Source organism: Apteryx mantelli, chromosome 6, assembly GCF_036417845.1.
Source record: "Apteryx mantelli isolate bAptMan1 chromosome 6, bAptMan1.hap1, whole genome shotgun sequence".
NCBI classification, from domain to species: Eukaryota; Metazoa; Chordata; class Aves; order Apterygiformes; family Apterygidae; genus Apteryx; species Apteryx mantelli.
The window spans coordinates 49691709-49980066 of NC_089983.1; the positions used below are offsets into that span (position 1 = coordinate 49691709).

General features: G+C 44.3%; 2 protein-coding genes across 2 annotated transcripts; both read left to right on the top strand.

Moving 5' to 3' along the window:
* Positions 1 to 1789: 1789 nt before the first annotated feature.
* On the top strand, positions 1790 to 161167 carry GALNT13 (polypeptide N-acetylgalactosaminyltransferase 13). Its single transcript, XM_067299455.1, has 13 exons — positions 1790 to 1938; positions 14052 to 14152; positions 14830 to 15078; positions 64308 to 64476; positions 84909 to 85075; positions 86783 to 86990; positions 87504 to 87674; positions 97733 to 97850; positions 107993 to 108173; positions 134535 to 134674; positions 138502 to 138600; positions 148888 to 149022; positions 160252 to 161167. The coding sequence occupies exons 3-13, from the start codon at positions 14937 to 14939 to the stop codon at positions 160390 to 160392; spliced, it is 1671 nt and encodes a 556-aa protein (XP_067155556.1). The 5' UTR covers positions 1790 to 1938; positions 14052 to 14152; positions 14830 to 14936; the 3' UTR covers positions 160393 to 161167.
* A 38318-nt stretch (positions 161168 to 199485) lies between these two features.
* On the top strand, positions 199486 to 259623 carry KCNJ3 (potassium inwardly rectifying channel subfamily J member 3). Its single transcript, XM_067298603.1, has 3 exons — positions 199486 to 200163; positions 205780 to 205996; positions 256560 to 259623. The coding sequence occupies exons 1-3, from the start codon at positions 199486 to 199488 to the stop codon at positions 257156 to 257158; spliced, it is 1494 nt and encodes a 497-aa protein (XP_067154704.1). The 3' UTR covers positions 257159 to 259623.
* Positions 259624 to 288358: the final 28735 nt, after the last annotated feature.

Here is a 288358-nt window from a genome sequence, read left to right on the forward strand (position 1 = left end):
ATTTTGTAACAGTAACAAGAAATATAAAGTGTTAAGAGGTGTCTCATCCTTAGAGCAGCTAGTCTATGCAGTTTGTTTTCAGTGTCAAAAAGATGTTATTACACTGACTATAAAACCCTACAAGTCAAGACTCTGTTTTTCTTTTTGCTGCAGTGTTGCCCAGTCTGGTCATCTGCAGCCAGGGAGAGGGGAAAGGAGTGCGCTGACATCAACCACCTGTATCAAAATACAAAATTTCCTGGACCTTTTATCCACTATCCACTGAGGAAAAAAAGTTAATAGCTAGGAAATCCTTACATGGCTATTAAACAAGATGGGTAGTTTTTTGTTTTGCTTTTCTTTTCTAATGAGTGCGATTTTCTTACAAATGTAAAAAAAATTCAGCCAGTGCTGAAAACACGTTGACACTTTCAGTACAAGAGGTAGGTTGTCTAAGATTTGTGGGTGATAATTTGAAAAAAAAGTCCTAACTTTCGTTTATCTGCGTATGACCATTACTCTGCTACGAAGGACTCTTCAGATGGGGTGGCAGGAGCTTCCTTCATATTTTGCCTGACGCAATCACCTTTCTTTACTGAAGAATGGCGAAATTCATGGACAGCTCCTTCAGGGCAAATGCTCCTGCAATGATTAATCATTTTTTTTTAAATGGAGAAATACAACATTTGGAAATGTAACTGGAATTAACTGTAGGGTCTCCCTCTGAATTTGGTAACAGGGGACGGGATGGGAGGGCAAGAGCCGGTCCGCAACGGTACCATTTTGGAAGAATGGGAGTACGAGCGGTTCCCCCACGTTTTGGGAAGTCAGCGACGGTATTAACAAAGTGATAATAATAATAATAGAGGGATCGTGTCGGGTGCCGTGGCCTTTTCCCTCTGCGCTTTGCTCATGACTAACGGGCTTCGCACGGGCACGAGGCCGCGGGACGTCGCCAGGCCAAGCCCTGGCCAGGCACCGCAGCGGCCCCGAAGCGCTTCTTCCTTCCCGTCGACTCATAAATAATAATTCTGAAAACACGCTCTAGCCAGATTCCCAGCCTGCTAGTTACTACTGATAACAAACAGCGCTTTCTTTCCCCTGCCTGGCGGCTCACAAATTAGCCGCGAATCATTTTTCCCCCGGTGAGTTTACTCGCGCCCTTACGCCGCTGGCTGCCTCCCCCGCGCACCCCTCACGGCGCTGCGGCGGCACCGCGCTGCCCTAAAACGGCATTTATGGGGCTTGAATTTACACCGGCCTCCCCCCGCCAGGCTCTGACCCGAAGGACGGGTGCGCTAACGGCCTCGGGGTGGCTGGTGCCGGCGGGCACGGGGCGGCGGCGACCCTCGCCTCAGCGCCGCCTTCCCGCCACTGCGCCTTCCCGCCCCTCGCTTCACCTCAGCGCTCCCTTCCCGCCCCTCGCTTCACCTCAGCGCCCCCTTCCCGCCCCTCGCCGCGGCACGCGCTGCTTTTTGCCTCCTGCCCCTCCTTAACGCATCTTTTTTATTTGTTTCCCTCCTTTTTAAGGCAGCGCAGGCGCCTCCCCGCCCCGCCTCGCCCCCCCCCCCCCCGGCCGCCCGGAACAGCCGGTGCCCGCAGCCCCCGCCAGGCGCCGCGCTGAGGGACCCCTGCTCCGGCCGCGTCCCCCCGGGGCGCGGCGCCGCCGAGCCCAAGTATCGCGGGAGCCGGGCGCTGCCCGCGCCGCCGCAGCCATTGGGCGGCGCGCCGGAGGGGAGGCGGCGGCGGCGGCTGACGTGCGCCCACCGGCCCGAGCCGAGCCGCGCGGCAGCGCAGCGGAGAGGCGCGGAGAGCAGCGCAGCCTCGGCCGCGCCTTGGGGGCCGCCGCTTCGCCTCGCCCCGCCGGCCATGAGGAGGAGGAGGGCGGCGGCGCCGCGCTCTGCCCCGGGCGGGCGGCGGCGCTGCTGAGCGGCGTGCGGAGCTCGGGTCCCGGCGCAGGTGAGCGCGGGGGGGGGGGGGGAGGCGGCGCGGGGCGCTCAACTTCCGCGGTCGCAGCCGCTCCGCGCCCCGCCGCCGCCGAGCTGCCTAGCGGGGGAGGGCGGCGGCGGCGGCGGCGAGCGCGGCTCCCTGCGCCCGCGCGGGCGGCGGCTCCGCAGCGGGGCGCGGGGCGAGGCGAGGCGAGCCCAGCCCGGGCGGGCTGCGGGCGATGTGCTGCGCGTTTAGAGTCTCTTTTCCCTTTCCCCCACCTTCTCCTCCCGCTTCCAGAGGCGGCTTTGCGTGGCTGAGACCCTTTTAAGCAGGCGCGAGCCTGATCTCGAGCGCCGGGTCTGGATAACTTTGTACGATACCTTGGTAATTCAGCCCAAACCTTGCTATTCGGGCTTCTTTCTAAGGGGCTGTGATTGCCTCTGCTTTTGGAAACGGCAGGTTGAGAGCATGTCCCTGGAAACTAGAGATCGAGCGTATTTACAGAAGAGATGCGAGAAAAAATTCGATCTGTAGATTTTGGATGCGGGTTTCAAAGCCCTCTTGAAGTCCGTGGTTCTGTCTCTCTCTCTCGCTCTCTTTTTTTTTTTTTCTCCCCATTTTTCTCCACATCCTGCCACCATTCACAGCAGGGCAGAGTGCATGGAACTGGCTGTGAAAAGCACCGTTCTGGTTTTGCTAGCGTTTTGTATTAGTTTTGCATAAATGTAAATAATTCAGATCTCTTTTACACTTTTTTTTTTTGGCACAGCTTTTTGGAAGCTAAGCGTTTTCTTCATAAGATCGTAGGATCATAGTTATCTGTAGCTAAGTTAGGATGCTAACTGTTTTCTTGAGGCTCAGTTAAAACCTTCTTCTGAGTTAACAGAAAATAAACTGTTTTAATTCTTTTTATAAAATGTTTTTATCAGTCTGAAATGGTAAAAAAAAAAAATTGCTAGAACTGTCATTATTTCTCCTTTGTTGGGAAACGAGAATTGGCTCGATGTTTGTTTGGGTGCTTCTGGATGACTGGAAATAGTAAGAGAAATGATTAATGAGAGAATAAGACATGCTCTGAATTATGCAGAGAAGAGCAAGAGACAGGATTATTTTAACTGGTTGATGGCCACCACAGGAAAAGAGATGACGTGTTATTAGTCTGTTTTTAATTTTTTCCTTCTGCTGTGCCCTCAGTTAATAGCAGATCTGATTACCGGTGATCTTCGCGTTCTGCGTACATGAGTAAACCCATTCAGAGGTACTAAGGCTAATGAGAACATGTGAAAAACTACAGAGCGGATTTTCTGCTTTAACTTGCAAACCAGTGCTCTCTCTTTTGATTATTTTTTTTTTAGCAAGGCACATTGCTACAAACGTGTTAGGATTTTGTCGTTGTTGTTGTTCATGAAAAGTAGTCTCGGATGGCATTAAACTGAGCAGTGCGTAACAGGGCATAAATTTGGGTCCTTCGAGATTAGTTTCACGAGAGCTAGAAGCGATTTCCTCACTGAAACAATATTCCGAGAAACACAGCGTGCTGGATCTTGCCGTCTCTGCGTTCGTATGTGAGCGATCGGTGCGTGCGAGTCCCGGGAGATGGGTCTGGGCTGTCGTGAGATTTCCACGCTGCTGGAAGAGGGTGGAAAGGCAGACGTGGCACCCTCGCGTTTCGGTGTCCGCTGTTCTCGTCTCTTGACTGTGGATGAGCTGTGAGAAAATAGGAGCATGAAGAGCTTTGCCTTGCAGACGCGAGCGAAGACTGAAGGGAAGGACGTGGGCTGAGGTTCTGGCCTTCGTGTATGTTAACCCCCACCTCTGTGAATCCTTCCGAACGTTTAGGAAGGAGAGGCATATCTCCTCCCACCCTCCCTATCCCCCAAAACCCTATTACCAGGGGAAAATAATTTATTGCAGTCCTTATCGACCACAGCAGAAGTTTATGACTATTTCACATTCGGGAATTCTCATGCAGAATCAGGTTGCGTTATGTTCTCTGTAATATTAAGTGCAGTTGTTTTGGGTTGAGGCAAAATAAAGCAGAGATTTACCTAAACCCGCTGGCACATGACAGAAAAATTAAGGTCAAAGGGAAAAAAAGCAGGAACACTTGGAAATAAGAAGCTTGGAAACCTGTATAAGCCATCCTGCATGACATCAGCAGATGAATTCAGGAGAACAGGCTTCCTGAAAATATTAGGCAATTGAGTTCCATCTGCTTGTGCATCACTCTATGAACACAGGGAAAATATAGAATGTGGGTTGTTGTTTTTTTTTTTCTTTAATCCAGTATGATGAAACCTGTGCACTTGTAACAAAGCTGTCTTCCTCAAAAGCTTTGAGATTAATAAGGAAAAAGGAATAGACAGTGGATTTTCTACTAAATTTGTGATGACTCAGTTTTAAAGTTACAGTAAGTATTTTGCCAAGCATATTTAGGTGGTCAGAAATTTTCAAGACTGTTTTGTGGGTTCTAGTTTCCTGTATTATAAATTAGTTTTTTTGGCTTTGGTTTGTAGGAAAAAGAATCAACAGGTCATTCTCTTAAAGTGAAATACTATATATATATTTTTCTCTTTTCCATGTGTTGATGCAGCTGAAAACATCCAGTAGTAGCTGTGTCCCCCATGCTTATGGGAACAGGAGTGTCTTACTGTCACTTGCTTGTCTCATCTTCAGGTTCAAGCCAGCGACCGCTGACGAGAGCGCTCCTCTGCCTCTTCAGTGCTAGAACTGGGCAGTGCTGAGTGTAGGCTTGCGTAGTGGCCTTGACCTATAGGCAGATGTGTGTGTGCATCCCAGTGGGTCACTGCCCTTTTTGATAATGCAAAGTAAGAAGTCATGTAGCTTCCTATAAACCAGACTTGCTCGGACGACTCTCTCACAGAAGGCAGTAGTTTTTTTGCGTGTGATAGTATGGTTTCAGCAGTTTAAAGTTTTGGATTTGTAGTATATTTTTTTCACTCATAGATGCATCCTCTTTCATTTTATTAGTGGAATTAGTATAATGTGAATATTTAGTTGTTTTTCAGAGTGTGTATAATGAAGTAACTTTTGACCTCTCCATTAATGGTTGTCTTAATTAAACTTTCAGATAGGTATTTATAAATGAAAGGGTGGGTGAGGCGTGGGGTGAGGCGTTCCTGTGATGGCTACATGAAGAACAGTCAGCACCTCAAGAGGCTGTTTCTGGCCGTGAGATAATTGAATTCTCAAGTCATTTTTGCCTAAACAGGACTGTTTTGTGTCTCCAGAGTGGTGTACAGACCTTGTTACTGGATGGCAATCCATGCAGGTGACAGGAGAGGAACTGCTGCATCTTCTTCACCCTCCCGCGTGCCGGTTGTGCGTGGCAGCCCGCAGCGCGGTGCGGGGGCTGGCCCCGCCGCGTGGCATCAGGCCCGCGGTGCCACGTCTCCGTGGAGCGTACGGCATCTGCGCCGGCGAGGGCTGGAAGCTCGCTGGGGTCAAAGGATGGTGCAGGACTCTCTGGTACGAGGTTGCAGCCGTTTGGTCCGTGTTCTTCCTTGGGTACTTGGCCGTAGCTTTTCCCCAGGTCGTTACCTTGCTGCCTGACTCTTGCTCCAGCCTTTTATTCTTGTCCGAAGGGCTAGAAAACGTGGGAAAAGGAGCGCGAGGAGGACTTTGCATTTCTTCTCTGAGCTTCCTGTGCATTGGAACAGCAGGGATTGTCTTCTGATGTTTGATTATCGAGTTTATGCCCGTATCTTTTAGGATCATTATTTTAGCTTTTAGTGCTTTGTGCTAACGCTTTTGTAGAAATGGCCTGTTTTAGTGCAAGCTTATTATCTGAAGACATGAACTTTAAAGAAGGAAGTAAACCCAGATAAATTCTTTACAAATCTGACATCATTTGCAAGCTAAGTGGCTTATAGTGAGGTGCTCTGAACACAGAAAGCTTTTCTGTCTGGGTATTGGGGATCTAAGAGATATATTGCTATGCGGCTTTGATTCCAGGAGAAACTGGTGCTAGTCGTATCACTTTACTGTAGTCTGAACAAAGCAATGCAAATAGAGGGTAGACTTTTATTATGAAGAGGTTTGGTTAGAAGAATTAATAAGTCTTTTCCACTTTAATTTCTGAATCATGGAAATGCATTTTAACATGAAGAATAGGTCTATTTTTAAATGTCAAGCAGTCTATTTCAGGAAAGAGGAGGGGGAATAATTCTTAAGACACAAAACACTGTGGATACCTCTAGTTAGAGATAGCTTTTTTCTTTTTCCTCCCTAAATGTGAAAGAGCTTCCTGTATTGATTTCCAAGAGATTGGCAGTTCCACCACTGTCAGTTGTTGAGATAACTGTACATAAATTAGTTAACTGCCTGTGGTATAAAGTGATGATTCATGCTTCTCAGGGTGTATAGTATATATTAAGGCTTGGTTAAATGTAACTTAAATCATAGCTTTTTGTAGGCAAAATATATTTTGTATGCATATATCTTAATTTTAAAATATCTTTTAGGAAGATAATTTTTAAAGCAAGCTTGCCTTTTTTTTTTTTTTTTAACTGGTAATTGCTTTGGTAACAAATCTGATAAATTTAATTTGTGATATAATGTAGCACATTTTACACCAAAACTTGAGCAGCAGACTTTAGATCATATTACATGGTATCATGGTTCTAGTATGTGTGGATGCAGTTTTGTTCTTATATTTGTCACGTCATATTGGCTATTTGTCCTTCGGTGCAGCAATGTCTAGATTTGCCTCTGATTCTGCTGTAGAAATTGCCAAAAACGGTAATAGCGAATCTTTGTGTGACCATTGCTTAAATGTTGTTGTTGCCTGTTGCGACTCCGGCATCCTCAGCGAGCCCTGGGAAAGCTGCAAGAGACAGACTCACTCATTCTTTGATTTCTCAAAGCAGTTCCAGACAGGGAAGATAAATTGGACTTTGCTCTGTCTTCCTTAGGTGTGAAGAGACTTTTGTGATAGCTGTTTCTTCTGCTTCGGCATTTCCTGCAGCAGACTTATTTCCGATTACTCTTCAGTTGATGTACCCACCTTTTGCAGAAGTCGGATTTAGATCTGACGGAACAGATGTTTATTATAGATGAGTTTTGGAAGGATGAAATACTGGTTCATTGGAGGGCTCTATGGACCCTTTTAATACTGGATGCTTTTTTTTTTTTAATTGACTTAAGTATTCCACTGCCATCACAAGCTCAGTTTTCATTAATATCTACATCTCTTGAGTGTCAGATCTTGCATTATAATCAGGATTTGTCACAGCAGTAATATAATGTGTTTGAATTAAACAGTCTGTTCATAAAATGATCCAATGTGTCCCATATACAGCACTCTTGTGGTCAATATCATACCAATATCTGTGGCCATCCTAAGGTTTCTATTTCTCAGCCTTTAGCCTAAATTCTTGCAAATATGTATGAGATGAATATTTGAAATGTGAATTGAGATAGTTGCTTGTATAGAGATGTCAAACGGGATGTATTTCAGTGCTGACTGAGGTGGTAAGTTGCATGTGCTAAACGAATGGCCTACATGACAAATAACAGATTCACTAGAAAATGCAGCGTGCCTCAGTGAAATGATGAAAAGACAGGAAATTACCGCTGGAGTCGTAACAGTAATGTAACTCATTACATCCTCTCTCTATCCACGCGCCCATCTTTCTAATGCACCTGTGGTCTGAAGGTTGCACCTGATAGGTACCGAAAAAGGTCAGCCAAAACAGTCTTCTGCTTTTTTTTTCCCCTCTCCAAGTAGCATGTTTTTTTCTTCTCTACAGTGTTAATTTAGAGGAATGTAAAGGAAAGGAGTAGGAGGAGTTCAGCTTGTAGTTTGATGCTCTGCAGAGGTATTGGGGGGGGGTGGAAGCCTCTGCTGAAGTGTGTAGCTTTATACAGTGCTGTTTAATCATATCTATACTATAAAACATCCATGCAAATAACAGGTTATCAGAAATGTGCATTTTTGAGTCTGCTTTTCAGCCGTGAAACACTTGCAGCTATAACGTGTGCCATTTAATTGCAGTAAGAGCTCTGCCATGGTTTGAAAACACGGCTATAGGCGCTGTCGGCTGTGCAAGCAAGCTCGCCGTAGTGGCGTTACGGGTACCAACGGGACGTATCCGTTCCTCCACTGCTGTTAACGTTGTGCCAGCTAAAGCTTTCCTAATGAACAGCAAAACTTGTCTGAGTATGTGCTGACCAAGAGATACAAGCGAGCCTCCTTTTCCTTCTTTTGAGAGACAGGCTTCAGCGCACCGGTGGGGTTTCTGGGTGTCTTGTTGTTCCGCTAGGTATTGCTGGCAGCGTGGCAGATCCCTTCCCTGAACCCCTGGTACGGCGGAGCTGATGGACGCCTGCAAGAGTTTGCTCGTGATGATTCTGAAGGAGCCAAGAAGAACCTAGCAGCAGCAGCAGCAAATAAATGCTCTCCTCTTCCCCCAAAGCAAGCCCAAAGGCTGCATGTGTTTTGTAAAGGCAGGATAACGTAACGAGTTTCCCAGGCTTCCCCGATGCCCTAGCAAAGCGGTGGGGGAGCTTCCCGGCTGCCGTGCCAGGGAGCGGGGCTGGCACGGCTCAGCACGGCGCGGAGCGGTGTCCGCTGGGCTGCGAGGCAGCTGCTGCTGGCACGGAGGTGCAGCTGTGGAGGCATCTGGCCGAGGAGGGAGAGGGGAGTCCCTCCTCCTCCTCCTCCTCCTCCTGCGCTCCTCGTTAATCTCACTAAATATAGATGTACGTGTTCTTGTAATGCGTGGTAATGTAGGCTGTGTTTTTACCAGGCTCTAGCTCCTTCAGGCTTTTAATGCTAATACTAAAATCAGTGTTGACTTTAAAACAGCGCTGAACATAATTCTTCGGTTTCATTCCACAATGAATTGGTGGTTTTGTTTCGAAATGGTACTTCCATTATAATAATAATTTGCAGTTCCTATATCCTTTCTTACCTAAGTATCTAAAAGTCCTTTTAGTAGTCACTAGTGAGCTCCAGTTTTCCTAGGAGTTTTCCTAGGATGGCTGGCACAAGCCAGTTGCAGTCTCACTGGTTCAGAAGATTCGACTGAGCTCAGAATAGTTTTGCTATTAATTTGGAAGATGTAATTTCTGTTCCAGGACTCTTAACTGTGCTTCTCCTATTAAATCACTAAAAGCGCTGAGCGATAAACCGGGGAGTTCTTCTAATATTCTTTGAACGGAGCTTTTGTAAACAGTGGTTTATTTCTGTCTTGCCCTAGGATTAGGTGCTTAATTCATGTCCGGTCTTAATAGTGGCAATGCAGATTAAGGGACCATTGAAGGGCGCGTTGATACGGATTTACAGAAACTGGCTCTTTGAATATATGTGGAGATAAAATGCAGTTAAGTTGCTTCTGAATATAGATTTTGCGTGCAGTGCTTGAAGTGCTGCTGTCTTGCATTTCCTCTTACGCCCCTATGTTGCTGCAGTTAAAGTCCGGTAAGTCCACAACAGAGCCTGAAATTGCTGGAAGTCACATTATTAAAGCGTGAAAACACAAAGTAGTTGGAGGAAACCGTTGGACTGTGAAATAGGTGGATGCTCCATAAAGGAGCCTAGATAAGGTAATCAACAGGCATGTTACAGAAAGCCATGTTCGGTGCTTCAAAAAGGTGTTACTTTGGCTATTACTTCCTCTGGTAGCTTATAGTTAACACCTTAGACAAAATTGTAATATGCCACCTGCTTGCAGTTCTAATACTTCCACAAGATATGAAAAAAAAGTCACAAGACATGACAATTCTGCTCATCATTTGACAGACCACTCTTTCGCTGAGAAAAATAAAGGTGAAAGCTGCGTCTCTCAGGTGCCCTTGTTGAAGACCACTCTCAAAATCTTGGCCTCAGTCTGTGCTTCCTTTGTTTCTAAAAAAAAAAAAAAAATTGGGTTAATCTTTTTTTTTTAATCTCGCAGAGATATTATGAAACTAAATTAAAAGCTTTTGAGGCAACTGGATAGCGTAGCGATGAATGCCATAGCTTTGAGCTCATAAGGAAATTAAATGTTTCTCATTCTCTGCGTGGTTTGGCTGGCATGAAATAAAGAGGACGTGGGGCCATGTGGGGAGTTACGAGAGAGAAATATTGAATAATCGTGTCATTTTACCAAATCTGATCTGCCCTGTGGGTGGGTGTTGTGTGGTTTTTAAGAGAGCGCATGAGAAAGGCAAGTCAGGGTACATACATAAAACCTCTTTTTCTTTGGCCACAGCATTTTATTGTGGTGGTTTTGGGAAAGGCTGGCAACGTAGATGATTTGTAAATTTACATGCTCTTTTCTGTTGCAAACCCCTGTTTTCAGTTGTTCATAACACTGTCAAACTGCAGTTTTGGGGGGGTGGGGGGACAGAAATTTCCATTGCTTCATTGCTGCTGGATATTGTTTATAAGTTAACTTTCTTCTTAGAAATGGTAGCTCAAAAAAATCCCAGCGTGTTTCCCTTGCCCTTTCTCCTGAAGACTTTGTTTCCCTGGGTGTTCATCAGCAAAGAAAACGCATGCTGTTCTTCGGGAAGCGTCGTCGCTTCTGATGGCTTGCAAGCGAGAAGAGAATCAGCTTTTTGGGGGAGGAGGCTGGGTTTGGGGCTGCTGAGGGGGAGTGGATGGAGGAGAGGGAGCTGAGGGCACTGGGCATTTAAAACAGCGGAATAAGGAAACATTAAAAACTGAGAATAGGCACTGGGAAATGAGAGGAGAAAAAGGAGACGCTTGACAGGGAATTGCCATTCTTTAAATGGTGGTGCTCACGGGGGTGAGAGAACTGGGGATAAAGACGACTGGGAGATGGAATTAGGAGAAAAATGGGAAAGAAGGAGCAGGCGGACTGTGGAGCCCCAGCAGGAAGACTGGAAACTGTTGTGTGTTGGTGCAAGGACTAAGAGTGGTGAGGGTGGCTGAATGCAGAAATCTTAAGGAAAAAGGAAGGTGACTTAAGGTCGTAATACCCATACATTCTGGGAATTACCTTACTTTCCCCAATTCTGTTCTTTTTTGAGGATTTTTTTGAGTGCTTGGACTTTCAATGTTCAATGTTTGTTTTATGTACACTTGTTTTTTCCTTGTTTGATATGGATCAGCATTCAAAATGCTGTTTCTGACCCGAGTGGCTTCCGTCCCACGTGCAGAGTAAGTTTGTCAGTTGTGTCTGTACTTGGAAAGAAGGTGGAGAAAATGAGTTTCAGATCCAGAATTCTTCAGTTAAATTCATACTTCTGTTAACAGGAGTAGCAGCCAAAGGCACGTTATGGCTGGTTGTGGAGTTCCACTTTTGTGTCTTTGGATCTAGCCGCTGTCGTGTTTAGTTCTTGACTTAAAACTTTGCATCAAATATTTTTTAAGACATATTGGTTAAACTGTCTCTTAAAGAACTGTAATATAAAGCATTTTGGGGGACCAAAAGGCAGTCAGAATCCACAAATGTATTGACAGAAACATGGAGTTTTCTGCAGAAATGTCCTGAGATCAGTGTGCGATGTTCAGGAATTTGATGGTGGGTGGGTGGTAGTGTGGTGGTTTGTTTCTGTGTTTTTGTTTTGTTTTAAATCATGTCATATTGGAGATCAAGAAAGAGAACTTTGCTCCTATGTGCAAAGCTAGGGCTAGGCAAACACTTTCATTCCAGTACTTGCAGAAAAATGCTATCTTGATTAGTCAAAATGATTGTCAATTTTTTGTGCAAATAGGAACTTCAGGTAAAGGGAAGAATGAGAGAAGGGAGGAACTTCCATCTTGAAACAGAAATAGAAATAAAGAAAAATGTGGAATTCCCAATTGTAAACTTTCATTTTATTAAAAGTCATTTTGTTTGAAGCAATATATATATTTTTGTTTTTTTGAAATTCAACTTGGCTACTCTATTGAAAAAAGATGCATTAGCCTATCTTGGTGATTTATGTGTGTGCATTTGGAATTCAACCTGCATGGATTTTGGGTTTCTTTTTTTTTTTTTTTTTTTTTTTTTGTTCATATAGACCTGGTTCCTTAATTGAAATGTAAGCTAATTTGGGGATTGTGAGTGGTGAGATTAGTTAGAGGCCAGCAGCTCTCAGGTGTGCGTGGGAGCAGTTTAAACTCGGTAGCGCCTGAACTGTTAGCGATCATATCTGATTGTGATTTCAGCCCGGCTTAATATTTGCCGAACTGAAAGGCCCTGTGGATCGGAAACTCTCTTGTGAGCTGTTCGGTCCTGCCTGCAGTGAGAATGGGGACTTGCCGGAAGATCACGCAGAAAACACGCAGTCCCACTTCAACCATTTGATTTTAATTCTTCGTCCCCACGTAAGCAAGACCCTATATTCCCAGGCAGGTACCTCCGGGAGGCAAGTCGGATCATCTGAGTTAGATACCTGAGAGATTAAACACTGCAACTAACTGTGTCTCTTAAAAACTCCCTCCCACCCCCAAAATAGATGGTTCTTATATAATAAATTTGGAGCTTTTGTTTCAATAAAAAATTTAATCCTTAGCTGCTTCATATTTATCTACAGTAAATCTCAGTTTTCCCACAGATGTTTCTGTGTGCAGTTGGAACATAATTGGCTGGGGCTATACAGAATGCTAAAATAAAATATCTGCCAGTGTTTTTTCCACGGGCAATGAAATACATTATTTAATTTCTTCCTTAGAAGTGGTATTTACAGGGTGTGCAGAACAGAAGTCTTGGTTCTCTGCTACTAGTAATCCTCGCTTTCCTGGCAAAGCAACGTGGGACCATGTTAATGGTTAGAACTTGAGGTCACTGGCACTGCAGCGGGCTGCACTGCCTGCCTCCCACGGTAAAATGCAGTGTCTGCATAGGAAGGGGCTGTCTTGACTTTTTTTTTTTTTTTTTAAGAAAGGGGAGAAATATTTAATCTAAATGTTAATTACTGTTTTAAAAAAAAAGTTTGCCTCTGCTGTTAATTTTAAAATAGTCTGTTGCATCAACTTTATTCAGACAGCTAGCTAAAACATAGCAACATTCTGCAGTGGTTCTCGTACAGAGCATATGCTTAAAAGCGGCACAGCATTGGGTATAGAAGATTTTTCCAATCGCCCATCTATGACTGCTACACTTCTGAGGTTTGTTCGCTTATATTAAAACAAGAATTGATGAGGAAAAAAATTCTCCTCTATTATTAAGTGCTTGGGGAGGAAGCGCCTTTGTCTCAGCTGGTGCCGAACAAATAACTATTCTGCTCAACGCTACAAAAGCCAATTACAGCCACCATGGTGATAGAGACTGTGTGGGGAGAGTTAACACTTCAGCTGTTTTCTCCTCTTTTTCTAATAAAGATCTGTGTTAATTTGTTTTTTCTTTGTAATTTGCTTCCTATAATTAAACTGTTCCTCTTGCCTAGCATGAAAATGAATTGTGCTAACCTGAGACTAGTATTCCTGAGCCTTTCAGATTTTAAATCAACTGGCTGTAAATCACTTTTTTTGATAGCAAGAAGATGATCTATTGTTTGAGTTTATATGCTAAGACACATGGAAAACTTTATTGAATATAACATAGTGAAATAGCACTTCAAGAATAATTTGGAAAACTGTATTTAGGCAACTTCATCTCTTCCATCTTGTTAGTTCAACTTGGCTGTAATTAGAATGTAATATAAATTTATTATAAAACATTTTGGAGCGATTTAAAGTGAACATGGCCTTGTATGGAAACTCCCTCAACAGTGTTTTTCATCTAGTATGCTGTTGTTTTAAACACGGAGATAAACTTGATCAATTGTCCATGATTCTTCATGTTTACATTTGTGTTATGCGTGCTAATGACTGAATTTATATTTGTGAAGGTTTGCTCCTTGTGAAGATCGCTTTGAAACTGCCAGAAATCTGTTTAAGTAGAAAGTAATATGGCAATACAAAATAGTACGGCATGAATCCAAATATGTACAAAGAAAGCCAGGCCGTGAGCGAGTTAGCCGGGAAAGATTAGGTTTTACCAGTCTTGATACTGCTGGCTTGAGAAGCTGAGACCTTTTCAGAGCTAGGATAGAAAAGCAGTACGTAGAAAACTACGTTTAATTAACATCGGTAGGGTAAAATGCGGACAAAACATATGAGAGCTTTCTTTAATTAAAAGAAACTTTTTTGTGTCTTAAACAGAGTCATGTTGTAAGGACTTTTTTCTTTTTGTTTTGTTTTTTAGGCACTCGGGAAGTTATCCTGCAGTTCAGTGTTAAGACTGAGCTTTGGAAAAGAGATGGGAAGTAGAATGCCCTACCTTGACGTGGAATGCACTTTATAATGGTGAGTCTAGGGAGTTTAAATACAGCCATGTAACTTATGAATCCAAGTTGAGAGGATGAGGGTATATGAAGGCCCTCACACTTGGCTTTTGTTGACCAAATGTACTATTGCAGGCAAGAACTTAAATACGTAGATGGATGACTGCAGCGCTTCTTTGCAGGCATGCTTGGTGGTGGCAAGATAGCATTCAAAAATTCAACATGACATTTTTCTGTAAGATAAAATCAGTTTGCTTTTAGTGTTCAGAGAACGTATTTAAAATAGCATTGCAAATGTATTTTTTGAGGAAAAAGAATTCAGATTTTCTTTTTGTTGATATATTTGTCTAATATTCAATAAAACAATGCATATTGGTTTTACCTGCGGTGTTTTAGAACTGCTTTGTTGTCTTTTTATGGCATCTTATTACAAAAAGTTATCCTGCATGAAAATGTGTGTGTTTTTTAATGAAGATAGGTATGTAAACTATCCACGAAGTATGCAAATCAGAGTGGTTGGTATTCATAGAAACGTAGCAGAAACATCCTCGAAAGGTGGATTGGAAAACAGAAAGTACCTGCGTACATGGAAAGAAACAAATAATTAAAATGTCTCAACACTGCACTTTATATAAGTTTTCAGTTCAAACTGTGTGTACTTGTTAGCTAATCTGCACTTTTTTTTTCCCATAATTGCAGGGGGATGCTTATCTCTGCTTCCATGTTGGACTTTAACCGTGGGAGTTCAATACGTCTCAGCAATTGCTGTCTTTCCTTAGCACTTTAGCTAGAAACGAAGTAAAGCAATGAGGAGATTTGTTTACTGCAAGGTGGTTCTAGCCACTTCTCTCATGTGGGTGCTTGTGGACGTCTTTTTGCTTCTGTACTTCAGCGAATGTAATAAATGTGATGACAAGAAAGAGAGGTCTCTGCTGCCGGCTCTGAGGGGTAAGTGCCAAGTCTAAGCTGTCTTTGAAGGCCAAAGACTTGTTGGAAGTATTTGGCCTCATGCATGTTTTTCTATGCTTTCTGAATCATTTTTCTGATTCAAACAGACAAAATACCAGATTCTGAAATACTTCTTTTCTGTATTGTTGTAATTTCTGAATTAGTTTCAGTTATCCTAGTGTTTGACCTTTGCCATAATGAAGTCTGAGTTTTGCATGTGTACTGTCAGCAAAACTAATACAGGTCTCTGATGTGTGGAAGAGAAAACCAGAGCAACTATAATAAGAGCATGCTTTTTTTTTTTTTGGTTAATGATGTCGCTTGACCCACCATTGACGCTTTATGCTTCTTTACCTTTGTGAAAGAGACTTAATTGGAAGCTTACTTTTAAACTCTTAACTCTTGCTGAATCAAAACTTTCTTTTAAAAGATACTTTGGTTCCTTCTGCCGTATGAAAACGTTAGGATGACGTCTCCAATGCAGATGGAGCAGAGAGTGGCTGGTCTCACTCCAGATATTTTTAGCAATGCAATTTACTACAGGGAGCGTTCATGAAAACGGAGCCTTGACAGAAGCAACGAGTTTTCAGCTTGTAATTGTAAATTTCCAGAGCAGGCGTTCGCAGGACAGATGGTGTGCTTCTGCGCATCCAAAAGAAATGACATAAGTACTGATTAGGTCTTGTTATAAACTGGGTAATAACCTACGGAAACTAGAATTTTGATTCCTGAATACTGTTAAGACTATCAGCCTATGGAAAATTCCACTTGGAAGGAGGAGAAGAAATTTGTGAAATATTTATTTATTGATTTATTTTCTTGTTGTAAATTAATGTGCTATCCTGCAGGAGTTCAGGCTCAGCATATGGAGAAAGAAAGGTAGTTTGAATCTCTAATAGGACTGGAACAAGACTAATAAGTAGTGCAACTGCTTTTGTAATGTACTTACTGTTGGCAAAAGACAAAAAGTGTCTCTGAGTCTATTACTCTTATCATAAATGCATGTATATGTTGAAGCACTGATCCTCCGTGTTGTTCACAGATTAAGTCATTGCCATCCTTCTAAAAGAGCTGTGGGGATATGGTTCGGTTGAGTTGATAACTGTAATAATTTGAAATGAATATACTATGAAATGATTCATTTGTCATATGGCAGTCCTTATCAAAATGTATTAGGAAGATATCACTTTGACCTTCCGAACATGCAAATAGCTAAGCAATGTAAATTTTGTATTTGTTACTGTTCAGTTGTATTTCCAAAACATTAGGGTATTGTTTATTATCACTGTTTTTCTGTGTAATAGAAATATTGAATTTTAAAACAAATATTAGATAGGAATCTGGCATATCATGAATAAAATGACCCAATTTATCTCTTTTCAGCTGCAGAAAAGCGATCATAGATTATTTTTGAAGCATGCACTGGAATTTTTTCATAACCAATTACATTCTGTGAAACATTTTTAGCGGGCTGCACTTTTTGCTATTTAATAGGATAATTTGTAGAGGAAAGAATAAAATATTAGAATGGTAAATTTTATTTGAACATTAACATCTTCTGGAAGTCAGTCTAGATTTAAACAAAGATTAATACTCCTCCCCTACTCCACCCTTGGATTTATTTGAAAACGTCTAGAACTGACAAGTATGAATTTACCTTTTTGATGCTTTTCTTGTCTAGGCCATGAAAATAAGCAAAATATTATGTAATACAGGACTCTTATTTTGAATTGCTCTGCATTTGGCTACTTGAGTGGGTTTTTTTTAAACGTTTAATTCATTGAATTCCATGTTCTGTGTTAGAATTTCTGTGCAGAAAATTCATCTCTTCGCTAGGACTTTAGCATTTAAAAGCTGTTTGCCCTCAGTTTTGAGAATGAAGTTATATTGAATATATAATTTTATTTCTACTTGAAAGCCTGGTAAATGCTGTATTAAGGCTGTTACTATGCATATTTTACTCTTATCCCAGACAAATTATTGATTATAATATGTTTTGCAAAATTATTAAAGTGATATGCATTATGTGGGGACACCAACACAAGTTTATTGGAAATTCATTACATGTTTCTTTTTGTGAGATTACTGAAATTCTAGTAAGCCTGGTAAGAACACACCGAGAAATAGCAGAATTCATCTATTTTATCCTTATATTTTTGACCAATTTAAAAAGAAAAACAAAACAAAAAAAAGCCAATTCTGTGGAGTATAAAACCGTGTCCTTCACTGATACCTTTATTCCATTTAGTGACATACTGAGTTAAATTAGAATAATTTAAGTAATCTGTAATCATCTGGTTTCTAAACAGGTGTGATAGGATCTGTTAATGTAACATTTTCATTTAAAAGCTTTTGGTTTTAGGAGAACATTGGTTAGCAGATGAGGACAGTTAACTCACTGAACAAGGACTTGTGTAAATAATTGCAGCAAAACCATTTTTTCTCATTGGCAGTCGTAATTAAAGGTTCAGAAACTTTGCTTGAAGTTTGTGGGGTTTTGTGTTAGTATGTCTACATGCTTGAAGTAATAATATGGTCATTTCTGTATAAATGTGTTATATTCCAGTCCACTAAATTCATAGGAATTTTTTCTGACTTGTAAGTGGGTTTATTCAATACCCTAAATATTTGTAGCTAGAATAGATGGTGATATTTATTGCTGTGTCAGCATGCATATTTTGAAATAAAAAATTCCAGAATACTGTAATCTTCTGTTTTGTTATGGAGACCCAGCAAAATTTCTTCATTTAGTTCTGCTGAAATTGTGTGTGTTCTGGTGGAGTAATTAGAAACGTTTTCTTAAACTTCTGTGTGTCCCTGTGCTGCAGGCTACTAAAACCTCTTTACCCTAAGTGCCCCAAGCTATTATGATGGACGTAGCATATTACTGCTTTTTTTTGCTGTAAAGTACCTGCCTGGATACCATCGCCTTTAAATACTGTGTTTGTCAGTCTATGAATACCTCTGAGAATGCAGATTTGTAAATATAAAAAGCAACGTAAATACAGCATTTCCACAAGAATATTAAAAAGGTACAACAAGAATCAATATATTAATAGAAATTTAAATGGGACAGTAACCCAATATTTAAATCACTTAATCCATTACCTTGGTCATTAATTAGAGAGGAGGACTTCAGCTTGTGTACAGTTTTGTGTTTAGACGTAAAAGAGGTAAACTTTCCATGCCTTTTTAGTCATAATAATTATTGCGTTGTAACTGATTTACAAAGATAACCTTACGGTAGGTGTCGAAATGTGAGCAGTGGTGGGCTACAGAAAGGAACACAACTGTCTGAAATTCCCCTCCGATGTCTCGCTGTACATCATTTAGTACACAAGTGACAAGCGTAAAAGCTGAGTGTTACAAAAATGAGCTGTTGCTGTGTTGGGTTAGTAATATTGCTTAACAACTTGCAAGTGTGATCCTAATCAAACTGGAGCTGGCGTTCGGTCAAGTCGTCTTTACTCGCATCTATTTTTGTGCCACTAGTGGAAGAGTAACGCTTACTTCTTGAAGTTACTTTCTCCTTAGGAAGCAAGGAGCTCCCTGTGGCTGCCAGCACGGCAGAAATTGCCTACGTATCAGAATGAGCAAGAGCTGTAGCCCTCGCTGAGAGGTGTGGTGTGGGGTTGGTTTTGGTTAACGCTCCTGGGATTCACTTGCTGTTGTTTTTCCGAGGGTGATATAGGGGATATGTGCTTTTTAATGTTTTTCTTCTTACATGATTCATCCTCCGTAAAATGTTTAATGAATTACAGTACTCAGTTCCCTGTCCTCTCTATAGAGTGAGCAAAGCTCACGACTACTGTATCTCATCAGGACATGCCTCTTCACTCAGATTCCTTTGCGGAAGCTGCATTCTGGCCATGGTATTGCAGGTTTTCCTGAGCTGGAAAAGCAGAGTGGAGATACTCTGGAAGACTTGTGAAAGCCTTGAAATCGTCATTACTGTATTTATTTTATCTTCCTACTTCTCCAGATTCCTCTGCCCTATGGAAGGTAATTTAGGGTAGGTCTCACCATGCCTAAATCATCTCGGAGGAGTTGTAAGCGAGATAAAGGTATTATGTAGAACATCAGGTTAGGTAGAAGCTGGGTCTGGCTTCTTTCCAAACTGAAGCAGAAAGAGCCAACATATTGTGTACCAGATAAGAGGACTGGGCAATGCTTAGCAGCGCTTCTGCTAGGAGAGAGCAGCCTGGGCAGGGGGGTCCCAGAAGTGTGTCCCAACATGCACATGAGGGTCCTTCTCTCTTTTCCTTCCTGTCTGTGTGGCTCTTCCTACAAAGGCAGGAGCCACAGCTGACTTGCAGATCTAAAACATCCAGAGCCAAGCTGCACCAGTGAGGAGTTTGCCTGCCCAGGGCTTTGAAGGGAAGAAGAAGTTGGCAAGTCCAAAAACCCACCAAACAACAAACACATATGTTGTTTACCCTGTAGGGGGTGTGTGTGTGTGCGTGAGGACTTCAGAAACATGGCTTAGAGTAAACTGATGGGAGGTGTGGCACAGTCTTCACTTAGTTTCTGAAGTTTGTAAGTATTCAAGACGTTCTGTATTGCCTCTTGAAAACCTCTTATTGCAAAGTCTGTCATCGGGCCCCTGAGCCAAGCATGGATTCAGAATCACATGGGAGAAGATAGTGCTTGATTTGTCAGATGTTCTGGCTCAGCCTCGGACTCTTCTGTTCCATGCTGATACAGTATGTATTTCTTGTTTTGCTTCCAGCTAAGAGTTGTAGAACTCTGTCGCATTCGGTCCTAATATTAATGACGATTGTGCTTCAAATATATTTTAAGAACATCTCTGCTTCTTTGAGAAGTTGGTTCTCAGGGCCTGGGGGGGGCAGAGAAGAGAAGAAATGTATCTGGTCTTATTTAAGACTGTGGGAGTGAATAGGTGAAATAATAGAGATAAGTGGAGAGGTAGCTGGCCCGAGGAAGCGATTGCAAATGCAATCTTTCTTATGCTGTGAACTAATCCTATTCAATCTGTTATTCCTGGCAGATGACTCTCCTGAAACATGCAATACATGCAGCCGACAGGACAGAATGCTTTCAGGTCTGCTTGAAGAAGTAGTCTTATTTATATTTAAAACAAAAGTCCTTTTTCTACACAGTCTAAAAGTCAGTTCACTCGGCAAGATGAGCTTACAACCAAGGAAATGCTGTTTAAATCACGTTGGAACACCAAGTTAAGTCACAAGATTAAAAGAGATCTTATAAAGAAGGTATATGTAAGAACTGGAGCTATGGTCCTTTTATTTCAAAAGTGGCTTGAGCTTCCTCTTTACTGTTTCCTTTTTCTTCCAGCTATTGAACATAATGAAGGCTTGAAGAGCAGGCTATAAGGTTTATAAATAGTTTCTTACTGACTCTGAGTCTTGTTCTCAGATACCATTTAAATTTAATTGGCATCTTCTCTCAGAGCACACAAAATTCTAAACACGGAGCCTCTTTGGAACAAAGATTTAGTGCATAATTTTAGAAAGCTGAGTGAAGGGTTTAACATCTTGAAACAAATTCGCAAACGGTGTGTATTACTGAAGTTGTAGATGTTTGCGTTAAAGACATACATCATAATAAAGCCAGCTGCCACCGAGGACATCTTAATGTGTCCAACAAGATGGTGTGAACAGCGCAAGGCCAGCACTTCTTGGAAGAACAAATCAGTGTCTGTAGGTGCCCTGTGAGGGTCTCGTTACTGTAGCATAGCAGTTTGTTCCAGTAGACCATGCTTCTCATCGCTGTTCTGGCATCGTGCAGGCAGGAATGTGCATTACTGTCCAATAAATTCTCCCTGGTAGACCTTTCTCTTTTTGTTTAAAAACCTAATGACCATTTCTAAGCCAGCAGGCAATTTGGCAGCCTGGCATCTTCTCAGTTAAGCTTTGCTTTCATTTTCCACAAATTAGAGTAGTTCTGAACACCCAAAAGGCCTGTTTGAAGGCTACTGCAGACTCCACCTTATTACAGCAATGTCCATGAGACCAAATTGAAACCATCAGGTGCTGTAAAATGACCAAAAGTTCACCAGTGGTTGCAACCAGGGATCCTGTTGAAGTGCACGAGTGAGGTTCAAGTTGTGTGTAGAGAGCACAAGTGATACATGTCAGCAAAGCATTAGTAGCCGGAGGTTCAGCTTCTCTTGTTAAGTTACTATTGATAGGTGTAGGCAGGAGCGTCAATTCTGAGAAACACCAAGACCTCGTATCTTCTGAGATCTGTTTGGCTACTACATGGTTTCCTATGTGTAACCTCTCAGATATCGTTAAAGAATCAAATCAAACCCCTTCAAGTTTCCCTTCAACCCTACGTGAGTAAAAGGACTCTTCTCCCCCTGCTACGTCAGGAGGATCTTTTGTTTTCTGTGTCTAGCGCGGTCACTAAGAGAGGGGGAATGTTAATTCCCATCTAGGAATCTCGATCTCGGGAGGAACACATCCTGGAGTCAGAAGGCTTTGGGGGAGTTGTTTTTTCCTTGATTCATGGTCAAGGAATTTGAAACAGATGTTTTTCTGCAGTAATGTCCTTTTCTAACTTTAGTTTTAAATTCAGAATTCTTAGTTAAATTTGGTATTTTCAGTTTCAAAAGCTGTCTTTGTAGACAGTTTTCTGCCCAGACTGAGTAAAAAAAACGTGGTGAGCTTGGCGAAATAGAAGTACTGCTCTCTAAACAATAAAATGAGGAACATGTGCAGTGATTGAAATAGTAATTGTAAAGAAAAAGTGATTACTTAATAAATGAGTGCATGTGAATAATGAGATGAAATTGTGATTTTGAATGCTTGTCTTCGCAACACGAATAATGTTCTTAATGTAGCTTTAGAATGTGAATATATGCTTTGGCTTTTCATAAAGCAGTGACAAATCTTTAATATTATGACTTCTGTATCTAATATATTTATGCAGATACATTTTTGTTTCAGTATTAACTACATCTTAAGTACTAAAAGAAGGGGAATTGTCATAAAATTGTTAGAAATTATTAAAATGCTATTTTGAAAGTATAAGAGGAAGGTTCATTTATTCAAATCTTATAACGCGTTTCTGCTCTTAAAGAGTAAAGGACTGTATTGTGATCCTGCAAAGCAAGTGAAGCATTTATTTATTTATTTATTACAGCATTTGGATGCTGTAATAAAAGTTCGGGGTTATGACCAAGTTTAAAAAATAAGGCATTCACTTTGGTAGTTTCCATAGAAACACGTTTATCTGTCAGATTACTGTATGCATTGGACTGTCTGCAGTAACAATGGTAGCAGGTATTTTTAGTAGCATACCATAAAGATTTAACAGATAGATGGATGAATATGTACATTGCACTGAAATCTTGTCACAAACTTGCTGACAAATAAAATTTGAGGTGTTGATTTGGACATTGCGAGAACACACCAAGTTTATTTGTAGGTTTTCATCACACAGTTCAAGAAAATGCCTTTCTAAAGCTTGAGGGAAAACTGTAGCATAATAGACATCTTTTTCTGATTGCGCACTTTAAAAAAATAAATGGAAGCTGTACTACTGTATTCCTGAGAGATGTGGTACTTACTGATTTTTATAGACTCTTTCTAGAAAATGTTGTGTTATCCAACACACTCTGGAATCCCATCATAGGATGAATCGACAGATATTTCATATTATAAAGATTTAGTTCTATAATTTACTGGGTTTTATTATTAAATATTTTAAATATTATAAAGATAATCTATTTTTAGCTTGGTTGACAGTAGATATTAAAATATTGGAAAATATCAGGAATACTTTCCACCTGTGGTAGCTGACAGAAGAATGACATATTCGTGATCTAATTGCAAATATGTTCTCCCTTACTGACCCAAAGTTGGATAACTCTAGTGTATGTTGTAATAGGACTCTTTTTTTAAAGCTGTGTAGAAATTTACAGCTGTCAGTCCCCAGATTTGATTTTTTGAACTATGTAATTTTTCTGATACATTAAGAGTTTATATATATATTTTTTCAGTTGATGTTTTATAAGTTGGTGTGAAAAGATTGCACAGGGAGAAGTCTACCTTGTGTGCTAGAGTTAAGAATAAAATACAGTTAATTTTACTTTACATTATAAATTTTTAAGTGGAAGGCTAAACTCCGTTTTGGGGATTTTTGTTTTTATTTTGCTTAGGGAATATTCCACGCTGTTTCGAAGTGTAAAACATGCCACACTGACAATACTATCTCTGATATCTAGGTGCTTGCAAGTTGTCCCCATAAAGCCTCTTTAGACTTGCCCGTGTAGCAGAAGCCCTGGGTGTAAGAGTGGCTTAGCTCATCTAAATTTTACTGGTAGGTATCATTCAGCAGGTTGTACTGTTTGATATCCACTAGATTTATTTCACTGTTCTTTCTTAGTTTCGGTTAAGCCTTTCACGTTTAGGTTTCACTACTTCGTCTTAGCACCAGACCTGTTTGTCAGGGTGGAGCCCATGGATGTAAATGGGATTGCAGCGTAGGCGTAGACGTGTGCCGTGCTAACTAGGGCTGCACACACTTAACAATTGCACGTATCTTCCAGTAACAGCTTAAACTTTTATCTCTAATATTGTAAGATAAAAATAGATTCTGTGCAACTTGTTGACGATTTGTTTACTCTGATAGCTTGGTAAATGTTAGTGTTTTTAATGATGTAGGCATAATCAAAAATCTGAACTACAGAAACCTGTAAAAACCTAAAGGGAAGTGATCTTGCTGCTAGTTGAATATGTGAGAAAATAGATACTTAAGTGTGAAAGGCAGGAAAATGTATCATCATTACTTAAAACAGCTTCTCTGCACTTAACCATTTTTCTTCAAGAGGCAGCCGGTTTATGACGACTGTCTCGGGCCAATGTTTGGGATTACAAGGTGTGTACACGTGCATGTGTGTAGTAGAGCAGTATTTTGATTTTCCATTAGATACAATACTTTTCTCAGTAACAGGTATTCTGATAGCAAGATACATAAGTTGTCTGAATTACAAGGCAGAAGAAAAAAGCCATTCTTTTAATGGAGAAGCTTTTCCAAGTTGTTCATACTAGGATTAACAGAAACCCCCTTTTTGATAAGATCAACTTTCCTTTGGCAATTGCAGAATATGCGCTTTTCAGCTGCTTTGTAGGTTTTTGTTTTCTTTTTTTAATGTTCAACAGATGAATCATAAGATTGCTTGAAATTATTTTCAGACACTAGCTTTTCTTTTTGCAAAGCACATGTCACACTTAGACCTACCTACTTGCAAAGTTTATTGACAACCAATACCTTAGGAGAAAATAGTTTAATGAAAACTAAAAAGTATTCATAAAAACCATGTGTGCTTCTAGCATTGGAAGCTTTGATAATGGATATTGTCTAAAAATTATGACTCCTGTCGTATTATTGAAGCCTCACATGCAGAATGAGGCTTCATTGATTTCAGGAAAGCTCTGCAAATAGTGTCAGTGCACACAGGTCTCTTTGCAGGAATATTGAGCCTTAGAAGTGTGAAGCTCAAACTGCAGTCAGCCCTCTAAATCCAATTTTAAGTAATCCTTAAATTGTTCTGCAAATTATGCAATATATTTGAATCTGTGCTGTTTAAAACTTCAGTACGCAGAGTAGTTTTGGCTTGAGTGAGCCCTGGAAAAGTTTTAAGAAATAGAACAAAACACGAGAGAAATCGGAACTATTGCGAAAGAGCACAGAATGATAAGGTGATGCATCATGTTAGGTTGCCACATGTTGCAACTTTTATATTTTGCAAAGTAAGAGAAGTGTTTTTATGTTAGCTTTAAGCCACTACTTTTATGACTGAATTTTACAGAATTTTGGGGAAGATTCTGAAATAAATACTAATCAGATTTATCACTAAAAATAATTTTAATATGTGTTTCTTAGTACAGTATGGAATTTAATAATTAGAAATGTTGATGTTATCTACAGTAATGCCATGATTATTTGTATATCTGAGTGCCACACTTCGACTTTTTTTTTAGTAGGTATTGTGTTGCATTCATGTATGCTGTAATGGAAGTTTTTAGCTATAGACATTCTCAAGGGCCTTGATTGCCACATCTGACAAGCCAGAGTGAGCATTCATTTGCATAATAAAGACTGAAGAATTAGAGTGAAATTTATTCCAATGTCATCCTCCTTGTCCTTGGGATTCTAGTCTGTTTAAAAAAAATAAAAGCCTCTTACCATCCAGTTGACATGCTGAAAAATGTGTTAATATAAATGAGATTAAGAATAACATCTGGTATTTTGTGTCCTTTGTGATGTACCAACTGCTGGTAGCAGAAAGGTGTCATTTACCTTTAATATTTGGCTGAAGAAGGCATACAACTTAATGAGAACGGAACTAGCAGGCACTTCAGGATTAAGGTCTGTGGCATTGTAACAGTGCAATAACAGTAGTGAGAATTTCTGCATCAACATGGTATGATTTTTGACACCTCTAAATTGAGTTTTAGTCTAAATAATTGAAAGCTTGTCTCTAAATAATTAAAAGCTACTGACAGTAGCTCATCTGAGCATGTGTAAAATTTACTGTTAAGTCTTGCATATTGATCTTTTTCCTAACTGTGTTTCTTAAGTTATCTGGGACTTTTCTTTCGTTATATCATGCCTTAAATCTAGCCAATGTTTTTATTTTATAGTTTTTTTTAATGTGTAACTCCAAAGTAATCTTTTTGCATTGTATTATATAGATTTATTGTTAGGGCTCTATTAAAATTTGAAGTAAATTGGAAACGGTAACTCCTGAACTCTTTAATCATGTGCTCCTATAATCCTGAGCTTATCTGCCCAACATCTTGTCCCGTTCTTTTTCTCCCTCCCTCTTTTATAAGAAACGATTTTGTTTGTTTCCGCAGGCTATGTTGGCCTGATCTTACCTAGTTCAGCTCCCTGTCTCCAGATACGCTTAAAATACTGTGACTTCACGTCTGCACTGGGCCTGTTTGAAGCGTGGTGGCAGGATTGAATCCTCTTGTCGGGAAGTCCGGTATTAGCTGTGACCGAAATAGCCCTGTCGGGCCATGAGTCTTCATTAATTACGCACTCCGTAGATGATCTGCATACAAAACATACGTAGTAGTGCTCAAATTTTAACCGTTTGGGCGGTAAGTAAGGGAGTGAGAGCTGGAAGGACGCTTAACCCCTCCGGAGAAGCCTTTTTGTGTATTGCGGAGTCTCTCTATTCGTGCACGAGTCGGTGTCGTCTGTTCTGCGCGTCTCCGTTGCTGCTGTCCCTGATGCTCACCGCAGAGACCTGGGCGCAGTCCTGCCCCGGAGTCCTCCCCTTCATCGAGGGAGGGCAGGGAGGCTTACGGAGATCTGACCTAGCAAATAAACCTGCTAAGAGAAGTTAAAATGTACATTTGGTGGATCAGTCTTTTCTTAAATGCACAGGCTAAGAAATGTAATTCGCTTGGTCAGTAAAGCTTTGTTTCTAGGCTAGGAATAAGAAGTATAATGTTGATCTCTAATTCACAACTTTATTCGCTTTTTTAAATAAGGCTTTGTCAATCAATAATTTTTTTTTTTTTTGTATTGCATATAAAGTTAACACTATATTAATGGATTACAAGGTATTGTATACATTCTCTTATCTAAGAAGGTCAATGCTGTCGTATTTTAAATATCTCTTTCACATGAAGCAGGAATTCCTAGAGAGCTGTTCACGTGGTGGCTGAAATTGGTGGTTACACGTTCCTGGAAAAATTTGGCGTGGTTGTTCAGTAATTTCCTTCTGTGTGTTTTACAGAGCCTGCTCTTATGTGTTAGATGATTTTAAATCTAGCTGTCTGGAAACTAAATGCAAAATGCCTCTTCGTACATTTTGAGAAGCTGCTGTTTAAATTAGTATAAAATATGACATATGATATGATGTGTGATACCATTAAATAATTAAGATGAAATTTATTGCCCAGTGTTTGAAAGGTAGAACTTCTGCTAGGTTTTCATTTTAGTATGTGGTGGTTGTGGGTGTTTTGTTTTTTAGCTTAGTAGGATTTGGAGTATTCTCATTTTAGTGAATACAATTTGAGCGTTACAATTTGTGTTTTTTATAGTTTTATAGGCTTTTCTGTTCTATTAATTATTTTAATAGGGACACTGATAAAACACTTTGACAGATATCTTATACTTATGTACAGTTTAAACAGTATAAAAACCTCTATAGTGAATAATGCAAAGGCAACATCAGACTAATAGTGTTGCGGTTTTTTTAATGCATCATAACAAATAATAAGTTTTTTTTTTCTTTTTCTCCCCCCCCCCCCTTCCCAGTTTTTGGCAAAATAAATCAATTTTGTGCAGCGAATCCAGCTTGTCCAGGCTTTCCTAGAGCAAACTCTCAATGCAGGCCCTATCTCATGCAATACTTAGAAACGTGCTAGATGAAATGCGAGTTTGCCAGTATCACATAGGCATGTTCCTAAGCTTTGTGCAAGTTGAAATCTTCCGCTATTTAGGAGCATTAGGCCATTATCCTGCAGTCAGTTCTTTATGGATCAGTCCCGGTAAATCCAGCATCCTATTTGGGCCCAAGTGGATTTAATTGGGTTGCAAAGATTCTTGTGTGTGCAGGAGACCACGTTGGTTTGAACAGGCTTGTCATGGGGGAATGCGTACGAATTGCTTTGCTCCTGTTATTTACTATTTTATTCTATCATGCTTTTATTTAGTTGACTCAACTCTTTTAATTAAATGTGCTAAATCATGCCTTGTGGAAGATAAATAAGATACTTGATGACTAGTGTGTCAGCTAATGTAGAGAAGCGCTGTGGCCTTACTATCCTAGAAGGATAATTTAGAGCTAGAATTATGATGCTCGGTTTGGCTTTAGCGATGGTGCGGAAACTCTAGCAAGGATATCTGGCTTCCCTGGCAATTTATCTGAGAGTCCTTTGAGGCAAAAGAACTGAGCTCGCGCGGTGAGCGGGAGCTGCCAGCTGCTGCCGGCTAATATTCAGCGAGGAGCCAGGTGCCCACTGCGAGGCGTCTTCTGAAGCCCTTTCAAAGTGGTTCCCGTTCTGCTCTGGGTCTGGGTATGTTGAACTGCCTGGTAGGTGAGGGCGAGGGACTTACAAGTGCGAAGTATTTAGAATATTTACGAGGAACAAGGAGTGCTTCTCGAGAACATATTTAAAGAGTGTAATGAATTAAGTTAACCCAGTTTATTTACAGTGGATGGCATGTCTTTGTGCAGTGATTTAAATGTTGCAGCAGAGATTGCTTTCTCTATACAATAGCAATTTTTCAAGGCACATAATTTAAAAATCTATGGGATGCTTCATCACAGGTTTGCCCACAGGGTTGCTTTTTCAATTTGGTATTTATCTTATGCTTTAATTTTATTTAAACACTTTTCACCCATGTAGCCTTTTTTTAATCTAAGGCCTTCAACTTCTCTATAACTTAACTTTCCTGGAATACCGCTGAGGTGGTGCTGCATCATCAGAAATGGTGAAACTGTGCTTTGTCCAAGCTTACACCGCAGAGCCGAGCCGGGCTGGGCACGAGCACCAGAGTCAAGGCTTGTGAAGTAGGTCTTGCCTTCGCTGAAGCCAACAAAAATGGGGCAGTGACAAACAGCGTTTCCAAAAGCTGTGGATTTCCGTAATGTGAAACTGTATGTAATTATTCTAGTGAATTCAGTTATAAATATCATAAGCAATTCCACTGAGAGAATTCTTCACTCCAAATTGTGCTCAATTACAGGAACAATATTCCTCATGTAATGTTGGTATCTGAATGCTGAATAAAACTTTAATCATAAAAGACTTTCTTCATTAAATGATAACAAAGCCATTTGTAATGAAAGAATTTGCCAGTCTTTCATGGTTTGGAAACAATTTAACCATGTTAAATTCTCTTATTTTAGACTTTCTGCAGTGGGAATTCCCCTTATTTGCCACTCTATTGGAAATGGTAAGTTTAAATACAGTGTATTGGGGCCTTAGTGCTAACAGGTTCAAGAGTTGGTACTGCTTTTGCTAGTCTTAAAATTTAACCACATAAGATAATCTAATTTTAAAATTAATAAAATGGTAGTTCTCCTTATTTTGCTACTCGGTGGAAATCATAATTTTAAGTAGAGCGTGCCATGACTCTAGAACAGGAGGATTTAGCGGTTGGTACTAGTGTGTTGATAGCCTTGACCTGCTTTCTGTGACCGCTTGAGGAAGGCGGCTCGCATGCTTCGTGGGGAGTTGGTCCCTTGCTTCATCCCGGCGTTACAAAGCGGTGGGAGCCGGGGCGGTTCTCCCATGCGGGACACGGATTGCGGGCTGGGATCCGTCGGTGCCCCCCTTCACTGGGAGCCGGGGCTGAGGTCACCCTTTGGGCGCTTCAGCGTACGATGCAGGGGTGTCTTCTTAGAGGAGGAATGTAAAAAAATAGCTGCGTTGAGCAAAAATGGTGAAGGAAGAGGTTTCTGTTTGCTTTTTTTTTTGTTTTGTTTTTTTTGGTTTTTTTTTGGCTCCTGAAAAGCCCATTTCTGTTTTGAAGGTTAAAGATTTGTATTATTGATAAACGTTTCACTTAAGCATTTCATTTAGTTTCCTCAAGGATACTGTAATTAAGGGCATTCATTATTTATGTATATGTATAATGCTGAGTGTGAAGTACTTTATATTTGCTCTATTTCAAGTGTGCTTTAGTTCTTTTGTTATAAGAATAAGTAATTGGGTTGTTCTGTTATGGATGATGATCTGAGATAAATTTTCCTTCTACACACTACTGACATGGAAGGGAAAAGTGCTGGAGGCTTTTATTTACATCCAAAAAGAAAATAGAATAATAGGTTTGTTTTGGGTTGGGCTTTTTGGTTTGCTTTGGTTTGAGGGGGTTGGAGTGGGTGGGTGGTTTTTTTGTTGTTGTTTTTTTTGTTTTTTTTAAACTTTCTGTTGCCAGGAAGCTTGATTTTTACCTTGGAAGTATCACTTCCTTAGGTGTTACTGGCTACTTTAATGCAGTTTTGAAGATGCTGGTATTAGAGGCAAGCGTTAATACTACGTCTACGATGGGGGTTTCTTAAACTGCCTTTTAATTATTGGTTATGTCATCTGTAATTAAATGGTTATGCTTGAAATAATTTTATTTTGGGGATGTTTGTGATATTCTGCAAATATAAAAGTTGCTGTGACATTCTGAAGGTATACTTAAAAAAAAAAAAAAAGAAGAAGAAAGAAAAAAAAGAAAAAAATTGCCAGAGCTACAATACTAAACGCTGTTTAACTTGTGTAAAACTTAGAGCGTGATGAAAGAATAAGTCTCGGAGAAAAGAATGCTTCAGGACAATAAATCATACATCTCAAATTCAGCTAATCAACTAAATCAAACTGGCCTTGGTTTATCACTCATTAGTACATGGTAAAAGGAGTAAAATTAATAACGAAAATGTACTGGAAGTACTCATTCAGTAAGTGTCATGAATGTGTATTCTTTCAGTTATTATCCTTTCTACTAGCATGGAAAACGAATCTTACAAAACGTCAAATGTAACATGAAACTTTGGTTGCAGATTCGTTTAAAACCTAGCAGTTCGTTTCTGAAAGGGCATCTGCTGCAGATCTCTCCTCTGTCTTTCATGGGGGACGTCTGGAACCATAGGGGAAGGGTAACCTGTTTGCTTTTTAAATTTTCAGAGAAATTAAACAGGTTGATTCATTACAATAATCCATCAGAATGAGCGTGTGTGTGAACACGTAGTTTGAGTAAATTATGCATTTCTGTTTGAAAGAAATTAAGTACCCCGGTTCGTATTTACATTCACTACTAAACATTTTCTCAGGAAGCTGAGGTAATATCTTGTTTGATGATAATTTTATGTCCTCCTCTCGTTACTGATATGACCTAGTCTGTGCCTCATTTGGCATTATTGGCATATGTAATCCTGGGATGGTTTCTTTTGGATCATTTTGTACTTAAGCCCTGAAATATCTATTGAAACTCGTACACATGGATGGTGGGTTTCCCGTGTGTATCTCATTTTAAGATATCTCTTACCGCGAATTTTCCTGAGATAATAAACGCTTAGAACAGAACTAAACCGCAGAGTCTAGTTGTGATAGCGCAAGTTTAAAAAATAATCTCTGTTGTTTTTAAAGAAGGTAGCGCTTTCAAAGCAGAAGGAATAACCTGAAGAATATTGCAATGTAGTTTAAAGCGTCCTGCATCACCCTAAGCAAGAGAAACAGCTTTCGGTGGGGCAGACAGAAACGTAGCGCGCTTCTTGTTGCTCCCTGCGGCAGCGCATGTGTCTTGTCCGTGGGCGAAGGCTGCTGTTCCGGGCGCTTCTCCGCGGTGCGGGACGGGCTCCCGCTGCGGCTGTGCCCCTTCCCCTGGCTCGGGGGAGGCGGCGGCGTCGCCTTTCCTCTGCGTCGGGATGGCTCTTTGGGCCGGAAGCGGGGGGGAATGGGACCGAGCAGCTTGTGGGATCCTGACTGTTGCTCTGAGGACTGAGCGATGGGCCCACGTGGCCACTTAGGTCAAGTAAGCTTTCGCTTTTCCAATGCGAGCAAGAACAGAATTATTTTTTTTTTAATCAATCCTTGAATCAAACCCTCTGCATAAAAAAAGCTTCTTTTTAGCTAAATCTTTTTCAAAAAATGCTTACGCTGAAAATTTGCTGCTGACTCCAGCTAACTGAAGCTCCACGGAGGACCTGCCTTGCGCCCAGGCAGCAGGAGGAGGGAGCCGCGGTCTCACAGCTGGGTTCCTTCCTTGGGCCAGGATGAGCCGTGCCAGCTGTCTCCTGCAGCAACTTATTCCAGCAATTTATTATCCTGCTTTCAACAAGTTTCTTCTGTCATGTACACTGAGTCTTTTCTGCTGCGAAGAAGAAGCAAGATCGCTCTTTCTTTTGTTATTGATGATGGGCCTGGATAACCGATGCCCTTCTGCTATTTGCAGCATTCTCATGGCTGTTTGGAGACTGTAATGTCCTACCTTGGTCTTGTCTTCTGTAGGCTCAACAACAACATTCGTCTGGCCTTGCATGATTGTTGCAGACCTCTAGTAATTCTGGTTGCTCTCTGCTTGCTTCTTCCCACCTGGTCGGTGTTCAAAGCGTGGTGCTTGACGCTGAACACGGTACTCCATCAGCGTCCTGGGCAGGATGGGGGATTACCTCCAGCGCTCTGCAGGCTACGTCTGTGTTTATGCACGTTGCTTTTTCCACAGTGGCATCATGTTGACTTACGTTCAGCTTGTAATGCTATGCAACTCCTAAATCCTTTTGATACCAGAAGAAAAATGGTAGAGGAGGAGGGAAATAATGATAAAAGAACAGTCTGTAGGTCAACGACACATGAAAATGGTAATATATGAGAAAATAATGAACATCAAAGACCTTAGGACTGTCTTTCTGAAGACTTTTAGTTGCTTTCTGTAAGCAATGGAGAGATGAGCATTTCTCATAAATAGCCAGCGATTTTAGGAATAGGACCTAATAGTCTATTTTTTAAATAAAATCGAACCTTCTGCCCAAATGAAAGCATAATTGCCAATATGGATTACTACACCAAGGAGACCTACAGCAGCAGAAAATATCAGGTATTCTGTGAAGGTTTGGAGCTCCCAACTCTGTATTTTCGGGTTCTTCCAAAATTACCACACAGGGTACAGTTAAAACAACTTCTTGAAACAGTGGAAGTAGATAAATGCTACCATCTGGTTCATTTGTAAGCCTTAATTTTAGCTCACAAATATCTGTACACACACATTTTATTAAAAGTGCCTTGTACTTTGTGCTTTCCACACTTCCAAACTTAAGCATTGGTAAACATGCTGTATTGTGTGAAATCCTTGCCATTAAAGGAGAAATCATAAATTAGAAAAATACTGAACATGTAGCTATGGTACTGTGCTGTCCAGTCTGCCGTCAGAGAATTCAGTGTTCTGGTATGCATTTGGTGCTGAAATTTAAGATTTCTTTTGGTTGGCTCATAGGAAAAGTTTAAACTTGTAATCAAAGTTACACTTCTGGGTGGAATGGTGGAAGGAAACAGAAAGAAAATTGGTTAAACCGACATTAGCAGTACAGCTCTATCTGCAGAATGCTAATCAGTGTTTGTAAAGATAAAAAGCTTTTGTTTTCCAAACTTCCTAAAACTACCAGCGTTCAGCAAAGCTATAGGTATGGAAATGAGGAAAACTGACACAGTTATGTCCTTTGATATTATTCCCAGGTCCATTGGGTGGCAACGTGGTCACCTGACCTCCTAGATGCATTTCTAAGATTTGTCTGGCTGTGCTCCCTATTGCTTAATATCAATCCAAGCATATAGAAGTGTTTCTGAACACATTCATCATACTTCAAAGCCCTCTATCAAGGAGAAACAGAAAAAAATCTCCGAGGAGGAGACTCTGTATCTAATAACCACTCAGTTAATTATGCACTAGCATTGGACTTTGGGGCGAGGAAGGTCTGCAGAGATGCAAATTGTCAGAATCTGTTCGTGAGGTTACTGAAGCTGCTGGTAAGCAAGCTGCAAATGTCGCTTGCCCTTTCATAAGGGTATGTGCTTTTTGGAAGGCTCCACACTACGCTTTTAGCTTGGTCCGCGGAATGCTTCGTCTCTCCTTACGTAGGAATGAGATAAATGTACAAAGAAAATAAGTGACAAAATTAAATGCAAATATAGCGGACTAGAACTAGTTCTAAGATCTGGCAGCAGGACTAGTATCGCCCTTGGGAGCTCACGGTCAGGATTTCAAGTAGGTCAACCTTATCTCTTGGGTTTTGTCTTTGCTAGTTGAAACTTAGCTTTTACCTGTTGGCCGGAAAGTTGGGAGACAAATACAGTCCATCAGCACAGATGAGAATTTGTGTTGAAATGTAAACTTTTGCATTTGTTTATAAAATTTTGCTTTTGTGCAGATGTGTTTTTATTCCAGGCAAAAGCAGAAAGCCGAAATGAGTCCTCTGAGTGGGTGGCTTTCATAACTGTTGGATTGCAAAATGGCTTGTTGGTCTAGGGTGCTTCGAAGGTTGCCTTTTGTGAATTCTCGGTGCAGGTTGGTAGGGCACGGGGGGTTCTGTTTGTCTTTAAACCAAGCAAAGAAGAGGGGTAAAAATGTGTTTCTTCAGTCGCTTTGTGCCTTCTAAGAGGCCCGCTGATGAGACAGGCTGGGAGAGGTGCTGGTCATCTCATCTCTTAACGTAGGAAGGAAGGGGCACTCGGTTACCACGAAAACCCCTGCTCTGTTACTCTGCTGAAGATGCTGTGTTGTAAATATAAAACTTGTGTTTTGTCCTACAACCTAAGAGGTTGGTAATGAGATTTACCTAAGTGCTTCTGGGAATTCCCTAATGATAATCTCATAATTAATTCCGCATTATGGAGGGCTGCTGTCAGCCACTCACCTCATTTAATTGCTGCTGGGGCCATCTGTGCTACGAGCAGCGGGAGAAGAGGGAGCCTTCCTAGCCTGCTCCCATTGGCTAGGCGTGAAGAACCCCCCTTCCCGGGTTCACTGAGCAGAGGCGGAGGGGACGCAGGGATGGGGAAGCGCTCGTTTTGGGAGATGTCCTCTTCCAGTCTACTTACAGTCTAGTTACCTAGCGCACGGACCTTCTGTTGATTAATTACTGGCTTCTTGCATTTGCTCAATGCTTGTCTACGAGCAGATAATACATACATACATACATATATATATATCACCTGATGTTCACATCACAGTATAAAAACAAGCAAAGAATCACGTAGAACCATAAAGCCCCCATTTTAGTAAAGGGAGGAAAGAACTGTAATTTTTATCTAAAGCCTCAACTACACAGAAGTCGGATGAACAGGCCTTATATCCTTCTGTCCATCCTGTCCTCTTGCAAAATGCTTAAGGAGGTTGGGAGGCCTGGGCAAAAAGTAGGCACAGAATTGGGGCTTTCTTTCCTGCAGGCCCAAAAGAGAAGCTCTTGTTCCGGGAGCGGCAGGGGGAAGCGCGCGTTTAGGTGAGTGCAGAAGCAGAATTCCTCGGGGGGTTTGCTAGCGCCCTCGAATACACTGTGTATTTCACATGAGATAGTGGAGTGTCTCTTTGGCAACCAGCCAGGTTTTTAGACTCCCAGACACACTGACGTGATGAGCATTTGCTCGGAGTAAAACGATCTGAAAATTATATCGCGCAAGATTATCCTTGGGAAACTATGTTCTTTAGATATAACCTGCGAAGCACAATTATGTTACTGTTCTTTTTTTCTTGTTCTGGGAGCAGGAGCGAGCTGGCTTGCATGGAGCTAGCCGCGCTTACGGACCCGAGGAGAGGAGTGCTGGGCTTGCGTCTAAACCTTTCCTGTTCTCATAGGGCTACCGAGGAAGACGGAGGGACTTTCTCTTCTCGTTTGTCAAGCCGTTATCTAGCTGTGTATTAGCACTGAATTATTTACAGGTACGCCGTCTGCTGCGGAGCTAATACCGAAGTGTCACTCTCAGATTACTTTCCACAGTGGCATCGAATTCCTTATAAAATACGCTTCATGGAAAGGTGTGTTCTTGAGTTCACTGCTGTCCTTCAGAGGTGTAAATGTGGGTCTTCAGTATCAAATAAGGGGAAAGGGAGTGAAGAAAGGAGAAAGAAGTAAGAATCTGTCTGCCTGGTCAGCTCAGGAACACTGAATAAAGTGGGACATCTCAAGAGACAATCAGGTTATATTAAAAAAAAATATATATATTGGTTCAGAAGCTTCCCTCCAACCCTTCCCCTCCACCCCTCTGGCCTCTTGATTTTCCTTAAGGAAAGGCAATATCTATCTGCTGTGTGTACGGTTGCAATTGTGAAGGACTAAGTGACCCAGGGGATCCCTTTCAGCTCGGTGTTTTGAGATTTCCTGTGTTACGGGTAAAAAAAAAATAAAATAAAATAAGAGGAGTCCCACGGACTTGTTTTAATGTGCTTGCGCCGCTCGCTCCCTATTGCCGTGTTAGGCAGCCCAAATCGCGGAGGCGCCCGCCCCGCGTAACGCTGCAAGGATCGATCAGCTCCCTCCGCCTAGCGCGCGCGCGCATCAGCTTCCAGCGTCGCCTGTCGCCCTGCCAGGTACGTGCGCCTTGGTGCTGCTCCGCTTCGTGGTCTTGTTTTTCAGTCCTAGGCGCAACGTGCTCGGAATCCGCTTGGCTGCGTCTGAATGCTCCTGCTTTGCGCCGTACAGACGGAGCCGGGATTTATGATTGCCTTGTTTTTGCCAGCTGTTAAATGGCAATGATAATATTTTACAGATAGCAGCAGTTTGAGGCTTATTAGTGCCTGGAAATGTTGCTGGCTCTTGTGAGAAGAGAAATATTAACCTACTGATTTAAACAAATGGTGTCTAAATCATTTTTAATCTAGTTTTATGCCTTTTTGTTTTACTTTTCCTTATTTGCTATTCTGAACTCTTTGGAAACAAATCTCAATAGCCCCTTTGCACTGCAGGAAAAATCAAGGCATTGTGTGCTTGATTTTGCAGTCCACGTTCATGTGAAATTCCCCTGGAGATCACAGCTTTAGTCATTTTTTTTTTCCTTTATGTTGAAAATGTTTGTTTTTAAATGGGTTCCTTTAGGTGAACACAAGTAATGGCTTTTATTGTTGTGTCTTAGTTACCTGTTGCTTATTTTAGTTTGTGGAGTTGGTGTATGTAAATTTATATTGGAAGTCTGACAAACTTTAGACCCTATGCTATGTGTTAGCATATTGGTGATGCTGACACATCCATTAATTTAGATAATGCTTTAGAAAATTTACAATTTTATCTGTTGCAGCTCTACATAACTGCTGAAACACACAGAAGATGTCAACCCCCCACAACCCCCCTAAAGAAGAATAAACATATTTATGTATCCTCTAAATGCAGATTATCTGTTTTCCTGACTATTTCATGCTGAGCTGAAAATAGATTTTACTGAATTTTAGAAGTGCATGCTTAAAACATAATTAACTGAGTTTGTACAGAAATTTATTATTTGCTTTTTCCACACATATGGGGACACGCACAGTTTTCTTGACTGTGTAACCACTTTGCTTTCAGGTTTATTTTGTCTGAGATCTCATTTTCTGTGAGTACTGAGTTTCTATTTTTGCATTTTACAATTTTTTTTTTGTGGACAACACACTTCCTGTCCCTTTTATGTTTTTTCCTGTATTGATTTTTGTAACTGTGGTCTTTCAAACTGTCTTTGGTTATTTGTTATACAGGTTAATTAAAAAAGGTAAGCTAATATGCTGTGGAGTTGTTAATGTTAACTGGTGTTTATTGTCTTATTACTTCTCCTTATCGGATCATTATTTTACCTCTGCCTTGTGGGTGTGTTGTGACGTTTGTACATGTCGCTTCCTTGCAAGTTTTGATCCGGCATGTGCTGGCGCTTGTGCCCCTCCGCGGGACTAAAAGATGAAGAATCTGACAAAACAAGCAAAACTTTAACAACTGTTTTAGAATGCAGGCAATCTTGAATCGCTCAAAAAGGAGGAATCCCCCCTCCGGGTCATGTATGGCAGGTCAGGCCTTTAGACTGGGAATAGAGCACACGGGGGGGGAAAAAGAAGATCATTTTTTGCTCTTAGAGCCGTTTCCAACTTCCCAGCCACGTGTTGCGGTGGCTTTCCCACGCGGCCCGTTTGGTTGCGTCCCGACAGCGTGCCGATCCTGCGCGGCGGCGTCTCGGCGCCTCTGCGCTCCCAAGCGGCTGCCCTGTGGTTTGGGCTGCGGGCTCTCCGCGCGGACCCGGATCACCCGGACAGGCTGTCGCGGGGAGCGTGCGGGATGGGCGCCGTGATGCCGTCCCCGTGGGACCGGAGCTCTTCGTGGCCTGTTAAGTGAGAGAGACATCCATAAGGAACGCTGCTTTCGTTACTCCGGTTGATATATAGTTGAAGGAAAAAGGCAGGCTTTCCAAGCACACAGTCCTGGCCCAAAAAAGATCTGTATATCAGCTGATCTAGTAAAAGCTATTATCTCTTCCTGCAGTCCTGGTGATGATAAGCTTACTGGAGACAAAAGCGATTGTAAAAAAAAAAACAACAAACTCTTACTTTTTGTGTATCTCTTGGTAGCTGTTTCATCCTTGTTAAATAAGGTTACGTATGTGATGAGAAATTGCTTTTAACGTTTTAAGAGTGATTGGTAGACCTTTGGATTGCTAAGAGGCAATGAAAGGCCGCAACGCGCTGCTGCTGCTGCTGCATCGCGTGATCCTCGCTGGAAGAACGAGGCGGTGACGGATCGGCGTGTCTGGTCAGCGGCTGCTCGCTACGAGGATCGATAAGACCGTCCGGAGTGACGGTATCTTTCTTTTCTCCTTTAGTATCTAACAGGCAAACATATGCTGGAAGGTGGCGCACAAATTAAATTGCAGCTCAGCACTAAATCCTTTTAAGGACTCTGAATGCTTCAGAGAAGAATTATGACCAGACGCGGAGGTATTCATTTGGACTAGCTGCCTTGCTTTTCCTTCACAGTCAGAGGAGCCGGCTGCCCTCTGGAAGTGCCTTTCCCTCTCTGCGAATTGCAGGAAGGCTTTCCCAGCCGTTGGTGTGTAAACTTAAATTTAATTAATCCCACCCCAACTTTGTTTTCCTGCCAAATTAATGATGAGACCTAAATATCATTATTTGCTCTCCCAACAAGGAGTCTCGTGGGTTTTTTTTGTTTGTTTTTCCTTTTCCCCGGGCGACAGGCGGGTACCTTTGTGCCTGCTGGCAGTAACAGGGAGCTGTATTCGGAAAAGCCGAGCTCTGCGGCTGCCGTGTGGAGTTCCTTTCCTTCCTTCCCTGTTAGGGTAGGCACTGGGAAAGGAGGAGAAGGCAAATCTCCAGATTTTTAATTTAGGAGGTAGTTCAGCACTTCACTTCAGCCTCGGAAGAGGGTGGTCTGTATTACTTCATATTCCAAAAGGGTAATCTTGATATAGTTGAAGATTAAAAAATGACTGTACAAATATAAGGCATAATTTCATGCTTAACTTGTCTCAGTAGAGTACTGGAAGTTGTTTTGTCACTAATTAAAAATAAATAGTCTTTTTTATTAAAAAGGATGATGCTCATCTAATATGAAAATGAGGAAAGATTCTAGATCGTGAGAAAGGAGTACTTGTGTCTTGCAGAAAATTGTACTCTGTTAAACTGAAGCAAGATGCTGTAGAGCCCTGAGCAGACGTGTCTTCCAGGCTGCTCTCATTCAGACATTTTAGTGGCTAACGTTAAACTTTTGTTTATTTTGGAAATAGCCAAGGAAGAGAAAACAAAATTTCAGAGTTCAGGAGTAGTTTAGTGCGGTGGATAGCTCCGCTAAGGTAAAGGAGCGGAACTCAGCAGCCCTTGCTGGGAATATCGTGCATCGTGCTGTAGGATGATATCATGCGTCTAAATAGTGGTTTCAGCGTCAACTGTACTGATATTTTTTGCTTATTCTTGTAACTGTTTAACTTTTACCTATATTATTTATGTCATATTTTGATCAAAGTAACTGAGTCATTCCTCTGTTATGGTTCTCAAGCAGTATTTACAATGCCTTGACACACGGAAAAGATAAACATAGAGAAGCGATTTAGTCCTTTGGCACGCTTGCTTAAGTCATGTTTTGAAAAAAGGAGAAGGCATTTGGGACACTTCTAATGCCTGTTGCCCGTTATACTTGGAAGTTCAGATTTTTCCAGATAGCACTGTTTGAGGCAGGAGGGGTTGGGGTTTTTTTTTTTTTTTTTTTTGGTGCTGTTTTATTTATTTGTTTACTTTGGCCTTTCGTCTTCAGTTATCCTTGACACAAAAGCTGGTGGGATGGAAAACTTTCTTTATTGTCTGTTCATTATTCTTCTCTGGGAGAGATACCAGAGAGTCGACATCTCAGTCCCTGATGGGAGTTCAAAGTCCTAGCTCCTGGATTTTTTTTTTTGGCCTGTCCAGTCTGAGTTCTTCCCCCCTCCGTGCGGTTTAGAGTTTTTTTTTCTCCCCATCCTGGCAGTTCTGTCCAAAGGCGCCTTGCACCTCCACAAGATAGGACTCCGTCTGTTAGAAACTCGCTGGGAGAACATCGCTGCCGATGGTCTTTGCTTGCTCTGCGTGGAACTCATGCAACGAGCATGTCCGGTCTCAGCTGCAGGGGAGGGTGCGTTGCCAGCGCAGCCGTGGCAGATGGAGCTCAGTGTGGTGATATTTCTGGATTTCTGACTTCTCCTCAACTTCTGGCATCCGTAGCCTGGGAGCCCTCGTCGCCTTGCGAGGGCTTGTGTCCCGTGATTGCGTCCTTGCCTGCAGGAGCTCCAGGCAGGATTGCTGCGGTGCACGTGGTTGGTATTTGTCACCTGCCTTCACTTCTTTAATTACTGCATTGATCCCGAATTAATAGGAGCATTTAAAGCAGAACAGTTGGCACTTTGCTATGAAAAAGGCACTAAATGAAGGAGAAAACAGTTAAATAAGCCTGGTCTCTCATGGTAAGGTTTCCTTCTTTGCCGCTGCCTTTCCTCTTGGCCATATGGCTCTGCTGCAACCTCGGTCTGTAGCACTGGCAGTAGATAAACTGGTCATGAATGAACTTAAAGGAAAAATTGGGATGTTCCTGCCTATCAGTGCCGTGCTGATACTGCCTTCCCGCAGAGGAAGAGGAGGGAGGGCAAAATGAAAAGTAGCTTTACAATTAGCTTGTTTTAATGAGTGTGCTCATCCTACCCGTTACTTGGTGCAATGAGTTTCCCTGTTTTGTAGTGCTGATTTAGTGCAGATTCCCCAAGGACATTTAATATATGGCAGGAATTGGGAGAAAGTGAGTTTTCTCTGTAAAAAAAAAAAAAAAAAAAAAAAAAAAAAAAAAAAAAAACAACTCAACAAAATTTTGTGTAGGTTCAGATGGGGATAGCGACAAAAAAAATACTGCATAAATTAGTTTATATATAATCTTTCATTTCACAGTTCTGTTTTTCTGTTGGAGTATGTTGCAAACTGGAAGACATTAGTTATAATATTGTCCTAATAATATTGCCCTAATTTTAATCAGAGCTGGTTCTTTTATAGTTCTTCTGACATTCATTGCTCAAGCAAGCTTCTTTCTCAGTGTTTGCATTTAAATGAGAAATTTTGATGTGTTCGGAGGTATGTATTATGCAGTTGCGCTATTTTCTCTTCCAGGAACATCTCTAAGGGAAGATTACATTCCATAGAAAACTAAGTTTCAATATAAACCACAGAAAAATGTTGAGATATATATGTCCGTGTTAGAAGTGTATTGTTGATGACAAATTAGTTTTTATAGGATTTTTGTGGATTTTTTTAACGAGTTTTGATTTAAATAGAAAGAATGTGCCTATAAAGTACAGGTTTATTGTGTAGTTAGCTCTTTTTAAAGATAGTGTTGTATTGATTATCACTGGTATCCTGTATACGTGCCATCAGCCCAACTGAATTTGACTATACAAGCAGTGTCTCTTCTTTTTTTCTTATCTAATTTAACAATTAAAAATGCATGAAGTGCCTTAATTAAACCATCCAGTGTTTGCATGTAAGATGCAGTTTCTTGGAAGAATAATTAGTTTTGTGCATGAAAGAATTATTGGCTCTGCGCACAAATTCTGTTATATTATACGGGCGATCGCCACTCGGACCTCTGTAATGAAACAGAGCATCTGACTTGTTGTAGTCTAGGTGGAAGGACTTAATAAGAGAAATCATACTTCCCGAGCACTTCCTTGTTTATTAGAAAAGGAAAAAATTTGCATTTTAAATTCTAAAGCACATGGCATCTTAAAAAAAATTTTTGCAGAACGTTTTTGTAATGAACACTGCAGAATAGATAACTTTCAGAATTTAGGCTGAACAATGTGTCTTGGTTTTTTTTTTTTTTCCCAACATAACCTGTTTCTGATTTTTTTGCATTTCTTCTCGATAATAGCATTTTTCTTGTGTCACACAGCAGCTTTTAAGGTTTTTGGTTTTGGGTTTTTTTTTGATTTGTATTTTTTGTATATGCAGTGATCCTTAACAGCTCTGTTGATGTTACTGCTTATTTGAAACTACTCTCAAGTATCTCTGGCCCTTTAAGATCTTTAATCCTGAAAATGCACATGGTAATAAAACATAATCTGCTGTTTATCATCTCCAAGCTGGGTGGCTTCCGTTGTGTTGGAATGTTCTGTTTGCTCTACAAAAGATAATTTTGTGTCTTTCAGATATCTCTGTTGAGTAATTTGTTCTAGATTGCAATTATGATGTGATTTTAATTCTTGGCTCCCTGAAGTTGCACGTTCTGTGCTTTTAATATCTTTTTATACACTTAACATTATATATACAGATATACATCTGTTATGTGTGTATGTGTATGCATATCACCTTAGATATGTATATCTGATATCTTAATATGACACTTCAATTTCAGCTTTTTCTGTCACTTTATAGTTAGCATCATTTGCTTGGTGCTGACTGAAAATGAATAAGAAAAATAGTGTCGGTTATTGTCAGCCGGTTTTAATTGCTCTAGTGTCCTGCCGGGGTACATGAGCTTATTTCATTCCTGATACTGGGTGTTGCTCAGTGATCGCTCACAGCAAAGGGTGGAGGGAAAATCTGCTTCTCCCATTGCCTGTGCTCTTAGCAATCACGTGGACGTCTCTGGCTTTTCCTTGGACGCTCCAGCGAACTTGACCTAGGTAGCTCCCGTGTAAGCGGGACCTTCATAGTGAATTTCAGACTCTGAAATCATTTAAACAACGTGTTTGAGCTCATTGATTGAGGTAACTGTATTATGGATTTTACTTTGAACGAAGTGCTTAGGGGAATCGTGACTTGCACCGATAAATTGGACTGAGAGAGAGATTGATATATATGTATATATTTTTAAAGCCTGATTCTTCTCCAGACTGTGAGTTAAAATTTCCTCTACTGCAGGCATTATTTACATGCTTCTAAATATAGGTTGGTGTGCATACATACATATTTTAGATAACTGAAACAAAGCAAAGATTGTGTTTTCTTCCTAAATAATAACTCGAGCTCTTCCCTGGCAGCTAAAAATTGAGTTACATCCAGTTCCCATGAGTTGATACGAATACCCGTTTCACGGGTAGCAGGGAAGGAGCGCGGACGTGGAGCGAGAGGTGCTGCGAGTCGGTGGGCTGGGAGGTGGCAGGTCCAAGGGACCCGGCCCCGGCGAGGTCTCCCGCACCGTTGCGTGTGTGCAGACACGTGCACCGAGCCCTTAGCGCAGACCGGCTAGCCAAGCTGCCTGGAAAGCAGTTACGTGTGTTTGTCGGGGTTTTTAATTTAACTTACTTATTTTGGAGTTTGCTTTGGACTCCAAATACATATGGTCTTATAAGGTAGTTAATGTAAGGCAGCTGCCTTACATTGCTAAGTAAGTCAGTGTATTTGCTCTGAAAAGATTTAATTTAAGCTACAGTTTCTTTGGCCAAAAGCTTCACTTCCATAAGCATTAAAAGGCAGAAGCCTAACAATATTGATGCGTTTTTCCTGTAGCATTTAAACTAATATAAAAACATTTGATCAATATTTGTGAATTCAGTCATAAACTGTCAGATTAAGACACATTAACGATGGGTAAAATCCATTTTTAATTTACTCTGGAATGTGTTTTTCCAAATCACTGTCATAATGTAGCTGGTGCTTGACATCTTAAAACTCGATTGGAAACAGAGTTTCTCTTCCTCTCTGGTTTATAGCACAGGTCCCCAAAGACTTGATTCGATCAAGCCAGGTAGGGTACTTAGATTTATCATCCTTCAGGTGGGTCCTCCTGCCGAAGCCGGGGAGCGAATGAGAAGCGGCGCGGGGTCCGACCTGCCTTGCCTCGTGCTCCGTTTTGATGTAGCTTTCCCAGCACGGTGCTGCGGCGTAGACGGTCCTCCCGCGGCCTCGGAGAGAGCTTGGCTTTGCCGCCCAGACCCGGAGACGCTGCGCACGGTTCCTTCTCGCGCGTTGTAGAAAATGACGGTCTTTGCGCAGGGATCGCATCCCGGCCTTCCCGCCGGACCACCGAGCGCTTTGCACGCTGGGGAGCATCTGTCCTCGTTTTGCTGGGGAAGCTAAAGTAGTCAAAACCCCTGCGTCCTCTTTAATACGGTCCTCATCTTGCCACCCAACGTTAGTAGCAAATCTTATCCTGTAGCTTCTACGCATTCAGGATTGTCTGAGACATGGCAAATCAGCCAGCATCTGTGGAGTCTGTGCAAACAGATTTCTTTGTCATAAAAACAGCACAACGCCTTTAGTGATTTACTGCGACAAAATATCTTGAATAGATCTATTTAATGGAAAAATTCTGCGCTTAGTGAAATAAAACCTAGTAGAGGCTACAACAGTAAATCTGTTTATTGCCTTGTTTCCTTGCACCGGAAAGGGACAGATTGCAAATTAGATCCTGCATCTCGTATTCTCAGGCGGTGTAGTATGCATGCTTTGTGGTGGTTTCTGATCATAGGCTGAAGTCAAGTGTAAACCTAATACAGAAGGCAGTATTTTAAGAGCAAACAGAAAGGCCCCATTTTTCAGCGTGACCGAAATGTGAGCTGTATCTCTGTGCTTGTGAGCTCCTCTGTTCATCTCAGCTGAGGCTACCTAGCTTAATACTGCATTACTAACTGATCCGTTGTGCTCGTCTTACCTTGAAGATCCTGTTTAACTGGGATACTCTCTGTTTGGACCTGTCACCATTTGCACCATGTGCAGTATCCGCACCTTGCACAGCAAAAGAACCAGATGTCGTTTTGAGGTAGAGCAGAAGAAAGCCTGAAATCTTTTGCTGGTTTGGAGGTAAGCCAGGAGCTGCTGCTGAGCTGTCTTTGGGAGAAGCCATGAACAAATCGGGAAGGGGTAACAGCAGAGCAAGCTTAATATTTGATTGCTGAGCAGAACAAGTAGTACCTTTTATGAACAGTCAGGAGTTGAACATTTCAGTTCCAGTTGCAGCTTAAGCATTTCTGACATTTACTGCGTTACATAGCCCTCTGCAATTAATGGGGTATTCTGTGGCGATTAGCGTTTGTGCTGAAGCCTTTATGCAAAGTCTCTGCAAGGGGAGTGAACCAGTGACCTACGAAGTCCTGTTACGATGGGGGTCTCGTTCACCTGCCTGAGCAAAGGCATCCAATACCACTGTAGATAACTTGGCATGTCCGTGGTGCCTGTGCCAGGCTGGCAGGTATTACCCCATCCTCTTTTCGGGATGGCAGCAGAACCCAGGCAAGGTACCTAGACATCTTTAAAGTACCTGAAGTGGCAGTAAATGCCAGTATTGAAGCATCTGGATAACTTCCAAGTTGTCTTTAAAACTTTTACGTTCAAAGAGAACAAATTGGTGGGTAGGAGTGCTCTGTCTGTTTGAGAACTAGGCAAGCAAAACAGTGCGTTCCTGCTCTGCGCTGGTGGGAAAGCAATCAGTTCAGTGAATCCTTAAGGATAAGGAAATGTGCGAGCACTTGCTTTAAAAAGATGTGGCAATACTATTCTGATTTGGAAGGGATGTAGTCTACAGATAAATATACCAGCTAGGCTTCATTTTAGGGAAGCTGCTCTGAGGGACTTTCAGAAGGACATGAAGAGGTGAACGTCGCCTACTGTTTTGGGTAATATCTTGTTATTAGTGATTTGGATCAAGTCCTTCTGTATATCCCTTGGAGAAGATTGGTTTGTTATGAATAAATTAAGATTTGAATGGTGTAATATGAGCAGTTTATTTCCTTATTTTATATTGGAGAAAAGGAACCCCTGCAGTGCGGAAGATGGACAGTCTCAGTGCATGGTCTCTTTCAAACGGTAGTGAACAGAGCTTGCCTAATGGTTTGGAAAGGAAAGCATCTTTTGTCGCTTCAGAGTGCAAGCACTGAATAAACAATGTTAATTGAGAGTTACTTAAGAAATAATTAAAAAAAAAAAAAAGCTATTTTTCCTGGACCCAGAGTCCACCCTTCAGAATGATCTACATGCAATTTTAAACAAGGAGCGGAGACTATAAGCACCAAAGATTTGATGAGCAAGAACTGATGTGTTAAAATTGCATTGATACATTTGCCTTTTGACGATGTGCTTGACTTGGGTTCACGTACAAGCTTAGATTTTCCATGTATTTTACTTTAAGAGACTTTCTTGTTTTAACCTCAGACTGCTTATTTCTCTGAGTTATATGTCGTCGTTGTCTTTTCTGTGCATCCTTACTATACAGTCTGTATTGGCTTAACCTCATTTGTCATTTACTACATAGACTGGTCACTTGGCAAGCAAATAGGAAGGTAGGAAATTATGGATAAAATTACTCAATGATGGGATGTGTTACAGCTATGAAAAGAATAATCCAGTCCTTTCTTCATCCTTAGACAGCTTTTTCTAATAGGATTAAGATGTGTGTGTGGCCAGAAAGCTGATGTTTAAATTTTGATGCATATAATAAAACCTGCAGAATTTAAAGCGTGGAAGTTATAAAAAAAACATGTTATACTATAGATAATCCTATTTCTTTTCTCTTTTTTTCATTTAATATGAAATCAGACAGTTTGGCTTATAACCTTGTTATTAATTCGTGAGTGGGAATTTGTGGCGATCTCTGATTGCAGAAAGCCTTCAGGAGGCATCTCGATGGCCCCGGAAATGAAACGTTTTGAAGCGTTAGCCCTTGCGGCTCTCTTTTGTGCCTGGCGTGCAAGTAAAGAAACGGAGTTGAGGGTCTGCCGAGTGTTCCTGGGCGGCTGGAGCGGAGGGCACCAGGAGCGGCAGGTCCTCTGCTCCCCCGTTACGCTTTCCCCTATGGGATTAGACACGTACCTATGTCATTCTGGAAGCTGGGTACGGATTCTGTAATTGACTGTATCACAAAGGGTTTCCCATGGACCTGCTTTACTTTGTGTTGATTATTCTATTTTGAAACAAGTAAAAAAGAGAAACACAGGAGAAGGGGAAAACAGTTTTTTTCCTTTTTTGTTTTTTTGTTTTCTGTATATCTGAATTAACAAACCATAATTAAGTTGTGACACATGCCTACAAATTTATTTTTATTTATCCCTGTCTTTAATTTGAAATTAGATCGTTTGATCCAAATGTTGTTTTCAGTTTCCTGCTTTTTTTTTTTGTGTTGCACTTGCTCCTTACCAAACCTTGATGTAAAACAGCATTACCTTTCGCTGGAAAGCAGCTCATTAGGCTAGCGCACGCTCTGGCACGACAGGTAGCTTGGCTCTAGAAGAGAGCGCGTGTCCTCAGAGGCTACAGAGCCTGCGGAGATTCGTTCTTTTCTGTCTTCTTGCTGCTGCTGTTGGCATTGAGTCTTGCTTAAAAAGAGAAAAGAAGCAAAGCCCTGGAGGGTGAAAACTGTAAATCTCTCGCCGATTTAGTAGCATTTATTATGAGAGAGTCTTGCAGAAGAACAGCCTCGATGATAACCATGCGTTGAAGATGTGCCGAACGGCTCCCGGCCGAGCTCCTGCTCGCCCTCTGCGCGGGGCCCCCGGGGAGGTGTTCAGCGCGGAGGTGTCGGGACGCCTGAAGAGGTACAAGAGTTGTGAGTGCTTTCCATCAGGCACATCGCAGGAATGGGAAAGTCCATCTTTTGTGAGTAACTTGTCATCAGTAGCCAATAGCAAAACTCACTCCCATGCAGCCGGTCGTTTTCTAAACTCACGTGCACCCCCCTCATGGGATTTTTGTCAAATTTTGACAATTAAGATTTTTCTTGGATGAGGATGGGTTACATTGACTTTATCTGTCCCTTGGTTGGTTCGTTTACTCTTTGGTTAAGAATGTGGTTTGCTTTAATAAGAAGTGTCTCTTACTACCTATGAACCCAAATGGCCGTCAGTTACTGTGCACAAGCAGCAATGTCACTGAAAATTATTTTTTTCAGCTGCGGGGTGAAAATGTAAAGTTGGCCACTTTAGGCAGGAAATAGAGAAGGTCTAACTTACAGAGCCCGCGTGATTTAGTGTCTGCAAGAACTGGAAGTCTTCCTTTTCCTTTTTCGTAAATCATGAGTTACAGTAATTTGTAACACAATAGTACAGGGCTTAATATGGCCTCCATAGATTAGTATGTTTAAACTAGTCATAAAAATAAGACTGATTCCCAAGCAGACACCATGTTTTAGGAGGGAGGGAGAGAGGTGTTTTTCTTGGTAAGGTAAAATTTTTCAGTAGCTGCTCTTGTAAGACAACTTGAACTATGATTCTTTTAGGGGGAAAAAAAATTCTGCATTTAACTTTCATTAAATTTAATAAAGTGCAGCGTTAAAGGCATAACAATTTTTACAGTAATTTCAAATGTAGCAGATCTTTTCGATACTTAACTACTTCATTAAAATATTTGGTAGAAAACCGTTTAATGAATGGAATAGCAATAATCAGTATGAGAGTAAAACGTTTTAAGCTGCCATGTGTTCACAGGAATGGAGATCTTGGGGGCAGACTTCAATGCCCAGGTGCAAGGTATTTAATGGTATGTAGTTTTTTCTTTATAAACGCTGGTTTTCTAGAATGGGAACGTCATAAACTGCCACTTGTTTGGTTTTGAATCCTTCTGGCAAGACAGGATTTCTCTCTCCTGGCTTTCCTGTATCGCAGGGAAGGGTGGGAGTTTCCATTTTTGGACCTGTGCATGAATTCCCTGCAGTAGAATTCCCTCGGGCACCCTGTCCCCAGCGGGGGCTCGTCCCAAGGGCAGGCTGGAGCTCCTCCGGCTGCTCTGGATCCGGCTCCGGCCTCCCCTCCCACTGGGCGAGAGCTTGCGCTGCAGGCGGTAGCTCCTTCGCTGCCAGCGGCAGAAAACTCTGTAAATACCAATTCCCATTTGGAAATGAGTTGCGCCACTTGTTAGCAAGAAATATGCATTTCTTTCAAGGAGAATGGAAATTTCGTAAGCAAGTTACTGAGAATTAATTCACGATACAATGCCTCTTCAGAAAGGTCCTTTTTTTTCACTGAAACAGTGTTTTCTCCAGCCTAGACCAAAGAATGTCATTTCTGTGAACAACTAATTGATGCGCGCTGCTGAAATTTGACATAATTACGCACCGAACCTTGCGTCAGACCGCAGGTACGGTAATGCCGGGTGCTCTGCACGCATCCCGCCTGTTACTAAAGATTTACTGAAGATGCGCAAATAAATTCAAGCAATTATTAAATATTTCTCTTTCCATTAATGTGGAAAAATCAAGCCTGTTAATGAAAGCAGATAAAATGCTGAGATAGGAAAATTACTTGTCAGTAATGTTGTGACTTTATAAGGTGCTCTAAAACGCTAGAATGACAGCCATGGAGGTGCAGGGAATGTTTTAAAAAAATTAGCAAAACAAAAATGAATTATTTCTAACCCTCATCCCGTTCACTTAATTTTGGTTTAACATTGTTTTGCAGAAGACTGCTTTGACTGTCGCTGTGCCTCTCGCATTTGTTACTCGCTTTGTTTTAATGTTTTTTGTCTTCATTTTTGATGGTGAATTCTTCAAATTAAGGGTGTACTACTGCTAAAGGAAAAAGTAGCATAAACTTACAGACGCAAACCTGTTTGACGCAGGCCCCTTGGGAGGTCGCAGAAGCACGAGCTGTGGTTACCTGCTCTATAGACAACGTCATTGCAGTAGCGTGAGATATTTCTAAAGGAGGCGCCCCTCGTCCCACGGCAGCGGCACGGGCTCCGGCAGGGCGAAGGCGCCGCTCGCCGGCGGGAGCCCCCGGTGCACGGAGCGTCGCCAGCACCCCGCCGCGGAGCAGGAGCTCTCCCTGGCTGCAGGGACGCAGGGAATGTATTCCGCAGCGCGTGAGAGGTCGATTCTCGGTCCGTTCTCTTTCCATGGACACCCGCTTACTTAGCAGGTAGCGCAAGTAAGAGATTTCCATTGCATTTAAATTAATATTGATATATCAATACGTCTTTGCTGGGTTATTGCGCATTTATTACTTTGAGGTGACTCATATCTCACTGTATATGCAAGTCCAGAATTCATTTATTACACAGCCGTAAAGGTGATTGATGAGTATGCGATCTATCTGAATATCATCTCCTCCCCGCAAAGAGCGGATTCATCTGTCCTTGCTCCTAGCGACCTGCACGGTTGGTTCGGAAGAGCAAAGCATCGTTCTTGCAGGGAGCTGCCGCGTTGTGCCGCGGGCCTGCAGCGAGAGCAGCGATGTGCTCGGTATGCCGGTGTTGTATCCGAGTACTGCCGACTCCCTGAATGCTGGTGGGAGCGAGGAAGAGCTGTAGTTCAGAGCTCGTGGTGCTGGAGGTCAGGCATCGAGCTTCCTAGCCTCCTGTAGGGAGGCAGTATGCTGGTGTGTGCCGTAGATGCACCTTAAAATATATATAAAAACAGTCGCGTATATTTTGTGTTTACACTGAGTGCTCCAGAGTATTTTGGGAGCAGAAGCTTCCAATGTGAATCCTTTTCTCCTTTTGGATTTTCGTCCACGATATTTCTTGCTGCAACAGAGGAGACAAACGAATAGGCTGAATTTTGCTGCCATTCGTTGCCGGCTTGATCTTGAAGCCTTGTTTTAAGTTTCTATATGTTTTAATTAAGTAAGAAATGAGCTGCTTTTCTGTCTTATACATTGCGCAGTTTTGGTTTTATCTTTGTGCATATGAAACAGCGAAGTTAACCAGTTATCTAGAAGTATTTGCTTAATACAAATGCAACCACTGCCCGTTTCTGCCTGTTTCTGGTGCCGAAGTATGTGCATCCGTGCCATTGATACGGTCTTTACTGAAAGTATGTATATAAACACCACGGGATAAAATCCCGTGCAGGGGTCTCTGTGCCCAGCACAAGGAGGTGCCGGGTGCTCGGCCGCGCAGAGCTCACGTTCGCCGGGGCGCAGTGGTGCGGGCAGGATCTGCAGTCCTGGGATCTGCTCCCCGGGAGCTGTGAGCACAGCTCCTGAAGCTGCAAAGTGGGGGACTCTATGTATAGAAAGGAATAAATAAAACTCGGGGTAATATTTTCTATTTGCTAAGACATCCATCTTTTTGAAGGATATGTTCTGAATGTTAAAATTACTTTAATAACGTAAAGATGTTTCATGGATACTATGAAATTCTGCATCATCAGACCTGTCCTGGCATGTTGGAACTGAGCGTGGCAGCAAAGAGTGGCTATTGCCCGTTTTTGAAATGCCTCATTGGCGAAGGTTTCCTGGCTGGAGGGACACGTGCATCCCACATGAAGGTGGAAAGGTTGCAAGTATGCTTTCTCTTAGTTGAGTGCTCAAACTTTCCCTCCACTTAGGGAGTGACTGAGAAACTGGTACTTTCAACAGGGAACTTTGGCCCAGGGATTTTAACATGAAAAGAGTCACTGAGTCACAGTGCATGCAAAAGAAGCTGTTGCACTCTTAACGTTTTTTTAAACCTCCCTTTTTGGTAGATTTCTGGTTTTCTGTGTGATGGTGAGTGCCTTCTACTTTTCTTCCCTGAGCTTCTATTAAGAAACCTGCCATCTCCTCTGATGAAAATTAAGTCATCTGAAAAAACTAGTCACTACTCTTCTCTCTGATAACTGCATTGCCCATTAAAATTATAACTAGAAATTACCGAAAGAAGGATAGAGCTTGAAAGGTTTTTTGCTTTGTTTTCATAGATGTGAGGTTGCCTTAACTGGCGCTCGTGTGGCAGCTCCACAGTGCGGGGATGTGCCTGGCTGGACAGCCCGAGAAGAGGCCAGCAAAGACGGCCGAGCCGCCTGCCGCCGTCTTCGAGGTTCCCTTGGGCTGCAAGGGGCTGGAGCTGCTGAAACACGATCCCCTAACTTCTGCGTAGGAGAAAAGGATAATTGCTTGTAAAACAAATTACAGCAAAATCGTCTGACAATGTCGTTGTGAATAATGTGTTTAGACTTTCTGCTTTCAGGTTTGATAATATAACTATTGAGATTTTACAGAGACTGTTTCTGCAACACCATTTACAGCACACTTGAATTTTTCCAAGCTTCACTAATTACTGTAAATCAGGCTTTTCATACTTCATCATTCCCTAGTTTGTCTTGAAGTAGATTATATTAGAAAATAAAAGCAATACATGTAGGTGCTGTTATTTTTTTATGTAAGAGCCTTTCAGTGCCGCATTCGTAAAAGATACCGTGTGTTGACTGACTGGGCATCAGCAGTGAGGTTGGAAGGCTATGGCTTAGAATGGGTGATTGCTTTTATCCTCTGGAGAACTGTTTTACTGTTCAGCCCAATATCTGTGATGTCTGCATATTCCATTACAGCTGAATTGGTAAAAAGAGCAGCTATGTATCTGAACTGCACTGAACTAGCGTGATGGCTAATTGGACTTAGATTTTTTTTTTTAATCAGCATCTAGCAATATCTGTTTCCACAAAGTAAACAAGGTCAGTAACTGGAGACCTTTTGACTTTAGAAAACTGTATCACGTGGTCATTTAAATGTGTGCAGGTTTCTTATGTATTTGTGAAGACTGTTCATGAGACTTGCTTTATTCTTTGATGTGAGGATGCTTCTCCTCAGATCTTCTCTATAAAAACTGGCAACCATTAGCTGTAAATGGGGTTTACATCCATCCTAAATGATTTTTTTTAAACATTTTTCTTTTTAAATCTGATGTTTGCTTTTATTGTCTCACTTCAGACCTCCTTTCACCCTTTAGGCTTTCTACCTTGAGCCTCTCAGTAGCAGAGCTGCTTGCAGTTTGGTATCTCTCTAGACAACATGTATAGCAGAAACAGAAGAAAGTATGTTTATAGGAGTTGCAGTGAGTTCTGTTGCTTTTATTATTGGAAAGTAGCATTAGGGTTTTTTTCAGAATCATGGAAGTCATGTGGAGAAATACTGTAAATGACCTATTCAGTGATGTTTATGACAACTTTACAGGATTTATTGCTACCATATAATTAGAACTAGAATTCTCTATGTTGTGGATTAAGATAAGTCTGCCTGTAGTTACAGGCAGCAGGAGATGCATCATGCGGATGACAAAGGGCTGTGAAATGATCCTCCAGTTTATTGGATTCTATATGGAGTTTATGGAAATGAATTATGTGGGATATTGTATCAGGATTATACTGAGGTTCTTATATTCCCTGTGGAGATGTAACCAAGAAAGAATTACTTGTTTAGCATTCAGAAAAAAAGCCTTTTCGTAGCAAGCTAATAAAAGGTTGCTGCGATTCGGATAGTGATGCACTGAAATGTAACTCCGCAGCGGTGGGATGATGTGTTGTGTCGCACGAGGAACGCTCAGAACGGCTGCGGAACTGGAAATATTGGGCGACAGAGCAGGAGCGGTCTTTAGCTTGAAACGGTCTTCTGTTTCTGAAGCGAGAACGAAGATCGCTGGTTGCTTTTCCCGACTCCGGGAGCAATGCTGCTGTGTGTCGCTGCCGCTGGCGGTACTGAGCGGGAGAGCTGTGCGGATCCCACTGCCGAGCCGTTGGCTGACTGCTCAAGCAAAGCCGTTTCAGACATAGGGTTTTTAACTTCGGCTGCCTTTTTTAGAGGAATAATGGAAGAAGGTAAAATAACCGTGTAAAAATAATGCTTTGAGCTAAAATATAGTACAAGTTATTTAATGGCAACTAGAATAAAATTCGAAAAAATAGTTCTAGCACGGGAAACTGGAGGTTTTCCCATGAGAAATGACTGCCTTGTGGACCATCCACAGTGCAGTTCCTGTTGGTAAGGACTCACTTTGTTCTGCTTTATAATCAAAGAGCAACGTTGCATTGCCTAGAACAAATGCTTATATGATTTCTTCCCCTGAATATTCTTTAGCAGTAAAGAATAAGGGTGTTATTAAAGACTATGACAATTTTTCTTTAAAAAAAATTAACTTTCACATTCACAATCAAGTTACCAATTACAATTGAAAACTCGCAGTTCTTGTTTGTGATACTAAAGTTTTTCTAGTAATACCAAATCTCTGTTATTTAGAAAATGAAATTGTATAATACAACTGTGTCAGTATAGATAAATTTGATACGGAGGAATAAACTACCTCTGTTTTTTTAAATAACGGGCTTTTAATGCTGAGGGGCAGTATCACTAGGCTGTGTGCAGGGCAAAACGAGCTGTTTCAGGTGTTTGTGTAGTGTATTTTGTTATCTGCAGCTATTTTTCAGCAAGCTCATCAGCCGTTGCCATAACTGGGATCTGGGGGCAGGTTTTGGGTTCTTTTCGTCCTAGCTATTCCAGCGCTGATGTGTCAGACCACCAAATGGTTGCTAACTGTTGCTTGCCGTGGCTCTGGGAAACCAACTGCATCGTGACACTGAATCACAGCAGGGAAGAGGAGAGAAAACTCCTAGTTTTAGGGGATTACTGTGTTTCCAACTGATACGTTTTCTACATCTATATGTCTGAACTAATTTTTTAAATCATGCAGAACAGAGTGTCTGAAAAGGCAAGTGTCGTGCCCCTTTGATGGCGCATGCTGTCTTTGGAAACTTGTCCCTCGAATGCTCTCCGGGGCAGTATTTGTGCATAAATACTGTAGCGTTTAGGCCTCTGCTGAGCTGGACTGCTGGATGTTTCTTCTGACTGTTTCTGGATATTGCTGTGACCAGCAGCATTATTGCAGACCCCTCTCCGGCTCTCTGCTGCATTGCAGTGTAGCGTTTCAGCTTTTCCGATGAAACCGAAATCTGTCGGCGGGATTGTCCCTTAGCCCTTCGGGGAGTCGCTGCATTAAAACTGTGCAAACCACATCATTTCTAAAATACCGTGCAATTAAAGTCTCTGGCCAGGCTCCCGCTCTCCGGAGAACTGCAGGGTCAGTTGCAGGGATTCGCTGCCTCTGCTAGCTGGGACATGGGTGGGCTGAGAACAGCGCTGAAGTCTGGGGCCGCCTTCCCAGCGGCTTTCCGGGGAGCGCGGCGGACCCGGCACCGGTGCTGGGGTCCGTTTGCATGGCACAGGACGTGTGGCCGAGCGTCCCTTCTCCGGCACGAGCCGTAAATCGTTACCGATTCGGAGTTCGGTGTTCAGGGCATTAAGTGGACGCAGAGTCTGCTTTGGGGAGTTTCAGCATTGTGTTGATATAGTTAACAAACCCCTGATTTCATGCATAATAGAATAAAAATCTCAGCTTTTAATGATGCATGCTTTGGCTTAGTAATTTCTTGGGGGTTTTTTGGTGTAGAAAGGAGGGCTGCAAACTTTCTGCAAGTTCAGGTCAGGCTTTGTGCCCGCCGGACTGCCCGCTCCATGCAGGGGGAGAAGGGATGTGCGGAGCGGCATCCGCACCGCCCGGCGTGGCCCAGCGGCAGGTCCTGCTCAAAATGACCTAATTCTTCGGCTCTGCCTTCGGAAGGAAAACGATAAGAATCCACGGAACGGCATGAAACCGCGCGTAACGGTGGTTGCAGCACCTTCTCGCTGGGCCGAAGCGGCGCCTCCGTCACGTTCCCTGCCCCGCTCTGCGCCTGGGGACCTGCGCTGTCCCTCGCTGCAATGTGCGTTACGGAGGGAGTTAGCAGCTATGGTGCTGTGGTTGTAGTTTTGCATTTAGTTAGCTCGCATTGCTAAGCGTAGCTCGCAGTATCAGAGAGGTCTAAGCCCAGTTTTTTTATACGATTCCTTTGAGAATGAGACAAGAGTGACTGATTTCATGCCTCATATTAGCATTGTAGTAAAATATAAATCAGTGATAGTTAGGAACTGCATAATGCATAAGCTGCGCCTGGAAAGGCAGCGCATGTACTGACAGAAAGGCAGTCGGGAACCGGAGACGCTAGCGGTCGGCACTGCCTGTTGTTAAGGTGGTGGTTGCGCTCCCGTTGCATTTATACGTTCTCTCCATTTTAGTTTCAATCAAAGTTCATTTATGAAATGTGTTTTTCAAATTTTTCCATCGCGAGTAGAGACAAATGATCGTGTACTAAGGTATGTTTACCAGCAAGGCATTCAAATTTTATCTTCTAAATATTCTGTGTATTGGGAGTTCATGAGGATTTAGTGTATCAGGCAGACTGTAACTGCGTGCGGATTACACCCCTTACACTGCCTTCTGTCTCCTGTCTCTACACTGCCATCAGTTTTATCTTCGTGTATTTCTTTTTATCTTTCCAAACAGCACTAAAGTACTTATTTCCTCAGCTTCGTGTGAAGTTAGGGATTTTCCTTTAAAATTGCAGCTGGTTTTCACAGCAGCAGAATGAGTGAGACTCAGGCCCGGGTCAGACTGTTATGGAAGGAGAACTGCAGTTTGTGGTTCAAGGTGTCATCGCAGAAATGGGACATGCCCAAAATGCCAGCGCTTTGGGCCACCCGTGCTGGGACGATTTCCTCCTTCCTCCTTCCTCCTTCCAGAGGTGCTACATAGCCCAGGAGGCAGCGTATGTAGTATATTCCTGTGCAGGCAAAATTTCGAATAATGTCGGGTTTAGGAGAGTGGCTCTCAGTTTGTGCAGGATCCTGGTAGTTTTGAAGCTCTCCGGTTTGATCTTTGCTGTGGGGGAAGATGGGAGTTGTCACATATCTATGATGGATGAGTATAAAGGGATATTTCCAACTTTCTCTTTTAGAACATTCAACTTGTTAATAATATATGAAGGAGATTTTAATAACTTACTGAATAGACAGCTTCTGAAATGGGAAAATACTTCTCGATGCCACAGGATTTTTTTTTTTTGAAATAGGTATTGATCATTTTTGTACCTTGTACCTACTGAACGACCTTATCACTCAAAGCGTTTGCAACATGCAAAAAATCGTCTTGCCCAAACGTGCTTGTTGGTTAAACCAAAAAGCTTTGGTTTCCGCTCATCAGCGTTATTGCTGCTTGCGTTTCACCGAGGGGGCGGGAAACAACGCGTAGATTTTGCCGTACCTGCAGCCGAGCATTCGTCCTGTTCCAGCAATTCCCGGTGCCAACGGTGAGGATTTGCCGGGTGATCTGTGTCCAGAGAGAGGCACCAAATGGCCCAGAGGACCCTGGCAGCGTTTGCATCTGATCTCACCGTCCTTGGCGAAGTTAGCCTTGCTTTGGCCAGATTTGTCAGGAGAACGAGCAAGATGGTAGAAAATGCACGAGGAATTAGCCTTAGTCTTGCAGCCTCGCCTGCCGGGGCGGCTCTAAGGCTTCGTAGCTCGCCCTCGTCGCCAAAGGCAGGTTGGTGCTCGCCGTCGATCCGTGGATTCTCCCCACGGTGACAAAGCGGTGTTCTTTGTTACTTAGAACCCAAGCGCACGTGTTGCAACCACCGTATTTATGAGAAAGGGTGTATGTTTAAAAAAAAAAACACCCCAAAACAAACAAAAAAGACTGAGTCCTTGTTTCTTATAAGTGTTGCCATGTTTATTCATTTAACAGTCCCTATCCAAAGCCTTTTCTGAATTGTTAAATAAATCGAATGTTTTGAAATCTCTTGGGCCCTGCCTTTTTTTCTTCTTTCTTTATCTTGAATTTTATGATTGCTATTGTGTGCTCAACCAAAGGCCTCAGCACTTCCAATAAGCCCTTGTCTTCGTTTCCAAAGGAGGCCTATCGCCTCTGGCAGATGATGAAAAAATATCTGCAGGCAGAATGCTGGAAAAATAGTATTTTTATTCTTTGTGGGCATGCTTCATGTTGGTGTTTTATCCCTGCGTGCGCTAAAATGGTCATTGAAGAGATGAACTGTTAATTCTTGTGCTTGAAGGTAAAAGATTTTTGATGGACTTTTTAAAAAGCGCATTTCAAAAATATTTGAAGTCTGCTTCAATATATTCATGAGAGCTGCTGAATCGCTGTTCCTTGTTAGTTGCAACTATTAAATAGAATTAACTGAAGCATGAGACTCATACAGATGCCTTCTTTGAATGATAATTATATACAATTCCTTCTGAAATGATACAGGTCTGACAAGGTGTAGACATCTGCAGGGAATTGCAGATTACTTTGGTTTCGAGATCTTGAAAGATGGTCATAAAAGAAGAGTTGTGCCGCAAATTAAAGCAGCTTTGTTCCCTCCATTAGAAGCATGTGAATTTATGCCCTTGAAGGACAGGGGACTTTTTTAGTGCTTGACTCAAACTGGAGTGAAATCAGTGGTTCAAAGAAGGTAGGCAGGGGTGACTTGGGCTACTAGTTGGCCTCTGTGTGGGGAGAGACTAAATCAAATAATTCCGCTGCTTGGAAAAGAGGCAATCAAAGCTAAGCTGAGGATCTGTAAAGCCGTAAATAGATGGAGAAGGATGATTAGTGATTCGCCGTGTCTCAAAACATAAAAACCAATGGAAATGTAAGAAAGCGAATCCAGAACAAATACAAGAGACCTCTTTTTCTGAACAGCTCTCAGTTAAGTCTTTGCAGTTCACTGTCAAGAAGATAAATAGATTTAAAAGGGGAGTTAGAGCCCTCCCGGCTGTTAAGCACAACGATCTGGATAGAGCCGCCGCATCACGAAAGGTAAATCAGTGGAAGAATTATTTTAAAACCTGCACGTTCGTATCTTTTCTCCCATGAGCTATTGGTCTCTCCGAGACAGCGTGCTAAGCCAGGCGGCGCTCTGCGTTTGTGTGCCTGCGATCTAATGGCAGTCCTTCCATGACGGACACAAGCCAAGCCAAGCTCGTTTTTTCAGTGTATTGGAGTAGTATGTAATTATAATACTAAAAAATTCAGGAAGCCTGAAGACATTTCATCTGATCAGTTCCTCTGTTGATATTGTTTGTTCCTGTGTTTTTCCTCGTCCTGTTATAAATTACTTGACAAACAAGTTTATCTTAAATTATCTGCTGAATCATCAGCACAAACTTTGGTTTTGGTCAGTAGAAGTTTGACCTCTTTTTGCCTAGTTTATTCTCTATTTTTAGCTGAGACTTCTCTTTGCTTAATTTTTTCCCCTTGCTTCTAATTTTGTCCACTTGCACTCAACCACTAGCTACTCCTGAAGAGTGTCAATTCTCCGGTTTCTATGTGTGTTTAGCTTATGACATCCTTTTACCTCCTCAGGTGGAAGGAGATACGGTGTAGAAAGCATCAAATCTAAAATGACTGCTTCAGGCATTGCTTCTGGTCATTTCTCCTTACAACTCGACCAAGTATCTCTGGGTGAAGTCCAAGCTGTGGAAGACTTAATCTTTGTAGTTTTGAAATAATTCGTTTCATAAACCTTTTCTGGCAGTGGAGTATTCCAGTGAATATTTTAGATATCTAAAAATTAATTTCTTGTTTTGAATTATGGTATCATCTCATGTAATTAGTATATAGGAAAGATATTTAATGAACTTTGATGTTCCTGAGGAGTGATACATTATTTGTAAAACTCACCAAAATATATTTAGGGATGTGTTATATTCACCTTCATAGAGCTGGCAAAAAGCTGTTGACGACACTCCCTTTCACAGAAAGGAATAAGTCTCAATCTGTCATTAAGGTAAGCAAAATAGCCTATTTTAATTAAGTTCTCATAAGAGCGAATTAATCCAGTATACAAAAATTTCATTTTCGCAGTTACTTCAGCCTGTAAACTCTCATCGTTTTTTTGTTCGCCTTCTGTTCCTCATGCGTCTGCTAGTTTTGGAGTTTCTGCTGGAAATTCGAGACGTGCTCGCTGTTGAGGGAACTGAGCTTTGGCTCCGGAGCCAGGCGCGGTGGTGCCGCTCTGCGTGGCCGCCGCGCGGGGTGTTTGCCCGCGGCACAGCAAGCCCCGCGTCAGTTCTGGAACTGGGCGGATTTCGAGGTTTCTAAACCTGAGAGAATCTTATTTCTGTTATACGGACTGTCAGTGTCAAACCACAGCAGTAAATTTAGATGGCGGGAGAGGATACCTGATACGCTCTGTCGGGAGGGTGATTAATTAAGCCTCGAGTTTACGTGCGCTCACGTTCAGCCAGAGGCATCGCTTACAAACTGGGGCGTGCTGGTGAAGGAGAGCCTCCAACAGCGCTTTTTGGGTAAGATCTCGCACAAAGCAAGCCTAAAGCAGAGCAGAGCGCGGGAGGCCTCTGCCGTACCTTGTGGTCAGAGTCACGGACTGTCCTGACGGTTAGGGAGAACATCGGGTACAGCGTGGGGCAAAGCTGCAGGCGCCCAAGTCCCTGCAGATCACACAGGGGAAATACGGAAAATAAAAACTTGATCGGATTGCTGAGGACGGGTGTGAAAGATCAACACAAGCCTGCGGAGACATGTCAGCAAGGCCAGGTCACGGAATGAGACCAAAATAGCTGAGGACAGTGAAGAATAACATTCAAATGTTGTACGAGTAGCCTCAGAAGAAGAAGAAGGCTGGAGGAGGAGCGAGTCCTTTTTTCAGCAGGAAGGAAAAGCTAATCGCAAGCGAGCTGAAGTGCTTGGTGTCCTGTTTGGTTCCAGCGCACGTTAAAGGTTTCAGCTGAACACCGGTAAGAGCAGTCCCCAAGTGCTTATGGATCAGACGCCTTAATCGGCTTGTTGGTGGAAAGCCAGGTCATGTTTCTGTGGAGCTTCTTAGCTTCTTCGCAATTTTAGGCTTCCATAGTGGTTTGAACAATACCCGTTCGGGTCCCCGTTATGCTTGCAAGCTACCCAAAAACACGAATCCCCAGATAAATTCAGATACCGCATTCGTACTTGGCAGCACGGTCGTTCGTCCTGGGCGTTTGGACCGGGGAAGGCAGCTGCTGGCAGATGCAAGAAAGCGTCTCCGCGAGAGGACGGCTTCCTCCGGGGAAGAGGAGCGCCGCTGGCTGGCACGGGCTCTCAGCCGGCCCGCCGAAGGTCCCAAGCAGCCTGCGTGGTCGCTGCCTGTTGCTGCTTTTTCCATTTACATGTTCCTATCAAGAAACAGATTGTTTTATCCTCTAGAGGCATAGATCCCCTGTTATGTTTCTCTTCTGTGATTGAAGAAGTATGATTTTTTGCATCAAATTTTTGGTATGAAAACTTTTGCATGCAAATTCGGTATTTTGGAAAATATTCTGTACGTTTTAGTTTGAAGTGCACGAATGGGCACTTCGTAGAAAGAAAATAAAGCGGAATATGAAAATGTAGTGAAATTAGTATTTGAAAAAATATTTAGTTTTTTTGTTTGGATTGGATAAAAAGTAATAAAATATTTCATTAGAAATATTTATAGTGGCTTTGTACAGTTAGAAATCCAGTTTTGGTAACATACATGGTGTTAGAAAAGTTTTGACACCATCTTTAGATTCCCAAAACTACACAGTGCTAGCAAAAACGCAAACTCAATTTTCTAGAAAAAGTTTGCTCAAATTGAATATTTGCGGAAGGTCTCCATTTGCTAAATATTCCTCCCATCTCAGATTTTGTGATGTTTACTTGGTTCTTATTTTAATGTTTTTACACTTTGTGAATGGGAAAATGAAAAGTTTAGTTTTTTCCTGATGTGAATATTCTTGGATTCTTTTGCGCCTGTGATTTTTTTTCTTTTCTCTGACAGAATTGCTCCACCCCCCGGTCTGCGTGTTTTCAGCTTGTTTTCTTTACAGTGCTTGGCAGCTCGGTCTAACTGAGTTTGCGCGTGCCAGGGGGTCAGAAGCTAATAAGAGCTGCGAGTGGTTTTGCGCCCAGTCCACACCAGCCGAACGTTTGGCCCCAGCCGCCACGCAGAGCTTCGAGATGCACGCACAGTATTTAAGACGAGATAGTATGGTTGGGTATATGTATTTATATAAGTGCCCGTAAGTGCTCCGCTTCCTCTTCAGAGATGCTTGTATTTTTTCCGAGGAATTCCTTCCTTCCTTTCCGTTTCCATTGCATTTCTTGGGGAGAAGGATGTTTGCCAAGCTGCTTCCTGCAGGCTTTTCCGTGACTGCTTCTCAGGAGCCAAGCTGCCTCTCTTTGCCTGCTCCTTGCTGCTATTTAGAGAAATTTGTGCCCCCCTGTCTTCGCCAGCAGAAGGGAAGCAGAATTTATTTCCTTAAGCAAAATTTGCAGCTTGAGGGACTAGCTCTTTAAATTACAGTTTTTGAGGAATCCCATCATTTTCCAGAGAGTGAGCATATAGCAGAGTTTGATTAGCAACCATTATTCTAAATACTTTATGTACATGCTGTGCATTGCATAAATATACCTTATGAATGCACTGAAAGCTCCAACTATATATATATGTATGTGTGTATATATATATATATATATATATATATATATATACACACATACACACACACACACACACACACAACTTACATAATAGTGATATGCATATATCATGCAGGATAAGAAGTTCCCAAGAAATGAGGTGGGTAAAGTGCCGAATAGCTGCTGAGAGGCCCTGGGAAGAACAGCGTGCCTATGCCTCTCTCCTGCTTGTTTCTTTCTGGTGGTATTTTTAAATGTTTTGACAGTGAGGTGTATTCTCTAAGATAAAATCCTGCCTGTTAGGAAACATATATAGCTATTAATGCCTTTCCCTAAGCCGGGTGAGAAGAATCGGTAGCTCTGCTTAGACATGGCAGAAGGTATCTAAGGACATGTTGAGCGTGCATTTAGCGGTGGTCCCAGTGCCGCAGTCTGTGCAGCTCCCGGGCTGCTGCCGCTGACTCTAAAACGCGTTAAGTGCGAAGCCTGTCGACCTTGTACCTGCAGAACTTCCCCATTGCCACTTGCTGTGCCGAAGGAGCCCTGGCGTCAAGCGTCCACGTGACACGAGTTTCATTTTTTGCCTGTAATCACAGTGCAGCCTGGCACGTTGCTTCCTGTTGCAGCACAGAACCGTGCTGCTTCTGATCAGAGCGCGGGATAAAAACAGAGCAAGCAATCCCGGTAAAATGTTCTGTGTTCACCTGAAGCACACACTGGAACTGTAGAAACAAAGTGTCTGTGCCTCAAATCCATAATATTTATTTGAAAAAACCTTTTATATAAATTTCTGGTCGGTTCTTCTAGAAAGCACTGATCTCTAGTTTTCTTGGAGAAATCATAGTTTTCTCCATAAAAAGCCGGTTAATTTCTTTCAGCACATTGTTGATGAAAAGTGTTTATTTTCTTAGCATTCTTTTTCTTTGTTGCAAAAATAAACGATCCAATTACTTTTTGGCTAGTAGGAAGCCTTCCTAAGGGACAGTTTTCAGGATATCAAGCATTCAGATTGTTCAGAATAAACGCGATAACAGAGGTGGAAAAATGAACGCAAGGGCAGAGAAATAAAAGCAGGACTGCCAGGTCCCGTTGCGAGGCTCCGATGTTAATATTGGAAGGTGGCGGAGAAGCCCGCGGCTCGGCCGTCGCCGCGAGCGCCTCCGCTCCCGACCGCCCCGGCCCGGGCAGGCGCGGCAGATCTGCGGGATCAGCCCTCGGCCGCGGGACGCAGCTGCAGCGCGGAGGCAGGAGCTGCCGTTCGGGTTATTCGTGAGGCTAGAAAATAACGGGTATCGCCGAAGATAAATTATCGGTGTTAATTAAATGGCTGCAGTCAAGAGTTCATTTAAAACATGAATGTAAAATTAGTCAAAATTTAGGGTTTTCTTCTACTGGTTAATATAACATCCGAGTAATTAGTAGACAGAAACTTGCTTTTTCTCTTTAGTTGCACATTGAGGTTAGGGAAGGAAACTGATAATGATTGTATCATTCTTTTGATGAGATAATGCTTTAGAATAAATATCATAATTATTTATATACTTGGAATGTTTCCTTTTTTATTATTTAATGTTTCCGAGAAAGGAATTCTTTATCTTGTTTATTTTTGAGTGCTTGTATGATATGATACCATGATTTTCCTTAAAATTCAAATGTTACCAGTGTGATAATGTCAAATTTTGAGGACCAAGGCAGACCTAATAATGAATTGACCATACAAATATTGCTCAAGACTAATCTCTAATCTTATATAATAGATATTATAACTAGGTTGCGATACTGTATTTTTCAGGATGCATTTTTTTTTTTTTATTATTCACTCTAGCCTGAAGAGTGTTTCTTTTAGAGATGGAATTATAGTATCACATGTCTGGTAGTTAAGAGTAAATTAAAAATAAAGGAAGTCAGTTAGAAAGGCTTTAATTTACAAGTGCTTCAGATAATCTCAATAGTTACATAAGTGTTTTTGAAACCTTTTCTGTTTGCAAGATCTCATGGGGAATCTGATACTGTGCTTTGTAATCCTGGTGTTAATATCATGAGAACAATAATTTACTGTCATTTGTGGTTACAATCAAAGACTGAGAGTGGATTTTTTTTTTTTTTTTAAATAATGTTAGAAAGCAAGTAGCTACATAGTCAGATCCAGATAGAGATGAAACCTCCCACTGGAGCATGCATAAAATTCTGGTGTGTTGCTTTTTTTTTTTTTTTTTAAAACATTCCTTGTTGATGAAATACCAAAAATTCAGGAACCCTGTTGGTGAAGAATAAAGCCAGCATTCACATATTAAAAGTGGGCTTTTTGCTGTCTTGTGTTACAGCTGTCATTTCTCGAAACCAGGAAGGACCTGGAGAAATGGGCAAGGCTGTCCTCATTCCTAAGGACGACCAGGAGAAGATGAAAGAGCTGTTTAAAATCAACCAGTTTAACCTGATGGCCAGCGACTTGATTGCCCTCAACAGGAGCCTGCCTGACGTGCGGCTGGAAGGGTGAGTGTCCGGGGCACGGGATCGCGCCCGGCACGCGGGGCCGCGCTGCGCCCGGCTGGTTGCAAGGCGTGATGCAGAGCGTCGTCTCGAGGTGAAGCCGCGGCTATCCGTGGTGACCTAAAGAAGCGGTTTGAAAATGCCCCGGTTTGTTTATGTATTAAATCTGTGCAGATGTGCCTGTACGTGAGCGCTGTGGAAGAGGTGTGTAGGTGTGTGCGTGCACCTTTAGAGTTTCTAGAACAAATTTCTTGTATTTTTTTTATCACTATCAACAGACGAGTGTGACATATACTGGGAAATCTGTGTTGCTTTTGGCTGACAGTTCCTGTCCCTGTGGGAAAAAGTGATCCCTCTAATAATTCTTTTTGTACCAAGTTGCAGGAAGTCCCAACAGGTGCATGCTCAATCATAATCTTTTTTTTAAAATAAACTATTTTAAGACAATAAAAAAAGTGCTGAGATAGCTATATTTTGTTTTTTGTTATTACTTCTAGAATTGACTTTCAATACAAACTTTTTTTTTAACTAAAAAAGTTACTGCATTACACATGTTAATATCCTATGCAATTTCTATTGTGAATTGCTGCAAATTATCAAGGTATAGTAATCAGTTCACATTAGGGCACATAACAAAATGCCATCTGTTTGGCTTTTTTTTTTCAGGGAAAGCTATTCATTTTTAAGTTTTTAAAATAATAAAAACATCAATGACCACTCTATAAAATTTTGTAATTGTGCTGTCAGCACTTAAACATCGACATTCTAATGTCGATAAAAAGAAAACACTATCAAAAACTAGCTTACAGTACGTAGGTTTGTTTGAACTTTATCCATAGGCTTTTCTTGAGTAATCAGAATTTTATACAACGTTTTTCAAAATGGTTTGTGTTGATTAAAAAAAAAAAAAAAAATTGAAGCTTTGGGGTTTTTTCTTTTTTGAAGGCTAGTCATTTATAATCACCATCTCTGAGTAGAACCTCTTGCCTGTAGTGGCTTTGAGACTGTGTAAGAGTTTGGAGGAGTGTTTCCTTAAGTCAGTTGGATTATTTTTAGTGGAATTACAAACGAAATTGTGCTTGTTTCTAGATGTGTATTTGATGTGAAACTGCAAACATGCATGTTTATTTTCATTTAAATAGGGATTCCGGTTGTTATCTAAAGATCCTGTAACAAGTTATGGTACTAAAATAAAGGTATTGTTCTCTGCTGTGTATTGTTTTTTAGCAGTCAGTCTACATGTAGAAGGTTCAGGGAAACAGTGGGAGCAGAAATGTGTAGTATCTGACATCTGTGACATTGGGGAGAAGACTGGAAGGAGAATTCCCTCCCGTCCCCCAGTAACAGTGTTAAAGCTAGTGTATGGAGTAGAATATCGAGCCCTTTATATTTTAACTTGAAAATTTTGGATAAAGCGGCATTCTCCTAAGAATCCTTAACTGAAATTACATGGATGGAGGATTGTCTAGACTAACCTACTTTTGGAAGTAAGTACTTAGAGACATTTTTTTTTTCCAGTTCAGCTTTAGAGAAACCTAGTGCTCACTGACTTTTATATTTTCCAATTCTGTTTTTGGCCTATTCTCCTTTAGCTACCTAAATGGTCTGATAATCATATGTTTACACATAAATAAAACATTCAGTCAAAATAGTCTCTTAAATGGCTTCTGTTGACTTCAGATCCCACTCCTTTCTGGCTGTCAGGGAACTTTCCATTTCTCTAGGGACACTTTTGAAGGTGACCTCTCTCTCTCTCTGACTGTTTGTTTTGGACGGTGTTGCCTCCCCTGTTGCTGCTGCTTAAACAAAAATGAATTCGATGCAGTTAGGAAATGCAGTTAGGATTACTGATACCTATTCTTTAATTGCTGGTATGTATAAAATACCTTTTCTTTCTGCGAAGCATACTAAAAACTAAATAAAACAACCTGCCTGTTAAATACACATTATGTGCCCCATGTGTTTTCAGTATGATGCGGGAATTAAAAGGCCTGAGACCCTACGAAGAAGCTGCTCTCCGAGTAGATGAGGAAGCTTGTCTGAACAGCACACGCGTCTCGAGGACCGTCTGTTTGCAGCTGTGCAGAGATCGGTTGTGTTGTTCTATCTTCTCTAGGCTCTCAGGTCTACCTTAATGCTTGTTATTCAAACTGATTGGCTCAAGCTTGCAATATGAATAATTTAATGACAGACTTTTTGAAATCTTTAATATATGCTCAGGAATTGATTTATGCACATGAGCATTTTCAGGATTTATGAAAACTATGGCATATAAATCGCTAAAGCTATAGCCATAAATCACTAAAAATACTGTATATTTCATCTCATTTTAAAATATGTCACCTTAAGCACAATATTGTATCCTACTGTTGAATTATAGTTACTGTAGTTTATAACAAATATAATGTTAGAGAAATATAAGCACAACTAAATAGAAACAAGTTGTCAGGTCTTCTAAAATCTCCTGTTATGTTTACTTTTTAAACTGAATGTCACTTAGCTGAAATCGTGTTTATTTTGTTTGGCTTGAAATTAAATTCCCAGGATTTTATTTGTAAATACATGCAAATAACAGAAGCAAAAGCAAAACTCTAACAGTAGAGCTTATTCACAAACCGTGTGGGTAACACGCCTCCAGGGCATGGTCACTTGTAATTCGGTGGTGCCGAACGTCCGTGAAACAACCCCGTAGATCATTGCCAGGGAAGATGCGTTTCACGTGGTGGAACGACCAGCCAAGCATCACTGCTTGTTGCAGGTGCGTTGTCCGTCGCCTGCCCTTCGCCAGCGGGCCGAGGGGCTCCTGGCGAGTCGGCGGGGAAGGATTGCAGCCGGCGCGGGGGCTCTCCTCGACTTTCTGAGAGGGGAGGTTTTGGAAAGTCTTCCTTTCCCTGTGAGGAGTAGTTGGGGGGGAAACCATGTAAAATGTTCAACTTAATGAATAGCTACGCACAGTCTAAGGGAGATGAGCTATTCAGTACTGGAAGAAGTCTGTCTAAATACATTTCCTTGATGAAAAGAAGTTTTATTTTCTATCTTTGTTGAAAAGACAAAGTGTACTAGGATTTGGAAAAAAAAATCATTTTATTTTCATATTTTCCTCTTCAGACAGATGCTTACTGTACATAGTCTGTCTTTGGGGAGTATTAAATTGTTCTGGATGCTAATTTATAATGCTTTTCTACTAAGGAGGAATATGATTTCATGGTTAATATATTTAGCGTATGACAGGAAGACATATTTTTATTGACATGGAGAGACGTGGGCTTACATCTGATTTCACTGGGTGTCTTAGTACACTTTTCACATTACAAATGAAAGCTTTTTTTCAGAGGCCAGAAAGTTTTATTTTCATTGACTGCGTTATTGTGGCAGAATTAGATCAATAGAAAATAAATGTTCTCGCTGGACATGCGGTCGAGTTGGACATTCATAATAATCTGTGTACACTTCTATGTTATTAGTTATCATGAGCTGATAAAAACGTGTGGTATCAAGGTATAAATATATTACAGCAGTGTATTGGCTTGGAAGCAGCTGCACTGAATGCAGCAGGAAACTTGAGGTCATAGGGATAAAACTTTGCTGGAAGATCATCAGGAAAAGATAAACTAATTATAGGATGTAAGAAAAAGGGGAGTAGGAGCCGGGCAGGACGCAAGTGCAGAAGAGAAGTCGCTGGCAGGACGCCACGGGAAGGGCATCGGCCTGACGGAGCTTGGTGTCGCCACTGAGTTATTTGCAGGTTGTGCACAGGGAAAGGGCCAAGCTGTTCTCCATTTCCGTAACGATGTCGGGGGATTAAAGGAATGAAGGGCGTGTACACAAAACTAATTAACTCTTGGCATGGCTTGACCTTTTTATTGTGTCTATCACATGTCAGTGTTTCATTGAGGGTAAGTAAGTGGCATTTTCACTTTTCTCTGAACATATCCCATGCCATTAAGTTGCATTCTCCGTTCTTGCTGCCTAAGCAAGCAATTAAAGATTCGTTTGACGGAGGGGTTGTGCGGCGGCCTCCTGGGCAGAGGCGAAGCAGAGTTACTGGCAGGAGTTGTGACAGATGGAGCAACCTTCGGTTTCTGGTCAGTTTAAAACTGAGATGTTGGGGAAGAGGCCAAATGCCTTTTTCTCGATGATGTCCTCTCCCTGCTGTCAGTGGTGTCGAGTATGGACTTAAAGCAGGAGATGATGTGTCTGCAGGTATTGACTTCCCACACCCTGTCTTCAACAAAAATATAAACTCGGCTTACCCATTCATCTTGGGTTTAGATGGTTGTACGATTTTGAACAGGGAATTAACCCTAAATACTAAGAGTCATTGCCTGGTGAAAATTCTCACTGTCTCTATATCTCTACTAGAGTTATTTAGATTTATGTGTTGTAATATGTCCATGCGGCTACTGAATGTCTGCAGACAGACGTAAGAATTCTGATAAGAAACGGGGAACCCGAGAAGAAGGCAGAAGTCGTGCTAATATTTCTTATTTTAGGAATTGGTTCTTCAGTTATGCTATGGTATATTTCTTGCCAGAATCATTGGGGTTGCTCTTGGGAAATGGAAATGAAAGCGAAGTGGTACACTGAAGTGGTAGCTGTTTCACTGGTGTGGGGTATTTTTCCCTGTTTTTTTTCTTTTGGCTGTGTTCATGTCTTTGCTAGGGCTCTGTTCCTGCTGAGATCTGACTGGAGGATATTCGGTATTTTGTCAGAGGCAAGCTGCTGGTCAGGCTAGATAGTCTGCTGATAAAATCTACTGAGCATACACCAGAATAGTGCCATTATATATAGACAACAACGGAGGACATCCTGTCATACTTATTTTAGGCGATGTCTTGGAGAATGTTCATTTGTTTCCTGCTTCTCTCGTATCTATCAAGCTAATCTATTCTCGTTCTGTTCCCGTCCTGGTCTTCCTCACTTCTTTTCCTGGTTTGATCCTCGCTTTCTTTTTTACGCGTGCAGACAATTATATCTCATCCTCTTGATCTGGATGTGGAGGTTTCTCTTGCTTTGCTAAGGCTGCTGCTATCTACGTAGCAGTTTACGTGTGCTTCGGAAAGTCAATCTAAGATGTACAAAGTTAAGGTAAGGATTGCAGAGGCTGATCAGCCCATTTTGCTCTCTTCCGTAGTTTGCTATTCCTCTTCCACCCTGGGAGATCTCGAGCACCCCTGGATACCAGGGCTCTCCCTGCTGGGGATTGCTGCTCTTTCTGTGCCTCCAAATGGTTGAAGTAGTGCTGTGACAAATGGTGTGCGTGTGTGAGTTTGTGTAAATCTCATAATAAGAGTCTGAAACACCTATTCAAGAATAAAAAAAAAAATCTGAAGGAACATTAGGTTAATTTTGTGACACTAACACACAGAACAGCTCCTGCAATGTTTTGACTCTTCATTTCCGATTCAAGGTTTGATGACTGAGCTAATGCTAGGTTTAAACAGCAACCAGTACTTCTGTTTGTACGATGAGGAAGATTTTTTCCGGAGGAAAAACTGTGATTTCTAAGAAAGTTTGACCTAATTTTATCCGTTGAAGGAAGGCAGGTAACTCTGAGTTGAATGTCTAATGAGAAATTTACAGTTTTAGGAAATAAGGGGTCTCTCTGTCTCATCTCCTTCTTTTCCCAAGCAGGGATGTTTGTGAGCAGACTTGGTGTGAAGTCCTGACCTCAGTGCAGTCAGTGAGTGTTTTGCTGTTGGCTTCAGTAGGAATGAGGTCTCTCATCAGGAGATCGGAAAATGCACCACTTTTGTGCTGTAAAGAAATAATATGACTGAATTCCATTATATTTCTGTTCCTGTGTTGACATTATAACTCTAGCTAACAAACGTGACCGTCATCATAACGGTTGTAACTTATATCACATTGTGTTATGTAATATCTGCCAAAGAATATCACTGCAGTGCTTGAGTTTCCGTTGTTACTTGCCATCTTCAAGATTTTAAGGTCTAATTTGAAGTACCTATTGATCAAACCTTAAAGCAGTTTAATTCAACATAGCAACGTTTAATTTTATCTCTTAAGTATTTTCTCCAGCAAGGAAAGAAATCCTTCTTCCATCTTTTCTGCATGAATAAGGTTGTATTCTACAAATTGCTAAGTCCGTTAGAATCAGATTTTCTTACCATTTAAATGTAGGTTTGATTTAGCTGCTCTGTGTGTGTGTGCGCGCTAATATGCCCACATTTTCTGATCAAAAAAAACCTCATGTAAGAAAAAAACAGGTTTTATTTTTCTGCTCTAGAAGGTTTTTATTGAAACAGCAGTCTTGGATGTACATAATTTGTTTATGCCCATTATAAATAATTACAACATTTTATATGTTGTATTGAATCAAAATATAATTTTACTTAGCATGTAAAATAACACCTTACAGTATGTATATTTGCATTGTGAACCTTTACCATTATCTGAAAATCTCTTCAGATTCTGAAAACTTACAGTAGGCTGTGGTCAGTTCTTCTGCCTGACCTTGACTCTATCGCAACTTCTGAGTAGTAGGACAAGATTTATCATAACAGTGTGTTTATTGACTTCTGATGAGAATAAGAGAATCCATTATGTCATTTCAATATATATTCATAATAAGCAATAAAGTTTTCTGAGCAATACAGTAAAGAATATTTAGTCTTTTTGCTCTGATTACAAAAAGCTGCACTTAAAGTTATCCTTCAGCATGAGTTTCCAAAGTTAAATCTATAAGGAAGTTTGTCCATAACTGGGGGAGGGAGTACTTTAATTTGTCATACATCCATGTTGCTTAAAAGTAAAATTCTGTAAGAATGTTCAGTGTCTTCTGGACAACACAGAAAACAAGACTAAACCATATTTGCAATTTTGTAAGAACATCATGTCTCAAAAACTTCATGGTAGAGAAGCTCTTTCTTTGAGTTACTTGATGTTTCACTCTGGACTTCTTTTTTAAAAGATGATTAATAAAAGGGTGCTACCTTTTTCACTTAAACTGTCAGTGATTTTCTGAACATTAATTTTTAATCTTTTTAAAAATTCTTTTAATTTGGTTCAGCATACTTGCTGAACAACTGAAAGTGTTCAACTGTTGCTTTAATGCTCTTTACAATGTGAAAATAATGGTTATCTGTTGGTGGGTGTTTTGGGTTGTCCTGAATCGCGGGTACATGTGATGTGAGTTATGAAAGGCTGGCCCTTGTTTCTGACATTTTGAGGTGGGAAATTGAGGGAGAGATTCAGAACTGATTTTTGTAAATCTGGAAGGAGAATTCAAGTAGAAAATGCTTTATGTTCGTAGTCAGTACAGTTTCCAAGGTTTTTTATGATTGAGATTTTTGCGGGCTTCTTTCTGGTATCTGAACCATCCTATATATTGCTCTCACTGCATATTTAATTGGCTATTATGAGAGGCAAATTTTTTCAGTACATGTTTTTCTGTAGCTCATTTGGCATGCATTATGTTATTTGCTTGACTTGAAAAGAGATGTCACAGCAAAGTTTGTAGGAATTTGCTGTCTTAGTTTGTGATACAGTTCATATTCACAGGGCCTCTCAATTTAAGACATGACAGCATAGTATACCAAAAACGCTGTTGCTGATACCACTGATTATAGAAAGTACAGGAATATTAGCAAAGCTTCTATAATGAAAACAGGCATTTATTAAAAATCGGTTACTGCTAAAGATGAGAGCCATTTATGAATAAATTATCTCTGTTCATAAGATTGACTCTTTCCACTCATAGTCCAATAAAATATATGTACTAGGCAACACACAAAGAACTTCTCCCATATGCTTCCTGGGAGGCAAAGTGCATAGAAGTTTCATAAGTAAAGCAGGTTTTTTATTAGTTTTGCGTAGCCTCACCTTTTTCTGAATTATAATCATGGCTTAAACTCAGTGCCGTGGTTTTATGTTGGCTTTTAAAGATCAAGACCTTGATGTGTGGTCCCAATGTGGGGGGAAGGCTCTGGAAAAAGTCATGTCACTGGCTGTGAAAATTTCCTTTATGAAATGTTTGTGAAACCCATTTGTGGAAACTCTTTAGTACCTCAAAATACATGTTATTGGGTAGGAAGCTTTGATTAGATCTTTTTGGCTAGAGCGCTGTTTGTTCTTCATGGAATATAGCCATGCTAAGAGGAATATTGCACAGTTTAACTCCAGGTAAATCGCTCCATTTTGTGATGTTCACATCCAATCCATTTGTCTTGTACCATCAGTCGTTATGACAAAATGAGTCTTGCTGGGATGAAGTTCAGAAGAGCCGTTCTTGCTGCCGCCCTTGCTGCAGGCTGAGCGCCGGCTCCGCGGGCGCCCGCCTGGGTGCGGGAATCCCTGCCGGCAGGCCCCGGCCGCCCGGCACCATGCGGGGCTCCGGTGCTTCTGCATCGAGCTGACATGAGTCCAGTTCTCCAGCACTGCCAGCAGATGTGGAAAGAAACTCCAGAAATGATTATAGCCCTTCCTCTGTTAGCCTGCACTCTCAGTAACTTATTTCCTAATTCTTGAGCTCTCAACTCCCCGTATGCTGAAACAGGAGCTATCCACTAGATTCTTACACTCAGGATTGCTCCTTCTCATCAGTGGCAGTTAGCTATTTGCATTTTTAACAAGGAATGAGCAAGTTATAGAAAAAAATATTATATATGGCCCAAGTGAAGCCTACTGTATGCGATAGAACGGCCACAGATACAAAGGAAAGATTTCTGATTCAAACACCATCAGCAAAGCACCCATGTGGAAGAAGAAAATGTGAATACTCGTTAGGGATATTTTTGAACAACTCATTTCATTTGAAGTGGCTTCATTTACTGCTATTAATCTAAAAATGAACAAAATTTCTGTGCATATGGAGGTGCACCAAAGGGACAGAAATGCAGCTAGATGGAAAGGATTTCAGCTAGAAAGTGTATAAGCGCTTTGGGCTGTTAACCTAATTCTTGATAATTAGTAATGACATTTATTTCTACATATTGATATACATGAATCTTCTGGCTTTAGAAATAATATAGTGACTATTGCATGAAATATTATAACGCTGCTTGGTCTCCTGGAGCCGCTTAGGAGTACAGATAATGCTTTGAAGATGTCCTTAGTTCAGTGAACTTCCGAAGAGTCTGATTTTCAGGAACACCAGTCTACTCTCTGCTGACACGCAGTCTCCTGCGGACTGCAGTCTGCTTTGGAGCGGGGCGGTTACAGGAGCAGATACGGTTGTGTAACAGAACTGCCAACTGCTTGCTTTGCGTCAAAACAGCTAAAAACAAACTTCCGTTCCTGACAGCACTGCTGTCAATTTGAGATAGTGACCTTATTAGAGAAGCACAAATAAATCGCTCTGCAAAGTATAAAGAATGATCTTCTTGATAAAGAATTGATCTAAAGCAGGATCAAAAAGAAAAAAAAAAGACTTTATTGGTGGCTTAAAAATGACTGTAATGACTTTTAATGACTTTAATGACCTTTAAATATTAATAAATGATTTCACATTTTTATAAAATAGGTTGACATAAACAAAATGTTATTAATTTCAGTGTTCCTGCAACATACTCCTTTAATTTTCTTTGGCAGATATATATTTTTCCTAGTCACGAATTTGCAGATTGTCTTGGAAGCCAGCCTCGGTGGCTTCCCGTCATTCTGCGTCCCCAGGAGACTGCAGGGCAGCTGACATTGCAGTATCTGAGGGAAGAGCTGAAAATGCGGGTGGCATGGGAACTGTGAAGGTGGTTAATTGAGGATCTTGATTTGCCTGGCTGGCTTATCTTTTAAAACTGTACTGCTGTCGCACCATTTTAAAGTATGTCAAGGGTATCCATGCTATAAGGGTAAGCATGTTCCTAGTTTCCTGTAAATCCCCTAAGTAATGTAAGGCTGATAAGCTAAACTGTTGGGTATTTTATCCTCATGTGGTATACACTTTGGGAAAAGACGTATTATTAAAAAAAAAGGGTTATATTTGTTAGATCCATCTTGCAGCAGTTCTGCTTTTCTTTCAGGAAGTCGTCCTCCAGGGCAGTATGTGTACCACACGTATATGTGTACTACACGTATAGGTATACCACATGTATATGTGTACTACACGTATGTAGCAGACTGCCTGCGATCCCGTGAGGCAGCAGCGTCCCCCTTGTGAAGTGGCTGCAACTCGATTTTCTAATTTAACGGTGCACGGCTCTTCAGGCATGAAGTTGCTTCCTTCGTGTCGAGCCGTCCCCCTTTGCCTGGCAAGTCCAGGCCTGGAAACCGATGTTCACTGCGATTACAGCTGCTGGCCCAACCAGTTGTTGCTGGGAACGAAGTTAAACTTTGGTACATGCCTGTAAGGAAAATGTGGGAATCAGTTCTCTAAATTCAGTTCAGAAGTGAGAAGAGCCTGCATTTATATTCAGCAACAAGAAGGCAACTAGTCCTAGTTTCTTTACTAAAATATGGGTCCTTCATGGTTGCACCATACTGTTACGCTATTTTTGGAGAGGACGGGCACTAAGACGAGCAATGGCCACCTCAGCTCAGCGGGTTGTTGGATGCTACTTGTGCAACGCGGTCAGCAGTACAAGTTTGTTTTGGCAGACCCTCACGAGCCATTGCCCGCGAGCGCGGAGAGGTCTTCTGTGCTGTGCGGCGTGAGTGCTGCAGCACCTGCCTTCGCGCGAGCAAAGCTTGCAGAAGGGAAACCGCCCTCTTTGGATGAGCGTAATAATCTTCTACTTTGTCCAGATCTCCTAGATCTGAAGAAAATAATAATCACAGCAGTCAGGATCTCCTTGAAATGCAGAGTATTTTCTTACCCGTCTGGATTTGCTGTTGCTGCCTGTGGCTGGACCGACCTTGCTCTTGCTTTGGGTTTGCGTTAGCAGGCGGTGCACTCCAGAAGTGCATTTGCAAAGCCGTGGGTGCTGAGGCCCTGCTGTCGGCTCTGCGAGCGTCCCAGGGCTTTGCTCTGGGTTTGCTCCGGCTGGATCCCTTGGAGCTCTGGCGCAGTGTGTCCTGGAGCGCTGCGTCGCGTTCGGTGACACCCCCAAGGATGACGGTGCCTGCACTCAGAGGCAGCTCAGCGGTGTGAACCACAGGTGGTAAGAGGAGACCATCAGCTTCAAGACGAACTCTGATCCCAATTAGAACAGCGATTAGTGTGCTTGTGTAACAGCTCGCCAAATTTCAGCCGTGAGTAAAGTGCAGCAAGTGCAGGAAGACACTTACTGCACCAGATTCCTGTGAGTCTAGTTGAGCTTGTTGCTGATTTTTTAGGGCTTATGTTTTGCAGAAGGATGCAACTGGCATTCCCCAATGAATTGTCTTTCCTTGTTTCCTTTTTTATGAAGCCTACAGCAGTATGATTCTACTTTAATAACTGCTTTGCTTTTAGGAGCATCAGTTATGTCAATAAAAAGGGGTTGCTGAAGAGTCAGAGAAACAGAAATCTCTTATTTGCTTCCAACTTGTCTGTATTTCTGGTCGGAATAAAGGCAGTCCTCTACTTCCAAGGCAATCTTGGCCCTGTGGCAGAAACTCTGGCCGCATCCTAGGTAAGCATCTGTTTTGTTGCATTTGGTTACGGTGGATATAATACCAAGTTACTTCCCCTTCTGGGAAGCTGTTTCACTCTGCTGACAGTGTGGTCTTGTTTTTTAAAAATGTTGGTAGCACACAGAGAAAATTCATATTGTTAGAAAGAGGTGATCTGCAATGATTGTGGGAACGTTAGGAAATAAACCTCAACAGGCAATTCACACTCCTAGTTTGTGCCGCTCCGTAATGGAAGCTGTCCTCCAACTTGCTTACGTGCGTTCATCCGGAGAAGGATGCGACTGTCTACCTTATCCCATTAGCTATGTTTAAAATGTGTGCATGACTGTTAGCAGTGAGAACACAGTAAGAAAGTCTTCTCCAAATGGCTGCCCAGTAATTTATTTGGTAGAGCGTGCGGACTGGAAAGAACCATTTTGAATTTTGAAAACAGCATTATTGTGTTTTAGGAGCTCCAAAAGCCTTTGAAGCGTGTGTCTGGCTGGCACGAAGCAGTACTGAAATCCTGGTAGAATGAGCATTGAATGGCTTCGTGATACCATACTAGCGCTTGGGAATTTACAAAATTGTACTGTTGGCAGTTAATAAAGACAGTCAGATTCCTGTGTGCGGATGACAGCAGGAGCGGGGATGTGCCTGGGTACGCTTGGAGGACCTGGCACGTCCGAGGACCTGTTTGGTTTGCTGCGGTCACCGTCTTGACGGGAGTTCGGTGGAGGGAGGAAGCCCCGAGTCCACCCCGTCAGTTCCCTGCTTTGGGAAGCACAGCGTTGAAGAGCGCCCTGCGCCTGTTAGCGAACGTCAAATGAAAAACGAAGTGACTGTGGCGCAAGAGTATGTCGCTGCTCTTATCTTTGCTTGAGGTGATGCAGAATTTCCCCCCCCCCACCCGTAGCTGGGGGCTCCACATCTAGCTCCTGCAGATCATCACGCGGCATCAAAATCAGCCTCCAGTCAGTTCTGTGACAGACAAGTTGTGACAGGCAAAATGGCATATGTGGAGCGTATGAAAATAATCTGGATGATTTCCTTGTTCTTGTTTCCTCTACTGCAGATAGAAGAGAGAGATTTTGGAGTTCAAGTTTCATACTTTCTAAAACGTTTTGAAAAATATGATAAAATTTAGAGGAAGTTTGAGAATAATTTGGTGAATTTCAAAGAAAATTCAGAAATGATATATTCAACAATAGCACTGGAAATGGAACAAAATTAATTCCCAAAAGCCATTCAGAAAGTCTTGTCTGATTAAGTATGTTTTCCATTACAGATTTGCCCTGCTTTAGGCTGCTAGCCAAATAATAGTTGCTAACATTTTCGACCTCATCAAGTTAAGGTATGGTAATACTCCCACTTAAGGATAAGGTAAAAATCCCCTTAGCTACTGTTGAAAGACTTAAGAATTGCAGTTCTTTGATTTTTTTTTTTTTTTTTTTTAAATGTGGAGAAATTGGGAAGGGGCCTGTAGTATAGTCCTCTGTTGTTTGCTTTTAATAATACTTTTTCTGTGTTACTGTGTTCTTCCTCAAACATGAAAGAATTTGGGGTTTTTAGTAAATGAATTCTGAAGTAACTTCTAGAACATTAAAGCAGTATTTGGGGTTTAAAATCCCCATGGAAGATGTTATATTCAAGGCTACACTCGAAGCTTTATGAACAGTGATTGCTGAAGGTGTGAGTGAAGGGTCTTTGTTCTTATAAACTGCAAACCTATTTATACTTTGTAATGAAACACCAGAGAGCAATTTTCATGACACATTTTCTCATCCATCATCTGCTGGATATAAAAAATGATTAGCTTTGGAGTGTTTTGATGCAATAAAATTCAGTAAGACAATGCAGATGCAGTTCCTTTACAATTCCACTTTCCACTAAGTGAAATAAATTCCTTCTCAATTATTTTCTATTTACCTTTCATTTGCATAAATTTCAGTTTAAAATATGAACTGGTGCAATTTAAGTCATGTATGAAATTTTTCCTACTGTATTTATTAAAACGGGGTTTAAACCTGTGTGTATTGAAATGCTGCAGCAGAATCTATTATATGATACTTCCTTATTTCTCTTGGTTGAAGGTGATAGTTCTCCCTATAGCTGCCAGAAGTAGTCTTCTGCTGCTCCTGTGGGAGTTAAGGGTTGCGTGTGGCTGTGGGAAAGGGGAGACGCTACTGATCAAGCTTAAGTCTTTGGAGTCTCTTACTCTGGCAGGGAATTCAAACATTCACATAGTCTTTTCTTCCATTCATAATATTGTACCATATATTTCATTATAGTGGTTTCAGTTTCCCTAAGTATCTTACCGATTTTGTATAAACTACATAGGAGAAAACTGTGTTTTAAGCAATAGGATTACCTTAGTGCAAGATCGCATGCTTAGAAAGAGATTACTGCTTACTGCAAGTAGTTAACTTATATTCCAAAGTGCAATTTTTAGGAAAAAAAAGCCCAACACAGTGAGATGATCTGAATGTGGCACACTGACAGTTATGAAGGGAGAGCTGGGGCACGGGAGCATTCCCTGAATGCGTTCTTCAGCAAGAACGCAGCCCCAGTGACCTTGTCTGGAGAGGTTTGGGCAATCTCTGCAGTAGGTGCAACGGCGGGAGTTCTGCCAGCACCACCCGCGGTGTCTTCGGGGTTTCGGGACAGCATCGCCGAAGGGAGACGGTGATTTTGGTCTTTTTGTCGTTGTGGAGCGACACCAGGACGAATGGCCTTCCGTTATTATCGAACGCTGAATGAACTACTGTTTTGTCAGAGTATCTTTGAAATCAGTGCACCTTTCCTTATGCTTGTAAGTCATGCTCAAGATTGGAGGAAGATGCAAACATTTTTGAATTCAACTTTGTGTGAACATTCCTGTGGATACCAGCAGTTAATCCCACTGGAAATAACGCGCTATACAAGCGTGCGCTTGAAAGCCGCATACAACGAAGCGCAAATAGCATACATTATGGGCCGTTGGCGTAGGGTAAAGCGTCGTGATGCTCCTCGGCATATGATCAGTACACGTTCCTGTGCCTTGGCATATTGCGAGGTATCTGAATGTGATGATAGCGTGTTGTTTCGGTTCCGTAAGGGAGATGAAGAAGTGAGACTTGCTGCCAGCTTTGCCAAGCAGCGGTGCATCCATCTCAGCAACGGTGAGTAATAGCAAACGCTTCGGTCCTTGCGCGCCGATGCCGTCAGAGGGTACTGGCGTGGGGAGTAACGAGAAATGACAGATTCCAGGCTTTCTGTGTTCCGTAATAGCAGAGGGCAGGCCTGAATTTCCGTTCTTCCGCCGCAGAGCCACGAGGGGATGTTGGGGAGGTCGTGTGACTGAGTAAGAGCAGTTGTAGGTGCCGGAGATGTCAGTATTAGTGGTCTGTGCCGATAGACACGTCTTGGGCTGTCGCTGTGTTTTACCTTGGGGGCATCCAGGGCTCAGGAGATGTCTCTGACTGATGGAAAAGTGGTTCCTCAGGCACGAAGGAGCCTGGCCGAGCTGGGAGCAGAGCGAGACGGCGCCTTGTACTTGCTTCCCACCTGAACCTTGTTAGGCTGAAAAATCCCAGGGACTTTTTTTCGGTTGAGATCTTCAAACCTGGTTCTTTATAAGGCAAAACTGACATTGCTGTGTGATCCCGTGGAGCCTTTTGCGATGAAAAGACAGATTCCTTTAACTCGTGATCTACAGTCTTGTCACCGCAACGGGGCCTTAAAGTAGTACGTTAACAGAATATGCGTCGTTCCAAAGGACTAAGCTACGCTAACTAACACCTAGGCTGCCGTAACTATCGTCTGCGAGTATCAAAATAAGGTTAAATATAATCTATATTTATATAGATTATATATCTATATAAACCTATAGATCTATAATCTATAATAATCTATAATAATAAGCAGTTTCACATCTTTTCCAGGGCATATCTTGCCCTCTCTTTTCTTCATTGGGAAGAGGAAGGAGGATTAAGCTTCAGAGGGAGGTGGAGCCGGGCAGTTCCTGATGGCAGAGCGGTGGCCTGGCCGTGCTGGATCATGGTCTGCTGGGAACCATCAGTCCTGTCGAGTCTTCCTTCCACTGGGAGAAAATCTCTGTGGCACTAATCTATACGCCTGCGTGAACTTTTGGAAGGCTTTAGGCAGTTTTGTGTACCTGGGCTGTATACCTGACTGAAGTGCTGTATCCCTAGGACAACTTTTAAACCGCCATCCCCGGATGCAGGAGGATCAAGGGCGTAGTTGGTTTTTGAGGGTCCGCTTCTTCCTCGCCGCTGGATGAGAGTTCCCCTGGACTCCTGCTCCTCCCACGGGTTCCTCCGGCGCCACCCCACGCTCAGCTGTTCTCGCTTCCTTCGCCAACCTCAAATCCTGGTGGCTGAGAGCACTAAGTTAAAAATACTAACATTTAAAAATTATTAATATTCTAGTTTTCCTGAGCTCACTTGAGAACTGATAAAAGTTTTCCTAAGAATTGTCATCTGAGAGATTTTTCCCAAATAAGAATACATTTAAATGCATGGAGTTGTTTTAGTATATGTTATAAATAAGTGTTGTTTCTTCTGTTTCTATCTTTGGCCTTTCATATACATTTAAAATTAAATTCAATGCTTATTAATTCTAGAAGGAAACCCAGTATAACTACTGTGGGAATGTGATAAGCTATTTAAAGGTGGACCCTTCCATTTTGTGTAAAATAATTCTTGTGTGTTTGTGGAAATTAACATACCTGGAGATGGTACTAAATTAAGATGACACAAGAACTGCAAGACAGTAAGTTTACTGGAAGGTAACCACAGCTATATAAGGACGAACAAATTTATTGATTCAGTTCTCTGTAGAACTTCTGAGGTTTTGGTGGTTTACTTAACTGCAGCGTTGCTGTTTTTCACAGGCAGTTTTGCAGAGGGTCTTACTGCAAAGGGTAGAATTCATCACTTCTGAGTTTTCCAGTTTTTAGTCCTGGTCTTTCTTAATGCACGTTACTGTTAAATTATGGGTGAGTTTTTCTGATGTTTTGATACCGCTTTTGATTTTTGAGCTACGACCTTGTGTTGTATTTGAACAATAATGCTAGAGGCCGACAGAGCACAGGAATTAGGGGGAACGGCCGGTTTGTGGTTGCATTAGCTCAGGTTAGTCCTCAGCGCTCGGGAAGTGCAGCGCGCTGAGGTTTTGTTGCTGTGATAAACTGCAGGCAGAAGAAGCGGGTGTCTGTGTCCGTCCCTCCCTCCCTCCCGCGGCCCCTTCTCCCGCAGCGCTGTTTTGGGGGGCCGCGAGGTGATGACTAGTATTCGAGACCTGCTCAGCTGGGAGGAAAGCCTGCAGCGGGCTGCGATACCGCAAAATGAGCGTGATGTGACGTGATGAGTTTCAAAACTGGACCGAATCTAAAAGGCAGGAATTCAGGAGAAAAGAGACAGACCTGAGGAAGCAAAATTGAAGCAAGTGCAAAAAGAGAAAGCACAGGTAATTAAGGCAAATTAGAAGTGAGGCGTTTACTTGGGTTTCTGCTTATCTTCTGACATCTGCGCTTGCTGATGCTTTTGCGCAGTCGGAGCCGCGTCGTACGCTGGGGATTCGCGATGCCAGTAGAAGCACGTCTTTCTGCACTGCAATAACAGGCTACTCGCATTTTCACACGCTTACATGTTTCCTTCAGAGAAAAAATATTAGTCCTGTAACAGACTGATTGCCAGCACCATATTGGCAGCTCCTCTGGCATCCAAACCTTTCAGTTCTGCTGATAAAACTGCCCCCGTCCTGCTAGAAGGAATGCCAAAATTTGCTCTATTGAGCCCTCTGTCGACTGTGACCTTCTGCGACCTGTTTTTTGAAGTTTATCATTGTCTTTCCAAAGCTGGTGAATAGGAAAAAATATGAAACGACAGTGAGAGGGAAGAGATTTGTTCTTGAATGGTATTTAATACTTTATGTGTAGGTACAAAATGATCTCTTTGATCATTATTTTGCTAACGGTGCAGAAGAGAGTGTCAGTCCTAATACAAATTTTGAAAATTATAAATAATGAAATTTCCAGGTTTTTAGAAGGTTTATGTTCACTGTACAGTAAATCTGGTTGCATATAGGAATCATACAAGTGATCAGTATTACAAGTCTTTGCTTTCATTGTTTTATAGTTATTTTCACTAACATAAAGCAATACAAGCAATGACTAAACAATCATGAAAATCCCACAGGTCACATAAACTATATGTATTTTACACAGTTCTAGCTGTTCCCAAATGCATCATCTCAAAACCAGTGCATAATAAATAGTATATAATACTGATTCTCATTTTTTTTACTCCAAGTCTTTTGCTTTCTTTCATGTGCGACCTTGTGTGTTGAGTTGCTGCACTGGGAGCTTCGGCACAATTCTGAAAGGGAGGAAATCACAGTGCAGCGGTTCCTGTTCACATAATTCACACGTAGCCGAAGGGAAAGATGGTAAATAGGTAGAGTCTCGCTCTGTTTCCATGTTATTGATCTTGGAAAATGTGTTTTCCTCGCGTTTAAACAGCTGTATTTACTTCTTGTGTATTCATGAAGTGACATCTGATGACTGTATGAGGAAAAGCTGGTTTTTCTGGAGAGCGTTTCCAGCGTTAGTACGTGTGGAGCGATCAGAAGACGTTGCAAATGGTGTCGGGATGGCGGGAGGGAGCCCGTGTGCTCGTGATCGCTGTGCGCGAGTAGCAGGTGACTTATTTGTCGCTTCTTCAGTGCGTGCTGTACTTTTAAAGGAGAAAAAAGGTGGTGTGAGTCACTGTAATTATCTCGGTAAAGGGAAGCGAAAGGTTTTTTTATCTTGCCTGCGCTTACGGGCGCTTTCAAACGGGTGAAGCGTGCCGTGGCTCTGCGCGGGGTTGAGGCACGGTTAGAGGAGCGCCGCGAGCACGGAAGAGAGCTTGGCGGAGACGCGGGCTTCCCTGGGGAAAGGGCGCTGCGGAGCCCCGGATCGCGGGAACGTTGCTTTCTGCGCCGGAGCCGGGTTTCACCAAAACCGCCAGCCCCGAAGACGACGATACGCAGCCGGGAGCGAGGCAGGACTGCAAATTAGCAGTGTTTGCGTGGATCGCGGTTGTTTTTCCCTTGCGCGTCTTGCGACCGACAACGTGAATTACTTCAGAGCGAGAACAGCGATTATACACCCACCGCGTGGTTGTAATAACTCCTGGTCTTTGTTGTCTAACTTTTAAGGTGAATCGAACGCGTGTGAAAACTGCTTGAGTGAGTTCAGTGAAAACTAATTAACGTCTTGCTTTCATCGGAGAACGAAGGCGTATTGGGAAAACCATAAACCGCTCGTTCAGACCCGTCTCGGCCTAATGGATGTTTCAGTCCTTCTGCCTGCCCTCTGTGCTTTCTTCTGTCCGTCTGTAACTAGGTGGTTGAAGGTGTTGGGTTCGTGGTGGGGTGGTGGCCCTTGCTGGGTAGGTAGACACCGGAGACGTCCGGGATGTGCGCTAGAAAAGGGACCGAGGACAACGGGATCCGTGCGAGTCTGTACGCAGGGCAGCGTGCCGCGTCGGCGAGCCAGGAATTGGCGGAGCGCTCTGGCGTTAGGTATTAGGCAGACAAACGTGAATAAAAAGAGAAGTAGAAGCATTCCTCGCTTTATGGTACGTTAACTGATGTTGAGTCATTGTGAAAATTTTGAAGATGGACATACGGTAGTTACGGTGTTCCCAGATTTTATGACCAGATTTATGACAATTTAGATTGGTCTATTGCAAAACAAGCTGGTGACGTTTTTTCTTTAATTCAAGCAATAAACGTTTTCACCGTGGGACCAATGGTCCTAGAGTCAAGTCACACCAGTGACCAGTGCAGGAGTCAGCTATGTTGTGCACGCACCCATAATTAACAAGCTCTAATGACTTCTCATTCGTGTACAGTTTGCCAGTTCCAGATCAGCTGTTTTTTTTACAATTTGGCCTTTAGGTCACTGTCTTCCTGTGGCGAAAAGCTACCTCCTTTCTGAGGAGGCACTAGCGTGTTTAAGAAAAAAACATAATGCAGCACGAAACATCTCTTGAACTTCTGCTCTGAAATTTTATTGGTTTTTGAGATGAGCCCAGCATATTGCTATCCAGTGATAGTCTGTGTTTTTCTAAAAGCCAAAGTGACTGGAATTATCAGATGGCCTGAAGGAGTTTATGCTGTCGTAATTTGTCTTGCTTCATGGCTGTGGCAGGAATCCAAAAACTTGTACAGAAACCTGTCTGATCACTAAAGCACAAATAACAACCCCCAAAATATATCTAAAAATCTTACAAAGTAGCACATGTCGTTACTGGGGTCAGAGCTGTGATGTGAATGCCTGTTGTTGACGATGCTGATGCCTAGTTAATGCGTCGCCCGTGACCCCCGCTTTGCAAAACCAGCCTTCCACTAGTGAAGCGGCTTTCCAGGAACGCCCGGAAAAAAAGTTAAATTTATTGTAATTTAATTAGTTCAATTAGTTGTTGTAGTTTAATACTGTAATACAGACAAAGTACCAGCATTTACCATTTCTGCTGAAGTCAAATGACCCAAATTAAACAAAGTGAATAGATTTAATTGTCTGATGAGCAGATCACATATCAACAAATCCCACTTCATCGCTTGATGTGCTTGAGGCGCTGTGCATAGAAGATCTGCAGGATGAACTGATTTGGAAGTTGAATAATCTTGCTTCAGAGGTGATAGTAGTCCCACTGCACAATTGTCTGTGAAGCTAAGGAGAGACGTCGCAGCAGAGGCTTTTGGTGTCAATAGAGACAAATGTGAATAAAAAGAGAAGTAGAAGCATTCCTCACTCGTAATCCATTTGCAGCGTATGCTCTTCAGCAAGCCTAAAGCCCGTTTTCCTCCAGACGTTCCTCGTGTAGATTTTCTTAAAGATTAACTCTGCCCCCTTTTTCCGCCCCCCTCCCTTTTTTTTTTTCTTTCCCTCGTGGCAGGTGCAAGACAAAAGTCTACGCCGACGAGCTGCCCAACGCCAGCGTCGTTATCGTGTTCCACAACGAGGCCTGGAGCACCTTGCTGCGGACCGTTCACAGCGTCATCAACCGGTCCCCGCATCACCTGCTTGCCGAAATCATCCTGGTCGACGATGCCAGCGAGAGAGGTACGGTGGTGCCGTTCCCGCTGCGCCCCGGCCGGGGCGTCCGGCGACGCGAGACGGGAGTCGCCTTGCGCGTTCCCTTTCGGCCTCAGGACGGAGGATCCCGCAGGAAGGACTGTCGGACGCGCTTCCTTTTGATCCCTAACGAAGCTAGGGATGGTGTAATTGCTTCCCGGGTGCGCTTGCTGAGCAAACGGGCTCTTGTGTATGTGGGGAGAGTTAAAACACGTTTTCAAAGGGTCACCGAGAAGAAGCTTGGTTGTCAGTCTATATACGGTGCTCCTAGCCGGAATTTCGTTAGTGCTGTTTTACACAATCCTGTATCATTTCAGCGTTTCCTACCGCTGTGAAAGGCAGAATTCTTTCTCTCACATCTCTGCCTCCGTCTCTCTTGCTGCCTCTCAAAAAACAGCCCTCTTCTGTGTTTTAAGTTTGCCCGCATGTCAGGGCTGAGCCAGTTTCCTTGCGTTGCTGTTTCGAAAAGCCAGTGTATGTTGTTAACTTCATTTGGTTTTGTCTTTTTTTTTAGTTAACAATGATTGGGCTTTTTGATGTTAAAAAAAAAAAAAAAAAAATCAGGGTTTAGAAACAAAACGGTCTGCAACTGAAAATGATATTGTTTGGAAATGGAATCATATTCTAAAGATGGAATTGATGGAATGAGAAACAATTTTACCTGGAATAGCCAGGTGTTTCAAGTACCAACTTTTTTTAATGGCAAATACAACGTATTTGCAATTACTCAATTGATTAAAAAAAAAAATCCAATAGTCTCATCCTGTGTGCTTAGTTGGAATTAGTTTTATATTTCTTTTTATGAAGTTGCAGATTTTGGTAAATTACAAAAAACACCTTTGAAGAGGACAGGGAATTCTCTGCAGTGCGTAACACAGTGTTGGGTGAATGCCGCTTCTTTGTAGCGCAGAGGAGCCATACGCTGTATTTCCAAATGTAGCAGTGCCCAGGCTGCAGAGCTAGTTTTCACCCCCCCACCGCTCACACCCAGTCGGGTTTCCTTGTTTCCTCCTCATAAAGAAGGTGCAAGTTCAGCCACCCCTTGTTTCTGCCCCCCAGAGCAGCAGCATCATTCCGATTACCCTCCTGGATTCCCATGCTTCCGAAAATGAGCAGGCTTAATATTTCTTCATGCTAGAAGGTAGAGAAAGGCTTTAGACCAAGTGACTAAAAATTTTTTTTAAAGCAAAGTATATAGGAATCTTAAGTGCTCAAACAGTGAAATTCATCAAAAATAGCCATATTTGTAATTAGCCGTTAACAAATTAGCAGAAGTGTAATCATTTTGCACTCGATGTTGATTGCTGACTTATTTTTGGAAACCGATCATGCACTGTTTAAAATCTTTTTATTTCTGTGCTGTTTCCATGCAGCGTTCAGGTACGTGCTTGTGTATAGGCGCAGACTGCGTCGTGTACGGCTGCGCTGGGCCGAGCTGCGGTGCAGACCTCCCTGTCTCAGCGCTCGGGCTTCGCAAGAGCTGTAGATGTGACACAATCTATCTCCTGCATCATGCTGCAGCCTTTAGTTTGCCAAAGTTTATGCACTGCTGGATTTTGCAGGAGCAATCTGTGGAGTGACTAGCATGACACGTAAACCGTACGGTTATATTTGGAATCCTCCTTAGTTGCTGAACGTAGCTGAAACAAAATGTTTTTTCTCTGTTTTTCTGATTTTTCTGATTGTATTTGGCAGATTTTTTGAAGGCCTCACTAGAGAACTACGTGAAAAACTTGGAAGTGTCGATAAAAATTATCAGGATGGAGCAGAGGTCAGGACTGATCCGTGCTCGGCTCAGAGGCGCCGCGGCTTCTAGAGGCCAGGTCATAACTTTCCTCGACGCGCACTGCGAATGCACGGCGGGCTGGCTGGAGCCGCTCCTGGCGAGGATAAAGGAGGACAGGTAAGGGCTGGCAGGTCCGTGGGCGGCCGCGCCGGAGCCGCGCGGAGGCTTCGCCGCCGAGCCGCAGACCCTGCCGGCTTAACTGCGCGCCTGGAAGCTGGAGTTTATCGTCATTTATGGGAGATGTATTGCGTGTGCTTGCGGAGCGGCCCGCCGGCTGCGTTCGTAGCAGTGCCGCGGGCTTTATGCGGGGGGGGGTGAGCGCGGCGGGAGCTCTTGCTGTTCGGAGAGGATTTGGCAGCTCAGCCGGGAGCCTGTGAGCGGGGTTAGGTGTTGGCAGCTTTCAGCTATTAGGAATGCAGCGAGGAGTCAATGTTTCCAAAAAGCCACTGACAACAGGGATAAGTGAATTTTGCATGGCCTGATTTCTGGAAGAGAAGCCCTGCACTGAGCGTTAGCAAAAAAATATATTTATTTTTTTTGCAATGAAGTCGCAAAGGAGAAGAATGGGATATTTAGCATATTACATGGATTAAATTATTTTATTTAAAAAGAGCTGATCTTTTCTTACAGGAAAACTGTCGTCTGCCCAATCATCGACGTGATCAGTGATGACACGTTTGAATACATGGCTGGGTCCGATATGACTTACGGAGGGTTTAACTGGAAACTTAATTTTCGCTGGTATCCGGTTCCCCAGAGAGAGATGGACAGGAGGAAAGGAGACCGAACCTTGCCTGTGAGGTAAGGAGAATGGATCGAGAGTACTGTGATATTTGAGACTATTAGATAGTTGCTTAAGTAGATAATAACATTTAATAATTAAGATTTTGCTATCATATCAGAGAACACATGTCAGATAGCTGTGGTACACCCTTCAGTGTATAGAAGACCAAAGTCTGACCTATCCTTAATGCTGCGATTTAGTTATCAGAGCTGAGTAAACTCATCTATATTGTCTTTTGAATGTGCAATAAAGATAGATGCTATCTGCTCTGTAAGTATTTGAGTTCCCTCCATGTTCGTTTTTTGCAAATAACCTGTTGAACTTATGCTTACAGACATTATTGTTCTTTTGTAATTTAAAGCACGTATTAGAACATATTTCTGAAATGCTTATCTTTGAACATTTTACCCAAGTATTTTCTAATGACACTTTACACGCCTTGAAATGTATGCTTTTATTGCCTAGAAAATAAAATTGATGACAGTACACGCCCAGTCAAAAGTGATCTAGCGGTATGTTCTGAATTCCTGTGATCATTCCCGAACTGTCATTTAACTGCTCAAACCAAGGACTGTAACAAAACCTGTAGGAAAATTTTAAATGAAACTGAAATGGAATAAATTGAATAAACTACTTGCAGTGGGTTGTTTGCTCAGCTCTAATAGCTTCTCTGGTCTTCCTGAAAACTGAAAAAAGCTTTCACAAGTGGATGTAATGGTTTCAAACCTGTCTAAGAGACATAACGAAGTTGAAAAAATTCCAATCCTGCATACCCTGTGATTGTATGCAACAGGCAGATAAAGAGAGAGCCAACTCTTGTGACAACAGTTTGCAGCAAAGCTTTAAGGAAAATTTCCAGGTAAGACAGTGGATGGGCAAAGAAAAGTTTTTTATAATTACTTTTGCTGGAAATGGCAAAAAAATTGTCATTTTACCTTCTTCAAAGTCTGGAGTCAGGGAAGTGTTGGATTTTTTTTTTTAAGATTTCTTTCTCGGGAAACCATCTCAGGAAGCATCTTACCTTCCACGTCTTTATTTTGGGAAAGGGGAAAGCCGCGCCATCGCTGTCTGAGTCATTATTTAGAGTAGAGGGGTTAGACGTTTCTGCGCAGTTGAAGGGAGGTCAGCGGAGGTTTCCTGGGCTGCTTCTGCGCTGTGCCCGCTCCCTCGGGGCTGACTCTGGCTGCCCTGCTCAGCCGGTCTCCGTTCAGGACGTTCCTTTTTATTTCCGTTCGGCTGCTGCCTGCTGCCTGGAGCCTCGCTGGCCCACGGGCGCAGCTGCGGCGCCTCGCTGCTCCGGCCGACGTCCGGGCTCGTGCCTTCGGCCGCGGCGGAGGCGGCCGCGTGAGCTCAGTCCCTTGCCTTAGCAGAGCTAAGGTTGCCTTCGGGAGAACTAACCAAACCTCGGACCCTGTTGCTGGTAAATAGGATTTTTTTTTTTTTTAAACGTGAGCTATTTTAAATGCTCATTTTTTTTGTGCAAAGTGGTTATTCTTTTCCTGGCAGTACGATGTGGAGGGTCAGCAGCTGACTGCTCGGGAGGAGGCTGGGGACCAGCGGTCGGACCAGGACGGGCTGCAGCCTGCCCGCGCTGGCGGAGCGCGCCTCCGCGCCGAGGGAGCTCCCCTGCGGCTGGGCTGCGGCTCGGTTTTCATGCCACCTTCAGTCTGGTTGAGCCCGGTTTTCCAGGATACCTGCTCCCAGTGCCTTGTTTAAATTTAAAGCGCTTGCAAAGCGTTTGACAGAAGTGCTATGGAAGTATGCAGGGCATCGGGCTGCACTCGTGCATTTTGCAAAGCCTCAGATAAGTGGAGTGGCCTTAAAAGCGAGCAGTGTCCCCGTGCGCAGAAATGGGCTTTGGCATCAACAGAAGCAGGATGATGGAAAGGTTTTTGACTCAGGATACCTATTTTCCTCCAGAAAGTCCAGAAGTCCACCAGAAGCTGTTTGATTCAAGCCGCGGGGTGTGGGAAATCCTGGGAGTTAATTCTCCTGCCCACCTCCGCAAGCTCGTGCCTCGCTGGCTCTGCCACGCGCGCTCTACGGCTGCTTCTCCCACCGCTTGCTTTGCTCTATTTATCCTGTCTCCCTTGTGCCGAGCAAATTCACAGACATATGGAGTTTTCGGAGAGATGCAAATCTGAGTTCGTATTTCCTCCTTTTGAAATAGAGCAGTACTTAAAATTAATCCAGAATCGTACTTGTAATTGACTCTTAAAATGGTTGAAATAAAAATAATTCGTAGGGCAGAGAAGGCAGTGAAAGAAGAGCATGTTTTCACCTGGGTTACGCTTTTAGCTAGTCGCTGCTTGGGCCTTTGGGAGCTCTCCCAGTAAGGACGGACGTTAGCGAGCAGAGGCGGGCGAAGCGGTAGGGGTGCAGAGCGTCCGGGACGGTCGCTTCCGCGGGTGCTGCGGGGTGAAGAGGTGCCTCTGAGTGCGTGAAATTGTCCTAGCTTAACAACAAAGTTTTAACTTTCAGACATGCATGCCCTTTCCAGCCACATCGTGGAGACACTTCGGCCTCTTCTGCGTCAAATATTTCTTCTGAGATATTTCCTATCTCATTTTCCCATTTACATTATGAGGAGGGAACCAGAAAAACAAGTGAGCCTTGCAGCTCTCTTGATCCAGTCTCTTGCTGACCCAGGGAATGAGTCGTGAGGGTAAAGACCCTTAAAAAGAACAAGCTACCATGCATAGCTCTCCTTTAAACACGGAGGCTGCGAACTCGAACAGCTCATCTGAGCATAACTGCCATGAAATGAAATTTAATCGCCTGCAGAATCCTTGCCATCCCCACGCTCTTCGTTCTTCCCAGTCAAAATTAATACCTGACATTTCATTTGGAAACACTAGCAGCTGGTGGAAATTCTGAGCGGGCTATAATGGCTGTCATATAGGAAACAACATTTAATAAGTCATCAGCTGCTTTCGATACTAGCTGGTATTTCCAAAAGCTTAGAAAAAGCAGTCCAAGAGATTATGGCAATGCATCAGCTTTGAGGTGTCGTAAACAGAATAGCAAATTCTGCATCCAGAGAGAAAAGGTGTAATATTTCAGCTAAGTTCAGACTGCTTTGTGGCAGCTATTGCTACCTGAATACTCAAAAAAAATGGAGGGATAAAACTAAACAAAAGCCTAACCCATACCAAAAATTTACAAATTGGTGAGCCCATTTTTTTTTTCAGTTTCTTGTAACTTTACCCTATCTGTCACGTCATTTCAGTCTCATGCAGGTTGAGTATGTGTGTATTCATATTTTTTCTTTGTAGTCAATGCAATAAGTCTAGAATACATAAAGATCATTCAATTACATGTTTGTTTGCATAAATATGTAATATAACCATTGCACTCAAATTCTGCTTTTTGATGCACTAAAACTCCATGCAATTGGGAGAAACGTTTACTCAAAATATTTGCCTTCCATAAAAACATTGATAAATTCCTACCTTTACTTTTTATGTTTAATATCATAATGCATACAGTTTCAAAATATGTTTTTTATTAATTATTTATATTATTGCATATATTCCATATAAAAAAGGAGCTCAAGATAGTTCGCTCCTAAGAGGAGATCACTTTAGTCAGTGTGAGCAGAGTTCAGCCATCACATACTCTGTGACTTAATCCCAATGAAAGGTTAAACACAGAACATGCTGTATTTTTAAAAGAAGATATCTTATTCTTTCTAGTTAGTAGATATGAAACACAACTTGCTTGTTTGCCTAAGGTATTAAAAGAGCTGTTAAATTTGTATGTTAGGGATTCGAGTCAACTGAAATAACCACCTTTGCTGGAATGTTTAGAATTAATGGGAAAAGGTTAATTAATTCAATGACTGGTATTAAAAACCTACAGCTAATTGTCATGCAATATAGCTGTAAAAACATTCTCACTGTAATCTATTACAAAAAGTTAGAGTTTGTTTGGTTTTTAGCAAAGGGAACTGCGGGAATGTGTAGATGCCTCTCATACTAATGACTGACACCTAGCCTGGGTCAAAGTGAGGTCTGACCTAAGATACCTACACGTACACCCTTGTTGTTGCTGTTCTTCACACGTTAATCCCTAGCATTTTGGACCTTTATTTTCTTCTTTCGATTCTTAAGCACTAGTCTAATGTCCTTTTCCTTGTTGCTCTTTCCTTGTTCCTTTCTATCTGGTTTTCTGTCAGGTCACCTGTCACCGTGGTAGCTTAACATTTCCAGCAATAGTCTAAGATGGTGACTTTAACCAAAGAACTCACAGTTTCTGCAAAGGTAGATGCTGGTCCCAGTTTACAGCTTACTGCCGTAGCTGCGAGGATGCAAACAGAGCAGTCCTGGGCACTGCATGATAGGTTGTGCCACCTCCTTCCCAACCTCCCGAGGTACAGAAATCCAATACGAGCTGTGACGTGGAGTGCAAGTGTTACCTGGGCCGTGGAGATTGCATGGGCTTCCAGGTGCTCCTTCAGAGCAGCGTTTCTTGCTTTGAAGGTACGCTGGGGCAAACTCTGGCTTTGTAAACTTTGTGGATGGTTAGACCTGTTCAAAAGGTGTTATTTTAAGTGCAGAGCCCGTTTCTTCTGTTCACAGAGAGCTCTCTGGGAGCAGAACATGAGGGGTTGACCTGTGCGTAGGTGGAGGTTGTGGCCAGAAGCCCGCTGGCCTGCAACTGCTGGAAAGCTCCTGTGGGAGCAAGGCCTGGCTCCAGGACTTTGCTCCCTGTTGATTTGGTGGGAATAAAGCGGACAGGGCAAAACAGTTGTTGTTCCTTTAGCTCTAGGTAATAATACAGTGAAGGTACAAGTTAAGGCCTCCTGCAGATGATGAGCTGGATGTGGATAGGTCTGTGAATTACTAAAATAGAGTATTTTGGGCAATGCGGTTGGTTTTCAGGTGTGGCCTGTCTCCGTTTCACAGGTAAATGTTCATGGAGAGTGCCAACTAAATCAGATACTCTTGTTAAATCTTTCATTAGTATTTTCCTTAAAAGCCCTTGCACAGTATTTGTACTTTGCAGAACGTCCCTTGCCTTTAAGTGAGTTCGTTCCTCCTCCTGTGATTTTGCCTGCAGCAGTCAAGTACTGTCTGTGCTGCAATCAGCTAACAAACATCTTGTCTTCCTACATCTACAGTATTAAAAAAATAAAGTGTTTCTGTGCTGGACATATTGCAGGCTCTCCACAGCACATTTCCCTGTGTATTTCCATATTTGCACATAATTTTTATAAGCCGAAGGCACAGCAGGTGATACTCACTTATAAACACTTGCTAAAAAATATTTTCATTCTGAAAATCTCTTCTCAAGCATCAGTTAGTTACAACGAGGAGAAATACAAGATCAAATATTGGGAGCATGTTTTAGTTACCTTATTAGTATTATGAGTAATCAAACTTAGGTTTGATTACAGCTAATACTGCCTAGGTGATGTACAATGGTTTTAGGAACTGATGTCCAAAGAAAATCTTATTCCAAAATAAATGAGTAGTGGTGTTATTCTTTAGTGATGTTACCATTGCTCAAGAAACATTGCATCTAACATTTGCAGTGGCTTAGGGTGCAGCGTTCTGCCTAGTTTGCCGGCTCTGCTGCGTGCCGTGTGCGTGCCTAGAGCGCAGGGAGAGGAGGGAGGACACGGGCAGCCGGCACGGTCGGCTCTGCCTGCAGCGGGTGCCGGTGGCACTGCCGTCACAGCTGCCTCGTCAGGAGAAACGCTTCTTGCAGAGGAACGGGTGCGCTCCCAACTGTGCGTTGGGGCTGTTCACCTGCCAGGCTGCCTGCTGAAGACCTCCGTAAGAGGGTGAATTTTGTCGTAGGTTCTTGGGCTTGGATCTTTATTTTTGGCGTGTTTGCTGTTCGCTGCAGCTGGACTGAAATCACCCAGAATTTGCATGTCATGAAGCGCTAAACAGCCATCAAATGAGAGGCCTGTTGACTTAATCGTACAAACATTGACCAGAATTGAAATGATAAACTGACAGTAAGGGCTGTAGTCTTGCACGTAATCCGTGGAGATGCATTTCCTCACCTGGCACCTTTGCTGAGTGTAGGTTAAATAGTCACAGTAGAAAGGCAAGCACTTAGAAATGGGAATTCGTGGGGCCACTTGGGGTGTCTGCACCGAATTCAAAGCTTGGAGGAAGGAGGGCAAGGTGGCACCAAGCAGCACTGAGGAGCTCCCGCTCCGCGGCCCCTTTGACATGGAAGGGATGGTGCCGGTATGGGACTGGCCATGAGCTCCTGGGGCTGCTGTGTGGCCTGGGACACCCCTGGGGGTCTAAGTCGTGGCATGCTCTCGTCTCCATCCATCGCGGGTCCAACCTGTGTGGCCTGGGACATCCATTGGGGTCTAAGTCATGGCATGCTCTCGTCTCCATCCATCGCAGGTCCAACCTGTGTGGCCTGGGACATCCATTGGGGTCTAAGTCGTGGCATGCTCTTGTCTCCATCCATCGCAGGTCCAACCTGTGTGGCCTGGGACATCCATTGGGGTCTAAGTCATGGCATGCTCTTGTCTCCATCCATCGCGGGTCCAACCTGTGTGGCCTGGGACATCCATTGGGGTCTAAGTCGTGGCATGCTCTCGTCTCCATCCATCGCAGGTCCAACCTGTGTGGCCTGGGACATCCATTGGGGTCTAAGTCGTGGCATGCTCTTGTCTCCATCCATTGCGGGTCCAACCTGTGTGGCCTGGGACATCCATTGGGGTCTAAGTCATGGCATGCTCTCATCTCCATCCATCGCGGGTCCAACCTGTGTGGTCTGGGACACCGCTGGGGGTCTAAGTCGTGGCATGCTCTCATCTCCATCCATCGCGGGTCCAACCTGTGTGGCCTGGGACATCCATTGGGGTCTAAGTCATGGCATGCTCTCGTCTCCGTCCATCCCACACACAACCTGTTGAGCCATTGGAATGGAGCAAAGTTGGGTTTTTTTAAGTACCTTTATGATATTCTGTTCCTTTTACAGCAATTTAAAGATGCAGGTACAGGAATGAGTATCTTGCCGGCTGCCAATAATTGCAGAAATGAAAAGCAGACATTATCTCCAGAACAAAATTAAAATTAGGTTTGAATGGTGATTGGAGTTAATCACAGCCTATTACCTGAGTTGCTGATATGACTCCAAGGAGGCAAAATATCAGTACTAGACATAAAGCTGAGGAGAAAGAGAAGAAATCCTTATTCTTTCTAATATTAATGTTTCATCTGTTTTTACAGTTAGAACTATGCAGATCTGTTTATGTAACACATCAAATTCATATAGCTGAGACTAGTTCTGGCTGCTGTGTTACATTTATTTAAGAATCACTGTCAGATACTGGTGTACAGTTAGCTGCGTTTTGCAGCATGAAGTCAGCACTTTCAATTTCAATTAGCAACTTATTAGGAAAACAGTGTTTGTTTTTCATAAACATTTGTTGATGGCATTTCAAGAGAATCCAACCCTCAGTGCAAATTCGGTTGAATCATTCAGAAATTGTTTTAGTTAACACTGAATCTTTGGAAGGATGGAAATTTTTGTACAATTCAAGCAAACAGCACCATCCCCCAGGAAGACCATGGGAAAGGAGGAAGAGGGAGGACAAATGCCAGGAGGCGAGGGCTTGTGCCGCTAGCAGAGCTGTGCGGGTGGTTTTGCAGCGGCGCTTCTCGTCTCACCGAGATTAGCGGCTGAGAGCTGCTCTGTGCTCATGCAGTGCTAGGCAGGTGTTAACCTGATGCATTTTAAGTAATTTTGCATAGATTTATAAAGTTTCTAAGTAGTCAATAATATAAATTTCCATTAAATTAATATTTCGCATTGGTAATCATTTGGCTCCAACTAGTTCCATTAAAAAAAAAAAATTCCGGTTGGCTTTTTCCTGTTCTCCCTGTACGTGACGGTGTTGAACTTTCACGACAGCGTGCAGCGAGGCGGAGGGTCGCAGCCACCCAACCCTCCCCATCTGCTCCGCTCGCCGTCACGCTTCCCGCGACGGCTGGGAGGGCCAGCGGCGGCGTTTGGCGGAAACCCAGCAAGACTGAGGGCAGTAAAGCGGCTTTGAGACCGCGGAAGGCTTAGCTAGATCCAGATGACAGGCATTTAATTAGCGGGGCTTACAGTGCTGAAAGCACAGGGAGAAAAACAGACGTGAAGTGGTGGTCAGCTCAGGGACCGATATCATTTCTTTGTTAAACCGTGCGTTTTTATGGCAGTAATGAAAGTACGCCCCGGCAGAAGAGGAAATAATTATGCGATGCACAAATTACCATGATTTGCTGAGTATGCTAATAAGAGCGAGCGCCTTACTGCCAGCGCTGTGTTTGATGCCGGTACTGGAGGAGTTCGGTGCTGCTACGTAGCACTGGCTCTGCACCCCGTGCAAGTACCTAGGCTTGTGCACGCGCGTGTGTGTGGTGTGTGCGACACCCACACTAAACAACACCGAGCAATAGAATTATGGGGCGTATGCATAGCTGTGTGCATTACCTAATGTTACCTATAATACATGTGTAAAGCTATACGTGCATGGAAGATCTGAGGAATTTCCAAGCGGTTCAGGTTCTGCTGCTGGTGGGAGCGCTCATGAAGCCCCTTTCCGGCTTTTCCGGCACGAAGCCAGGGTGGTGCGTGGGTTACATGCACAAGCACAGCACCCCGGGATGGTGGATCGGCGCTGGTGCAAAACCGGCGGCAGAAAGGGTCCCTCAGCCCCTGTTCTACACAAGCATTTCCGTGTTTGTGAAATAGTGCAAACCATTTTCCCTTTTTTTTTTTTTTTTTTTTTAATTAAATTCATTTTCCTAAATTACACGTGAACCTTTACTGTTGTGCTGGCTTGCTTTCCTGAAGAGTGCTGGGAGCATCGTGTATGTTCCCGCTGGCGTCGGGCCGTCTCCGAACGCGGGAGCTCTCGCGGATGCTGAGCTTCAGGCTGGCGGAAGCGCTGGCGCTTCCCGCTGGTTCAGGGAGGCAGGTCTGGCCAGTGCTTCAGGAGGAAACGACAGCCTGAAATACTGAATAACAAATATCCGTAGATTAATAGAATGAGCAGGCTCATTTTTGTGCCGGGATGCTTCGTTTTGGGTGCCGGCTGCGGGCGTGTGTTTGTGCGTGTGCGTGCTCATACGCTTCGCGACGGGTGTCCGTTTTAAAGAGCAGCTCTCACTCGCTTTGTAGGTGTTTTTAGGGCTGAGCGTGGACGCGCGACTGTTGTTTGGACGGCGACGCTTCGTGCGCAGGTATTTCGACGCGTGAAAGCGTACGGCTGGAAAGCGTGCCCGGAGGTCCTCGTGGCGGCACGAGTTTCGCCTTAAATCTGTGCCCCGAGCGGCCCTTTTCACTGCGCGGCGGTGGGTGTTTATGGCGACACGTGTCCTGGAAGAGACCTACAGCTTTAAGAGTATATAGTCGTCTCCGAAAGCAGTTCAAAGCTGAGGTTCTGTTAGCCCAGAATTAGGGCAGTAACTCGAGGCTGTGTCCCTGTTAACTCAGATAAGCATTTTTCATTTAATGTAGAGTTAAATGCTAAAAAAAAAAAAAATAGAGCAGCTATTTCCAGGGAAATGGGACATCTTTACACGAGGAGAAGTTGCACTCTGACTGGATTTGCCTGTTGTAAGGATTTATAATCCTGTTAAGAGAGATTATGCCTGGTAATTTTATGCACATTACGTCTCCCTCTAAGGCAAAGCTACGGCATTAAACTCTCTTTGCTAAGCATTTCAGATTGGATTTAAACTGCTGTTCCGCATGCCGAAGGCCAAAATTCCATCCACTTCTTTGCCATTACAATGCTGCTGCAATAGTCTATTGAAATGTGATTTGCACGTAGGAAGCAACCCTGGAGTAGTCCTCTCGTAGGCAAGACGCTCATTGGCTTCAGTGGGAGCTTTGCCTCCAAGACAAACGCACAAAAGTCCGCACTCGAAACCGTGCTGTTAGTATTTTTGTATTTAAGTTACTGTACGTAGGATATATTTATAGTCAAAATGTCTGAGGAGATATGTACTGTAGTATCACTTAATAAATCCGCAGTGTCTTTCAAAAGGTATTTTTTCTTTTCCTTTCTTTTCCTCTTTTTTTTCTGTTTGTTTTCAACTAGGACCCCTACTATGGCTGGTGGCCTATTTTCTATTGACAGAAACTACTTTGAAGAGATAGGAACTTACGATGCAGGAATGGATATCTGGGGTGGCGAGAATCTTGAAATGTCTTTTAGGGTAATTGCCGTTTTCCTTCATTTTCTGTCATCCAACACAGTTATGCTGTAACAGTTCCTACGCTGTAGATAGAGCACTTCTGTTTTAGCTATCATGCAAGTTGTGGGTTAATTTAAATTCTCAAGGTGCTTGGGGATGCCTCATTGTAGTATTTTGGTCATTTTTGACTGCATGAAAAATTGCATTACTGTTTGGAAATTTTTACGCTACATTTTGAGGTAATATATATTTTAGTAATATCTTTTTGTATAAAAACAAGGCTTTCCCTGAGAGTTAGGATTTGTATTAACAAATGCTAACTGACATAAATAAGGTATAAATGTGTATAGTATAAAAAATCCAAATGTGTGTTTTAAAAGAAGCTTTCAAATTATATGTTATCATGAATTTGCAAGTTCTAGCTGGAATTTATATTCTTTTTTATATATGAGAGCCAAGCTCTCAGAGGAACTTCACATCCTGCAGAAAAGTGGCTTTATTTCTGTCAGTGATGGGTAATTTGCCTATGACAAGAATAAAATCTCTTTGAGGGAAATGAATTTATTTATTAAACATCCTTTTGGCACAAATGAAAATTGGAAAATTGAGACTTTAATAAGCAAATTATTAGAAAGGATGTTGAAAATGACATAAACATCTCTGATGTATCACTATTTTTGCATGTTAAGTAAGTATGCAAAATAAAACCTGGTATACCCATCTAATTCCTATACAACATTATGGTTATATCCTTCTTTTCTTCTTTTTTTTCTCTTTTGTTTTCAGGGTTGGGGTTGGTGGCCTGTTTTCTATTGACAAAAGCTACCTTGAAGATGTCAAGCAGATATTTCTAGAGGAAATCAACTGAGAATTTGGAAGGATTTTCAGGCCATTTTCTGTAAACTTTACATCATTCGCCTTCCAGTAAAGCAGAAGGGTAGAGATACCTTTTCTGAGTGCTAATGTTTTAAATCAGTGGATTTCCATATTTTTAGATTTATAGACCCCTAAAAGTATGCATTGAATGTATATAGGCCCCCCTGTAGGAGCTCGTTTTTAACTTAAACCTGTTGACATTAGGTTTGTTTTTCATATCTTTAGAAGTGATCCATGAACCAGAGAGGGAATAGCAGTGTTTTAAAGTACTAAATATGTGTGTATCTTAGGTTAAATCTGCATATTAGTGCTGTTCACTTTTCTTTGAGTATCAGAGTAAGGTTTGTGATTTCCAATTAAGTGCAGTTCATCGAGTTCACTGAAATTTTAAAGTCACAGCTGTTGGTGCCCATTAAAGCCTGACGGAGGGAATCTCGAGGCAGTAGGTGGTTGTTGCTTACAGAAGGCCTTTTGCAGCACCAGTTTGGGGCCATTCCTTTGGAAAGGTCCCATGCTCATACTGAAGAGGCTCATATATGTAATGCTCTTTTTGGAAAAATGCTGGGTCTTCATCATAAACATTTTATTCTGTAAAAAAAAATAACCCTAATACAAGGGGACAGACAAAGAGATTTTTATTAAGAGTGCATAATGGAGAATATGGAGACTTATTCTTTATGCGCTCCTATTGGCAGTGACTATATTTTTTTAACAAAGATGCAAACATTGATAATTTTTCAGTCAGGCTCTGTAAATGCAACAAAATAAAATAATTTACATTTCCGTGCTATTTTCCCACTCTTGTGCATAATATATTCTTTATGGCTGGAAGCATTTGATTTTCTGCTGACAGCAGCATGTGAGCATGTATTTAGCTTGAAGCATATGCTAATGAAATAGCCCAAATAGGACATTCCTAATGCATACTCTTGCTTGAATAATGCTAATGTGTTTTGGAAACCTTTTCTGAGAAGTTTAGTTACCTGATGGAGTTCTCTTGTCATCATCCTGCTCTGTTTTACTGTGGCTGCTCCAAGCCGCTTAGGAAGCAGCCGAGTATCATGGTGGCCAGCAGAAGGCTTGGGCACGGTCAGCAGGGACTAGCACGGGCGGCAGTACCGCTTCAGTTACTTATGGCTTTTCGAGGGAATGGCTCGAGGGAAAGGGTTCTTTCGAGGGAAACCCGAGCCGCGGCCCCGTGGGGTCTGCAGCACCCTTCGCCCAGCTCCTCGTTCACGCTGGCGGGAGGCTTGGTGTGGTCAGTGGCTCTGCAGAAGCCAGCGGCAAAACGCGGCACCTTGCACGGGGGGTTTCACACCTCTGTGTCTGATACGACTTCTCCAGCTCTGTTTCCTGGGGACTGCTATAATTGCTGGGTTTTTTCCCCCCCCGGGTGATCACTGCTTGATTCAGTCTGTATTTGGACGCTATCCGGTGCTGAGGCGAGGAAGAGCAACCCGAGGCCAGCGACTGGCTTGATGCGTGTAGATTTGTGAGAATGTTTTCGTGAGATGTGAATTCCAACTTCGCGTTAAAAGTATCTGTCCAGAATACGTGAGAAGACCAAGATCAATAACAGCAATGTTCTCAGTAGAAAGCATCAGTGCTAAGAGCTGCATTTGCAGCAAGCAGCTTTGCAGTTGTTCTTCCTTAACTCATTAAAGCTAGGGTGGGCAGAGGGGGTTGGAAAGCTTATGAATTTTCTGATGAACTCTTTGGGCTTCACATTAGAAAACATCATTTTGTGTCTTACTTCAGAAGATTTTCCCACTTAAGCTTCAAGAAACATTACCAGCTTGAAAAGCACGCATCAGACTTAATAAGAGGGCATGGTATCAAGAATAGAAATAAAATGATATGTTTTCAGCACAGGGAGATTACCATGGAAATGGAAAGCATCTATGCTATGCTATTTCTTAGTGTTTAGGGCCTTAGTATTTAAAGAAAACCAAACACAAAGTCAAACATACTGAGTAAGATTGATCAATAAAATACCCAAGGTTTCACAATTTAAAAATACATCAAATGAAAAAGTTTTTTTTAAATATTTTTTTAAAAATTCACGTTTTTCTATTTAAAACCCCCCCCACAGGAATACAGTGCTTCTACAAAGCTTTCATTATTTTTTTATTAGGCCTGCTGAAGCTTACTGATGCTGCTAGCTTTTACCCAGAGCAGCGTAGCAAGCTCACACCTTGCTCAACACCGGGGAACCCAACTGGTGAATCTTCATTGATCAACCGGATCTGACTCTGTAAAAATTTAATACCAATCCCTGTGTCCCTTTGGGGCCTTCCTTTTTTGCCATTGCTATACTTCTAACATGCCCTAGTCATGGAAAAAAACATCGGCTGGAAATTGCATCTTCTGAAACGCCTCTGTTGAGCAACCTTGAGTACTGAATCTAACCAACAGCTGAGTCCTATAAAGTGTTGTGTGTTTAGGTGCAAAGTTCAGATATATTATTTACTTTCTATGTAAAGATCTTTCAGTCTCTTTGCATGGAAGGTTCCTCACGTTCAAGGTTGTTCTGCTGAGAAAGATCTCTGCAAATGCTGCTGTCGCCCAGCTCGGTGGACAACCGCAGGAGGCGTTCTCCAGGGTTTTAACCATGCTAGAAAATTACTTTAGGAGAGATTTAAAAGCCTTAAACTTTATAGAATTCTTTAAACATTTTTCACCCTCTGTTAAATTCTCTAAGTGCTTTTTTCCCCCCAATCAGAGAGTTCCCTGAGCGCTTGATGTGGGGAAAGGAGCTCATGTAACTTTGGACAAGGTGTTAAATATCATCTGTCAATCAGAAAAAAAAAGATTGTTCTTTAGAAAAATGGACAAAACAAGGCTAGAGAAAGTCGGTGCGTACTCTAACAAGAATCAGGTGCTGTTTAGTCTTGGTTTTACGGCTGATGCTGGAAGCGTAGACGAGTATGCCAGTGTTTCCCTATGTATTCCCTAGTTAGTCGGCATACTAACGTGCCTTTCGGGGGCTCTGAAATTCATTTTGACTGCTGTAAGAGCTCAAATAGTAAGTAAGGGACAAAGCTGCTTAATTCATTGATGCAATTTAATGTGGTGTCCTATCTTTAGAAAAACTCATCCTGTCTGTGAAGGACAAGCAAGTTATGCCGGCTCCGTGTTGAGCAGCAGAACGGGCTCTCGTGGCGAGGAGACAAGGCAGAGCCGAAGCGCAGCCGCGTGCTGCGTGGCCCCCGCGGCCGCTGCTGCCGGGGAGGCCGAGTGGTATGGAGGGAGCTTTCCCACATACACACTTATTAATAGCAAATTTCTGGCCTGACTTTATGTGTGGTCTCAATTTTCAGCTGCAAAATTGTAGGTGTAATAGAGCATTTAAAAATGCTTAAGTAAACAGTTTTAGCACAGTCACTGATCTACACGCCTAGAAGACCAGCGCTGTGTGAGGATGGACGTAGCAGTACAACCCAGCGCAACGCTTAGCGAGGCGGGGAAGGCTGCTCGCGCACAAGATTTATTTTCAGAAGTACGTCATGACGTTGAAAATGATTTGGGGTGTTCGTAAGCAGAATTTTGGCTGTATAAATCCCTAACCACCTGCCAAACACTCAGACTGAAAATCTACCTCTGTTTTTCAATACTCTTTAGATGCTTGACTGTATTGACTAAATTTAAGAGCACAGTTTGCTTGCAAATTGTACTCAGAATAGGTTTGTATGCTTAAATTTAAGGCATACCACATTTTCCCCTTTCTTTGGACTGCATTAATTTTTTTTAATATTTAAAATTTTCATGTTTGTATAGAGGAAAATATTCAGTATACACCAGTTCATTTAATTTCGTTATAGAGATCTTTTATACTGGTTTTAGAGTTTTCTTTTTTTTTTTTCCTAGATATTACTTGGCTGCATAACAGCCAAGAATTTTAACTAGTGTAACTTTCTGATTGCAGCAATCTTTGGGAATTTTTTACTGTAGCTCTAACCTGTGCCTATACACGTGATAGGTGTTTAATCTAGTAGCACCATCAATATGCACACTCAGAAGAAAAAAAAATTATTTTCTAAAATGAAGTACATAAAATTATTAACATCTAAAACATTTGCTTTTGCTGTTTGTATCTCTTTAACCTAAAATTTTAGTTTTGTTTTAACCTGAAACTTTCAAGAATAGTATATTTCATGTGGAATTAGCTTTCCTTGTTTTGCCATGGAGGGAACTTGCACGGAAATCAAACTCCAAGAGTGAGGCAATAACCAATAATGCAGATGTGTTACTGCTAAAGCTCTGCTTTATAAAGGTTAATTCGTACGGTAGCTGTCTCGACAGATGGGTGCTCGGCCTCGCACCGCCTGTGCCTGCCTTACCCCAGACGTCGCGTACACCGCACAGCGCACGTACCGCGTTTTTATCCAACAGCCGGCTCCAGGTATCCATGGTAACGGCGGCAGAGCGGTGCGGCAGCCCCGTACCCGGGGATGCTGCCCTCAGCCCCGCTGCGAGCGCGCAGGGTAATAGCGGCAGGGTGGCAGCAAGGAGCGGAAAGCGTGGGGAAAAAGTGGGATCGAACGATGGGGTCTGTTCTAAGTAGGTTAGAAGGACCTAGGAGGGACAAGCTGTGTGCACCAGGTTCCAGTTCTGAATATATAGACGGTTGATAAGTACTGCGGCCACCAAAAATAAGCATGCATCAGCTCTGCTGGAGGTGTGGTTTTTCTACTTGTTTTGGAATTCATAGTAAAGCCTTGATGTTGTTTTATTTTTTACTTCTATACAATTTATTATTATTGTTAACCTTAAAGATTTCCAACTGACAGGTGCTGAGTTTTGTGGGAACTGACTTTGACTTAGTGTTCAAAAATGCTGGAAAGGGAAGCAGTCTTCCCAGTGGGCTAAGCAGAGTTCTGGTGGAGCTTTACTCAGTGAATAGCAAAGGTGGGGAATAAGCTCCTGGAATCTGCTGAGCTGGAAGAGCTAATCAATGCAGAGAGGATTTGAAGCATCCGAATAAGTTGGGGAACTTAAGCAACACTCATGGGTTAATGGTTCAGCAGAGCAGAATGAAAAGTCTTAGAGCAAGGAACCAGCGATGGAGACATCAGCTGTAAGGCAAGAGCTGAGCAGTTCTGGTGGAGGGAAGAACCTTGAGTTTTTAAGGAGGTTTGAATTTTCTGACTCTCTGAGTGTCAAAGCAGAATGGATGAGAGCTGCAAGTCTATTCCTTGGAAAGTGCAGGGGAATAAAAGCTGAGGGTATAGCTCGCAAGTGGGCTGTGGCGATGACTCCTCAAGGATCCCGCAGCCCCGGGGCAGGACTGGGTGCTCCAGGGTGCCGAGGCTCTGAAGGTAAAGTCCCGCCGTAGACCGTAGACCAAGACCACTGTGGCTTGCTCCCTCCTCCAGCAGGAGCTAGCGTTAACCTGCAGCCCCTTGCAGCGGTTCAGCCTGATGCAGGTGAGGTGATCTAGCACTGCGTGGTTCAGACGCGTATCGTTTAAGAGCCGCGGCTTGTTCTGGGTGACCACGGAATGACTAAAAGCCATGAAAGCGCGGCAGCCGGGCTGAGGCAAACGCAAATATGAGGTGCATCAGGACGAGCAGCGTCAGCGGCGGCAGGCGATGGTGAGACCTCATCTTGGTGGGCTGTTGTGTAGAAGCATGGTCACCTGCATTCAGGAGGGACGTGCTCAAGCTCAAGGAGGGGCAGAGAAGAACTGCCAGGATTTTTTTTTTTTTCCCCTCAAGTGGAAACTAGCAAAACTTTGGTTGCTTGATTTAATACTGAGGTTTTAAGAATATCTGATTTTTGTGAATTCATTCAGGTGGAAGGAGAAGGGATGAACATCAGGGGAGAAGGGAAGGAATATACCTTCAACCTTAAAAATTATGATGTGACAATAATTTGTTTATGAATAATCCAGTGTGAAAATTAGAGTTAAAGCTTTTTTTTTTAATGAGATACAGCAATCTTGTACCAGAATATTTGCATTCTGTCTGGTTTCAGTCTCCTGATGCTTTTAGTAGCCGTAAGGGCTTCTAAGTGTATTATCATGGGTGGAAGGTCAGTAAATTGGAGCGGTGTTGACGACATTGCTGTCCCGGCACGAGACGCGGGGGTCAGAGCAGAGTCCAGGTACCCGTACCAAAGGGCAGCTCGGCGCACGGATGACAAGAAGCAGCCTTTTCCCCTGGATTTTTGTTCGCTCACTAGCGTAGTCAGTTAGGGTAGCACTAAACCCCGCGTAGCCTGGGGCCGGGGGGGGCTGTCCACGCTGTGCGAAGCGAAGTGCGGTTGTCGCTGCCCTGGGTGTGAGAGCGGCTTCCCCTTGGTGCTAGCGCGGAGCCGCGCGCGACTTCTCCGCTTGGCCCGTACCCGAGGAGGCTCCTTAATTAGCCTGAAAATGGCAGGGAACTCTGAAAGCCACCTCTTGCAACTTATTTTATGTTTCCAGTAGAAAAAAACTTGTAAAAGAGGTATTGTGGTACACAGTATTTTTATTCTCACTCCATATTAAAGTTAATGAAATGATGTGGTTTTAATTTTCCAAGAAAAGATAACTAAGATAACTAGAAGCACTCTAATAAAGCAGTAATTCATAAAATCATTGCCATGTTTAAAAAAATCTAGGCACGTTAGAGAAAAGATAGGATATAATTCCTTGAAAGGATCAAGTAATTTGTTTCTGAAGAAATTTTGCTGGAATAAAAAAAAATACAATGAATCTTAGCAGGAAAAAAGACTAGAATGAAATTTAATAGCAGTTTCTGTCCAAAAGCCTTTGTGTCTTACATGGAACAGTCAAAGTGTCAGTAAAAAGCTACTGGCAGATTTTGAATATCTGAATTGAGATACGTTTTCTACAAATACCTGTTTAATATCAAAGTATCAGAGACAAATTCAGTATTCACTGTACTTGCAGTGAAGAGTGATCAGATGTATTACTGTGTTATATCTTGTCTGTATCATGAACAAATCTATACAATTCAATAATCTTTTACAGTTTTATGAACTTTTGAAAGTAGTCATTTTACCAGTGAGTATTCAAGAACAATTTTTTTTTAATATTGAAAGGAAAAATCCCTTTCTTCCCAGCAGAATGCAGGTTCATCTGCATTCCTTTGACAAGTGTAATAGCAGATTGTGCCAAGGGCAGACAAAAATGTGCTTTAAAGAGATGTACAGGAATGCACGTTTTAAAAAGTGCTTCTGTGGGTGGAATTTCCTCCCTGTGGGGGTGGTCGGGGGGAGAAGCGGCGGCCGTCTAGGGAACGTTGATCCTGAAGCAGGGACAGAGGGTAGAGCGCATCTGATATCGTTCTGTGCTCTTCTCTGCCCTGTGTGGCGAGCGACTCCCGTGTTGCTTTGCAAGTCCGTGCAGTAATGTATATCTCAAGTTTTAATATCTATTCCCATTTTAGTACAAACGTGTTCCTTGGCATCCATCAACTAGAAGTTTCACCTGAACTGACTGGTTGTCACTGAACTGCAAAGCACAAGATGCTAAACACAAGAATATTTTGATGTTGTCATTGCTTATCCCAACAGAGCACATCACTTAGCATACTAATGAAATTATATAAAAGGGTTTATCCCTAATTAAATAAAATCTGCATTAAGTTACTATGGCAACTGGTATGTGTTTTTCAAGGAGTTCTACTTAAAACACTGTGACAGTATTCAAGTTTAAGATACCAAGTGGTTCTTCTACTGTATTTCTTATTAGTAGGATGTGTTGTATACGTTAGTCCTGCTGTCCACTTAGAAGGAAGACCAAAGCAAAGGGTAGGATGAGCCTAAATAAGGAGCAGGACAGTTGGTGATACCTTTGCTGATGCCAGCAAACGTCAGTGAAGAATGAATCCCAAAGAATTTACGTTATCCGGCAGAACAGCAGAGCTCCATAACCCTGTAGGCATCCCATGGAAACCTTCATTTGTCCCTGTAGTACAAATCAAGACCCAGCTGCCTGTTATGCCTCCGGGTCTGCACACCAGGAGCCTCAGCCTCTCGGCAGCCTTTGTCGCAACTTTAAGTGCAGATCCCTGAATCGGCTGAATCCTTGCACCCGATGTTTGAGTGTAGCAGAGTGTGATTTTCTGCCTGTTTTGCCTAACGAAAGACCGGAGTATTAGGTTTCTCCACAACTTGATTCAGGCTATCTGGTAGTCTGCTTCTGATGGAAATTATCTTCATTGATTCTGCAGGAGCCACTAGAGCAACTAGGGTCTTTCCACTGGTATCTCAAGCATCTAAAGCTCTGTGGGGTGAGCTGAGGCCTACATGCCTAGACCCTTGCCTTAAAATTAATAACATTTTAAATGGATTGCTAGGAGCAAGTGACTTAATTTGTCCTCACTGGCATTTCTAGAAGTAGTCCTGGAAGGGAGGAACTCTTTCTTTAGTACTGTTCAGAGCCTAGAAAGAGAGGAGATTGCAGAACAGCATACGCTGCAGGAGCTGGTGTATATCGTATCAAGATTGCAGTGATCTAACAGAAAAATCTCGCTGTTACTTCATTAAACAACAGGATATTAAAATTTGAGATTATATAATTGCTTATACTAATGCAGTTATACTGAAGACATTGAGCTTCCTTGGAGTGTGCTTTTTGATTCCAATAGTGGTAAGGGAGAATTTGCAACTGGGAGAAGTGCATCAAATTCTCTTCTTTGTGTAAAACTTCTTTTTTAGTAGACCATGCTACTCACCTAGCATATGAACCAGAGGACAAACATTTTGCATTTGTGTTTCACTTCTGTAGTTCTATGATGTTCAAGGTACCTGTGCTGCATTTTCTGCGTCTTTCTGTTTCTATTTGTAATATTAACCTAGGTCTGCTGCACCTTGCTCAGAATGGCCATAAACATGATTCTGATTAAAAAAAACACACACAAAAAACCCAGTAAATGTACTTCTCAATTTCTTTAAATATTATGAATTCCTGGAAAATTCAAATACATGGATAGAATTGATATCCTACACTTAACAGTCCATTACAGGATTACATCTTTCTAAGATTGTGGAGGAAGAAGTAGTTTGTGTATGTTTATGTTGTAAGGTCATATAACCAAGTATACCATTCACACAAGCTTTCACACTGTAATTAAAGTCTGTGCTCTTTCATTTACTATCAAGAATTGTACCCTTACTGTTTGCCTTAAACTTTTGCTTGAAATTCCCTGTTGGCTTTTGACCTGGGGAAATAAATCAGGAGATATCTGCTAATCAGCCTATCAGACAGAGTCCTTCCTGCTCTAATCTTTGCATGTTTTGTTTTTGTCTTTCTCAACATTTTCTGCATATTTTAATTTTAGATTTGGCAGTGTGGCGGCTCCCTTGAGATTGTGACGTGCTCGCACGTTGGCCATGTATTTCGCAAGGCAACACCGTACACTTTCCCTGGTGGCACAGGACACGTCATCAATAAGAACAACAGGAGACTGGCAGAGGTCTGGATGGATGAGTTCAAAGACTTCTTCTATATAATATCCCCAGGTAATAAATTATTTTCTGATCATAATGATATGTAAAGCTGTCTGAAAAAAGGAAAGTGTAAATGTAAGGTACGCATATGTGAGTGTATGGGTGAGTGCCTGTATATGTGCTGTAAGCTGAGACATAGCAGCAAAGGTGCTTCCAAGATTCAAGAGGATGTCCTTCCATGTGTCAAAGCCTTCTATGTTATTTTCCCAAGGTAAAAATACCACTTAAGGCTCCCTCTCTTCTGAAGGTCACAAGGGTTTGTTTTTTTTTAAGAACATGATTCTCATCGTGTTAGTTTTCAAACAAGTGGGAAAGCTTTTTGCCCTCTATTTAGTCTAAGAAACAGTTTGGCCAGATTCTCCCTTTGCTGTCATGCTCCTTGAAGGTCCCTTCAGAAGGTGCTAGTGAGCGGGACAGCAGAAATGCTCTAGGGTGCAGCTTGAACGGCAATGGCCTTTTAGAGCAAAAGAATCCAAGTGCCATGAAGTATCTTTCCCAATTTCTTCTGTCTTGCGTTTGCTAAATATCAGTCCTGAGTAAAAACATTGTGTTTTAAACATCCCGATTTTTCTTCCTTGTGGTGGTTTTCTTTTACGTTTCAGTACAGCACACATAGCACATACAAAAACTGTATGCTTGCATGTGATAAAAGAGATATTATTCCTGATGTTACAACATCGTTAAGGGTTGTGTTGTGGGTAAATATTTTCATGCAGTAACCTATTGTAGAAGTATTAAGATTGGGGATGTTTTATCTAAAGGCAATTATGTCCTCCAAATGAGAGAGGTAAGTGGAGTAGATGCAATAAATAGGGAGTGGGATATCAAGGTTTTATTAGAGTCTGTGCCGCTGCGAGCTCTGCATCAGAGAAGGATGGCTCCTGCCCAACTTTGTACGCGGCTTCGTACCCACAGCGTTCGCCGTGCACCACGTGGAGCTGTCGCTTGGTTTGTGTGAAGAGTGAACACATGAAGTTCCATAACATTTTACTTTGACTTTTGTTTTCTCTTTTATTTAAGCATCAGTTTACTTCATGCAGCTCTTACATAATTCTTCTTCTTTAGAATAATAATAACAACTCTGAAGTCTCTTAGTTGACAGTTTTCATGTTCTTATTTCTGTCGTTTAAAATTCATCTGATCATTTGAAAAATTAGACTTGGAGGAAATCAGTTTTTACCAAATTTAGTGTTTTAAATGAAAACTTTGAAAACTTTTTTTTTCTGGATCAAAGACAAGAATCAAAAACTTTAACTTGTGGCCATGATCAGAAAAAATAAGAGTGTATAACTGCGAGCTGGCTCTCTGGTGAAGACTATTTTGCACCTGTATTTCAAATAGTCTTTTCCTTGGTCATAGCTAGTGTCTTAAAAACAGGCTTTCTGATCTAAACCTTTTCTTTCAATGAATCAGCACCAATAACTTTATTTTATTTAGCTGAAATAAATGAAAAATTAAAGTTAATATACTTTAGAATACTATTTCCATTTTAAAGATTTTTGTAAAAATTGGAAAACCATTCTGCAGTTCTTTTACTTCCAACAGTTTTACTAATACTTTAAAATTACACAGTAAATAAAAACTAAATTATTTCTATTTAAAAGCTTGAATGTATAAAGGCCTCACATATGAAAGCCAGTTATTTTTCATAGTATTTATTAATTATTACTTAAAATGACTGTGGTAAATGGTGGTCATAGATTATGTAAGCTATTGTCCTTACTTTAGTGTGTGCCCTTGGCTCATCGTCCCTTTCTTCCACCTGTATATTTTCCAACTTAAATTCCATAGCAACGGAACCCGTGAGTGTAAATTTTCACTATCACCAAGGACTAAAATCCAGACCCTGTTATTATCCGCATGAGGTTTGCGTCTCATCTCCAGCACAGTTTCCTAGCGTTTTGTCTGAGCTCACTCAGCTTGGAAACCTACTTGTTTCCACCAGCTGTTTTGCTGCTTCAGTTTTCTAGGAGTTCAGGACATTTCAGTCAATAATCGTGTGCCACCGTGTAATCATAAATTGGGTCGTCTGAAGATCCTTGGTTTCTGACTGGGCTGTCACAAGTATCCTATGGCTGGCATGGTATGGGCTTATAAAATATTCTGAGGCTGCTCTGGAAAACCCTTACCAAGCCAAAACCTTGAAAAAAAAGTATAAAAAGGCCTATGCTCTGCTAATGGTATATATAAAAAAGATATCTATATATCTATATACACACTAAATAGAGATGTACATAAAATGTAGATATAGCCAAAAGATGAAAGCAAGAAACAAATGAAAAAAAGAGAAAAAAAAAAAGAAACAAACCGAGCCCTGTAAATCAGCAGGGTTTCCACAAGGCAGGGTGGAGTGTCCAGAAGTCACTGACATCTTCAGATCCTGTCTGTCTTCTGCTGTCCACGTTTCTTCTGAGTCTTCACGGGAAGGAGATGCTCTTATTCTGCAGGACTAGGTCTGCTATTAAAGCTACTGGTGTTTTATTTCGGAAATTAAAAAACAGTAGCTTCAAGTGTAGAGCAAGATCTGACCTCATTTCTGCCCCCCTTTCTGTTTGCAGAGGTCACTCTTAGTACTGACTGAGCGGGCACCCGTGTGAGTGTCCCACCGCAGGGAAATGCCCGGTGGAGTTCCCCTGCCCTGCTTTCAACGCAATGCAAAAATACACGTAACGTCAGTGGGATAGAGTCGCATTCACAGAATCCTCTTAAATGTGGAACTGAACCGTGTGTGAGATAGGCAGAATTGTGTCCCTCTGGTAATTATATCTACCCCAAAAAGGTGAAGGAATAGGACACATGACAGAAAAATTTGGCTGACAGTTTGTAACATAATTGGTTTCTATTCTACTGCAAGAGGAAGGAAAAAAATGGAAAAAAATAAGCCTAATGCTGAGAAATGGATGTCTAATAAGATTTACAAGTGAATTTAAAATCAATGTGAGATGCAATAGAGATCAATTCATAAATACTGTCGTGTGGGCGTATCCATTTTTTAAATTCAGTTCTCTTTTATTAAGTTCTTTTTCTGAGCAGTCCCTTAATACTAAGTTCCCACTGCATTTTTGTTGAGCTAAATGCATTTCTAATAATTTACCTGAAAGTATACATTTTCTTATGGGTATGAGGCTGCAAATATTAACAGTTCGTCGAACCTAGGGGACTGCCACTCCACAGGCTTTTATATTCTGTCTTGACAGCAGGTTTTCTAGGCTGATTAGGGGTTAGTTGCTTTTAAAGCATTTACGTGAGCTAAAGCTCTAAAAATTTCATTCTGAGGACTATTTAAAATAGAATACATTTTAAACGAGTTACTGGTAAAATGCATTAAAATGTAAGTGACTAGAGTAGTGATATATATACAGTAGAATAATTAAAGAATTCCAGTTTCAAGAAGAGTGTAAGAGGAAATTGCAGCTATGTGGTTTTCTAAAATGTGTCAGCATTTCAGTTAAGAAAAACTTCAAAACTTGACGTGTTTTAATTTTCAAATTCCTAAACGCAACACTTCATATCCTGGATCAGATCTTCTTTCATTTTCTTTGCTCTCCTTTTGGCTTCCATTGCTTCTCTTTTTGTTTTGGGATCTTCTAGGCAAGGATCCTTTTGACTACAGCAGGACTCCTACTTGATTTTTTTATATACTTTGTTTTCACAGAATTTCTACTCAGATATTCTGGATTGCAGGAATGAGGACTTTAGTGCTGAGCAACAGTTTAAGTCTGGACACAGAAAAAGGACATGTAAAAATATATCAGATTTATGCCTATCTTTGACAGGCTTGACTATTTCTCCAGCACATCTCCAAAAGCCTGAGCAATCCCCCTCAATTCCTCAATTTTCCTGTTCAGCTATTTTGACAATTTGATATGTCAGACCTCCAATTCAATATATTAATTTGGAACCAACCACTTAAAAGAAAATACAACTGACTAAAGTGAATGAGGTTTTTGCCATTTTTATAATAGACCTTATTAAGAAAGCATAGTGTCTTTCATGGTGTGCTTAAGCCCTTTGTGCCACCCTGTGTCAGTCAGTGCTGTTGGGAGTGACATTTACCCTTTTTCAAATTAAGCAGAATGTAAAAAAGATTAAAGTATTCGTTTTTGATAAAATATTGTCTGAAAGATAATGCACTGCTTGTTTAAAAAAAAAAAAAAAAAAGAAGAAGAAGAAGAAAAGTTATGGAAGGAACCTGCACTGTAGTATCTAGTGGCTTATAGAGTTTTTTGGAGTTAGTATGGTCTGCCAAGAACCTCAGATGACAGCTAACTTCACAGGTGCTTCTTACTATTTTGTTCAGGTAAAGGTAAAATAGCTAAGTGTTGTATTCTGGGAGTAAGGGGATACAACAAGTGGTATATGAACTACCAGAAATATAAATTTTAAACCGTTTGTAAAAACCAAATGGCTGAATTGCCTCACTTTGAAGGGTTAAAAGTGTGGGGCAGTCAAAAACTGAGATATCAGTTACGATTTTCAGAATATTTCCTTGCAAAAGGGCTGCACTGAGTGAAGACATGGAGTGCCTGTTGCCTTCTGCCAGAGCACACATTGCAAGAAGGCCGTGCGAGCTGTGCATTCTTGATTTCCAGTCTTAGGATACATCTGTAGATGTCAATATTTTGAATATGATGTAGTTCTGAAAGCAGGTATGATGAGTATGTTGCGTGATTTAAGTCAGGTCCTTAATTCCTTTTCCTGCTGATACTTGCCTGAAGTTACCAAATGGTCGTTGCTGTAGCAGCATATAATTTGGCGTGGAAATCTCTTGCCCAGGTATGGAATAGATGCTTTCTTGAATTTGGAGAAATGGTGAATATTGTCCTGTCGTGTTCTGAACTGGCCGATACCCCGTTGTTCAGCTAGGTAGAGAATACCCAGTTTGAAAGTTTTGAAACCTGCAGGCGTTTCTAGCGACAGAAGCCACTGCAGACGAGCGCCTGCTGCATAGGGGGTCGCCTGAACACGTGTTTTGAAGTTCCCATGTAAGAACTTACCTCTTGGGCAGCAGTAACTTGTTTTCTACTATATTAGAGAAAAGCTTCTGAAATCACTTTGGATAGTCATTTTTGTAGTTATCTTTTACAATTTCCTAGGTTTCGGCAAGTAGCGGGGGAGGATTTTGTCAGCAGCATTTTTTAACTTGGATGTCTATTATTATGCTTTCTAGCCTGCATTTTATCAGTGGATTTCAGAAATGAAAAGACATCCCTTCTCCCATTGAAAAGATCAATTCTTGCTCTAGGCCATTTTAATTTTGGCTTCTCAGCGTAGATATATATGTAAGGCTATCTTTAACGAACCGGTTTTCAGCAGTCTGTCACCTAGTAGGATAACGTGCATTGCAAATACCCTTTTCCACAGTAATTTCTTCAAGAAGGAAAGCAGCTAGTGGAGGAATCCTTTCTGTCCATGTGCCTGGAGAGGGCATTTCTCTGCCATCATCTCCGCGGGACCGTTCCTTGGGCTGGCAGCCCACGGTGGCCTCAGGGCTCGTCCCTTTCCACACACCGATATGACTCCAAGGTGGCTCAGAAACGTAGCTTCCACCAGCAAAAAAAAGTGAAGCTAGCAAGACAGAAGATTAGAAAACCTGCAGCGTTTTGGTTTTAGATAGGGGACTGTAAGGGGCCAGGAGCAGGGTGTCCACAGGGGTCAGGCAGGAGCTCGCTGCCCTGTCCATCAGGAGATTTTCTCCCCTTCGGAGCCGGCCCATTTGCCAGCGGACGGGCTGACGACCTGCTCGCCTCTTACCTCTCGGCCTGCGACACGCGTTGCTTTGGGACGCGTATGGTCTGATCCACGCATACGAGAGAGGGATCGGTTTTGGTATGCTTAAGGCTAAGTGAGAAGTGGTTATGGCTCCTGAGCCGTCATCGAGGCAGGATCGTTGTCATCTTTTATTCCTTTTTTAGTTACCCACCTTCTCTTCTTCAGTTATCCTGATGAAACATTGGAGAAATTGGTAAAATCCGGTTGCGGGCTGAAAAGCGTTTGTACTGAAGAAAGAGAACATTTTCATCCACTGCTGAATACAGCTACTAGCGATAAAAATAAGAACTCAGTTAGATGAAGCCAAAGTGGCTTATCTTGCTCATCTGTAAGGACATGTGAATTCTGCTACTTCAGGGGGAGGAGGAGGACGATTGTATTTGCAACTTAAATTGCTCTGGCCGTTCGTACAGAAGCACGTTTGGATTATACGAGGGCCTCCCTTGAAGAGTTCTTGCATGATCACCTGCAAAGACCCTCATAAAGCCATAAATCACCAAGTCTCACCTTTTCATCAGCCTTCCAGGCCAGGTGGGGAGAATAGCCTATCTCCTGAATTACTGGGAGACCTCTGCTCTCTAAAATTACGTTGTAGATTGGCAAACTGTCCCAGGAGATCAGCTCCTTCCTGATTACCAGTACTCCCCGATTACCAGTCGCCCCTCTATTCTAGCTGATGACATTTGCTCTTTAATATCATATATTTTTTTCATGTTCCTTGCTGACAAACTTCCTTGTGGGATGAGTATCCCACCTTCAAATGTGTTGGCTATGGTGATGTGGCCAAGAGGACCTTTTACATGCGAAATGGCATGTGCAAGCTTTATGGTGGGTCTTGATGTCTGAACTTCAGCTCTTCCTTTCCTAATCTCAGCTTTGCAATGCAAGTAACTAATTTCTAGGTCATCTGCTTACAATTATTATTTATAGGTACAGCTGTAGAGCCAATGCAGAATACAAATGTTACTTGTTTTTTGTCACAATGAGTTTTAATGAAACTCTGTTAGAAAAGTTAGGGTGAGTAACATTACACTTGTATTTATTGTTAAATTGTGACTTATCTTTCTTATTATTTTAACATAACTCCTATCACTTCTAAAATGAGCACAAATTAGCAGAAGTTTAGCACTGCTAAATGCCCACTTTCTTCCTTACAGTTATGCATTTGCATGTTTGCACAAGATTTCGATGCAAAATTCAAAAAGAGTAATTTCTTTTCCTTAATAGAAGAGTGAAATTTATCCCATGGTCACTGAGTAGATCTGTAATCCTCCTGAATTAGATGAAAATTTTGCCAGAATAAGGATTGAAGCAGCAAGCTGTGAACTTTTTTCCTTTTCTGTATAATAACTGCATACTGGAAGTATTTTGCAGTTGTCTATTTACAGTTTATTTATAGTTTCCAGATTTATTTTATGCATAATTTCTCAAATTATTTGTGTTGGTCTTGCATCGGTTTTAGGATTTCTCCATCTAAATATACAGAGACCTTTAAAATTCTGATAAAAAGCTACATATAACCCATATGTAGGGAGATGTTCAAAACAATTAGTGAAACGTAAAACAAGTTTTTATTCATGATTGTGTCGTTACCTAGTAGGTGCTTTCCCTCCTTGGCAGTATCCATCTCAGACCCGTGAGACTGTGCAGGTCCTGCACAGTAAACACCATATGAATTCCAGAAATATTTTAATGTTAGAAACCACACATTTTAAGGCTGCTGTAGGCTTCCTACTCTGAATTTCTTGTACATATAAGATCAGATTTTCAGAAAAAATGCGTGACCTTGCTAGGGGTGTACCTAGGAGTGCTTCTACAGCTTGGCGTCGTTTCCCTATTTTGGTTGGTAAAACTGACAAGATGATCATCTGTCCCTTTTTTTTTTTCCCCCCTCTGGTTTTGAAATATTGTAAAATCAATTCAAAGCTTAATGTCGTTATGGTGTTGAGTAAATACTGTCTTTCAATGGAGAGAAACAAGATCTTCGGCGGCTGCTCCTGGTGCGGCTGCTCCCTGAGCTCCTTCCCTTTCCTTGCGAAGCTGGTTCTCAGCTGACTCGGCTTCTGCTCGCCCGTCCTGCAATGCCGTCGTGGTCTTCTGAGGCACCATTCGTTGGTAGCTTTGTATTCATGAAAGTCACTTTGAGGCCACGTGTTCCCATTTCACTCACTGGAAAAAATTTAAATACTCCTAGGTCTACTTCGTATTTTCTGATTTTTCTGAAGTTAGTTAGATTTTTTTAGAGGTCATTGCTGAATGTCAGAAATTGTTACCAATATTGTTAAACTTCTTTTTTATCCTTTTGTCTGGCACAGATTTCTTTTACTTTATTATTCTGAAAAATACAGATCTCTAGATAATTCTGCTAGAGAACAAAGAAAGTTGCATTTTAGTAATTAGGTCTCTGAAGCTATTATCTATCAGCGCACACTCATCTACCCAGTTCTCCTCTGGGATCCAATTCATCTGATCTCCTAGATTGTGTCCTAAGAGGAGGAGGAACCAGTGGTTATCCACAGTGGCGTTACATTAAATATATCCCTCGGCATAATTAGGGTGCACACCTAGTAATTATATTCTGAGGTAGAAGTCTTGATTAATCAAGTTTTGAATAGCTTTCTTGAGGCCGTCTGCTTGAAAAGTGGAACTCTAACGCCACTTCAGAAGAGCCCATCTACAGTTTATTTTGCTCTTAGACATATCTGAAATTGCTGCTGTCCCTCGTCTTCGTGGAAGTCGCGCGTGCATGAGGACAAGTTTGTTCCCTTCTGCTGCCCCTGCGCCCCGCGGTCCAAGGTGCTGCCTCGCCGTCCATGCCATGTGCCGGGTGACGTGGGAGCCAGAGGTTTTAACAAATCTGACACAGATTTAAGAAAAAAATACCAGGGAGAACCTTACAGATTTAATTCAGGTTTAAAAGAGAGGCCAAATTTGTCACAGTACGCTTTTTCACATATGTGCGAGGATACCTATACATCACGGCCTCCGGGTGGCCGGAGGGACAAGACGGAGGGCGCGTTGCTTCTCCCTGCAGCTGGGAGGAGGTGACTGTGTCTCTCTCGGTCTCCGAGTCATCCTGGCGTACCTGCCTCTTGCGGGGGGATGCTTCAGCACCCCTCGCCATTTTATGTAATGGTCCTTGTCTCCGTGCACAGAATAAATTAATTTTTTTCACGACGGATCATTTTCAGTGCAAAGGTATGCCTTCCGGTGATATTCTGGCCATTCGATTAAGAGAGCTTTTTTGTTAATTATTTTCAGCTGTGAGACAGTTTTGTATAAGATAATATTTCATCCCTTTGCTTTTAATTGAACAACTGCTTCCAGAAAGATGGCATCCCTAGAAGCAATGTTTGTCGTGGAACGATCTTCTGTTCATCTGGAAGCTTTTGTTGACAGTGCGTATGAAGTTCTGCTTTAGTGGCAGTTCAGTTAAAATAGGCTCCTGCATGCTATCGTCTAACATTTATACTTCAAAAACGCAGTGTTTCCATTAACTGCCGTATTGTTGCTACATTAACTAATAATGCAATGAAGTTGTTGCCCAAAGAGCGCTGCTCCGCGTCTCGTCCTGCAGTGCCACCGTTGCCCTCGGCCGCTTCCGCTCCCTGGGCACAGTCACTCAGCAGCAAGTCAACATGTTGGTTGCTTTTCTTTAGCTGCATCCGTCGCTCGCAAGTATGAAGCGGGGGACGAGTTATTCGTGTCTGCAGTGCTGTTACTGTGCTGCCGAAGAGCCCTAGCCAGTGAACAGAAATCCTTGGTATTTTCTTTGTGTGGTTGTAAGGAAGGATTGTCTGTTTTTGATGTTGTGCAGGTACAGACAACAAAACCAGGCAGGGATTTATGTAAGTACCAAGAAACAAACCTGGAATGTTATCTGTTGCAGAGACACCTCTAGCAGCTCCAGCCTTTCCTCAAAACCTGCTAAATAATATCTTCTGGTTCCTCATTTCTGCCTATTCCTACCGGTTCCCGGTCTCTCTGATGGCAGAGCTTAGTTCTTTATTCAGGGAAGACATACAGCGCGGAAAGAATGATCCCAAATTTTCTTGTCTAAAAAGTTAGAGAAACAATTCTTGTAGAAAAACATTTCATTTGCGTCATTTGGCACCGGTGTATGAGAAAACAACACAGTTTTATTTTCACTGCGCCTTTCGCAGTGAATGGTGCATTTGCTCTGCATGTCTAGAGAAGGGTCTCGGTGCCGCTGCTGGCGTGTGAAAGTTGTGTTTGCTAAGACTGGGATTGGTTTGCCAGCTGATATTAAGACCACACGTTGTAGTTTTAATAAGGATCACTTATCTTTTTGGTTTGGTGCAGGTATTGTATATGAAAAGCAGCTTTGAATTTTATTTGGTGGGAACCTAACAGAGTCTGCAGCGTCATTACAGCCTAAAACCGTAAAAGCCAAATAATTCAGGAGAGTTTAAAATAATTATTTTCAGAAACACTAAATACATTTCAAATGGATTAAAGGAAGTCTCTTTCTTAGAAAAGAAAGTAAATCTATTAATTTATTCTAAAAAACAGAGGAGCTGCTGAATAAGGCCCATGTTACAATTGACATCACTGGTATTCTGAAACCTCTTTCATTTATGATAAGGTTAAAAGGGTGCCAGGTAATTGAGCTGACAGGGAAGACTTTCCTACTAAATCAGTATAAATCCTTGCACTTTTAAAATATTCTTTCCTGTCTCCTTTGGAATGCAAAGTACCCTAAAAGCGGGCTGGCTGACCTCATATCAGTGAGGCAAAATGTGTATAAAATGTATGCCAAACTATGAAGCAAAGCTTTGCCTATTCATTTTTTTTTTACCAATTCTCTAATCATCCATATCAGTTTTTAATTGGCATCACCAATAAAAAAAGCTAATAATTTTTTTAGAATTTGTTAGTTCATTTAATAGGCAGAATTCTCATATTTTCATTATTATTATTATCCATTAAATTATCAGTGTGATTGATTGAAGCCAACAGTGCAGGATTACACTCCAGGCAGTTCTTCGCTGTTATACCAACAATTGTCTCTCACATATGCAAAACCATGTATTTTATTTCATTCTTTCCGACACAGGCATACATTCATGCGTATCCCCGTACATGGATTTGCACATACACACATTGCAGCCCGCCCCAGTCACCTAACTTACCAACCCTAGCGGCAATATTCACCATCTTTTTCATGTTGTTCCAGCATGTCTCACTCCACTTGGCCTGTATGTTCCCAAAATGTAGACAGTTATATCAATTTATGTATTAAAATACTGTATCTAATCAGGCGACAGGCCTGCATTTGCACACTCAGCTGAAACGGATAAAGTGTATAATAGTTTGGTTTCTCTATACACTTACTGCATTGCTAAACTACTTTGTCTTCCTATTAATCAGTTCATATTCAATCCAATGTACTAGCTGGTCTATTAAAGTTAGGCTACAACGCAAAGTTGCATTATTTTTAGGGCACTTTATTTAAGGCATTATTGAGAGTTTAAATATAGTACTTCGTAGTTTTGATTTGGGATTGCAAGATAAGTGCTTGTGTTTTACTTAGATTTATTCAGCAGATGATGTTCAATCCTTTTTTCAAGTGTAATTATGTAATTAGGTTGATAATGACTGTATCAATTTAGCAAGTAAGGGCTCTCGATAAACATTTTCAGTCTTCGCTCAACTGTGCAGACCTGCCGCGCTGCAGGACTGCCAGAGCTGGGAGTGCAGCGGTTCCAGACCGCACTCGTTCAAGCCGCGGCGTTAGGCGTTGGTCTGCAGCGGGATGTGCACGGCTGCTTTCGCGTACCCGCGCGAAGGAGGACCTCGGCAGCGAGTCAGGGTGGGGTGGTCTGCCCTGCGGACGAAGCTGCAACGCGCTGCTGGGTCGTGCTGGTGTTCCTGTTGTCACCCTGGCTAGAAAACGAGCGTGCTAGGGATAAAGAAAGCCGGTATGATGTTTAATACAAGCTTTTCGGCATTGCAGTTAGCAGCGGGCCTGTCTTAACTCCCTTGCTCGACCGGCTCTCCCGTGCAGTTCGGCGGTCATGCTGGACGCGGCGCGAGCGATGCAGTGCATGCTGCAAGTCAGCCGTCGTTCTGTGGGCTAGGCGTTCCTGGGACCCAAGACGTGTAAATGCATTCGTGTGAGTGCTCCTGAGCACGGAAGATGTTCTTGGACTCCGTATGCATAAATGTCTTCGGAGTTACGGCGCGCACGATCCTTGCCTGAGATGCCTTAGAGGTAGGGGTAGGGGTGAGAAGGGGTACGCATGGCAGCTTCTCTCTTCTTTTCTGAATCAAGAAGTACCTTTTTTCTGTTGTTCCTCTGCTAATGTTTTTAAGGCACTAACACTGCTGAATCACATTAGCAGTCCCTGCTTATTGGGCTTCTTGTGAGTGCTGCTCAGCTCTTCATATTGATTGAGAAAAACCCACATTGAACAGAAGCAAGCACACTGCAAGGTACGTGCAGTGTTACTCGCTGTTTCTAATAAGAGCTGTTATTTACTTGTTTATTTGAAAAATTGCGTGTGCGTGTGTATACACACTTATCTATTTAGCACGGCTAGGTGCGAAGGTGTCTGAAATGAGAGCTGCGCCAAGGCCGCCGGTTCTTGCGGCGAGCGTCGGTCTGTGCCGAGGGGTATGGGGGAAGCGGGGTCAGCTGGCTGGACCCTGCCTTCGCCTCCGCCTCCGCCACCGCTCTGAAACGAGCTCGCTGACGGCACTGCTTGTACCAACCAGAACTTGAAAGTGTGTCCTGAGTGGCGTTTTTTGAAAGTCCGTATATTTCCAGTGCCCATATTCAGCCCCGGATCTTTGTTGGACCGATCAGATTTGTGCAGCCAACGTAATTTGGCAAAAGCACCTCTCTGAAAAGAGAACGATGCTCTTCACAAACAGTTTAGCGCTCAGGAATTACTCACCAAAGCTACTCAGCTACTAATGCTGAAAAAGAATCAAAAACACAGCAAAAGTGCAACAGTTGAGTGAACTATGTACTAGAAAGCGTTCACCCTGAACACCCTCCCAGTTTCTGCTGGATACTGTTCTGCTGGCTCCCCGTTTGTCGTTAGCGTTCCAAGTGAGCAAAACCACAGTTATGGCCATCGTTACCAGCTCGCCGCAATTCTAGCGATCGCGTATTTTAATCCCTAAAAACTGTAGTTGCGGTAAGGCTTGCAGGGGAGGGCAGCGGGTCCTTGCACCTCGTTAGGCAGGTTTCACTGATTGCAAGTGTCCATCCCACGCTTACCTCCCTAGGTTTTTTATTGCAGAAGCTTACGAAGTGCTGCGTACGTTTTCCCGTGTAGAGCACTTGTTATTTGCTTGAAAGAGCAGACCGTAACACCGCGGCAGGAACTGTATGCAGAAATCGCGCTCTGTGTCTAAAGAAAGTCAGAGACTGATGTGCAGAAATGAGTGTATGCTCTGGATGGGAAATGTATAAAATATATCAAAACTGTTTTCCCGTAATTCTGATTTTGGGTGATTGCATGCATAAAAGATGAACTGAATGTAGTGGGAAGTTTGATATTTCCTGCTCTGCAGCTTCACAGAGCAACAGCAGCCACTTCAGTGATTTTCTCTTGTGCTTGGTGAGGGTGAGTCTGTTTGAGGTCGGCAGGGGATGTCTTGCCACAGCAGACGGTTGGGGCCCGAGCCGTTTCTGAGCTACGTGCTCGGAGCGAGGAAGCCGTGTGCAGCGTGAGCTGTTTGGGGTCTGGGCGCTTTCAAATTCAGCTTGTGTTAATTGTGCGCTCGATGTGCAGGGCTCTGCGTTAACACTTCTTTGCACGTTTTATGAAAAGGACTGTTGGGCATCGTTTTTGCTTGTGCCTGGTTTCAAATACATCAAGATGAGAAAATGGTCGGTACTTCAAATCCTGTGCCTTCAAAACCAAAGTGTGAGAATAAAAATAACGTTTTTTCAAGATAATTCCTTATTACGGCGTCCATGATCCAATGAGGTGGTAGGAATCTGGCCACCCTTTGGCTTGCACGCGTGCCCACATGTGCATGGCCGCTCCTCCATCCCTCTGGTTCTTCCCTGTGCAATCTCTTCTTCCCGTCCCTCGTGCCAGGCGTCCCCTCGGGGCCATCTAACTAGGCTTGAAATGTGCACGTTATTCGGAAGACTTGAGGAAATCTCTTGCAACGGTGGGCTTACGAGGAAAGAAGAATACTGACAAGCCTGGAAAGGTGGAAATTTGCTCTTCCTGGCTGAAAAAATGACCGGCCTCAGAAACACGGCAGTGGTGAGCTGAATACTGACTTGTTAATACCAGCAGCTGCCTTGAAGGTTGAAGTTGCTTGGCTTAGTTTTGGGGGTCATCTGGCTGGATTTAATTCAAAGCTACTTACGAGAGGGATGTGGCAATTTGGTTTGTCTTATCTTGTAGTTGTTCCAGAGGTCACAACCTACTAATACTGTCCTAACCTAAAGCTGCAGTTAAAAAAGAGCTTAAAACCTTTCTTCCTAGATGTTGTTCCTGTTTCATGAATGTCATTTATAAAATGTCTTAGAAGAGAGGAAACACAACATTTGTAGATCAAAAAACACAGAAGTGCCCCCCACATAATTAATATACTTGAATCAAGACAGATCAAATTATTGTTTTATCTTATGTGTCACTTACTGCACCCTTATGTTTGCAAAGAATATTGTATTAAATTTGCAATAAGAAGGGGTGTAAAGAGTGGGTGGACAGACCATCTCCTCAATCCTGCCAGTGAGGGGGATGGATGAGAGGAGGAGGAGACGGACTTTCCAGGTTAACGACTGGCTGCGCCGCTGGTGTTGGCAACAGGGTTTTGGTTTCTACGACCATGGGACCCTGTTTGAAGATCGACAGCTGATGGCGAGAGATGGGATCCACCTCACGAGGCGGGGCACGCGGGTCTTTGCCAACAGGTTGGCCAACCTGGTAAGGAGGGCTTTAAACTAGGAAAGATGGGGGAAGGGGAGAGTTATAGTGACAGGGTAGTTGGCAAAAGACTGCTCAAGTCAGGATGCCTCCAGCAGGTGAATGCAGCCAGGGAAGTGCGCATGGGATGTGGCTATGGAGGACCCTCTTGTATCCCTCCTGGGAAACCTGCATGCTCGATCACCTCCCTGAAATGCCTGTACACCAATGCACGCAGCTTGGGGAACAAACAGGAAGAACTAGAGATGTGTGTGCGGTCGCAGGGCCATGATCTCATTGCCATTACAGAGACATGGTGGGATAGCTCGCATGACTGGAGTGCTGTCATGGATGGCTACGTACTTTTTAGGAAAGACAGGCCAGGAAAGCGAGGTGGTGGAGTTGCTCTTTATGTGAGAGAGCAACTGGAATGTATTGAGCTGTGCCTAGGGGTGGATGAAGAGCGAGTCGAGAGCTTATGGGTAAGGTTCAAAGGGCAGGCTAATAGAGGTGACCCTGTTGTGGGTGTTTACTACAGGCCACCTGATCAGGATGAGGAAGTCGATGAGGCCTTCTACAGACAGCTGGAAGTAGCCTCACGATCCCAGGCCCTGGTTCTCATGGGGGACTTCAACCACCCCGATATCTGCTGGAAAGACAACACAGCTAGGCACAAACAGTCCTGGAGATTCCTGCAGAGCATTGGTGACAACTTCTTGACCCAGGTGGTGGAGGAGCCAACAAGGAGAGGTGTGCTGCTGGACCTCGTACTAACAAACAAAGAAGGACTGGTGGAAGATGTGAAGGTTGGGGGCTGCCTTAGCTGCAGTGACCATGAGATGGTGGAGTTCAGGATCCTGCGAGGAGGCAGCAGGGCACCAAGTAGGATCGCAACCCTGGACTTCAGGAGAGCAAACTTTGTCCTCTTCAGGGACCTACTTGGAGGAATCCCATGGGTGAGGGCCCTGGAAGGAAGGAGTGTTCAAGAGAGTTGGTTAATATTCAAACATCACCTCCTCCAGGCTCAAGAGCGGTGCATCCCTATGAGTAGGAAGTCAAGCAAAGGAGGCAGGAGACCTGCATGGATGAGCAAGGAGCTCCTGGCAAAACTCAACCAGAAGAAAGAAGTCTACAGAAAGTGGAAAGGGGGACAGGCCACTTGGGAGGAATATAGGAACGTTGTCAGAGTATGCAGGGATGCGACAAGGAAGGCTAAGGCCCGTTTGGAATTAAATCTGGCTAGAGATGTCAAGGACAGCAAGAAGGGCTTCTTCAAATACATCAGCAGCAAGAGGAAGACTAGGGAAAATGTGGGCCCTTTGCTGAACGGGGAGGGTGCCCTGGTGACGAAGGATGCAGAGAAGGCAGAGCTACTGAATGCCGCCTTTGCTTCAGTCTTTACTGCTCAGGCCAGCCCTCAGGAACCCCAGACCCTGGAGGCAAGAGAGAAAGTCTGGAGAGAGGAAGACTTTCCCTTGGTGGAGGAGGAGTGGGTTAGAGATCATTTAAGCAAACTTGACACCCACAAATCCATGGGCCCTGATGGGATGCACCCACGAGTGCTGAGGGAGCTGGCGGATGTTATTGTTAAGCCACTCTCCATCATCTTTGAAAGGTCATGGAGAACAGGAGAGGTGCCCGAGGACTGGAAGAAAGCCAATGTCACCCCAGTCTTCAAAAAGGGCAAGAAGGAGGACCCAGGGAACTACAGGCCAGTCAGCCTCACCTCCATCCCTGGAAAGGTGATGGAGCAGCTCACCCTGGAAGCCATCTCCACGCATGTGGAGGAAAAGAAGGTGATCAGGAGTAGTCAGCATGGCTTCACCAAGGGGAAATCATGCCTAACCAATCTGATAGCCTTCTATGATGGAATGACTGGCTGGGTAGATGAGGGGAGAGCAGTGGATGTTGTCTACCTAGACTTCAGCAAGGCTTTTGACACTGTCTCCCATAGCATCCTCATAGACAAGCTCAGGAAGTGTGGGTTAGATGAGTGGACAGTGAGGTGGATTGAGAACTGGCTGAATGGCAGAGCTCAGAGAGTTGTGATCAGTGGCACAGAGTCTAGTTGGCGGCCTGTAGCTAGCGGTGTCCCCCAGGGGTCAGTCCTGGGTCCAGTCTTGTTCAACTTCTTCATCAATGACCTGGATGAAGGCACAGAGTGCACACTCAGCAAGTTTGCTGATGATACAAAACTGGGAGGAGTGGCCGATACCCCAGAGGGCTGTGCTGCCATTCAGAGAGACTTGGACAGGCTGGAGAGGTGGGCGGAGAGGAACCTCATGAAATTCAACAAAGGGAAGTGCAGGGTCCTGCACCTGGGGAGGAATAACCCCATGCACCAGGACAGGTTGGGGGTTGACCTGCTGGAAAGCAGCTCTGCGGAGAAGGACCTGGGAGTGCTGGTGGACACCAAGTTAAGTATGAGGCAGCAATGTGCCCTTGTGGCCAAGAAGGCCAATGGTATCCTGGGCTGCATCAGAAAGAGTGTTGCCAGCAGGTCGAGGGAGGTGATTCTCCCCCTCTACTCAGCCCTGGTGAGGCCCCATCTGGAGTACTGCGTCCAGTTCTGGGCTCCCCAGGACAAGAGGGATGTGGCACTACTGGAGCAAGTCCAGCGAAGGGCCACAAAGATGATTAGGGGACTGGAGCATCTCTCTTATGAGGAAAGGCTGAGAGAGCTTGGCCTGTTTAGCTTGGAGAAGAGAAGGCTGAGAGGAGATCTTATCAATGTGTATAAGTATCTGAAGGGAGGGTGTCGAGAGGATGGGGCCAGACTCTTTTCAGTGGTGCCGAGCGACAGGACGCGAGGCAACAGGCACAAACTGAAACACAGACACTTCCATCTGAACATGAGGAAAAACTTTTTCACTGTGAGGGTGACAGAGCACTGGAACAGGTTGCCCAGAGAGGTGGTGGAGTCTCCTTCTCTGGAGATATTCAAAATGCGCCTGGATGCAATCCTGTGCAATGTGCTCTAGGTGACCCTGGTGGAGCAGGGGGGTTGGACTAGATGATCTCCAGAGGTCCCTTCCAACCTCAGCGATTCTGTGATTCTGTGATTCAGGGCCTTCTTTATGGTTTTTCCTGAAGGTAACCCTTGTGAGGCATATTACAAGTCTCTGATGACCTGTCTCATGTAGCTTTTCAGATGATAGAGAAGAGTAGTAAGAAAACCTTTATTTTTGTTAATATACATAAAATGCAAACAGACTGGCAAAAATAATACACTCGTGAATAGCATAGTGTGTCCAGAATTGAAATACCATGTAATGTCAGATATGTTTTTGAATACTCTGTGTGTGTGTGTGTGTGTGTGTGTGTGTGTGTGTTTTTTTTTCCTCTCTAAAATGATACTCTGAGTTGGGAAAAATCCCTGTTTTGTAGGGTTGCGTGGACATTCAAAAAGAGATTCATCGGACTAGGATACCTACAGAGTAACTATTGATATCTAACCTAGTTGTCTACTCTTAATACAATGAATGTCAATAGAAAACAAACGTTTAAATGTGAAAACACCGTGAATGTAGTGGTCCTTCATGAAGGTGTTCGGTACTTTTCCCCGCTACAAAAATGTGTTCGCTGTTATGAACGCTTCGGCACCCGGATAACTGAAACCAGCTCTGCATGTGTCGTTGCTGTCTTCTAGTCCAAGCAGTGCAATTTTGATTCATGTTACCCTTAAGCATTACTAAAAGACACAAAATTTCCCAGGAACAATTAATTTTCCATAAGTTTCATTCCAAAGAATGTCTGGAATGTAGCTGGGGTTTATTGTTTCCACAGGAAAAACTTTTTCGGTATCAAAATTCTTCTTGTAGTACCTTGATAGTTTTACTTTACTTTAATCTTTGGTGCTAGATGTTTAAAGCAAAAGTCACAGGTGAGGTCCTAGATTCTCTTTGGTTTTGCATTCTCTTAAATGCTTTCCTGAGGTGTGGGCTGTACAAACATCTTTACACATGATTAATTTTAACCATAAAATACCTGTTCTGGTAAAATTGATTTTTTTTTTTCTTTTCATCTCTGGACCAAAGTGGTAGTGTAAGGGTTAATTAGTCTCACTAAGCCTCTGTTTTTCTGTCTAAATTATGCATGTGTAAGTAGCCTAAATTACATGTTTGTTTATAGGGTAAAACATCATTTAGTCTTATTCTTTTTGACAGAAGAAGCTTTAAAAGTGCAGCACACTATCATGACAATGCTTTATTTGCAGAAATATTGACAATTATTGACTGCTTTTCTTGAGCAATAATACTGTTGCATGGTAGAAATCTGCAGCTTACTTTCCCCAAGCACATATAGCTGACCTGTTTTCCCATGCAAAACTTGGACGCAATACCATATTTCATATTATGAAACTGCAACTTATATTTATCTTAAATTGCTGATGAATTAATGTAGGAACCTCTTAGAGGGATCTAAGGTTGGGGGGGGGGCTTAGTCAGGACATTCTTTGTTTTGCTTTTTTGTCTGTTACGTGTGTTTTTGTGACTGTGTGAGTGAGTCATGTCAAAGAGTCCCACCGGCAACTTCTTCACTCTTTTGGCTGATCAGAAATTGTACGAGTTGCCAATTAATTTGCCTGCTTTTGATACAGATATAAAATGGATGTCCCTGCATTTTGTAAGCGTACAGCAGTACAAGTATTGTTTTCTGAATTGCATTGTAAGAGCTGTGGAAACCGTGCAGGAATGGTGTGATGATGTGTAACCGCTGCCCCGCGCAGCCGCAGGGATGGATCGCTCCGCGGTGCCGGCGAGGGAAGGAGTGGGACTGTTGCTCCGGCGCCGATCACACGCGCTTCTCAAGCACTCACCTCCGTCGTCTTCAAGGCAAAGGAAGCGTGCTGGATAGACGTGTCCTCAAAGACACCGGTTGAACCGTGTTGAGACAGAAACTGGTATTCTTCTAAAATTATTAGCAAATATTCTCACTCCTTCTCTGTAATTTATGTCATACCAGACCTTCCGATTTTGCATCTCATTTTTAGTTTAGCACATTGCCATGTTTAATCCTATGAAACACTTAACAAATCTGAATGCCGCTTTGGTTTTAAAAGAAGCAAAAATCAGGCAAACAAAGCCATCTCCAGCTCTGGAGTTTCTGAATAGCCTCCCAACTCGCTTCTTAGCTTTGTAATTTAAATGGAGCATCCCAAATAATGAGCTGGCTACTTTGCAAGGCAATGCACATTTTCAAAACTGAACTACAGAGAGATATGCGTAAGATGGCTTCTCTGTTTGCAATGCTGCCCATTTGCGCACACTACAATACTAGTTCAATGAAACAGTTTTTTTCTCTTAATTTTTGTAAGGCAGCGAAAGACCGCAAGAGCTGAATCTGGATTAAGTTTTCTAAGTACTATTGTTATACAAAGGAAATTATTCCCAGTTCTGCAACTTTGTATTTCATTCCAGTGAAATGCTTCCATCTTTATCATCATGAGTAAATGTCGTCTTCTGCAGAAATGGTACATTTACCCAATTTTGCAACTGTATCCTTGCATACATATTTGCAGAATACACCCATTAGAAAAAATGCAGGAGCAGTGCAATTCTGCAAGGATTCAATTTGTTCTGCTTGAAACACATCTGCTCCGTTAAACTAATCTGCTTCCTTCCCTGAGATATTTTTAATCCATTCTCTTGCACGCCACCCTTTCTGTAGCTGCTTCTGATGTTGTATTTTTCTTCCATTCAAGGACGTTTCACTCCCATTTTGTTATTTAAATATAAGCGGAGTTTGTATTTTGTCTGTCCTCCAAGTCCTATTGATTATTTAGCAAGCAGTGACACTAAATAGGTATTGATTCATATTAGGTTGGTTTTAAACTGAGCAGAAGGGAACGTAACAGCTCACTCGAGGTCTGTACAAATGCGGTTCTTGCTGGAAGGAAGAGCAGAGTGCGTGCGCTGGCGGAGCTGCGCGTCGCGTGAATAACGTGTGCTGCGTGCGTGCCGGAGCTGCTTTGGAGAAGGAGAACCTGTCAGAATCGCGGGGTCGTAGCAGGGAGCGTTTTTGGTAGGGGAAAACGAAATAGAGGCAGGGTGTTCGCTGAGTGCACAGGGTATTTTCGCCGAGAGACTGCTTCTGGCGCGGTGCGCAGAGAGAATAGCAACGTGCGCGCGGTGGGGGCGGCTGTGGTGGTTGCGATCGCGGGCTGCAACCATGCTAATATCCTTTTTCCTCATGTTCAGCCTTATCAGATCCCTGCGGTGCAAAGCACTTTGAAACACAGATATTGGTTTTTTCCTGACACCTTGAGTGCCTTCCCATGAGGAAGGTTAGCTTAATTATAGATAAGAACTGAGTGGCACAAACAACAGCAGTAACACATCTCTCTTCCCCAAGAAGTGGCACCCAGTCGCTGTCGTCCACTCCCCCTTTCCAGTAAAAGCTTGCCCTTAAAGCATACATAAATGGTGAAAAAGTTCCTCTTTTCAAAGAGCAAAGATGTTTTCAGTTTGGTTCTGTGCAGTGCACATGCAGAGATGGCTTCTAAAGTCAGGCAGGCGTCTTTATTTTTCCACCATCGGTATTTATGAACGACAACTATTCTTCAGGCAAAACTTGTGCAACAACCCTGTTAATATCCTACCCAATACCGAGGCGTGTTCTCCCCAGTCTTTGCTTCTTCGGTCCTGTCGTGGTAACAGAGAGACGCTTCAGTAAAGTCGTCTGATCCAAGTTGTCTTGTATAGCTGGTTTTCAAGGCTGTGGTGGCTGTAGAGCTCATGGAAGCAGTTAAGGTTTTTGGTTTGTTGTTAGAGCGTGGTTTCTGCAAGCAGTGCAGATTTGTTCAGTGTAGGAAAGTTTATTCTTGGACTGTTTGTACTGTTCCCTTGGCGTAATGTTACAGGTAAAAGTGCAACTGCCTGTTGACTTCATCAAAATACTGCCGCCTTTGCGTCCGGCTAAACGTGGAGGACAGCAGATGCTTCGCAGTGCCAGCGCAGTGCTGGAGGGACTCCTGCCCGAGCGTGCCTCCCTGCTCAGGGACGTCGCAGAAGCACGCTGGTTTGGCGGACAACGTGATGAGGAGTTCCTGTTCTCGTGTTGGCCCTCGCAGAAACAGTCTTCAGGATAGACCTTCCAGTCTCCAGCGCGGTACCCCATCACGCTGCCATCACACGCAAGTTACAGGAGCGCTTTTCACACCGTAGCTTAGGCATCTCGTTGTGACGTTCTTCTTCCGTTTGCTGTTACCTTCATTTGAAGGATTCTTGTGGCTGTCAGACCAAGATAAGTGTGTGATCTTGGAGGCAGAGAGCCATAAAAGTTTTCCTTTCAGAATTATTGCCAATTTTACTGACAAAAAGTTCTAAATGGGTAATCTCCATGCAAAAGAAATACCAACAAAGCAGCCATAAGATGCTGATTAGCAGAAGCATGGGGGTTAGGCACACTGAAATGAACAGGAGGGTCTCAGTGCTTCTAAGGACATGTCGTCTTAAGATAAAAACCCATTTGACAAGTGTTAAACCCATTGCAACTATTGAAGGAAAATGTCCTTATGCATCCTTTGAATCATGAGACCTTATCTCAGCTGGAATTTTAAATTAACCCTTTACCACGTTTCTGCATCATAAGCCCGTTGTCAAATGAGACTGACTAGCACTGCTGTAAGCAGAAAAGCTAACGATGAAAAAGAGAGGAAGACTGATATCCACATTTTCTTTCTAATGGTGAATTTGGAAATGCTTCATTTCTGCTGATGATAATTTTAAGGCCCTTCCAGGCTTTTAAGAATGACTAATGGTTTCACATGCCTCCAGTTTGGAGTAGCAAGCATGAATTACCTTAATGAATCTTACTTCTCAAGTACAAGTGAACACCTTCCGCTCAAAATCAGTCTCAAAATCACGTGGGCACTGGATGCATAAAAGCTGAGGTGCTCCTGCATACTGCTGACTTCTAATCATAGAATAATTCAGGTTGGAGAGGACCTCAGGAGGCCATCTAGTTCAGCAGCACTTATATTTGCTTAACCAGTGTGTTTTAGCTAGTATGTGTTAAATTAAACAATGAATCGATACACACAGGACTATTCACATACGTGATGAGTTGTACTTAGACAAAAGTTGACATTTCAAAAAGTAAAATGCTAAATAACAACCATAATACTGACCTTTGAATGCTTTTGTTCCCTGAAACACAGTAGAAGGAAATTCTGTGATGAATCTCCTTGATTCCAGAACAGCTGGTGTGTTACCTCTATTTCTTTCAATTAAAAACAAAACAAAACAAAAAAACCCCTTCAAATCCTTTAACAATAAGTGTTTATAAAATCTGCCAGAATACATTACTGGAGATACTGTAGCCAGGCGTAGGTTTTCCCCATGCCTCCAAACCTCTTCTGGCCCTACACATCCTTCCGTGGCATCCAGCATCCTGCCCGTCCCTCCGGCATCCCCCTGGACTCAGCTCACAGGCAGGAGCCGGCCCCTGCCCTCGCCGCTCTGCCCCGTTGCATACCTGGTGGCGAGGGGCCGGCTCCCGTTCTCTCAGTGGAGATGTTAAAATTTCATGCTTCCCTAAGGCTTGCCTAAGTACCGCTTAATTTCTTGGCATCGACCAAGCACTTCCAGTTTCCGAGGAATTTTTGCCGGTATGGTGTTGATTATGCATCAGTCACCCCCAGTCATTATTATCAGGCTAAAGTGCTTCCCCAGGAGCACTTGCTTGATTTTAGCCTGTAGCAATAATTTGCAGAGTATCCTGTATTTTATTTAATTATCTAGATTTAAATCATATCCTACAATTAAATAGTCATGCATTAGCCTAATTTCTCAAAGACATAACAGGTAAATATTTGGGAAATACAGATAAGAATTTTTTTGAAAATTTTTTAATAGGAATGAATAGTTCAACTGTTGTTGCTTACTGAGTTTCTTTAAAAATTGATAGCATCTTGTGCTTTATGGCCTGATTTCCTAGGAGAATATGCTAGTATCCTTGGAGTTTTACCTCTATAATCATTTCAGAAAAGATCCCATAAATAATGGAAAGTAGAAGATGACGGGAATGCAACATATAACTGAAACCCAGCTAGGTTACAAATCTGGTAGTGTCTTTCGAAGTATGAGCTGAAATTCTTTAAATATAGTGCTACCTCCATGGACTCAAAACTGGCTGAAAACCAGTAAATCAGACATCGTGACCAGAATATCCTCGCTCTGTATTTGAATGCATTGGAGTTATATAGAGCACTTCTTTAAAATACTGAGAAAAATAAATATGCTACTAATCTGCCTAAAAATGTATTTCAAAATAAAGACCAGTAGGCTGAGGAACTATTTCCAAAATCCCAACACTGATAAAGAACTAGTAGTGGTAACTGTAGATAGTTGTATAGCTGTCATAAACTGGCTATAAACTTGGAGTTTGATATGGTATTTCACAATTATAAAAGCCCTTTTTGTGGTTTTTCAAACTGAAAATTAACCAAATTCAGTGTCCTCTGAGAGATATTTTGATGTCAGCGTGGTGGCATGTTCTACAGTGGAGCAAACTCCGTGGGAGCATTTGCAGCGCGCTCCTGTTGCAGCGAAGCATGGAAGATGGGCAAGGAGGGCAGTCCTAAACCTCGGCAGATTAATGTGACTCAAAGAAAGCTTTATGCGGATGTAGTAATTTACTGCCGTTCAAATGTCTGGCGTGTGGCTGAAGTGCTGCGAGGAGTTGTCTCATGTGGTACGATGGGAATAAGCCAGTATCAGCTGCATATTGGAAACTAGTGTTTTGACTTCCACTATTTCTTTTGAAGGCGTTTTCACAGGAAATCCCTCATCTGAGATTAAATTAGAATACAGAGCATATTTTTTAACTATTTTTTTCAGATGCTTTTGGGGTTCTGGTTCCTAATAACTCAATATGGCCAAGTAGCAAGGACTTTTGGATTGGCCTTTATATTTCTTCCTGTGAGGTACTCTACCTTCCTTAGCTATCCCATTCTTCCCCGAAGATCTAGAGTATTGAAAATATATGTCAGTACTGAAAAGGGTCTTGCCTGCTACTGGTTCAGTTTTATATTAAACTCTGAAAGTCATCTGCAAAGCTGCAAAGAAGTCAACTTGGTAAGAGGGTGTAAAATGAAAATAGTATTTACCTGTTACACTTTCTTCATATAAAAGGTTAAGAAGTTGAAGGTATTAAGTTTTCCCCTTTTTTAGCACTAAAACTGTTATGTCTGACAGATTTCTTCTCAACATGATTGATTGATTTTTATCCCTCGTTTTCAGAAGCTATTGGGAAGGCGTAAAGCTGAGCTTGCCTACTCTTGCCTCATGAACTATGCATGTTCTGGGTGGGCTTTCCGGGAGCGCTCATGTCAGATGAACTCTGCTACCGTTTGCCGACAGCAAAATCGCCACTGACTTCAGTATGAGCAGGGAGCTGGGCAAAGGCTCTTTATATAACCTAGCCCATACTGGTTGGAGGGCAAGTGCTAGATCTCAAGGGCTTTGAGAACACTTCCAAGCTTAGGAGGAGTAAGGAACTTATTCCTGTACTTACGGTGTAGATTTCAAGCCATCTTTTTCCTGAACTTCATCTTTCAGCAGTGTTAATGTATACGTGTCATTAAATGTATGATATGTGTGTTTGTGTCTGATGCAAGATCATTTCTGATCTCTTTGAGTCTGTCTTCTGTATGTAGCTGTTTTTTTCTTTCCAGGGTGCATACTGCTATCATAAAGACATACAAGAAGTTTTGGAAGTCTGTGTGGTTCTTGGAAGCACTGTGTATTCCTCTAATTTAAATAAGAACGTGGACCATGCTTTTAGTATGTAAAGGATTGCTAGTTGATTTTCCCTTTTGCTGATTCCTGTCTGCTTTCTTCTCTTCTGTAAACTGTGTCTCCTGCGTTGTGACCCGTGCAACACTCCTTGCTGGTGGCCAGCTGAGTGCCGCCAACTCAGGTCTCCAGTGTAAAGAATTGCTGGGGGAAAGACAGTGCCGGACGCGGTGACGATTTAGCTGTGACATGGAAAGTAGGACAGCTTCGACCGAGAGGGCTGAGATGGTCCTCCCCTTCCCCAGTGCGTCCTCCCGTCCGGTGGGATGTGGAAGGAGTGGGAAGCCTTTCTGGTGAAAGTTTTGTTTTCCGTCAGCCTCCTGCAGTTGTAAACTAACTCTTGATTACTTAAATAAAACAGCCATGCTTCGCTCCAGTTATTTCTCTCAGAACGGTGCATGTTTGGAAACACTAGCGAGATGCTTTTGAAAAATGGTTTGTAAAAATGTGGATGGATATGGGTTTCTTTCTGAGAGTATCACATCAAATAAACCCGGTGCAGCATTTAGTGAAAGAGAAGTTAGGTGAATTGTGATTTGGTCTGAAATACTTGGATTCTATCCAATTGAAATTTGGTCCTGACCGCCTAAATGAATGGGCTTTAATATTTGGGAATATGAAGAAATCAAAAAATTCAATGACCATGCCTTTCCAGATTGGTAAATTATCTGTAAAGAAGAAAAAAGTACAATTTTCAAGCATTTCAATTTGCTAAATCATTTATTTAATGCTTGTAAAGATATGTGTTGCAGCAGCTGCACTTGTATTCATACAATGTTATAATTATAGCAAATGGATGATAATTAAAGGGAAATCATGAAAACTGGAAAATGATCAGTGATTTATTCTTTGCAGCTATACAGAAACTGTACTTCAATCATGTATTCTCTTAAAAATTTCAGGTGTTGTTAAAGTGGATTATGGTGATGTATCAGTGAGAAAAGCACTAAGAGAGACCCTGCAGTGCAAACCCTTCTCGTGGTACCTGGAAAACATCTATCCAGACTCCCAGATTCCAAGGCGCTATTACTCGCTTGGTGAGGTATGAATTATTTACTTTATTAAACCAAATTAAAACAATAGGTAAGTAGTGCAAATGGGGTCACTACTAATAAGACGGAGTGTTTCTGGAGAAACGGAGGAGGAGCTCGTGAAGATTCTCTGTATTGATTTATCTTTTATCTTGAGCAGGTTATCTTTTCTCTGAATCCTTCCTAAGGGTGTGTTGCTACTCTGAAAATGTTCATCATTAAAAATGTATCTGTCAAATTGAGTAGTATGTTGGAAAAACAATGATTGTGACTAATACTTATAAATTATTAAATAATGTGTATATATGTAGAGTAGAATAAGCCCTTTTTTTAAAGTGAAATGGTTTTGTTTATTTATGCTGTGTTTTCCAGCAAGGCTGCCTAGAGCTGAGTATCACAAACATACCTAAAAAATCTGATGGATGTGAGTAGAAGCAAGAACTGAAGTCTCTTCACAATTCAGATAATTTACTATTAAAAATACTCTATTGAGTTGTGTCTAAGCTGACTTTTAAAAGCTCTCGAATGCTTTGATTTAAAGATAGCTCCTGATAGAAGAGCAGTCAAAAGAACGCATGGCTTTATTACCTCCAGGAAGGTAATCTACTATTGAAACTTTCAGTGAAAAACAAAAGTCACGGTAGGGTTTCTAGTTTAACCATGACAAAATAAAGTCAAACATGGTTATACGGCAAGGAGAAAGCTCATCTAACAGTTGTCAGATAGTACAGTTCTGTATTATATTGTCAGCCTGGAAAACAGACCTATGTGAAAATAATAAAGCAGTTATTAAAAACAGCGTGTTTTCCCCGAGATGGCTGCGGTTTCCATGGGAACAGACACTCCGGCGGGAGCGGCAGGTTGCAGCTGAGGCTGGAAGACGGAGCTGCTGGCTGCCCGTTGAGCGGGAAAGGGGGTTTTTACACTTTCAGCCCAGGTCCGATCAGCAGTGATGGACAATTCCAAAAAAAACCCCAGAACCCCCGAGGTGCGTTTCTCAGGGCAATTTGCCTGCCTTTCAGCTGCAAGCGCCCCCGCCGCGGGGCTGGCGCCGGCGTCGACGTCAACGTCGACGGGGAGCTGCAATGCAACCTGTCCTCCTGCGCCCCGCGTCCGCCGCTGCTAAGAGCCGGTTTTGTGCTAAACACGAGAAAACCGGTCTCTAACGCAGCGCGATCTGAACGTGAGGAGCGTTCAGGGCTGGGCCGCAGGCTTCCTTTCCTTCCGCTGCGCTCGAAGCGGCGCTGGAAAGAGAGAGTAGTTTTCACCCGTTTGGGATAGTCGCCCTGAATTTGCTTGCGACTTCCTGCGGGGCAGTGCAGGCATAACTTGAAATCGGGCAGCGTTCACGCGTGGTTCGCTGGTGGCTTAGCGCCGCCCTGCATTTTAGAAATAATCACCAGTATTATATGGCGTTTTAATTTGAATTGCATTTGGCTGTGGCCAGTAAAGCTAATTGAAATATGACTGTTGCTTTTATAAAGGAAAGGCACAGTTTTGAACTGAGTTTTCTAAGGCGTGGAGTGGCACAGAACTGCAGTTCCTAAAAAGCTTATGAAGCATATGCGTCATAGACTCAATTAGCGGATTCTGAAACTGGCCAAGTTTTTATTTGAAACTAAAATTTCCCCTTCAATTAGAACATAACTCCTATCCGGATAGATTTGATATTAGACCTGAATTTCCTAGCAGGATGAAAATATGCCTCTGAAAGGGCCTATAGCTTATTGCAAAGTGGTGACTGTTAACTATTCTTTAACTTTACATTTTACTCATGTAACACTGAAACTGGATGCAAAGTAAATGCACGACAGGAATTATTTTGTAAACCCAGGATGTAATAACCATAGATGAATTTTCAAGTAAGTGTTTGTTTTAATGAGTCAAGGGGTTGCAAAACACTAACTTGTTTTCCATGGAAATACTTTAGACTATTTCTACAAAAAGGTGATTTAAGAAAAAAGGCTTGAAGGGAGCTTTTCATGAAATTGAGTTTGTCCTGGCGAAATTAAAGTAGCTCAGTAGCATGTGAAATGAGGATTTTTCCCAGAACAAAGATGAAGTTTCAGCAGTTTTCCCACTTACTCGCTGGTCAGGATTGGAATAATTCCCAATTGTCAGACTGTGATGGTTTTTAGCAATAGGAGAGTCCTGCTGTTCTTGAGTTACGGTTTGAGCGCATCGTTAGGATGCGGTCTGGGGATTGCAGTGACCTTGCATGGGCCACGGCCCTTCTCGCCCACCGACTCTGGGCAGCTCCTCGAGGCTCGAAGCAAGGGGCGTTTGCTTTAAAAGCTGATGGGAAGTGATGGAAAAGAGCGGTGTGTTTATCATCCGAAAGCCCGAGGTGAACAAGTGTCGGCCGCCGAGCAGGCTCTCGAGCGGCGTTTCTGCTTACAGCCTCTTTGCCCTTTCCTTGAGCAGCACTTGGAGGATTAAAAAATTAAGAGATTTTTCACCAGCAAAAGGCAGTGCTGCTTTCTGCAGGCTTAAAAATGCTGGAGTGGATTAAGAAGCAGATGCCTGAGTTTTGTTGATCCACTCTTTCCCAGCAAATTTATAGACAGATTTTACTATCTCATTTTACTTATACTGCTGCTTTAAGCCCAGACTAGTGGCATTGATTTACTATTTACTTCAGTGCCTGTTAAGGCTCCTAAAGTGGCATATTTACAGGATGATTGATAATTGTATTAAATGTCACTGAAGCATTTTCAGAATACGGAGTTTCAGAGTCGTTTTACGGAAGAAATAAGAGAGAGATAATACATGTTTTTGCTTTGCGTCCTTGTGTAAGAACATCACCCCGTGCTGTTGCAGGTGGGAAGAAGCAGAGGGCACTTGCCCAACTAGGAGGAGGGTTCAGAAAGCGAAACGGTGCATGCAGCTGCAGGGTCGCGGGTGGCTGGACCAAGCCACGGGCACTGTGGTGCCTCTGCTGCTCTCCTCCTTCGGAGCTCGGTCGGCTTTGGTCCTCAGCCACCCTCCTGAGTAAATGTGCATTTTAAAAATACGTTTGGGGGGTGATGCTCTGACATCTGCCCCAAAGCTCTTTATCGCTTTGTGCTTGGAAGCGCGCTCGAGTTGCATGGGCTGGGCGCTGCTGCAAGGAGACCATCCCTAGTGGGGCAGCTCCGGCGGGCTGCTGGCAGAGCTGACTTCTTCTTGCTCCATGCTGCGCTGGGCGGAAATGGCATAAAACGTGGTTTGGTTTAAGCAGAGATGTTCTCTGTGTTGTTTGGTTTTATTTCTGTATGTAGGATATGTCCTCCCAAGGACCGATGGGTTCGGAGGGGAAAGTCTTAGTTAAAAATGTTGGCAATATCTGTTGGATGCAACAACCCATCGTGTTAGAGCAGAGAATGTGGTTAGTGAAAAAGCTGCCTGGGAGACCCTTGTCTGGGAGGACACAGGGGAGAAGCTGGTGGACTGCAGCTCTCTGCCGTGCCGTGCGGGAGCGGGGGCGGCCGGCTGGGAGGAAAGACACGTGCACCTCGTGGGGCAACCCTCGGTTTTGTGGTGTTTAGAAATGAAAACAGATTTTGCTTGGTAAATAAGACAACATGGTGCGCTGAATGAGATTCGGCTTGAATGCTGTTCATGCTCACAGTTAATATCTAATTTAAAACCTCACTCATTGTACTCCTTTGTAATCATTTTCTTTTTTTTTTTTGGAGATATTGTGAATGTGATGTACTTGAACATTGGAACTTAAAACATTCATACAGCTGAATGCACAAATATGTACTTTTTCATGCAGTTATGTGTTTTATTCTGAAAAAATAGGACATTCACAGACTTTTTTTTCAAGGAGCGTTTTATCTTTTCCTTTCTTCAGATCAGAAATGTTGAAACCAATCAGTGTTTAGACAACATGGGCCGCAAGGAAAATGAAAAAGTGGGCATTTTCAACTGCCACGGCATGGGAGGAAATCAGGTAAGAAACCCAAACTATTTATTGTCTGTGCAGTAATTGCTTCAGTCTTCAGTCCCTACTGCTTATCCGTAGGCCCAGCAGTTACCAACCAGACCGAATTCGTCCCAGGTAAGGCTAGTGCTCGTTTCTCCTGTGAGCATTTCTTCCTTTCCACAGAAAATGGACTATTATTTTTGTGTGTATAGTGTTTAAACAAGCAAGTGCTACTTATGGCTCAACATGTAGGGTATTTTGTCCCCGGTACCGTGTGATTTTTGTCATGATAGAAACGTGTGTTTCGTTGCAGCTCACAGGTGGATGTGTTGGATCACAACACGTTATCCTTCGTTTGAGAGTTGTTGTCCAAGTGTAAAGCTGGAGGATTTGTCATTACGTTGACATGAGTATTTCAGATAATCCTAACTAGATTGCTAAATATCCTAACTAGGTTACAATCTGGTCACTATTAACAATCTGTAAAGTAAAAACCACAAATTCCATCGCGCAGTTAAATGCAATCTTAGGACTGTTTTCTCTGCGTTACGTGGAAGAACATGCAAGCCCTGTCCTGACATCAGCTCTGGTGGGGATGCGGTTTCAGTGGGTGGTAAATATGAGCTTTGTGCGTAAATCTCTTGGGGTGGGGGGGTTGGCTTTCTTTCGCTAATGATGGTTTTTTAAGAAGGAAGGTACCTGCGGTTGACTCCTCCAACACTGACTGCGTATGAATCATGCAAACAAGTATTAGTCTGCTTCCAAAATTGGACAGGAAAGAGCGACCCGTCCTTATCATGCCTTTTCCCCCACAGCTGATTTCTGGGTTTGCACTATTTTAGAAGAAAATTGTTCCTTTCAGTGGCCTGGCAGAGGGCGAAACAGTCTGTGTTTTTTCTGCCTACAATCATCTGGATGGGCGTAATGGTTGGTCTCTTATTGTGTTTCCATGGCGATGTCGTCTGTTCCTGTGGTTATGCTGAATGCGGGGCCTCTGCTCGTAACAATAACCAAATCTGCAAGCCCACGCGGACCGGCGGAGGATGTTATTAAAGAGAAGGCCCGAAGGATTACGCGGCCTCACGACTGCAGCTCTTGCGCTTCAGGATTGCTGCGAAGCTTCGGCGGGAGGGAGCTGGCGGAGGGAGGGCAACCCCGGCCGCCGGGAGAGAAGCTCCCTGGGCCACCAGCAGTCACCGGGAAAACGAGGACGCGTCCTCAGCCGGGCTCCTTTCCTCCGCTGAGGAGGAGACGAAACAACAAGCAGATTTCAAGAATCAGTGTTCTTTTTCTCTTTTTAGCACTCTAGTCCTTTTTTTCAGATCTAGAGCTTTAATGTACTAGGTATGGCAATAAACCTGCTTTTTGTCAACAAAATGCTATAATCAAGAAACTAACAAACATACCTTCATTTTGGCAGTGTGTTGGTAAAGCCCGTTAGCGAGGACTATGGTAGTTACGGTGAATTTTGCAGACCTTGGTTCTGTGTTTTCACTGTTGCAGCCCTGCAGTTGCTTCTCTATTTGTGATTTATTCCATCTGGTTTTTAGTCTAGTGGCTTGTTTTTGTCTCTTCGTATTAGAGCAGAGCAGCCACAGAAAGTTGTAAGAGCTGTTTTATTACACAGTGTGGAGATAAATACTTTTATTAAATCCCTTTATTTTCAAAGTTCTCTGTGTATTTCATTAATGAAGATGATGTTTGATGGGGTAGCTGACTGTAAGGCTGAGATTAATGCAGGCAACAGCTGAAAATGAGTGCTTTTCCCATCTGAGATGTTATTTCTAGATAAACAGCTTGGTGGGTTTTATGTACAAATATCACAGCAGTAAGTAAGCAATAGCAGAAATATGATAAATGCAACTTTCTTAGCAATTGACTCTTCCATGCGGTGATGGAAAGCTGGCCGCTTGTGTTCAGGATGGTGCAAAGGTCGGTGAGGACCGTGAGTCCTCCCTGAGTGCAGACTGCAAGGCCCCGGCTGCCCCTGCCCCGAGGAACGCGGCCCACCACCCCATGCAGACCCTGCTGAGTCCTGCCGTGCTCCTCTTCTTGCGTGTCGTCATCAGTAAAATCTCCTATAGTCCCTTATGAAGAAGAGACAGTGTGGTGGATATTCAGTCATTTAGAGCCTGCCTCAATGCATTGACCACAGAGGCTTGAAATGGGAAGTGGAAAGAAAGTTGCTTCAGTGCAAAACCTCTTCCCAGAGTCCCAGAGCAGCTGGGGTTGGAGGCATCTCTGGAGACCGCCTGGTCCAACCCCCCCTGCTCCAGCAGGGTCACCTGGGGTAGGTTGTCCAGGACTGTGTCCGGTTCAGTTGTGAATATCTCCGAGGATGGAGCCTCCACAACGTCCCTGGGCCACCTGCTCCAGTGTGCAACCACCCTCACCGTGAAGCAGCTCATCAGCTCGTCTGTGAGGATGTTCCAGGAGACCTGTAAGGATGTCATGGGCGCCTCTTCAGTTGGGGCTCGCGGCTCTTGTTCTCAGTTCCTGGCTCTAGAGACTGAAATATTCAGTGAGGCGCTGAATATTTGGTATCATCTTCTCATTGCACCTGTCTTTGTGCAATCAGTTATGATACTCTTTTCAAATAAAATGAATGCACACGCTATTGCAATATTTGGCGCTTACCCACAGTCTCCCAAGTTCGATGCAAACAAATGTTCAGACATGGTAAACCTGTGCTCTTAATCTTGGTTATGTAAGTTCCGTAGGGAAGAAAACGTTTGGAAAGGAACGCGTCAGAAATTATGATTCCAACAGAATGCTCAGTGTTTGTCAGGATTAATTTTTAATGAATGTGGAGTTGTATCAGCCAGGATTTTCCGCAGTATTAATTTACCTGGTGGCATCTGTTGCAGGGTGACAACAGAACGAACGAGTGTTTTATAGATTTTAGTAAACATATAAGGTGAACGTTACTTCCTTCTGGCAATATTTTGTAATGAAAGCTCAGACTCAGTACTCGCTGACAGTTAAAAAACATATGGGTTGCTAGAGGCCCGTTAGAGGGCTGTTTTTTGCGGGTTAGTTCTAAGTAATGGTCTTGAAAAACTGTAATGTTTCATAGACATTTTATCCTTTTCCCATTCGCAGTAAAGATATGTATTCTTAAATGCCTTTCAGATCAGAACAGTTTCTGTGCAGTGGTATGTAGAAAGATTTTTTTAATATAAAATCATGGTCTCTAAGGATTTATCTGTATCCTCTGACAATTTGCTTCTGAGAATGGGTATAAACATGTGTGCTGTTCAGCTCCGGAGACTTTTCTAAAGAAGAAGTCCTCAAGTATATTTTATGGAGTAATCTTTTCCCGTATTAATACTCAGGCCAGATTTGAAAAACAGAGAGGCATGTTAACTCATGATTTTAAGCAGAGTAGAGCTTGCTGGTAACGTCAGCGGAGTGTCTGATTGCAGCTCCCAGTTTGGCCATAGACTAATGTAGGAGTCACATCTTACATTTTTAGTTAGATAAGCAGTTGTAGTTATTGATATATTAAGTCATCTAAAAGCACTGTAGACAAAAGTTTTAATATAACAACATATTTAATTTACTGATAATTGGGCATTTAAGTGAAAATACATAGTTAATTTATTCATGCTTCTGATGAAGACTGCATAGAAGAAGAGAAAGTGAACAGTACTTGTGCACCTGATCTCCAACCAAATCTCAAACCTCGTCTTGAAGAGTTCCCTGGATAAGTAAACACTGCACCCATTACAGATTTTATTACTTTAGTGCATAGTTTGCTTTGATTTTATTTTATTCACTGTAATATCATAAGTAAATCCTAGATTTTGGATTATTAGAAAGTAACTTGGCCCTTCTCTGCGTTGCCTTATTCCTTTTTGCTTTCTTCAGTCTCCTCCTTCCCTTAACATTGCTTTGTATTTAGCTTTTCATTTTCTAAACAAACCCTTTGTGAATAAAATTAGTTACAGTTTACATTTTCTTAGCCCTTTTGGCTGATATATGATTTCCCTTGCAGACTTTACATCATTCTTATGTATAGTAATCATAAACCTTTTGGGGCAGAAACGGTCTAATACTCTGGATTTGTTCAGGACCCAGCACAATGGAGCTCTTGGTGATCTTCAAGCACAATTATAATAAGCATGATTAATAGGGAACAAAGGAGCAATGCCTGCAACGTTAAATAACAGAATCTTTCATTTAACACGATGCGAATGAGAATAATGTCTTCCTTTTAGAGTCTAGGTAAAAACTGAGTAGTTGTGCTTTAAATTGGTGGAAATAGTCACCAGGGAATGTAGGAAAACTAGCATTAGCTGGATCGCGTTGCAGTGATGCAATCTAGGTGGATAAAATGCAGCGTACAAGTATTTGCTGTACCTGCTATTAAGTGCAAGTTTGACATAATGTGGCTTTTCAGGAGTAAAGGGAAGAGCGTGGCATAATTGACAGCCTGCAATCCTGGGAGCGATGACGGCCTTTTGTCGCAGGTGGTGAGGTGTCCATCCGTTACGAAGTGAGAGCTATCTACAGAGCAAAACATAACCGAACCCACCCCTCCAGAGCCCAAAGGCAGTTTTTATTCCGGCTTCTGTGCAAAAATGCTGCCTGCACCTGAAACCCCAATGCAACAGCAGTGGTTGAGGAAAGGGCAAAAGATTCCGTTGGGGAATGCAAAGATTTGAGCATCAGAAAACTGTGTTTGCCATTAACACAAAAGGGGCGATTCCATGCTTATTTTTCCAGTGCCGTTTTCTGGATATGACAAAAAAACTAATCCCTCAGCGACCCTAAGAAACCTTGTTTAACTGAAGTTGTTTCCAGCAGATAGGTGCTTATGTTACTGTATATGCGTCCAGTAGATGCTACCAACCAGGATTCTTTTCTTTTGTTTTCTTTTCTTTTATTTTTATTACTTTGACCGTTTAGTGTAGTACCAGCTACTAACTTCAGTCCATGTTATCTTGTGGTAAATACGGTGTTTTCCTTGGGCCTGAGCACCGGGCTAAATGAATGTTCTTGGCGATGGTGATCAGAGGTTGAGGAAGCAGGAGAGTAGGTTTTGTATGAACTCGCCCAAACATGAAATCCACTTCTGGCCTGACAGCTCTTAAATCATTCCCTGATTTAGACGAATGTCTGCTTGATGAGATGAGCTGATTTCATGGTATTAAAGAATTTGGTTTAGAAGGTTTAGAAGTAAAACTTATTGTTGTTTCCAAGCGTAGGAGTAACCCTAGTGCAATCGGTGAGCGGTCGAGCTGCTTTCGGTTGGACATGTGCTCAAGTAATTTAATGAACTGAAGAATTATTGTTGATTAGTTTAAATAGCTTCTTGGTGAGATTTAACATCTTGGTGGGTTTGCATGCTTTTCAGTTTAGGTGTTTTCTGTCAAGGTGCAAAGATACTGTTATAGGAGCAAAAGCTATGACCTGTTCTATAGGTGATCATTAAAGTAGGGCTGGATAGATGCAATCCAGCGTGCTCAAGGCGAAGGGCTGACCCTCTGAAGAACCGTTTCCACATCGTGATGCTGCTAATGACAAGAGAAATCGCTGTTCTCTACAGAAGTCAGTCTAATCTCCCAGATCTCTCCAGTCCCCAGCAGTGGCCAATTTCTGAGGAAGTGAAAAAAACATACGTTCTTTTCTGTTCCTATGATTAGACTGCGTACTAAGCAAGGTAGGAATGAAAATCAGGGTTTTTTTTTTAATTTTTCCAAAGAACTGTTCTTTAAATAGAGGAATATTGGAACTGGGTGTTTTTTCCTTCAAAGGAGTACAGTAATTGTGATGGACTTGCCTGTTGAACATCAAATGTTGCTAAAATCATATTGGAAGAAAACCCTAGGACTGCCTGCCTGTGTCGTGAGGTGCCTGTGCAGTCTTTACTGGTATTTTCTACATGCCTATTCTGGATTTGTTCCTGTGCTGAAGTACTAAAGTGATTGTCTGGACTTGATAATTAAATGTGAGTCTGGAGGCAAATAGACAAAATATCTAAATCTTTGCCCCTGAAACTTAACTGGAAATTTAACTGTAAGATTCCTGGATCTTTTTTAAATGGTAGTGTAATAACTTCAATTTGCATGTTTTGCCTAAGGTGGCTTTCAGCATTTAATGTGTAAACAATTTCAGGAGGAAAAGAAAAATGCCTTCCCTGCAGCTTTTATTAGAATATTTTAAATCAATTATGAAAGGTGAATTCAAAATTTACCTTGGGAGTTCCGTGGATAATTAAAACGGTTGTCAGAATAAATTAGATTTTTCTGTGCTTAGTTATGTCCAATTTATGGCTGTCTTCATTGCTTTAAGTACTTCTTCCTTGGTTTCACAGATATATCCTCAAGATTTAGTTCCGCATAATGAAGTATAAAATAACCATTTATGAACGGTATTCTCAGCGTTAGGCCTCTTCTGGGTTGACAGAATCCGTTGGCCAACATTTTTCCCGGGCGAACGTCGAGGAGGTGGCAGGAAGGGAAAGTCGTGGCGGGGCCATCGGCAGCGCTTCTGGTCTTCTGCGGGTGTCAGAGCTCGGAAGACGGGGAGTCATCGGGATGCTCCTGCTTCCCCCCACTTAAAATCCCTATACGTGTATAAATAACTGCAAATCTGAACTGATCACTGGACTGGTTTCTGACTAATGATGTTGCTTTGCACTTAATCAGCGCTGAACAAACGGATTAGCTTCCCAGACGTTCATCGGGGGGAATACTTCGTTAGTTCCTCTTTAACGCAGGAGAAGTAATAAAATTGTCGGCGATGCATAAGGCGTCGCTGTCAGCTCACACGGTCATGGTGTCTGAGCCCCAAGCGTAGGCTTTAATGCGTCTTTGGCTTTATAGGGCTTACTTCTGCCCCTATGGAAACCCATCAATAAAGTAAATTAGTAAAAATAAATTAAAATACATTAGCTGCTATAAAACTGCATATGGAGAGTAAATACGTCTTTATCATGTTTGTAGTCATTATAAAAGCCAACGTACGCTGTTAGAGGTAGAAGGCGCAGAATTATTTCCCCAGCTCCCCCAGTCGCGTCCGTGTACCTCTTCCCAGGGTTTTCCTGTGAGCGTTGCCGCGAGGTCCCGTCCCCGCCGGGGCACCGGCTGGCGGGAGGTGCTGCTGAGGACCCCTCCGTCCCCTTTATTTTTGGTCAGCCCCGCAAAAAGCAGAAGAGACGGCCAGTTCCTTCTGTCTCTGTCTGCATAGAAAGCAGCACCGTACTAGGGAATTTTGCGATTCTGGAGACTTTTTGGAGAGGGAGATGGGTTTCCGGGCTAGGGGCAGGCACTCTGCAAAAGCCGGCGCTTGCTGTGGCGGGCGACTGGTCTCGGAGCCTGCAACGCGCTGCAATGTGTTGCGTGAAATATATTGTTTAATTAGCTATAAGATGCAACGTATTGTTTGCCATCCTCTGTTTTTATATGATGACATTAATATAATTATAATTAATATGGGTGTAAGTAAAATGCTAGCCTGATAATTTTACATCTTCTTAATTAGCATTCATTTTTCCTTCTTAAGACCGCATGCTTTTCAAGCCCGTCTTCTGTAATTGTTAATTCAGGCATCACTTATTCTTTCAAAAGATGTAATGGAACAGTGTGTTGCAATTATCAAGGATAAGAGGAAAAAGAAAGATGCAAATGGAAGTAAATTTCAGAACATGAGTATTTGCTTTTTATAAAACACAGAAGAAAACATCTGCTCTGTCTTTGAGGCTAGAAGAAAATGCCTGATGCTGACATGTTTATCATATTAAAAAACCACAAATAATAAGTTAAAAATTAAAGTTGTAAGTTGGCTGGGGATAAATGGTAATGGGTGAAATTTTAAGTAATGAGCACAGTGAAAGACAAAATATTTGTGTAATATGTGCGTAGAAGTATATTCTTGCACTGGACAACTAAGGAATGTTTTAGCTATGAATGAAATAAATATGTTGGGACATTTTAATTCATGTTCTACTGCAAGTCTGCTGAAATAATGTTGAATATATATCAGTGCTTAATATTATAGCGCCAACAGTGTTTTCATTCTAAATCCCTATCTTAGGTTGTTTATCAATTTCTCACAAAATATCTTCTTTCTTGAGTTCTGTACTTTTTATTCCAAAAATAATTTCAAAACAATGTCCTGGAAGGGAATTCTATGAGGTCTTGAGGAATTACTGAAGCAAGTTGCTTTGGGGTTTTGGGTTTTTTTTTCTTGAGGTGAAATTTCAGATGTTGATGTAAAGGAGATGTTCATAAACAGTTAAATAATTGTTTTCCCAAACCTTCAGATTTCTGTGTTAGTCCAGAACATGGGCTGCTCTTCCACCTCTTCTGAAGAAGCCTCACAACTGATGCTGATTTTTGGTTAACCTTATGCAGTTCCGTGAGCTCGGGCCTGATGTGCTGATCAGCAGCTTGTCTTACCTCAAGGATGTACATCCGCAGGATCTCTGCAAAACAAACCTGCAAGCAGTCTGATCAAGCGTAGATCTAAAATACACTTTTTTTTTTATCATTGTTTGCGTTTTGCTTTCAACATTCCAAATAAATGAGTATTTTGATAGCATGCCAGCTCGAGCTCCATCCCCGCGGGCTCATTCCCAGCGCGCGTTTGTCCCTGGTGATTGGAAGTCATTTCACTGAACATGATGGATATTGTGTAGGTAACTTGGCATAATTAGAGCCCAAATTTATGTTTGTATTCATGTGTTTTAGACAGTGAATTCTTGTTTTATATAGAAAGGACAAATGCACTTTCAGAGCCTCAGCTGTGATCTCAGGGATAAATGCAAAAGGCGGCTGGTGCTTTACGATACTTTTGGGTCCTAGATTTTCATCCAGATGAGTGGTTGGAGCGTGGTGAGTGGAGCGAATCGGGAATAAGAAATCTGAAAAACCAGGAAAGCCCACAGATCTGCACTCTGCCTGGCAGTTCTTGCTCTTGCCCGGTTGTCTGGCGCTGTTTTTTTTTTTCCTTAGAAAATCACTGATTTGACTTTCATCTGGCTGCTCCACTAACTTCTTTGCATGCTTTTTTCATATACATGGTTGTCTAAAAGATTTATCCGAACTTCCAATTTCAAAACCCCTTGCTTTATTCCCTTGGCTGTTTGGTGTAGTATAGAAGTTTTTAGAGCTGTTTAGGGGAAATTATGTTTCCTAGTGCACCACTGCAAAGCCTCGTGTTTCTAAGTGAAGTGGAATACCCAGCCTTACTCTTAATTCATTAAAAAAGATTTTAATCTGCCTGCTTCGCGGATTCTTGTTCCTTGAGGACAATTCGATTTTTCACTAGAAGTCCCAGTGGATAGACAGCCCCGGGGCACTGCATTATTTGTGCCTCGTACCCCAGTCACGGCTCTTTTAATGGTCTTGCATTGCTCTGGCTAGAGGAGTAGGGCTTTTAGTAACTCTGCAATCGCTGGGTGTACGTCCATGTGTTGCGTTGGTCCATGCTTCTGTTATACTGCTCCGCTGATTTAAACACTGCCCTTTAAGTGAATATTTTTCAGATTTTGGCAACTCTCTTTCTCAGCTGTATGTGTAGATATTGATTTATACTGGGGTATTAAAATGCATTAACACATAGTTGCAGTAAATGAAGAAATCATTATTGCACGTATGTTCAGGAATAGGAGTAAATCGCGGTCTAAGTTTTGTCCTGGTTTGTTCCTCGCTGAAGGCGCTCAGTTGAATATTCCCGCTGAAACTTGTAGCTAGTTTGATGAAATGCTGTTTCTGGGATGCACTGCTCTCCTGTCTCTTGCTTCATTTCCTAATGTTGTTAAGACACTTGCTACTCCTGAAATATTCAGGTACATAGATCTCTGCACAGATCTCTAGCAGAGATAATCCTTGGTGCAAGAAATTAAGCAGATGATACTGGTAAGAATATTTCATTTAAGAACTTTCTGATGTTTCAAATAATTGGGTCAGTTTATCAGTCTATTAAAAAATCTGCGAAATGTTTTCTGAAGATAACGGTTGCAATTATATTAATCTACAGAATTCTCAGATAAAGTCTTTGTTCCTTTTTTCCATCCACTGAATCATGCTCGGGAGGTAAAATTGAGAGTCTGTCCAAGTGTTTTCTGGTTTTGGTGTCATAGCAATTTCTTTTCCTGAACATGATGTTCCTTCTCTTGAGCGCAGCACGCACTCGTGTACCAAGGCTTGCAGGAAACTCTGCTGAACTCCGGGACAACGTTGCAGTGTTTGGAGAAGAGCGTCACTGTGCATCACTGAAGTGAAAATTATGTGTGTTCCAGATCAGCAATAGTTTAGGGATACGCGTTACGGATGCTTTGCAATTGTAATCGTTTTCTGTTTTCAGGTGTTTTCTTATACCGCCGACAAAGAGATCCGCACGGATGATTTGTGCTTGGATGTTTCGAGACTCAACGGCCCCGTGATCATGCTGAAGTGCCACCACATGCGAGGGAATCAGCTCTGGGAGTACGATGCCGAGGTACGTGGCGCTCGCGCCCGCAGGGCCCAGTCTCGCCTCTCCGCTGCTGCGCTCGCTTTTCCCTCGCGTTCTTCAGCGGCAGGAGTTTGTTTTTAATAAAATATCCCTGCAGCACGAGGAAGTATTTCTGGGTGCCAGAGCTTGATGATGTCACAGGCTGATGGTGTTTCCGACAATAATACAAAATCTGGAGCAGGAAATAATTCAGTTAATTGACAAATTTTAAAATTTGTTTCCGTAAAATTTATTTTTAGAGGGGTGAAAAGGTAAAGTTACTCATTGTTTAAAAGGCAGCTCATTTCCAGGAGCTGCCAATGCATTGTTATAAACTTAAAGAAGTATTCTGCATTTTTGTATATGTAAAGTAGAAAAAAGGAATGTTTTTACATTACAGTTTTTCAAGTTAATTCTTCTGGCTCTTGAAGGCTGTTGCCTGTGGATTTTATTTGTTTGATCATTTGCCGTATACCAGTCACCTGTTTAGTTTGATGATATAATGGGATGGGACGGGGCGTGATGTGGATTTTGGAAGGAGAGTGCGGTTTGTAAAAATGTGGTGGCTTATGGAGATGTTGCAAAACTAATCAAAATACATGTCAATATTTCAATATTAATATTTTACAGCTGAGTAATTCTTTTAAAATGAAACAGGAAGCAGCAGGTGAAAATGAAGATACCAACATTTATTTTAAACTTTCGTTTTGAATTGTGAACTTTTTTTTGAATTGTTAGAAAATCATGATCAGCATTAGTGAGTCATAACGGGGGAGGCGGCAGATTCAGAGGATTCATCAATATTTACCTTACTTTTCTAATATTTCATTAACGATTCACTATTGTGAAAATTTTTGCCCGTCTCCAGTGACAAAAAAAGGAAACGTGATGCTTGCCATTTTCGGGACAGCACTGAAGTCTGTGCATCGGGCACATCCGTGTCGCATCCACACTTCGTCTATCTGCCTAGGAAACGAAACGCTGCGCGGCACAACAGGCCCAATTTACTTGGCCTGTGCGGAGAGCAAATGTCCCATTGTTCCGAAACAATTCCTCCTGGATTGCCGCTGCGTTTGCTTTGGGGGCTTTTCAAGCAAATTCACGCAGCTGTTTTCTGCTTGGGCTGAAGGTTGCTTTTTGACTGTATTTGGAGCAGTCGTGGGAGACGAGGGAAATAAATAGGGGTTAGCTAAAGGCTCTTTTCTCCAGGAAGAATGGATCATTATAGCCAGAGTTTTAAAACCCAAACAGTAAGAAAAGCATCACCCAGAAAACGGGCAAAGGCCCAAATCGCCGGGCAGAGGCCTGAGGATGCACTAAGGCACCTTCCGAGTTGATCAGGGCTTCGGGGCTCTGGTGCCCTGGAAGGTGCTTGTCCAGCAAGTGCCTCCACTTCACCCTTCCCCTTCAGAGCACGGTGTGTTGGCTCACCGTGGTCTGTTTTATCACGTTATATGTGTTGGTTTTTATGCTCTTAAGCAGTCCAGTCTAGCTAACTCAAGCCATCAAGAATAGCAAAGAGCAATGTTGGTAGCCCAAGCCTCTGCTACAGCTCTTAGCCACCATCCAGAACCGAAGGCAATAATGCTCTCACACCCATATATATCAGCTCTCTCAAATATCAGGTATTTTTATATAGATATGCAAGGCCCAGGAGCAGGTTCTTCACAAAATGCCTTTTTCTTGACGATGCACACAGAGAGCCATCTTTCCCGATAAAAAATTACACTGCCCGTCTCTTTCCCTGGAATATTTTGGGCACAAGCTACTGAAAGTGAATTTCCACATTGACTGCAGTTTTAGTGCCGACTGCTCAGAGGTCAGCAGTTAGGCAGCAATACGCCAAACTGGCAAAATGGCATATTTCCATGACAGTACAGCTAGAAAAATACTGACTTACGTCTCTGTACAGTCCTATTTGCAGTTGCAAGCTATTTGCAGCTTTGTATAAATATAGCTGCTTTCACCTTGCTATAAATAGATGAATCTATTTCTTTCAACCAAATGTGCTCTCATTTACTTTTAACATTGACAATATGCTATCTTTTTCTGTTAAGTTTAACATAACGGATCCATAATAGAAAATTTGCGAGCAGTTGTGTAAAAACAAAATCAACCATTAGATGGAGCTCGTAAGAAAGAAATACAGCAGGTCGTGTGGTCAGGTGTTTTCATGTAGGAGAGGTCGGAGAGAGCTGTTTTGCCATCTCTCCTTCGTGTAAAGCGGGGTGCGTTGCACTACGCGCCTTTTTGCTTTTTCACGAGAGCACGCGGCGAGCGTTCGGACTCGAGCTCCGTTCGTTTGCTTTGGTTTCTGCAGCTCTGCGTGCTGGGGCTGCGCCCTCGCCGCCTCCGTCCCGCACCGGCATCGGGGCGCGGGGACCGAGGGGACGTTGCCGAACTGCCTTCGTTTAGCCCACGGACAGCAGTTCACGCAAACAGCCTTCGGGGGTTTTGCTGCATGGTGATCTCTGAATATTGCTGGAGGCCTCCAAGCACCGAGCTCCGTTATGCAGCATTTTTTGCTGAGAAAATGACTGGCTTGTGATATTTGGGTTTTTTTTTCAGAGAAACAGTTGTGCCATGTTGCCTGAATCACCCATAGCCATTCTGTCGTTTATCCTTCCAGCTAAATTGCACTCATTTTTACGTTTCTTTTGTTACTCACAGCTTGGATTGAGATGATTTCTGGGTGTTGGGCCTCAGTTGCAGATAGCAGCCTTCCTCCGGTAAAGGTGTTTAGGTGTTAAGACTTGGCAATGGACATCGGTGCCTTACCCACATCTGAACATACAATGAGACAAGTAAATAATCTATTCTTTCATAAATAGTCATTTCTCAATGAGGATTTTCAGATAGTTTTCTTTGATTTTCATACTGTTATTAAATTTTCTGTAACATTCAGACTTGGTTTTATTTAAATTATGGCATTTAAATATATATAAATAATTCACAGAAAATAATTCTTTTCCGAGGATCTGCACATACCTTAATAATACCGCAATTCTTTTAGCTATTCCTAGCATTTATATTTCTCCAAAAATAAGCGAGGAGAAAGGAAGATTTTTGTGATAAGAAAGGTAAATCTCAAACATTGACATACATATTTGTGAAATCATCCGATTTCATTACTTTGAAGCAAGCTATTTAAAAAGCCCTTCCTCTCATTTTCTCATACCAAAAGTGTCTGTTTTAACACTTAAAATTCTTTATGCGTTTTAACTCGCTTGAGATGCAGTTATTTTGGAGGTGGTGACGTTGCCTTTTACAGTAAGGGGGCACCTGGCTTTTCTCGGTCTGGACGCTGGGATTTGGTAAGGTTTGGAAACGCAGCTCCTCAGCCCTTGCAGCCGATTGGCACCTTCGCTGCGCCTGGCGCGGAAACGCCTGCAGCGCTGCCATGAGCCGGCGTTGGCTTTCTGCGAGCAGGGGAAGGAGACGGCTGTGCAAAGCCGTGCCTCCCTTCGGCGCCATGGAGGGTCTCTTGCCGAAAGCGAGGGGAAGATCTTGACCTTCGGGTCAACGTTGGGCCTTTGCTTTCACGAGTATTAAATTCACCCCACGTTTTTTTAGTGCAGCAGGTGACATGAACTGAAAGAGGGGAAAAAGAGAGATCCGAAGGGCAATAAAGAGGAATTTCGGTAAAAAATAGCCTGCTCTAAAAAGCCGCTTAGCACCAGCGCACCATTTGTAATTTGGGCAGGCAGCAGCTCCCTCCTTTCGCTGCCTTTTCTTTCCCATTCCAAGAAAGTTCTTTGGTAAGAACGTGTATTTAGTTTTACTTCCCACGTTTCAAAGCATACGTTGGGTGACATGTTAAGTAATAAACAATATGCGTATTTCTCACGTGGCTGCATCATACAAATGAACGGACTTTGGGCTGTTGTATCGGCACGGTGTGGGAGGTTTTATGGGAGCTATGTTCCTCGGTGTCGTGAAGGCGAAAGGCGCCTGGAAGGGGTCTTCGCTGCCGCCCGCTCCCGCGAGCGGGATTGCCCCATCCCCGCCTGATGCTGCTGGTCGGGCGAAGTCTGTCCTTCCAGTTTTGCTGCTGGCTTTGCTTTGCTTTGCTTTGCTTTGCTTTCTTCTGCCTGTGCCGTGGTGCTGGGCCTGGTGGGCATCTTTTGCAGGGGTTACCTAAAACTGGTGTTTGACTGCCACCCGTCAAGGGCAGGCTGAAAACCGTGTCGGTCGCCTAGGTCTGGGCTCATGTAACCGTGTCTCCCTGGGACGTTTCAGGCAAATTTTAATATGTATGGCATGGTGAAATCTTGAGACATACAACACAGATAAATGTTTTCAAGAAAAAGAATGCTGTAAATATGTCATATCTGATGGGAAATAGCTTCATTTCCTCATGCCTGAGCAATGATGGCAGGACTTGATCTTGTGAAATTACTATTGTATGTGTCACTAAACATTCGTGTAAAGCTATTGAAAATGTGTTCACTGAAAGATGAGCATCTTCACAAAAAAAAAAGCTTCTTGAGTCACTGTTTGACTCCAATTCCTGATTTTTTTTTTTTCCTTCTATCAGTATGCTGGTAAATGGGAATATAGTTTTGAGGTAAGTTTGGAAACAAGTGCAACCCCTGTACCAAATCTAGTCTAGCGCATCTCTCTCTCCCTCCTTGTAGCAGTGTCGTATAAAAGCCGCCTGACTTAGTAGCCGCCTGTAGCTTCTGCTCCAGAATGACAACTCTGACCTCTGCCTGTTCAGTCACCACACAGTTTCTAGCTGTCCATGTTTTACATGGAATACATGTATTTTTTTTAAGACAGACTGATGACTCAGGAATATGTCATGGAAAAAAGGCAAATTCCTGTCTAGGGCACGCGTGGTGGTCTTTGGTGTCCCCTGCCTGACTTCACCTGACTTGCTCTTAGGCTTATTAAAAAAAATTGAGAAGTTCTCATTGCTAGTGGTGGAGCGAGAGCTGCTAACTATTCTCTAAAGAAAAAACATACTCTCCGAAATACAAGATGAAGAATGGTGACAGAGAAATACACGAGCATATGAACACAGTTTATTTGAACAGCTAGCTTGTTTCTTGTGTTGGTTGTATGCTTTAATAATCCTTTTCACTAGTATTCACAAATGATGTAAGTACACATTGCATCACTAATTTCATATTTACCATTCTGCATCTTTCAAGCAATTACAGATTTTGTAACTATATCTCTTTTTAATATTATGGGACCAACTGGAGTTAGTGTGGTCAAACTAATTTCTGCCATGAGAGATTGTGGCCAATAACTTGAATATTCCTTTAAATTGCAGTCTTAGTACTATGTGTTTAAAAAGACTTGTCCAAGTTCTTTAAAAATGAGTAGGGAAAACAGTGTGATTTTTCTTATTACAGTCTTAGAAAGGAATGCTTAATGAAACAAGAAAAAGAAGACAAATTATCTTCTTCTTTACATTACTATAGCTATTCTAAAGTCAGTGCAGCCTTCTGATTTACTGACTTTGTCTCATGTACTAGAGAAAATAGCCTGGTCAGATTATCAAAATAATGCATCATACTATTTATACTCACATGTAGAATCTGCTAAATTTGGGCATTTAATGTAATATAAACATGCAATATAGGGAGATCATTACATTTTGAATTTATTTATTTATGTACCTTTGTTCTCCTTCAGAAGAATGGTAGACAGAAGTGAACATGAAGGAATAAAACATAATGAAACAAAACCAAGAGCTGATGTTCAGGCAGGTTACTCAAAGAGGCATTATAAAGACATTTGTTCGTGATATTTTTTAGTGGGCTCTTTATATGTCCTTTATTTCTTCCCTTAACAAAAAGAAAGAGAAAAGGCTGACATGAATGATTCATAAAGCAAAGAGAATAGTTGATGTTCTAAAATTATTTCAATGAAAAGTCTGATTCAAGATTAGCTGTAATTACATGGTACCAAACTTTACAATTTTTATGACTGAACTTGAAGCAAAAACACTCAGAGACGGATGGAGACCGTGCTGGGCGATGACGTCCCAGAGTCTGCTCCGGGGAAGAACTCGGCACGGTCGCGGGAGCGGGGCGCGACGGCAGCGCGCGTGTCTTCAGCAGAAACATCGCCTGCACCCCAGCGTTGCTAAAAAAACAAGAAAATCACGATTGCAACAAACCAGTGTATATTTGCAGGGAAGATTTAGATGAACGTTAATCTGCAGAGCTTTTAGCTTCTCAGCGAATGGGTCTCCTGTGGACCAGTCCCTCAAAACAGATCAGTTAGAAGAATTTTTTATGGAATTTAAGCTTATTTCATGAATACAGCTGTTTATATGGGTGGTTAAAACTAGCCCAACCCTGTAAGCTTTCGGGGCATCATTTAACATGAGGGAACTCGCAGACACGGTTACCCCTAAATAATCGCTTTAGGGCTGCTGCTTCTAGATTTATCTGATTCCCCGCTATGGATGTCTGTTCTGCTGCGTTTAGCTGAAGTGCGTTGTTTTCCCATGGTTTGCGCTTGCTGGCTGTGTTTACTTTCGCCGTTTCTCGCCACGCAGACCCGCACCTTTCTGCACGTGATCACGGGGTCGTGCCTGGCCGCGAGCGGGGCGGAGGAGGGCGCCCGGGGCGCCGCGGCGGAGCCCTGCAGCGGTGGCCCTCTGCAAGCGTGGGTGCTGAGGAACTGCACCAGGCGGGAGGTCTTTAGGAACGTGTTTTACAGCCCCACTGGTTATTTCCTTTAACAAGCTGCTGGAGGTTGGTATTAAAAAGCAAATAGCCTGGTGATTTAGGCTATTCCCGGAAAAATGCTTTTTCGTTTTCTGCCTGTCAAGCTCAACTGAATTCCGTTCTCGTTTTTACAGGTGGTAGTGTGTGTAGAATGGTATACACATTCGGTGTTAATTACTATAACTTATAAATAATTTTAGATGGATTCTACTGCCTTGAGCTACCTCCACGATCTATTGATTCCAGAATAATTGTTAATATTTACAGTACATGAACATTTGGTCCCTATTCCAATACAGTTAAATCAGACTAGTTACAGAGGGTTTTTTGGGATACACATATTTTGAAAATTCCCAGTTTAAGTGATTCAATTCTGAAGATATTAGCCGCTCTCAATAGACAATTTTGAAACATTCACCACTGAAGAAATCAAAATATTGTGCCAGCCGCTCTTTTTCTTACCTGCACAGTTTCACTGAGCGATAACGGATAGTATCGAGGCAGCCCAGGTGCAGTGATAAAGCAGGAGTTGCTCTCCTTCCTGAGATGCAATCCTCCCACGAACCCAACCGTGTTGCCTTCCCGTCCGAGCGCGTCCCGTCGAGCTCCGTGGGCGAGGGGAGCTGGCGGTGGTGGTGGTCGACCCCCCAGAACCGTGCCAAGAGCCGTAGGTCTCGCACTAAGCAGTTACGTTGCGACTTTACTCAGTCGCATTTCAAAAACTTTCTAAATGTGACTTCTGATTTGAACAACATTTCCCTGGAATCTTTTGCAGATAATGTGTTTCATTCACAAGAGTCACTTTTTTAAACTGGCTGAGAACTTGCACAGTTTTCTATTGCTGATACTTCTAAATACACACCAGACTGCTAGACCGAAGGATCTTTAGTTCTTACTTCATTATTTTGCCATAATGTATTCAAATTCTTTGCCCATCAGAGCTGTTATTTGCACACGTTTGATCAGTATGAAGCTGCATAACTTGCTCTCGTGCACCTGTATGTTTGCCGAGCTAACGCTGCATCCGTGCATGTGTTCTCCTGTTTGCTTAAAACAAAAATTCTCGGCTGGCTTGTGAGAGCATCGTATTGCCTAGTAATTAATTGTTTCCCAAGCAAATGAGGCCGTTTTTCGTAACAGCATAAATAATAATAGAAGACAGAAAAATGCATTTAGAAGACAGATGAAAATCCCAATGATATGGTAGTCTAGCATGAAATTATATACTGAATAAAAGGGAACAGCTGAAGAAGGCGGCAGCAGCATTTTTAGACTTGTTTGCATTTCTGGTTATTGTAGAAGATGATAGCAGCTTAATTGCACTTAAGACAATGTAAGTGAAGAATCAGTGATGCTTTGAACAGTGTTATTTAGTAAATAAGCTACTTCTGTTAACACTGCTAATTCTTTCCTCTTGTAATTAGAGAAAAATGTCTTATATTCATCATTGAATGCATAGCAAATGGCCCCTCAATGATTTGCTATAATATCTATAGGCTTTTCGTTGAGAATTGCATAATAGCTTGTTTTAAACTGAGGAGCAAATCTCTAGGGACAAGCTATTGAAAGAATATTCATGATACAAATTAGGAGTGTTAATAAGTGATGTGTCAATCCAGTATGAACTGTAGTGCAAAATTTACTGTGCGGTAGACCAGATATATATCCGGATAATAAAACTGAATCAGTCAGAGACGATAATAAGATTTAATATAATTTGTTGGATATCTTTTGCTATTTTTAGGAGAAAAGGAGGTCTCTCTGAAAATGGACCCCGCTGCAGCATCCTCCAGTCCCATCAGCAGACTTTTTTTAGTGTTACTCTGCGTCTTAAATTCCTTAGGTCTCTTAATTAGAATAGCCCTTGTGTACTTAGCAGCTGCGTAAAAGGCCAGATTTGAAGATGTTGAAGATCTAGTGTTACCGTTTTTTTGCTGAGACTTGCGTACTCCAGTCACGCCTGTCTCTTCCCAAAAGGTCTGTGTTCATGACGTTGCCTTCTGCTTTCCAGACCTTTGTCTCACCACACGGAGGTGTGTGTGGTCCTGTAGCGTCCCTGGTATGTTGCTGTGCAAAGACGTGAAGAGCAGTGAATGGGACCTACGAGGCTCGTCTTTGCCTTTTTACTCTGTCACATCTTTCAAATTAGGTTTAGTGTCAGTCCCAACAAAGCCCTTCTTTTTTTACATGTCAGTAGGCTGCGGAGCATCCACAGGTGAGACTTCAGAACTCGGTCCTGTCTGCTTTCAGATGCCTCATTGCTTGTATGACTAAAATTAAACCATGGATCTTGGCCAAAAATGTGCATCCTTTGCCCTTAACACATGCACTGTTTCTGGTGCCGGTTGCTGGGTGATTTCTGGTCTATGTTATTGCATGAAACCCTGTATTTTTGCAAAAGCTTCATAATCTGTTTTCACATATTGCTGAGCTGGGGATAGGGGAGACGGAGATGCAGTAGACCTCTGTGAGACGCAGTGGTTGCTATAGCAAGGGCTCTTCTCCACCAGTTGTTAGGAAAGCGTTAGCGTTTCCAGACTACAGCTTAACTGAAGCCCTAGACTGCAGCCTTTTCTTTCTGTGAAGATGCACAAATGACGTTCGTTACTAGTGAGACTTTGTCAGAGACGCTAGTTTCCAAAATGACTCTTCCTATTTGCATAACCTGGAGTTACAGTAATGTTGACTATGTTCTTAGACGGAAAATCTTTGCATTCGGGAAAGCTGGGCAGCGGTTAGCGTGCTTCTTTCCGTTCACGGTCACGCGAGAGCTGCGTTGTGGTGTCCGTCTCCTGAGCACGCTTTGCTGGAGAGCCCTGCGCGAGCCGGGGACTTGGTGCGTGCCTGCGAGCAAGGGCGCGGGCACAGTCCTCTGTGGTTGCAGCAAGCGCTGCTCTGCAAGGGGACCTTGCCGACACGCCGTCCTCCACGGCCCCGGGGGGCTGCGCTGTAGGCAATAAGTTTATCACGGTGTTAATTAATCCTCTCTCCCTCCTCCTGGAAGCTGCAGGATTCTGCCAGCCCATCTTTTTTCCCCCGTTTGTTGCTTTGCACAGCGTTTGCCATGCAGTTGGTCTGTGCTCGTCCAGTTTAGCTCGCTGCAGAAGTGAGCCGGCTTGCGTGCTCCGAGACGGCTCCGCGACGCGGACCCTGCAGATTGGGGCTGTTTGGGCAGTTCGCTGAGGAAGCGCGCTCCCGATTCCAAGTGAAGCGCTACCGTGGCCGTGGTGTGGGAGAGGTGCCAGGGCCAGGTCCCACCAGGGCAGGTGCTACCTGGGCCGGCTCCGTGGGTCGCAGCGCCTGGTTCGGTCCAGGAAATGCTTCGCGTGGTCCTGCGCACTCCGGAGGGGAAAGAACTAATCTTTAAAATACTGCGGAACAAGCTAACGAAGGCCAAAATCATCATTTTCATAATGAATTTCTGGATCGGGCACAGTAGCAGACCCAGATGTTTACTTTAGAAGTCTAAAGCTCGTATCGAGCTTGAGAGGCCGCTGATGATTAGCGCCGCATTGCGTAATTACTGCCCCGTAGCAGGCTTGCGCGGAGCTCGTTTTGGGTAAAACCCCTCTGCAATCCGTGCGCTGCTTTGCGATGCTCGGGGGAGGACGGGATGCGGTGTCGCGACTTGTGCTCCGGGAAGCCCCGTGGGAGGCGAAGCACCTGCGTGGCGTTTGCCTGCCGAGGGGACGCCCAGCCCCGCGGGAGCAAAGCACGGCTGGCGGCATCGCAGGTGGCGACGGTGCTCCCGGCTGTGCGGGCGGCGCTGCCGCGGGCGCCGGACCGCTGGCTTGCAGGCGTGTGCACGGCTGCATATAATACTGAATATGCTACTTGTTCTTTCAGAAACCGAAAGACCTCCTGGGAGTTAAACATTTGCATTAATAGCAGTAAATTGGTATACGCGAAACTTTACTCACAGTGGCACCTAAAGTGCATGTGTAATTGCTGTGAGTTTGTGTTTAAAAAAACCTCAAAACAGCCCCTGGACAGTGATGGGCAAAACATCTACTTCTCAACTTGACTTTGCATATCTAATGTTATCTTTGTCCACAATTTCATGTTAACCTTTCCTGGATCTCTTTATATGATCTTACTGAACATATTGTCCCTGTGCTTTCAAATGGATCGTTTATTTCTTCAAAACATGTTCTATTTCCTATTGTCCCCTTGTGACCCTGACATTCCTTAAAAATGTAAGTATTCATACGTGTGTTACTGTTGTTCTTATGATACTTTGCAAGTGTATTTCCATTAGCAGTTATCTCTGCACTAGCAGTACCCTGGTCTGAAATGCATATATGTTCAGGTTGTCGGAGTTTAAATTCCTTAACCCAAAAAAAGCCTGTTGCTCTGAGATAAAATGTGCATGCACTTACGCTGTGCTTTTCCGTTGCCTTCATCTGCGCGTGGGTTCGGCAGAGGTAACGTTCCCCCGGGTGCCGTGGCGGAGATGCTGCAGGGCGGCACGGGCTGGGACAGCACTGAAAACGCCTGTTTTCAGCAGTAATGACCTCGCTGCAACTCGTGCCCTTCTCTGTTGCAGAGGCTGACCCTGAGGCACGTCAACAGCAACCAGTGCCTCGATGAGCCGTCCGAGGAGGACAAGATGGTGCCCACCATGAAGGACTGCAGCGAAGGCCGGTCCCAGCAGTGGCTCTTGCGCAACATGACCTTGGGCGCCTGAAGCCGGGAGAGCCGCGGCCCCGGCGCTCCTCGCTCGCCCGCCGGCTCGCGCCGAGGATGTCCCGCGTCCTTCCTTCGCGGTGGACACAGAGGCACTGAAGCCCTTTGAGATCCCGCCGGCAGAACAAAGTCCTCGGGGGCTCCCCTGGCCCGGCGCCTTTCCATGTGCCCCTTGGAAATCCGTGTCCGCTCCAAAGAAGCACATTCGAATCCATAAATAGCATAGTGTATGCTACTGTCAACGCAAATGCTCTCAAAAAAGTGTTTCCGGAGAAACCCTTATGAACCTGGAGGTGTTTTCCGGGTGCATTGCGCAGTCCTGCCTGACAGTGACGTGACCCAAAATGCCGTATGCGGCGCCGTGAGAGGACTCGCTCTGCCCTGGTGTCGAGCGGGAGCCGGTGCAGCCCTGACCCGGAGGCGTTTCGGCGCAGCAGAATTCCTGTGCATAGCGAATGCTGCTTGTTCCGCCCCGGGGAAAAACGGGATGCCTCTCCTTAGCGGATGCTTGGGGAAGCAGCAAAACTGAGCAAAGAATGCGTTCAGAAACTGAAATTAGGCAGCCGCAAAAGGCACCGGGACAACGTTCGGAAGCAGGCGTGCCGTGCAGCCGTGCCTCGGACTAGAGCGACTTGCAGGGGCCCGTGTGATGGCGGGTGGCCCGCGGGGGCCGCGGCGAATGGAGACCGAGAGTCAGACTCAGCTCAATCTGTAGCTACTACCTTTAAGCATTAAAATATATCTGCTTACTGTATAAAGCATATAAAAGCATTCGTCCGTGGATTCTCTGAGCACAGAGGATAAAGTTATGGATCAAATCTCAGTTCTAGCTCTGGATGTCCTTGCTTCGATAGCTGTGGCAGACGCTTATTTATATTTTTTAATAATTTTGTGGTGTAATTATTTTGTTTTGTTAACGTGGTTGTTGAAACTGCGCTGCTGACACTCGGGAGTGTCAGAAGCTCCCTAGGAGCTAATGCCGTATCAGCCCACGGGGGGGGTTTGGACAAGCGTCCTGCACGTCTTCAGCACGTTTTCTGGGAGGTGATCCCAGGAGCATGCAATAGATCTGTTACGAAATGTTTTGACCGGGTTTTGTGCAAATTGCTCCGCGTCTGTCCGGAGCGTGCGCGCGATCGCTGCTGAGCCGTGCAGCCGTTCCTCTCCCCGTTTTCTCGCTTGCGATTCCTCGGAGTCTCTTTGTGCATTAGGTTGCTTCTGGGGCGTAAGACTGCCGATGCTTTCTGTTTAATGCCCTGGTTAATATGGATTGGTAGTCCCATATTTGTACATGCTACAAATTCGTAGATCATCGGCACTTTTGGGGTACACGCCGCTAAATGAAAATCAGAAGCATATTCAATTTGAAAAGTGATTGCTATGCATGCATGGGAGCTAGAGTATCACGGAGTAATTCAGATTGGAAGGTCACCTAGGCCGACCTCCCTGCTCAAGGCAGGGTCAGGCACATCTGATTCTCATCTTAAAATCCCCCCAAAAATGCACAGTATAGCTTAAAAGCTAGCACAACAGAAGGCGGCTATAATTTTGCTTCATAGAAGGAGCACGAAAACATCACAAACAAACAAATTTAGACACCAATCTTCATGCAGAAAGGTTTTTTTTAGAGTTTCTTCATCTCCTTTCAAAGGGAGGTTTGCTCATACACAGCCATTCATGCTGGCAGATCATTTTTTGGCACTTGCCTTTTGAGTGTCATTGCAGAAATAAAACTTGTGGAAGCTGCTACAACATCTAAGAATATTTACCAGCGGTTGAAACGTGCAGTCGGTGGCGTAACCTGTTTTGGTTACCTCCAGTATATCTTATGTAATATTTCTAGCTCCAAATCATAAAAGCTGCCACGACTCTTATACTGCCACTTCTGGAACACAAATTGTTCTTGATATCATCACTGGAAGGGAATGTCCAAGTGCCATTGGTATGTAACTGTCTGGACTTGCAGTGGAATCTCAAAAACAGATGAAGAAAAGAATGGTTCTGTCCTTAAAATTGTTAGGAAGGTTAGAATAGTATTCTTATAAAGCCTGTATTCCCTTGGCTATGCTAAGTCTGCAGCGTGATGCTCTTCGAGCGTGGTCAGTGTGTCCTTGCATCAGTGGTTGCACTGCTGTATCACTGATTAGGAAAAGGAAGGAAGTGAAGTAATGCCCATTTGTTTTATTTTACTTATTTATGAGTTAAGTACACGCTGTCCTCACAGTTAGGAAAACATATATCGTTGGGGGGTCTTCTGTGTGCTGTCAGAATGGCCTGGCATCTAGAAACCGCACGCAGATCTGCAGAAGGACACGCTTCAGTTCAGCCCTGGTGAGTCTTGCACTGACTTCAAGGGTCTGAACCCTGAATTTGCTCCCTGCGAAGAAGAATATAGAAATACAATGAATCATTACAGAAAAATCCAGTGCAGAGCAACTTGTATGCGGGGTGAGGTGGTGGTCTTGAGCTATTGCAAGGGCACCTTAAATGCTAGTGCAGTGTCAAAGCTGACGGATCATGCAGTTTTGGGTTCCCGTCCTGCCTCCTACCACTGGATCCCTGCGCGGCCTCGGCCCGTCGGTTGGGCTAAAATCGTGCAACACGGCTCGCCTGGCTGCCTCTTGGTGAGCGTCGGTAGTGCAGCCACCCATTGGAGCAGTCGGAGTTACAGACCACGTTTGACAAATGTAGGTCTGTGTCCATCTCCCTATCTATAAAGTCTCTCAGAAGGGTGGTGGGAGGATCGACTGGTGTTCGTGCAATGTGGTTAAAATATGAAGAACTTTACAAGCGCTGGATAAATTGTTTCTGGTTCTCATATTGTTTAAGAGTTGCTTTGGTGAAAGAAGAGCCGGACACGATGCTGGATGGCGTTAGCAAGGTGAACGTTTTGAAGGGAAGGGTTCAACCACAAACGCTCTAAAAAGTGGTGTTGATTTTTATCTCCCAGTGCATTGCGGTGATCCACTGAGACGGGAGAAGCTGGGTGCACTGTGAGAACTGAAACAGGCGCTTTTATCAGTCAATTCGGGGAAGTTTCCCTACAGATGCGTAATTTCCCAGCCACAGGAACGATTTACTTCTTTGTTGCGCAAAACCGTATGTTCTCGTTTGCATACCTGCAGGTAACGATCGTTGCCGATCACACGCAGTCGCGTCTCGTTTGAAGATGCTGACCGCAGTCTCGCGCGGGGCAGCTCCTGTGGGGGTAGCTGAGTTCAGAACTGTCCCACGGATTGTGTCATTTCCACTGTTTCGAACAAATTGGGGCGATAGGAAGGACGTAAGGAACGCTGGTTAACGTCACGGTCCGTACGTGATATTTTGCATCGTGCCAACCAGCTGAAAACTCTTAATGCACAAAGGATTCGTCGGGACATCGAAGCTTAGGTTAACGGTTGTGGCAGCTCCCGCTTCCGGCCCTGCTCCGAGCTCTGTCCCCCGCGTGCCAGCACCTGCCGCGGATCCAGCTGCTGCGCGGTGCCGGGCGCTGGCACATCTGCTGCGGCTGCGCCCGGCTTCAGCTGCTAGTAAATACGTGCTACTGTACGGCTGTGCGGTGCCGAGCGAACGCCGGCAGTGTGTTTTCACTAGGTAGTGTGGATTCTGGTGTCAGTGTTTGTTTTCTAACGTTTAATAACTTAAGGCTCGTAGTTCCAATAAGTCAATCCGCCCTGTTTTTTCCGCCCCCGAGAGCATCCGTCCAGGCCGGCCGGGTGAGCGTTCCCCTGCAGGGACGGGCCGTGGCAGCCTCGGGGGCGCGAAGACGGAGAGTTTTCGAGAAGTGGGGATGCTGCTCGGTGCTTTCGGGAGCAGGAAAGGTCCGCGAGGTGTGGCGGTCGCGTGTGGCTGCTCCTGAACGCGTGCTTGAAACGCAGAGTTAAATTAGATTTATAAAAGTAGATTGTGGATACGGAATTGCACATTTTCAATGTCGTAACAGTTATTAAATGGTATACTGGTACTCTTTGCTGTACATTTAAATATTTATACATTTTTGTAGAATTAAAATATACTGGTTTAGTTTTCTCCTGGTGCGTTTGTCTTCTTGTGTAGCTGTATTAGTCTTTTATGGAGATTTATTAAGTCTTTCATGGTCGAGTGATGCTGTCTGCTAAAAAACCCTTCCCACCCCAGCCCCGTTTATTTTCAGGTCCTGTATTTCCATGGGAAACCTCGGAAACATCCAGAAGAGGCGTCGCTATCTGAGCGGTGCGAGAGCGGCGTGTGGGCGGCGCGGTGGCGGGGGCCTGGGCTGGGTTTGCGTTTCGGGCTCGGTCTTCACGATTCGGTGTTTGCCCCCGAGCAAAGATTAAGATTTCCTGAGCTCAACCTCTGTGCTCGATATTGCTCACATGCTTTATCAGACGTCCGTGTTTTGGAAAAGGTGCATCGGCGGGGGAGAAGCGGTTTTGGTGGAAATCGTGCTGCAGGTCTCCCTTCGACCTGGGCTGCAGAAGGACCAAACCGGACGATCTCCGGCTGCAGTCGCGTTTGCTGCTTTGCGATGCTGCTCATCCCTAGCGCTAACGATACTCCCTGAAAATAAAGAATCCACTTGCATGTAAAAATAATATGCAATGCCAACAGCAGAATTTTAGTTTTATTTCAGTGGGTGGAGGATTTTCTTGTTTTAAATCACACCTTGAATCCTAAAACACCTGCATAAATTCAGGTAAGAAGGGGGGGAGAGAGTCTATTTAAAAAAGGATTTGTTAATACAAATGAAAATTAATCCATCTCAGGAGACCGAGAGGGAGAGACCTGCTCACAGCATCGTGTTCTCTAGAAAAAGTGATTCTCGAGAGATTTTGCCACGAACGACAACGTGCCGCTGTCGGATTGTGTTTCCGACCGTCCTGTTCGTTTCAGTGGCTGGACTGACCCAAACCTGGTCGTATCCTGCCCGGAAGGAGGGAAGCGCTGCGCTCGCTGGGAGCAGCCGAGCGGCGGAAGCGTCTGCGGCCTCCCGCTGCCAAAGAAGCGATACAGCTGAGGAGGGAAAAGATGCTTTTATCATAGCAATTTTGGAAATGAGCTTCACAACAGTTCATCCTTTTGTGCTCCGACAGTGTTTACTGCTCAGCTAATTTGCAAGAGTACTTTGTAGTGAAGATCTTATTTAACGACGCGATGTCCTGCCCTAGTCGCGTTCTTGCTCATGCAACTCTAGAGAATTTTTTTTTAAATACTTTCTAGCAAGGTTTAGCAGTTTCAGTATTTTCTGAACCTAAAATTATCCAGATTGCCTTCAGAGGAATATGTATTTGTCTATTTATTTCTGATGAGCTGTAGTTTATACACAACATTTATCGCATATATGCAATTAAAAAGATGATTGTCAAGACACTACTCTGATTATTAAACTATTTTGTAAAGATGCAATTAACTGTAGAGCTCATCTTAATTATAGTATGTGAGTCATTTAAATGAATCATAAAATAATCTATTTGTGAGTAATGAATGCAGAAATAGAGGTATTTTTCTTTTTTGCATGTCACAAAAATGTTAATTATTGGGACTGATTGTGGAGCTAAAATTATAGCAAGAGAAGCAACATACATCTCATTTTCCTTAAAAAAAAATGGACTCGTTCTGAGGCACGTTTCAGAGTTTTACAGAGACAGAACTTCCTATGGATCGAGCCCTTAGGAATATCCGTGCGCTGACCGGCCATGCCGGGCGGCTCGCGAGGGCGGCATCCCGCCGAGCGTCCTCTTCTCGGGACGTGGCGTTGAGCAGACGTGAAAAGGGCCCGTCTGCGAGGTGCCTCGTTAGGTTTGCATTGGATATTTAACCTTGACCGCTCTAAAGCTTCTGTTCCCATTATTTTGATACAAAAGTTTTAAATTTCCAAGGATATAAACCCGATTTGAAGGATGCATTTTACTTCTTTGTTCTTTCGAGTTGTTTCCTCTGCTTATTTGCTTCCAGGTCGTTCCAATTGCACTACGTACGGAAGAGCAATGCTGCGACGGACGTCCTTCGGGAGCGGCATCCGGAGGGACGTTTCAAGGAGAAGGGAGTTCAGGTCAGGCTATCCCATATGGATATGCCTCCGTTTGCCTATGGGCGTTAGTAACTCCGGGCGCTCCATTTAGTAGGAGCGCACGAGTAACAGGCTCGGTCCCACGCATCCAACGTAACGCGCCTGCTGGAAGCTCCTAGACGTTTAGCAGGAGCAGCTCGGTTCCTCTCCGCTGCGGTCAAGGTAATGCCGCCTTCGTATTCCGCAGGGTTAGAGCTGCCGTAAGGAATGAGTCACGCCTAGCAGTGATTAAGCCGGCGCTCCATAATTCAGCTTTCGTTAACACAGAGAAGTTTTTTTTCTTCAACCATTATCCTTTCACTGTATAAATATATCTTGATAATATATTGTGCTCTGCCCGTTGCGCTGTAAATGTGGGAGTTTAAAGACAGTGCTTTCCGCACGGAGGTATAGTAGCACTAAAAGCGGAGCAGTGGAGCAGGGAGGAGACCGGGTTCTTCAGCTCCTTCAGCTGCAACTCTCAGGCCTCCCATGCAACACGTTATTTACCTGTGCAATGGTTATTTACATTTTAGAGCTCGTTCCGGCTGCCGGGGACGCGCGGCAGCCCGGTGTCCCGAGACCTTCCTGGGCTCGTCCCCGCTGCCACCCGTCCTGCGTTTCCGGCCCCGTCCCTCGCGCTCTGCCCGGCCAGGAGGCCTCGCGCCGCATCCTCCCTTCTCCTTTTTAATGTGCGATGGCGAAGGCAGTGCATCAGTCATTTTTATTGGGGAGAAGATTCCTCAGAGACGCAAAAATGAGCAGCTTTCTGGCTTTTCGTGATGTTTCTCAACACTACCAACCTTTCTTTTCCATCCTCTGGCAGCTCAGCAAGGAGAACTGTCAAGCGCTATAATTCTTTAATGGTTCAGAAATAAAAGTAGCTATTTGCAGAAGACCGTATTTCCCATCAAAATATTGCAGCGTTCCCATCCTACCTGGGTTGTCCGTAACTAAAGAGGCTGCTGCAGAGTAGCAGCTGCACCACGTAGGCTTACGCAGTGAAGCGATACTGCAGTCGGTTCCCGAAGTCAGGCGTTTCCTACAGTCAGGAGAAATGCAGCTCTGTGGCGCTGACTCGATTTATGAGCTAGTTTATTTCTCAGCCGAGTTTCCGCGTGTCCCACAGCGCTCCGGCCCATGGCCAATGTATTTTATAAAGTTTCTAACTCACAGGAGCGGCAACAGCTCGTTGCTTCAAATTAAATCCCAAGCATTTCATTTTAAGTGCAGTCCTCTGAGGGCCCCGCGTGACTCAGAAGAGTGTGACAGCGAGGAAAATGAAGTGGAAGATCTTTAGATAGCTCTGCGCAAAAATATGTGTCCTTGGAGAAGACGGAGGAAATGAAGGTCTGCAAAGGAAATCACTGAGCGCAAAGAGTTCAGACTTGCTGCCCACCGCTAAGAGGAGAAGTCCTCTTAGGAGCTGGTCTCTGGCATAGTCTACTTTAAATCTCCTCAACCATCAGCATATGTTATCATGGCTTGTAGAAAGAGGCCTCCTGGAAGTAGGAAAAAACATGAAAAATGCAGTGAAATTAGACTGAGCGAAGAGAGGAATATGAATCCCACGATGAGACAACTTGATATACAGAGAGAGGTGGAGAAGATGAAAGAGACTTTCAGATATGGAGAGAGAGAGTTTAAAGTCCTCAGGAGCAGGGATTTAAATGAAGCATCTAGCGATACAGGTAATGAGAATTCATAGGTAAGCTTCTGTAATTCAACGTTGTCTTTCTTGTTGCAATAATTGAGCCACCTAGGAAGCTTAAATCTGCAAAATAATTCCAAAAGCACTTGACCCCTTCTTCCCTGGCTCAAGGAAGTTTTGCGCTTGCTGAGACTGGGGAGGAATTTTTTGCAGAGCAACTGACAACAAACTCCCATAAATGTTGCCCGACAGACTTAGGAAAACGATGGCAGCGAGCTTTGTGCCCGGTTTTCTGCCGCGCACAGACAGGAGCCTGCGTGCACTGGTTGAGAACTCCGGTGCTGGTTTTGCATTAATTCCAAGGCTTTAGGGTTGGAATTTGTGAGGAGCTGCAAAAGTGTCGATGTTGCAACGCCACAACGAATTTCACCCAGTTCTACCAATGGGTGTGGAAATACGAACTCAGCGTCTTCAGGAAATTCTGCGGGTATCTGGGGATATTTAGAGTGAGTAAACTGCTAACGTGGACTGCTGGGATCCCACAGTCAGTTCTCTCCCGTAGATTCGATGAAAGTCCTTGGATGTCGTGTAGGGCTAAACCCACAAAGGGTTGTGGGTGGGTTGGGGCTCCTGAACTGGAATTTTAGCTCACCCAGACCTGTGTTCTGGGGATCATGTTGTTCCATGGATCGTGCCCTTCCTTGGATCGTGCTGTTCCATGGATTGTGCTGTTCCTTGGATCATGCCCTTCCTCGGATCATGACATTCCTCGGATCGTGCCCTTCCTTGCATCATGCCATTTCTTGGATTGTGCTGTTCCTTGGATTGTGCCGTTCCTTGGATCGTGCCCTTCCTTGGATCGTGCCCTTCCTTGGAACGTGCCTTTCCTTGGATCATGCTGTTCCTTGGATGATGCCCTTCCTCGGCTGGTGCCCTTCCTGCAGGTGGATGCTCCTGCCCGGCGGGGTGGCCCTGGTGGCCGCCCCGGGACGTGGCCCCTGTGCCCGGCGCTGCCGTGCCGCTGCGGCTCGGTGCCGCCTGGAGCAGCCGCCCCGCGTCGGGGCTTCGTCACCCCAGCAAGGGGCGACTCTGCAGCAATTTCAATAATACTAATTAGTTCCTGGCAAGCACAGGGATTTGCTAGCAGCTTCTTTCTGTGTTGCACTGATATTTAATTGTGTTTGTTCAAAATATTCTCGCTCTACCTCCTGCGCGTGCGGTGCAGCAGTTCACGCTCACGCAGACCTCAGCTAGAGCTTAATTTCAAAGCACAGTGAGGGGTAGCTAGAAATCCAGGCAAGTCATTTTGATGGGATGCTGTTAGGGAAAAGTGTTTTACTTTTCCTATCTGGCAAGGATCGCACCAAATTTAATGTTATTAAAGACACAGATCATCTCACCTGGGATATAAAGGTTTAGCAGGACACAAAGCCACCCGGAGCGGAGGCTGGCCTGGATGACCTCCTGCCCACCTGGACCAAGCGTGGGAGCCTGCAAAGAAAGCTACCGAAAGGGGTGTCCGGGAGGGCCGGTTTTATTTAACTGAAGCTGCTGCCGCCCGTGACCAGGGCACTTTCCCGTAACGTGACTCGAATCGCTTTTTGTAAAGCAAGCTGTTCTCGCTGGCACCGTGCTCTCACCCGCTGCAGGCCTTCCACAGGGTTTCTTTAAACGGGCAACTTCCATCAGCACCTGAGCCTGGAGCGGCTCCCAGGAGCTGGCAGGGGGTTGCCAACCCCGTGCGTTGCGTATGTGTGTGTGCACATGCGTGTGTGCACATGTGCATCTGTGCGTGCATGTGTGCATGTGCATGTCTGTGTATGTTTGTGTGCATCTGTGTGTGCATCTGTGCGTACGTGTGTGCATGTGTACGTGTGTACATGCATGTGTATGACTGCGTGTGTGCATGTCTGTGTGTGCATGTATGTACACGCATGCATGCATGTGTATGCATGCATGTGTACATGCATATGTGTGTGCGTGCATGTGTACATGCATGTGTGCATGTGTGTGTGCATGTGTGTGTATGTACATGCATGTGTGCGTGCATGTGTGTGCGTGCATGTGTACATGCATGTGTGTGTGCATGTCTGTGTGTGCATGTCTGTGTGTGCATGTGTGTGCATGCATACATGCATATGTGTGTGTGCATGTGTGCACGTGTCCGTGTGTGCATGTGTGCACATGCATGTGAGTGTGTGTATGCATGTGTGTGTGCAGGCAGGGACATCCCGGGCAGCTCCTGCATCCGGGCGCTGCTCCGGGCGAAGGGGAGCAGGAGGCCTCTGAAGTCCCCGGATAAAGGCAGGGCAGCTCAGGAGCAGCATTTTTCCACTTCAGACATAAGGGCTTCTGCAAAAACGCATGACGGCATCCGTTACTTGAACCTAACGCAGACAATTTACTCATCCTAAAATGCATTTTCTGTTCTTTTCTTTTTTTGTTGTTTTTTTTTTTTTTCCTGCAGAACAGCTGGGGTTTTGCAGTCATTAGTAGGGAGCTGCTCAGATAAAAGCCAGCGTGGACCCTTTGCAGAAAGACCGCCTCCCCTAGGGAATTTTTTTTTTTCTTTTTATCTGAGAGGGCATCTGAAGATATATAGATATAGCGAGGCGTGACCGCACTGTCAGACCCATGGTGCTACGTCCGTGCTGGGTCACTTCTTGCAATATGGGGCCGTGAGCAGTGGCAGCTCATTCTCCGAAACAGAGGGGCCGCAGGGGGGTTCCCAGCCGGGGGGGGACAGTGCGCGAGGGAAGGACGCGGGATGAAGCCGCGGGGGGTTCGGCCGCCCCTCGGCCGCCTCCTCCCCGCCAGCGCCGCAGCGCGCTCCGTCTCGCGTTGCTCGTAAACCTGCCCCTGCTTTCGCCTCTCCTTAACTGTTCCTGCCAGGAGCGCTTCACGCAGAGCATGAAATCTCCTACGACGCCTTAGTTGCTCGCGATCCAGCCGAACGTCCCCGTTCCCGTCCTGCAGCACAGCAGCGGCTTACGGCAAAGCCTAGAAAATTTAGGATCTTGGTAGCACACTGATCTGCGGAAGAAGAGCAGGGTTTATTTTTAGCAAACTGTCGTTCCTCCCCCAGAAACTGTAGTTACAATTTGTTTTCCGCGTTTCTTTTGGAAATGAGCATCCTTTCACTGTTTGCCTGTCCTTTGCTTCGCTGGAACAGTGTTTGTCATGCAGCCGGTAAGAGGTGACCGCGTGTTTGCGTTAGGCTATTCCCGCTGTCAAATAGCCAAAGCCTGCAAGGATTCAGAAGGTATAAAACTGAAGTTGTACAAATATGCGTCACTGCATTTAAAAAAAAAATGCCTTATGCATCTGCCTGAAGAGCTCTGGCTCGCTGCACCGCGTCGTAGCGGAGCGCCACCGGCCTCACGCGCCCGCGCGGGATCTCCAAAACCAAACTAGCCGCAACCGCGCGTTGCACCTCTGCGTAGCTGAGCCCTGGCCCCAGCTGCTCCGCCGGGAAAGTGCTTCACCGGTCCTCTGCGCCTGCTGGGCCTGCCCAAAAGAGGCAGGTAGATAAACTAGGAAATGATGCGGAGAAAAGAGAAAAAAGCCAGCAAGAGGGCGATAAGGCTGGAAAATGCCGTGTGACGCTTGCAGAGTGGAGTCATCTTCAGGCGAAAGACATGGAAAGGCTTTTAGAATTGGATTGGAAAAATACGCTCCAGGGAAGAGCGCAATTGCAAAGCAGATGAACTGAATAACCTCCCAGAGCTTTCCATCTCTAGTATATGTGTGTGTATATATATATATATATATATATATATATATATATATATATATTTTAAATGACGCTATTACGGTCTGCTCCAGGCTCCCACTTGCCGCACGGATCCTCCGAGCAGCAGCAAGCTGGTTGCTCTTCACGGAGTCACCACGAGCAAAAGCGACCTCCTTTATTTTTGTTAGCAAAAGGGGGGAAATGCAAGGTGTCTTCACGTTGTTACAGCTAGTTTCCTTTGAGATTTTCGGAATCTCTGTTGTTTATACCTGTAATGTATAAAAAAGATTATTATGGCTCATTGTTAAGAAGGATTAGTAGCACGTTCATTAACCTCTTTTAATCCTTACGGTATTGCTGCATGAAGACTGCTAACAGGTTTATATCCCTGTAAAAGACAGTTCCTTAGTATGTGAAAACCGCTGGAAAACATTAAATAGGAAACCCTGTTCTCAGAGTGGGTCTTATACCTCGTCTTACAGAATCTGGGGCTTTTTTGGAACGTCCTGGATTCCTTCACCGTGCGGGAGGAGGCGGAGCGCAGACGCGCGGGTCGCGGTGAGCAGCACAAGCACGTTGCGAACGCGGAAGCCCAGGGCTGCCGGGTGGGAGCGGGTCCCTCGCCGTCCCTCCTCCGCGCTGGCCGTTGGCCCCGCCGGGACGCCGGCGCTGGCGTCGCCCTGGGGAGCGCGGCGGAAGAGCGGCTATTTCGCAGGTTTTCCTGCCGCGGCCGTGACGTCGCCCGTGGGTGCCTCCGTCCTCCCGCGGCGGCGCGACGCCCGGCTGCGGAGCCCAGTGCTTCCCTGGGATCTCTGTTTCCCTTTCTGTGGTCGTCTCCTGGAAGGAGGCGGGAAAGGGAGTTAGCCGGCCTGGAGGGGAAATAAGAAAAGGCAAAATACTGGTCAGGAGCGATTTTTTGGGGATTTTGTTACTTCTTCTGGAACAGTGTTTTTTATTCTTAAACTCAGCTGTTTCTCATCTCGTGTATTTGCAGTAGAAACTTCAGGTCCTGACTTCCTAATTTTTAATCAAAGCTGTATAAGGAGGAATGCATATTTATTAGGATTATGAAATCACAGGAACGGAAATGTGAACTGTGTCTTTCCAGAACCCCTCTGAGAGGTGAGAAAAAGGTATTTTACATCATTTTTGTTTGCAGTAAAATTTTTTGGCATTTTATGGATTTTGTAACAAACCATCAAGCAAAAGCAGAAAGAAGGATTTAGATTCCAAACATTTTTTAAAGCTGTGGAGTTGTGAGTACCAGAATAAGCAAACAAAGCAGACGTTGCCTTTCACTTCTGTAGTCCGGTGCACACGGTTCATATTAAACTAGAAGGAAAAGGAGAAGACGCTGCTTCTTGCGCTTTTCTTTCTCATACGGAGTTACTCAATCATCAGAGTCGCAGAAACCCTGTGCAGACGTACGCTAGGTAGGCAGCCCTCCGCGGAGACCTCATCCTACTGCACAGGCTTCCTATTTCCTCTAAAAGATACTGTTATAACTTATTTAATACCATATATTCTTGATGTCCTTAGATGTCCTTAGAAATAGTTATCAATGTTTATCATCTTCCTGTGAATCAAGAAAATTTCTTCACCTTTATGAACTCGGCTTTGCTGGTTGTGCTGTCCTGTCCGAGTCAGGGAATACGGTGGGGTTTATTGCTATGGAAAATGTCCGTGATAGAGAGACAGCTTTTTTGTGGAAAGCGATACTAGTCTTTCTGGGTATAATTATGCATCTTCAATTAATATGCAGTTCTCTCTCTCTCTTTTTCTCCTGGTCAGCTCACCAGACTCCATGGATCTGGCCGAGCCCTTCCCGTCCTTTTGCTTTTGGTAACCTGCCATTCCGGGGATTTCGCGGCAGGCTCCCATGCAAGACCCGGCAGCTTCCCGGGCAAGGCAGGAATGTATCACGTTCTCAGTGATCATAACTTTTTTCTTCCAGGAATTACGGCAGGATTTACGCAAGGAATTGTACAGAAACAGTTAAAGTTCATATAATTATAATGGTACAGTTCTCGCGCAGCTAAATCAGGAGCAGGCTGCTTTCCAGGCTGTTGGTCATTTTTATCTCTCTTTGAATCTCTGCCAATTCGGTAAATGCTTTTGAAGTGAGATTAAAAAGCAATGCTGGGCGCAGGGTTTAAAGAGAGGACGGTCCGTTCTTCAGGTTGCTGCTGTACTTTGGGAGGCAAAACTAAATCTAAATTTCTTTAAAAATGCAAATAGGTACCAAAATTTTGTGGGCTGGCGCCATATTTCTTTTTCAGTAGTTCATTCTTTTGCTGATAAAATACATTCTCAGAGCTTCCACTGACACCAATTTCTAAAATACGTAAGTAAATATGTCTGCTCCAAAAGGATCATCAGCGCAAAGTAAAAGGCGCATCCTTTTTGGATGCACATCACGCTTCTAAAGGAAATCAGAGCAGACTACATAAAAGCAATTACTTAGTTAAAAATCAGTCTGCAGAGAATTACACACGTGCCTTATTCTGAAGTCTCTCAGTGAAAGTCGCTGAACCCATGAGATCTCACATCCCAGGAGCAAGGAGCTGAAATTGGACACGCCGTGGTTTTGCCCACGAGAAAACAAACATGACCAGAAGAGCAAAAGCAGAAAAAGAAAGTGAAGATCTTTCCATCCTGCAAAACGTGCAAATTCTCAGAAAGCAGCAGATGCTTTTTTAAGCACGTGCAGCAGATGCAGACGGTGTAACGTCGGCTTTGGGGTGGCCTTAATGTCCGCCGTCGCTGTGCCGAGATTTCCAGGCTGTGTCATCTGACAAAGCTGGTTATTCCTAAAACAAAAGCTTTAGGAAATAGGGGCCAATTTTAGTTACCTAGGGCTGGGTTTATAAGAGCCTCCTCCCAGCTCATTAAAAAATGAGGAGCATCTTTCAAAATCGCTTGGGTTTATATGGATCTTAATGAAGTAGCATGTTCTGCCATCTAGCTATGAATCGCCCCACGTTTCCAGCCTGGCGCTAGATTATTTTGAAGATAGCGCAGAATTTGGTACTCCTTGTACCTTGCACGCGGAGGTGTGTGCGACACCCATGCGTCATTATAGCTGCCTTTCCCTCAGCCGCTGTTTTTCCTGCCAATATTTGCAGTGTTTCTGAAGCAGCTGCACGAGCAGATGTTTTGGACAGTTACAAGTCTTACGGCAGACTTGTTTCATATCTTAGAGAGCTTCAGAAGAGTTCTTTGGCCATTTCTTGGAAAAAGTTTGTAGAAAACGTTTGCCCATCTTTAGACACTCCTAATATTTTTTTAATCTCTTGCCTGCATGCACGACCTCATTTTGGGGGGAGAAGTCTCGCTCGGCGCCAGCCCTGCAGCCCCTTCTGGAGGCCGCCTTGGTCACGTTGCAGGGATAGGCATCAGAAGATGCTTGTGCAGAAATTTGGGTGAGAGTGGGACAAGGCAAACGTGACGGTAGGAAAGCAACCACAAAGAGTGCAAGGATCCGGGGAGGCAGGAATTTTTGGAGCAGAAATTCAGTTTGGATGTCGGCCAATTTACGAAATAGCAGAAGAGCGGAAAGTCCAACGAGCTGGTGACCAGCGTGCCGCGATTCCAGGTGCTCCTGGTGCCGCTGGTGAGGTACGAAGTGGTTGAACTTGGTCACCTAGCTCGTGTTTGTGCCCGTCTGGGAAACGATAGCGATAGGCAGGGGCCGAGGAGGTGACACCCCGCGCTGTGCCATGCCATGCCGGAGGCACCTTCCGCAGCAGGTATCATCGCGGCGGGTGCCGAGCGCCCCGGGGGAAGCGCCGGAGCCCAGACAGCGACCTCAGCCCGCGTTTCGTGTTGCTGCGGGGCTGAACCGGCTCGCTGACGCCGTGAGGAGGTGCCAGCGGGGCAGCGGAGCCGGGTCTAGCCGAGGCTTTGAGGGGCTTTGGTGTTCTCCCCGCAGCGATTGCCGCCCCTGCGGATCTTGTCTGGGAAATAAAAATAAGTTATAATGCCAGCGAGCGCAACCGCCTTTCCCAAACCGCCTTGCTCTTCCTGCAGCGGTTAATTTATGAAGGTCGCGTGGCATTTGCAGCCCCCGCAGCCGAACCCTGGCAGGGGCACGTTCTGGGCAGAGGTCTCGCTCGGAGAGGAGGCGGTGGCTTTGCTGGCTCATGGAAGCAACCCGCAGGGCTTGGGGCCGTCGCGGCACGTGAAATTGTGTTTATGGAGCGTTTTACCTGTTACGCGGCTCCCGGGGCGAGGGGCAGCGGTGGCTTCGTCGAGCCCTTCCTGAGGTTCCCGTCGAAAGCCAGGCCGGCACAGAGCGCTGCTAACGCTGAAGCGTCCTCTGGGCTTTTGGTTTGTGTTGCCTGAACGGTGCTGGCAGCTGGTGCCCGGCTCAGCTCCTTCGTGCTGCTAGGGTGAAAAATTGTAAGTTATTAGCGGGCGTAAATGCTTCAGGCTTTCATGGATTCTTGCAGCTCGGCAAGGTCGGCATCTCGCGGACTCTCCGTTAATCTTTTCCATGCGCAACTAATAGGAAATCAGCGTTTTTATTCGCGTGAGCGTTACTTCTTGTTGGCGTGGGGCAGGGGCGAGGGCCCCCCCGGGTGCTGTGAGCCCGCAGCAAGATGCCCCTGCGTGCGCCGTGCCGTGCCGTGTGCCGGATGCACCAGGGAAGCGAATAGATCAAGGAGCAAGGGGTGAAGAAGTAAACAGAATATTTACGTTACTGGAAGCGAAGTGGCAGAGAAGGCTGCGTCATGCCGCCCGTGTCCCCTGGAGCTCTTTGCGGCTCCCTGCGGAGCGGTTCTCCTGCGGGAAGACACCCATGCTGCCACCCAGGAGAGGACACCGTTTTTTTTGCAGCCAAAGAAGAAAACTGAGGAAGGGAAAAAAAACCCAGCTAACTGGGAAGTTTCATAGACATAAGTACCTGCAACATCCACTTTTATGTTGTCCTCCCCACCTCGAATTCTCTGCAGGAGGCCGGCGTCTCTGTTAATGTTAATTTTCATCGCGGGTGAAGCTCCTTGCAGCCCCAGCCAGGGCCGCGTCAGCCCTTGCGGTGCCTAACTGTCCTCGTCGCTGTCGGACAGAAGCGCGTGAAAGCAACGCTGATTTACCAAGGCAGGGAAGAAAAGTATTCGCCTCCCAGGGCTGAACATCGGCATGAGAGAAAATTGCTTAATAACTTCAGTGCAAAATTCTTAATTTGTGTAATATCGAGCAGCATTCCCGTCGCTGTCCCCAGGGCAGTCAGTCCGGAGTGCTGCTTTTTCCTGTGCATTTCCCAGCAAGAGGATCCAGTTAATATGAAGGCATTCTTTATGCACATAGTTTTGGATGTAGAGCTGCTGTTAAAACAAGGTTCTTCTAAACTGAATTCTCTTGACCACATCCGGGTCTCACTGAAGTCACTGGAAGTTTTATCATTTTATCATTGGATTTAATGAGATCGGTTTTTCAGCACTACAAAGCATCCGACACAGAACTGCTCTTTTAATCCGTTACTGAAGTTGGATATGTAATTTGCATATGCTAAAAAATTTAGGACTAAATCCAGACCCTGCTGTAATTCTAGGGTAACGGCCACGTTAACGGGGAATGGCACGAAACTGCAGGGCCGTTGCGTCACGCCTCACGTCAAGCACGACAGGTCCTGTCCGCGTGGCATGACGGTAAGGCTTAAAAGGCAACGTGGCCATGGCAAGATCTGGAAGTTAAGGGTTCAGGCGTTAAGGCATGCGGACAGCTCTCGGTGTTTGCGACGCTGCGCAATAACCGTATGATTGCGATTTGCAAAGAGTGGTGTTTTACAGGTGCGGATGAGTGTGAAGTGTTTCTGTGAAGCTGAGATGAGGCACTAGGTGGCTTCTGTGTTTTGGTAGCTTCACGTTGTGAGGCCTTATTTTCCTTCTTCTTGCTCCTCTTTAAACGGCCCCCGTCTCCCTCGTTGTCTGCGAGTGTCGGCAAACCCTGGTTTCTGCCCTTCACTGCGATGAAATTGTCTTGTGCAGAATTCGGCTCGTCCCGTAGCCTTGCGTGGAATCGCTCGTTGGTTGGTAACGCGGCGTACGGCAGCCAGGGCTCGGAGGAGACGGGTAGCACCCGGCCGGCTTTTCCCCATGGAGCCACCTCGGGCTGGGGCAGCCCAGGGAAATCCGGCTCCCTGGCAGCAAAATCCCATTTTCTGGAGCAGCTGAGATGTGATTTAGATGGCTCTGAGCATTTGGCATGCATAAACCTGAAATCACTCGTCCTTCGAGAAGTTCAAAGCCGTTCTCGCCACTGGTGATCGCTGTCCTGCATCCTGGGAAGGCAGAAAGCGCCGGGAGCAGGACAGGGAGGGCTTCTCCCTGCCGTCGCGGAGGCGACGCAGGCTTTGAGGAAAGCTGAATGTGGATAAATCTGAGCAAGCTGTGTTAAAAACGGATTCTCCTAACAGCCTGGAAAGAAAAAGGGGGGGATAAAAAGATTTCCTATGGGAAAGCCGGTCAAGGCGGAGAGCCGCTTGCTGGCACCGGTTCGCGGCGGGAAGGCGAGCGCGGGCAGGGCGCCTTGCGAAGGGGAAGATCAAAAACGGGACGGCAAACAAAGGTAAATTTGTGATATTTCCTGTGACGCTTCTTATATTATCCCTGCTTTGCTGGGCTTTCTCCTGCCCTGCAGAAAGCAGGGGGATGTGCCTGAGAACGGAGGGGATCGAGTCGATTGTAACATAAACCAGAGGGAAAAGTCTGTCGGGTGCCGCGGCGGGGGCAGCCCCAGCGCCCCACAGCTCGGCCGCGAGCCCCCCTTCCACTTTGTGCCGCTCGCAGAGACGCCGTCGCAAGCCGCGACGGTCCCCGACGGCCCTCGCCGCAGATCGTCCCGGCTTCCCTCGCATCCCCCCTCGTTTCTTCCGGAGACGGCGCAAACGAGCTTTCTTCCTGCTGACTTTGCAGGTCTGAAATTCCGTGGGCATTCCTGGGGCCGCGCGTCCTGGCCCATGGAACCGTGTTTTGGAGGGAGGAACACCCGGACGCGGCTCTGCCGTTGGGAAACGAGGGGGAAAAATCAAAATGACAAAACCCACAAATAACAGAGGTTCTTAGTTCTGGTCATAAGTCTGAAATATTTGCCACAATAACTGGTCTGTATGAAACTCCTGTAGATGAAATTTCTTGCCCTTCTGCTTCTGTGTTTAAAAAGTACACGTCTCACCGCAATTTCAGATTGCCGTGGAAGTTCCCGCACTTCGCGGCTCTTGCAGTTATCCCTGCATTAAAGCTGGGTTCAGTTTCTGCCTGGGGTAAAAGTTACAAGCCGCAGTTTAATGCAGTTTAATGCCAGGACCGTCAAGAGCAGCAGAGAGCATCCATGCTTATACCTTCTGTAACAGGATAAAATAACCAGCCGGACCCCTTTGAAATCCTGCATCTGCCCATTTACGGTGCATAAAAAACAGAATTCCAGTTTTCCCAAGCAAGCACACAAAAGAAAGGAAAAGCTAGAATTTTAATTCCTTTCCCTGTAGCCAGGGAATCTTTAGTTATGTGAGTGTGCGTTTTTCCCCACGTAATACATACCGTGTCCGAGGCCGATATGGTCTGGAGATGAATTCGAGTGCACAGTGATTTAAATTCTTTTGTTTCAGGAATTAGAGGTTTGGAACAAACTATGGGTTCCCAAAAAAAAGGAAGCATCGCCACCTCAGCGTTAAATGAACGATGCTTTACAGATCTGATTTCCTGCGGTCTTTTAAATATCCTCGTCAAACTTTCCGGATTGCTCCTGCGCGCTCAGTTCGGCAGAGCGGCGAGCCGCAGGCCGGGCGGCGGCAGCTCACGTCAGCGGAGCCCTCGCCGGAGCGCAGCGGATGCGACGTAGGGCGAAGAGCTGCGAAAAGGCGGCGCGCGGACGGCCTCGCGCTCCCGTGCCTGGGAGAGGAGGAGCAGCCAGCTCAGGCTGCGTACGCAAGCCCAGTTCCGGCATTTTCTAATTAAGTGCCTAATTTTGTAACCGCGTGGGAGCTGCAAGCCGGTTTCCATCTCCTGGCTGAAGAGGTCCGTGCCCGGCGCTGCAGGAAACTCGGCGCGGTATAACCCGAATGTCCGGAGAAGCTGCCGCTCTCTAGCACTCCGTAAGTACCTGCTGAGCAGACACAAGCTGTTTTTCCCTTTTTCCCATGCTTGATGAAGCTTGAATGTGCGTTTGCCGTGGAAGCGACAGCCTGTCCCAGTCCTGGCGTTCCCGTGCCAAACCTGGCGTGTGAGTGGCACGGAGATGTAATAAATAAAGAAACAAACTCCCCGATAATTTATTGCACAAAACGATATATTTTCCTAATTCATTTTTTCAAAAACTATTCCACTGAGACTGTTTTTTTTTTTTGAGTCGTTCACCTCCAGCGGACATTTAGCGTTGCCAGTCATTAACTATATCAGCTGAAACTGCCTGGACGAGGAAGCAGCTGCAAATGGGGTTGTTGATAGGATCTACTGACAGATGTAATAACAGAGCTCGGGATCTCGAGCACCAAAAATTTAAGTGCAGAAGTCCGCTTTTTCAGGTGGAGGTGACTTTAAGCGGGTAAATAACTGAGCGTGTGTGCGCCATGGTCGCCGGTGAGGCCTTTGATGGAGCTGGGAAACAGTGGTCTCGTAAAGGTGCTCCTGTGGGACAGGAGCTCCTCTGGGGGCTGCTTTTTATTAAATTAGGAGGCAATTCCAAGGAAATACTCGGCTTTGTTTTAGTTACTTGTCATTTTCAGTGAACGACACTGTTTGCATAATTCACTGTGAAATACTGCGCAGAGCTGCTGCTTTTCCTGATGGTTTAGCTCCATTTGCATCCCAGCTAACATGGATTTACTGTGCTTTTAGTGCAATTACTTTTTCTATTTTTGTCTGCATTACTGTATACTTATTTTTAAATCTTCCATAAAATGTGCCATGTAGTTATTAGTGTGGCATTATTTTCTTGGGAATACGAATGAAAAGTGCTGAGTAAGAAAAAGGGGAGCTGAGAGAGGGTGTAAGAGAAATGTCTGCAGGAATAGTCTGAACAGCCCAAATCTGCGCTGGAGACTTTTACCCAGTCCTAAGGAAATGCTAGGCGAGATTAATAAGGAGTCACCAGGGTAAGAGTTTAGGGAAAGGATTGCTGCAAAACACTGAAAACGAGCGAGGCCCGGGTCGGAGGGAAAGCCCCCGGCGCAGCGGCGCGGGCGCCTGCACCCGCCGCTCCCCCAGCTCCCGGGAAGCTTTTCGGAGAGGCTCGGAGCCACCGTGTTTGAGCTTAATGGGGCGTTGAGGCGGGAAGCTGGCAATGCTTATTTCTATTTTTTGTTCTTCCTCTTTGGAAGCGTTTTAATGCTCTCACTCAGCTGCGTCTGAAATACCTTCGGTGAGATATAATTGACTGCCTGTAAATAAAAAGCGCTGTTTTTAAGTGATAAATTGAGGCATGACATGTAAGATTAAGTGCTAACTACCGGCTTCAGAAACCGCATTTCAAAAGGTGTGTTACACAGCCTTTCACATTTGGAAATGTTCAAAAACAGCTATTAAATTTAAATTAAACAAGGGAGGCTTAAACCGAGGAATTGCTGTGCTGCCAAACTGGACACGATCCAGAGGAAAAACACGCTCGGAGTTAGGTAAAACGCGGCCGGGCGGCGGGGACGGCGGGTCGCGCCGCGCTCCGAGACGGCACCCCGCCGCCCCGCGCCGCCTCTTTCCCACCTGCTCCGACATCGCGTTTCCGATTGCTCTCGGTCCTACTGATTTTTCCGTGCGTTTGGGCTCGGTTCCTGCTGCTGCCTTAAGCGCCCCCGCGAGCGGTGCCGGGGGCGGCCGAGCAGGGGGACCGCAGCACGGACGCGTTAAAGCTGGGATGGGCTTAGAGGAGCAGAATACCGGTTTTCCTGCAAAGAAGGATGCCCGCTCCAGTGCGTGCCCCGGACTCTAACTCCATCCGCAAATAGAAGGGTTTTTTTTTTTTTTTTTTCCTCCTTCCTGCAAACTTTTCCAAGCAGCCTAACCTGGGACCAGGCGCACCCAGCTCCTCTCCGAGGTGTCCTGAGGGAAGCCAGCACTTTCTCCCGGATAGACCTGTGCAGGTTTGTTTAACAGGTGTAGGGGGAAAGGAATAATTCCCAGACCTGTCTGCGCCGACATTTCAAGCAGAAATAATTGGATGTATTTTTAGCCGCCTACCCTTCAGAGAAGCAGAGCTCGCTGTACGTCTTTGCGAGGCGTGCGTTTCGTTGGGAAAGCGTTAATGATCCGAGATGTCAAAGCGGCAGCCTAGGAGTGACCCGAGGTCGGCGCTCTGGCGCTGTGACTTTGAAACCGTGGGAGCTCTGAAAACACGGGAAGGCAAAGAGCTGGAAACACGCGTGCTTCCTCCTTTGTAGCCTGCACGAATCTCCTTATTCTGTCAAATGTCTGCTGCGTCCTGCAAGCTTCGGAGCCGCGAACGGGAATGCTGCGGGAATGGAGATGTGCAGGTACCCAGAGGTGCCCTCGGCGCCCGTAGGAGCCGCTGGGGATAACATCCCGCGGTGACGGCGCAGGATGCCCGGGTGCCGCGTGTGCCCAAGCGAACGGAGGGAGGAACGGTGGGGCAGGCACGCGCTGAAAATCGACGCTGGAAAGCTGGAAGAAACCCTGTTTGGGGATGTGGTTCATACGTAGTTATGCATTTACAGGTGTGTAGCTTGTACTGGGCTTGTGGTTTTAGCTTATAGGGCATTTAAATTTGGCAGGCTATTAGCAGACAATTAACTTTTTAGCAACCTAAAAGAGATTTTGGGGTTGTGAGTAGCACTGCCAGGGCATGAAGCAGATTTAGCATTCCCCGTTTATTTCATTGTCCTGAATGGAAGCACGTTTGTCATTTACGTCTGGAAAAGCAGACAGGTGACACCGAGCGGGGAATGGCAAAAAAGGGCAGGACGAGGTGACTCACGCAGAGCAGTTTGACTCGCTCAGGAAACTGGGGCCTGTGCAGAGCAAAGGCGCTTTAATACAGGCAAATGCAAAAACCACCTCTGGAGAGAAGGCACCTGGAGGATCCCTGCAGGATGGGAAAGGATTCATGCAAAACAGCAGCTCTGCGAAGATTTTGTGGTGTATGAGTGTGATTTGAGGAGATGCAGAAAAATGTTACAGAATTGTCTCGGAAAAACTGCCTTGCAGTAAGGGTTTAATTTTTGGCTTATTAAAAAGGAGCTTCAGAAGTGACTTGATAAGGTGTGCAAGCACCTTAAAGGGGAGACGCCGCAGGTAAGGACAGACGAGGAACGGACGCTAAGAGTGAGGAGCTGGAAGTTCAAACGAGGCAAAGGCAAATGAGGAATAAAGTGTACTGTGTGGGTGATTAATCACGGGAACAACCTGTCAAGGAAAGTAGTAAATTCCTATTTTGAAATCCAATCTGGGTCTTTTCCCAACATGCAATGTAGCCAAAAACCAAGCAAACTTCTACTGAACTGAACACGAGGGCAACGGGGTGAAGTATAATGGCATTTGGTAACAGGAGAGAGCTGCGTTACATGATTAATTTTTGGTTTTTGCGGCCCTGAGCTCGGCGTCTGTCGCAGCCCGAGCTCTCGGGCCACGGCGCAGCACGGCTGCAGCTGCAATTAGTAACACGCAGCTTCGCTTCCCGCACGAGGGACGCTCGACGGGGGCAGAGCAGCAATAAGGCTATTTGTCCTGACAGTAAAAAAAATAACAGACCAGTTAAAAGAATTGCAAATCAGAGTTCTTGGAAACCGAGCTCATTACAGGGGCACAGCTGGCGGTGGGCTTTTCCTCCCTTTGCATCACCGCGTGTTATTTGCACCGCGCGCTGCGGCCGCTCTCGCAGCCCCTGCATCGCGGCACGGCATGACCGCGGGCCGGCGCTTCTCCTATTGAAAGGAAAAAAAAAGGAAAAAGCAGCGCCAGGACCTGCTGCAGAATCCGCCACCTGGAATAAAAATCCCGACGCTGCACCGATCCACTTAAAAATAAAATTATTCCCCAATCTTGTGCCGTCGCTGTCAGACCCCCAGGTTGCGCCGGCTGTACACTGTGCACAGACACTACGATCGGAGCACGAGCCTCCGGCGCTGGCTGTGCGACGCCAGACCCGGACCCAGACCTGAACCCGACCCTGAACCCTCACTGCGTGGAAGTCGCTGGAGCTGCTCTTTCCATGTCTACAAACGGGGCCAAGCAGAGCTTTTTGGTCAAATGAGACTTCTGAGTATCTGTGGAATACCTGTGGAAATAGTCGGAAACCACTGAAAAGGATTGTGCATATTGTAATAGAAAACGGTGATATTCATGAAGGCCATTTACGGTGTTCCATTCTTTATTGGAGCACGAGCATTTGTAATCTACTGTCATCAGTGTGGCTTTAAAATATTCCAATAGCATTTAACCTCATGCAAACTGACGCTACGTGCCCCTTCCTTTCCTGCAAACGGCTGGCGCTTGCATGATCTAATTCAGGGATGCGGGATAGCAGCACGTCGCTATTCGCGCAGGCGCCTGCCCCCGTTAGGAGCCGCGGCGTGCGTGCGGCAGCGCTCGGCCGTCGCGCCGGGCTTCGAGGGGGTGCGGGCCGGGCGCCGACCCCGGGGCTCCGGTGCGGCCGGGGCTCCTCGGTTCCTGCCCGGTGACGTCCTTGCTGCATCACTTGGTGATGTCGCGGGGGGATGTCAATCCCTGTTTATCAGAAAACGAGCTCTTTTTTAATGCTTTTTTGAGGCGTCTTGACCTGCGGCTGAAAACAGAAGCCATGCCAGAGGCCGGGTGCTCGCAGGGCTCCTGGAGTTTTGGTGACTAGCAGCCTATGGCAGAGCCTGGCGGGTCAAAGAGCTGGACAACTCGCCGGCCGCCCTGCAAGTGCATCGCGCCCGTCGCCGCCACCTGCGAACGAGGGACCAGGGAGCGATGGATGCCGACGGTGCCAACGGAGACGGCTCTGAGGAGGAACCGCGGAGTCGCACCTTCCCCTTTTAAACCGGTAGCTGTGATTGACCGTCTGTGCTAACGCCGCGCACGTTCTCTTCGCTTTTCCCCTTTCATTCGATTCACCGCGAGGGCTTTTGATCTAATATTAGAACAAGCTATTTTTTTCCATTCTTGTCTTCGCTGCAGTATGTTGATTTAATTAAGGTCCCTGCACTAACGATTCGGCGGTGGAAGCAGACCAGACGTGGCCGAGATGCCGAGCCCGGGCCAGACCTCTTGCGTTCGTCACCAGCAAAGCGCAACGGGAGAAGATTTAGGTTCCTCCGATCGGGGACGATTCGGGGAGGAGCACGGCAGCCCTGGCGGAGGGAGGGCGACCCGGCGGCGAGGGATGACGATTGCCCTTGGTGTCTCCGAACGTGCCTGCTCCTGCCACCATCCGCCGGCCACCGGGCGCGCTGGAGAAGGGAAATCCCCCAGCGCCCAGGGGCTGCCGCGACTGTTTCAAGGGACGGTGATTTACTGATGACCTTTAAGAAGGGAATAAGAAACAGCACCGCAAAATACTGCTGTGTATTATGTCGCTAACTCCTGGGGAGCACTAAGAAGTGCAGCTTTGCCTTTGGCCCGCGCGATGCGAACCGTCGCGACGAGCGGGCACGGCGGGACCCATCGAATTGCACTGCGTTTTCTTCCAAATTACTGCTTCAGCTTGTCAAGAACGTTTTGAATTATAATGTTGCTCTCGGTCTTCTTGCAGGGCCTCTGAGTTTGGTATTGCCCATAAATTTAAAAAGCATGCTTTAAACATCTTCATCCGTTACTAGAACTGGGACCAAAAAGAGACCTCTGCAGAAGCTCCGTTATTAATCTCTCCAGTCCCACCCGGCGCCTGTAAATGTTGGAATAGATATCGGCTACGGCTTTTCAAGAGCTTGCACAAAAGACATTAAAATTTTACAAAAAAAAAAAAAAAAGGGAAAATATTTCAGAAACTGTAACAACTGTCAAAAATCCAATCCGTGATAGCGTGGTTTTGATTTCCTGGGGAGGCTGAGAACAGCGCGCTGAACGAAACGCGGCGCTGGTGACCGTGGGCGTGCAGCCAGGGCAGCGCCTTCCCGGGGCCGTCCCCCGTTGCTCACCGCTCGCTACCCTTCCGTCACCCTTTCTACCCCTGTTGCTGGGAGTTCAAAATGCGAAAGAAGACAATCCGTCTGGTCCTGTACTGCTCAGCAGATGCAGATATAACCAGAAATATATATACCTTTTAAGCAGAGTACAGATTTTTGACTGTTCTTACACTTGGTATTGATAAACCAAATCTCTGTAACTTGGCTGTGTGTGTGTATTCACACACAACGCTTCAGTCAGACCTACAGAATTAAATTAGCTTTCTATATATTTTTTCTATGTATTTCTTTTTCCTTGCTGACCTGCCTTCAGAAAATCGCCCACATGTACCAAATACGTTATAATTGCTTAATACAGTCATGCCAACACAATTACTCATAACACTGAAGCCTGCATATCTTATTAACTGCAGAAGAAATACACAGCTTGTTTTGTAAAAGTCAGCCTCCCTAATTGGATGGGAGAATGCAATGTAAGAACAAAAAATGCATTTATTTTAGTTTTCCGCTCTCCACTGAATCCTCTGGCTCTGATCCCACCAAAGCACCTGTGCATCCCTACCGAGGCTGCTCGAGCTCGGCATGATTTACAGCCGAGCACAGGCTGGGAAACAAGTCCCTGTCTGGCCACAAACACGTTTTATTTATCGAAAACTAGACACTGTTGGGGGCTGGTGAGAAATATTCTAGTCTTTTGTAAAATAACTTCGTCAAAGACTTGTATCGCTATGGTTGGCTCTAGATGCATCTAAAGATTTTTCTATGTGAGGAGTTGTTGGGGAGCAAAAGAAATAAAAGGCAAAGGCAAAAAATGTAAACAGTGGTGCAGCTAAGCCAAGAGAAAGATTTTATCACAAAAAATACAAATAATAGTAATAGTTGGGTTTGAGCTTCAGAGCTTCCTACCTCACTAGGTAGATGTCTGTATATACATGACAATACTTGTTTGCACTGCAATTTTAAGAATAAAAGCAGTGATTTTTGCTCCGATACAAGGACACTAGCAATCCAGGTCTGAACAGCTTTTTGGCTGTGGATTGGGGAAATATTAAATGAAAGCAAGCTATCTGCAGAGTTTGTGGAGGAGGCTGAACAGAAGCAGCAGAAACCTTCTGGCACAAACTCATAGCTATCCTGGTTTCTTTTCACTGTTCCAGATAAACAGGAAAAGATTAAATGGAAAGGAATGGCTTCGTTAGAGGAACAAAGAGAGGAAGGACTGAAGCCAGGAAATCGCAATTTTTGCATTATGGATTATATGATTACCCAACAATTTAAGGCAACTGAGGTGGCATTTATTGTCCCTGCTTAACAGAGGCCTGGAATAAGCAGGTTAGTCTATGACATATTAAAAACCATCATTTGTTGCATTTCAGAAGGAGCAAGCATCAGGTGGACCTCTAAGACAGCATTCGCATGTTTTGCATCCTTGGTTTTTTTTTTTTTCCTGAACTTTGGTGATTTGGTAGTCTGGTGTAAAGGGAACAGTGCAACCTGGTGCAGGTTTGGCATGGCTGCTGCAGGTGCTTTCTTTCACTAAAAACAGAATTTGTGGAAACTGCGCTCTTGGGTCTCTGTTAAATCACTAAAAGCAAATGGAAAAAATCTGGGACCATCTCCTTTTGAATACCAGCTTTTGAAAGATTTTACTGTATTATTTCCATCTTTTGAATGGTCTGTGCAATCTGGTTAAACCTCTGACTGTGGTATGTTTATTATGGGCATAACTGATGTCCTGCAGAGGGTCTGTTGGCCCACGGTGGGGTGCCCCAGGAGGACATCGGCTTCCTGTGGGCTTTTCCTAGGGGCACAGAGCTGGTGCCTTCTGTGGGCCAAAGAAGTCTGCGTTGAAATGCTCCCGTTGCGGTGAAAATATCTCCATTGTCCCTTTTCTTGTTCGAATGTCTGTGTTATCACAATTTTCCGGTTTTAATTCTCTCCTTTTGCTTTCGCGGTTTTGTCCTGCCTCTCCTCATGCTGGTCATTGCCCACTCTCCTCTCTCTCCTTCAACTCAAGCTTTTCTAAGATCATACTTTTTGTACGTCCCAGTCCTTTTCATTTGGAAGTGCATCAGCAAGTCCCATTCTTCTCAGCGTTTCCACTAGACTGATTGAACTTTTCTTCAGCCATTCTGTTTTTCCATGGTTCTCTATTTTTATATTTCCTAGGGCGTGTATCCCATCTACTTCAATTTTTTTTTTCCACAGACCCAGTGCATTGTTATATCCCAAGCAATTCCTTTTCTCACCATTATCACTGTTAAAAGCTGTGTTTATGTCCATGATATCACTTGGGAAATCAAGACAAATAGGACAAAAGCGAGAAAGATGAGTTTTTCTCACTTCTGACTTTCTTCTTCAAAACAGTTTCCTTCTGCTATTGCACCCAGTACCTCTTTCATCTAAGCAGATCTCTGCTTGTATCTCTTTAGTGTTATACACTTTTTATCTTTTTTAAAATCAGTCATGTCTTTATACTGTCCCTTTCTTGAACTGCTGGGATTTTTGTTATCGTTCACTCGTAGGCTTTTCATAGCAGGACATTTGCCTTTGTCTGGGCTTGGAAAGTGCTAGCTGAACTTACGATGCTCTCCAGAGTTAGAGAATGAGGCCTACGAAAGAGACCCTGAAATCTGGGGAAATGCATTTGGGTACCTACCTCTGAGAAACATTACACTTTACTGATTTTTAGTTATAGCTGAAACATGTTCATGACAGTATACCTGCCTGACGGCAAGAAAGGGGATTTTAGATATCAGAATCATAGAAGTCACTTTTTTTCCCTTTTTTTAGAAGGGGATCACTAACTAATCACTATCTTGGCTTATTTATGAGTTATTTGTTGTATTTCATTACACCACATTTTGTTATGATTTATTTTTTAGAGGAAAATGAGTGTCTATATTGAATTATTTTCTATTTTTCTGTGTCACGGTCACACCACAGTTTGTGTTTCTCAGAGCCTGCTGTTCACTCCTGTCACTTACTGCTAGTCATGGAGGTTCAGAAGTGACATTTCCATCTCTGGACAGAGGTTTGTCACTGCCATTTCAGATGAGCCAAGTGCTGGAGATCGGTGAGCAGGGAATGTAACTGCGGTGGTGGCCTCTCTCACAGCTGAGGTTCTAACCCAAGGGAAACTGAGCACTAAAAGAGCAATGAATTTGGTCTCACATTCTTTAAAAAGGGAAAATATGCAACTTCAGAGAGCTACTTATCTACCTTTCCCAATTAATGCACAAGTTCACAGTCTAGCAAGCCAAGGGAAGTCCCGCAAGAGCATACGAGCTTCAACGTGGGCAGTCACCTGCAGAGCAGCGAGGTGATATCTGGCCAGGGCTTTCATGCTCCCTAAAGGACAGGTGACGATTCCCCTTTCATCAGCAAAGCCTGCCCCAGTTGTTCAGGCTGCATTACCAGTTACTCTACAGTCATCCATGCATTTGAGGGACTCTGATGCAAGGCGAGCTTGCCTGGGGGTGGATATCCAGCCCTCCTGAAGAAGGGAAAAGGGAGGGAGGTAATTCACCCTAGCCAGGATGCAATAAATGGAAAAGTAAGGCCAAATGAGAGATGAGAACAAACCAGAAAACGGACATTGATCACTAAAACAAAGGTTCCTGTGTGCCAATACAAATGCATGCGCTGTCATCAAATCAATAGCGCGGATGATCTGTGCAGGGCAACCGAATGCCTCCTCTAGGCAGCTAGTGGTGCACTTTTAATGGGTGAGATTCATCCCTGTCAAGAAGATCCTGGGCAAGGCCAGCATCTCATTTAAGATCTGTGAAAAAGCATGGATGGGAAAAATATTTCCATATTGGAAAAACAGTTTCAAGACAACTTTTTAATTTTATTATTGAAGTAGGGTTAACCAAATGGTTGGGAAGCCCAACCAAGAGGCGCAAGAGATTTATCTCTTTTCCAGCCCTGCAGCAATGGAACTAAGATATATATCAGAGGACTTTCCTTAAGGTTTAAACTAGAAATTTGGTTCTGCAGTACTTCTACAAACCCTTTCACGTACTGCAGCTTCATGACACCTCTGGAGCAAAGAGGTTAGGAATACATTAAAACTCCTGCAGTTTTAATTTGGGCAATTCTGACATTCATTTAAAAAAAAAAGCCAAAACACGATCATATTAAAAGTGAAATAGGCCAATATTCTCTTTATGAGGTGTGTATGTGGGCCACATGGCGGGTTTGCAATTTGGCTCTGAGAGCTCTGTGGCGTCTTTGGTTTTCTCTAGTGGCTACAACAAATGCTGCCTTAATTCTGCAGATCTGCAGCCAGGGATGTAAGGATGGTTTCCCCTGTGAAGCAATCTCTGCCTGCCTCGGCTGGAATGAGTCCATCTCTCTAATGTCATAGCTCCCCGCTCCACAGTTGGGGCTGATTGCAAGCGTGTCAGTTGGCTCAATGCAGAAACTCAGAAACCCGGAGCAAGCAACGTGCTTTCACAGCATGTCAGTGCAATTTCTCTGAAATGGCTCTGCGGTCCTTGTTTTGACTGCAGTCGAGGGCAAATGATGCATCTCCGAGACTCTCCTTCATGAAAAAAATTACCAGCTCTGCTCTTGAACAAAGCCACCCTCAAATGGGAAGATGATAATTTATTAATTCTTTAGTTCAGCTGAGTGAGTACTACTTAGTCATCACCAAGCTATCTATCTTCCCACTTTGTTCATTCTCCAGCCATTAGCTTCTGTCTTTCAAAAAGAAAACTTCAGGAGTAAAACAAGCCTGAGTGGAATTTAAAGAAGGCAGAGGCCCCGTGTGTCAGAGGGGTAAAGATTACCTGCATTTTGCAGAAAGAAAATGGTTATATTTGCCTTCTCAGACCTGTAGAAGATGGATAAAAATATTCTAAATCTGAGACCTGAAAAATGAATAGAAGTCATTCTGAATTTGGCTAGGTTCCGCTGGTAATTGTAAAATAGATACTATCTTCAGAATAGCAGGAAAAAGAAGTGTTTTTGTCCAATTGTATTTGATAGCTCAAAGTTTTGAAGCCTGATACTACTGCAAACTAGTTGGGCATAAATCAGGAATAACTCCACTGAAGTTGGCAGAATTACAAATGGATGAAACTGGAGTACACGGCTGGAGTGTATGGCCCTGCGGGCTTTATTTGTATGCTTTAAGAGGTAGCGTGTTACTTCTGCCATGCCTCTGAGCACGAGGGGTGACCTGATCTGCAGAGCTTGTCAGAACTGCACTGCCTTATGAAAACCAACTGCGCAGCGAATACATGAATTAATGATAGTTTTGACTTAACATCTTAAAAGACAAGGGTTTTTTTATGTAATTCACTGTACTGTGTGTGACTGAAACTCTTGATCTGTAGGCATACTGTGAGAAAGTTCATTTGCCTTATTTTTGGTGTCAAATGCCCTTCTAAGCAAAATGAACAGTTCCAGTTACTGTGATGCTGCTATTGCTGCTATTAGAGTGATTTTCCACTTCATGTGGAAGAAATGACATGGAAAATGCAACATTTCTTTTAAAGAGAAGATTCAGAAATGTATTAATGGAATACCTCTTAAAATATTAGTTTTAGAATGAATATTCTAGTCATCTCTGGGAGCTTTTGAAGTACTAAGTATATAAATCTCATGAAACTTTCTGGCTGTAGTCAGTAACATTTGACTTCAAAGTATCGGGGTTTCACTTCTAGTCTTCCTTGTCAACCTTACCAAATGTTTAAATGAACTAACTTGACCGGGATAGTGTGATCACGGTTGTGTGGTTAGGATGAATATTACAGACCAGAAGGGCGCCTGGGCAGGATCTGGGACGCTACAGGCTGGTTAGCCTCGCCTCGATCCTGGGAAGGGGATGGAGCAACTAATCCTGGCACCCACTTCCAGGCACGTGAAGGACAGGAGGGTGATGGGGAGCAGTCAGCATGGATTTACGAACAGGACACAGTGTTTAACCAACCTGATTGATAGCCTTCTCTGGTGAGATGACTGGCTTGGTGGATGAGGGGAGAGCAGTGGGTGTTGTTTACCTTTACTTTAGTAAGGTTTTTGACACTGTCTCCCATAACAGCATCATAGACAAGCTGATGAAGTGCGGGCTAGATAAGTGGTCAGTGAGATGGACTGAAAACTGTCTGAACTGCTGGGCTCAGGGGGTTGTGATCGGTGGCACAAAGTCCAGCTGGAGACCAGTCACTACTGGTGTCCCCCTGGGGTCAATACGGGGTCCAGTGCTGTTTAACATCTTCATTGATGACCTGGATGAGGGGACAGAGTGCACCCTCAGCAAGTTCGCGGGTGATACAAAACTGGGAGGAGTGGCTGGTACACCAGAGGGCTGTGCTGCCATTCAGAGGGACCCCAACAGGCTGGAGAGATGGGCAGAGAGGAACCTCATGAAGTTCAACAGAGGCAAGTGCAGGGTCCTGCACCTAGGGAGGAATAACCCCCTGCACCAGTACAGGCTGGGGGCTGACTGGCTGGAAAGCAGCTCTGCGGAGAAGGACCTGAGGGTCCTGGTAGACAAGTTGAAGATGGGCCAGCAACACGCCCTTTTGGCAAAGAAGGCCATGAGCATCCTGGGCTGCATCAGGAGGAGCATTGCCAGCAGGCTGAGGGAGGTAATTCTTCCCCTTGGCTTAGCCCTGGTGAGGCCACATCTGGAGTGCTGGGTCCAGTTCTGGGCTCCTCAATACAAGAGAGACATGGAACTACTGGAGCAAGTCCAGCATAGGGCTACGAAGATGATGAAGGGACTGGAGCATCTCTCATACAAGGAGAGGTTGAGAGAGCTGGGACTGTTCAGCCTGGAGAAGAGAAGGCTGGGGGGGGGGGGAATCTAATCAATGTCTATAAATATCTGATGGGAAGGTGTAAAGAAGACCAAGTCAGACTCTTCTTAGTGGTGCCCAGTGACAGGATGAGAGGCAACAGGCACAAACTGAAACACAGGAAATTCCACCTGAACACAAGGAAACGCTTCTTTACTATGAGGGTGACTGAGCACTGGACCAGGTGGCCCAGAGAGGTGGTGGAGTCTCCATCCTTGGAGATATGCACAACCCGAGTGGACAGGGTTCTGGGCAACGTGCTTTAGGTGACCCTGCTGGAGCCGGGGTGTTGAACCAGATGATCTCCAGAGGTTCCTGCCAACCCCAGCTGCTCTGACTCTCAGGTAGGCCACTGTGATATTTCTTAATATTGGTGACTATATTTCCACATAGCATTATCTTTTGCCACATGGGGTTTTTCTCTGGATTTATGGTAACCTAGCACTTCCTGCAAAAGTTGAAATAATTTCATTACTTCAGTGTGCATATGTAAAATCCTGTTTTTGCAGCTGGATATCTGGGAACATGTCCCAGATATTTATTGCAGGCAACATCCCACTGTAGCTACTAGGCTTTTGCATGAGTGAATTTGATTTTCAGGTGAGAGGCACAGGTCAAAGCTTGTCCATACTAGTAGAGAGCTTTCCAGGAGGCAGAGGATGTATTCTGGCTACAGGGAATCACAGAAATTTATGGCCAGAAGGGCTCATTATTAATCTCTGACATAACTAATGTCATAGGATTTTGAAGTCAGTTGTGCATCTAGTTTAGTCCATGTGTTGTTGCTCTAATATGTACCTAGGTACCCCCTCTTGAGCTGCAGAAATTCAGCCAACTTGCAGTTCTTTAGGTTTTTATATATATATATATATATTTTGTGTGTGTGTGGATTTGTTTATGAACTAAAATCCCAATTTGAATTTGAATTGGAAATCCCCAAATGGGTTTCCTGAATGGCTTTGCATCCAAATGACTGTTTCATTCTCCTGCCATGCATCATTATGCCCTCTAATGCTGGTAGCAGGCCTGTGCGTGTCAGCAGCAGACCCGACTGCTGGCAGACTTCAGGGAGCTTATGGTTTGGATGGGGCAAAGAGGGCTGGGGGAGAGGTTCCAACTCCTTCCTAACTTCTGAAATCTGGATTTAATTGAGAAGCATGCATGAAATGTGAATAGCATAATGAACATCAGTAGAAATCAGAAGTTAAGATAAAGCTCCAGAGTGTTTTCACTTTGTCCCACAGTTACAGCATAAAAAAAATTAGCAGGCATCTTCATCAGTTGCAGAGTTCCTGGCTGGGAGAAAATAACTCTTTTCAAGGCATTTTTAAGAACAGAGTGTTCTTTTCTCCAATGTCCTTCATATGATGAAGGACGTTTTTTAATATCTATGAAAATTTTTCTTTTTTCCACTTGCATTATTTCCTGACCTCAACATGTACGACGGAACAAGCAGATTGTCAATTTGCTTGTGTCTGCAAAAGCAATAATAATTTTGATCTGAACTTCAGTAATTAGAAGGAAATAACTCCCCTTACACTGTCATAGTGTCTGTATGTTCTGTTATGGTTAACACTGTGGTTATTAATATAAAAAAATCTTTGCATGCTTCCAATGTAGAAAAAGGACAGAAGAGGAGAGGGAGACCAGCCTGGGAAACAAGGGAGAGCTGCAAAAACAGAAAAGAAGTATCTGAGTATGAAAGTGGGACAGCTGGAGAGGACAGAAGATCTGTGCCCAAAGGGGGACGTGTCCATGGGCCCGACTGTACTATTTTTTCTCAACAGACTTGCTGCTTTGGGAACACTCGTGAGCCCTGAGCTCTGGAGGACGTGCCTTACTTTTCTCCTGGGACTAAATTTATCAGGTTGGAGGATGCTGGTGACAGAACACTGCTTAGATGGAGATGGAAGGGAGTTTTACCCAGCATTTGTATTAATTGATGGGGAAGGAGGAGCTAAGAATTTTCATGGGCATTTGCAAATGACCCTAAATTAAAAGGCATTGTACATAGCAGCAAGAAAAATAAGGTAGAGAACCTGAGATTAAACGTGTGAGTAGAAAATAGTAAAGTAAGACTGATTTTTGTAAGAGTACATTGATTTTTTTTTTTTTTTTTGGCCATTGAAAAAGTAATCTGAAGCATAAACACAGTGGCAGGGAAAATCCTAGGGAAAAATAACACTGAAGAAGGTGAAGTGATAATGGATAGAAAATTAGGTATGATTTTGCTTTACAACATGACTAAAACCAGATAATTTAAATTTTGTCTGCATACACTGTTGGTCTTCTATTATGGAGCTGCTAGCCCATCTCTCTTCCATATTAGCTTGCATTTATGGATACCTCACTCCAGGAGCAGGAGAACTTTGCAGAAGAGCAGATGAGGAGCAAATGAATTTGCTTATAGGTCTGGTTCCTCATAGACTTATTAGGAAAAATGGAAAGAATAAAATATACACAGCTTCTCTGCAGGAAAATTAAAGGTTTATCAGCCTGTGTGGATTGTCAAAGAAAAGTATCAGGTGGAAAATCATTTTTACATTTGCAAAAGTTACTATAAAACTTATTAAAGCTATTATAAAAAATAAGTTTAAGCCAGAAAGTCACAGAGAAGACCTGTAAATAATTAGTATATTAAAAAATAACCTGATAGTAAATAGAATGATGCATGTCCCCAGTCTCCCTCTGTGGTAAAACCCATTTGTCTGGGGTACTGAATAAGGTGTGTAATAAGACACAGAAAATACACAATAAGGTTGGAGCCTTTTATCGAAGCAGGATGCTGTGGCTACGCTAGATTCTCGAGCAGGGCATCCGCTGCCTGCGTGGGCAGCCTGCGCCCGGCGGCCCTGCGCTCACAGCCCACTGCCCACCGCCTTTTTTTTTAGCCTCATTAGCTGACTTTTTTTCACCTTTTTCCGTGACTGCTCATTAACAGGGAGACAAAACTACTAAGCCAAGTCGTATGTCCTAGCTATCTGTTAGCCTAGTTCACTAGGCAAACTAAAATACATTGAAACCTATTTCCCGTTGTTTATACTAAACACTAAATAGGTGCTCAATGTTTTTGCAAGATAATTTTACAAAACCCAATGAAATCAAATGTTTAAAGTACTCTATTCAATACCTTCAGTTTTTTTCAATACCTAACATTTTTCAGCACATGAGATAACACACTCATAAATGAATATAAATATGTATAAATTGATGATTATCATTCATAGACTTCAAAGTGACGTGGCCAGAAGGTTCAATGTGACCCGATTCTGATCAGTCCATTTAACTCAGCTCTGTGGCTGCCTTGAATTACTTGTTGTTTGAGCCAGAATATATATATATATGTATATATATATATATAATTTTAATCATTTTAACAATCTCCAGTGGCCAAGAATTCACCATATCCACATTAAGATTTCCTTTTTTTTTTTTTTTTGCTATCAGTTTAAAAATCTGTACTTGTCTGAATTTTTTGACTGAATTTACTTGACTTCATCACCCGGCCACGGGAGGGCTCTTGCTCTGTACTTGTGTGCTATATTAAAGGGGTTTCTCTGTTTTCCAATTCTTTCATCATCCCTATGGCTGTTCTCCAAAATATCTATCATTGGCTTTTTCGAACTACAGATATGAGAACTGGAGACAATATGCCATTTGCAGTCATATAATTGCCAAGTACAAAGATGATAATATATTCCTGTTTACTCTTCTGGTTCGTTTTTATACATAAATACCTACCACATAAGAGTTTCTGATCACAACGTGGTTTTCATCTACTTCTTTCCCAAGTGTTTTTCAGCCCATGTTTCCCAAACTGTAAATACGGCATACTTTCTTTCTTCCCACACTTGCAATATATTGTATTTTGGGCATAATGAAACATAAAGCACTTCTGTGTATCAGTTGCTCTCCTTCTCATCTGTTACCACTCCCTAATTTTGCTTTATCTGCAAACTTCCTCCAGTTATGATTTTATATTTTATTTGAACTTAGTAATAAAATACAAAAATCATGTAACACATAGAACCAATTGCTTTCTGTGCGATTAAATGGGAAAAGTATCTGCTTAGTGATGACTCTGCATTTAAAAATGCAGTTTGAGACTTTCCAGTTTTTAATGTTACATACATGTTACATGAAATGCTGTACCAAATACTTAAAGAAGTGTAAGTCTGAAGATCAGCATTATTGCTTTCTTTCACACATCTACTATAATCAAAAGGGGTATCAGGTTATTTTTACAACATCAATTTTCCATAAACCCAAGTTAATACAGTATTATAATCCCATCCTTAATTCCTTATAAATAGTGTTACTTATCAGCTATTCTGTTACTCTGTCTGTGATCATCATCTGTTGAAAAGCCCCGTAATTGTCTATCTTATCTTATTTACTCTTTTCAAATATTGGAGCCTGGTTTTCTTCTGCTCTTTTGAAACTTACCCAATACTTTAAGTGCTGTTAAAAATGGCCACGAGAGGTACTCAAGCCCATCAGTTTTAAAATCCATGAAGCTAGTTATCTCAACCACGTGATCCAGAAACACCTAAGTGAGGAAAATGTGTCATTGTTCTGTGATGTGACTGCATCAACTAGCTCCTTCACAAATACATAAAGAAAAATTTTCAGCCTTTTATGTATTATTTTTGACAGTTCAGTTTGTAGAATTTTTGCACTTAATAACATATTTTAAATCCCTCTTATTATCTTTGACTCACTGATGATAGGTTTTCCTTGTCTTTTTTGTTTCTCTTATCAGTTTTCTTCAAGTCATTGACTGAAGCGAAATGATTGAAGAGTGGAAAAAGCCCTTCTCTTCTGTATGCTAATAATGTGAAGGATTCATAAAGAATTAATGTATTACTTTTATTCCAGTTATGGTTGTGAATGATAACTTTAGCTTTGTGAGAAACGCAGTACAAGGGTGCGTGTGTACATGTATATGGGTGCACATGTGGTTTTTAGGAGGCTGAATGATTGTAGCACGTGCATTAACTCTTTGGAAGCCTTACTGTGTTATATCCCTACGTCTCATATTTCCAGACAGTAGATAAATAAAAATGAAAATTATTTTCTCCAGTTTGCAGTTGACATTTTTCATTCATTAACTATTTATAGATGTTTAGTAACCTATTTTATTTTTGGTGGAGTTTGATTCTGCCTAATATGCCTGCAGCTGCAGTCAGCGCCTTGACTATTTAGGAGTCGAGCACATTTACTCACGTTTATTGCGGTATGAGTAAATGCCCCAGGCGCTCGTGTTCTGCCTCCGGCGGCAGCTGGTACTGTGCCAGATGAAGGCCCCAGCAATGGCTGCAGCTGCTGCCGAGGACATCCCTGACTGCCCAGGACATCACTGGCTGCTGAGAACATGGGGTACTGCCCAGGACATCCCTTACGGCTGAGGACATCACTGAATGTCATGGACATCGCTTAAGGTTGAGGACATCCCTTACTGCCCAGGACATCGCTGACTGACGAGGACATCATGTACTGCAACGGATGTCGCTCACTGCCCAGGACATCCCATACTGTTGAGAACATCATTGACTGCTGAGAACATCCGTGACTGTTGAGGACATCCCTGCCTGCCAAGGACATCATTGCCCAGGACATCCCTGCCTGTTGAGGACATTGCTGCCCAGGACATGGCTTACTCATTCTAGGCACTAAACCCAAGAACAGGTGCCAGCTGGAGCCCCACCACAGCTTTGCGCCCCAACCCAAAATGTCCCGTTTTATCCGGGGCTGGAAGATGCCGTGCGGGGGGCCGTCAGGATGGGGGCAGCCACGGTGACGTGCCATCCCAGCGCCCCGGAGCCTCCCACCGATGGGTGCTGGGTCCTGCCCTGCTGCTGCTGCCCGAGCCAGGCACCTGGGCCCGCAGCAACACTGCAGCCGGGGGCTTGGGCCACCCGAGGGTGACAGGGTGGGGGCCGGGGGAGGGCACCAGGGTTGGGGATGGTGCTGAGGGTGAGGAGGGCGCCGAGGATGAGCAAGGCGCTGAGGATGAGGAGGGGGCTGAGGATGAGGGGAATGCCAAGAGAGTGCCAAGAATGAGGAGGGCACTGAGGATGAGGAGGGTGAAGAAGGCGCAGAGAATGAGGGGGGTGAGGAAGGCGTGGAGGATGAGGAAGGTGCCGAGGCTGAGGAAGGCACAGAGGAGAAGAAGGGTGCCATAGAGGAGGAAGGTGCCACGGATGAGGAGAGTGAGGAAGGCGCTGAGGATCAGACGGGTGATGAGGGGGTGAGGAAGGTGCTGAGGATGAGCGGGGTGATGAGGCGGGTGAGGAAGGCGCCGCGGCGGAGGGCGGCGGGGCCGGGCCGGGGCCGGGGCCGGGGCCGGGGCAGGGCGCGCGGCGCGGGCGCTCTCTCCACAGCGCGGGGCCGCGCGCGGGAGCTGCGCGGCGGGCGGGGCGGGGCGGTGCCGCGGGGCGGAGCCAGGGGCGGAGCGCGGGGAGCGGCGGTGGGCGGAACCCGGGGAGCGGCCGGGGGGCGGGGGGCGGAGCCGGGGGCGGAGCGCGCCCTGCCCGGGCCGCGCCGCGCCGCGCCGCGCCGCCCCAGCCGGCGGCTCCGCGTGGGTGGCGGCCGCGCAGAGCGCTGCCTCCGCGCCCGCACAGCGGCGGCGGCGGCGGCGGCGGGCCGGGGCGCGGCGCGGCGCCGCAGCGGGGCCGGGCGTGCGCGCGCGCGGGGCGCCCGGCGGTGCCGGCGCGGGCGGCGGCTCGGCTCGGCTCGGCTCGGCTCGGCTCGGCTCTGCGGGGCGGGCGGGGGGCGGCGCGGAGCAGCGCGGAGCTGCGCGGCGCGGAGCATGTCGGCGCTGCGGCGGAAGCTGGGCGACGAGTACCAGGTGGTGAGCACCTCGGCGAGCGGCGGGGGGCTGCCGCCGCCGCGGGCGGCGCCGCGGGGCAAGCGGCAGCGCTTCGTGGACAAGAACGGGCGGTGCAACGTGCAGCACGGGAACCTGGGCGGCGAGACGAGCCGCTACCTCTCCGACCTCTTCACCACCCTGGTGGACCTCAAGTGGCGCTGGAACCTCTTCATCTTCATCCTCACCTACACCGTGGCCTGGCTCTTCATGGCCTCCATGTGGTGGGTTATCGCCTACATGCGGGGCGACCTGAACAAGGCGCACGACGACAGCTACACCCCCTGTGTGGCCAATGTCTACAACTTCCCTTCTGCCTTCCTCTTCTTTATAGAGACTGAGGCCACCATTGGCTATGGGTACCGCTACATCACGGACAAATGCCCCGAGGGCATCATCCTCTTCCTCTTCCAGTCCATCCTGGGCTCCATCGTGGATGCCTTCCTCATCGGGTGCATGTTCATCAAGATGTCTCAGCCCAAGAAGAGGGCCGAGACGCTGATGTTCAGCGAGCACGCGGCCATCTCCATGCGGGACGGCAAGCTCACCCTCATGTTCAGGGTGGGCAACCTGCGCAACAGCCACATGGTCTCCGCGCAGATCCGCTGCAAGCTGCTCAAGGTAGGTGCGCCGCCCGCTCGTCCTCCGCTCTCCCGCATGTCCTTCCCCAGGAGACGTCCGTCCCACCTCCCACCATCCCTCCGGTCCCTCAGCCCTCTGCATCCCTCTGCTCCGCTCCGCTCCCCCTCGCACCCCTTCGGGTTGGATTTCCACCCTGGTCATATATGTATATGTGTGTGTGTATGTGTGTATATATATATATATATATATATATATATATATATGAAATGCTAGATTTCTTCCCTATAATGCAAATACTTTATGCTTTGAGTTCCTTGGTGTATGTTTTTAAAGGAAAGCTTTTTGTCTTCCTGGTATATTTTTGTGTTTTTTAGACAGCACTGAGTCCAGCCTGCCAGAACTTTATTTATATGGTACATAAACTTCACGAAAAGCAGAATGGCACGGTTATAAATCTAAGAATTGTGCCGACTGATGCATGTGTCTAATGAAAACCGAGTATTTATCTGAGACCTCTGGTGTTGCTGCCACGGTCACATATTTGCGTGTGTGCCGGAATAAGCCGGGAGCTGGTGGTGGGGCACGGCTGGGCTCGGAGCACGGGAGACACGGCGTGTGTCCGAGGCCGGTCCCGGGAAGCAGCTGCGCTGCGGAGCGTCGGCCGGGTGCGAAGTCGCCCGCCGGTGCCTGAGATGCCTTGGTCGTTTCGGAAACTGGGATGGCTAAATCGAATCGCATGCCGTGAGCCCGCTCCCAAATCACCCAGCCTTTGGAGGGCACCGGAGTGACCCCTCCAGCTGCCTTGCCTGATTAGGCCATCCTCGCTAACGAGAGATTAGGCTGTTGCATTTAACGTGCATCTGTAATAACTGTAAAGAATCAAAATGAGTCACTTCGGTTACAAATTTTAAAAATAGTCCGTTTTGTTATCCATACAGTGCCTCAGGGAGAATTTTCAAAGTTGGAGCTTAAAATTAGCATGGTCCCACAAAATGTCCTCAACTTAAGCATGATAATAAGTGGCTTCCTAGGAGTCATTTATTATTTTTTGAAAAAGTAATGGTAGAGTAATTGCTATGAAAGGCTTTATACCTGTTTAAAAAAAAGAAAAAGCCCCAAGGAAGCTTATCGTGGTCCCAGTTGAAACAAAGCAAGCTCTCGTTACGTTATGTGGCACAGTCTGCGTTATAAAACCAAGCTATTAGTAAGGCGTTGCGATAGAATTACAAGCGTTATCGACGACTGGTATGTTCTGTGTGTTTTGCACAGTCCCTAAGTGCTGTGATGTCCGTGTATCATGGATGGCATGGCATTTCTGCATCGTATTCTCCACAATTTACTTATTTTCTCCTTGCCTATGAAGGTGAAGGTTTTTCCATCTATCCCAGACCTGCAGGGATCTATATATAAGGACGGGTATAAACGTGTAGGGAGAAGGAGAGGAATAATAGGGGACTAAAATGAGGCTTTTCTCTGGATACTGTTGCTAGCTAGCTCTGCACATTGCCCGCCTAATTTCCCTGCACCCTATATTCTTAACGCCAATTTGGGGAGCAGGTCTGGCCTACGGATAGACACCCTGGCCAAAACCCAGAAATGCAGCCGAGAGCGAGCTCTTCCTTCCGCGGAGGGTGCTGCCATGTACGCATGGTCTTTGCAGTTTGCAGAAGTAGCGCTTTCAAAGGGAAAACATGAATTTCGGTAGTTCAGGAGAACCGGAGGCTTCCTTCGGGGTGGTTGGGGTGAAAAGGGGTGGTGGGCGCGGGCGTCCTGGGGAGCCTGTCGCTGGCCCCGGGCCGGTGGGTGGCAGGGGCGAGCGCTGGCGCCCGGCTCTGCCCCGGCGCGGCGGCTGCACCCTGGCTCTTCCTAGCAAAGTTGGCTGTAGAGCTGGCCATAAATTTTCTCTTGAAACAACTTTGAAACTTGCATGTTAATGCAAAAACTCTTTAAGTCATAATAATCATTTTTTTCAAATGAATCTCAAAGATTGTGAAGAACTTGGATGAAACTAAGAAGTCCTCTATTTCCCTCCCAACATTAAATCAAGTCCAATGAGTCATTCAAGATCATTTTCTTTCCACAAATGTATTAGCTCAAAGAGCAAAATAGTAAATAATGTGAATTCTTACACCTTGGCTTGGACTGAATACTGATTTTTAACTCGGGTGTAGTTGTAAAATAATATTTGGTTTGTCTATAACGTTTTAAGTCTCTATTTATCTCAAATTCCCTTACAGTAAAAGCAGTCATGCTTCATGTTATGACTTCATAGCTGAATAATGCAATACTTGATTTTACTGCAGTTGTAAAATATGAGATTTCTGTGACCGATGTGATAAATCACACCGGAAGCTCAGGGAGCTCCAGTGCGAATAGTTGTAGCATGACCATGCAGTTCAAGGGCAAGGGGAGAGGGGCCTCCCCAAGAGTTTAGAGCTACCATGACCATAATTCAGAGAAATATGTATATACACGTATACATACATATTTTTATATATATAAATATAATATATTATATATATATTTAACCTTTCTTTCTCATCATTCTCATCCCCCCATCTTTATTTATTATATTATATGCCTGTTTTTCTGGGCTTCCTTTGCTGCATCCCTCACATACCGCATTGTCTTTAACACTCATTTTTCATCGCTCTTCTGTCTATTAAGCTGACTACTGCATAACAGATTCTCACAAAATCAGTGTTCATCCTGCTTCTTCATCCTCTCCTGCGACCCACCTGTATCAGCAGGGGTTTCTGGCTGGTAGTGCCAGGCTAAGATTTTTGGGGTGGTACCACTGAATATTCCTTGGATCTTGATTGAAAGAATCCATGCAAAAGTGCCGTGTAAAGCTGAAGCATTACTAACAGTTGCGATTGTAACTGGAGACTTAAATACAGGAAAAGTAGCAACAAAATTTTACGACCAGGCCATTAAATTACTCTAACAAACCATTAGCGTCGGTAAAGGAGTTCTGCGTGGGAAAACCCTAACGGTGCTCAGCGCGGTGGGAAAAGGGCCCGGTGGGGCGGCAGGGGGAGCGGTGCTGGGGCAGTGCTTCCTCCTCCTCCTCCTCCTCTGTCACTTTGCTCCTGTTGTGCCCCGCAGCACTTTTGGGTGTCCCAGACCCGATACTGCGGGAAGCAAAACAGAAATATTAGAGAGCTGTGTGCAAATTTACAGAGGAGTCGTGGAGCCGGGCCGGAGCCGGCCGACAAGGGGTTCGGTGTCCTCACGGGGAGCGGCATCCTCAGAAACGGGCCAGCCTCAGGCTTAATTTTTTCTTTGGTTGTTTTTCTTTTCCTTTTTATTCAGAGGTAGACTTCTTTTTAAAAAAACCTCCAACCAAACAACCCCCCCCCCACTGCCACAGGCAGGAGACTGGTATGGGTGTGCTCCAAATGCTTCCTGGCCCCGACGTGTTTATGTAAAACTTGGTGGTTCGTGGTACGATGGGATCTCGGAGGCAGGTGCGATAAATCTGAACTCTTCACACACCAAAAAATAAGTTTATTTCTTAGCTGGAACTTCAGGGCTCTGAAATACATTATTGTTTGTTCGGGATTAGAGTTTCCTTCAAATCCTACAGCCATGCAGCAAAATTTTTAAAATAGAAACCAAATCCTAAGCGAGACACATAATCCATTTTTGCTCTGGTCTTTTTTTTTTGCTCTTAGTTTTCTAACCATTTCAGATGCTGCGCAGCCATGGGGCTTGCAAGCAGTGAAATCACTGGGGTGTCACGGTGGGTGCCAGCTGCATCGCAGCCCCTGCGCCGTGGCCTGGCGTCGTCCGCTCCGCGACGGCGTAAGTTGGCCCCAGCCCCGGCGTTGCACGGCAGCTCCTGCCTGCGCCTGCTCAGGCCAGTAATTCGCTCAGCAGCCTGGAAGGATCTTGCATTTCGTGACTCTTGCATTTAGCAGATGATGGGATTTCTCAGCTTGCAGCGATCTTTTTGCTGGGAGCTGCCAGTGTGACTCTTCCTGGTGCTGGTGACTGTTTGGACCCAGTCGCTTGCAGCTGTGCTGGCTGCGCCCTTGGGTGCTGCCATCCAAAGGTGCATCTGGCCCCTACACCAATTAAATGCATAGTACGGCTGTGATGGTTAAGTGGCAAAGACTGATCTGAATAGTAAGAGTGGAAACAGAATTCAAGGAAGTAGTAAAGTCTTCTTCCTGCAAGGGTGACTGTGCTCCCGTGGATAATTACGTTTCAAGTCAGTGCAATTGCTCAATTTGGGAAGGTTCATGCACATTCAAGATGTAGAGGATGGTTGAAACTCATTTCAAGTGGTAATTTAGCATCATTTTTTGGTTGCATATGACAAACAGAACAGTTTGTAAAATTTTTTTTTTTCCTCTAAATAACAAATAACAGAAAATTGTGCAATAACGATAGTTACCAGAAAGGGCTGTAATGTTCTATTCCTGCCTATTCATAACACTAAGTGGAGAAATAAAAGGCCAGAATAAAAGCAGGAGGAGGGAGCATTTGTTACGGGTTACAGTGATTACAGTTCTTATTATAGACTTATGGATTGCAACACTTAGCTTGCAGCTGAGGTACGTGGGCTGATGCTTTGAACTTGATGTTTCAGCGCTAAGTGTTTTTATGGACTTGTTATGAAGCTATTAAAATATGGTTTAGAGACTCTTAGTGGACAGCTTTAACTAAAGCAGTAACAGCATTCACGTTTTGAGTTGTTTTTGTCAAAAGAATAGTCATTAAAGACCTGAAAACTTCTTGGAGAACTGTATTTTCCACTTATTTTCTGTTGACATTAGTTGCTGTTAGTCAGCTTTGGTAGAACTATATCTTGTTGGAAATGCCAGTAATTAATTAACTGTTGCCATTTGATGCAATGAGTTTATTTTCCTGAAAAACTGTGCCTGTCCTCCTTGGCTTACATTAATGGTGAGTTAAGGCATGCCTGCCGCCCGTGCCATAGGCGAGGCGGGAGTTTGCTGGCCGGACAAGAGCTGCCCGAGCTGCTCTTTGGGGAGCACCTTGCTGGTTTGTTCTTTGCTCGTGGATGTGGCTGCAAGCCCTTGCCCGAGTAATAGACTATTTGAGGTCATTGTGTCACAACATACATTTTGTGAATTTTTGGTTAACTTTGGCTTACCAGAGCCTCAAGTTCGGATGTCTTGTTTGTGCTAGAGTAGCTGAGCTCTTGGACAACTGCCCCTGCTTGAGGTCTTCAGTCTGGGCAAAGTAGTCGTAAAATTAACAGCCTGAATGGCATGCAATATTGGGTCAGAGACATGCTTAATTTCCGCCAACTTATTTTCCCATTCTAAGAGGCAGCGATCCAGGTTGGTGGCGGCACGGTCGCCGAAGTACACCCACTTCTGTAATTTGTGTTAATGGCCATTTTGAGAGCAGGCAGTTTTCCAAGACTCGTAAGTTAGTGAGCTGTAATTATAGTAAGATGCATGTTATAAATAATTCATACGTGTCGTATATGAACAGGACTGGGTTTCTGCCCGTTTCACGGTCGCATGGCTGTATAATGATTTGTTTGGATTTTGTCTCATGTGATTGATGGTGCAAAATGTTGGCGAGGATATGAGTTGCTGTCAGGCTGCCTTGAAAATTGCTGTTCAAGTGATGATTTCTCTCTTTCTCTGTCTTTTCCCTTGCCTGTTTGTCTAGTCTCGACAGACACCGGAGGGCGAGTTCCTCCCACTTGATCAGCTTGAACTGGATGTAGGTTTTAGCACTGGGGCCGATCAACTTTTCCTGGTTTCCCCGCTTACAATCTGCCACGTGATAGATGCCAAAAGCCCCTTCTATGACCTCTCCCAGCGGAGCATGCAAACGGAGCAGTTTGAGATCGTCGTCATCCTAGAGGGCATTGTGGAAACGACTGGTGAGTAGAGAACAAACAAATACTCAGCAAAACGTGTGTGTCTGTACAGTTCTTATCGGTCACCTAAAAATTCAGTAGTTTAAGCTGATTTTTGATCTAAAGACACAATACAATTTTTGTAAATGCTTCCAGAGTGCCAAAGTCTTATTGTCGTACAAAGTGAAAATGCTTGAGTGATTTTTTTTGAAAAATTTGAAAAGGTGATGCTCCTCTCAGTGGGACTGAGAAGCCTCCGCTGGCTTTGCCTCGATCGCTCTGTGGGGTGCACGCTGGGTCTGCTGGGCACGAGAGCGCTGCAGCGGCTCCTGGGAGCGAGGATCGTGCGTTCTGAGGTCCTATTCAGAGAACGTTCTACCATATTTTCAGTTCATATGCTTGTGTCCCAGTGTTTCTATTCTACGCCGCTTTTCTAATGTAGGAGGTAATCTCCTAGAACCCAACATTGCAATATTTTAATAAATTCAGCCTAATACCCAGTGAGGCTGGTGACAGCAGAACTGAGTCGTTGGTGCTTTTCAAGAAAAGCTCTTACTGATATTAGCATAATTTGCTTGTGTAAGGATTTCAGGGCTGACACACAGACCAGAGAACTCCACTGCTTTTTAACAGAACTGTTTTAAAAGATTAATGATGGGGAAAAAAAAAAAGCAATTTTGTAAATAACTCATTAGAATTTTAAAACAAACTACATACAAATACAAATTGTGTTTGTATCCTTTTGAATATATTTTTGTAATGTTTCAGACTTGGACATTACACATAGAGCAAAAAAATAATTGGAAGTACTTTCTGAGTCTATAAATCCTAGCTCACATAAGTTTGCAAATGTTGTGACCTAGTTTTATAAGATGAGATGGATGTTGGATAAAATAAAGCAAAATAAGTTCTGTCTTGATGGACCATTGAGAAGGGTTTTAAAGTTAAAAATTTCTTTATAATAGTAAGTAATGGAGAAAGGAGAATTTCGGGGGGAAGGCAGTATAGAACCGGAATACAGCTGAGAATGGAGCAGAACTAATAGGCTGCATTTTTGAAAGCCCATAGGAATTAACGTGAAGGCGCTGTCGGTGGCATGGAGGAGACAAAAGGCCTGGCTGCACAGCAGTGTGTTTGGCACGTGAACTGGAGGGTGTTTTTCAAGCTGCAGCATTTTTGCTGATGTCTTTCCAGTAGATTGTTTTTACTGAGTCTGGTTCGGATAAAGAAGATACGAGCTGACACGAAGGAAGAGGCAATCTTTTGTATGAGATAGCCCTCCTTTAAGAGAGGAGAGGTGGATGCTTCCTAGGTTTAATACAAAATCTGGAGGACTCTTTGGCGTGCAGGGAGCATGGTGCCAAGCGCACTACTTAGTCAGGACCTGTCTCTCTATGCTGGTGCTCTCACAATAGATTCGTTATTAAAATTTCCATCTCCCCTATCATTCACACTTAAAGCAGAACACATGCGGCAAAGCAAAGGTCTCTTTCTTCTGGAAACATACAGTAATTTATGCACGTGTAAATGTGTAATTTGAATTCACAACTGTATGTTTGTATCGAGAATAATGGGAAACCTTTCATATTGGTTACTTACCTGAATAGGTCAGGTAAGATAAAATGGATTTAACTAAAGAGGTAGTTTTCGAAGGAGTTAAATCTGATGATTTCTGAACACTGAAGTTAGGTTGACTAAAATTCAGTAGAAACAGGCACATCATTTAAAGCCAGTCTAATGTGCCCCATTGATACCAGGTGCTATGCAAAATAGGTTTCTTGTATTTATGGAAATAATACGTTGCAGAAATCTTCCACCTAAGCTACCTTAATTTATGGTTTGCTTCTAATCGCCCACAGTCATCCCAGAGCAGAAGCAATAATTTGATGGGGATTCCTGGAGTATTATAAAATAATTTGCAGCTTGCACTCTTGGGTTTTTTTTGCAGAGAAAGCTTGTAGGAGGCTTGGTCTGTTGTGTTTTTTTCATTCTCAGTGTAAAATAGAGTTAGCTGCTCTTGCTGTACAGTGTAAATGATGTAAGAAGTGCAATAAAAGTTTTAAATGTTTGCTGACTTGGAAAGAACAATAAAGCAGTGGACAAGAAATAACTTGCAGTTGTTTAGAGACCAGGGTGCTATCTTCTGCTAGGTGTGAAACTGAAGCTTGTTTTTCAGTTTGGGTGTGCGAAAGTCAGCGAGGAGATCATGAGTTTGAAAAGGCCAGCTTTTCAAATTAATTTATGTTGCGTGTAACTGAAGAAAGAGCTGTGATGATACTGGTATGTCTCATAGGAGCTGAGTGAATCCTGATCAATCTGCATACAGTTCAGAACAGTCTTGCTGATAATGAATATGTAGACTGCTGGGAAGTAGGTTGGAGGAAGATTAAATAAACTGTAGTTGATTTGCAAATGAACCAAAGTTAGAGCCGTGAGTGTCTGAAGTTTGAACTGAATCTGGTCTGACTTGAAATGGAGAGGGTCTGGGAGTTTATTTAGTCTGGTCCAGTCTATCCCCAGAAATAAGAGACAGAAGTCTGAACATGGGCAGGCTGAACAGAGCAGAAGTTTAAATTATTTGCAGACAAATGGGACTTTTGTACTACAACTATCAGCTCAACAAATCTGGTACTTCACATATTTGAAGAATAGCCTTCTTATGCTTTTATTAGTATTATCAGTTCTGCAGAAGTCATTGCTTGGCAAGACAAGCATAGTACTGTTTTTTTGGGGGGGGTTCAGTTAATAATAATCTGAGTGTCTGTGGCACTCTGGACTTCAATATTAGCTCCAACTGGTTTCAGTAGAAACCTTAGTGGAATCAAGAACTGAGTCACTACTTTCGGATGTAAATGGTAGCGATGGCCCAGCTTTTGATCTGTATGTCACTCGCCAAAAGTGTGGTGTACCCGGGAGTGTGCAACCAGGGCCTGGGAGCAGTTGTGCTACTGATGGTGCTTGGTCCTCCCTTCCATTCAGCCTTGTCAGCTTCCCCTTCAGGATGGAGATCTTTCCTGGTGACTGCTGGCTTAGACCTAGCAGTGCTGCATTATCTTTTGAGTCCCGAAGTACAATCACAACGTTGTGTTAATGCTGTTGGAAGTGGTATTTCGTTTAGTTATGGGTGAAACCTATGTAAAGAGGGCAGCAGCCTCTAGAGAGCGAATCTTTCATACGTCTGTTTTCACTGATGACTTTCTGTTGCAGGAGTAAAACAGACCTTTCCCGCAGGGTGAAGGCCTTCCTACCATTCTGCCCAGAAAGCTGCCTTTATAGCAGTTATCCATTACCCTCCTATCAATTACTCTGCATGAAGAAAAATCATTGGGAAACATTTTATGTCATTCATTTAAAAAAATCTGAAATTGAATTGGATTTTAACATTCGTAAGACTACATTTCAGTATTAGAGGACAGTGAAAATGGATGAATTTGTATAATTACACAGTCCTGGCATTTGGTTTCTTTCCTAAGGCAAAAGATATCTAAAAGTCAAATTTAATGATGCCCTTTCCTATGTTATTGAATTTCCTTTGACTATCCTGCTGGCTGTCTGTGTGTGCTGTGGCAGACCAAGGCAGTGTTCTCCATTAGGTAGTCTTCTGTGAAATACTGCCTAGAAACAGCTTTTCTGAATTTAAAATTGGACTCCAGTTTTAATGCTTCAGTAAGAAAACAGCTAATTTCACTCAAATATCTTCATTCTTAAGTGGTGAAATACTGAGCAAAGCAGTAGTTTTAGGAGTAAACTTCATCCAATATTAGATATGCTTTTTTGTTTCTGTTCTGTGTGTACTGACTTGACAAGTCAATGCAGAGGATCTGATTAAAATAACGTGGCTTCTGAACTTAGACATTAACCAACCTCATAATACAGCCAGTTTTCTAAAGTTACTGTCTTATTTTCTTTTTTATAAAATTGACTTGAAGAACATCAATACCATGGAGATAAACTGTTTTTCAAGCCATAGAAATACAGCGCAAATGAATTGCACTATTTGCTTTCCATTGTGAAGTCCTTGCAGTTTAGGTGAGCTGACCTTGCTTGGGTTGTGAGGCTCCCACCATGAATATCTGCTAATGCTACTAGGTCAGCGTATTTAACAGAAAAGGCCTTAATGTTCATCAGTTCTTCAACTTAGTGAGTTTAAATGGGTGCCTAGTACTTTCTGCTTATGCTCAGGGTTAGCTTTTCAAGTAAATTATTTTCTCTGTGCTCCTGAAAAATGCTGTGAAATTGAGCTCAGGTCTTCAATGTCCTTTGTAAAGAACTGAGATATTCACATGCATGTCCTATGTCTTACGGAGATCTGCTGGTCCCAAAGTTAAGAATTAAATAGCAAACAAATAATATCACATAGCAATAGTATTTATGTTGTGGCATACTCTGAGCACTTCTTTTTTTCTGTTCATATTGAAATGACAGAAATAGCCTACACTCTGAAATAGAATGAGGAAGAAATGCATTTAAAAATAAATGCAGAATGCTGGTTCTACCAAGACAAATTAAGAGATAATTAAAGTCAGTGGAAGGGTCAGTGGGGTTGATTCAGGTTTCTTAATGTTTTGTGTTTTCAAGTGCTTCACCTTTTGTTTTATAAATCGTGATTTTAAAATGTATTCAGTAATATTGTTTCATTTCTGATTCAGGTGTGATCATAGTTAGAAATGCAACAGTTGCACAGAGGAGGTTCAAATCAACTACGTTTGCTGATTCACATGGGGGGTCTCAGAGCTGTAAGAGGAGCACGATAGCCGAGATAGTGGTCTATGAGATACCGTTTGGAAGGCATATCATGTCAATTAATATCAAGCTAGGATAGCACAATTTTAGGGCGAATAATTTGAATGATTCTTTTTACTATGCCATTTTTCATGTTATGCTCATAAACGTCTTTTTCTTGTTCATTTTCAAGCCCTGCGGGCTATGCCTGTGTCCAGCTCTTGGTCTGGTACATGAGATGGTGTTAACTTTCTATAGATAAGCACAAGGTTTTCTTCCATATTTATTTGTCACAGAGCTTTTGAACCTCTGGATTTACATTGCCATGGAAAAAGGAAGGAAAAGTCTCTGCCAAGAAGCTCTCACGTACAAATATTGTATCGTACATAGCAAGGAGGAAATGCAGGTTTTTGAGCCCTTTCATGCAATAGGGAAGGGAAAAAACAGACAGGTATTCTCATGACACTGTATTTTTTTAAATGTCTGTGAAGAACTGAAGGAGAAAGGAAGCCCTAGCTGGCACTCATGTTGCAGGACTATTTCTCCAGACAATTTTCTCCAGGAATTTGTAAACTTTTCAGTGAAAAGCTGTGCCTCCCTATGTCCTTATGCAATAAGGATACCAACTGTAATGCTATCTGCCTGAGGCAAGGGTGTGAATGTCTTGCAAATTTAAAAAAGTATTAGAATGTGTTATTAGAGTATTTCTCACTCTAATATAGCCTTTGATTTATTATGATAGGGACTTGGGAGTCCTCATAGTATCTGGTTTTGAGTGAGCTCTGTCTTCCAACAGAGAGTTAGAGCCATTCTTGGTTTTCTTTAGCAGGTGCTTCTGAAGTTCTTTTTTTTTTTTTTTCCCTTTGACTTTGTTTTTTGTTTTAATCAGTTAACTTCTGATATGCAACATTACCAAGTACTGTAGAGAACTGGTAAATATATACAGTAAATTTCATTTTCACTGTCTGCAGGGACACTAAAAATTTTTTGGAGAACTCTAATGAGCTGGTTAAGCAGGATCTTCTTGCTTATAAATCCCACTTGGCTGATTAAAATCACCATTTCTAGTACCTTCTCTCATTAAATCATATAAAATGATTTTTATAGATGTTTCCCAACTTGATTTAATTAATTTGCTGCCTAGTCACTGAAACTTTGATTTCTTGAAATATAACCATTTCTTTATCCTTTCCTTACCCTCTTTAATTACAGCCCTTAGGTGGTTTAGGTAATAACACATGGTATATTTTTTAAGTTTCTAAGCATTACAATACATCAGTGTTGCAGAAGAAAGGAAGATGCGAAGCAGACATCAGTTCACTTCCTAAGGCGACAAGGCCAGATTCTTTTCACCTTCTCTGGTAAAGGGTCTTCATGGTCTTCACGTGACAACCCTGTGAGAGGACAACATGATTCAGCTAACAACGCTTTTAGTTCCTTCCTTTGCTACAGGAACGGTGTCCCTTTCCATCGAGTCGTTTCTTTTTAGGGGAGAGAAGCAAAATATCTCAGAAGACAAATTTATTTATTTGTTTATTTAATTATTTATTTAACTCCCATCTGTTATACTCCATTCTGTTGCTTTTACGAGTGCCCTTTGCTTTGTTCAGTCTAACATTAATTCATTTGGGATGCACTAAACTGTGATCCCTTTCAGTAAAAGCCAGAATTCTGGAATAGCATCATGTTTGGCATCTCATGGTGATACCGACCAGCCACGTGATGTGACGCCTGTGCTGCAGAAGGTGTAATGTTCACACGCTGGTTACATTTATATGGCTTTTAATCCAGTTCTTTACCCCTTGCAAAAGTTGTAGGTAAAAGCTCACATATGGGGAATGCCTGAGGATCATCAAAAAGTAAGGCAGCAGGATTCTTGGGTTACTGAAAGAATGGTGCAAAGCAATTCCATGCGACTTTGCCCGTTTCTTCAGCTGTTTCACCATGTCCTGTGCTGGTGCTGATTTGGGCCCCAGAACTGTGAAAGCATGAAAATCCATGCAATTTTCTTGGAAATATTAGCAAATGCTCAATATTGGCATTAGATTTTTATTAATTTCAGTTTTCTGGAATGTCAGTTAAAGATGCAAGAAAAATATACTTTAACTGCTGAAATATTGCTTTTCAAAATGGTTATGATTCATAAGGGTAGGCAGGTAATTGGTAATCATTTAGGATTATTTTCTGATGTATGTTCAGCCCCTACATTATTAGGATAACATATAATTTTGAAGTACACTCAAAACACTGATTTTCAAAACTTATACATTGTCCTGGTTTCACATTATTGTGATGGAGAATTTTAAGCTCCTCTGTCAGCACTGGAACAGCAAAACTTCCAAATGTTGTTAATAGGAGAGTAGTTTTTGACTCTTGCACTGGATTCCCCTTAGAGGTCTTTACCGCTGCGTGTATTTAGGAGTAACTGTCCTTTTTACATTGCAGTATTATCCTGCAGCTTACTGATAAGCTGCTGAAACTGCTAAAAATGAACAGTTCATAAGAACCTGAAATGTACAGAAACCTAGCAGGAAAGCAGTATGTGAATCCATTCTCAAAACTCAATAAATGTTGTGTTGAAAACCTTTAAACATCATTTTCTGATAAAAGAAATCAAACAGTCTTCCATGCTTTTTAATTAAACAAATAGAAAATGGAACCGAAGACATATTCCACTGTTTTTACTTTTAAAATGTGAATAATTCGAATTATGAGAATGTGGATCTCCATGGAAAGGCTTCTCTCAGAAATAGATACACATGAATCATTTCAAAGACAAAACAACTTGAGTGAACAAGGAAGCGTAATACAAATCTGAAGGCGAATATGGCTTAGATAATTACGAGGGCTATGTAAATATGTTTTTTCTTTTCCCCATGCATTAGCTTGAAGGTCACTTAGCTTTAAAGAAACCCTAGCACAAATTTAGCTGCTTTTCGAGTTGAAGCATCAAGTGTATTTATCCTGTTTTCATCTCGCCGCTCAGGTCGTGGTGTGGGAGGCGATGCGGAAGGCGGCGCGGCGCGGCGGGTGCTCTCGGCGCCGGCCGTGCGCGCCCCGTGGTTCGCCGCCAGGCGGGCGCGCTCGCGAGGAGCTATCCGAGCACGTAACGGGAAGCGGCCCGGGGAAAAAGGCCTTTTCCTGGGTGCTTTCTGTCACCAAGTTAAGCCGTAGGCCGGCCAGGGGTCGGAGGCGACGGAAAAGCCCCCACCTCAGTGTCGAGGACGGTCCAGGAAACTCTGCGTCCCCGAGAAGCCACGACCGAATCTGCTGCGGCGTCGGTTAGCTGGCAGTGATTTTTGTGGTGAAGCGAGCGGTGTGAGGTCCGAACCGCCACGTCTCCGCCAGCCGGGGTGGGCCCCGGGGATGTCTCCGCTCCCCGTGCCTCCGTCCCGGGGTGTACGGCTGCATTTCAGGGCGCTTCACCGCGCGCGTCCCTGGGGAGACTCGGCGGCCGCTGAGGTGGCGGCGGCGAGGCCGGGTGGCGACGGCGAGGTTGGGGCACCACTCAGCGCCTTCGCAAACCTGGTGTAGTAGAGACACTGCATTTTCTCAGGGTGTATCGCTGCTGTGGCCCTTCAGGCAGGGATCCTGTGGTTAATTCAGTTGAGCTCTGCAGTCCGAGGGGCCGCAGCCGCGCGTGCAGCGCCGTGAGGGGAGGCGCGGGTGAGGCGGCGGCCATGGCGCCGCTCGGGGCGGCGGTTTACGCGGGCCCTCAGCGGCTGCAGCGCTGCTTGCTTTGGGAAGGTAAACGCCTGCTGTGGAGAAAAATCAGCTCAGTTTTGCCGCTGAATCCTTTAGATGCAGCAGATCGGCTCGGCATTCACGCAGTAACTGGCATTCTCACAGAGTCTGTCAGGCCTCTAAAGCGTCTTTCCCTCCACTGGCTTCCTTCCCCCTTTTTTTTTTTCTTTTTTTTTCTTTCTTATTCATCTACTTGTTTGTTGGTTTTTTGAACACAATCATCTTTCCAGACCCTGTCGGAGGCCTGTGTGCGCGAGCCGGTGCCGCGCGCCTCGCGTTCAGCACATTCAGACCAAATCCTTCGCCTGCCCGCGAGCATACCCACAAAAACTGTGATCCGAAACCCACGTTTGCCCCAAATGCGAGTTGTGGATGTGTTTGTCACGTCCTTTGACAAAAGTGAGTCTTTTCTGTCCATGTTAATCGACTGGAGCGGAGCGATACTGGTTAATTGTGAAGGCAAAGCATCCTTGTCGCTGCCGCAAGAAGGATGCGCTGAGACTTGGGCCTTCCCGAACCAGCCTTCCTCCACCCCTGTCTAAAACCAGCATCCAGGTACAACGCGGCCAAAGAGCCGACCTCGCTTAAAAAAGTGATGCAGAAGCATTGGCTCTAGAATGGCAAAAACGGGCATTCTTAACTGCTTGCAACCCTCTGCCGTGTCTATGTCCGTTTTGCAGCAAGACTTGACAAGTTGGGGCCGGTGGCCAGTTACAGCCCACTGGAGGTTTCTATCAAACTATAAGCGACAAACTGAAAATGTATTTTCAACAAACAAGATTCAGAGAAGCTAGAGAATTTTGCAGATTTAACCAATACATTTACACTGGAAACAGAAGATAAATACGTCTGATGAAGATATGGTCTTATATTAGTTCTAGTTCAGAACCTTTTCTTTGGTTTTCAGCCAGAAATGTAAATCTCTGCCTATGAAGAAGTCTGCATTTCCAATGGGTGCATGACAATGGTGAAATGAATTAAAATAAAATCATGGAAATTAGGTATTTTTTTCTGTGAGTAATTTCCACTTTGGTGTAATCCTTTCAGCATTAATTATGACTTTTATAAACATTTAATATTTTTTAGTGATAGTAAAAAGATCAAGGTTCTGCAAAAATGTAGCAGAAGTCATAAAAAGGAACAACTGGAAGACAACAGTTTTATAACTGTGTCCCTTGTGTAACTTGCAACCCTTTTATTTTGGATAATTATTTGGTATTTGGTAAATCTGGTATTATTTTGGTGTACCTCCTCCTGCTTAAGGCATAAATTCCCTAAAGTACTGAATTTTACTGCATAGAGCTTCCATGGTTCTTTCTGTCTTTTTTTCTTAAATCTCTTTTGAAATAGACTGGAGAAACATGTTAGTGGTTTGAATCTGAAGATCTGTATGAGCTTTCCTTTCGCCATATATAATCCGAATAACTGGTGATTCATCAAAAGTCATGGCTTTGTAAAAATACTTGTTCATGCTTAATCAAACAATACATTTTTCCTGAATGAGCTGTCTAGTGCTGATCAAAAGCTAACACAAAGGGACCTTGTACAATCCGTCTACACATGTATTTCAGTTTTTTTCATGAATAAGTATTGGAGGGATAAGCACGAGTTAGAAATCTCTAACGGAGTGACATGTGCAATGATCTAGAAAACACAGGAGCACTAAAACTTGATCTCTGATATAAATCTGTGCAGTGCCTCCAGGAAATCGAACCTACCTAACAAGAAAAATATTAATGCCCGGTTCCGTAGGTGTGTGTGAGTTACAGCCCTTCTGCAGCTGGAGCCACTTGGTTCTGGTTAGTTGTGGGGGTATTTTTTTTCTCCAGTGAAGTCTGGAAGATGGAGTTCAGGAGAAGCTAGTCATTATGTTACTGTAATGAAAGGAAGACTGTTGTGTGGCAGCTAGTGTTTTGCTGTATGAGCACTGTTTGGAAATTTGTAGAAGGCAAAGTGCTTTAATTTTTCAGAGCAAATTTAGTGGTGTTGTGAGGGTTGTTCATTTTCTCCTGCTGCAGTGCTTGTGTTCCTCTTCTGTGCAGGGAATCCTTTATTCATTTAAACTAAACAGCAAACTGGAAGGTGGAGATTTGGCTTTCTAAATATAGCACTGAATTGCTCCTCTCTCATAAATTCATAAACCAGCAAGAAAACTCTACAGCGGTCAAATTGCGGTGTTTCTCTCCTATTGTTTATAGTTAATAAGCATAAATTGGAGGCCTTAATTTTATTCTTATCATCTTATCATCATCACTGTATCTCCTACTGAGTTGTATAAATGATTCAGTGATTTTCATACTTCTGGGTAGAAAAAAGCTTAGGCTAAAATAGCCTCCTTATGGGAGTTACAAGAATAGCTTTGCGGATCTGTGGGAAGAATGACTTAAAGAACTGTTCAATTCATATATATATTTGAATTGCATCAAAATTTGGGTTTCAATCATGATGAATTTGAGTGAAATTTATTTGTCCTGATTTGGAGTTTGGGCACTGCAGAAGGTTATGCTCCATGCTCTCAGTAAGAAGGTTATTGTAAAATAGTTTGAACAAAGAGCGAGAATACTTGTCTGAGGATGGCTAAATTTTATCATAATTCAGGAAGTATTTTACTTGCTGATGCAGACTGAATGACTGGTTTTGCCCTTTTCTTTTTTTTAATAGCTATTTCCATGGTAGTTTTACTTTGGATTTACCATGAATTACTGCTGCAGTGCCAGCTGAAGGCATTCTGCCTGGAGAAGACCAGCTCCTTCAAGGCTGATATAACGTTGCTATCTGAGGAGGAGCTGCTAGGATCAGAAGTTTCTGTGATTTGCCCAACAACTTTATTCTTTAACTCCTTGCTTAAATGAAAACCTCAAAACAGACACGTGCTAATAATGATCCAGTTAAAGTCTGTTTAGGTCAAGCTGCCTGTTTCTTTTAAAGACCTCTCTCGTTGTTGCATTTGTGTAGAAGTCTATAAACCACAGGAAACTTTCTATATCCACAGCCTCTCTTTTCCAGATTTCAGAGTGGTGTCGAGGGATGTTTCAAGATTTTCTTTGCATTTAGGCGATACCAGCATGTGAGGAAGGGGGCCAGCAGGCACGTGTCCAGGGATGAGCTCTGTGCCGGGGGCGCGGAGGAGGCCCTTTCCCTGCCCGGCCTCGTGTCCGCAGGGGCCGTTGCCTTGCGTGTTGCAGGGATGCCAGCCTTTGCGTGAGCAAAGCCCGGCTGCGTCACAGCTTATCCAGCCTTTCCTCCTAGGCTGTATTTCCTAAATCTCTGAAAACTCTTTTGCTTACCCCTCTATCACTGATTTCCTCCACGGTTTCCTGCAGGAGTGGTACTGCCACCAGAAGCAGCATTGCTGGAGAGGTTTTCTCGGTGCGTGGTGGAATGAAAGGATCACTTCTCATTCCTGCTGCAGCAGCCCTGCTTGGCTCCCGAGCTGACGGGTGTTTTTTATCAACAGGTCACACTGACTAATAGAATGCTTTATCACCCACAGTAAAACCAGATCCTTTCTTTGAAAAGCTGCTAGTGACTAGTAATTCTCCCATTTTCTGTTTGTGCAGCAAATCTATCCTACTTCCAAGAGTTGCACTTTCCAGCCATTTTCTAATATAGTCCATCTTTCTCAGATTCTTTTCTCCAATTTGTTAATATTATTTTAATATTAAGTTTAGAATTTTAATTTAGTAGGGTATTCTATTTTTTCTTCCTATTCAAAAGTCCCATTTCTTTGCCTTAGGAGGAAATTAAGTTGATTTGACCTGATTTGCTCTGACAAATCCAGTTATGCCCTTGCTTGTAACCTTGCTATCTTCTAGCTGATTAAAATTGTTTGGTTATTTTATACAGCGTATTTCTGTGATTTGAAGTTATCCTGATTGGGCTGTAATTACTTGTCTCCTTCCTTTTTCTCCTTTCCAAACATGGATCCTGTCTTTGCCCTTCTGCGCTGTTCTGGAATCTGGCCCACCCTCCATTGGTTCTCACAGCTATTTTATAATGGACTCATCACTGCAGCCAATGCTCAAAGTACTTCAGGACAAATTTTGTGAGGCCTAACCAGTTTTGAAACATCTAACATACTTTTCTAACCCTGTTCATGGTATCCAGAGTTTCCGTCTCTCTGCTACTGATGTTAATTGTTTTAGCCACCTGATCAGAGCTAAACTTTTTAGTTTACTGAAGCAAGAAAGGTATTAAACACTTCAGTCTTCTCAGGGTCATATTTTATTACCCTTTTCTCCCCACTCATCAATGAGTATTTCTTTGCTTAGTTTTCATTTTACTGTTCATTCCCTTGGAGTGACTTCTGGTTTTAGAATACCAGAAAGCTGTGACAATTGCAATTGCTTCAGTAAACATGCTGTTATTGTCCCTTATTTAAAAATTAAGCGTGGTAGTCACACCAGGCATTATCTGATTCATTACTTTGAAATTCTGTGATTCCTAAAGAATGCATGGATTTTGGAAGATTTGATGCTGAGCAGTGTCCTTCATTCTTCAGATGGTTTTTCTTACTATTAAATCCTCTCGGTTACAAAAACAAAAATGTTTATTCTTTTGCCTGAGAATGCAACTCTAAAGACATGAATTGCGGAAGTGCTCATTGCTGGAGCTAGTAATCAAAATGCTAACCATTCATATAAATAAATACAAAACTAATTTTATCCTACTTCACAATATGCTGTTAAAAATATCCAGCTTTCTAGCAAGGAGCTGCCTTTGGAATGGTCAGATGATTTCTTACCTCTTCTGTTTTGATTCATTTACTCCTTATAGATCAAGACTCGTACTTTGCTGTAGTGCTAACTTTAGAGGTATAGCCACAGCTGAATATAATTCACATGCTTCTATTTATCACAGTATATAAGCACAAGTTTTAAGCAATCTGTCATAATTCAGAGGAGCGTGAACCAGATGTGGCCAAACTGTATATCAGAAAAAAATCTCAACCCCTTGGTAAACAATTATACTATCACGTAATTTGTAGTATTTTCCTAAATACTGTACTCCAGCAATAGCAAGGGACGATTTGCCCAGTGATGATATGGATGAGTTCATTTATCTGCACTGAACTGAGTTTACTTGGGACTTTATCAGTCGATAGGCAGCAATTTTCTTCTAAGTGTAAAAGGGAAACCGAAGAGGGAAGGGGGGAAGGAAGGACTCTGACCTTCCGATGCTGTGTGCGGTTACCTGACTCCTGCGGGATTTGCTATGAGTTGTTACTGAGAAGAGTGATAGTGGCAATTTCATGTGATTATTAAGGAAAAACTTCAATAAAGGTCTTTTAGGAATTTCCAGGATTCATTTGGATTGTCAGTTTTGCCTGTGTTCCACCCAAAAATATGCTTTGGATATTAGTGTAGTCTTATAATTCTAACACTTGCATAATCACTCATACAGACATACTTAACTGTATATATTATTTAGCAAAGTTAAATAATATATATAATTAAGATAGAAATAATTGTATATATTTAACTTTATGTGTATATTTAATTCTATATTGCAATAACTAAACTGAGAACAGTTTACAACCCCTCTCAGGTTGTCGATGACATAAAGGCAGTAGGATTGTTGGCAAGCGAGTTTCAAGGCTGTATTTGTTTGCCTGTTGCTTACAGAATTGCTCAGCTGACTCTTTGCAATTTAGGCTGCGGTAGTATATCTTGTGTTTAGCGTGTGGGCATGGGCGGGCTGCAGAGGGAGGCCACCTCCTCGCGGCAGGCTTTTAGCGGCCGGCGTGAGCGAGCGTGTGCATGCACGAGCCACGGGAGCAAGGAACGCGTGGCGGTGCGGCATCAAAACCCCATGGCGTCGCACCAGAAATATTTGCTATTAATAAGAGACAGCTTGCATAACTCGCTCCGCTCTGCTACGATTTGCTAATGCAGTTAGCAAGTTAACGTGGCTTGTTTTGTGCTGCTGTCTCCTAGGGTCTGTCAGATCTCCTATTCGTGTCGTCTGCTGTTACTTTTCACTCATCGCAGCCCTTTAGCTGTGTGATGTCGCTGTAGTAATTACATAGTGATGATGCTTTATTTTTATCAGAAGCTGAGAGTTAAAATCTGCAGTGCAGAGAAAACAAGTGCTGTTGAAGATATTTTAGTTAGCTGCCATGGAAGAAGGCTTTTGTAAAGATACATTTCTTTCATTAAGTACAGAAATGCATTTTCTATCTTAATTTCCATGACTGCAACCAAGACCCTTAAAGTTCATTCTGTTTGAGACTTTCTTCGTAGTGAAACCTCGGCTTTGAAACTCTACTGGTTAATACAAGAGCTGGCACAAAAGTGTCAGGAAAGGAAAAGAATGTGCTAGTTTTCCTCTGTTTCACGTGCTCCATGTATGCCCGGCCTGCATGCAAGTGCAGCATTGCCCAATTTGAGTGATTTGTGTAGTATTTCTGCATGCATTTTCTAGGACAGGGACACAATTTGTGTGTGCTGTGCTCGCCCAGGCAGGGCTGGTGTTTCCGATAGCTGCATCCACAGCCAAGATCAGGCTATGTCAGCGAGAAACCTGCAGTGCCTGCACTTATGACCATTTTTTGGTCATAAGATCACAGGGACTTGTAAGATTAGGAGATTCCTTATTCAGTATCAGAGGGCAACCTTTTTGATCTTGGTGGGGAAAAACAGATTAAAATATAATAAATATGTAGTGTTACTTGAATATCAGCACGCTTTTATGTCTGGCCAAATTGCACAGGGGAGAAAAAACAATTCTAGAAGGCACATTCCTGAAACCGTTTAAGAAGAGGTCTCTTGCCCAATAATCAGTATCGTAAATTTTGGTTAACAGTAATAATAAGGATGATTGTGGGTTGCAGGATCCAGTAAGCTTTTTCTTATGCTTTGTCTGGTATTTATTATTTTACATCATCCTGTGCTTTTTCAAGTCAGACATGCTCAAAAATATCCTTTCTCACCGCAGTGAGAATATAAGGAGAAAAAACAGTATTTGGGGTAAGATAGGTGGCATGTTATGGTATGGTAGGGAATGTGTCAAATGAAGTCTCGAGACATCAGGATCACTTTAAAATAACTCCTTTGAGCACCAGTGCAAACTCAGTTTGTGGGGCTAATCTACCCTTCCGTTTTTGTGGCCGAGATGGGTTGGTAGCGTTGGTGCTGGCTTAGATGCAGCCTTGGGGAAACGGTGGTCGGGTAAAATCAGGGTCAGCTCGGTTTCGGACGAGGCTGAGCTTCCAACCTCTTGGTCTCCCCCCGTTGGCTTTAACGCCGAACGGCAGACACAGCGCTTAGAAACGCAGAGCACCAGAACGTTGCTTGCGGTTGTGTTCCCTGAGCGTGTTGCCCAGGGTGCGTGTCGTGAGCTCTGCGCCCAACGCGCACCTTCTGCGTGCTGCTGGACGCCCTCGCCAGCGTAGCAGTATAAATAGCTAGTTCACTTAATGCAGCTGAAAATGGGTGATAATTACAAGGGAAATATTTATAAGATATTATATAAACTGGAGACCTTTAAAAGAGAATAAAGAAAACTATTTATTTTTTTCTGAAATAGTAGGAAAAAGATTTTTAAATGCAGCCTCTGTAGCATAATTTAACTGTTAATGAAGACATGTCTCCCGACATGTTGACGTCTTGTATAAAAGATTCAGTGATACATTCTGTACGTGTATCATAATATACATTTTTAAAATAGAGATCATTTGGTGAGAAAAATCATGGCCAATACCTAGAATTTTTTAATTCTGGGAGTCGTGGTGGGGAGTCAGTTGCTGCTTTCCACCTTTTTAAACTTTCCAGCAGACTTCTCCAGTGCGCAGCAGGCAAACCAGCTTCTCCCTTAGTTACACTTATTTACAGTTTGTTTTTATAAAAACTCTTAGACCTTGTGTATTTCTATGTAATTTAGCATTTGGACAGTCCAATGCTGGTGGCTGTCTGCTGGGCCCTTGTGGACACGTTTCTGGTATATGTGCTGCCTGATATTTCACGTCCGTGTCTTAAGTGGAAAGAAGGCAAAAGACAAAAATCGTTGCATCATTGTCATAAATGACTAAGAGAGGAAAGAGGGAAAAGCCCTTTGGGGGGATGGAGGGGGGGAAGAAGGCAAGACGAGGACTGTTTGAGGAACCAGAAAAAAGTAGAATTAAAAATATTAAATTTAGTTAAGATAAAGAATTGTCTGCGGAGTTTGTGTCTTGTTGGTCTGCTTTTTACTAATCATGGACTTTTATTCATTCCTCTCTGTTTCAGTAAGAAAAATCTGTGCTACGCAGTACATGTAATTTTACCTTTCTTTTGAGTCATAGCTGCTAGATAACTGCCTTGCTGAGGCAGTTTGACCCGAAAATTGTTCGGGTCATCTTGAACGTAATTATTCTTTTGCTGGGATAGTGCAGTTGAAGAGGGCAGGGGAATCCTGTGGCTGAGAAAAGACACGCGGAGCACAGACCACTGGCGCGTTACCATGTTCCAGTTCATATCCCATTGCCCATTTTCCGCTGTAATCATAGTTGAAATGAATATGCAGAGCTGCCCAGTTATAAAAAGAACCTACTTCTCTCTGAGAAAATAGGGCCTAAAAGTAAGAAAGAACATCTGTATCCTACATGTCGTGTTATAGCGGTGAATATTTTAATGTTGGAAATAGCAGGTGCAGATCGTGGAGCTCAGAGGAAAAACCCTTCTCTGCCTTTGCGATACGTAACCTGAAAAGAATAGGAATAAACTAGCATGAGTTTACTATTTGCCACTGTTAAATAAGGAGCGATTTATTGTGCTCTTCCTGAAAATGGTCCTTTGTCACAAAAATCTTGTCTTTTAGGTTGATATTGCAGTTATTTTTCTGTATTTAACAGTCTTGCTGGGTCATTTGTAAAATTTCTACAACTCGGTTTGTCAGAGGAAGGTTTCCCTCTAGTCTGTAGGATGCATAAAAGCAAAACCTTTGGGGGGAGCATTGGGGACAAACAGCACACCCCATCGCCTGATTAAGCGTGAGTGCAGTTGTAATCGAATGCAGTATTTTTTCTGGTTTCATGCACAATGTTGTTCTTTACTGTTAAGTAGCTACTGACTCCTACTCCAAGAGAGCATTTTTTTGTGTTTATGACTAAGAAAAGGCTTGTACCGGTTTGGTACCCTTTCAAAATTTACAACAAAGCCTCCATCTTGAATTATTAAGGTTTTGAAACACCTTAGCTTAATGTTGAACAGCAATGTTGTGCTAACTTCACCCCCAGTTCTGTGTCGTCCGAGATGCCAGCTCCAACAGCAAGTCAAGCAAGGAGAGATGTTTTGCCTTGTCGCGTGAATATCCTTGTTTCAAGAATCTGCTGTTACTAAAACATTTTTTCTAGACTCTGTAAACGTGAGATCTAATAAACTCTTTGTTTTCCCTGTAAGCTAACTTGTCCCATAGGAAGGAAAAAACACAAGAGCAAACTGTTCCTCTTCTGGAAATGTGCTTACGACGTGGAAGTACGGTTGCAGTAAGATGCTTGGCATGAATTTCGCCGTCGTGTTTGGTGCAGGGAGTTGTACGTTCTGTACTCGGGAGCACAGGTGGCTTCACGGGCCAGGGAGCAGCGCCGCAGCTCCCCGCTCCTGCAGGCTCTGCCAGTGACGTCGTCACATTTGCATCAAAGATTAATTCCTCTGTGCATTTTCACAGCTCGTTTTGTAGATGCTACCCTGTATTTATAGCAGTGCAGAGCTTCCTAGTGCCAGAAGGCAGTTAATGCTCCTCTGCACATCAGGCGGTTCAGTCGTTTGCCCTGTGCGTTTTGCCCTTTTTGAAATTATCTTACGCGTATCTGGGGTAGCTGGCACAATCTGTGTCATGATTTGCTGGAGGGGTGTTTTTTTTTTTTCATTCTGCAAAATCTGCAAAATGCTGGCGAGCAAGTGCAAATTTAGACTATGTTGGAAAAAATGAACTTAATGTAAATGGAATAATTAAAAGACAATTATGTGACAATCAAATTATAGAATATTCATTTTCTGCCTTTACATGAAGTAGTAATAGTAAAGAAATTAAATCTAGAAATGAAAATGAAATGAAAGTTTTTAACAAAATGAATAAATCATTGTTCGTCAAAATAGGATGTGCAATATTGTGTTTCAGTAATGCACCTTTTTATGACCGGTTTGAAAGCATTTGCAATTAGTCTGCCAAGCTGGCATATCAAATTTGTGTTGACGTTTTACATTGTTTCCCAGTGCTTATTCCTTTTTTTGACTGCAACCCAGTAAGAGCCTGTCAAAAAAGCAATCTATTTTAGTATAGTTTGTTTAGTACAGCTTTAGAATAAATGTGTAATTGTCTTGTTTTTTACTCCATTATCTGATTTGGGAATGTCTGGATATCTCTTCCAGCATTCAGTACGATTTATTACTGCTGAAAATCAGAGCAATGACCCAGTGTGGTACTTGAAAATATTAATGCAAGTCAAGTTTTAGGATGCATGATCAAGTGGAGGTCTATTAACATTTATAGTGGTTTCATATTTACAAGAGTGAATTTATTATAAAGATGAGGAAAATTAAATTCAATAGGATTAAGAAAACATAATAAAGTGAATGTTTTAGACTAGTGTGTGCTGCTGAATATATTATTATAGAGCTGAACTATTTACTGTTATTTTTAAGCACTCATTAAGCATGCTTATTGGACTTAATTATGACACCTATTTTGATGTTTTGTGTCCTGCATCACATACATGCTATTTGATGTGTAACAGTTACCCTTACCTGGAGTTTTTCTCTATTATTCTGTGCTTTGTTTGTTTGCTTTCTGTGAAAGAAGACTTCAGAATGAAGATTCCCTAGTCTGCTTTCTGTTTAAGGTACCGTCGTTCCAAGCGGCTAGCGAAGGTCCATTTTCAGGGCGGCTGTACGGACTCTCCTGGAAGGACGTGGGTAGCTATTGTGATGCAGCTGGCATCGCAGCGTAATTATAAATAGTGACATAGTTATATAATTATACGCGTTTGACTTTTATAAGGTTCAATCTTCTGTGCCTATACATTTCAGATGTCATTTTGCTGATGTCGGTACAGTGTATAAAGATAGGGTTACTTGACTTTTTTTTTTTTTTGTAGTTCCTAATACGAGGCAGAGGCTCTTAAGTGATGATCTGCATGTACCCTACCTGTGGTTATGCATGAGAACACATGCAAAGAAAATGAGTTTTTGTTTCTACAGCCACGTCTTCTGGAAATGAGCCTGAATACTCGCTGTCTTCCTGGCTTTGTATCTGAGTGCATAAAAGAGGCAATATCTGCTCCCGTTTTTTCAATCCATCAGCTTTGGCAGAAAGGCAAAAAAAAACCTTTCAGTATCCTCACTGTAGGAAACTGCACCTTCTTCTCTGTTTCTCTCCATAAATTGGTGGGGGAGAATGGAAATATCCTCAGCTTTGGGGAATGAAACTTGGTGGATGTTTTGAAATTAAAATCCCCAGCCACTAGTCCTGTACCTGTCGTTAGATGGCTAGTGGTAGATATAAATTTTCTCGCTGTCTCCGAGAAGCGCACGTTCCAGAGAAGTGCTTGAAGCAGTGTTTTCAAGGGGGCCGGACAAGCCAAGGATATCTCGCAGAAGTCTCTGGGAGAGATCGGCGAGCACGTCCTTGGAGACGGAGGGGAGGGAGAGGGACCTTCCCTGTGCGCCCGTCGTCCGTGGAGCCGCTGCCTCTAGCCCCGCAGCCTCCCTGTCTGCGGGGAACGTTCCCTGTAAGGCTTTCGTGAAAGGTGAAAGGAAAAAGAGGAGCGCATTCAGTTATAGAAATTAATAGTATTTTCTACAGCACTGACTAGACCGAAGAGAGCTTAAATCGGGTCCTGCTGACACCCCTGACTCCTCACTGGGGTCCTCCCAGGCTTAATTCAGCTGTTATTGGTGAGAGGTAGTAGCCACTCTAGAGTGTTAGAAGGGAGGGGGAAAAAGAGGTTGAAGTGAGTTCTCTTTTATCAGCCTTAATTTACCCGAGGAAGACTATATTGTAGTGTAGTGTCTTTCAGGACCATTATAATCACCTTGTAGCCATTTTAGCGTGAAGCAACGAAGGAAAGCTGGGTTTTGACATTAGTGAGTAGGACTGAGGGAGCAATCACTGGGCAGAGTGAAATCTTTGGAAATAGAGGCACGGTGACACTTATTTCAAGCTCGTCTTTTGTAAGAGACGGGCAGCACTGCTTTGGGGTAGCTGAGGGCCAAAAAGAGATTGTGCGTGGTGACCTGGAGTGGTTGAGCAAAGCAGCGCCTTGAGCAGGAGAAGGCTCCTCTGCTGGAGCCAGACCCTCGCCCCATGCTGCTAGCAGAGTTGGACCCCAGGCTATGTGGCAAGTCTTGGCTCTTCCTTGATGTTAATGGTTGTGCTGTTTATATGCCCGTATCACATTACTAGATTTGGCAAGGAAAAAGCAAAATCATCATATGTTTTCCCCATCCTAAATCTATGCTGAGTGCTCCCAGTAACCTTCCTGTCCTTCATGTATTGGGAAATGGTATCTGGGATTAGTTGCTCCATCACCTTCCCAGGACTGAGGTGAGGCTGACCAGCCCGTAGTTCCCTGGATCCTCCTCCTTGTCCTTGCTGAAGACAGGGATGACATTTGCCCTCTTCCAGTCCTTAGGAGCTTTCCCCAGTCATCACGACCACTCAAAGATATTTGAGAGTGGCCTCGCAGTGACGTCAGCCAGCTCCCTCAGCAGCATGGACTTTGATATAACTTAATCCAACCTTTTGTTCTCGTTTTGAATTACGCTGAGAATTATTAAGAAAGTAGTAGGGTTTTGACATTCTTCTTTGTTGGAAGGCAGTTACATGCTTTTAAAAAGCATTTGGTTTATATAATTCTTAACTTACCTTTTTAAGCCAAGGAAGTGGCCAGAAGCAGAGGAGATGAAGATATATATATGTAGGCAAAAGAAATAAGTGAATAGAAGGATAGTGCAAAAGAGGTGCAACAAATACATGCCTAGCAGCAGAAAAACAATGTCTCCTGCCTATCTAGAAGAAAACAAGATAGCCTTTAAACGGAAGAAAGAATGCGTGCTTAAACAGAGGGTGAAAAGGTGCAGATAATTTGATTAATTTTGGTGAAATGTGTGTTATTGAGAACGTTGTTTCAGTTATCCAGCTGTCTCGGGGGACTTGAGGTTGCTCCTGTGACCGGCATCTCTGCTGCCAAGCAGGAACCCAAGTGTCTCGTGCTGCACCGCTGACAGACTGCTGACTGCCTTCTTCGGGAAGAAAACTTGGTGCTGAGGCCCTGAAATGCTTAATGGCTTTAACAACTGTCATTTCACATCCATCAGGGCGCCACGGCAGTAGGACAAATCAAATTGCCCTCACCCGCACTGTGCTGTCAACTACTCGGCCTTGGAAAATGCCACTTAAAAAATATATATAATACAAATATATATTTATATACATATAAAAATGTAAACATATATTTACATTTTAAACATTTATAGATATAAATATATATTTATATATTTATAGATGTATAAATATTATATATATATTTATAGTTATATAAATATATATTTATATTTTTATATATATACACACCTAACCATATATGTGTGTGTGTGTGTGTGTGTGTGTGTGTGTGTGTGTGTGAACCAAACTGACTTTAAAACTCCTCATCTCCTGCAAGTGGAGAGGGTATCATCCTGGTTTGGGTAACAGATTTTTAGTTAAAGAAGGTTGTACAACAGTCTCCTCCTATTCTGTATTCCTACTGTGTTGCTCTAGAAAATGACCCAAAGCTCTATTTATTTTTGCAAGAGGAAGGAGATGAATGTTGTATAAATTGCTGCTTTGTGACCCAGTGCAGTTTACACAGGTGTTATAAAAGTTCATCCCACAGGACTATTAGCATTTCATTTTTATTTTCTGCCTTATGTTGAACTGCCACGTCTAATCCCCCACTATACTCTTTACTGACTTGATATTTTAGAGGAGTGTGTTTGCTCTGGTGGTTTAGCATTCATTTTCAGGTCTATTCAGTGTTACTTTAAAACTCCACTAAAAGAAAGAATTTAGAATTCTTTAATGGGAAACAGTTAAATAAACAGATGCCTCCGTGTTCCTGGGTTCAGTGGAGTGTTTTTGTAGCTACTAGGACATGTCTTATAATATGTGGAGTTTGTTAATTTTAGTTGAAGAATTCTTAATTTATTCTTCAAGTCTGAAGGGAAGAACGCATTTACTAGAAGTAGGCAATGCAAGCTTTCACGTTCTGTGGAAAATATTTTTGCAGCCTTATCTAAATGGAGAATTCATGCTTGACTGAAAGTAGAACCCTTTCGTGATACTTCAACATTACTAAGCTTTACGTTCTTTACATTTCTAAATACCTACGTGGCCTTTCATTTTACAATTTAATATATGGTGTTCTTCTTTTTTTACATAGCTGGGCATGGTGGAGCAATGGTTTTTTGCTGCACGCCATCACACTTCTGTATTTAGGAGCATGTTTTCACTGGAAGGTATAAAAGCTATGTTGAGAAAAGAGCTTTGTGGAAATGCACAAGTTTTCGCCCGGGTTCAGGTGGCGAACGTGTCTCAAGCTGATTGCAGAGAGACCGACTGCACTGCGACCTCGCTCCCAAACAGGCGTCCGAGTCCCTTCTCTGGCTGAGCAGGGATTTGGGTCTTGGGTCTTGCTGCGCTTTACACTTCTGCCTCATGGATGCTTATAAAGAATGAAACTTTAAAGTTTCAAACCAGTAAAGAATGGGAAAATGTGTCAATTTGCATAATAATTTTGCAGGATAGGAATTGGTTTCACTAGGTTACTCAAATCAGTGCGCATGGGGGAAAAAGGTCCAGATTTGCTCCACTACTTTGCTAGTATCAGAGCAAGCTTAGTGCACATGAAGGAAATGCTAGTTTCCCTTATACCCCTTTTACATAAACTTTTTCTACACATACTGTCTTCTATTTATAATTTACAGAATTTATGTAAATCATTCTACAGTGCTTAAATAATTCTGTTGAAAGGATTGTAAAGTATGCCTCTTACAATTTTGGGGGTAGTATTTTTGAATATCTTGTTTTTTGCAAAAGCAAGACACAAAAAAACATGCTTTCTTTATATTAATCATGCTCTAAAGATAGTATTTTGCATATTGTATTAATCAAAGCCTTTGCCGTTATTTTGGTGTAGCAACTTATTTCCTCTCCACAGTGAATATTTCAAAATAATGGCTAAGATTTTGACTACTGTAAGCGGACATGGAAGACCATAGTAAGAGCTTAGGCAAGGCTTATTTCAGAAGAGCTGAAATAAGTCACTGGTAGTGCAGACTTCCTCCTCAGAATGTTATTTTCAGTAAATTATTAATAATATTGTCAGTATTTTTTTTGTCAGCAGCCTATTGATACCTCTTAAGTATTTTACAGCATTCAGCAGGCTTCCTGCCTCGGGCAGATGTTCTGTCAGCTTGCAACCTGGAAGAGGGGCCCATCTGTCTGCTCCGTGGGTACCTGCTACCTATTCCCAGATGCCTTTATGCTAAGTATTCTTTATTTAGAGCACTGCTCTGTGGGGGGTTTTTACTAAATATTTCAACTCACAACCTCAAATTCTTTTTTTTTTCCTCTTTTTTTCTTTTTTTTTTCTTTTAACTTTTATTATTTATCCAGAAGCTTTTTCAGTTTGATCTGTCATTAGCTTTGCTCCCCCGTCCCATTCTGCCGGGAAGGCAATGCCGTTGCTGCCCTCGGCGGTGTCTCCCGCCGGAGCCGCGGGCCCGGCGCCCTGCGGGCACCGCGTGTCCCTGGACTCGCTGTGCTTTCTCAGCCCCCTTTTGCAGGCTCAAAGCGTCTCTGCTGCGGCCGTGCGCAGGGGTGCCGGGAGAGGAGCAGTCTCCCGCCCTTCTGGGGGGTGGGGGTCCTCTTGCCGTCGTGCTCCGGTAGGATCCCAAACTGTGATCTGAGAACAAACAAATGAAGTATCCTGTCCCTCGGATCCTCGTATCAGCCTTCTTCAGGACCTAGGACAGGCCTCGCTTAATATCGCTGCTGTATTCAAAGCCCTGAGGGATACTTCTATCTATCTTTCTCTCTTTTTTTTTTTTTTAAGAGCTTATCTGGGGGTGTTTGCTTTAAAATAATGTGCTGGGTGGCTGGGGCTGACAGCTGCCGCTTGTAAAAACCTCTCCGAGGGCTTCCTTGTTTGGGGGGGAAGCTTGGTGAACCTTTTAAAACATGACAGGCAGCAAAAGTGAGCTGTAATAATTCCCTGATGTGGAAAACTGGTTGGATCCCAGTATTACATTTCCAAAATGGCTTAAAAGATTTTAACTGTGAAATCATTGTAATAATTGAGTAGAAACGGTTGATGTACTTTTTCGAAAAAGACTTTACTGGCACATAATCTGAACTTCTTACTCTTAGCTTCTTTGTTCCTTTTGCCTTTTCAAGGTCTTCAAAACTTTGAGAATATTTCAGGGAATCGGCATAAACACGGCATATTGGTGTTGCATGCTTTGGGGGTAAAACAGGCTGTTCCCGTGCGGGCGGCACAGCTGGGGGAGTGTGGTAGGTGCATTAGTGCATGTTTGTTTTTAAAATGTCACTGCTGAGAAAATGGACTTCCAGCACGGCGAGCTTTGCGCTGAGAGCTGATTCACTGATTGCAGCTGTCCCTTAAAAGCAGAAGTCAGTTACAGTAAAAACTACTAAAGGTTAAAATGCACTTAAATACTAGTTTATCTCTCGCCACTCTGCTGTAATTTATAATGTGACGGCTTCTTTATTGAGCCTTTCCCATAAAGCTGTGGACTCTGACAACAAAGCTTTTAAATATGTCTTTTTAATGTTTTTTCCAGAGCTATATTCTGAAATAGCTAACTGTACTCACATTTTATCCAAGTTATTTAAAAGCTAGAGCCATTTAGCTGTGTAGCTAACTGGGAAGAAGAATCTGGGATACGGCTAGGAGAGTGACGCTGTACCCCCAAAATCCGTAATTCTTCGTCAGCCCTCGAAGTGAAGGTTGCATCGGGCTGATCATCGCTGCGGTGTTTCCAAGCGCCGGTGGCTGGTGGGTCCGTCCATCCCTCCGTCCGCCCCGAGCACCCCAGGAATTTCCACCACTCAAAGGGAGGGTGGAAGCACAGGAGCGAAGGAGGAACGTGTCCTCCATCCGCCCCCCAACGCAGGGATGGTTGCAGAGCACTGCTGCCGCTTTGCACCAGCTGCAGAACTTGTACAGCTTTTTGGGTGAAATAAAATAGTTGTAGTTTCCATTTAAAACCTTGTCATGTGTCTGTCAGCTTTTTTTTTTGTCAAGCTGAAGTGAGATTTAGGCTGAGGAAGACAGCTGTTTCATCTGTGTGTGTTAACAAAATAAAACTTTCACTAAATGCTGCTTTTAACCAGCTAAATTATAATAAAATTATTTGGCAGGAACAAGGCAAAGAAGCCTGTCATGTTGGTAAAACGTTATCATGCTCTAGGAGGGAGCGGGGGAGATAAAGCCCTCCGAAACATAGCGAGGGGTTTCTGGGTTTGCAGAGGGGGTGCCGCGAGAGGGACGGACGACAAAACGCTTTAAAACTTCCTACTTTTTGTGCATGTATGTATCGTTTCTGCCCGTGCGCCGTGCTCATTTGGGCTGTTTTGGTGCGTTTTTGCAAGGTGAGCTGGAAAAGCAAGGAAGAGCTGCAGGACTGAACCCTTCCGGCCTGACCCACTCCCGACGTGTCGCGTCGTGGTGGAGCTGGAGCAGGTTCAGGGCAGGTGGGTCTGGCAGAGGTGCAAGGAGTTCACGTTGGCGGTGCCTACCGCATCCGCAGGGGACGGTGAGCGTCCTGGCAGCAGCTTCCCGCCCCGCTTGCGTTATTTATTACACGTTCATTGTTTTTCTCCTCACCTCCTAAATCTGCATAGGTCTTGAGCATGTTGCTTGTGCAGCAACTTAATAAATCATAAAACTAACTGTACGGCAAACTCGACCCTGCTATTTTGGGTAACGGGGTATAAAACCTAGCCTTTCTAAACCAAATCCCAGCAAGTTTACGTCAAGGATCATTCGCTGCGGGTGCCAGGCAGCGAGGTCCCGGATCGATGTGTCTCCGTGTCCCCAGTCCCACGGAGTTGCAGCACCGGAAAGTGGGTTTTTCCTCGTGTCAGTAAGTTCCCTTACTGCTTCTTGGTTGTGTCTGCCTTTAATGCCATCCTCTGTTCAGCATTTTCTGCATCAAGTTTAGGAGCTGTTATTCCTGTTGCAATATATGTGTACTCATTGACTGCGTTTCTTTATCATAGGGTCAAAAGTGTACTTTAATTCTCTACTTTCAGTTATTTATAAGTTTCCAGACAATTAACTTCTAAGACGGGAATTTTTCGTGCTTGGTCTTTGCCTAGAGGAAAATATATCTTGGCAAGCTGGTAGAAGAAAAAACTTGTTGCATTTTGTTGATTCTGTGTTCGTGATACACAACTGCACTTTCGCTGATGAGAATGGACAGGTTTTTAATAGGCAGAGAAAGTAAATGTGGCAAAAGAGGTGGAATTTACCTTGCTTAAAGAAACGCGTTTTTTCTTACCTGGCGTGATTCCAATCTCCAGGCACATATGACTTGCTGAAGAGTTTCTCAGTTGCCTGAGGATCACAAAGCACCGAGAGGCACGCTGTGTCAGGAAGGATAATTCCCACTGTATTTCAGTGGAAAGGTATTTAGGAACTCTCTATGTTTTTCCACTGTCAAAAACTGTCATCTTAACTCCCAAGAGTGTAAGCGCATAAGTAAATGTGACCGTTCTCATTAGAGCAGTTCCCATCTTTAAGGGTCTGAAAGATCAGGGCCTGTGTAATAAAATGGAAATGCATCTGTTCAGATTTTCACATTTTACACACAAAATATCCATGCAAAATTAAGATGCTGGAACAAAACTCAGTCCTGTAATTGGGAATTAGCCTCAGAACTTCCAGAAAGTTTCGAGTTCAAAAAAAAAAAAAAAAAATTCTGATGTCAAATAATTCTGTTGTTAGTGAATGTCAAGAAAAGTCTTGATTCAACATACTACTTAAAATTGTTTTTGCAGGAAATATTTTTCAGCACCTTTGATAAAACCTATCACTGCTTCAAATAAATTGTTTAATTTTTTTTATAAGTATGATGATACTAGTTTTAATGACACAGCATTTGAGGAAATGACAAAAAGTTGAGCTACTGAAAAGGGTTATCTTTTCTTATAATAAAATATTTAACTTATAACAATCTTCCTTGATTTTTACTTTTAGTCCTATTGTTCAGGTTCGTTGATTTAAACGAAATATAACTTGACGGGTTTTCTTTTGCTGCAGGCCTGCATTTTTGCATTGCAGAATGCTTTTCATCTCATGTAAAAAGGAGGAAAACTTTGAAACGCTGCTCTTCATTCGTTTTTCTGAACTTCTGCTTGTTTCGGCGTTGCCTTAGGCTCAGCCCTCCTGCGCTTTCGAGCCTCGCTGTGGAAGACGTGCTCGGTGCCGCAGGAAGCCCCCGTGCCGCGGTCGTGGACTGTGCCGATGCGTTACCGCCGTGCTCTGCTTGAGTGATGGGGTGTTTTGCTCGTGCTCCCAAATTTTTAATAAGGGGCTTTAAGCAATATATTCTTCCATCTGTAAAAATCCCCCTCAACGGGGCAAAATTTTTATTTGAGCTAATAGGAGATCTCCAAGGAGCCTCAGCTCCCACAGACGGACTTAGGTTTTGTGCACGTGCGGAGCACGTACGTGGTGCCCAGGGAAAACACTGCCTGTGGGTGACTCCTCTTCTGGCCGAAGGCAGCAGCAGCTACTAGCTGTCTTTTCCAGCTCCTAAGGATGACTTGTATGGAAGAACTATTGATTTTTCAGCGATGAGTGCCCAACGTGCCAAGCCATTGCCAATGTGATGCATGACTGCGGTGGCAGACTAAGTGCTTTAATGGAGTCTTTGATCGTAGCACCGTAACTGCTGCTGTGTTCGAAACAATGATAAATATAGTAATCAAGAAACTGATGGGTTTTTAGGTGCCTGGTCTGATTTTTCCAGCTAGCTAAAGCCTTTGGAAAGAGTTATGGCTAGCCTTTATTATTTCCTATCTGCTTACGGTGTGGAAGTTAAGTATTGAGGGGTTATCTGAGTACGAAGAGAGCTTTTGCTGGACACTAAAACACTCCAGTGTTTTTCATGAGCAGATGAACCTGAGCCCTCTTAGCATCCAGAGCATCCCATCTAAGCGCCAGTGCTGATGTGACAAATCGCCAGAGGTGTGATGATGGTCTCCTTGATAATGAAGATACATAGCTCAGCTCCGTTTTTCATTTGCTGAGGGAGATAAAGCACATTTCCTGGAAGCAGATGGATTTTAGCTGCGTGCTGTTATTGTAAAAACAGCATTCATGGGCAGAATCACCTTGTATGCAGCTGTAGCTGCTGATGGGTGCTGAGCAGTGACCATCAGCGGTAGCCGAAGCCGCAGATGCAGTGGGCCTGTGGAAAGCCCAACCGCATTTGTCAGGAACCACGGACATCCTCCGTTCCCCCGCCAGCCCGGCAGTGACCGTGGTCCGATTTAATTGCTCCCATTCAACCAGTATCGGTTATTATCACAAATATATTGGATAACTCCTGAAATTCATTAGCAAAAGTCAAAATTCATGCTTTGCTGGAGAATTTTGGAATTAGATTTGAATCTGGTCTTCATGGCTCAAATACGTCCTTACAGCTACAGCTTATTTATTGGAGGCTGCTGCATACGCTTCCAGGTTCGTTCTTTGGTTTATATGCTGTCATGTAGCAATTTGGGAAGTCGGTGACATGCTCTCATTGTGGCCATGGTCTGTATGTGACCCAAAGTGTGAAACATGGGAAGAATAACCGGGGTTATTTGTAAATCATTAAAGTGAGGAGGAAGTAATAGAGTCTGATTACACGCCCTCATTGTCAGATGGGAAAGGACGAGTCTTCAGCACAGTGATTTGATACTATAGTATTGCAAAATGTTGAGAATTCAATATTTTTTTTCCACCAAATTCTGTAGACTATGTACTTTTTTAAAATTTATTTACTGCCTATGAAAGCCGTCGTCCAGAACTCATAGGCCAACTCTGTACTTTGAAGCCTTGAGGTTAATACTACCAAGCTTTTCTTTCCAATGACTGCCTGGACTTAATGCTTAAAATATCTATATCTACGCTTAGACATTGAATAACCAGCCACAGTTTTAGTGCTTTGTACCTGAGGGAATGCTACACTAATGCAAATACATAAGAACTCATTTCAAAAGTCTTAGCAACTTTGGCTGGCAGTAGCTTCTGTGAGTCTTTGTCATTTCGGACAAAAAGAGATCACAAAGAATGCTTCCAGGAAAGAAATGAAATAAATCTCCAACAACAGAAGGAATTTTAACACAACTGGTAGGGCTAATGCAAACAGAAAATCTAGTAGCCGAATAAATAGAGGTTGATTTCCAACCGAAGCCTGCATTGTATCTTTTGCAGTATTACACAGATAACATGCTGAACCAGCTGAAATCTGACAATCAATAAATCTCCAGGTAAATAGGCTTCGTAGACAGTTTTGTTGTTTGGGAGTGGAATTGATTCTTTTGATTTTATTTATTTATTTATTTTCTGCCAGCATCAAATGTGCTTGCAAATTTTCTATATTAACATAAAGTCAACTACTTGACATAGTTTAAAAAAAAAAAGAAAAGAAAAAAGAGGAAAAACAAAGAAGGTGATATGCATTAAATTTCCCTTTTGGGGGATACGCGCCTTGTGGAGATGTATCCCTTTCCTAGCAGTTGCGAGAATGCACGTAGGGGTGACAGGGCATTAATCTTTAGGCGTGACATGTATACTAAGATTTTTACACTTCAGTTTAAGCACAGGGGATCAGGTGCAAATAGGATAAGGCAAGATCAACACTGTCTTCTTGCGTAGCAGCAGCCATCCGGATCCCTGTAGATCCCAAAAGCCCCGACCTCCGACCAAGACCTGCGGTTTGCTTAACCCGTGCATCTGGAGCCGGGCGAGCTGTCGTGGCAAAGAGCATTTTGACAGCAAACCTTACATCTGGCAGGGTTCGCAGGTGTTTTAGCGTTACTTTATCCTCACAAATGAGTGAGAAACCTCGAGGGAGTCAAGTCAAGCGAAAGAAGGAGCAACCTCCGTGTAGAAGGGAGTCCAGCACTGAGAGCGCCCAGGTTTGAGCACCCGCGCTGCCGTGCTGGGGGTCTTCGTGGAAAGCTCTTTTTTAAGGAATGAGCAGTCCGTAGAGGCAGCAGTTCTGCCATCTTCAAAAAAAAATTGATGACTTATGCTTGAGCTGAGCAAATGGTGTAAAAAGCCTACTTACCTATTCAAAAGGCAAAGGTTTAAAAAAGTAATCATCTCCTTAAGTCATTAATGTTAATGGGTTTCCACAGTACAGACACTCTCTGAAGCAGCTATTTTTGGCTAAGAGGTGGTACTGTGCATTTCAGAGACTGCTGGGTTAGCAAGGAAATAAGTGCTCACGTATAGCAGTCATGACTGCAAATACAGTTGAAAACCTGTACGATGCCTGGCAAAGGCTGACGGTGGAAATCCACCGCTTTCGGCTGGGGGGGAATTGCCGTTTTCCCGCCCTGGACCCGCTTCAGCTTGCAGGAAGCAAGCGGGATGCCCAAGTCAGCTGGTCACACACCTCCAAATTTGCATTCCCTGCAGCGTATTGTCCCGCATGGAAGCTCCTCAGGTCCTCCAGTTTTTATTTTTATCTGATTATAATGCGTTACAGGAGTGTTGTCCTTGTCATGTGCATAAATCAGTATTTTTGATGCCAGCACAACATTAGGAATAGGGCTTACTGGGTAGCTGTTGTTTTATGAGCGCTCAGGGAAGAGAAGCAAGCTGTTTCGTTTTAGTATTGCCAGCCCACCTCTCCAGGACATGTTCGTGGCATTATTGCATAGTTAGTTTACCTTTTCCATTTGGGCTTCTCTAAGGAAACATAACACAGGGATGTAGAAATGGATGAAGTAAAAACGAGGTGGGCTCGTTGAGGAATTTAACAGGATTTAAAGAAAAATTAAATTTAAATCTAACAAGATTTCCTCTGCATCTTGTTTATCCTGCAAGATACTGGTCTGCATGTGCAGCTGGATAACGTGGGAGAAAGCTGCGCGTTCCCGACTCCTACATAAATAACCAAGGACACGGCTTGACTCTTTGTGATTAAGAACCTGGCTATTCCGCCATGTAAACTAGTCTGCGTTGCGTTAAAGTCTTTAAATCTTTCTGCTGTCGCTTGCTATTAGCCATTTCACGGTTTTGCATTGTGAAGGGGCTTCTCGAGCAAAACTACGATACTTTCTCACTCCCTTCTGCGTTGGTTTTGGTGACCGGCGGTTGTGGGTTTCTAGCTGCTTTTGGCTTCCAGCGTGCTTTTGGGGCCAGAGTAACTCAAAGATGGAACAACCTCAAAGCTGAAATTATGACCTCGGAGTACAGGAGAATACAAAGGTAGTAACAGATGATGCCGGGGTGGAACTGTGAATCAATGATGTGCTTGTTTCAGCATGGAATTAGGTTTGCCTTTGAACGCAGCGAGCTGCACACCAGTTTTCCCAGTATCTCGACAGTTCTGGGCCCTTTCTGCCGGTAATCCCCCTTTCACCTTCGCTTTGGAGTTGTAGCTTTATTCTCCGCGTTAAGAACGGCCTTTCGACCGAGTTCACATCTGCGCTGGTAAATGCCCGAGCAGCACTGAAAGTGCAAGGTCGCTGACGCAGGAATCAGTACCCTGGGTAACAGGCAGCAAAAAAGCCAGAACTGGCGCAGAGGGTAAACTTAGCCGTAAGAGCGTAGAGCGCGTGCGTTGGCTCTTCCCACCTGCTGGGTGCATGTTTAGTAAAGCGCAAGAGCTCTTGGGGCAGCCGGCTCGGAGCAGCCCTCGCTTCCCCCTCGAGCGTTGAAGGAAGGGCGCGAGGAGGCGCCCGCGGACCGTGGCTTCAGCGTCTGCACCGCTTTCGTTGGCTAGCAGTTGCTGCCTTCTGGGTTTGCACGAGGGTAATTTTGCAGGCCGACCGTACAGAAGACTCTAAGTACTCCGTTTTTCCGAAACGGATGACCAGAAGAAGAGGGGTGGAAGTGGTGTCACCGAATTTTCCCCGGTTAGTGCCCTGTCTTTAGGCGCAGCAGTGAGCGGTTGTTCCTCGGGGCCCCGGATCTGTGAAGCCGCTGCGTGTTAACAGGCGGTGACATTGTCTGAATTCCTCCGTGGGAATTTGGTCGGCAGATTTGAGCTTGAACCTGCTAATAACTGTTTTGTTGATAAAGGAAGGAAATGGCATAAGAATACAGTGAAAAGAATTAGAAGAATATTCAAAAAAGAAATGGAAGGGGGGCATAACATGTAACTGAAACTCAGCAGAAAACCCTACGAGTGTATTCCTTTGGGGAAGTAAGTCCAATTTTGATGGCTGAAGAGCGTGCAGATTGCCGTACTTATAAAGTGGCTGGCTCTCGCATTAAGATTTAATGTTCAAATTAAGTTATTACTATTACTCCTAATAGGAAATTACGCTTCAGAAGTGGTACTGTAGAGGCTGTCATCTGGAAGTGCATATTTCTGTTACGATAGGCTGCGTTTCCTCTATCCACCTGTGAAAGTACAACCTTTTCCTTTGCCTCCAGTGTTTTCAAGCAAGACTTTTTTTTCAAGAAAAGCTTAAAAACCTCTCTTGCTTAGTAAAAGGACTTTATTAAGGCAGTATGTTTTGTCAGAAACAAAACAAATTGGGAACATAGAAACAGCCCTTTCTTGGCATCTGTGACAGTAATGCTTTCTGAGAACGATTATCTACATCTTGAAATTTAAAGCAGAAATATTCCATGAGAATTCACGCATTTGTTGATAATTTCAGTTCGCCTGTGCCTACGATATCATCGCTAGTCTGTTCAGGGGACAAAATCCTGAGTGTGGAACTCAACATCTGTAAGTTTATGGGCATACAGAACTACTGAAAACTGATGAAAACCCGTATTTTTCATATTTTAAAAGTTTAAAAATACAGAGATGTGGCATTTATTAGGAACAGGTACAGCATGGAGAAACATCAGTGGTTTTAACTTCGTGGTGTTTGGCAAGTTCATTCTGTGTCCCAGGATTCCTCATTTATGCATCTGCTCCTATTTCCCACGTGGATAAATACTTAAAGTATAACTGCAGCCAGAAGCTTACATCTCTATCATGCAGCATACATTATTGCTGTATCCTTTCCTTTTCAGTAAATTATGTAATGCATTCCGTTATCAATAATTCTTGGTCAACCCAAATTCAGCAATTCATTGCTCTTTGGAATTTTTCCTCCCTTAAGGACTATATGTATGTTATATATATATATTTGTGTATATGTTACCTGGGTTCCCTTCATGGAAAAATATGTTGAGGATACCTGACCAGTATTGGTTTCCTTACTTTTTATGTGTAACTGGCAAAGAGTCAAACTGAAATTTAGGCACAGCTGTTTCTTCCCTGTGTTTTTTACGAATTTCTAGAGAGAACATAGCACATTAAGCTAGACTAGCAATACGGTAGAAAATCTAGCGTGGGCGTATTTTGAGGTTTCGGTTTTCCTCCCCTCCCATCGAGGCTCATAGTGGTATTCCAGGGGTGTGTGAGCGATCTTGCAGCGGCGGGCGGTGACGGCTACCCGTGTGCGTGCCGCGTGCTGGCCCTGGGCGTTTCTCATGGCTGGCTCCCGCGCTCGCCAGCCGGGTTGTGCCGGTACCTTTCTGTGGAGCCTACGTACCCCGTGCGGGCTAACAGGCTTCATTTCCTTTCTCTTAAATTCCAAAATAAATTCCCAAATCTTCCGTATTGTTTCAATTATTAAATAATTCCAAGTATTTTTGTGGAAAGCTACTTTATGCCATGACCAAGCTAAGTGAACCTCCTGAAGTTCAACAAAGGGAAGAGCAGGGTCCTGCACCTGGGGAGGAATAACCCCCTGCACCAGGACAGGCTGGGGGTTGACCTGCTGGAAAGCAGCTCTGCGGAGGAGGACCTGGGAGTGCTGGTGGACACCAAGTTAAGCATGAGGCAGCAATGTGCCCTTGTGGCCAAGAAGGCCAATGGTATCCTGGGCTGCATCAGGAAGAGTGTTGCCAGCAGGTCGAGGGAGGTGATCCTCCCCAGTACAAGAGGGATGTGGCACTACTGGAGCGAGTCCGTTGGACTAGATGATCTCCAGAGGTCCCTGCCAACCTCAACTGCTCTGTGATTCTGTGATTTTTGGCACTTTGTTATTAAAAGTTGGTCGTATAAAAGTCGTACTTAACATCTAGGAAACCTCAGACGTTAGTAACAGCAGCCAGGAAATGCCCCGATACCTTATGGTTGGCCAGGGAGAACCTGCACTTAGTTATTAATTGGTTGTGTCCTCAGCTAATATAAACGGGGTTCAAGAGAGTTTCTCAGTTGGTAACATGTGATGAGCTAGAATAGAAATATGAGCTAGAGAACAGACCTTAGAGACTTTCTCGCTAAATATAGACATCTTCCGAACTACCCTTCAGTATTCTATTAATTATTTATTCTTTTTCCCTTTTCATTTTTTAGTATGACACTTCACATATATTAGATGAAATCATCTAACAGGACACGAATTGTAGCGCTAAGCATATTCAAAATGTTTCATTGTAGCTTGTTTCGTCTTTCTCATTATACTGCAGATGCTTTAGATTCACCCTGTATGCAGTAATGGGGATGAAATTTCCCACAGTGGAACATTGCTGACTTAATGTTGCATGATGAAATAGCACAGATTTATATTTAATATTTCTTTTCAAGCAGGCATCTTAGTGCAGGAACTCTCTGCTTGTGGCTGTTTCTCATAGTACTGCTCAGCAGTCAAACCGGGGCAGTTTTTTAAAGCTGCAGGAAATTTATATAATGCTTTATACTAAGTAGCTCATATGAAATAAAAATGGAATTTATTCCTGGAAGACCTAAGAGTTTAAAACATACCCAGCACACGTTCCCTAGGAGGTTGCTTGATCCGCGCTGCGCATACAGGCATGCCGTCTTCCTGCTCGAAGGGCGTCTGTGGCACGTTGGGTGAATGTATGGTATCAGTGCAAATCTGTCATTAGTATTTAGGTGAAAAATGTTCAGTCGGTGCTGTGGCTCAGGCCTGCGTGGGAGAGACTCTTCTGTTCGCAAGAGCGGGTGTGTGTCCCCGCAGGGGACAGGCTGAGACCGGACAGCTCAGCGCACGTGTGATGGAGGTTTGCCATGCAGGTACTGTTATCGATGCACAACTGCAATCGCCCCCCAAATACTCGCTTTTTAGCTACCCGGCTACGTGCTGCCTGGCTGGTAGCGCGCTTGGTGCACGCGGTCGGCGGCCACTTTGGTCCGAGCTCCCGTCGGGAAGGCGGCCAGGCGGCAGTTGCCAGTGCCCGGGCACTGCGCGGCGGGGAGGAAAGCTTCCCGCAGAAGGCTGAGCGCGGGCGCTGTAATTAATTCATCTGCAAAACTCGCTGGAATTAGAGCTCCGTTCTGAAAGAGGTTTCTAATTGAGAGTAAATGCCTCATTAGCGCTGAACAGATCAATCTGAGAACATCAGTAAACACAAACAAAATAATTAATGACTTTCAGGTAGTGTAATATGTTATTCCGGCTGTTGCAATTGCTTCTTGGGAGTGAGTAGGTGGGACTGACTTAGGTGTGATTTGAAATAGCCTGAATTTGGTGATTCGGAGCACGCTGCTAAGAACGTTCCTTTCCCAGGATTTTTGGAAGGCGTTGGAAATACGCTTCCCAAACGGGAGGGCAGGGACTCCGGTCTGCACTCGCTGCTGGGTGGGTGGTGTGCTGCTGCCAGAGCTTCGTGCTGGACTGCTCGCAGCCCTCTGCAGCCATCTTTTTGCTGTTAAAATCAAGCTAAATAAACGGAAATAGTGGGCGTGTGTTTTTTGGAAGTGAAAGTATTATAAAAACTATATAAAATGAGCAACAGTAGCTGCTGTCCCCGAAATTATAAGAAACGTACAGATGTGTGTTTCTTTGCTGGCGCTAACGGAGGGCAGGTTACGAGCCTGAACCTGCGCGCTCAGCGCCGGGGACGGAAGCAGACCTGCGGGCTTTGCCTAGCTGATGTTTCTGATGAAGCAGCTCTGGTGCTACCTAGAACGATGGTCCCACTTGGGTCGAGCGCTGTGTGTTGTCCCTACGGACGGCACCCGTCACTGCGCGCGTGCGGCTAGTGTTTTACGTGAAAGGGCGTTGCAGAAAAGCGGCAGCTGCACCGCGGCAGAAACCCGGTGTCAAAGGCAGCGGCAAATGCGCGTCTGGAGGCATTCGGTGATGGAGTCAGTGAGACGGCTGTGCTGATGGCACCTTCAAGGTGTGTTTAAGCTTCTGGATGCTGTGGCCAGTGGCTCCGAGCCTTCCTGAGCCGCGGGCTGCAAACGCTGCCCACCACCTTGCCTGCTTCGGGCTGGCGTCCGGAAACGTCCCCGTTTTAACCAGGATTGCAAGCACCGTTTTTCTTGGTACTTGTTAGAAGATGCTTCTGGTAGAAGGTGCTTCTGGTGCAAGTTAGAAGATGCCTGCTCAGTCCTGGCATGGTGAGTGAGTGTTCATGACGCGAAGTCGCCTGAGATGCATCTTTGGTGCTGGGACCTCCAGAGTGCCGGCTCATGCCTATGCCAGAGCTGTGTCGGCAGGAGCAGCCGGCTTCCCAAATCCCCCCCGTGCCCGAGGCCCTGGGACAGGCCTGGTTTAGGAAGCTCGGTGGAAACGGCTGTGAATTTTCGTCCAGCTTAGCTCTGTGACTTGCGCAGAGCATGCAAATGTTTATTATTCTTCAGAGAGCTTCTGTCTTCTCAGCCTTTCTCAGGGACGTTGCACCGTTCAGGGACAGTTTGAAAATGCACAAAACGGTTTTTCATGCCTCACTGTGCAGAGAAGAAGTGCATAACAGAAAAAAAGAGAAAAAAAAAAGGACTAGTAATTTTTCGCAAATGGAGTAGAGAAGAGAGACACTTGGGAGAGCACTTGGTCATTTCAGCACGGGGTTCTTGCTGGAAGCCACGATTTTCGAGGTGTAGCCGGCCATGTCTTAGAAAGGGATTAAAATTACCGACCTAATTCTGCGTTTGCACAAATTTAACTGGGTTTATGATGTATCTGTGAAGCCAGAGATGCCAGCAGCCGGGGTTTGGGCCAGGAGAGGAAGGAGAGCGGCTCAGCCCGCGGGGGTGTCGGGAGCCCCGTGCCCAGCCGTCCCCGCGGGCGCCCGGCTGTGCGGGAGCCAAGGCATCCGGGCTCGCTAGCGGGAGAGTATGACCCAGCGGCCCGCCAGCCTCCTTGTTAAAGAAATCCTTCTTCCTGGCCCGAGCTGCCGTTGAACTCTTGCTTCAGCTTTTCAGGGGAATACCGTGCAGTTTGGGCTCGTCTCCGTGTAGCGTGATTCTGCGCTTGCAGCTGGTGACGTCCCCTGGCAGAGCTGCAGGCTGGAGCAGTGGCTGTGACCTGCCGCGCCGCTGCCTGGCTTTTGGGCGTTAACACTGGGCGTGCTTATTTATCTATTTATTATTTTGCTTTGCAAAAACCCCAGCGGCGACCCATAAGCCGTTTGTCCTGCCGTGAGATGCAGCAACAAGCTTTGCGTTTCTTCAAGCACCCGCAGGAGAAGGTGGAAGTAAGCGCGAACACCTGCCGGCTGCGGGGAGCCTGGGCGTAGCGGGTGCGGGAATACTTTTTCAGAAATGTAAGTTATTTTGATTCAACTGTTAAAGTTGTCTCCACACTAGCACCCACGTTATTGCAATTTTGAATATATTAAGTGTAATGTTACTACATAAAACTGTGGAAACTTTGAACAATGGCATTTTTTATTGAGTGCTTTTCATATATGAAAAGCTAGAATTTGGAGTTCGTAGAGAAAAGTCATAAATGACATTGGCTTTTTTTTTTTATCAAAACTGCATGAAAGACTATGTATACTAGAGCTTGTAAACTCTTCTTTTTTTTTTCCCATTTTATGGCTGCTGTTTTGGCTTTTAAGAAAGGAATGCCGTTCATTGAATTGTGTGTTCTCAGGATCGCAGCAGCCGTTCAATAATCTGCGCATTTAATCTGCACAAGTATTTTGTAATACTGAGCGTACACAAATGCAGCGTTATGGGGTATTTGCAAATGCGGGCCTATGCATAAGTCTGCATGTTTGGGGTACGCGGCTCTGGGAGATTCCCGCGGCCGGCGCGCGCGTGCCGAGGGGGCGACGGCTGCAGCAGACCTGGCTCTGGCGCGTTCGGTGCCAGCTGCAAGATCAGCAGGGAAGCGGCTTTTGGAGGTGGGTTTGCTGGTGCCTAAAAGCGCGGTTGAGGCCGACGGTTGGCCAGCTGGATTTCTGCATGGATCGTTTTTCTAGAGGCGTTCTTCGCTGTGTTTTCTGGTTGTTTTTAACGCTGCGAGCGCCCCGCTCCCGAAGCGCAAAGCACTTAGTGGGGCAAACGCTGCGGTGCCGGGGACCGCGCAGCCCCGGGGCCGACGGCACCTGTGAGGGGGGGACCGGGGCCGTTTGCCCTCGTCACTGCTAATTCAGGGGACGTTTTAGCCAGGAATGAGGGTAACAGGAAAGAAAATAGTTGCAGTTACCATCCTGAGGCTCTTTGCAATCCCCTGCTTCTTATCCAAGTCCCTCTGCTTCTTGCCTCCTTGCTTCTTTGCGTTTGTTAAGACACTCTGAGAGTTCAGTTGGAGAAGGTTTCTCCTAAGCAGTTCGCCAGCGCCTGGCGTTCCGTCTGGGTGTTTGTCTTTGGAAATAGGATACTTCCCTTGGCTTCCATTTTCGTTTTGAAAGTTACTGCAAATAACTCTTTAATATAGAAGAAAAATTGCAATAGCTTCTGGAAGAGGAAGTTGTGAAAAATGGAAATAGGATCTTCAAATACTGCTCTTACTTCATAATCTCTCAGGACACCGATTATTCATTAAAATATGTATTTTCTATTAATGCTAGAAGTTACTACGGCTAGTTTTCCCAACAATAACATAGCTGTAAATGGGACTTTAAATGAGTAAATTGTTTTCCTGATGGATGTCCCTTGGGCATCGGAGCAGTTCACCCCCGTGGCCGTGGATGGCTCCCAAATGCCTTCGTGGAGGTGGGGGAGGCTTGTGCCAAGGGCAAGGTTGTTCACAGCGCTTATGGAATGAGTTGGGGTTTCTCCACTCCAGCCTCTGGCTACCGAGCATAAACCCTGACATATAAACAAATACTGATTTATTTTTCCTGGAATAAAATCCTGATTAATTCCCCAGATGTGGCGTCAGGCTGTAGGCAGCTAACCGTGGGGAGGCACGTGCCCGAGGACTGCGTGTGCATCCTCCTCGGCTGCCTTCCCTCCTCCTAGCCTGTTCTGAGCTAAGGGTATTGCAAGAGAAATGCTCTTATAAGTCAGTCTGGGATCATTAAATCTGCTTGTCTAGTCCGAAGCTTCTGCTCTGCCGCCTGGCCGTGGCGTTGAACCGAAAGCGCAGTCGCAGGTGTATCAACGCACGATGCTGGGCTGGCAAAGCAGCCGCCTTTTCCTTGGTGCGCTTAGCCTATAAATAAAGCTAAGTAAATCACGTACCTATTGCATGAGTGTATTAATTCCTTTTCGGTTTTGTTTGCTTACAAATCACTGAATTTTACCGTAATAGTGCTGTGTTCTTCTCCTTGCTAAGCGCAGGAGAGGAAGCACGGGCCGGCTCTCGGGCGGCCGGCGGCATCTCGCACGGAGCATCGCGGGAATTAGCGGCTCTGTCCCCTTCCGAAATCGAGACGCGGCCCCTCGCCGCTGGCCCCCACACCTCGAATTTATTCTAGGATGAGAGAACCTGCAGTGTTGTGTAGCCCATCCTTTCTTTCCTAAGAATGCAGAACATTTACATCATCCTCTATTGCAATGTCTCTATTTGAAATCTAATTAATTCCAGTGTAGAAATCTAATTAATTTCAGTGTAGCGTTCTGTTGCTACGGTGAAAAGATGTGTCTCGGGGGCTAATCAATGCACCGCAAAACCGTGTGTATCAAATTGGTTGTGGTGAGAGATTTCGGCGGCTGGAAACACTCGGACATGCCGTCCCCAAAATGCGGTGGATCGGGGCACGTGGTCCAATCCCTCGGGGCTGGCACGAGGGTTTTGAGCCCTACCTGCCATTGAAGCGGCTCATTTGTAATTTGGCACAAGAAGATGTGTACATCAATTGGTTAAAAAACAGTATTTTTCATGAGAAAAATCTACACCACCTTTAAATAATTCTTCCGCAGCAAACAATGATAATTCGCACCATCCTGGCAGAGCCGGTACCTGCTGTGTTTAATTTCTGAACACAAGGGCATGACGAAAGGAGAAATCTGGAGGCACGCGGGGGGTGTTTTTCCTTCAAGCGCCGCATTGCATTACTTTTCCTCAAAAGGGGGTTTTGCGCGCTGCCAGACCGGTGGCGACCGGCGCCCTGCGTTGCAGATCCATGCCGGCCGCCCGCGGTCCTTCCTGCGGCCTCGCTGCTGTCCTGCCTCCTCCGGGACGGGGCAGAAAGCTCACGAACAGAGTTTGCAAGCATGCTTTTTGGGGTATGACAGCATGCAGTCGGGTATTTGGGGAAGCCATTAGCAAATCTTTGAGTGAGGAAAATTATTTGGCTTTGATAAGCTTGTTAGATTGTTCTATGTATTTGTCAAAGGCTTTCGCGGTATTTTTGGGGGGCTTTATTTCATTTTTCACATTAAGTCTAGAATTTATTAAACGATGGGATTATAAACTGTAATTGCCTGGCGCTACGAGAGACGGGACTCGATAACCCAAGGAATTCCTCCCGGCCGCACGTCCTTTTATTGCCCGTAGTTCCCCATAATTTGCGGGGAGGCTCAATGGCATGTGTTTTCTTGGGAATCAAATCGTTTGAGCAGGTCTCACGTTTAACATCTCGCTTTACCCTGCGGAACGAAACGGTTTTTTTATGCTTTCCCGTCAACGAAGGAGGTGTGATGCCACCTCCCCGCTCACCGGTGATGTCTGATGTTCCTTAATATAGGAAGCGTTTGATGACACCGCAGATGGCGGAACCGTTCTCAGACGTTGTGGGTCTGTCCCTGTGCATACCCCGGTGTTATCTGTGGAGGTAAGGGATGTATATTGCTCGGAAGGGCAGGAGCGGAGCGAAGCTGCAGAGCACCGTGGCAGGCTGGCTCAGCGGTGCTCAGGGCCGGCGGGAGCCGTCCTCGCCTCCGTGCCGGCCCTGGTTGGCGGTGGGTTGAGCTCCTGGCTCTACGCTCTGGACACCGGAGCTCAAAGCGGCTTAGACTTGGGCAGGGTGACTTTCACGCCTCAGGCCTGTGAAACCATCCGAAGTGTCTTCGTGGTCTCAAGCCATCGGGATGTCTCCAGGGGTCCTGCGCAGTCGTAGCGGCAGCCGTCAGCCCGGCGCGTTCGTTGGGCTGCTCCCCCCAGGTCCTCCGTCCAAATGCTGGTCCCTTCCACCCCGGCTCGCTTGCGAGCGCCAAAACGTCTTCCAAGTGAAAATTCCGCCTTGCTCCAAGCAAAAACTCATGTCTCTTCAGACGTCTAGTACCGCTGAAGCCCGTGAGAAAGGTTTATGGTAGGTCCAGGAAGGACGTCCATGCGGAGGGCTAGGGAGCTGGTGCAGGAGGTGACGGAGGAGGAAGGACCTTGGCTCCTCCAGGATGCGGTGGAGGAGCCTCTCCTCGCTGGCGGGGCTGGTGCTCGTGGTCCTCGCCATCGTGCTCCGGGCAGCGGGCACGCTCGTGCAAAGGAGGAGCCGCGGGCTGAGCGTGGAGGAACCCGCCGCTCCTGGGGCCGACGGGCGCCTGCTCGGGTCTGCAGCAGCGGCGAGACCCGCTTCCGTGCCGCACTCCTTGCGCCCAGCACGTATGCGACGTTAGCGCTGAAGTTCCCCCCGCGCTTTTTTTAAAGAATGAATGGAAAGTGAACCAGTTTCATGGGTTTTTTTGGGCGAAATCTCTTTCGTCTTTCGTCTGCTGCGCCGTGACAATAATAACATCCCGCATCCCCCAGGCTGGAGGGGGTTTCTTTGCGCGGCGGCGGGTGCGTCGCTCTGATGCAGGAACTCTGTGTTCAAAGGCTGAAACCCAGGATAACGGGCAATTTAGTTCCCTGCTCCTTGGGGCCGGAGACCACTTAGGTATGAAGAACAAAACCTGGTTATGTCCCTCCGGGCGCCTGGGGCTCTCTCACGCCTCTCAGGAAAGTCAAAGCAATTGAATTCCTGTTAATGAATACTGAGGGGCATCCTTAAAAGTGCTGCCAGCTCAGCTTTGTATTTCAGCAGCATCGCAACCAGGCAGACGGAGCGGTGTCTGCCGGCTTGGTAATAAAGTCAAATAGTGATACGCGTTGTTATTTTTGGCTCACAGATAGATAGAGCTTTTGGCACAAAAAAAAAAAAAGAGGTGAGAATATTGTTTTGCCTCTTTGCTAACTGGTTTTGAAAGAGATGTAACATGTGATTTGAAACCAAAAAGTGAAAAATCCCGATCAAAGGGAGCAAAGCAGATTTGTTTAAAGTTTGTACCGAGTCTATGACGAAGGATGTACAACAAGCCTCCAAGGAAGGAAGGAAGGAAGGAAGGAAACTTGGAATGAACATTCATTATCTCCAAAAATTTAAATAGATTTTGTGTTAGATTGTGTAGCTCATACATATTCCAGCAGCTAACTGCAGCAGCAACATCAACAAATTACTGCGTGAAAACAAGAAAATTCCGCTGTTAGGGTGTTCTCATTTTTAAAGGTCGTGATTATTTTGAAACGTCACAGGCATTTCGGGCTCCATATAGATATATTATTTTTATAAAACCCTGAAATTGCTGCCAGGAAATGAAGCCTAATGAACGGCTGTGTATTTGCAGGAAAGATGTACGGCCTGTTTTTCTGTTTGTCTTCCTGCAGCTGTGTTTGCTTGCTGTGGGAGCTGCTGGGAGCAATGGCATTATTTAAAACCGCGTGTTTTAGGTGGGCACCTAAACGGGCCCGGGCTCCTTTCGGAGGAGCCGGCGGTTTCCTCCGGCGCTGCGTGGATGCTCTCCCGTGCCGATCACGTTTGCAGACCTCTGCGGATGACGCTGCTCTGAGGGGCTTGGCGTAATTAAGTAAGTGTAATTCTCAACGTTACGAGACCGTGCGGGTAACTGCTGCTAACGCTGGGGGCCCCGAGCAGCCCGGAGGCGGCTGTGCCGCCGCTCGCCAAAGTCCGGGCTCGCTCGGAGGCGGCAGCTCCCCCCCGGCCCCGTTCCTGCCCTGGCAAAGCTGAGCTGCCTCCGCCACGGCTAGGGATAAAACGTACACGAACACATCGATATTTAAATTGCTTATTTAAATGCAAATGCAATGGGAATGAAGGTGTGCGCTGGGAAGGAACGGGTCTGCACAGCGGTGGGAGGGCGAAGCGGCAGCGCCCGGGCAGGGCCCAGGGGCTCCGCGGCCGCTTCTCTCCCAAATATGCACCGTGGAATCCGTGTATTTGTACTGCACAGTGCTAGTGAGCCGGGATTTCGTTTTAGCAAGCTTTCCTTTTGGACAGTTGGTCTTCGTCTTCTAACAATTCTAAAAAAAAAAGAAAAAGAAAAAAAGAAAAAAGGTATTTTGTAGTCTTTTTATAAAGCAAGACCCATCCATCAGTTCCGCTGGATGGTAATTTTATGTATTTGTTTGTTTTTGTCCTTGTCCAGCATGGACAGAGCACTGTGCAAAGGGGCAGCAAGGCGTATGGTGCGTCCAAGGATTTCTTCATGATCCGGAGATTACAGGGTGCAGCCACTGCACCCGGAACCGACAGGATTTGTGCGTGTATGTCTTAGGGAATTCTGGATGCCCGACGTGCTTTCGGGAAGTGTTTGGCAGCTAAAACGGGAAACCGCGCGGCGAGTGCTGCGTGTGGTTCAAGGGCCCTGGCGTTAAGCGCTGCTCTTATTTTATTTACTATTTTACATATCGAAAGGATACTTTTAAATGCTTAGCGTCGTGAAGATATATGCCGTTAACATGCATGTTATCGGGGCGGTATCTGTTGTCCTCGCGGTGCACGGCGGAAGCCTCCTATTGACCCGGTTCCTACCAAACAGCACATTATTTTTAGCCGCGTGGCTTAGAAATTAGTTTTCAGGCTTGTAGTATTTAAATAAAAGAGACCCCCAGCCATCCCCCGAGACATGTTGTTCGTGCTGTTGCTGGCGATGGAGGAGGAGGAGGAGGAGGAGGAGGAGGGAAGTGTCAGGGGCAGGAGGAGTCCGTGCCCGTTACTGCAGCGGTTCCCGTGAACCCTCCCGACGCCGAAGGCAGCAATTCAGAAATGCTCGTGTACCTGAAAAAAGCACCGAGTATGCCATGGTGTTGTACAGCGCCAGCAAATCCTGCTTTTCAGTATGAAGACAAACGCTTATTCCATCCTCGAAGAGAGGTCTCTAATGTGCAATGCTTCTTCAAATTTTTTTTAGGCCTGCCAAAAACCTGAAAATTTAAAAATGCTCTGTTTCAGAGCTTCGGAAACATATGGTCTGGTGGGTGTCGGGAGGAGTCTGGAGCCGCTGAGGAATTCGTGCGTTCAAAGGAAAGGGCTGCAGTTTGATTCTCTGTGTCTTGCATCATCATTAAAATGTTCCCGTGTTTTTTATTTTAAGGTAATTCAGGGAACAAAAGTTTGCACGACGCGCCGTCGGGCCCCAGCGCTGGCGGGAGGCAGGATCGATGCCGGAGGAGTCGGGGTCCGGCGGCTCCCTCCGCGGCGTAGCCGGAGGAGGGGACGTGGCAGATGGCTCCGCGGAGAAATCCGCTCCGAGCGCGGAGCCGCAGGGGCTGCGAGCCGCCCTGGCTCACTCGCGAGGAGGGGACGAGCGGAGCCTTCCAAAATAATATGGTTTTCTGGGGGGAGAAAAGAAGAAAGGTAAGAAAAACACGAGGCCACATTCTCAGCGTAAATGGCAGTCACTGCCATTAAATGTGCATTAAACAGTTCTTCTGGGGCAGCTGAGAATCCGGCCCCTTTTTTTCCAAAAATATGGAAAATACCACTGCAAAATTCAGAGTGCTGAGCACAGATCAGCCATTCCACATGCTGCAGTGCTCTTTTCCCCTTTTTTCCCTTTTTTCCCCCCCCACCCTTTTTTTTAAGCGATCAGTATAAAGCGGGGCGGGTTGGCCCCCGTGACGGTGACGGCTCCCGGGTCCCTCCGCGTGGGAGCAGCGTCGGTGCGTGCCCGGCGCTTCGTTCGACACGCGCGTCTTGCACGATCAGCCCGCCGCGGCCCTGGTGAGCGTCGAGACTAGCCGCCTGCGGCGCGTCGGAAACCTGCGTGCCTGCGAGCGATTAGACGTTGCCCTAAGAACAGGACCGGCTGATAAAAAAAAAAAAAAACACCTTGGCTGTCACTACTGTTTTTTAAGTGTCAAGATAGCTCCTGGGAGAACGGCGCAGCCTGGATAAACCGGGGAGGTATTTATAGTACCGGAGCATAAACAGCGTCTAAATTGAGCAGCAAAGCAGAAGCCTGGGTTTGCTATTCAGCGCGATGAGAAATTAAGATGTTTAGCATAAGACTGACGTCTGACTGTTGCATAAATGTGCACTTTGTTACTTGATTCACCCTGGTCTCTGCGCTCCTTTCTGCGGACGTGGTTATCTGCATACACGGCTAATTTGTTGAATCTCCTTTCGTTCGAGCAGCGTACGGATTTCAGCAATTAACGGTGATTAAGCGTTGCGTTCTGTAAAGGGTGCTGCGTTGTTACGGGGGGCAGTAAATCTGCGTTCGGCGGTGGCCTGGGTCTGGTGGAAATGCCGCAGGAAGAGCTGCTGGCACCGGGAGGGCAGCGCCGAGGGGCCCTCCGGCCAGCGGGGAATTAGTAGGCTTCAGAGTTAACAGCATCTGCCCTGTTTCCTCCTCCTCCTCCTCACCAGTAACCGTGTCCTCCTTGTCGTTCCTGTCTTCCAGTTTCATTGCACACACATCCCCTGGCTTCAGATTAGACTGACAAAACGGGGTGAAAACTCTTCCCGAGGGGCCAGCGCTACGAAGCCGCCCGCGGAAGGTGCGGGGTTTCCGGAGAGATGGGGACTCTCCGAGGTTACCGCACTTCGTAGCCCCTTAGAAACCCTTGAGCGGGGCTGTGCGTTTCCCAGTTGTGCACAGCACAGTTTGTCATTTTAACTTGCATTAAAAACACTCTTGCAATGCAAATTGAAGGAAAGGCTTGAGAGCATCCTTTGCGGTATGTCTTTCTGATGATAGAACTGTTGAATCCTTTTGGAGCTCACGTTTTGAGCAACCGTTTTCTGGCTTATCACACTATTCAGACATTTATTTTCATTTAAAATCCATAGTAGAGGAGTGGCTGGATGTTAGCATGAGGATACCATGCTGTTACCTGGCTAAATGTGAAAGAAAACAGCTTGTCTTTACCTGATTTTTAAAAAGCCTTGATGTCACTTCTCTGCAGCCCGGGAAGCCCGAGGCGGATCTGGGTCTGTGGAAATCACGGAATCAGGCACCTGCCCCTTCCTAACGCTGCAGATATTCCCGCAGTCCTGCGAGAGCACAAAATAAAGCGGCGGTGCTTTATGCAAAGTCTCACATCAAGACTGACTCTTGCCTTGGCCGGCCTGGGATTGCACCTGTAATTAATGTGGTTCATAGTAATAGGTGTAGCGTTACTGGCTGGTTAATTTTTAAAGCTGCCCTGAGTTTGGGGGCCGCAGGTTTCCGAGTGGCGAAGGCACCCGGGAACACACAGGGACGTTTCTTCGTGAGCTGGGCTGGGCAGGGCTGGGCGCAGAAACTGCTTTTTTGGTGCCGCCCCGGTGCCACGCTCGTGCCACCTCGTTAGAAATAATAACTTGTAATTAATAACTTATAATGTGGCAGAAGGATGCATTTTTCTCCAGTGATAGCACTGCTTCCATATAGCGCAAGTGATGATAGAAAAAGGCATGATTGCTAGAAAAGAAAAGACCCTTTCCTATAGCTCTCCAGAAACCCCATGGATGTGTTTAACCCGCGCTCACCCTCCAGATCTGCCCTTGCTTCTGGAAAGCGTAGAGGGCCCTGAGACAAAACAGCATGTTTTAGCACCAGCAGAGTGCTTCCGTCTGAAAACGTCCTCCCTTTAATAGAGTAAGCAGTGGTTTTGCACACCGTGCTTTTGAAATAATAGGTTCTTCTTGGACGTTTGCTTTGTTTTCCATGCTGGAATATGTGCACGAGCGTACCTATTTTTCAGGTGCATTATGGCGATTTGTATTCAGCCAGAGCTTTGCTAACGTGCACTTTGAGCGTATGCAGCTCGCAGCCCTGAAGAGCACTTTGTGATGGAAGCGTGTATTAAAAGAGTGAGGAGCAAAATGCGTCTAAACCTTTTACTTTGACAAATGGATGGGGGTTTCGGTATATGCGCAGCGTACAGTATGTTTGCTTCCAAAAGAGAATTTAAATTTGTGTAGCAAATGAGTATTAATAATATGGACAACTTGGTAAAATTTTAACAGGTCTATTAACATGATGAAGACGTTGAAGGATCTGTTGGCCTCATATTCTGCTGATGAATGACTTCTTAGGGGAAAAAAAAAACAGAACCTTTCGTAGCAACAAAAGGAAAGGAAAAACGATTCGCCTCGCATTAATAACCTGATGTGCTAAGCGTTAGCGTTAGATGATGCGTGTCCCGCCCTGCGCTGATGCCTTCTTCAATGCAATGAACTTGCCCCCGTTTTCGCTGGTGGAGTTCTGCGCCTGGAAGGGGAGTAACTGCTTTTCAGCGGCCAGAACGGACTGAGCTGAAGCGTTTTCGCTCTCTGTTGGTACTGCGTCCTCCATCATGAAAACGGGACTTGGTGACTATCAGGAAAATGAGATACTGCAGGGCTGTTTGACGCCGGCCGTATTCAGTCGCTCTCTTCTTGCCGCCGGCGCTCGGGGTTCGGCGACCCCCGGGACGTTCGGGGGCGTTTGGGGCAGCTAAATGTTGCATTGCTGAACGCAAGTGGTGCATTAATTAAAAAAATAAAGAAAGAAAGAAATCAGGCTGATGATTTTAAAATAAATTGAGGGTGCAGCAGGTGTAATTTTAACCTCCCCGCCGGCGCTGGCGGCGTGGCGGCGCTGCCGATGATCGGCGGTTCTGTAAGGAGAGGTTTGCATGCTGAGTAATCTGCTATCTACAGCGCGGGTCACCGGAGCTAAGCAGCCATCTGGCTTGCCGGCCTCCTTCCCACGGCGGCGCTCACCCTTCCCCTGCATCGTTAAGGTTTTCGTTTGCTAACGAGGGCTGGCGCGGCGCCGGGCCGGGGAGCAGCGGTGGCGGGGGCTGCTGCCCGTCGGCGCCGCTGCCGCAGATGGAGGACGTGCTCAGGGTAATTACCCTCGTCCCCAAATCGGGGCTTTTTCTCCGAATCCATTAGGTATGCAATCGTTTCCACTTCGCTTCGGAAACAACACTCGGCGACCGAATGAAAAACACCCTGAGGTGTAAAATACTGTGTTACACGTGGGTACGAGGGGGGCCCAGTGCCGGCCTGGGCGTTTGCAGGGTGCATGTGCCTCGCTGCACCCTGCTGCATCCCACTGCGCCCTGCTGCACCCCGCTGAACCCCACTGCGCCCCACTGTGCCCCACTGCACCCCGCTGCATCCTGCTGCATCCCGCTGCACCCTGCTGCATCCCACTGCACCCTGCTGCACCCTGCCAAACCCCACTGCGCCCCACTGTGCCCCACTGCACCCCGCTGCATCCTGCTGCACCCTGCTGTGCCCCACTGCACCCCGCTGCATCCTGCTGCATCCCGCTGCATTCTGCTGCATCTCACTGCACCTCGCTGCATCCTGCTGCATCTCCTTGCACCCCACTGCATCTTGCTGCACCCTGCTGTGCCCCACTGCACCCTGCTGCATCCTGCTGCATCTCTCTGCACCCCGCTGCATCCTGCTGCACCCCACTGCATCCTGCTGCATCTCCTTGCACCCTGCTGCATCCTGCTGCACCCACTGCATCCTGCTGCATCTTGCTGCATCCCAGTGCACCCTGCTGCACCCCGCTGCATCTCACTGCACCCCGCTGCACCCCGCTGCATCTCACTGCACCCCGCTGCATCCTGCTGCATCTCCTTGCACCCCTCTGCATCTCCTTGCACCCTGCTGCATCCTGCTGCGCCCCACTGCACCCCACTGCACCCCGCTGTGCCCAACTTCCCCCCAGCGCAGAATTAAGCAGAAGGCTGCCGTTGGGGCCGGGTGGCACGCTCAGCAGCGGTAGCGGTAGCTGGGACAAACTCAGACTTTGGCTCTGTTAGCAGTAACGTGACGGCGCAGTGACGTTTTCTTCTTCTGGCTGAACGTCGTCAAACATGTGCTCGCTCCCCCCGCCCAGCTATGGACTCCCTGCTGGTTTGCTTGTGCTTGCATGAGTTTCCTTTATTTTGCTCCTGACTTAAAGGCAACTAAAACGAGGATGGATTTTCCAGGTAGAATGAATTAAATGTTAGTTTTATGAAGCTTAGAAGTCAGCCTGGAAATTATGGATCTGTGAACAGGTTGCTACTGAAGCACTTAAAGAGAAATAAGCATATTTCATAGTACAAATCCTTACTGCTCTCTGATGTATTGAAATGCATTAATATGGGTTTGGTTTGTGCATATAATGCATACAGTGTAGCATCTGGATATATATATTTGTATATACGTTCATGAATATGATTATGTGGAATAACTGAGTAATACTTTAAGATTCTGACAAATCCAACTTTGCATTATTTATAATTAGCAGCTCTTATTAATTTAATGCCAGGATTATCAGTGTATTTTCTCTTTGTCAGCAGCACCTTCAGAACTGCCCATAATAACAGACATGAATTATTCACGCATTTATGCTCCTTGCTCTATTTTTGGCTCCTTTCACACTGAAGATGACAATTTAATAGCTACCGTATGTAAATGGTAGACATGTCATTGTCTTGTCTTTTATACATTTAAAAACATAAAATCCATTTCTTTGAAATATTCAAAAAAAACCCCCAAGATTTCTGTGCACCCAGAATTCCTCCCTCGCCGCTGATGGTTTTCCTTTCGTGTTTATCGTCGCAGGGATGACGTGCCAAGCCAGGACGTCGTACACGGAGGACGAAGTTCTCTGGGGTCATCGGTTCTTCCCGGTTATTTCCTTGGAGGAAGGATTCTTTAAAGTCGACTACTCCCAGTTCCACGCGACGTTCGAGGTCCCCACCCCGCCTTACAGCGTGAAGGAGCAAGAGGAGATGCTGCTGATGTCCTCGCCCTTGATAGCCCCCGCCGTGAGCAACAGCAAGGAGAGGAATAATTCCGTGGAGTGCCTGGACGGGCTCGACGAGGTTGGCACAAAACTGCCTTCAAAACTGCAGAAAATAACCGGGCGGGAAGACTTCCCCAAAAAACTCTTGCGGATGAGCTCGACGACCTCCGAGAAGGCCTACAGCATGGGCGACTTGCCCATGAAACTGCAGCGAATCAGCTCGGTCCCCGGCAATTCGGAGGAGAAACTGGTCTCCAAGACGGCCAAGATGCTCTCGGATCCCATGAGCCAGTCGGTGGCCGACCTGCCGCCCAAGCTGCAGAAGCTGTCGGGAGGCGGCGGCGGCGGCGGCGGCCGCATGGAAGGAAACCTTCCCCCCAAACTGAGGAAAATGAATTCCGACCGCTTTACATAACTCCACCGGACTTCTCGGGGGCTGCTGAGCGCTGGGGCCGCCGGCGGACGCGGCGGGGGGGGAGCGGGCCCTCCGCAGAGGGTGTACGTGCTGAGTTCTGTGTTTCCCCGCGCGGCGGGGCGCGCGTGCGCGAGCATCCGCGTGCGCCGCATCCCGCTCCGTGGGGCGCCCGCGCCGCGCCGCCCGGCATGTAGTAGCACAACACGCATGCAATAATAGTGTGCAACTTCTGCATATAGTTCTATGGCATGATTCCTGCTGTATTTATACTGCGTAGCCTGACGGATACGTGACGGGGCGCTCCTCGCCCCTCTGTTGCCGAAGAGCAAGTAGTAGGTAAGACACGCGAGTTGTTGGGTAACTTTCAGGTAAGTTATAACTTGATTTGAAAAAATATTTATTTTTTTTCTGCTGTAGATTGTGATGTTTCGTTCCACAAAGTAGTTACGGTGCATGGTTTTTTTCCTTAAAAGAAGGCTTATACGTATTGGTTAATTCCTAACACCAAATCTGCTAGCCTTAAATGAACCGCTAGCTTCTGTTTTGCTTTAATATTTTCTTGGGTTTTTTTTTCCTGCCTCTGGGTTAGTGGAAAAAGTTGAAATGTATTTCATAAGGCGCTGCTTTAAAAAGAGTTATTAAGGCTAGGGGAAAAAAAATAAATTAACTAAATTTACACTTTAGATGTTACAATTAGCAAAAACTTACTTAAAAAACGAGTTCCTTTCGCAATTGCTAATATAAGTTAGAAAACCATTTTACAACAGCGGCACATGCTCGATTTCTGAGGCTAATAGGGCAGCTGAGCACGGCGGCGGCAGCAGCAGCGTTTCGTCGTGACGCCGAGCAGGCGTTTGCTCGGACCGCGGCCGTGCCGGGGGTTGTGCCGGGATTTCCACGGCCCCGGCGCGCGCGTGGGTCTGCGCGGCGGGTTGGCTGGGGGGATCCGGCTCTCCGGAGGGGCCACGTTCTCCTCCAACTCGCTTCGGTCCCGCGCTGGCCCCAAGGGCTGGGGACCGTCTTAGGCGAACGAACGTTCCCGCTCGCTGCCGAGCTAACAACGGGTCTCCTGATCCCTGGGAAAAGTCGTTTCTTTTCGTGATAAATGATCTCATGGAGCAAGAACCAAGAAATTCGGCATTGCCGGAAGAGCTGCCTCTGGCACAGTCGTGGCTCAGTGCTTTCCCTGGAAGTGGCAGTATACGGTGTCAGTTGTATACGTACGGACTTTATACGCACTTCCAGAGTTTTTCCATGGTTTATAATACTTTTTGAGTGGCACTGCATGCTTTTTACACCTGTGGCTGAACTGAAGTCCTTTGCACGTTGTCGTGACGGGGAGCCGCGTGTGTGTGATTCCCTGCGTATGGTACTGTGCTCTAGGTGCGTGGCGAGCGCGTTTCTAATGTCGCAAGGTGAAAATCCGAACCTTTTCCCCCCGTTTGCTGACACTTGCTCAGGCGGTCTTGTAAAATACGGCCGACTTTTTTTTTTTGCACGACGTGCAATTCTCCTGTTAGTGCAGCAAAACCGGCCAGGTTCAGTTGCGGGGCGTTCACAGTAACAAATGCCACCTCGAGCCCCGAACCAGAAAGCCAAGGCAATTAATCAGTCCATCAGCCTGATGTAATTAACGCTCAGCGAACGGCACGTGCAAGCGATGCGCCCTGCCGGCAGGCTTTCCCCCGTGCGGCAGGTCTGCGCGCGGCGGGCTGCGCGGGGGAGGCAGCCTGCCCGCGCGCCGCCACCCAGCGGCACGAGCACGCGGGTGCTCTGCCGCCTAAAAAATAGGGGACGGGCAGGAGTCTGGACCTGCAAAGTACGTCGGCAGCTGGAGCGACTGCGAGTCACTCGGCAGCCTGTGTAAAAATACTCCGAAAGTATGCGAAACACTGGGAAAGTATTCTTGTTTTTATTAAATTAATTCCGCAGAAAATGTTCAGTTATGATGAACTCAAAAGCTTGATTTTTTTTTTTTAATTAAAATATTCACCTGTCCTTGCTGGACGCATGATTTCTGAGGCTTGTGGCTTGTGTTGCAGTGTATTACGTACGTTAAGGTTAAAATATGTGTCTTTCATAAATAAGAGTGGAAGTACGAACATGGATGATGACTTTCTTTAGTAATTCATTTTAGGACGTTATTTCTCGTTAATATTTCATTTTGATCAGTGTGGTCACTTTTTGTTGCCTCTAATTAACACTTTCACCCAGCCCTAACGCTTACGCTAAGAAAAAGTGGTCATCTGATTGCACAGCCGGTCTGTGTTCTCTACTGCTGAATTTATGCTTGAATTATATTGTAAATTGTACATATTCAAATTAAAATAACTAAATGCATTTTCTGGCATGCAGTCTATAACTGTATAAATGTACAAGTTTATTTGAATTATACAAAATAACAGAAACTCTTGTATTCATTAATACTGCAAGCTCAGTTTTATCTAAAGCTCTATTAAACTTTAAAAAATTGTTCGGTTTAAACGTCCCGGTGTGTTCGTCTTTTATCCAGTCCACTTTTTATTGCTTTGGCAAACGCCTCGGTAGCCAAGCTGTTCATTGGGTCGCGGCTGGGCATGCGTGGGTTTCGCACTTACCCGCGAGGACGCGGCTGGCCGGCCGGGACGCAGGGCAGCGTCAGTGCTCGCTGCGAGGAGCCGCCGCCGAGGACCTGCCCGCACCGCGCAGAGGTGGCGCAGCAGGTCGCCGGCCCCAGAACCCCGCAGCAGGCCGAGAGAAGAAAGCACGAGGGCTTGTGCGCACAAGCAGGACGTAACGGCACCAGATCAATTGCAGATATAAGGTAATTGTCTGCAAGCTAGTATATTAATGGGTTTTTTCCCTTTCCCCTGATGTTTGGACTTTTGCAAGCTTTGGGCTTGCTAGACGAACCTGTGCTCTTCCTGGCTGACCTCTGGACTTTTGCAAGCTTTGGGCTTGCTAGACGAACCTGCGCTCTTCCTGGCTGACATCTGGACTTTTGCAAGCTTTGGGCTTGCTAGACGAACCTGCGCTCTTCCTGGCTGACATCTGGACTTTTGCAAGCTTTGGGCTTGCTAGACGAACCTGTGCTCTTCCTGGCTGACGTCTGAACTTTTGCAAGCTTTGGGCTTGCTAGATGAACCTGCGCTCTTCTTGTCTGACGTCTGGACTTTTGCAAGCTTTGGGCTTGCTAGACGAACCTGCGCTCTTCCTGGCTGACGTCTGGACTTTTGCAAGCTTTGGGCTTGCTAGATGAACCTGCGCTCTTCTTGGCTGACATCTGGACTTTTGCAAGCTTTGGGCTTGCTAGATGAACCTGCGCTCTTCCTGGCTGACGTCTGGACTTTTGCAAGCTTTGGGCTTGCTAGATGAACCTGTGCTCTTCCTGGCTGACGTCTGGACTTTTGCAAGCTTTGGGCTTGCTAGATGAACCTGCGCTATTCTTGTCTGACGTCTGGACTTTTGCAAGCTTTGGGCTTGCTAGACGAACCCGTGCTCTTCTGGCTGCTCATGGCAGAAGGTGCCTTGGGAGACCTTTATACCCAGTGTCCCTTCCAAATCCCAACGTCGTGCGTAGATCGACTCACCCATGCATGCTTTCTGTAGTGCTACTTCCACTGCATCCAGCCTTCCCCAGTGCCCGGTTTCGGAACGAGGCACAACGCGGCTGGCAGCGGGAGCCATGAAACCCGGCAAGGGCGGGATTTACAGATGCGCTGGCTAGGGAAAGACGGGCGCAGCCGTCTGTTGTTAAAAACACTAGCTGATGACACCTGGCTCCCGACCGCGCTTGCCATGCACGCCGACCCGCGCCGTGACCGAGCGGCAGTGCCTGTGCAGGCGAGACATGCAATTTGGTATTCATTGATGGTAACTAGAATTACCATTTTCATTGATTCCAGGTCGTTTGCATTTATGCTGCTCACATTTCCACTTCCCAAGGGAAAGCAGGGAGCGGGAGAGCGGGCACGCGCGGGGAGCACCGGAGCGCATCCTCGTCTGCCCGCCTGACGGCTGTGCGGCCGCAAGTGCTCCTTAACACGAGCGCAGTGCTGGTCTTGTGAGGCTGCTTGCAGCCCTTCCAAGAGCTCTCCGATACTGCTGCAAAAATGCACTCGAATTGTTATTCCGGAGACAAGCATCCCATAATTTCCATTATTTCCATAAACCAAAGAGGCTTCTGTAAAGAAACAGCCCCCAAGCTGCAGTGGGAGACGTGCAGTCTCTCCGGCACGCTTCTCCTCCGAGCTCGGAGACGTGGTGTAAAAATGAGGTTTCAGTGAAGACTAAATTACCAGATTGCACCCAGCCTGCCTTAAATTCCAGTGTTGCACCACACCCTCCACCAAAGTCGCGCACTTTTTCATAAATAATGTTGCTCACCTATCCTAAATACACGCCCTGATTTTAGAGGAAGCTTTTTCTTCTCAACTTTTAATATTATCCGTTAAATAAAGTCAAAAGACAGGAAACAGGGTGAGTAATCCGGCTGGAAAGGCAGTGAGAGCGAGGAAGGGGCGGATTTGTGCTCCGGTGCGAGGCGCTGCTCACCGCACTGCGCGAGCCGAGTCGGACAAGGGGCAGCGCAGGAGCCGCTGCCGTTACAGCGCTAAACCTCAGCCCGGGTACAACCACGTCTTCAGTGCCAGTCTGGGAAGGAGCTACACAAAAACACTTGATGCCAAGCTGAAAAAATTCACACAGCCACACTCTACAGTAAAATTAACCTAATTTTTAAAGTAAGTTAGTAAAGTTCTCCTTTGACACTACAAAACAAAGTATATTGCTTTCCTTTTAATGAATACATTATAATGTTGTATTTTTTGTTTCATACAAAAGGGGAAAAGCCTCAACATTTTTTTTCAGCAAACAAGAAAAGGATAGATAACCAAATATATTAATTGAGGCTACTTCATTTCTTTAGCCCCAAACCTTATGAGGTACTACGTGTGACATGATATATTCATATTATTATTATATACATTATATATAATATATATTTTATATAATATATATTTTATATGTATTATTTATATAATATATATTTATATACTATATATAGTATATATTTATATACTATATATAATATATTTTATATAATAACATATGATGTGTATTTATATAATAAATATTTATTATCTATTGTGTGATATATACTATATATAATATATTATTACGCTATACGTTATTATACATTATATATTATATTATTATTCTATGTTATCATATATATTTATATTCTTATTATTTATATTTACAAAAGCTGTTTTTGCACTACGGTCGAGCTGTGCTTTGAGGTGCTGCGAGCCCCTTGCATTATTAAAGGAGCATTATGCAAGCGCAATATTTGCTGTGGGTGTGTGGTAAAGGAGGCAGAGGAACCCCTTAGGCTCCCGGTAAAGGCTCCAGCGAGGGCTGCTTCTGCTGAAGGAAATTGAATGCGATGCTTCCGCCGCCCGCACGACACACGCGGGCGCGATCCACCGGCGACGGTTGCAGGGCAGGAGTCGCTCACGGCCGCTCGGCCGCCGCAAGGGCTTCCCGGTGCCCGGCGCCGCCGCTGCCCTCCCGCGGAGGAGACCCGCCGGCCGAGCCCGGTGCCGGCAGCTGGGCCCCTCGCTGCGGAGGAGGCATTAGGACCGTGCACCAGACGCTATTGCTAGCCACTGGGAAGATCCAGTGGCCCCTTCCTAACGCAGGAGCTATCGTTTCGCTCGAGAAAAGCAAGAAACCAGGGCTCCTTTCAAAAGACCTGGTTTTATTCATTTACTTTTGGAATGTTCCTGAAGAACCTGTTATCAAATGTGGGACACTCTAGGTGCTGCATGGTCCAGGTGCAGTCACTCGCACTTCTGCATCCCCCCGTTTTGCTGGACCCCAACGCCTCTATGTCAACACCTTCCCACCACGGCATAATCCATGTATGCTGTATTATACTTTTCCTCATGCACACGTATTTAGCTTCCCTAGCCCTTAGGAAGCCTGGGTTAAGGAAATGACACACGCTACGGAAACTCTCAGCTATTGCTCTGATGCTTCAGTACCGGAGTTAACGGAGCAGCAACACGATAACGGCAGAATACATTAACGTGCTCGTGGGTTCAGGTGCGGTGCAGGCAATTTACTGCTGTGTTAAATCTCGACATCAAAATTCTAGTCTATAAACAAAAAAAAGCGCTGACCGAGCCAGCAGCCTCCGTCCTTGTCGCTCCGCCTCGTCCTCCGGCTGTGCTGGTGGTGGGGCCGGTTTCGGGAATATCGGCGACTCTAGGCGCTATAACACGTAGCTACTGAATAGGCAAAAGGAATAATATTCAAATGAGGTTGCAAATGAACTCATAGCCAAATAGATACACCGAAAATTTTTATTAAGGGGAAAAAAAATAAAGGAAAGAAAATGAAATCCTGGCTGAAGGCAGTATAAAAATCCCAAGGGCTGAAGGGAGCTGCTTTGCCAGCGCTGCCTGAGCACCGTGCCTGGGGGCCAGGGCTCGCCGCTCGCAGGTTGCAGTTTGCTTCTGCGGCTTAGGCCGGAAACACGTTTGCTTTAGAATTGACTGTTCTGAACAACATACAGCCTGTGCCTTGCTGTCCGCTTCGCTGGGAATTAACAGATCTCCTATTTCTTAAGAAGCCAAAACATTGTGGTTTCATATTTTTCCTTGTTAAAATTGGGTGGTTACATCCCATGGTTTTATGTCCTGTTTCTCCTTATAACGCATGTGATGATTGATTGCATTGATTGCATTGATTGCATCCCAAGCAAGCAGGCTGTTGCCCCGCTCGCTGCTCGACCCCAGGCTGCAGCTTTGCAGAGCCTCGGGCTCGCTAAAGGGGCCCCGAGAGCCGCCCTGGGCTTGCGCTCAACCACGGGGGACGTCCCGGTGGGATTAACCCCGCAGCAAAACATCTGCTCGGGTATCAGGTGAAATCAGGGGTGCAGAAACAGAGAAGGAGGAGGAGGAGGAGGAGGAGGAAGAGGACCTGACATCCGTGCAATTGCCAAAGGGCTTCCTGAGGCACAGTAGGTCTAGGCTCAGTCTTACACATCAAGTTGCGTCTTCTGCTCCTGCAGTCAAACAGGCTATACTGGCACGAGTGGCTGCAGCTGAAGCTCTTTGCATTTACATGAATAAATGTTAGTGAAATTACTGCTACGCTTAGGAGTTTGGCTAGTCTGGTTAGATCAACCGCCACAGGATGCACCCGAGCCAGGTTTCTGCTTCCGTAAAGATCTAATTTTCATATTAAATGGAAGGGATTTCACAGACGAAAATGTGAATTACGTTTTTAGCTCTCTGTATCAGTGGTTTTTAAGTAGTTTGGCGCATATTGACTGCTTCTAAAGAGCCAAAAAGAAGAGAGGTGCCTCCCGCAGCAGACTGTTAATGAGAGCCGAACTTCCTTTGCAAAGTTTTAGGTGGCGACACCTTTGAAACGGTTGCAAAGTCAGGGCCACCGCAGCCGGGCGCTTCCCGGGTGCCCGTGCAGCGGGACGGCGCCTCTCCCCGCTATTGCTTGCAGCATCGCCGACCGTTCCCAGCCGTCGCTTTAAAACCCCCTTGACTCTGCCGTCACGACGGAGGAGATCTGGCTAACCCACCGGGCAAGGATGCACGAGGCTCCCCATCTTCCACGGGTCCTGAAGTCTCTCTTTTAATCATATTTATTCGCTGCAAAATATTCCTCAAAGTCAAGGGAAAAGATTTTGCAACTCAACTGAGGAACTTTCTGCTCTAGATTTACGTTTTTTCTAAAAGTGAAGTTGCAAGCGGTTGTACTAGAGCTTAAATAAGACGGTGCCGCTCGCAGCGGTCCCTGCTCCATCCCCACCCTAAGAGCTTTTCTTCTAAAGGATGCTCTGCGGCAGCCTCTGCATTTTCGCAAAATCTGGGTAAAATCCGAGTGAAGATGTCAGCGAGCGGCCCTAGATGGGAGGAGAAGAGGCTGCGCGCGGGGTCGATCGGGGACCTGAACCTGCCCCTGGCCGATGTCACGCACATTAACCCGACGCAGGGAGTTGCTGACACCCGGCACCGTCCTGTGAGATGGTTTTGCAAGACTGGACCGTTTGTGGATTATCTGTTTCTATGGCGATAGATCAGAATAAAAGTGTTACGGTCCTGGCTGTCTTCAGCGTTCTGTTTTCAGCAAGGTCTCCATTATCGTCAGGAAAAACACAGCATCTGATTTCCCGTTTATCGGCAACCGAGACTTACGAACAAGCTCACGAGCTCTGGCCTGTGAAAAATCGCAGCGGCCAAACTGCGTATAAAAGTTATAGGGGGTTTCAGTGCAGTTGTTAATAGTAACTACCGTCCTGATGCCAGGGACTTAGGAACAACTTAAAGGCAAGAAAAGATGGTTTTGAATTTTGGTCTTACAGAGCCAGAAATGTCCTCTCATCGCAAGCAAAGCAGAAATTGAAAAATCCACATATGACCCGCACAGACACACACAAAAAAAGAAAATAGATACAGACATTGGATTTAAAAGACATGTAATTTGGGGGAGGGGTTTAATATAAGAAATGCATTTTCTAAAATATTCTAAAATTCTCTTTTTCTGCTTAGCTCGGAAGCAATTCACCTGTTTTTAATGTGCTGTTAGAGGTGCTGTTCTCTGTGAGTTCCCCCAATGCAGGAGCAGGTTTCCGAGGCGCCGGGCTCGGATCGGCAGCGTAGCCGGAGCCATGCGTGCTCCAAGGTCGTTCCCAGCTTCTGAGCAGAAGGAGGACAGTCAGCATAAAGCGCTTGCAAAGCCATAAAGCACATATTAACATAACGGCGCCTCCTTTCGCTTTGCTACCAGGCTGCTCTCCGCTGGAGCAGGTCGGTTATTCACCAGTGAAATGGGAATCTGTCGGGGAACAGGGAACTTTGCAGAAACCGGACCCCGGCTGCAGAGCCTCTTGCAGGAGCTGCAATTGCCGGGGCTGAATTCAGAGCTCCTTCCTTTGAGCTGGACCTGCCCTTGGATTAAGGTAGAACTGAAATATTTACACATGCTGCAGTTTCAGGTGGTAAATTAATCGAAGCACGTTTCTGCCACCGTGTCCCCTGCTCCGTCGGTGGTACTTGCTCTCCTGCAGACCCTCCCCAACGAGCCCAAACCTCTGCCTCGCTTAATTCGCTGCCGATTAGCACCCAAAGCCAAAGCAAACCCGGCGCCTTGAGGGGCACCTCCGCCTCCGATGGGATATTCGCTCCGGGTGACCCTCGCCCGCGACGCCAGCCCGGCTGCACAAGCGGAAATCGCAAACTCGCGTGGCACCGGCGGGACTTCACCTCCAAGAAGGCGCTTCGGATCTCTCTTCCTCCCGGCGGGATGAAATGCCGGCTCCTCTCGGGCGAGACGCGTAGCGCGAATAAGGTGCGAGATGCATCGCGTGCTGTTCAATGCGTTTTCCAGCGCCGTTTCGATGCCTAGACACAAACCTGCACTCGCGCACCCTGTCTTTTCCCTGACATTCTGGTTTTTTGGCTAAAACACTTAAAACAGCAGGTCGAGCTTTGTCCCGGGAGAAGTGAAATCCCTCCTCTCCGGCGAGGCAGCTCCTCGGCGGGTGGCCACGGGAGCAAGCACGGGAATGTGGCCGTTGCACGCCCCGCTTCGAGCCATCCCATTGCCTTCTTGGGCAAACTTCGGAGCACTGCATCAGACATTTTGCATTTGAAACTTTTGGAGTCTTTTTAATTTTTTTTTTTTTTTTAATACCCAATGCGATAGTAAAGATGCTCGTATTAATCGTATCCAATCCAACTACTTCAATGAAGTACTTTGATTTTAGGAAGTTTTGATGTTAATAGCAATTGAAAACAAGCATCAAGCTGCTATAACAAGAAATATCCTATACGTATTAAAATATATATAATTATTTCATCATTTATGGAAGTAGAATATAGACACACGTATACACACACGTCTATATAACCTAGATTTCTGGACTGAAACAAAACTTTAGTCTGATTAAGTAGCAACCTTTTTTTGGTTTTATCAGACCCTTCTCTGCCTTAGTTTATTTATGGCCTATGTGTGTCTCGCCGCTTGCCCTGCTCCACAGAAGCGGAGCGCAAGGCTCGTCTACGGAGCGCTGCATCCGCAGCCCTTGGAAAGGCTGCTGCGGAGAACCGCGAGCTGGTGGTGTCGAAGGCGACACTTCAACACCGCTTTCCTGTTTACTCAGGCTCACCCCCCGCGCGGCAGCAGAATATTCTGCAAAGGCTTCGGCGCTAATTACGGGTCACTAAATACTGCAGTAAAGGCATAAAGAGAGTCCTTCAAACCCAAAGCCTTATGTGACAAGAAGTCGGGTGGCGCCAGCATGCATCGGACCCGAGGCAGCAAACGGCTCGGCTCGCCCTTGCAATGAAACGCCAGAAAAAGCACACGCGAGAATTTGTCCCAGTCGTCCAATCCAACCAGCGGCTGCCCCGCTGGAACGGGCCCTTTCCCAAGCTCCGGAGAAGGATGCTGTGAAGTAAGAGACACAGTTGTTAGTCTGCTCAAGGTTAAAGAAGGGTAATCAGGGTTTATGAGTATCTATGCAGCAGGGAGATTTCGGGAGGTTTTCAGGGGGCCGACAGACAAAAAGCCTTACTAGATATAACGTAATCTGACTCCAGAAAACCACAAAGCACTGGTGAAGGTTGCTACTGGAAGTAATAAGCCATTGGAACAACCTTCCTGAGCACATGGCCATAGGTGTATAAATAAAGGCTCATCTAGTCTTAAATGCAGCGACTATGGGTTTAGTGCAATTAAGCGTTCAAGGCAGGAGCATAGAAAATGTCCAATAAAAGTGGCTGATATTCAATAAACACTCATGAATCCTTATCGGACTTTCTAAAACCCTTTTCCCATTTTATTTGCATCCCAGACTGCATGCAGGATAACGCCGCAGCAAGTATTTCGCATTCAATGGACTATTGCACGCACTTTCCCGTTGCCTGTAGTCGTACAGGGACTGCGCATTGCCGCGCACAGCCGCCGCAAGCTGCACCACCGTCGCTGTTTGTCGGAGCCTTTTCCCCGGTATTTTGCACGGTGCTGTGTTGTTGTGTAGGTGGCTGTGATTGGAGCTGGCGTTAATTAGCAGAAAGGCTGATGTACCGGGGCTTCGCGAAGCCGGGCGGTGCGCAAGGAGCTGCCGGCTCCGCGCTGGGTCCGGCGCCGGGGCGGTGGTGCCGCCTGGCCCGGAGTTCCCTGGAAGCGCTGTGCTCCTCCGGGGTGCCGGCGCACGCGAGAGACGCCGGAGCAAAGATGCGACATGGTACCATGGAAACAGCTGGCCTTTCTGCCCAGGGTTTTCCACTTTTGCATTTTGAAAGTGATTATTCAGTGTAGAGCAGGAGCGAAGAGGCGACCGCCCTCCCCGCTGCCGCAGGTGTCCGGAGCAAGCGGCTTCCTCGGCTCCTAGGAGGAGCCGGGGTTCGGGAAGGGGTTTTTCCGGAGCCCTTCTTGCAAAGCAGTGACCGAGAAGTGTCAGTGGCGTGGCTGTTTCGTAGGGCTGGAACTTTTTCAATATTCGTTCTGCATTTCTACAGACACGCCTACCAGACGTACTGCTGGAACTGCCGACAGCGCTTTCACCGACGTTCTTCGTCTACTCAAAACTTTGTGTTTTTTTTCCAGTCTACAAATATGTGTGGGACCATTTTGATAAGCATTTAAAAATATTGTTGAGAAATACTCTGTACCAGAGCATTGTTTTTGGCTAAATAGGTCATTCTTAAGCAATGGCTATTCTAGCAAGCATTTTGGCCTTAAAAGGGTCCCGACAGCCCGCTGCCCTCCTGACCGGCCGGGGAGCCCCCAGGACGAAGCGGCTGCCGGCTCCCCCGCTACGTGCGAGGTGCCGAGCAATTAGTTACACAAACGAGAACCGGGTAAACTCGCTTAATTGCATCTTTTGCCCCATAGGGGAGCTCAGACGTGGAGTAACCCTAACGGTGTGCTGATGCCGTCTTTGCAGCTTAGACCTTCCTCGCTGCTCCTGAATGCAACAGGGAAACGCTGGAGGAAGGGAAGGACTCGTGCAGGAATGTATCCTCAGGGATTTCTTCCGCTCCCAAATTCCCCATCCCTTCCAGGGCTTCAGGGGGCTTTCAGCAAACCCAAACCGATCACGGCAGAATGGGCCGTACGGAAACACCGGGATGCTCCGCCGTGCCGAGCCGTGCAGCCGTGCCAGGCCACCGCTCCGGCTGTACGCGAGCAGAAAAGCCACAGCAAAACTCCTTGGCTTTGGGTGAACCCAAGAAAATGAAAACAAAGAAATTTCTGCAGTGCCAGTAGCATCCGCAGTGCAGAGAGTCAATAGCGACTGAGCACAGGCTTTTTCAGAAAACAGATGCTTGCAGAAACTGGTCCTTGATTTAACGGAGATTAATCGAATTTTACCATTGTTTGCTGCACTCCATGAGTGAATATCCAGAGCTCATCTGATACGTTATTATATAAGTATAAATGATATAATGGACATTTTATGGAAAAAATATTTTCTCATAAACCTAGATTATGAACCCTATCATGAAATATATATTATATAATTGAAAAAGCACATGTAATTGTAATGCATTCATGAAAACAACATTATTAGTTTTTAGTAGGGTACATTTTTAAAGATTTAAAACTAGCACACTTAAAACATCCTATATTTTTCTAAAACTATTTTACTTTAGCATTATTAATGACATTACTTTCTAATCTATTAAATAAAATAACAAAACAGCAACCATACAAATTCAAAGACCAGAAAACCCTGCACCTTACAGATGGGTTAAAATTTCTTAGGAAGAGCCACTTAAGTTTTGAAATATATTTATACACATGCTTATATGCACGTATTTATGTGTGCATCTGTGTATATATGTATACATACACACAAGAGACAGCAAAAACCCTACTATAAAAACAACAGAATTCCATACATCTACACTGATGTTAAAAAAAGCACTTTTCTGAAAGATTTTGCATTATGATTAATCTATCCTTTATAAAAACAGTAAAAAGGCTAGGCAACAGTTGATGTATTTCTACTGCAAAACTAGCCTCCAGTCGGATCCTTGCAGAGTTTTCTCCTCTTGCTTTAAAGCCAAGGGCCCGTGGTCGCGGGATGCTTCCTGCTCTTGCGCCTAACGTCAGCGCCGCGCAATCAATCAGTGCTCACCGCACAGAGCATCGCTGTGCGCTCCGGTCCAGCCGGGGGAACAGTTTAGCGAGTGCATATTTTTACATTCAGTGCATATTTTTAAGTCAGCTGCTGTGCTTTCACGTCTGCAACCTCTGCCTGCTCCTGTGGACAGAATGCTGTTATCAAGCCTCGGCTGTTAGCTAGGAAACGGAGCAGATCGAGCGCTTTGCCACGGGGAAGCTACGCCAACCACAACACAACGAGCGGGATAAACCCAGTCCCGCCAGACCGATGGGGTTTAACGGGGCGGATTAGACCGCGGACCCTTGCGCCGCCCCTCGCGCCGAGGTCCGGCCTCCGCGGGAAGCACCAGCTTTCCCCACGGGTCAGCAGCTGCCCGGCCGGCTTCGGTTTGGCGTGGACCACGCGCGAGCTGCTCGGCGTGGTTGGCAATGCAGCAGCCAAACACCGAGCGATGCAAAAAAAAGGTGACCAACGGACTTAGAAAGCACACACGGAAGTCAAGGTTCTGTGCTAGGTTCATCCCGCTCCCTGCTAATGAAGCTTCTTCCCTAATTGCAAGCCTGGAGGACCATGAATTCGGGTCACTGGCTGTGCTTTGCTCAGGTCTGTGTGTTTTAAATAAGCAACGCGATGCTTGCTGAGGATGCGGCACACGTGCCCGTTCTCTTTGGGTGATATTCAGCTGACTTCAGGCAGGGAAGTTCGGACACTGAGCAGTGAAAAGAGTAACCCCAAGCCCCTGAAGGTCGCTTGAGGACCATCACCCACCAAGACCATCCGTGAAGTCAGTGTGCTTACAACAAGCAAATACGGTATCGCAGAAATATTACCTACTCAAGAAAACCAACCAAAGTGTTTTTTCCAGGCATCGCAAGGCTTCCTATGAGCTTGAGGCCGTCCGACCGTCTTCTCCCGGCTCACTTTGGGAGCCGGGGCCACGTGGCCGGACGAGCTCAGGAGAGGTGAGGGAAGCCCAGCCAGGACCCCACCGCCGGGCTCGCGTTTCTGCGCGGCCGGGCACCGGGTCTGCGCTCCTTGCCGCGGCCGTCGGTTTGGATGGCTGATCCCACACCAGGAAACGAAACACGAGCGGGATTAGAGGCGGCCAACGAGTCACACCGGAGCCGGGGCAGCACGGAGCCGGGCGGCGGGCTCCCGGCGCTCCCAAGGAGATCCCGGCGCTCCTGCAGCCCGTCCCGGCTCCGTCCGGCAAAGCAAGCCCCAACGGAGCGCTACGCCACACTTCCCATCACCCCAGATGGGGTGGGCTGGGAAGTGCCACGAATGCCTGCGACTTTACCCCTGCAACAGGATGCTTGAAGAAACGAATTCTTCTCCCAGCAATCTTTAATTAAAATGCGATACTATATGTATCAGACAAAAATACTTCTAATCACATTATTATTTATTGAAAAGAAATTGCCCTACGAAATAATATTAGTTGCAGTAATAATAAACCTGTGTAAAGGGATTCATTCATGACTCAAATTACCAGCACAGTGGTGATGCTCGTGAAACTCCTGTAGCTCCTAATGGCGGTGTCTTTACGTTTAATGATCTTTCCATTAGTCCCTGTTAAAATACTGTGAGTGAATCCAGTATATCAGAGGGCCTGATATATATGTGTGTGTGTGTGTGTGTGTGTGTGTATATACACACACACACACACACACAAATAAATAAATAAATATATATATAATATATATATGTACGTATGTATGTATATGTATATGGGGGCATGAGCTTTCTGGAGAAGGGATGTGTCAACGAGCTCATGCTCATCCGGGACTCGAGAAAGGAAAGGTTCGGATGCTGTGGGGGTTTTTTCCTTTCCTTTTTTCCTAGCCTGGCCGCGTGACTTTCCCGGGCTGGCCAAGGGACGAGCTCCAGCCGAAGTGGCTCCCCGTGGGCCCTCGCGGACACTGCACCGCACGGGAAGAGGGACTTTCGCCGATGGCTAAAACCGCGTTGCCCATTTGATGAGCTTTCAGTTCGCCAGGTTTCAGACGCAAGGAGCATCCCTGTCGGATCCCCGAAACCTGGAGTGGCTATTTTTTTTTGTGGCTTTTTTTTTTTGGCAAAGCGAGAGCAGCGTGCAGGAGGCTCCTTGCCAAGGTCCATGTTTAATTTTTCCAGGCAGACGGGAGGCACAACGTTTGAATTGCGGTGGAACGGCGGCGGGTTGGGGGTACATCCCTCTTCCCTCGCCTTTTCGCTCCTCCCCGAGCTCCCGTGCATTTTTTCTTCCTTCCCCAGCCCCTCGGACGCGACTCGTTCGTAGCTGCATTTTTACCTTTATTTGCATTTTCCTCGTCACTGTTTAAATGTTGGTCAGTAAATACTCAGTTCCTGCTTCTTCCTCTAGCTGATCTCTGCCTCTTGCATTATTTCTAGTTACTTATCAGTATTTATTCACAAAAGAAAAAGAATATTCTTAAAATTGAAGTCATAAACTCAAAATAAACTCAAAATAAATAAAAAATAAGGTGATGTTGCTGCATATATTTCAACCAAAAAACCATTTCATTTGGATTCGTGCAACATGACCAATTTCATATGTCACGTTTAGCAGAGAAGGAATAAATTGAAAGCATCAGGTTACCGGGGACCAATTCAAAGGGAGATATTAAAAAAAAAAAAAAGAAAAAGAAAGAAAGGGCTGATTTCCCTCGACTCCCTCTGTAGCCATGGGAGACGGGAAGGGAAGAGGGAAGCAGCCTCAGATCCAGGGCGCACGGGCTGGTTTTTATCTGGATCGCCGGCTGGAGCAGTTCCTCCCCAGCTGGCTAGCGGAGCACGACGGACTCGTCCCTCACCCCGAGTCCAGCCTTCGCGGGCAGCCGTTAACACGATTATTTATCTAAACCTCCGTTCTCCGTGCTCGAAGACTGATAAGTTACCTGCCGTCCTGGCGGTGCCGTAACGCGCACGCAGTCACGTCCCGCCAAGGGGCTCGGGAGCGCGCTGTGCCTCGGGCGAGCGCTCTTCCCGCTGCCCATCCGTCCGCGCCGGCGCCTTGAGCAGCACGGCCCCGGCCAAGGCACCGAGCAGCTGCACGGAGCGGGGCGCAAGGCAGAAAGCCGTCGGCGTCTCCAATACCCAACGGCTCCAGAAATCCTGGGATCCCATCCGCTCGCAAGGAGCGCTGTGGAAGAAGCACCTTGGAGGGGCTCCCCGTGCGCCGCGGTGCGGGCAGCGGGACCAACGATGCTAAGTTGCAGCTCAGAATTAGCTGCCAGCTGAATTTTGTTCATATTCTTGTTTCCACAAAAAGAAAAAAAGCCGTGGTATAGCAGTAGGGAGCTTTTAGACAAACTTGCCATGTGCAACAGGCAATAAAACTGTACAATATCCATGTAAAATACTTGTGCTTGACTACAGCTCGCAAAAACCGCCAAGCAGCTTTATACCCCGTCAATGCAGGGAAAAACCGTATAGCTGCGACAGACACGCACGTACGAAAGGAAATGAAGGAAAGTGGTTTAGGTCAAACGTCATGTTTTTTGGAGCGGCTTTGCAAGCAGCATGTGCGACAGACAGCACGGCACAGCGAACCCGCTCGTGCTTCTCCCTGTGCTCCAGCTCCGCTGCCCCTGCCAGAAGGCTGCGTTTCACAGTAGCGCTGCGGTGCACAGCTGGTTCCCGTGATTTCGGGAAACTGAAGCTTTTCCAGAAAAATTCTTTCAAGAACAGAAGGTCATTTTTAAGCGTAACTTTGAATTTTGATTAAACATGTTCATATCCTCTTTGGTTCTCCTCGACATTGCAGTCACCGTTTTCATTTATTGTCTGCAGATACTGCTTTAAAATATCCAAATGAACTCCTGAAACTAATTATGTTCATTTTTCCCCAAGAATTCACGTTTGGATCAAATACTTTAAGAATACTTTCTAGCATTTAAATAATGATTTTGTGCATGACAAAATTAGCCCAAAAAATTAGCCCAAAAATCATTAGTCAAAAAATATCTTTTGCTCCCGAGAGCAGGTACAACGAGAACCTGCAACCTGATTAAGTTTAATGAGCTTTTTGTCTTTTCTCTTTCATGAGAGCTTGCAGACATGTTAACCGCCAGACTATAGATCAATGCCATTCAGCGAGCTGCAAATGTTTTGTCAGGAATAAAATCTGTCCTTCCCAACGAAGGCAGAGGTCTTTTGTTAACGAGTAACTTAGCGATAACACCACCAAATTCGCTTAGCCTAATAGCTTGGCCCTGCCAGCTTTTTGGGAACTTGCCGGGTAATGCAAAGCCAAGCAATCCTCGTGCAGGACGTCCAATTTGAGGGCGCTTAGAGGAAAAGAGTTTGTGCGTTTCCTTTCTGCAGTTGTCTTTCCCCACCAACGTGGGAGAATCGGATTGAGGGCAGAGGCAGGAGAAGAGCGGGATTTTATGCTGCTTTTTGATACAAACACTTTGGGGCGACGTGATTTTCTGAGCTGCTGGGAAGGATGCCGGCGTCTCCCAGCGCGGCTCCCGCGGGAAGCCGGGGGCAGGACAGCGCGCCGCTCGGCCCCAGCTTCGCCCGCCGGCCGCTTGCAGCGCTCGGAGCAGTTCCAGCGTCTCGCAGAAGCCCCTAGTCCAGGCACCTTTGCAGAACAGCCCTTGCAAAGGGGAAAAAGCTAGAAAACTGACTTTTGATGAAATTCCATGAATCAGCCAGTTCGGAACATAACTTCTCTTTATTGCGGCCATGAGTTACCATTTTATTTCCAGGCCTGTTTATCTTCCATTCCCTTAACACACACGAGCGCGGCATAGCTGCTGTTAGAGAAGAGGCCAGGGCAGCGCTGCGCCTTCCTGCAGCACTTACGACGTCTCTGGCCCGATTAAAAAACAATACGGCATTTAGAAAAAAGTTATACACCAGGGCCTGCTTGCTATCGCTATATTTAGATGCTCCTGCTGCTGCTTCCATCATGCCAGATTGAATTTATTTCTACTAAATAACCATTAAATTGATCTGTTTGGACAGCAGCGGCATGGCGTTATTTTAAATAAACTTTTATTGCATTTGTTCAGCTCGCGTATATCGCGTCGGAGGCCCAGATGCCATCCAGCCTTTGCAAGCACCTAGCTGTGTGAAAACGCGGTAATGCGGATGTCGTAGCGTCGGCACCCCGACCCTCGGCGTCCCAGACTGCATTTACAGGTAAAAAATACACAGTCTGGTCCCTCAGTGTGCCACGAGCAATCCAAGCTTCTCTCTCACTCACATGTAGCAGGACTGAGGGCATTGCTGCCCATTTACTCGTTTTAGCTGACAGCTACCAAAAACCTGTAATGCACAGCCCGGGTAATGGGACCAGATAAAAATCACTAATATTTTTTGAAACGACGCATTGCTCTGTTACCTTATAGTGCTACAATCTTCCACACAGGGCAGAAGTCTCTAATTCTTGCTAAAGCATGTCCTTATTTGGAAAATGATCCTCAAAATTAGAGTCTGAGCAGGACACTTGTACAAAATCTGAAATCCTTCTGCAGAAAAAAAAAGTTAGCTTAAATAAATTTGCTTGAATGAGACTGAATTTGTCCCATACCTATTGATAAGAACTGTGATTATGTAAAGTCTGAAATATATTACTTACTGAAACAAAGAGGGACATCATGTATACCAAGGCACTTTATTAAATTATATCACTGTATCTAACCCAGATCAAAGGGTTTCAGATGAAAGCAAGAGCCTGGCCTCAGCGTTATTTTGCAATGAGCTGGAGGAAACCAGGCTGCTGCTCCAGTTGTGCCAGAGTCGGTAACGAGGCACGCGAGCCAGGCAGGGGCAAGATAAGCGGGGCAGGATCCCACTGGCAAAGAGCGGAGCGAGGGCAGGGAGATGAGGGGCGGCTGCATCAGCATGTTGGGATGGGTCCCGTCAAACACCCCGAGACCAGCGTTAGGGCGATAAACAGAGCTGAATGCAGAACCGGCATCGCCTGCTGCTTCTGCAGATGGTGCTGTACCCCAAAGGGCGCACGAAACGGCTCAGCAATGCCGGGACCCGGCAGCATGTCCCGTGGAGCACCGGGGCACCTGCAGCATTCCCATCGCCCATCCGCAAACCAATGCAAAATCGCTACTGATAAAGTGGACCGAGGCCACAAGGACAGAAGGCCATGCAAAGTCGTTAGCACAAGACCGCCGTATGGAGCAGCTCAGCTCCTTTGAGATGCTGGCTGCGTCCAGATCCGTCTCACTGGCACGGTCCAACCCCGTGAGAGCTACAGGGTGCAGACCAAAACGGAGGCACATCTCCGGCTGATAACACACCATCTCTACAAACACAACCCTTGAGTACTTCCAAGGCACAGGGAAACCGTTCAGCATGGAGCTGCAGGCTGGTGGGGCACCCCCAGGCCCCCAGTCCTGCTCCACGCAGGAAGCCTTGGCCAGAGCTCATGGAGCAGCAGACACCGGTGGCACACATACCCGAAACCATCAGCTGTGCAGGTACATGTGCTGGCAACCCTCCGCGGGTTCATACAAGGTCTCTCGCTCGCCTTCATCCAAGGCGATATTTTGTTGGGTAGAAAAAGAGCTCTGAAAAATGAATTATTCATGTTCTCCAAATAACAACTGTGAAGAACTACAATTTTCTACAAATTTTCTGAATTTCATTCTGCATTTTGCCTTCAAACTTCCCTAGGATACACCGCAGCCCGTAGGTATGAAGAACACCTTATAAATTACAGCAGCTGCTTAAGCCTCTTCTCACACAGTTTTTTGCTTTTGTTTGCGCAGTTTCCAACACCACTTCGGCAGAGCCCTTGCTTCTCCGAGCGTGATGTCTTCCCCACCCCCAAGCGACTGAAAGAGCAGCCAGGAAATAACAAAGCCACTCCTGAAGTAGGAAATTTCCAAGAGAGTTTTCTCCTTTTTTACTTCAGTCTCTCTCTTCTAGGAAAAGCTCCCTAATAAAGCAGCTTTGGAAAATTGCATTAAGAAAATAGACCCAAACACAGGCAGATGAACCAATCGACAGGCTGTGGCTGTCATCTTGGTGAAGTTATTAGCAAAACAGAACACTGAAAAGCAGTTTTCTTAAGCTTGTCATTGCCATCCCAGAGGTCCCTTTTGACCCAAACAAAAAGTATTTCAGAAAGGCCTAAGCCGCACGATGCTGTTGCTGCTCAGGCCAGCTGTGGCATCAGCTCTCCAGACCTTCAGCATGACCGCGACGCCTGCTGCAGACGCTGCCTGGTCCCGCACCCAGACTTACCTGGGACAGTAGCACCATGCAGGTCCCAGCCGGCCCCGTGGCTGCACCCAGCACCACCTTTCCTTGCATTGCTCCATTTAGAGGAAGGATCCCGATTTCACCATGACACCGCAGTTGATGAGGAGGTGGGTGCATTTTTAGGGTTTTTGTCCTTAATTCCGCTATCAAATATACTACCAGGAAACATGAGGTTGTCAAACACGGGAGCTCTTACTGGGATGGAGCTGGGGAGATGCATGGCTCAGAAATGGTCTTAACTACAGTCAAGTCCAACACCGTCAGTGACAAACTGTATGAGCAGTGAGTCCATTTGGTCTGTTAGGGACATTGTAGAAAGCTGACAAGCAGACTATTTCAGTGAAAAGTAAAAATTACGCTGCTTTATATTAAAAACCTTTCATTTGCATTTGTTGTGACTTTTTTTGAGATTAAAAAGACAACCCCTAAATCCCTTCTGAAAAGCAGGGTTTTCTAGCCACAACTGAATTATCGATATAGTAAATATGTCTATAATAACAAGAGAAATTGTATGATGGCTGCTTTCCCTCTGAATATGTAAGCTCAGTCTTAACGAGGACTTGAATGCTTGGAAACTGCAAGCAAAACAGTGCAGTTAAAGCGGCCTCGCCAACACCAGCGTGTGGCACCAGCACGCGAGAGGGACCCCAGCAGCCGTGGAGGAGCCGTGAGCAGCCAGCAGCTCCCCCTTCCCCTGCTCTCCCCAGGAGGTGGAAGCCATTGACACCACTACTCACACCTGAGTTTCACTGCTAGCTTTTAAACACTTTTTCCACTGCTTTCTGTTGCAATCCCCCACCCCCTGAAAAATCCTGGGCAGCTATTTGGCTCATTCTTAAAAATTGCCATTCCTATGGAAACACAGCTCAGTGCTGTGTCGCAGGCAAATTAACACCAAAGAGTTCAAGGACAGCAGCGTCTGGGTTAAAAGAGAGGTCCTTCTTTTAAAAGGAAAAGATTTGAGATCAAACAGTACATAAGGTCTATTTAATTTGTCCGGAGAAATTAATTGGATTCTTTGTAGCTTCATGTCTTTGAACTGAACTGAGTGATAAAGGTATTGTGTTTCTTAATTGAATTATATGTTGTGCCACACACACAGAAAGTCCAAATATGTGGAATCTAACAATTCGGGACACAATAAATGCTGGTTGTGGCATAGGTTACCTTTTCAATTTATTCCAGCATGCATGAGTACTCACTCCGCTGTTCAAAATGAATTGCAAAGAAATATCATTAGAAAATGGGTTAAAGCTTGTTGCCAGGGAACACAATGGCCACTGAATATAATGAGGCCAAGACTTGATTTTGTCTATTGTTTAAGTAGTGAAAACTACATGTGTGTATATATATATATATATTTTTTATTTACTACACTAGGATAGGAATGATGTAAAGCCCCTTTTTCCTTAGTAGTCAACTTGTGTTACAGTCTTTACAGCTATACAAACATTTTCTTGTAACTTCAGGTATGCAAGAACATATTGGGACAACATATTTGCTTATAAAGATTCGGTGGCGTAACCTGATAAAATGAAATATGTGGTCCAGCTGTAATAGACGCAATTTAAACAATCTCTGAATATACCAAGGCACATCAAATCAAAGAGGACCAATAGAAGGAGCTGCGTTTCCTATATAAAGAACATCTCCTTTCATTACCATTAGATATCCTGCCATTTGAGATGTCTGCTTTTGGAAATTCATACAGCGTAAGAAATGAAGTTACTGCCTTACCACCTTCTGCCCTCTGAAGACCGATGAGGAGCTCACTTGACAGCTTGACCTGTCTGCATTTTCTCTTGGACAGGTTCAGATGTGACTGCGGACATTCAGAAAAGGAGTTGAGCCACAAACCAAAAACCCACGTACAGTTGCCAGCTTAGGGAAGTGGAAATTCCCGTGTAGACCCAAAAGCTTTAACTTTGCACGGGCCCTGGACTTCAGTCAAAGAGCAAACCCAAACCTTTCGCAGAGCAACCTCAGATTTGGTGAGACTTCGCTTCCACTTTTAGATTAGGTCCCCTGAGGCAGGAGGAGAGACCACCCCCAAGCACTAATCTTTCTTCCTTTTGATACACATTTTAAAACACTTTCAATTATATTATATACATTTGCAATGAAACTGTTTAAAAATAGTTTGGCTAGCACAAGCAGGAGACACCTGAGCAGCTGCAAGGGGCCCCCGTGTGACCTATGATTCAGACAGCTTAGAAGTGTAAATCCAGCATTACTTTAATGACATTTTATGCCTAAGAAAAAAAGTCTTTTAGATAACTTTGTTCCTAGTCTCTAAAACTGCATTTTTTTTCTACTCTACAATTTTTTAATCATGTTTATTAGGTGGCAGTAATGAGCTGCATGCAAAACATCTATTTTTTGACAGATGGCCAACGCCAGCCCAGTATATACCAGTCTGAAACATTTTGGCAGATAAAAACACAACAGAATCATGTCTGATATAAGGCTAAACTCCTGTTTTGCATTTGTCATTGAAGCTGCCACGTCAGCAGACAGAGCGCTGCAGAAGAATGATATATCTAACTGACAAAACATCAGCTCCCTGCTGATATGCTCCTTAGTTTTGAGCAAAGCTATGAACACAGCACTGGCATTTCTCAGGGAAAAGCAAAACATTTTCTATATCACCACCAATCCATCTGGGCAAGTTTAACCGCAATCAGTTATTTTGGTGATGGAACAAGCACAGGCACACGCGGCCTCGCCTCTTCTGGGTATGTCTGTGTTGTGCGGTCATCCCAGAGCAATTCACGCTTACCTTGATAACTTCTGGTTTGCAGGAGATGGGGGTCCTGAGGAAGGCTGCTCGGGGGGACTTCTCATTCCTGGTCTCAGGTGTTCACCACCCCCAGTTTCTATAGTATTTCTGATCATTGCCAAATCTTCCCTCCTTCCTGCCCCCTGTTTGAGCAGTTAAACTTTAACAGCAAAAAGATATAAACCTACCATCAAATACGAAACACTGCTTACGTTGCTGAAGGATCTCCACCAATTACGCTGGACTAACAGAAACATCCATTTTGCAGGTCCTAATCCTTAGAGCAGTACATATTCACCCCAAAATGCAACCAGCCTCGATAACACTTGGCACCTCCTGACCGAGTCTTTATCTAAAGCGGTACCACGTCCACAGCACATATAACAGCACATCATTTGGTGTGGGGCAGTCACCTGAACCTGGTCAGAAGACACCAGGATTTTTGCTGTGGTGGCCCCAGACAGTGTAATTTTGGACCTAGAGAAGCATCCTCAGTTTCACTTCTCAGGTCTCAGGCAGCTCCTTTTGGTAAACTATTGGGTATCTGAAACTCCGCTTCTAGCTTCAGATATTTTATTATGTTCTGGATTTATGAAGACTACAATTCAGTGATACACATGACCATTTAAAATAAAACCGTTTTCAAAGTTTTGTTTGTTTGTTTTTTAAGAAGCTGGTTTTAGTTTTCCCATTAGCAAGAACAGCCAACAACCTTCTAGGTCCTCTCTTGCATGACAGCACCCAACCACACGAAGGCAGTCTGGTGACTTCTACCACACCAATGTGCCTGAAACCCTCTGAAAAGAGCACAGCACAAGCATTAATTTTTGTATTCGGATATTGAACAGCTCCACTTTGTGGTTTTTCTGTTCAGATAACTCATGCCTATTCCCACAGTGCTTTCCAACCTCCCTAGGCGGTCAGCGCCAGGCCACAAGCCAGGAGATGGTAAAGGACCACCTCACGACCCACGGGAAGACCACGGTTTGTCCGCAGTTGTGCCTGCATCCCTCTGGACAGCTCTGAGCAGCACCACGAAAATGCAGTGGGCATGCAACAGATGACAGAGCTACAGCGGAAAGAGCTAAAAATATTTCTTTTCTGAAATTTTATTTTAATGAAGTGTCTCGAAGATTGTTTCCTATCCATCAGGATCTTAGGATTGACCTCAAGGGAGTCATAAATCCAGTAGATGCTTACTCACCCTCACTGCTTTCCTCTGCTCTTCCATTAGAAGTTTCCATTAGAAATTTCCTTCTGTTTAATAGCTTTTGACCCAGGGGCAAGAATACAAGGTTAGAGAACAGAATAAGTTAATTATGGATTTTCTGTGAATAATATTTGAAGTGCAGGTACATAACTGGGAATTGATTCTGTTGGCTGGAATAGAACACACAATAAAAAAGCTACATTACAGCCTTTCCTAGTTAAAAGGCTTCTCTACCATTTTCCCAGGATATCTTAATTACTTCAGTTCTCATGGTAGCACAGAGTATCAGATTCATCACCGACCCCAGCACGGCCTAGTTTTACAAGGGGAACTTGAACATAGTAAAACACACACTCAGAGGAGTTTTATTGTTAGAAGTAGGTCTGCTACCTATAAAGTTTCAGACTGAAAATTTTGTCATGGATACTTTACGAGCTGGACTCCTGAATGCTTCCTTTACGTGGCCTGCAACAGCCTCCTCTGGGAATCCAGGTGACCCCTGTGGAATACTTGTCACTGCTGCGGCTCATATCCACAATAAATATTTAAATAGCGATGCACATTTTGTGCTTCCCGCTACCTGCTGCAAAACTCTCCAAACGAGGGGAAAGACTTCACAACACGGCACATCCATGTCTATTATTCCCTATTCACAGTCAGGCTCCAAGTCCCCTTGGGCTTTCAGCTGCTGTTTGCTTATACAGTTCCTAATACAGCAAAGTCCAAGTTCTCAGGGAGGCTCTAAACACTTTGGTGGAAATAACTACCAGTAGACTAGGTTTCATTAACTTTTTTTTCCTTCACCAACGTTTTCCTCTAAGGATTTCCAAGGAGTAAAGCTGACGTTAACCAGGCATCTTTTTCCCTCTGCAAATAATGGGATTGCTGAAGAACTTGACTTTGAAGTGGTGGATATAGCAGTCACCTCATTACTTATTTCTGGTTTATTGGTCATTTGCATCTATTCAGCCTGCTCCAGTTGCAGAAATTATATCTAACAAAGAATTTCATGAAGCTATTTGCATGGTAATACCTTGAATGTGAAAAGGTGCTTATATATGAGACCAAAGCCTATTTACTTCTCATTTCAAGCTCTATCAGAAGCATAAGAAAAATAATCTTTTTTTCCTTCAGGGAAGAATATGTTAGTTTTCAAATACTAATGGAGGATGCAAGTGTCAAAAATTGAGACCTTCCTTTTAGAATGCATCTTTGCAAAGTTTAATTTAGAAAAGGAAAGCTCCGACTTGCATGTGAGGTGTAGACAAAGCTTCATTCATGTCATAAATTACCATTAAATTCTAGATGTGAGAAACAGATGCAAATTACTTAGATTGGAGAGAGTCCCTCTGCCTTTGAGGAAAATGAAGGAGAAATCTCATGAAGATCCTTACTTTTCTGTATGGATCACATATTTAGATTTTTTTTTTTTTTTTTAAACAAACACAGCTTGCTTTTCCTCCAAAAATGAGGTGATTATTTTTACTGTTAGTCTCTCCTCTTTTGTGATAATATCCTAGTGTAGCTCTGACTAATGCAATCTTAGAAGTTTCTATTGAAATTCTACCTAAAGCAGAGGATACAGAAAATATTTACAGGATACATAATGAACCACAACAACAGCAATCATAAGGATTGTGGGGAAAACCAGCAAAGGATGGTAATTAGGGCAAAAGCCTAACCTCCAGCAACTTTGACAGTGTATCTATTGATTACTTTTTCAGCAAGACAGCAAAATTTGGCAGCTGGCCCATTGCCTCTGAGCAACTGCAATTGCACATTCGGTTAAGAACCCAGCTTGAAGTTAAAGATATTTAGGAACCTAGTCTAACATGAAGTTTCATGCAATTTTGCATATGCTAACATTCAAGAAAGAGACCTCCCACTTGTTTTGGTTTTTTTTTTTTAAAAATCAAAGCGTATCAGAGGTGGCAAGTGAAGAACACATATTCCTTGAAATACTGTGATTTCAGAAAAGACTAATCTTTAATTTCCTGAAGACATCAATGCACCAAAAAACTTAAGAGGAAACAAAATGTTTAAGTCATGCCATCTCACCTTATAAAACCCCAAAGCATCTGCCCAGAGTCGTTTCACCTTAGAACAGCCAGGATTTAGAGGAGATTCCATGTCACGGAAGTACAGAGCTGGACCTCAGTCCAAAGAGCAGAGTTTCAGAATCCATTTGAAATATTTTGAAATTTTGGAAAAAAAAAATCAGTCCCTTCATTTTATAACAGACTGGAGAGTTTAACAAATTATATCATGTAATCCTTGAATGGATGAATCTAATCCATTGGAGTTCACTAGTGAATCTAAGAAAAATTGGGAGTATTAACAGTTAGCATCTACTTTTACTATGCTTAAGTTATATAAAATTTAAAAATCCTGAAAGGTTCAAAACCAGGTAGTAGCTGTCATTACAGGCTAAACCTCCCCTGTTCTGCACCACGTAGTCTAAGCAAGACTCATAGGTTATAGAGAGGCAGGATTATATCACTTATTTACAGAGAACAAGCTCAGATTTTTAGAATGAAAAAGATCCAAGTCTTTTGGCTTAGAGCAAAGATTATATTTCTAAAAGGATGGAAAAATTTGGGAAGGGTTCAGACAAAAAGCTACAAGAGTGATTTCTAAGTTCAGAAGAACTTGCTTTATTGTGAGCGACTCCCAGATGTCACCCAAGGAAAGGTGAAGAGCTCACCAGATATGAAGGGCTCTTCGACTTCTCAAAGCAACGTGACATGATGGCTACAAGCCAGATCATTTCAGGACTGAAATGCAGAGGCAAGTTCAATAGCAAAGGTAGTTTTCTCTTGGTAAATTATTCCAATAGGTACAGTTTCTAATGGAAGAAATTTCATATCAAGACTTGAAATATTTTCTGTGCAAGCTCACGTACTCGGGGGTTACTGCTTTAAGGAAGGATGGATGAAGCAGCCAAAGCTGCACAGAAGTTCTGGTTGGGTTGGGAAAGGCTGCGACACTGAGGAACTGACACTTCCCAGGAGGCGAGACCATTCCCGAACACACCAGCTGGATTTCAGTAGGAAAGGTGCCCTTCAAATCCCCCATCAGCCACAGATCTGCAAGGTGTTCTTTGATGATCATGTCATCAACTCACCTTCCTAGAATAATAATAGTAATTTAAAAAATAGTTCAGAGTACTTTCAGATTGCTTTGTACCTGCAGTTCGACCCCTGCAAAGAAAGAAAGGCTTTGAAGCTTCTTGGTTTACTGTTTTCCAAATCATCTTCAGCCTTTTCTAGAAATCTCTAAGAAAAGCACTCAAAAAGCAATAGTTTCTTTTCCAGTTCTAATTGAAATGTGTGTTTTCTTCCTCCTCTCCCCAGGGAAAGAAGTGTTGTTTGCTTTCTTATAAACAAATACAGAGTGGGGTTTGCCTCCCCATTTCACCTCCCCTAAAAATGCTCTGAGAAATAACAGCATCAGGGCAAGACTCGGCACACAGCTTGGCACGTTTGGGGAACGGCAACAAACAGCACAAACACCTCATTTTCGGTAGAACCGAAACTGAAGAGAAACAACTGCTTTTATTCCTTACCCCAAGAAAGATGCAGCCTTGCAACAACACCAGCTTGCAACACTTGCAACACCACCACAACTTTAAGGTCAAATAATTTTCTGAAGTGACCATTTTATAATTGCTGTAAATATTTACCACCTGGTTTCTTTTAGATAATATTGCTAATAAATTAAAAGTTTTCCCATAAGATCTTGTTTTCTGCAGAAGAAAATATAGCAAGTAGACTATAAGTTAGTCATTTGCAGCAGTAGAAACTGTTTTATTTCACTTTTCATCATGCTATTAAAGCTACTGCTGCTGTTTTTGTAAACCAGCTACCCACACAACACCTGCTACTGTAATGGCTAGAATAGTGCATTAACCTTTTTTCAGGGTATCTTGAAAGTATGGACTTTATAGGCATTTATTAGAATTTTTAATCACTTACAATGGCATGCCCTAAAAAAAGATTAATCTAAATCAAAACATAGTCAGCTCAGTCTTTTAAGATCCTGAAAACCCAGACCAAAGCTGTTTGTATTCATATGTCATCTGACCATAAAGCATGTAGAAATGAGACACTAGTCAAATCTTTTCCATGAAAATGCAATTGCTTTGTGGAATCACTGCTCCTACTTTGCTAGGGAGGAGATGAAATTAGCAGAAAGCCTAATTCTGGAAGAGGCCCTATAGAAGATAGCGATGGTCCAAGCAGCACAACTTCCCCTTGCTCCCACTGATCCTGTACATCCATACGTTCTCCAGAAGGGATCCAGTTTGGTTCATGATGACATTTTAAAGGGAATGCAACAGCAGCGTGGAAGCAGCTGATGTATTTTTATTCCAGCTAAGGGGATGAAGAGGGGAAGCATGGCCCTGGCTGGCAGGTATCACACCCGCAGCGTGCTCTCAGCTCCTCAGCCCTGCAGACGCAGGAGCACCGTTATGCAGCCTTACAGCCAAAGGGTTTACCGCTTGCATAGCATAACTCCATTGCTGTAATATTTCTTATTTCCCCTATTTGGATTTTTAAGCCCTTTCCCCCCCTTTTTGGATACAAGATCAGTGAAGACTGAAAAAGTTGAGCTTCTTCTAAAAAGCCTGGTAGGTTTTCCCCATGAGCTTCCCTTTCTAGCAAAACGGGATGCATCCAAGACTGACATAACGCCCAAGCTGTTTTAAGTCAGTTTTGATATATGCTCACCCAACCAGTCCACTCCAAGTTTTAACCTGCTGGCTATTTCCAACTCAGCCTGAAGAGTCTAGCATTAATAATTACGCTGCCCCAAGTCCCACGGGCGTTACAGCTGCTTAGAGGCAGGAGGCCGGCTGCCCGCAGCGCGAAGGCAGACGGGGCACTCGCGGCTTCTGCAATGGTGCTGGTGCTGATTGCGGGACGGGCAGGCTGGGATGGCCCAGGGACAAACCCGAAGGAGACCGAGCTTTTGCTTTCCCTATGACTGGTTCTGCTCTAGCCTATTTCTGCAAGTATTCAAGGCATGACATATCTGATGCATAATGTAAATATGTTAAAGCCAAAGGCAAAAACGGAACAGTGAGAAATGAAGTCTACATGGAAGTGAATTAGAGCACCTTATGGGGATTCAGCATGAAGTCTTTAATAGATATTACTCAAATAACTTGAGTTATAACAAACAGTAGAGGATTTAACAAAAGAAACATTGAACTATTGTCTTCAGAGAGGGAAAGAACTGACAGCAGGGAGATAAATCTGAAGTGACTAATGCTGGTTGGGATAATTTGTCCTTTTTAAATTTATATTTATTTCCCATTAAACTTTGCATATCTGACATGGCCACTGTTGGCTGAAGAGTTATTGGAACACTTCCATTCTTTCAAGTATAATGAAGAGTTGATGAAAAATACATAACCTGTCCTAATTTTTCTTCCACTTTTTCCCCCTCCATCAGGAGGAAACAGTCCCTTAATTCATAGATTTGAGATCTTCATAACTGAACATTCCCTGTTCCTCATTATATTTCTCTTCCCCTCAAATTTAAGAGCATTTATTAAATGAAACACTTAAGAAATGATTTCAGCAAACCAGAGCCTGTTTCTATAGAGACAGGTCTTCTTGATTCAGTAAAACATTTGTGAATACAGGGAAAAAGGACAAGGCATCAGGACAACAAGCAGCATTAAATATGCTAGCTAACTGCAATCCACTGAGTTTGAGCTTACAGATGAGTCTAATTAGCAAATAATTGTTTTAAAGATTGCATAACCTAATAGCTTTTCCACCTCAGAGCTGCACTTCCATTTTTCAGCAAGCAGCAGGGTGCTTCGTCACCATTACATCCTGCTGGTTTTTTGTCGTACAACATAACAGCGAGCCCCCCCTAAATGACAAAAACACCAGCTTCACCATTAGAATGGCCAGGTGATCAAATATGCTCAGTTTTAACCAGAGAGCAGCACTGACCACAGGCAAAAACAAAAACCAAAATCACCTTTACAGCTGGTATTAAATAAGAAACATGGCTTCACCTTTGCCACTCCAGTCCATGCCTCAGTTATCACAAATAACGAGAGTTAACTCAGCACAGAAGTTGAGATAGATGTGAATGCATTTGAACTTTGCAGTAGGAAATTTTTGTGTAGTTGGCAACAAGCACTTAAGTCATGCTGATTTGGAAAGATTCATTTGCCCTGGTCATTCAGATCAGGGACTGAGGCTCATTAGATATTTTCAGGTAATTCAATGCCATTTCAGGTCACTCTAGGGTATCCAAAACATCTGCACCAGAGTGGTAGGTGTAACACAGGCCCTATGGGCTCTTCTAGAGCTGGAGAGCAAGCAATAGTGCCAAAGTTGTCAGCAAACTTGCATTTTTACACACATAAGGTTCTCCCAAAATGTCTTTTTCTATGACCTCTTCAGATTACAGGTGAGCTGTGAATTCTTGCCAGAAGAGAGGAAAATCGTGGCTCCCTGCACAACAGCCCTGACCTGCAAGGGGGAGAAATCCCATACTCATACCAGCCCTAGGATGGGCTAGAAGATCTAAGATAACTCCTTCAATAGTAAAATGAAATATTTGCCAGGCACAAATATCATTTTCACATAGATACACCCCACGACGACAGACTAGCACTATCCCTCTGCCCCATCGGCTGCTGCTCCGTCCTCAGCTGCATCCCTGGAAGCCTCCCACCAGACCTGAAGCCTTTCCCTTTTATTAGCGCAATTAATCGCGCTGATGGAGATGACGTAGTTTGGCAGAAGCACGAGCCAAGAGACACACGGGGGAAGGGATTTCACACCCGGCACTGCTGCCTTGCAG

Excerpts from the sequence above, each read along its gene's own strand:
- KCNJ3 (XM_067298603.1), top strand. The coding sequence starts at position 199,486 with ATGTCGGCGCTGCGGCGGAAGCTGGGCGACGAGTACCAGGTGGTGAGC. Across the intron at positions 200,164-205,779 it reads TCCGCTGCAAGCTGCTCAAG|TCTCGACAGACACCGGAGGG; the intron begins GTAGGTGCGCCG and ends CTGTTTGTCTAG. Across the intron at positions 205,997-256,559 it reads GGGCATTGTGGAAACGACTG|GGATGACGTGCCAAGCCAGG; the intron begins GTGAGTAGAGAA and ends TTATCGTCGCAG.
- GALNT13 (XM_067299455.1), top strand. The coding sequence starts at position 14,937 with ATGAGGAGATTTGTTTACTGCAAGGTGGTTCTAGCCACTTCTCTCATG. Across the intron at positions 15,079-64,307 it reads TCTGCTGCCGGCTCTGAGGG|CTGTCATTTCTCGAAACCAG; the intron begins GTAAGTGCCAAG and ends CTTGTGTTACAG. Across the intron at positions 149,023-160,251 it reads TCTGGGAGTACGATGCCGAG|AGGCTGACCCTGAGGCACGT; the intron begins GTACGTGGCGCT and ends TCTCTGTTGCAG.